A 238,467-nucleotide genomic window follows, 5' to 3' on the forward strand; every position below is an offset into this window, starting at 1 on the left:
AAGGGATTGTGCTTGTTCAGCCTTTTAGTGCAGGCTTCTTTCTGGAGGCTGCAAATCCAGTTTTGTGGCTTTCTTATGTTTGTTTGTTTGGTTTTTTCTCCAAGAGCCTTTTAAAAGCCTGGGATGGAGGAGGAGCTTTTGTACTGATACTGGTCCTGCCTTGTCAGGGATGCTGTTCGCTTTTTGCTTTCCCACCCAGGGCTCTTAGTGGGACCCTTGAGCCCCAGGACCATGTTGAGGTGCTGCTGCTTTTCCTTCCAGAAGGGAGCTCACAGTCTGGCCTACTGGACAGGCTTCTCCAGCAGCACCTCGTGACCAGGAGCTACACCTATCTTCCTCTGGTGCCTGCAGCCTGGGCCTGATGCCCTGAGAGCAGGACAGGGGGAGACAGGCAGCAGTCACCTTCTGAGATCTGTAACCTGTGGCTGTAGGCCCAGCAGAGCTATCTGTCTTCTGCTTTCCCTTTTCTCCTTGGAGACAGGGCCTGGAGAAGGCTGTAGCTAATTTATTTGGGAGCTCCATCTTACTCTATTGTTCTTCATTTGCATGTTGTTGCTTAATTTAGTGCATGCCTGCATGGAACAGAGGAGTTTTATTAGCACGGAGGATGGTGCTAATAAATAATTTGCCTGAGCTGGAGTCCAGAGAACAGATTCTACTGCTACAACATCTTGTTAATCAGCTAATTAATCATGTAATGCAATGGAAACCCTCAGCGAGGAGATGTCATCCTGCCTGAGAAGGCTGGCTGCGAGTCAAGCCTGCTCCCCACCAGCAGCTGCCCCTGGCAGGGAGCAGAGCTGGATCTTGGGGCCCTCAGGAGCCTGAGCACCTCTCTCTGACACGGGGCAGGGTGAGGTGTGATGTGGGTCATGCCTCCTGCAGCTACCTGCCTCAACTGTTTTGCAGTTACCCGTGGAGAAGTGTGAGTTGGGGACCTGGAGACATGGTTGGCTTTTGCTGCTCAAGCTGGGAGGTGGCTTGAATGCTATTTCTTCACTCAGCAGCCTCTTAAGCCATGTGACTTCCTCCTGAAGTACCAATATTGAGCTACACTCGCACATGACATTGTCACAAAGAGTTCTTAACCCTTGCAGATACTGGCTTGAGGACTAACAGGTTGCTCCCAGGGCTGGCTGGGCCAGTTGCAAATGCCCAGCCTGATTCTTAAAGCTTAAACTTAGAGACAGATGTGCCCCATGGGGTTGTGCCCACCCAACATCCAGATGGACCACCCCATCCTCCAAGCACACTGCAGCACCTTTCGGGGTTCCCATTCAGAGTTGGGATTCCTCACGTAGGGATGGGAAAACCCTCCTGGGGACAGCAGTGTAAGAGGAGCTTTAGTGTTTAAGCTGAAATGATTGGCAGCAAGATAATTAAGTGTGGAGTTTTAAAATGCCAAGGGACCACTCCAGCTGAAATATAGTCAATTAAAAAAAAATTACATTAATTCCTAGTTCCCCCCAGCTCTCCAATCTAGAGTTTCAATTGCTTCCAAGTTGTCTTTCTGTAGTTGCTACGTGAGCACTGCAGGTGCAGCGAATGTACAGGGCCACAGAGACCCTGGCTGTGACCACGGCAGGTGCTTTCACCCACAAAGGGGTAAAAAGGGAATAAAACTGCTATTCCAGTGCCTATGTTCTCTATTTCACCTCGATGATGAGCAGTGATGAAACACTCAAGCCGAGATGGGAACCGCAGCTTTTTGTGTAACTCGTGCTTCTTGGAGCATTTGGTGCAGGCTCTGCTGGCTCGGGTCCATCGGGCACAGTGTCAGTTCCTGGCAGTGAAGCGGTTGCGGCACCCGCTCTGCTGCCGGGGCCGAGGCCCGTGGTGTGGGGGTGCCCAGCACCGCGGCACGCAGCCCCACAGGCCTGCGCCGCCAGACTACAACTCCCAGCGTGCCGCTGTGCGGGCGGCCGTTCCGCCACACTCGCCCCTTCGTGAGAGCGGATCAGCCGTTGCCCGTTCGAACCGGCCAATAGCGGCGGGGCAGGGCCGGCCGCAGCCAATGGCGTCGCCCAGCGCGAGCAGGGCGGGGCCGAGGGGGTGGCGCGGCGGGCCAATGGGCAGGCGGAGCGGCAGGTATGAGATGGCGGCGGGAGCACCAGCGCCCGGCAGTAGCAGGTAGGAGCGGGATAGCGAGATCCCAGACACCCCCTCGCCCCGTCCCGGCGCTCTCCCCTTGGCCCCTTACTGCCGGTTAACGGGTCGGGCGCCCCGTACCAGCCGGTGGGCAGGCGCCTGTCTATGTGCTTTGGCCCGCCCATTGCGGCTCTGCCCATTCGAGCCGCGCCGTCCCCGCTGCCGCGCCGCCCGCCGGTGTCCCGGCACCTTAACGGACCTGTCAGGCTCAGTGTTCTGGCGGCTCCGGAACTCGGCCGAGCCGCCGCAGGGGTTGCGGTAGGTGCCCGTGTCCCCGCGGGCCGTGCAGCGGGGCAGCGCTCCCCGCAGCATCCCGGTGCTGCATTGCAGGGAAGCGCCGCCCGCTCCTCTGCAACGGGAGCGGCTTCCGCCGTAGCCGCCCGCCTCGGGCACGGGGTGTTCCCGGGGGGTGACAAGGCGCCGTGCCTGCCGTGCAGCTCCGCCCGGCCCCGCTGCTGCGGGGGCCCCGCCAGGCTGCGGCCGGGCTGGCCCGCTCCTCCTGCAGCCGCAGAGCCGGCGCCGAGCGCTTGGCAGTTGCGGGGTTTGGTAGGGTGATGGCACTATATAGACTTGCTTTGCATCCAGCCCTCCTTCTCCTCTGCTTTGTCCGCTCTACGCGTTATTCTGGCTTTCGAAACACAAGCAATGTCAGCTTCACGGAATTTGCCTTTAGCTCATACTTCTGTATGCATCACCATTCTGTAACCGCTGCAATAAAATTGCAAGGACTGCATGAGCACCTCGCTAGAACAGTGTCGTGTCGCATGACTGTTGAAAGGCTGCAGTATTTCCCCCCCCACCATACGTTTGGTGTGTTGCTGCAAACTCAGTATCCTTTGAATGATAATTCTTGTGGATAAATAAATGCAGTTGAGGGCTGATGCCTCTTACTCAGCCTGATTCACAGTGGTGTCATCCTGCTCACTGCTGAGTGGCACTCATCCCGATGGCACTTGCTCTGCTTGTCTGGGGGCACTGCTGTGGTGCCTGGGCTGGGGCAGAGCATTGCCCTGCCAGGCGGGATGAAGAAATGGTGCTCATTGCAGCATGTTTGGGCAGCGAGTGTCTAAAATGCTGGACCTGGTAAAGGGATGCGTATGCTCAGTACAGCTGATACTTTAAAAATGCCCTTTTGGATAAAGCATTTTTAACATAACTGGATCAGCCTAAATTACTAGATTTCTTTTTTTTTCCTGTGTTGGCAGTTGTCCTTAGGATGTATTCCCCCGCTCTTTATCCCCCACCAAGCGATTATGTTAATGCAAAGCCTGAAGTACAAGTTTCCTCCAGCACTGCCTGTCACCCACAGGTAGCACTACAAAATCGATCTCTTGCTTTGCTGGTCTATCACCACACAGGCCACAAAGCTTGCTTTTTTTGTGTTTTTGCCCATTTCCTCTCATCTGGAGAGAAGTGCAAGTTAGCTAGTAAAGCTTGCTTGCTCTGTGTGTGGTATTGTAGCATGCTGACTTAAAGACTGGAATTAAAAGCTGGTTGTCCTAAACTCCTTACCAAATGTTACTGAACACGACAAAAGATGATTTGTGTGGGTCTCTCTCTTCTGTTTGTGGTCTCTCTAACCTCTGCCTGGTTCTTCATAACTGAGAATGAAGATTGCAGTGTGCCAGAGAGCTCAGTTTCAAAAGAGAAACATCTGTCTGTTTAATGAATTCATTTAATGTCCAAGTCGAGCAGCGACTAAATGCTTTGCCAGGCACTCATGTCGGCCATTTGATACGGCAGGGGTGGGATGAGCACAACAGAAAAAGCCATAAAGCATCTTGCTAAAATGGCTTGATAGAGTGGACATCAAGCGCTTACATCATAAATAGGTTATGAAAGGAGACACAGTTGCCGTCTGTGTTTTACTGGAAATAGGAAAATGTTCACTGTAAACATGACTTGATGGCAAAAAATCAAAGTGATTTGGTGAGGGTCAGGCAGGAAAAAATGGTTGGTTTCAGAGTTAAAGCCAAGTCTGAATACGTGGCTACTTTTCTCTGAAGATAGCCTGGGAGCTCAGGACAATTTTTCACACATTGCCTTTTCTACAGCTCTCTCATGAGAATCTTTGAGACCTAGACTTGTTTTGACCCCATACTCAGTCCAAGTCCTGTGGGGTATGCATCTGAACCAAACTCAAGGCCATGTTGTATTTGCAGTATTTTTATATGTTTGCATGTAACACCCTGTCCTGTTCCCATCCAGGGTGGGATGGGCTTTGACAACAGGATCCTTGTTCTGCTACACTTCAGTTTATTGTCTGCTTGTGTGAAGGGGGAGCATTGCTTCCCACATAGCCCAAAGCAGCATCGGAGTCTCCTTGCCAGCCTGGTCGTTGCCTTGTTGCTGTGTGCACATTTACATGCCTATGAAAATGTCACAGAGCTTCGTTATCGCTCCTTTAAAGGTGCCTGGGCATTTAGTTCAGGCTGAAACTGAAGCACTGAGTGCTAGACACTGCTGGGAAATCAAATGCCTTGTCCTAAAGGTCAAAAGTCCTCAGTGTGTGTTGATTTAGTAAGTGACATGAACAGATGGGAAGGAGATGAGGGAGCATGGAAATGTTTGCTAATGTCAAATGGTTCCACTGAAGTCAAGTCCATCTTGGAAATACTGTCCTTCTGTATGTTGGGTTGGGCTCCTGGTCACAGCTGAGGCCTTATATATTCCAGCTCGTTCGTTATATATTCCAGTTTATATATTCCAGCTCGTTCGTTATATATTCCAGCTCGTTCTGTAGGATCTCATTTTCACTTGCCCTGCAGCTGGAGGCAGGAGCAGGGAGCCGAGGCATTTTCCTTGGCCTACACTCTGCTGGGTTCAGGCACAGTCCTGCTGTGCTGCTGCTGTGTCCAAACTTGCACTGTGATCCTAGGGACTGACACCATGGGTTCCTGAGTTCCCAAGTCACAGGGGGTCCTGGAGTCAGCATGGGCTGAGAAATGGGAGGAAATGTGGCTGCTTGGTGAGATAAATAGGCTGAAGTTTTTCAAAGCTTCACAGGCCTGGTGTGTCCCTGGCCTCTTACCCTGGTAATGCATCACACTTACCGTGTTGTCTGACAAGAGCCCTTTGCTCCAAAGTGCAAAATCCTCATTCCTTGACTCCTGGCCTTTCTCACCTCTACACCAGGTAATTGCAATTAAGCTATCTAGAGTTTCCTCATAAATTTTATTTTCAGAAACTATAGATAGCAGGGAATGTGATAAGCTGCTTAGTAATTGCCTGCCAGCTGGCTTACAGGAACTTTTAATGTGTTTGCTTTTTGGCCTATAAAGCTTTAATAATTTGGACTCCAGCCAAAACATCCTTTCTTCTTGAGCGGTAATGTGGCAGCTCTGATTTTCAGAGGCAGGAATTTCTCCGGGGAAATGGCATTAGTTTTTCTTCTTGTTTTTCTGGAGTTCATACTCAAGGTTGAAACACAGCTTTATGGTTTGGGACTTGTATATGGGCATTCCTACAGCCCTGCTTGCAAGCTGTCTTATAGCAGGAGACAAGCATGCTGTGGCTCTCCATGCCTTGGAGAGCAGGAAACCTTTTAGGGAACATCCTCGCAAGCTCTTGGGGGTTCCTGGAGCTCTCCTCACGCACATACCACTCTGCATTCTCTTGAGTGGCCCCTAGAGCACATGTAAATATATCACAGTTCCCTGGACTCTGCAGTGAAGCAAAGTTGATCTAGCGAGAGATGAACTGTCAGGCAGAATGGGAAGAGAAGCTGTATCTCCCCAGAGTTACATAACGTGACACTATAGGTTATTGTCATATAAATTCTGGTATCTGTGTATAGTATTCCAGTTTTTGACTGCCTAGCCTGCCCAGATCCCCTTCAAAAGCACTAGACCCCCACACTGCTCAGTTTGGTGAGTTAATTGGGCTGCTTTGAGAGTCTCTGTCTCTCTGGTGCTGCATGCTGTGCTGCTCTGTTTATCTGTGTGCCTCAGCAGCCCTGACCAGATGTCACCAGCTTATTTAAATGCTGGCATGCATCCAGGTGTTCCTCATCGCAGTTCCAGCTTGTAAGAGTTTACACATCTGGAGCAAGGGATGTGGCCTCTGACATACTCAGTGGTGTCTGCAGAGGCTTGCTGATGAGGAGGGATTTGATGTGCTATCATCCTTTGCAAAAACCACTGTGATACAAAACGCAGATGCAAGGATGCAGCTTGTTCACTGCACCTCTGGAGCGTCGTGGAATTACAGAAGTGTAGTGAATAGAACCAAGAGCTGTGATTCCTGGATACCTTCATCCTCTGTATTTGCCAGGCTGTGACTACAAAACCTCAGCAACAGTACTGTGAGGAGCTGGTTGTGGGTCCTGATCCAGGTCTCAGTATCCTCTCAGTCCAGAAAAAGCAACTGCAGTCAAGCAAACCTGTGAGTCCTGCAGCACACTGTACTCAAATTGTAGTACTTTGCTCCAACACCAGACTACCAATTGATGGTGGGATGGAATTCCCAAATGTGTTCTGGGCACCAGATGATGCTACCAATTTTGAGTATCATCCTGTGGGAGGGCTGGAGGAAAAGATCCATCCTGCCTTGGTGGGTTGCTCTGAGTTTCCAGACTGGTTGCTACAATAGCTTGTTAACTTTGCTGTGTTGTTTTTGTGTAATTGCTTGATTTTTCATGTCAGAAGTAAACCTGATTGTTATGGGCTGCTGTTTATAGATGGTAGTTCTGCTCTGACCTGGACATTAGCTTGGAGCTACTGGACTGAGAAGCATCTTGATGGTGTGTCTTTGCTGGTCTGAACTCCATTTCATCCTGCCTCTGAAGGATGCCCTAGGACTCTTACCTTCAAGAGTAAGGGTGGCAATCAGAGGTGTGTGCAGCAATTTTGGATTGCTAGAGGCCAAGGAGGTATAGGTAGGACTGAGCCATGCCTGTTATTGACTTCCATCCAGTACACTTAACATGAGGAAATAAAGAGGGTAAATATATTTTAAAATGAGAAGAGCAAGGGAATGCTATCATTATTGGCAACTGGAAAGTACCCACCAGCACACTGGGGATATGGCAGACAGATATTTGGTGGGAAATGGCTGTGGGGCATCCTCAGTCTGTGTCCCACCCTGCAGTGAGAGTCTGGACGTGCCTCAGAGTACCCTGTGACGCTGCCAAGCTTCTCCAGCTCCCTGGCACTGCTGGCTTGTCTCTGCCTCACCAGCAGCTCCCAGCCAGTGCATGGAGCTCAGCTCTTGCCTCCTCAGCCCCATGTCCCAGCCGTCCCTGCCTGATAGCTTTCAAACCAGCTCCTTTATGCTCAGTCCCATGTCACCTCTTGCACAAAAGCTGGATTTCTTCTAAATGTCTGCAGTGTGACCTGATTATTTTTCCTGTCCTTCCTCGCCCTCCTTTTTAATAGTGTCTACAGAAAAGCTGGCAGAGTTCAGTTATATCAGTTATGCTGACTGATAGTGCTGCCTCTTCTCTTGGGATTCCTTCTCTTTTCTGTCCCTCCAGCATTCATTTCAGATTTAGCTATCAGCCCTCTAAAGACAGGGTATTGCCTTTGTTCTGTTTGTACAGCTCGGAGCACAGCGGAGCCCCCAGCTGTGACCGAGGTTCCCAATGCCACAGTGATAAAAGTGAGCAGATCAGTAACGAGAAGAGGCAGCTGCTGCCATCTAAAAAGATTCAGTTTTGGTGCTGGTTTCAGTGAAATCGGGATTGGATCTAAGGCTCCTCTTCTATTGCTGCTCCCAGTAGGAGTTTATATTAAAATAGAGACACAAATGCATTGACAGTCATGAGAATCAGAGCAGCATTCCTATTTAACACTGTTTGACTGTGTTAATCTAATCTTAAGGCAGACATATGATCTTGCAGATCTTTAATGTAAAATTACTGGATTTCTGGTGCTGGTTGCCTTTCTACATTTTTAACAGGGTCGTGGGTAGTCAGCTGGGCCATCACAGAGTGTGGGACCACTCGGACCTGGGTGGTGGTGCTGGGAAGAAGACTTGATGAGGAGCAACGCTGTGAACGTGCAGTTCCTCTCTAAGGCACCCCTTGGTTCTTTCCCTCCTAGCACTAGAAGGCATCTGGATGCTCTGATGTTGTGATGTCTGATTGAAGTACTGCTTGATTGACTTTAAAATATTCCAGTGGCTATTATTAAAAATATCACAAGGAATTCACTCAGGTCAAACTTGAGAAATTTCATGCTGAAATGCAAATTTCTTGATGTTTCACATATATCAAGCTGTCTTGTTATTGTTTTTTTCTTTGATGCCGGTAATATATTGCATTTTCATTTTCTTCCAAAGCACAGACCCCCACCCCTCTGAACGCTTTTATCTTTTCAGATAGGTCCATCTCCTCCAGGTTCACATCACAGATGTGTAGCCAATGTTGCCAAGATCTACTCTGAGTCCTTTATTGGCACAGAATTTGAATTCATAGATGATAGGAATGACATGGATAACCAATATACCTGGTTTCCAAAAGGTTGCCAGGAGTTGGATTCGTTCCAGATTGTTGAGCACAGGCCACCATCACATAACAGCAGCTTTCTTAGCCAGCTCCTTGCTGTTTAAATTGTATATTATTATCTGGTTCTCATAGCCAAAAGGCTGAATCACTCTATGTAAGCTATTTAAATGTGAAGAAAGCAAAGCAAAAATTAAAAAGGCAGTGTTATCTCATAAGGCTTACTTGTGTCAAAGCTAGAGACAGTAGGCAAGGACTGGCACCCACTGTGCTGTGCACTGTGCACTCATCACAAAAGGACTCTGCCCCTGAAGACCTTATGAGTATAACCCTGGGCAAAAAATTACTGTGTGTTTTTCTTGACATTTTTCAGAGGCTTATCAGTCATCCTATGAAGAGTTAGGGTGCCAAGTCTGAGGCCTGAATGTGATCTTTGTTACACCATCTTACAAGAATGTCAGTCTGAAGTACAGCCCTCAGAGCAACTTTAACTGTGAAGTCACTTCTAAAGTCTCTGCAATCCATTCCCATTAGATTACTTTTATTTTTTTGTTCTTTTTTAATCTAGGAAATAATTTGTCTTCTAGTCCTTTTGTACTTAAAATGATTCCATATAATTCCACTATGGTTCTTTCATCTCTCTGCAAAATCTGGGATGGCTCCTATCTGGCTCTGGAAATACTGTCTTCAGACATCCTCATTAATTGATTCCTTACTCTGGCACAACATAGGAAACAATGGTACTTCTCCCTCCCTGGGGAAATCCGAGCCTCTGTGCATCTGTCCTATGTCCCTTTGTGCTTAGTCAGGCAGAGAATTGTTCATGTTTTGTGTTCTTCAGCACTGCCTGCTTATCACTCTGCTCTTAGTATTTGGTAGCAGCCTGGCTCTTTCTTACAATCTAAAGATTTTGTTATTATAGAGGGAGATTTTCTTCTATTATCTGCCTTATTTTCAAAAGCTCTTTAATCCTTTTACTCCTATATGGTAAAACTTCTCTACTGTGGTGTGTCTGAAGCATAGGGCCTTAGAGATGACAAAGTGTACAAAGTGTGCAAAATGGCACTGGAGATGGATTTTGCCCACTGAATTAGATACATCAGGCTCCTCTGAAATCTTTAGCTTTCAGTGTATCTGCTTTCCCAGCTAGACAAACACACCTGATGCCTTGCCCCAAAGACACCTCTTCCTTTTCTTTCTTTTTTGCCTTTGTTCTCCTTATGCTCTATTTCATGTTTCTTGAACCTTTCTTCTACCACACGTATGGACTTAGAACAATATCAAATCTGTGAAAGCCACTAAACCAGCTCCATCTCACCTATCTAAATGCAAGCTTGCTGCCACGTGAAGTAATCTGCCTGCTTGCAGAGTTCTTGCACCACAGGTTTGATCACCAGGTTTTGGCAGTTAAAGTCTCATTTTTGTCCTAGTTTCCAAGGCATTTCCCTGGCCTGGATCTAGTTACCTTAGGGATTAATTGATCCATCATGATTTTGACCTCCTGCACCATCCACTCCCCATGAAATGATGGGGCTGTCATGCCTGAAGCAAAAACGTTGTGTGTGACAGACAGCTTTCTTTGTGACTTGGCTGGGATCACAGGCTTTGCCTCTGAAGGATACTAGAATGGCAAGAATCTCAGCACAATATAGGACCCATTTTTTTTAATCTGCTGTCTTAATCACAACCCTATTAGAACAAGGTTTTATTATTCATTGGGATTTGATTATATTCATGAGACTGGAGAGGAAGCTATTTATTCCTTTATTTTATTGTCTTTTGACGTGTCATAAAGTAATCTGAGATCACAGCATATAGAAAATATAAATCTGTAATTGCAAGCAAGGAAAAAAAAAGGCAATAAACTCCATGAATACATGTTTGTCTCCCCTTTGCTGCTGTTATATAAACTGTGAGTGTAGGTAGAGTACATCCATCTCTCTTTTTTAACATGAAAACAGCAGATGGGGCACATGGCTCTTTCTGAAGGTTATGGTGTGTGCAGCAGTGAGGATTGGCAGGGTTATTGTGTGTAAAGCCAGTGGGGGCTTTATCTTTGCTCAGAAATAGGGGTTTGCTTCACATTTCCATTTTGATTAGCAATAATGATACAAAAGCAAATTTTCTGTGCAAGGAAGAGCTGCTAATAAAGTGACCTTTCAAAATTAAGTAGCTCATTGAAGTGCCATATCACAATAAGCGTATACAAGGCTGGTCCCAGCTGCAGCAGGCAGGGAGACTGGATGGGAATCCAGAGAAACGTGGAGCAGGAATCCTGAAGTGGATGAACGGCACATGGTGGCACAGTAATGGTAGCAAGGAGCAATGGCCAGGTGCTGATTCCAGCTCTGAGGGGCAGATTTACGTGCTTTGTCTTTGAAAGGATCTGAAAGTGTCAAAGGCAGGCATGGAGAGTGTTTCTAGTAAGGTTTCTGGGCATGGGGTTGTGCAGTTAAGGAACTTGGCTATTGTCCTGCCAGTGCTGTAACATCAGTTGTGCTTGGATGCTGTTGGGAATGTGTTTGCATGGCTTTACTCATGGTAAACACAGGGTAGACTTGGAACTATTTTGTGGATTCCTCTTGGATACAGGTGGAAAGCACTTAATACCACGCTGGTCCTAATTCAAAACCCTGGTTTCTATGTAGGAATTATTTGCAGTTAAACTCCAGCTACGCAGCCTTTGGCAAGAGACATGAATCAATTTGTCCAGCTTTTCTTTTCTGTTTTGTCCCTGTGTGAAGGCTGATGCCCAGTGTGTGCCAAGGGGGCCTTTCAGACCCAATAATGCGCCCTTGTGTCTCGTAGCATGCGTGGAATTTGCATAGGCTGTGCTGGGACAGGCAGGTTTCTTTTGTTACTGGAAACAAGGAGCAAGTTCTTTTCCCTGTCTCTGCTTCCTAATGCCTCTTCAAAAGCTCTCAGCACTCATGTAAGAAATTTACTTTTTTCTATTTATTTTTGCATTAAATGTTGTTGGACTTTGTGCAACTTGTAACACAGGCTGTGCAGAGAAGTCATATCAGTCAGTGCTAGTTGACAAAATTGTTTAATTTTCTTTTTGTGAATCTAGATATCTAATTGTCAGAGGGAAGAGATAATCTGTGATGCTTGATGTAACTGCTGCAAAGTATTTGCATATCTTCTCTGTGGGGAAACAAAACTGCTAGTGAGTGAATAACAGTGCACGGATCATTGCAGGCAGGGTCAGTGGGCCTATACACTTGCTATTAACCCTTCTCAGGATCTGTATTGCCACAGAATGAGTTGTCATGGATTTCAGGCAAAGGGCTTGCTCCACATTATGGGCAGAGCTGGCACTTGTTTGTGCATTGTAGCCCTATGCAATGAAATGCGAATATGATCAGATCAATTGGCAGTTGCTTTTTGGCAGCTGATACCGAATTGTTGCATTTTGGTCTTGATTTATTGCAGATAACAAACTGCCGAAAAACAGACTGAGAGGTGCTCAGCAAAATATGGCCCCCATTTGGAATCAGCAGTGTGCTTGCTAGGCCACTGAGACAGGCAGCTGGGAGCCTTTTAGAGCTTTCTAAAATTTTAGATGACCTGGCAGATTGCCTTGCAGTCTGCCTTGCAGACCTTCTTCCTCTCCATCCTCTTGAAGGCGTCTTTGGCATCCATGGAGAGCAGTGTAAAAGGGAGGGGGTTTGGTATGGATTCTCACGATGCAGGAGTTGCTGAGAGCCTCATTTCCTCTTGTTTCAGCAAGTATCTTTCTTCTTGTGGAGCCTGAGTCCCAGCTTCTGTTCTGTTATTCTGATCACGCATCCTGGAAATCCTGGATATAGTGTTTCAGGTCAAAAGCATACAGCAGTAGCTCAGAGAACTGTTGGGTTCACAGATACTGCATGGAGGTGGGCTGGAGTTCAGGTGACTTGCCAGTATGTGCTTTGATGTCTTCCTGTCATGAGCTACTGTCAGTTTGCATCAGAACAGGAAGTTGTTGAGGTGTCTGAACTAGCAGTGGAGTGTTCTGTTTCTTGAGCCAGTGAATATGAGGTTCAGTGGGCTGCAAACACTTTTGGTGGCAGCTGTGTTGAGCAGTGAGCAGGAATGCCCAGCATGGTCTGAACACAATGGCGTGGTCTCCACCCTTCAGCAGTGAGCAGACGAAGATCAAGGTGCTCCAGTCTTCTGTAGAAAAGCCTGTTTTGAAGGGAAAGCCCTTATGGGCTTGGGGGTGTTCAGCAGAGCACTTGCTGCCCCACATCTGCATCTAAGGAACTGACGTGACCCCTGGTACATAAGCACAGCATCTCTATTAACTGTGCACTTGACAGCTGCTCTTGGAAAATGGTGTCCAGTGAGAACTCTCAGGATGGATGTAGAAAGAGTGGAAAGTATTATATAAGAGCTAAAGAATGATTAAAGGATTGGAGAACGTCACAGGGTGAAGACACACAGTATGTGCAAGCTGAGTGGGTAAGGATCCTCCTCTGAGAGCCCTGGAAGAACTGGCACACCCATTCCCAGAGCCAGGCTGTCCCTTTATAGCTGAGTATGAAATCAGGACAGTTGCTCATGACTGGAGAATAATGACACTAATTCCCACCTTTAGGTAAAAGAGTGGCAGGAGAAGCAAGCTGGGCAATTCTAGCCTGTGGGCTTGACTTAAGAAACATGAAAATGTTTAAAGCAGTGATGGGAAGATGGTAATAGAAGACCTAAAGGCAGATGGAAATTGGGATAAAAGTATGAGCATTAAGAGTGCTGATTAACATAAGATATCTCTTTGATAACTCTTTGATTAGATTTTCAACATGGTACATGTACCTATCCTCTGGTAGGGTTATGTACCTGTTCGAGATAACTCTTATCAGAGCAGCACCTCGGGTGCATCCCTTTTCCCAAGCCACATGAGAAGCTATGAAATGAAGAAAGCAGATGTAAGTAGAGAGCAGGGAGGACAGATAAAGGGCATGAAGGGATGACAAAGAGAACTGGATGAGCTGAAAAGGAATGATGTAGGTGAGAAGTTAGGAGAGGTTCCTCAAGGATTGATCTTGCATGGCTCATGACAATGAGTTCTCACTTGCTCCAGACTCAGAGTGTGGAGCTGGCACAGAGCAGTAACCAAAGGGTTCGTCACCTGGGAGCATTTGACCACACTTTCAGCAAAACTGAGGGTTCAGTGTTGTTGCACATTTATGACCTTAAAAACAAAGTCCCAGGAATAGGAACTATATTTGTTGATAGAAAGGTAGGTATGATGGAATGGTGATGAGAACTGGTGAGTGTAAGCTGGCCATGAAAAAATTTGCACTGCTTTTCAGACTTTTGGGCCACTGGGAGTGAATTTCTAGGGAGGAAGGGAGATAAAACCAAACTTATGACTTAAAGCAACAAGTTAGTGTAAAATATTGGGTGTCATTTCTGCCAGAGCTAATAGGATGTAGATACAGTGAAACAAGTAGTAGAGATGCAGATATAGTGAAAGTTTTCATTGGGTGTTGGCATGTGTTGCCTATGCCACCATCACGCTGTGGAGTGCTAGTCTTAGGCTGTGTTGTACAAACAGTCCAGAAATTATTTTGCTCCATAGGGAAATGTAACTGTGCTGAACATTCACCGAAATCAGACAGTGCTGTTGGTGTAGACTGGTAACTCCCATGTCAGCAGATGTCTCCTTCGGGGCAGACCAGCTGGCTGTACAAACCAAAGTGATGAGGAGTTAGTGTATTTTTTTTTCCTCTTTCCCTTTTTTCAGTGATGCCATCTGCAATTTTGTCATCTGCAATGACTCCTCACTCCGCCGCCATCCGATCATCTTCAATCCTGACTTCTTTGTGGAAAAGCTGCGCCATGAAAAACCAGAGGTGTTCACTGAGCTGGTTGTCAGCAACATTACCAGGCTCATTGATTTGCCTGGGGCAGAGCTGGCCCAGCTAATGGGAGAGGAGGACCCAAAGCTGCCTGGGGCAAACAGCACAGCCTCTGGATTTTTCCGTTCTCTGATGTCTCTGAAGCGCAAGGGTGAGTATGGATGGCATGAAGTCTGGCACCCACCTTTAGAGTGATGCTGTCATCATTTGTTACACTTAGTTTACAAAACTTTCAACCCCTAGTTTTGAACTCGTGTGGAATGCTTAATACTATGGTTTCATAATCTCTGGGGATGCCACTGTTAGAAAGGAGCAAAACAGGCCAGGAAAGTGGTCCTGGAAATGCCCTGCACTTTGAGAACACCCTTCTTCTGGGATTATTGCTGTGGTGTATGTCAGGCTGGCTTCGGTGGGTCAGCTGCCCACTGTGCAGCTCAGAAATCTGTAAGCATCTTCCATCCAAATGCCAGTGCTGCTCTGATCCTGATCCCAATCCAGTGAGTCAGTGACAAAGCTTTGCCAGCTGACTGATGAAGCCCAGTTTCAACTCTGGGAGGTGACATATCTCTCTTTCTCTCTTAGACGAGCATTCCACCGGAGTTTTCTTCTGCTAAACTGACTATTCTTATCTTTTCTCAAGTTCAGCTATTTTGGTTGTGAAACTTTAGCCCCAGGCCCTTCACAGAAGTCTTCTTTGGAGTGTGGTTGTGTTCAGATCCTTTCCTCTTCAACGTCTGGCATTTACCACTCTGTTGAAACTAAAAGGGTGTTCTAGATGTGTGTGTGTCTTCTCCCACCTTTGCCTACACTCAAGGGGGAGCCTGGTTCTCCTGATAAGTTCAGTTAAACCTTCTCACTCATCTAGACAGAAGCAGCCTCCATCTGGGCCCCTCACATTCCTCCTCAGCTCTGGTTTGCCAGCTTAGACTGGCTGGCTGCTGGCAGAGAAGCTGTGAGCTGCCTTAAGATGTTGGCAGCCTGAGGTTGAACACTTCTGATAAGTTTTCCCCTTCCTTTGAGCAGTTCTGCTATTGTGAGTATCTCAGACAAGGGATCTATTGCTATGGCATAGTTTCACTACAGCTTTTTTCTGTCTTCAACCATTATATAATTTCTCTAGATGTTTCTGATTCTACCAAGCCTATTCCTTCACTGTGTTTCATAAAGACAAGCTTTGCAGCCCCTCTGGTGAGGGAGAATTTTGTGGTGGCATCTTTAGCCCTCCACTTCTGTCAGACCTGGCAAGAGTCCTGGTGCATACATTCACCCTAGGAAAATAAAACACTTCAAGTCTTTTAGCATCCTTAGATGAGAATTACTTAATATTGCCATTACTTACTTTGCTGCTCCTTGATAACAGGTCTTCATGCTGTCCCTAAACTGCAGTTAGACTGTTCTCATACCTGTTATTGCTTCTGCCTCTTCCCAAAGTGTAGCAGGACACGTTAAATTCAAGCGCTTGCCACTTGACAAACAGAAGTGAGTGAGTGAGTAACCAAATTGAAAGTGTTTTCTTAGTGTGTATGGACCCCCCATATTCTTGTCAAAACCTTCCAGCAGGGTCTAGTGAGCCTTCTCCAGCTCAATTTTTTTATTAAATTATCTGTACTCTGTTGGAGCACTGCTCTTATCAGACCTGACGTCTCCTGCTAGCTCTCTTCCCCAAGAGCTCTGCCTTCCCCCATTCAGATGTCACCATGGCCGTGTGTCACTACAGCTAGCAGATGTTTCCAAGTCTGCTGGCTGCACTCCCAGGCTGCAACAGCAGTGTCTCCCAGCATTGACAGGCACTGTCTGTGAACTCCTTGGCCAAACTCTGAGAAAAAGAAGTTTGTGCCTACAGAGAAAATCAGTTTCATGTACTCTGTGTTTCATCTTGGAGCCATCATTTGTTTTTCTTCATCTTATAGACCAGCTAGAACAAACAAGTTTTATTTTTTTCAAATCCAGAGGCCAAGGACCATGGAGCTCAGAGCTGATCAAACTGCAAATACTTACAACTTCTTTGAGCATCAGGAAACTCAATCTTTTGCTGCTGCTTAGTTTCAGAAGCAATCGTACAATAACATCTAAGCCTTTGTAATGCAGCATCCATTCTCCAGCCACGTCTTTCAAGTTTCTTTGAGAATCAAATTCTCATTCAGATACTAGCTTCTGACTTCAAAACTAAATCGAATTTGTCAGGCCCTGCATGTCTCAAGAAGATGTATTTTCCTCTTCTATTCCTGGCCACTGTTGATTCTATCTGTTGAAAGTCTAATGAGTTTAGATTTCTTCAAGGACAAGAATCTTTTGCCGATCGTTCTCTCCCTTTGCACTCAAAGCTTTCAGATCTTTCGTGTGGATCAAGAGCTCACATTGCCTTCCTTTCTCTTGCAAGACTGAAGCATGTGCTTTATCAGAGTGAGGTCAGAAAGTTCTTGATTTAACAGGAGGCTGGAGTTCCTGGTGGCTTACCATGTATTTCAGAAGTCCTAGAAGAAAGCAGAACATTCTTCAGGAGGAATAAATTTAGTTACACAGGATGGCTGCTAGAGAAGTGCATAGGGTTAACCAGGTCTCTCCCACATGCTGTGAGCATCAGTACCAAGAGCAGTAAGATCTGTAGTACAAGAGACCAAAAGCAAGTAAAATCAAAATGAGATATGAGGGGAAAAAAAAAAAAAGCAAGAGAGCTTGTGGGGGAGATAACTTTTATCAGACCAGCCCATGCATTGCTTGGATTGCTGGACTATCAGTTGTAGCAGTAAGGAGAGAAACCTTCAGTGCAAATAGTGCAAATGTCCAGCCTGCCCTCAGAAGTGACCCATGTTCCTGGCGGTCTGGTCATGGAGAAGGGAAGAATATTCTTTTCTTATATCTGTTGTCTCTTTGAAGCCTAAGTGCAAGGGCAGGACAAACCAGCTCTGTACCTGGTTCCAGTTCTCAGTCCCAGTCAGCATGTTGTGATACAGTCTATCCAGTATCTTGTCTCCAGTCCAAACCTATATGCATCTGAGGGAGGAAGTGTGGTGCCCAGAGTTCTGGTTGCTGCCAGTGAAGTCTCTGGGAGTTGTCTCCACTTTCTGAGGGACAGATCATACTGGCTGTGTGTATTTGACAGAAAAATCCATTCAGTAGCAAGACTGCATTTATTAGAAAACACTGTCCTTCTGGATAATCACTGTCTCACCTGGGAAGTTCCTGTGTGGACAAGAAAAGTATTCTACATTGGTTCAACAAACGCCCTTCAGTTAAATGGACTTCTCATCTAATGTTTCCTTCCCTGCAGGAATCCCCTTCCTTTCAGTTCAGTTGCTACCATCTTTTGGGACTACAGTCTGTGTTACTTACTGGAGTTCTGGAGCTGGGAACTTATGCCCAATCTCAATCCCATAAGATGGGAACAGACTCCAAGAGTGAGAGGAGCCCAGCTTATTGCTTTGCTACTCTCCTTCTGCCTTCTTTAGCTTTCATACTTTACTCAGACCAGGGCAGCTAACATGGAAGAGAGATTCACTGAGATGAGGAAATTCCATGTTTTACCCATGCCTGAAAAGGAAGCCAGTCAGATCATGTCTGCTCTCCCTGGTAGTGCTTATTTGCCTCTCCCATAAACTCAAAGCTGCAGCTCTTCTTTCTGTTCCACTTCATGTTAAGCCACAGTGAGGATTAATCCGGATGTTTCTCTCACGGTGTGGAGTGTGCCAATGTGTCAGGCACCAGGTCTGTCCAGGTTCTTACATCTGCTTTTCCCACTTTGCTCTTTTCATAAAGTCTAGGTTTGCATATTCTATGCCATTTTAAACTGAAGCGTCTGTTCTGGTATTGTTTTTTCTTCAAGGGCTAGAGAATATTTGCTTTAGCTGATAAAAGCTGTAATTAAAGTGAGGTAAGAAGCAGGATGATGAAGCCCATGTGAGTACAGCATGGTGAGATGAAGTGACTTATTTTAGAGTGTTTGTGATATCTCACATCTGTGAGGGTCTTTGTGACCTTCACCCTTAACATTTTGGGGCACCGGTCTTTGCATGTTGAAATCCTGTTCTTTGGGGAGCATTAATTTCTGTGGCTCTTGGGTTCTGAGCTGTCTGAACACGTTGTCTTCTGCTCTGCAGAGAAAGGGGTGGTGTTTGGCTCACCACTGACAGAAGAAGGCATTGCACAGGTTTCCCAGCTAATCGAGTATCTGCACAAAAGTAAGTGGCTCTGTTTGCTGTCTTCCTATCCCAGTGGATATCTGTCTGGCCCACATCAGGTCTCTGGTGCATACAGAGTGACAAGCTATGAGCACTCCAGCAGCAGGAGTTTGGGACTGCACTGGGCAACTGTTCCCCAGAATTGCCTAGCAGATAAGTTGGTCTATTTCCCTCTGTAAAAGGACTTTCTGTACTGATAGGAGACAGCTTGAAGTCATGTTTCTGAATGCAGTTCCCTGAGGTTTGCTGTCAAGCTCTGGAAAGAGGAGGGAACTGCTTTAGTAAAAAGGTGGGAAATCAGCCTCTGATTATTCAATGCCCTTTTTTCTCCCCTCTGCTGAGCAGATCTAAGAGCAGAAGGCTTGTTTCGAGTGCCAGGCAACAGCATCAGGCAACAGATCCTAAAGGATGCTCTGAACAGTGGTACAGATATTGACCTGGACTCTGGGGAGTTTCATTCCAATGATGTGGCCACCCTACTTAAGATGTTCCTGGGTGAATTACCAGAGCCTCTGCTGACGCACAAGCACTTCCATGCCCACCTCAAAATTGCAGGTGAGTGGGCAGCAAGAGGCAGTGATGGGTAGCAAGAGGCAGTGATGGAACTGGCCTCCTAGAAAGCACACTAGGCTGTGAATGCATTCCTAAAAGGCAGCATAAGAAGGAATCTTCCTGCCACCTCAGCCTGGTGATAGGAAGCCTAAAACTGGTTAACGAATCAGACCAAGTCTGCCTAGATCATTCTTCTCTCAGATACCACAGTGGCAAAGCCCACAGTGTTAGCCTGGGTCTCCATCTGTTTTATGTCCAGGGTTCTGAGCAAGTTGTGGTTTCTATGTATTTAATAACTGTTATTGAACTACCTTATGTGAACTTCCTCCATCTTGCCTTCAAGCCATCACAGCTCTTAGCAGCTCTGTTGTTCTGTGGGAGGAGTAGCATAGATTTACACATCAAGTGGGGAGCTTGGGAGCTGGGGGGAAGAGAGATGGAGGGCCGAGAACTGTGCAGGGGTTTGGAGGAGATCTGCATATGAAGAGGAAAGGATAAGCGGTTGCAACAGACTGCTCTGAGGGAAGGTAATGTATGTCCTTCATGTTCTGCCTTGTGATTTGGCAGACTTGACGCTGTTTGATGAGAAGGGGAATAAGACCAGCACTCCAGACAAAGAGCGCCAAATTGAAGCCCTCCAGCTGCTGTTTTTGATCCTTCCCGCTCCCAACCGCAGTCTGCTCAAACTGCTGCTGGACTTGCTCTACCAGACTGCCAAGAAGCAGGACAAGAACAAGATGTCTGCCCACAACCTTGCCCTCATGTTTGCACCCCACATCCTATGGCCCAGAAATGTGAGCAATGCCTCAGTGTCTGTGGGTGGGATATTGCAAGGTAAAAAGCAAGGGCTTGGTAGGGGAAAAACCAAGATGAAAGATTAAGTACTGACACAATGATGTGAGGGTTGGAGGCTGTGATGGAGAAGTGGGAGCCTTCTGGCAGGACTCAGTTCCAGTGTTCAGCCCAGACCTGCCATGGGTCTCATTTGCAACTTATGCATCTTCTTTTTCAGTAAAATTGAAAGCATAGCACAATCATGCTTCTTCTTAGAATGTCAGCTCCAGGAAAACCTTGCAGATCTTTCTTCAAGGTTTCTTATGCTGCTGGTGAGCTGCTTGGCCACCACTGCTATGTGATTCTTCTCTCAGAGCAACTTTGGCTCTGTGAGCTCTGCTGTTGGCATGCTATAAGCCCTGCCTGCTTGTCATGTCATAGTAGAGCTCCTGCTGTGGCACTGTGTGTGTCTGTGCCCCAGAAGAGACCCCTTCTCCTCCCCTTCTAATCTATGTGCCTTTGGCTGTGTCCCCTTGCCAGGTGACAGCAAATGATCTTCAGGAAAATATCACAAAACTGAACAATGGAGTGACCTTCATGATCAAACATTCTCAGAAGCTCTTCAAGGTAAGTGTGCTTTGGCATCTTGCTCTCCTGCCTCCATCACCAGGAGACTAAATGCCCCTTGTCCAGACAGATCCCACATGTTGAGTGTATATTCTGTGAGCTCTCTTCTGTGGTAGGAGAAGGAGACTTTGTACAAGAAACTGTTCCTATAGTGACTAGGGAGGAGGTCTTTGCTGGCAGGCAGCCCTGGAGGTGGCTTTGCCAGGGCAGGTCAGCAGCACGGTGCAGTGTAACACTCCCCTCTGCTGGACACCAGCACCTGCTGCCCGGCAGCAAACCTGGCTCCCGAGGGCAGGTACACACCGAGCTACACTCGGGTTCCACCAGGATAAGGAAATGGAAGGAGTTTATCCTGCCTGAGTGCTGCCAAGAGCAGAATACCTGATGCAGTGGGTTGTTTTGTTGTGAATTTTTCTGCAAATGGTCATCAGCCCACTGTTGTTACAGGCACTGTCCAGCTCTGAGCAGGGTGCTGTGGTAGGACAGTCAGGAGTGTGAGGCTTTCAACTGTTCCTCCAAGGAAATGTTTCTACAACAGACAGTCTCTTGACTTCTCAGGGCCTTCCTGGTTCACTGGAGGCATCTGCTCGCTGCAGAGTCCTCCCGTGGAGAGTTCTCCTTCTACCTTCTTTGTCAGGCCCCAGTTTGGCCAGCTCAGAGCTGGCGCAGTTATTTAGAGCAGGGTTCCACAGGAACTTTTCCCTACTCTGAGTTCCACTTGTGCTGAATATCTGCATGTAAAGGATACTGTGAACAGAGATTGCATCGGGGACATGAAAATCCATGGCTTTGTTTGCCCAAAATGGCTGAGTCTTGATACAAGTGGCTTGTGTTGTGTGGTTGAAAAGCAGCTCTTGCTGGAGCCACTGTTGCCCCAAGGCCAAAGATATTAAACATACATTTGGCCTGTTCTCTGCTCATCATCACAGGCTCCGGTGTACATACGGGAGTGTGCCAGGCTACACTATCTGGGATCCAGAGCCCACACATCCAAGGTAAGGCCAGCAAATGCAGTGCCTGCCCTCCATGAAAGGGCAGAAGCTGTGATGCTATGAAGGGATCTTTGGGACTGATAGAAGCTGAAAACAAACCAAGTCATTAAAGAGGATCTGTCAGAGGGCAGGAGCAAGAGAAGCATATGGTGTGGTAATGCAGGCTGCTGCATTAGGGAAATTGGACAGAGTTGAAGCATCTGTTAATCAAAAGCACAGGGAAAGAAAGCTACAAGGTTCTGTTTAGCAGCAAACCTGCTCCCTGTGCCCAGTACATGCAGCACCTGCTCCTTCACAGGGCGGTGCCCTCCAAACAGACAGACATGCCTGCTGCCATGGCCAGGATGCTTGGCAGAAGTGCTGAGATAAAGGCTACTTGCTGCCACTGGGACAACATTTTTGTCTTGCCAGCAATGAAAGCAATGCTTCCCTGCTTCATATATCTGCAGAAGGGGGAAGATGCATGGCAAGGAGCTGCACTGACCCTTCTCAAGCCTGGAAGGGCTTCTGCAGCTTACATCTGAGAGGGGAGGGAAGAAGCAATGGGGTCACCTTTTTATTGCTGTCACCTCTTCCTGGCACAGGGCCTGCTGATGCAGTGCTGCTGCAGAAGGTTAGGGAGAACACAGCCCTGTGCATTCACTGGGGTTGAGGCAGCTCACGAGACTGTTCCTAGCCTGGCTTAGATGGGTGGCTCATTGGGATTAAAGCATGGCAAGCAACTCCTGTCTCCACTTTCCCAGGACGACCTGGATTTGCTGACGTCTTCAGGCTCCAAGGAGCTGCAGCCCCTCAAGTCTCAGAAGCGAAGCCGGCTGGACTCTTGCCATCAGGAGGAGACCCAGCAGCGCACGGAGGAGGCACTGAAGGAGCTCTTCCAGCACGTCCACAATATGCCTGACTCTGCAAAGAAGAAGAAGCTTATCCGGCAGGTAGTGTGGGGAGGAAAGATATCTTGGGGTGCTTGTCAGCACAATCTTGGGCACAGGGCTAAAGACAGGGCCTTCTTGAGAGCTGTTCCTAATCCTGGGCAGTCTGGGGAAAGTGGGCTCTGGGCTGTGTAAGGGGCAGAGCTGTAAGAAGAGAAGAGAGGAGGAGGAGGTGTCCTGGATGTTGCTGTACCAAGCAGCGCTTTTGAGCTTTGTTTTTCAAGCTAGGGACTTGCTAGCAAGCAGTTTCCCAGTCCTGATCATGGCCTTGTTGAGCTTCCTCCCTCAGAAATGGAGAAGTTTCTTCCCCTATTGCCTGCAGAGAGTGGACAAACTGGTCTCCTCTTGGTCTCAGACAACTTGCTGCACCAGACAGACTGGTCAATATGGTCAGCACCACTTGTGGCTGTCAGCCTCCAGCTGCTGCCCAGCCCAGCCTTCTTTCTGCTCCCAACATCTGTTGGTTTTGGTTAATTTGGTAGCCAGCACAAAACACCTTTGCACCCAAACTCCCTGTAATCCTGGGTGGAAGGTGTGGCCTTCCTCTGCTTTCTTCCTCCTGCAGTTCTGAGCTGCACCTCCGTTTTAGGGGGTGAAAGAGAGATACTGAGCTCTGGGACAGCAGGTAGAGCAGCACACAGCAGTAAGGGACAGGTATAACTGTGCTAACATATTGCCCTCATGTTTCCTCCTAGTTTAATAAGCACCCAGCAGTTCTGACTCCTGGCTCTGATGTGCCCACATCCCCAGCACCGCGACGCACCCGCTCGCGCTCCTTCAGTGGCCTCATTAAGGTAAAAGCAGCCTCTGACCCTTGCTCTCCACTGTGAATTTCTGATGTTGCTTTTTGCTTCTGTCTTGCCCTGCCTTGAATGAGACCCTCAAAGGGTAGGGACTCCTCAAAGTATTGCCTGCCAAACACCACAGATCCACTGGGGCAGAAAAGACAGCACAGTGACAATAAGCCTTGTTAGTGTAAAGTGTAATTGTCTTGAAACACATGGCTGTAGGATCTATGCATCTTTCTGGAGAATTGATTGCTTCCTGAGATGAGATGAGGATTGACAGGGAGCTGGTCACGTAGTCTAGCATGTTAGCATGGGTTTTAGCACATTATGGGCTGTTCTACAGCAGCATGTACCTGCTTCTGACAGGCTGGGCTCCTGGCCAGGCCTCAGGTCATCTCTCAAACCCTTTACAATCAGACAGGCTCATCCTAGTGGTGTGGTATTTCAGGTGGCTCTGCTTTGCAATCTTTGTCCCAGCTTGGCTTCCTTTTTTTCTTTCCCAGCATTCAAGTGCTTACCAGCAACGCATCCTGCTCCTTCCCTTTCTTTTTCACTTTGCACTCTAAGCACTAGCCAACAGCCCTTTCTTCTTACAACAGCGAAAAGTTTTGGGAACTCCAGTTATCCTAGAGAGGAAGAGCAGGGATACCACACCAGAGCCTGTGCGGGTCAGCAAAGAGAACATCCAACTGGTAAGACCTGCTCCCAGCACCACTGAAGCTGCTGGTGGGGAAGTGTGTGAGGGGAGTTTGAGTGCAACTTCAGTGATCCCTGGGGAGCTGTTCTCTGCCCAAGAGAAGGATTCCAAGTTTCTTCTGTACGATAAAATAAGGTCCTAAAAAGCTGCTCTAAGGAGAGCAGAGCAGATGGCAAGGGCAGCATCGGAGCAGGGATGACAGCACTGGGCCTCTACTCCAGTCTTGTCTCTCTGGCTGTGTTCTGCATTGCCTTGTGCCCCCTTCCCTCTCTCTCATCCTCCTCCACAGGTTGTACAAAGGCTGTTGCCTGTATGCAGTAGTGTTGTCCCTTAGCCCAGACATACCAAGAGTGGATTTGGGTGGTACAGGCTGCTCCAAGGGAAGGCTTTGGGTGCCAGTTCATTCACCAGCTCTCTACTCCTTGCCCTTTCTTGTCCAGTTACAGAAATGTGGCTCTCCAGCTCATATATCCCAGATGAAGCTGAAGTCTTTGGAAGGCCAGAAAGAGGTGAGATACTTTCCCTTATCCCCCATTCCTCTTCCTGCAGGGAACCTGGTGTGCTGAAACCTGCCAAGGTGACAGCACACACTCAAGGCTCTATGACAGCTGTGGTGCCCCAGCTCGTAGCAGTCTGCTCCATGCTGAGCTGCAGGCAGGTGACATGCTGGAAGCCAGACCCTGAAGGGTCTTACAGCCCTTCTGCCTGTAAGGTGGCAGGCTGACTGTTGCAGGAAGCAGAGGGAAGCTGGCAGCACAGGGTAGTGCTAACAGCCTGTCGAGGTGGCAGTGGGACAAGAGGGTGGTGCAGCCCAAGACCGACTTCTGTGTTTGTTCCTATCTGCTCACTGCCTCATCTAGAACTTTAGCAAAAAGTGTGAGAGGCTGACACCAGGGAAGGGTCCTTGCAGGGGGACAATGTCAATCTTTTTTTGAATGATATTCTGTGTCTCAGGCATTCAACTGCTCTCATTATCTGCTACAGGGATCCTGCAGACGCATGCGAGCCCGCCTGCTTTCCAAGGATTCATCATCCCTCTGAATGCCTCGCACCAATGCATGGGTGGGGATTGCCCAGCCTCACAAGCTGTGAATAGAAAATGTGCTGCACTGAGAGGGGAGTGCTGCTCACGGAACCCTCAGCAACACAGCAGCACTCATGAAACTGGACCTTTGCAAGGATTGCAGGGATTTGTTTCTTTCTGTATATAAACTATACTTCATTCTACTATGGGGCAAACCACTATCTAACCAAAACTTGTGCAGCATGTCTGACCTGCTGGCTCTGGGAAGAGCTGGAGTGCTTGCTTACAAGGAGAGCCCTGTTCTTTGCAGGGCCCTGTGTGCATGCCCAGCTTTCTCTGTAATGTTGCTAGGCTGTATTTTTTTGCTTTTCTGCTCTGAGTTTTTAACACGTTGGCTTGTTTTTGCTTCCCCTCCTGTTAGCAGTGAGAATGATGGGCTGTAACCCTTACCCACATCCTGACATCTAAGCTTGCCTCCAGTTCTCCTCTGGAGACATGCCCTTCTCTGCTTCTTCTTGGCTCTGTTTTGCTCTGCTGTTTCCAAAGGGCTGAAGCACACAAACGGTACAGAGCATGGGGTGGGCCTGGAAGGAGATGCTCTGGATGCCATCTTTTCAAGTAGGGCCGGGGAAAGCAGCTTCCCCAATAAAACTCATCCCTGTATTTTAGCTTGAGTTAGAGACAGCCCATGCTCACTGCCTTCATGTTTCAGTGGCACAGTTCTGAACAGGGAGTGTCTTGGCTTTGTGTTTACCCAGGGAGGCTTAAGCTGATGAGAGCAGGAGGCTGGCGAAGGCTGTCTGGGGCAGAACACCCTAGTCTTTGGAAGTTAGGGTGCCTGGGGCAGGCAGTCTTGTGGCTGTGTGTGAAAGAGAGGTGAGAGAGGGCTCCATCCCTTTATGATCTGCTGCAAATGGTGCCAAAGGCTTTGGCTCAGGATACCTGGATGGCTGGTAAGGCAACTGGCTGATTAATCATTAAACTGAGGGAAAGGGCTGAAGCTGGGTTCAGCTCTTTGGTCTGAGCTGCAGAAATTAGATGAAACCTTCTAGATACAGGATAAACCCCAATCACAGCTGGCCAATGTCAGCAGTCTCGTTAAGCCGAAGTGCCAGTCTTGCCAAGAACCTGTCTGCAAACACTCTGAGGTAGGATACGCACAGGGTCACTACTGTGAAATAAAGATTTAATCAGCTGGGGGACCATCTAAACACTTCTTAGCCCTTCTCAGCAAAGCAAATAATCTCTGGAATCCAATTATATTTGTCTTCTAATCTTTAAGAACCAGCAGCCAGCAGGAGTTAGAGCTCTGCTCTTGACAGCTTTCTGAAACAACTGGTGGCAGGAGGTGTGAATATTGGGATATGAACAGGGAGTTCAGTCTGACTGGCTGGAGCTGTCAGAACAGGGCATTGCAGCCCTGTGCAGCTTAGCTGGAATTTGTCACTTTTTTTTAATTGTGAATTTTCTTTTTAAGAGAGAAATCTTTGTGCTGCTCTGTACAAAGGATGGTTTTTGCTACTTTATCAGGGATGCTTGTCCCCAGTCTGACCCCAAGTTGGAGCCTTGAAAATATAGGGGGTAGGGGGAGTGTAGATGTGTGAGTTGGGAGTTGCTGGTGTTAGGAGCCTCTGTAACAGCAAAGAAAGAGCTCTGGTTCTTCAGGGACCAAACCGATGATGATGCTGTGAGGAAGGGCAGAGGCTGTTTGCTGCGGTAGTAGCATGTGCTTTTTGGATATGTCTGTAATCATTTCCTCCAGAGGCTGAAGCTGTCTGTGTGCTTTTCTCCGAAGGGCACCGTGTTTTTCTGACTGCGCTTCTGCCCTGTCCCTGTAGCCTGCTGTTAGCAGAGACTTGGGAATCTCAGCTTTGCCTCTGAGCAGAGATGAGGCACAGACAAAGGTCAAGTGGCAGCACAAGGAGACCTGGGTCTGCTCCTGCTAGCTCTGCTCTTACTTGCATTGGGGGGCAATTTCTGGGTGAAGCATTTGTTCACCTCTCCTCTCCCCATTTTCCCTACTTGGCATCTCCTATCTCTCTGGATGGGTGACTGCTTGGCAAGGCAGTCTTGTACCTAAAACTAAATACACTGCTCCCATGTAGATGAGACTAGTGTAGCTCTCCACTGGCCCCCCTTACTGATGGCTCTAGTTCAGGGGCTCTGTCTGGCTTCTGGCACAGCTGAGATTTGTTCAGCTCTAAGTTACCTATGGGGCATTGGCCAGGCCTTCTGCATGCCTTACCTGCTAAGGGGGTGGGTGCCGTCTCCAGACAGGGCAGTCCCAGGAGGGGTTCAGTGCCTGGACTTTAGTCTATGGTGCTGGGCTCGCTATGCTGTGGACGGTGGTTCCAGATTCCACCCCTAGGACCGTGGCTGTTGCAGTCCCAATGCATTCACACTGTCTCCCAGGCACGGGAGAGTTTTAGTCATGCTTGGATGTGTCTTGTTTGTCTTCCCTGTGCAATGACTCATAAGGATTCTTCTTCACAGAGCAGCCGCTAACTGTTCCCAGAGTCTATCATTTCCAAAGTATTTTTAATCTTTGTCCTTATTTATATATGCTATGTCAGTACTGTTGCAGACTGTTGCCTTTCTGTATGTTCATGTGAAAACACCACATTAAATGCTTTTATTTTTAGTGGTTTTGCTTGGTGGCTTAAGCAATTTCATTGGGACAATAAGGACTCCAATCCATCTAAAAAAAGAAGGAAATGTCTGCTTAGAAACCCAGAGCTACTACTCTTAAGTGTGGGAGTGCTTGGTGAGGTGCTGCCCACCTGCAGGGATGGCACTGGCCTCCCATGGCACTAGGGCTGGAAAGCCTCTGGGATACTTGCATGATACAGGGTGCTCAGTCAGGCTGTCTTTCCCTGCTGTCATCCAGGGTGATGGGAAATCGGGTTTACAAAGAACACTTTATATAAATAATGGATCAAATGAATACATTTTTCTCTGTAGGGCCATTCTTCTCTTGCCACTCTTGGCTGCCGAAAGAGGATGCTTTCTGCTTGCATTTTCTTTTCCTCCTTCTTAATAACGGCGTCTCAGATTTTATGCAGATTATTTCTCTGTGAAGTTCTTCCACGTTTGAAATGCCCTGGGCTTGCCTGCCATAGCTCAGACACTCATTAACATCCTTGCCATGCAATTCAAAAACAAGCAGGAGAAGGAGCAGCGTGTTTGAAAGCCGTGCTGCCTTCCTGCAGGCTGAGCCCCAAGCGAGCCCCTTGTCCTCCGTGGCTGCAGTTGGGTGTCATGGGAATGGTGAGCCCCATCTCCCTGGAGCTCAGGGAGCGGGAGGCAACGGGCCTCTGTGCACTTCAAAGTGGGCATGAGAGTCTAGAGAGACATTTCTCTTCTTGAACATGTTGAACAAAGGAATGCAAAAACTCACAACAGATATCTTCAATACTGAAAATCCAAATATTGCTCCCCTGATAAGCTGTGATTCAAAGTGACAGCTTTATCTGGCTTACATAATTTAAAAACTGCGTAGGTTTTGGCTTCTGAAGCAACAATCCAAGCAATGTTTGACTGCAAGTGAAAGGGCAGCAGCCACTGGGACCCAGCACTGAGTGAAGGTATATATTTAAAGGGGGATCCCTCGTCTCTGTGTTTGCTTTGGCCTGTTGGTATGTATGCACAGCAGTGGCATTACAAAGCAAACAAGCAGGGCTCACCTTCATTTCATTAAACAGATTTTATCTCAAATTGCACAGCACAGACTTGCAAATAAGTTCTTCAGAGTGTCACTGCTATCTAAATAAATTTTTGCAAGTTGTCTTGGTTTTTTTTTTAAACTGCTCTGCCCTGGTTTGGAGTTGAAATAAGATATTTTCTCTCTTAAATTATCATGTGTGGCTGGGAGCTGTCATGTTGCTGCTGCATCTCACTGCCTAGGGCAACAGTGTAGACAAAAAACATGACTACTGCTAGCAATAGATATTGGCATCAGCCAGACCAGTTATCAGGCTTTACAATCTCATTGGCTTGGATTAACTAATATTTTTTCATGGAGTGAATAAATTACCATGTTTAGTTCTGTTTGCTCATCTCCCCAGTGAGTGTTTTGTGTTGGAGCTCATCAACTGTTCAGGCATGTAGATGCCAAGATCTTCGTGCTGGGTCCCACGCTGACCTTACGCTTGTGCTGTGGCCCAGAGTGGGATCTCAACTGGCATCACCTCTCTGGCCCCATCCTGTTGCAGCCCAGCTTTGTTCTTGGGAGTGCCCACACATGAGGAATGTGATGGGGTTGTTTTGCGGATCCTGTGCAAGGAGCTGCTGTCCCCACCCGTGCATCACAGGGCGAGGTTCAGATACTCCCCAGCACCAGCCTTCTGTTTTAGTCTGGGTCAGAGGGAGACAAGTTTTCCTTTCTCTGCTGAGTCACAGCTGGAGCGGTCATTTCTGTGGCCCCTTCCCCAGTTCCTCCTCTCCAAAGCTAAACCAGCCTCCCCTGCCTTACTGTTGGGGAAGATTTACAAATCTACCATCCAGCCCTCCCATGCAGTGCCTTACATGATATTAAGATCATCTCCTTTTCCACCTGAGAGAATTGTGTCCCTCTTGATCCTCTGCTTTTGGCTGAAGCTCCTGTTCCACTGGGTACTGTGATGAATAGAGATGCCAACCTGCCTTGGCCATCATAGCTGCATGTAACTCGACGTGTGCACAGGTCCATGATATGGGGGTGTTGACCTGTGGTTGTTTTAGACTTTGTTTCTTCCAACCTTTTTGCTTACAACGCTTGAGCCTCGCTTCCCTGTGGAGCAGGATCTCGGCAACCTCTTGCACAAAAGCCTCTGGCTCCATTGTGCCTCTCCCAGGCCGTTCTGCAGCGGCAGCACAAGAGGGGGCTGGCAGCACACGCTGCGGGACGGGACCCCCTGCCCGCCCCGCAGCCCTGGGGGCCCCGCGCCAGATGTGCTGGGGGCAGGCTTGGAGACGCCTGGCTCTTCCTCCCTGCCTACATCTGGCAGATGGAGGAGGTGGGAAGCTGGGACTATAAATAAAGTGAACAAAAACAAAGAGCACTGAGAAGGCTGGGGAAGGATGTCCTTAAAATAAAAAAATCAGCTCTGCAGCTAGCCCCTAGCATGGTCCTCCAGATCTAAGGAGAGTCCCTACCTGCATCCAGGGCCAAGCAGAGCTGTCACTAGGCAAGCTGAACCTTTTCCCTCTTTTTTTTCAAGTTATTTTTGGCTACTGGCATCTTCTTGCTAATCTTCAGAGCCAGACCTTGGTAGCCAGTCGTTCAGGCTCATACCTATGGGGACGGTGCTCCTTCCTGCAGAGCGTGCAGCCTGGAAGTTTGTCTTCTACAGTGTGGAAATGTGGGTGATGGAGGCAAAGTGGAGATGGACGGATTTCCCTTGTCCCACATTTAGCAGAAACTGATTTTCATTCTCTAGTAGCTTGTGACTCCGTAAGGGCTGGGGAAGGAGGAGCAAGGACGCAGAGACACATGCTCACAACTTTGGGACTGACGAGGCACAGAAAGGCCATCTGCGACTGTGGAAGCACAATGAGCCCAAGTGGGCATGCAGCTTATTGATCACACCCCAGCATGGAACCAGCTGCCAGCTAGCCATAAATATGGAGCAGAGCCATGTTCATCTGCACTCAGGGCATCCTCATCAACAAAACCAGGACAGAGCCTCTGCCTCCCTCATCCATCAGGCTGAGGCACTCTTTATTTCTCAGGTTAGATGTTTTCCCAATCCAGGGATGTCAGTGCAATGGGGGTGAAAGGGTTTGGTGAGAATAAGCCCTGTTCCTCTAACAACAGAACACTGTCTCTGCTTACCCCATGGACAAGGTCATCAGCTGAATCCTGAAAACCCACCTGCTCTTTCTGGGAGGCAGGGTTTTATAGCAGAGGAGCTGCAGTTTATGGCACCGTGGAGAAATATGTTGGATGCACTTGGCAACAGCAAATGGAAAGTTAGTCTATTAAACAGTAAATTATCCCTCCAATGCATCTTCATTGAGGAGGGTTAATGAGTGGCTGCAGGCAGAGCGAGTGGGAAAGAGAGAGTGTGTGTGCATAGCACGGATGTGGAACAATTGCTACATCTGGGGACCCTGGAGCCCCTGATTCAACAATAGCATTTCCATGTGCAAGGCGCTTCACAGACACCTCCTTGCGTGTGGTTTATTCAAACCAGCTTGCACTGCACCCTGGAGATCCCAGGCGGTTGGTGTGTCCAGCTAGTGCTGGGAACAGCATCTCTTCATCTCCATCTGGGCTGTTTGGTGCAAATGTTTTTCTTGTGGGCTAGAGCTGGTTTTGGGAGCCCAGCCTGCAGGGCTCAGCCCCTCTGCTCAGCCACGCCACAAAGCAGGGATGCAGTGCCTTGCAGACTGTCCCCCTCCTGCTGTACCATAATTCTTCAAGGCAGTGAGACAGACTGGGCTCCCCCTACCTGGATGGTCCCTGTTGTTCCAGACTGGGACAAAATCCACCTGCTTGGGAGTCTTGGCATCTCCTCCATCATCTCAGAGCAATCAACAGATACTTTTCCTTTCACTTGGTCCCAATGGTGAAGGTCGCCAGGCAGTAGAGCTGCCCAGCTCCTGCAGTCACTGGGGCCACCTTCACAGAGCAGTGCTGGCCACATTTGGAGGGTGATGGTAGTGGTGTTCACAGGGCAACACTGGCAGTGTCTAGTGGGTAATGCTATGCTCACAGGGCAGTGCTGGCAGCTTGCAAGGCAGTGCTGGCCACATTCACAGGGTGATGCTCTTGCTGTTTGTGAGGGACGGCTTGTCCCTGGAAAGACTCAGGAAAGAGTGCATCCCAGCCCTGCCTGCTGCTGCTGCTAACCAGACGAGATTTACTGTGATCCCAGTGCTCCCAGCTGCCAGCACCACTCTATAATAGACCCATCAAGGGTATTGTCGTGCTACAGAAGCCCAATAGGTACCCTAATAGGGCTGACACGCCCGCCCCCACACAATGCCTCACTCTCCCAAGCCCAGTGTGTCTGGCAGGACAAAGGCAGCCTGGCCTCCCAGCATGAACCAAGCTGGCCAGGCATGACAGATGTGGCCCAGGACAGTCCAGCAGCCCACCCTGCACAAAATCTCTGGGGGACAATAAGAAGCTGAAAGTTGCGGCCACTCTGCTCCCAATACATCTCCAGCTGGGTCTTATGGCCACTGCTCCCCAAACAGGCGCTGCTGGTGGAAGGAAGGGTTCAAAGCACAGCCCAAGTGCAAGGGATGGCAGATCCTGCTGCTGGCAACGCTCCTCAGCAGGGAGGCTGGAGCAGGCATCATGCACATGTGCTTGTGTTGGGTTTGTGTGGCAAGGCTTTGGTAGTAGGGGACTTCTGTGAGAAGCTCCTAGAAGCTTCCTCCATCTCCAATGAGCCAGTGCCAGTCAGCTTCAAGATGGATCGACAACTGGCCAAGGCTGGCCATCAGCAATGGTGGTAGCAGCTCTAGGATAATGTATGTAAGTAAGGGAAAAGTTTCTGCACAACACCAACAGCACCTGTAGAGAAGAAAGAATACGTGAGACACAAAGGTCAGTGAAAGAAGAGGGGGAGGAGGTGTTCCAGGCACCAGAGCAGAGATTCCCTTGCAGCCCAGGGTGAGACAGGATGTACCCCTGCAGGTCATGCAGATCCACAGTGGAGATTCACCTGCAGGCTGTGAAGGACCCTACATCAGAGCCAGTGGATGCCCAAAGGAGGAATGTGAGAAGTCCCTGTCCTGAGGAGGAAGAAACAACAGTGTTGATGAACTGACCACAGCTCTCATTCCCCATCCTCTTGTGACACTGGTAGGCAGGAGGTAGAGAAAACTGGGAGTGAAGCTGAGCCCAGGAAGATGAGAGAGATGAGGAAAGATGTTTTTAAGATTAGGTTTTATTTCTTATTATCCTACTCGGATCTGATGAGTAATAAATTTAACCAATTTCCCCAAGTCAAGTCTGTTTTGCCTGTGTTGTTAACTGGTTATCTCTCTCTGACCCTACCTTGGCCTATGAGCTTTTCATTGTACTTTCTCTCCCCTGGCTAGCTGAGGAGGGGAGGGACAGAGTGGCTTGGGGGGGAACCTGGTGTCCAGCCAGAATCCTACTGCCTATGTTTTAAACACTTCTGCTCTGCAGCAGTGCCTGATCCCACTCTGAGAAAGGCTGAGCACTGCTGTGGACAGGTGACAGCCACAGCACTGCTTCAAAGCGGGGTACAAATGGGCCAGGGTGTGCTGCCTCCCTCTGCATGCCCAAATCCAGGGTACTGCACACTGCCTTGAAGTCCAGGCCTGCTCGAAGGTGCCAGCCCAGCCCACGAGAGAGCTAACAAGGGCGAGCTCTGACCCATCCTGGGTGGGAGGAAATGCCGGGATCCTGCCCTGGGGGGCTTGGCTTAAAATTGGCAGCAATTTTTTGTTTGAAGCTTTGTAGCTGCTTCGCATCTCTTTGCACGACAGGTCTGGCGCGTACCCTGGAACCCTTCCCCGGATCTTCCCATGAAAACTCCTACCAAAAAAAACCGCTTCTGCTTAATTTTAACCAAACCCAGAGCCCATCAGACGATCCAGATGGTCTCTCTCTCTATCAAGCAGTTTGGCCCAAATCCCAGTGGCAGACGGCAGGACCAGGCCTCCCCTGATAAAGAAGTTTGGGGTTTATTTTTCTCCCTGCTCCTCATCCCTATTTAGAGGAACCCTGGGATTTTCCCAGGCAGCTGTTGCTCTCTGAGGCCCACACCATCAGGGTGCCTGGGTGACTTGGGATCACCCAAGTGCAGGGGCTGAGGTGTGGGAGAAGGGTCTTGGTACACAGCCTGTCCCCCCACACTGCTGTCCTGGCTCACCCAGCCCTTGTTGTGTTGGCAGCCCTGGAAAGGTGTTGTTGCAGCTGGACACAGAGATGGAGAGAGCTTGCTTTTCCTGCAGATCACAAGGACTTGCCTGAGGCAAGTGCTGCAAAAAAACGGAGGAAACAAGATCACTCTCTCCCTCCTGCCTTCCTGCCAGCACTAAAGGTAAAGTGCAGGTTAGGAAGACCCGGTTATGCTCTGCCAGCCAAGGGGTGAAGGGGAGTTTTTGAGGGAGGGCGATCACAAGCATCGCACTGATAGCGGCCTTTGCGGGACACAAAGCCATTCTGACACAACCTTCACCCTCCAAAATACAGCCAAGGTCTATAGTTCAGACCCCTTAAGATGCTGTTGCCACCAGGGTCTCCCTGGGAGTCCCAGGACACGCTGCAGGGCCACCTCTGCAGAAGCTATGCCAGCAAGGGGTCGGCTCCCAGAGTCCTGGGAAGCAGTTCATCTTCCTTGCTGTCAGGGATGCTGGGTAGCAACGAGGAACAAACCCCTTTCATCCATCTCAGGCACAGCTTCCTCCTGGGACTGGGGCCAGAGGAAGGAGATGTCACGAAAATGCAGACAGATGATGGGAGCCGGCATTTGGGATGGAAAAGAGCTGCTGATCTGGGCCAAGCTGGGCAACCCTGTGTGTGTGTGAGGTGGCCCTTGCTGGAGCAGGACCCCAGGCAGACACCTCCCTCTTGCCCTGATTAAGGAGCTTATGGAGCTCCATGTGCAGAGGGCATTGATTTAAGAGTCCCTCCGGCCCCTGGGACTGCCACTATCTCTGCAAATATCCCCCATGGTCTGTTGTACTGGGGTGTCCATGTTCACACAGCACCCTCCCACTGTGGTACAGTGCAACAGGCTCCCATCCCTTCTCTGGATTTCCTCTCTGAGGAGGACATTTGTAGCAGTTGCTGCCAGAAGCCAGGGTTGTGTTTGGCATATTAAAATACCTGATTTTTTTAAGGATTCAGCACTTGGAGCCATGGGATTACAAGTGTTTCAGGTGTCATTAATGAAACAGGTGACCAGCCCTCCTGGTTACACCCTCCTGCCTTGCATTTGCAGATCTCATGGAAAAAAAATGGATGGCAATAAAATGAATGCAATGTTTGCATTTTTGAGATGTCAACTGTTTAGGGCCGAAATAAGATTTCTTGGCTTCACTTCCTTTTGCATTGAAATAGGTGTATTTTGCCTTGTTCTTCCCTGTAGGTTAGCCAAAAAGACATTTCGGTTACTTCATTTTTAAAGATGTTCCTCTGGAATGGAAGAGAACATAGCTAATGCCACAGCCAGGACTTCAAGATTTGCTGTTTGTGTGTGGGGCAAAGCACAAAGCAGAGCTGCCACCCAAGTCCCATCTGCATGCTGGGGTGCTGAGCCGCGGGATTCCCAGGCACGGGCCAGGCACCATCCAGGTTGGCAAGTGCCAGCCTGTCGTCTGGTCCCCGTGGGGTACCAGGTCCCCATGTCTCATCTGGACTCCGGACGAAGGGATAGGGTTTCAGGCTACCGGGTGGGAGACAGGCCAAGGTTCCCTTAAGTACATCAGGGGATGAGAAAGCTTTTGGCACCCCCGAAGAGAGGTGGGAATGCTCTGCCTGCAGCCGCCCGGCTCGCAGGCTGTTTGTCCCCGGGGTGCCGCTGCCCGCAGCCTCTCCCGGAGAAGTCGGGTGCTCCGCGAACCTATCCCACTGTCCCTGGTGGGGGAACCATCCGAAGCCCACCTTCCTGCAGGGTCGGGGCAGTGCAGAGCCCCGACGGCCCCGGCGCCCGGGATGCCCGTGCCCTGCCCGGCCAGGAACGCTGCTACCTCCGCCGCCGCGGGTACCGGGGGCGCGGGGAGGGGCGCGGGTGATGGCGGGGGGGCCCGTCGGGGCGGGCAGGGCGGGAGGGAGGAGCCAGCGCGGGGGCTGAGCCTGGGCTGCGGGATGGGGCGGCAGTGAGGGTGGGCGGGTGTGCGCCGACGGGGCTTTCGCCCCGCAGCCGAGCCGAGCAGCGCCGAGCCGCGTCGAGCCCAGCCCCGCTCCGCTCTGCTCCGCTCCCCGGTGATGCGCAGCGGCCGCACCGCCTGACCCTACTGCCCGCTGCCATGGCGGCCCCGACCCCCGGGGGGCCGGCGGGGGTCCCGGCGGGGCTCCGGGCCGCCGCCTGGTTGCTGGCGTGCGCCGCGCTGTGCCGGGGCCGCGCCGCCGCCTGCCCGCCGCTGTGCGCCTGCAGCGGCACCACGGTGGACTGCCACGGCTCGGCCCTGCGCGCCGTGCCCCGCAGCATCCCCCGCGGCACCGAGCGCCTGTGAGTACCGCCGGGCTTTGTCCGCCGCCGGGCGGCGAAGAGGGTGCGGGAGCCCGGCGGGGCGCCGGGGCCGGGGGCTTGTCCGAGGGTGCGTGTCCAAAAGCGCGTGGGGAGCGAGTGCCCCGCGTGGGGAGCGAGTGCCCCGCGGGGCCGGGTGGGCAGGAACCCCGCGGGGGTGCAGGACGCCCTCAGGAGCCTGTCAGGAGTGTGTGCGGGACCCCGTCAGGGGGTGCGTGTGACAGAGGCTGTCCGTGGCGGGGGTGTCCAGCAGCCTGGCTGGGGTGTGTGCAAGTGGCCGCCGTGTCTGTTAAGGGCAGTACGTGTGCAAATGCCCGTGGGGCCACGGTCGGCTGCCCAAAAGGTGCGTTTGCAAGAACCTCGTGGGGTGGGTGATGTGCGGTGTCTCGCTACGCCCGGGGGTTGTGCGTCTGTAGATTCCCGTCCAGGGGATACGTATGCAAGGGCCTGTTAGGTGAGTTTACATGCATCATCCCCTTCCTGAGGGGCATGCAGTAGCCCGTCGAGGTGGAGAGCAGTGTGTGTGTGACCCTTTCTCTGTGTGAGGGTCGTACATGAGGTCCGGCATGTGCAAGAAGCCGTGTGTGGCAGTCTTTGTGCAAGTATGTGGAGCGGGGTGGGGATTAGAGCAGTGCCCGAGGGAGTGGGTTGCTCCGGGGGGGGGCACTTGCGCCGGGGCAGCCCAGAATGGATTGTGAATGTGGGTGCGCCAGCCCCATGAAATCCCCCGGCAGGTGTGTGGCCACCCCTCCAGTGACTTGTCACAGGGTAGCTACAAAGCCAAAGGGGTTCTCTGAGGGCTCCTGTCACCCCCAAGCTCCTACCTGTTCTGGGCACCCCTTTGTCCCCAGGAAGCTCTCCTGGGAATGCTGCACATCATGTTATGATCAAGTCCCATTGCTCCAGCTCTTCTTGAGAATCCTGCACGGTGTGACCAGCCTTCAGCCGTGCAGATCACCCATCCTGAGCCAGATGCAGCTCACCCATCCTCTCCAGTCCCCTGTGCCTGTACCTCACTGCTCATCAAACCCCTTGCCACGTCCTCAGGGGTGCTGAGACGTGTCCCTGGCTCTCTTAGCTGGGCTCCCATTAGGAAGACTTTTCTCTCACAGTCGTGGTCCAGCCGGCTGTGTGGGTCCATGTTACCTGCTGAGCTCCCCTGAGCAGGCAGAGGGCTTCTGCTGCTATGCCTGGCTGGGCAGGTCTGCCGGCCTGGGGGCCCCCCACCCAGGGAGAGCAGTGTGAGCTGAACGTGTGCAGCCTGCAGGCAGCAGGTTCCTGGCATGCAGGAACCCAGTCCCGGCGGGAGAGCAGGGCTGTCCCCAGCACTCAGTAGCAGCAGGTGCCCCATCCGAGTGGCTGCAGTAGAGCACAGTGGCACAGTAGCTGTCTGGCCCTGGCCCTGGGGCAAGGCTGCTCCCACATCCCCCTTGCAGCGCAGGGAAGTGTTGAGCTGCTGTCTCCTTGGCCACAGAACTGCAGGATATGTTCTAACACAGCCACAGACGGTGCTCCTGTCCCTGTGCTGTGCAGTGTGCAGCTCCTTGAACGTGCCTGTGCCCTTTGCCTGCAGATGGGCAGAGACCCCGCAGGCAAAGACTGCATGCATGGATTGCAGACAGCCTGGCAGCTGCCAGGGCTGCACCCAGCATGCAGCGTCAAGAGCTCTGCAGGATACCACTTTAGAGGAGTTTTCTTTTCTCCTACCATAATTATCCTCATACAAATGATTATTACCCAGCTCGGCAACCAGGCTGCTGTGAGTTGCCATCCCATAGACCAAGTTTATGAGGTCTGAGACACGATCCCCCTTTCCACTGTGCCCAGGGCAGTGAGAAGGTTTATGCATAGCCTGTACTAGCCTTTTCTGCTTCTTAGAGGGCTTAATTTGGTCATTGGCATCAGCTCTCCATGCACCTGCATGCAGTGTCCTGGGGGAGTGCTGGCATTGAGCCCCCACCTCTGCCTGCTGGGCAGGTGCTCAGCCCTGCTCAAATGAAGCAATGCTGGAGTGAGCTAAGGGAGGATGCCCTTGTTGGGTGTCTCACTCCGTTCTGGCAGGGCATCTCTCCTGCCCTGGCCGTGGGTCCTGCTTGCTGTCTCGTGTTCTGCCTCCACTGACCTGGTCTTCCATGTCTGTTGCCATTCAGCAGCATTGGGTTTTCTGGATTTTAATGCAGCTGGCGATGCCGGATCTTCTGTCTGGACTGAGCTAGACATGCTTGCTCTCTCGTGGGTGTTGTCTGCTGGATAACTACTTCCTGCTGTTTTGCACACCCGTGCAGGTGCTTGAGGGTGTCTGTGCAGAGCAGGTCTATCTCCTAGCAGTGAAATCCTGCTGTAACAGCTCGTAAATGAGTTTCAATTCCCTGTAAGCAGGCTGCTCCTTGCAGTCTCTAGCTTCTCAGTGTTCGATGGAGCAAGGTCACCAGGCAGCCACAGGGGAGGCTGCAGCAGGGTCTGTGCTCAGGACTTGCTCTCTCCAGGGGTCAGCTCTCTGTGGAGAGATCATCAGCCTCTTACCAGTGCCCTCCACTGCGTGCCTCTTTTTCCCAAGCCCTGAGATGCACAGCATGAGCAATGCCAGCCTCTCCATGCTTCCCACAGTGAGCAGTGGTGTCGCTGCTGTTGAATTTCTTGCCTGTTGCAAGTGAGGTGTTTGTAGTCTCCAGGTTTTCTCCAGCCTCCCACCTGGCTGGAGTCCCATGGTGGCATGGGTCAAGCCCCTGGACAGGGCAGCACTGCTGCAGCCGTGACTGCTGGCACTGCCCTTGTGGGGACTCACTCAGCAGCATCCTGTGATGAGGTTTGTGCTCTTCACTTTTGAAAGACACCCTTTTCCTTTGAAGAACGGGGAATTGCTTGCCTTGCAGAGTTACTGCAACTTTGGAGAATCATAGGCTGGGAAAAATTGTCTTCTGCTTCAGTTTGCCCTGTGGTATTTTCCTGGTGGCTGCTATGCTGTTGGTAGAGAGTAAGGGCTGCAGATGTGTCTAGGATGGACCATAAGTGATACTTGCATGAGGGGTGACACAGGACCCCTCCTCGCTTGTGCCAGGGCACAGCATATTGCTCCCTAAGTGCCTTTTAGTCTGCAACCCAACATAAGTGGGGGTTATGCACCTGCCCTCTGACTGGATCAGGCTGAGCAGGATGGGAAGCAGCAAAGTCTCTGGGCACTTTGCACAGATGCTTGTGCTCCTGCCTACACCTCTGGCAAGCACAACAGAGGCCTGAAGGCTTTGTAGTTAGGATGGGGTGATAATCCTCCAGCACTACAGTGTTATCTGCTTCCAGGAGTCCCTCAGGCCTCAGCCACCAGAGAAGAGCTGTGGGAGAAGGTCATGGTTCCCTTCCCCATTTGCTTGCTTTTCTTTCTTTCTTCCTTTGAAAATGTCTCTGAAGAGCAGACTGCCCTTTTGAGGAGGTGGATAGCTCTCCCCACGCCAGCAGGATCAGTGCAAATTTGCTACTGTCAAATGGCAGCTTCCAGCCCAGCCCTTTGCTTGTAGGGGGTGAATTGACTATGATGGCGTTGCACTCTCTCCTGCTATTGAATTTTTTACCTGACAGCTGAGAATTGCCCCACTTGCCCCTTTTTGCCTTCTCCCCGATGAGCTGAACATCCCCCATCTCACTGTGGACTGTGTGTCCCTCCCCCCCATGTGGAGGGCAGCAGAGCTGGATTTGGGGGTCCCCATCACTGCATCCCTCTTGGCTCTGGCTTTTCCTTTCCAGGGTGCCTGGCCTCAGCATTTAATGGTCCTTCTGTTTGCCTTGTTCCCAAACTTTGGGGTTTGCCTCTGCTGAAATGGGCCCCATGCACTCTGCAGCCAGCCTCTCATCCCTCTGTCTGCATTGGTGGAGGGAAGGGGTGCTGAGCTACAGCCTTTGGGTGTGCCAGGGTGGCTGCACCTCAAGCACTCTTGCATATTGCCCAGCCATTGCCTGCCAAAGTTCCAGCAGCAAGCTCTTGTTCAGAGCATATTTAATCTATTCACCTGCATCTACCTCTCACCAGTTAATCAAAATGTCTTGCAGCAGCCAGGCTGGTGTATCTCAGCAGCCCTCCCGCCTTCCCCACCAGTTGTTGGGCGTTTCTCCTTTCAGGGGCTCTGGGCAATGCTCGTTCTTAGGAAGCACCTTGAGGAAGTCAACGTCTCCCTTCCCTGAAGTGCCTAGGCAAGTTCTCAGTGAGCAGTGTGGTTGCAGAGGGTCTGCCCATGCTCTGCAGAACTCTGGAGCAGGATGCAGGATCTTTGTCCAGCCAGGGCAGTGCTTGGCTGGCCCCGCAGCCCTCAGCTGTCAGGAGAGCCAGTGCTGGCCACTGGGAGCATGCAGGCTGGCTTGGGAAGGTAGCCTGCCCAGCCCACTGCAGTGGCTTCCTTGGGAGCCTTCCTGGACAGAGGAAATTTGCAATTCTATTCCAATTTCTCCCTTCAGCTACGTCCAAGGCAGATGCTGTCTATATATTGCCATGGTAACGCTGCGTTCTCACTCTCTATGGAATTGCATGCTGGAAAAATATTAGTTTAAAAAACTATGTCGTGTTTGTATTGACTGAAGTGGAGGCTGATAGTGGAGGATCTATTGTCCCCTGGTTGGGAAAAGTCACCAGTAACAGGCAATAAAGCCAGGCAGATTGGCCTCTGGTGACCACTTCTCACCCCACACAGCAATTGCTTCCCTATAAACCCTTCCTTGGCTCTGTTTTATTGCATCCTTTAAAACAGATATTTTTGCCTTAAATGTGCTGCCACTTTGGTCCTCCAGAGTGATGCATTGTGCTAACAGCAATTCCTTGCTGCTGAGGTGGGAGCAAGGAAGGGGAATTGTTGCCAGCTTTAATTGTAGGTCTTTCACGTGCTCCTTCAAATGTTGTTGGCTGCTGTGCCCAGAGCCTGCAGCCCCAGGGTGGGCTGGGCATGGTGGCCATGGTGCCAGTGCAGGGCAGCACTTAGAGAAACACTCCTAACAGGATGTGCATTTGCTTCGAGTTTCATTCTTCCCTACTTCATTGTTTCCTATCAAAACTCTGGCTGGCAGAAGAGTGAGGCAGCTATAAAAGGCAAAGGATGCATGAGAACCTGCAGCCTGGGGGAATAGAGGGGATTTGGGGTACCACCAGGGTGGTGTGGGCAGGGAAGGGGTGTCCTGTCCAGGGAAAGGTGTACAAGCCCATGAGCTCCCAGTGAAGAGGGGCTTTTCCTGTATCCTTGCTCTGATTTGCTCTCTGGCAGACTGGTGGAGAGTACTGGAGCAGGACCTGCATGGGGACAACCAAGGGAGCCTGTCTTTGTCTTGCTTCTGAGTCTTTCATGGTTCCCTGCCCACTCCAGGAGTTCTTAGTGCTGTGGACACATCCTCTTGATCTTTATGGCTACTGAAATAAACTTTCATAAAACCTGAGAGGTGAGGAGATGTTTCTGTGCGTGTTTTGCTGAAAAGCAGTAAAAACCACAGTTGTGTGTTAGCAAATGGCCTCATCCCAGGGGATGTCAGACCCAGATCACTGCTCCCTGGCAGGCTTCCAGTGCCCGTAGCTCCAAGGCAGCTCTGGCAGCTGGCCCCTGTCCCCACTCGAGGGACAGCCAGGGACAGCAGTGGTAGGAGTGATGAGGGGTGCAGAGGTTTTCCTGCTGTACAGCACCAGGATGCCAATTAGCAACGGGAGCAGTAAGGATAGCTGGGTCCTTGGGGTTGTGGCACTGCTGGAAGTGAGGTGGGATGAGGGGACCTCTCCATGGTGTTGGTGTGGGGTTGGCCCAAGGCTGTCCCCTCAGGAATCATCTCAGACCTCCCTGCTACATTCAGGCTGTGAGGCTGTGCTGACTGTCTGCTTCCCCAGCATGCATTTTGGATGCACTTGCTGCTCAAAATAGCAGAGGCAAGTGTCCTATGGGGGAGACAGGCTGTTAGAGGAGGAAGATCAGAAAAAGGGAAGATTAATTTTTAAAGCAATGCAGCCAAGGAGCAGCCCTGGCCACTAAGAGTGAGAGACATGCAAGCTCCTGGCCCTGGATGTTTCTTGGTTGGAGGAAGCCCTGCATCCCACATGGGATGTTCCAGGAGACCCATCTGGTCTGGGACTGAGTAGGCACCTGTAACTGAGCTGAGCAGCACTTGTCCTCTCATCCCTGGTGTGAGCAGCTCCAGGAGGGATAAGACAAAGAGGTTTTGCTGGGGGAGATGCAAAATAGAACTCAATCTGATGAGTGGCAGGATGAAGCCTGAGGGCTGGGCAGCCTCCCCTGCCCGGGGAAGCAGAGGAGCTACAGAGCAACTCCTCACCAGGCTACTCAGCACAGCAAAAAAAGCCAAATTTTGTGGGTATCCAGGGAAATCTGTTCTTTTGGCTAAGTGTCAGTTTCCACATTTGTGAAACAGAAATGCCCTGCTGTCTTTTCTCTCTCCGCTGGGGTTCAGGGAGGTGAGTGTAAAGCATTCCCTGACTTCGAGCGGCTAATGGCTGTGGCATGAAAACCCCAGAGAGAAGTTAGGAGAACAGAAACCCTTCTGGATCCTCACTGTTACTTGCATGATCGATGCTGTTTGTAATGCTTAAAGATCTGTGGTGATGCTAACCTGCTGTAGTACCTGGTAAAAGCCTGCAGAGCCTCCTGTGCTCTGGGGGCCTCCCTGTGCTTAGGGCTAAGGGCAGAGATTCCAAGATGAGCCCAAGCAGCACACAGCTGCTCTTGGCTCTGCCTGTTGGGCACCTGCAGGCAGCTGGTAGGGGTGGTGCTGGCAAGGCATTCACCCTGTGAATGACACCCCTAAAGGGACTTCCATATATCCCTTGGGTACCTTTGCTCTTCATGAGGGGTCTGGTCAGAACAGGGATGGGATGGAAAAAGGAGAAGAGTGCTGACCCCCTTGCACAGCTGTGTCAGGATGTGTATAACCAGTGTCTCCTCCTTGTCAGTGGGCAGCAGCACCCTGTAATTCCCTGGTACCTTGGAGAGGATGGAGTTAGCACCCAGCCATTGCCATATGGGCTCCAGAGAGCTGGTGAATGTGGTGCTGGTCCTGGAGGGGACCAGCTCTTCCCAGGACTAGGAAGGACCTCTGCCCCACATTTCCTTGTTTGAGCAGCTCAGTGAGCCTGTGCTGGGCCTAAGTTACATTCAAGCAGCCGAGTGAAATCTTGAGAAGACTTGAAAAATGCAATAAAAGTGTAAGATGAAAGGTTGCAGCTGCTCTGTCCCCCAGTGCTGAGCACAGGGGTCAGTCTGGAGTTTAAGCCTCCTCCGTGTTTCTATTAGCAGTCTGTGTGATGGGACACGAGCTGCTTGTGACAGTTGCAGATGCCACCAGGCTGGGAGAGATGGAAGAGGGCTGGAGAATGGGCTGAGATTTCAGAGTGGGCTTGGTGAATGGGAGGAATGAGCTGACAGAAAGGAAGTTGTTGCCTGGGGACTCGAGGAAAGTGTTTGGTGGCAGGGAATCATCAACAGCACAGATGTGGAATGGGAGTACAAACAGAGCTGGTCCTGCCCCTGCAAGCCAGAGAGGCCCTGAGGGAGAGCTTTGCCCATGGGGCTGGGGGATTGCTGGGGAAAGTGGACTGAGAAAGAGGCGTGCATGGGCAAGGGAGCAGCCAGATCTCTGCACCATGGTGGCCTGGGCAGGTAGAGATGGGGTTCATCTGCTGTGGGAGGGGTTCAGGTCAGAGTTTTGTTAATGATCCTGGAGGCTGTGGGAGGCAGGAGCAGTGATGTGCTGGAATAAGGCACAGGGTAGTGTCAGTCCCTGTCCTTGAAGGAGCAGTGCACGCATCTGCCTGGATTGATGGAGGGTGGCAGAGGTACGTTGTGGGGTGTGTGACCTTCCAGCCTTCATTTTCCTGCTTCCCTGATGATTATCTGGCACTGCCAGCTCCAGCTGGGGTCAGGGCTCTGGTTTGGGGGCTATGGAGCTGCTGGGAGGGGAGCCATGCCCTTGGGGCCCAGTGCTCTGAGGGAAGGGCAGGAGTGGCAGGGCAGGGAGGACCATCGAGGGAGGGACACATCTCATGGCCAGGTACCAACCCCACCAGACATCAGCGCAGGAGCCTTGCAGCAGGCACCACATGAGCACACGGATCCTTCTTCACCAGCCCCTGCAGAGCTGTGAGCACCCGCTCTGTGCTGGCCCTGATGGGCCAGGGCACATTTTGCTGCTGGTGGGTGAAAATACAGGAATTCATCTCACAGACCTTCCTTCTGCATTCTTAAGAGCAGGATTCCAGGGAGCAGAGCAGTTAGGATTTCTGCCTCAGCAGGAGAGCAGAGCTGAGCTGAGCCACAAGGACAGGAGTCACATGTGTGCTGAATAGCTGATGCTTTGCAACAGAGTAGGGATAGTGGGATTGCGCTGTCTGCTCCTTCCCGCTCCTGATAAATCAGTGCCCAGGGAAATATCATTCATGTTGGCTGTATTTAATAAATTAACTCTCAGCATTTGTGCTCTCTGAGGCTGTTACTGAGTTAGTGCAGCTCCAAACCCTGCAAAGGGAAAAGACACATCAGACCCCCTGGGAATGTATAAGCCATCCAAATCTAGAAACCAAATATAAACGCAGACTATGCAAATCCAGTCTAACGAACCCTGCTGCAGCACAGACATCCCATCTGGGAGTGGGATGATCCACAAGCAGTGTAGCAAAGGGACTGATTGTTTTAATGACTTTCCTCTTCCCAGGGAGAAATGGGAGGGGGTTTTCTGAGACTTGAGGGTTGCAAATGAAAATTTGCTGCCTTTCCATCAGCAGTGTGAGATTTGGGGTGCTGGGGGGGCGGAGGAAGGCAGCCTGGATGAACTTGAGGATGCTTTCTGGTGTTAAAACCTTTGAATTAGTGAGGAAAGAGCATGCCTTGTGTTTCTGCTTTCAAGTCACAGTCCAGAAATACAACCAATCTGCTGGGCAGTTCCCCAGACACATCAGTCCTTATTGAAGCTCTGCTGTATGGAGCAGGGCAGAATGTTTTGCTTCACTAGGAAAGGGCATGGAGGCAGTGGGTGAGCAGCTGAGCAGCAGGGATCTGGCTTTCTGGGCACTGCAGACTGTAATTTATCTCCATGAGGAACTGAAGGGGGTTCAGAGGGGAAAAAATGTCATGAAGTTAAATGGCAGTGTTGCCTCGGCATCTTTACAAATAAGCTTTACCTGCTGTTCGTTCCCATCTTGATTGCAAAGGCCATCATTTACCTGAACAAAGGCATGGAAGGATGCTGGGAGCACACAGAGCCAGTCCCTGAGGGAGGAGGACTGTCAAGGGACCCTGAGACACAGCCCCACTTAGAGATTGCCACCAGCCCCACTTCGAAAGTTCCCTGAAGATTCTCAGCAAGCATGCAGGGAGTGCAGTCTGGGGTGGGCTGTGTGGGCAGCAGACCCCAGAGTAGCTGGTCCTGCTGGTGCCTTCTGGTGCTACAGTCTTTGGGCTGCAATGTCTCAGCAGATGCTTAGGAGAGAGGGCAGAGCCTGGTTTTGGCATGTACAGGGACTGGCTCTTTGGTGTTTCTTCATGTTTCCATGCTGCTTTACCTGTGCTCTGCCTCTGGCTAAGGCTCTGGGATGCTGGTGCTCTGAGGACAGCACCACCTTGGGCTTTGCAGGCTGAGGTGTAAGTCCTGGCTTTCAGGTTGGGCTGTTCTAAATCAAGCCTGTCTGTTCTATCCCTCTGCAGTACTGGAGATGTCTCAACTTCCAGTTACACGTTGTACTGGAATTGCACTCTGGCTACACAGCCAAAGTAATGTTAGGTATGTTTAAAGGACACGAGAGTCCTGCTGGGAACCCTGCCTCAGTAGGAGCTCGAATGGGTGCTGTTACTTCCAGCTTGGTCTCCAGCGTGGCCCTGGGGATCTTCCAGGCAATCTCCTTTGCCAGGGAACCTTTAGGACATTTGGAGAAAACTACTCCTGAAGCTGCGATTTCTCCCTGTCCTTAGCTGACTCCAGGGCTGTGGTCCATCAGGGAGGTGGGCACACAACTGAGCATACCAAACGACCCCCTTTGTGGTGACAAATGTCCCTTAAAACGTGTGACACAGCCCAGAGCTTCGTGCCTGGGATTTACAGCCTGACTGACCATGGCTTTTGCTCCCACTGAGAGGGTCAGGTCCCGATTTGGAGTCCCATCCCCGGCAGCCTGCTGTGCCCTCTGCGTGCTGGTCGTACTGGAAGCGGCGGGAGTGGTGGGGCTGCAGAGCCCCAGTGTGGGTTTCAGTTTAATCACTGGGGCTGAGGAACCTCTATTCATTCCCGCTTGCATTCATCTGTGTCCTAGTAACGCTGCTCTCCCAACCTCCTTCCCAACACAGGCGCACACGGCTGGATAATGGCAGGAGCCCGGCAATCGCGGAGCTGAATAGCGCTGTAATTACGAGGCTATAATGGCGAGCTGGAGCTCATTAGCCATTATCAGCCATTTCAGCAGGACAATGGCAGCACCCCGGGGTGCGCGGCTGCGCTGCCTGCACCCGGTGGCCCTACACGCTGCTCGGCAGCCCCGAGGCCAGCCCGCCGCTGACCTTGGCCCCTCGCACGGCTGCAGAGCCCGGTGGAGGCAAATTTTGGCTCTGGATGGGAATGATGGACTGTGTATTCAGCCAGTCATGTGACACGAGGCATTCCTGCTCCCTGGTCCCAGTGTCAAGGCTCAGGAAGCTACAGACCCCCCCCCCCCCCAAGCACCCCAACCTGCTCCATGGTGGCACTCTCCTGCCTCTTTCCTTCCCTGGCTCCAGCAGCTCATCCTTCATTTGACTGACTTCTCCTCCTGTAGTTTGTTTGTTTTCCTCTTGATTTCTGTGTTTGTGTTCAGTGCGGGCAGTGGGTCTCCAGTATGGGAGCCCTCCCTGGGCCCTGCCTTCACACAGGCATCCTCCATCCTCAGCACATCCATTGGGCAGGTTGGCCTTATGACAAGAAGCAAACTTGCCATGCTTTGTGATGCTAACAGGGGAGGCTGTCTCCTGCAATAGGTGGCTGCACAGAGATCCCCAGCTCTGCAGACTGTGGGTCCCAGGGCTGATGGTCCTGCTTTTCCTACAGCAATCACATCCTGTAATGCAGAAAGGCACTGCAAAGCTGACTGCAAGATGCAAATCTATGCAGCTTCTGGCTTGATGTATTTTAAAGCAGTATAATCCTAGCAGGAGCATGCTGGAGAGCATGGCTGAGGTGAGCTGGGGAAGGTGTAGCCAGCAGGCTGGGAGCAGAGGCCCCGCCACGTGTGTGTCCAGCAGTGGGACACGTTGTCCTGGTGCTCAGCAGAGCCTGGGCAGGACCCCAGGCCGTAGGGTGAGTCTAGGTACCCCTTATTTCCACCAGCAGAATGAGCAAGGAGGGAGGGGCACCATCTCCTTTCTAGCTGCATTGCCTGTCCCTGTGCTCACCCAGGACTTTTGAATGAGAGTGATGCCGCAAAGCAGCTTGTCCTGTGCAAGCTTCTCTTGACAGGTGAAACCTGAGTGTGGCTTATTCTCCAGGTAGAAGGTGTGAAAAGGCTGTGCACTGAACCGCTTGTGATGCAAGGATAATGGCAGGGGCCATTATCATGTAAGTGTCACTTAGGCATGTAAGTGTCTTGCAGCTGGGTATTCGGAGGGATCCTGCTGTTCTGGGGACTTTCGTTTGTTTCTTATTACCCTTGCCTTCTCCAAACAATTCTGTGTGTGTGGGGTGACCCTAGCAGGTGCTAGCTGCATTTGGAGAATGGGGTGACATGCATCTCGTGGGGGGCATCTGGAATGGGAACAGGGAGGAGCCGGACAGCCCCTGCCTCCTGTTGCCTTCTGGTCCATGAAAGATGCCAGCTAACACAGCCACAGCCAGCCAGACTTCTGTGTGCCCAGCACTGCTGGGCATTGAGAATGAGGGTCCTCTCTGGAGCCAGGGGCCATTCCTGGTGAGGGGCCACTGTCCTTTGGGCCCTGCCTGCTGTTTTTGGGGAGGTACTGGGGACGCCCAGTACCTGGCTGCCTCCTGAGTGATTCCTGCTAATTTCTCCCTCTTCTCTCTGCAGGGAACTCAATGGCAACAACATAACACGAATCAACAAGAATGACTTTGCTGGGCTGAAGCAGCTCCGTGTCCTGTGAGTTCCTGATGAGGGGCCAGCTGCTCCCACCTTGGTGGATATTGTGTTTGGTTTGTGGCCCCTCCTAGGGTTGCTGGAGTTACTCAGCCTCTTCCTGTGGGCTTCAGCCAGCAGGGCTGCAGGGAATTGTGTTGGGCTGAGCTCGGTGGATTTCCAGCTGGGAGAGAGTGGGAAGAGTCTGGGTTGTGTTGAGGGGGTAATGGGAGTGAGGTGCCCTGGGTCAGAAGAAGTAGTGGGGGCACTGGGGACCACTTTTTCAGAAAGCTGACCCCTTCTCTCTGCAGGCAGCTGATGGAAAACCAGATCAGCATGGTGGAGCGTGGGGCATTCGATGACATGAAGGAGCTTGAGCGGCTGTGAGTGTCTGGTCATGGAGGGAGGTTGGTGAGGGGCTGCTGGATTTAGTTGCAGAGAGCATCCTTTCCTTTTTTCCTTAAACCCTAATATATCAGTGCTGCCTGACTTCAAACAGCTTCTCTTCTGCGTGACAGTGGTGTTCTACAGTTTGGGAAGCACACCTATTTCTGTTTCTATAGATCTTAGAGTCCTTTCTGATGCTTTAAAGTGAAGAGCAGGTTAAACACAAATGACTTTTGCTGTATCAGCTGTGTCCTGTGTGTTAGCAAGGGGGCTGTAAGTTCTGGTCCAGTACTCAGTAAAATAGCTCAGCAGTTTAAAAATCCCAAGCTGCTCGAGCAAATATGAGGAGCTGAGCGAGCAGCAGGTTAAGAGTGCAGTTAAGCAGCAGTCAGCAGTTAACAGCTTGGAGTCCTCTCTGCATGTAATTACAACATTGTGAGTAGGTCTATTAGTGCCCCGTGGTTGTCCCTGCCTGGGACTGTGGTGAGCAGGATGGGGGTGTCCTTGTCCTTGGGTGGGATGCTCTGCTCTATTGGCCTCTCTGAGCGAGCCAAAGTACCCAGCTCTACCTGGTTCATCCAACTGGGCTGCAAATGGAGTCATTGCTTTGTCCCCCAAACCCTGACCCTTTTCTTCTCTCCCTGCAGACGACTGAACCGCAACCAGCTGCACTCCCTGCCCGAACTTCTCTTCCAGAACAACCAGGCACTGTCACGGCTGTAAGTACCTGCTGTGCCCTCAGGACTCCCCTGCCCAGCCGTGGTATGGGCTTGCCTGGGGGACTGCCATGGGGTTTGGAGGGACACTGACGCCTCAGGAGGGTGCTGCTTCTGGGGGATTGTGCTGGTGGTTACTGATGCGTTGTCCCAATGAAAGCTCGGCACGTGGCAGGGGAATGAATGCATCCTGTTTCTGTGTGACCCGAGCAAGGTGGGAAATGGGCTGTGACTTGCAGGAGACCTGAGACTGGCAGTGTTAAGGATGTCCTTGTGACGCATGGGGATATGGGATGAGGTGCTGGTAGTTTGGACTGGGTCTGGCACCGCAGAGTTGAGCCGTGCCTGCACAGTGTCAGGTGGAGAGGTGCTGTGAGTGCCTCAGCCTCCTCCCTGGATGTGGACCATGGGCTTTGGAGTAGGGTTCTAGGTTCTCATGAAAGGAGGGTGAAAGAGGGTGTCCCTAAGGGGATCACATTCTGCCCTGAGATCTCCGTGGGGCACAGAGAGCCCCACAGCCCTGCTCAAGAGCTGCCTTTCTGTAGGTGTCTGGACATGGAGGGGGAAGCCCTGCCTGGGGCAGATCCAACCCTTCATGCCTGCTGCCCCCTCCTCAGATTGCTCTACTTGTCCTCGTCCCTGGCTGTCCCTCTGCACCTGCAGAAACAACTCCAGGGACTGTCTTGCTGTGCAAGCCCCGGCTTCACAGATCTCTCTGCTCCTCCTCCCTCTGTGCAGCAGCAGGCTGCCTGGGGAGGGCTGCTGGGGTTTTGATAAATATTCTCTGTTCCATATTGGATTTCCCTAGCCTGGGGCTGTTTTGCTCAGGCAATGGTGCTTTCAGCAGTGCCAGCATTGTTCAAACAAAGTGTTTACAGGCTCTCAGCTATGTCAGGCACCACATACATTGGGAAGGGTGCTGTGAGGAGTAGAGGGTGCGTGCCAGACTGGGGCTGGGTGTTCTCCATCACTCAGAGAAGCAGCTTATACCCTGTGGGTTGGGGTGGTAGTTGCCAGGACATAAGCTTTCTGCTTGCTGCATCTTGTATCTCCATTGATCAGCTGTGACATGAGGATGCCAGGTGCCTGCTGAGGCAAGGCAGGAATGGATGAAATAACTGAATGTGCTGAGACATTCCCAGGACAGGCATGGCCTGCCTGTGCAGTCAGGCTATGGCTGAGCCATTTTCTTCCAACAGTGCCAGGGAGTCAGTCCCAGAGTCCAGCCTGAGGCGTGTAATGAAGGGTTAAAACGCTGTGTGGGTTGCCAGCATGGGATGTGTGAAGTGGTGGACAGGCGCCAAAGATGGGCCTAGGTAATGGCAGCTGATAGCACAGGCGTTCAATTAATTATCAAATGGCATTTGTTGAGCTCAGCTGTGCCATATCGTGGCGCCAGCAAAGGCCCATCCTCCTCCAGCCACCCATTGCATAACAGAAACACGGGCAAGAGAATAATTTTACAAATATTAACGTTTCCTTTTTAATCTTCTCTAGATTTTAATGCCAGGTTTTTTAAATAAGCAAACCCTAACAATTCATTGTAGAGATGCAGAAGAGCAGCATGTGTGTCCACTATACATACAGTGTGCCCCTACACAGCCACCAGGCTCGTGTGGAGCCAGGACTGTGCCATGGTGTGCATGGGGCTGTAATACCACCGAGCGTTTAAGAGGGCTATGCAAGATTCTGCAAGGAGCATCATGTTCACGTGCATTTCATCCTCTTCCTGTTGTTTTACTGCTTACTGCAATGTGATGGTTATTTCAAACCTTTTCCCTCCCACCTTGTCTTCTTTTCTGGCTATTTCTGCCATGGCAAACTACCTGCATACCAGCACTTAGAGCTTTTCTTGTTCAGTCTGGGGCCGTGTGCATGGGCTCAGATTTTGCAGCTCCTCGACTATAGCTGATGCCATGTCTTGGGGAGCTTTGATGCATGCTTGGAGCAGAGGGTCCCTGTGATGAGTGGTGGGACAGGGGACACACTGAACCACCTTCCAGCCCCCTCTGCAGCACATTCCCCCACACACATTAATGAGGATAGGGGTGCAGCTCTGGGGTCTGCCCAGAGAGCACATCAGGAGCCAGTGTCCTGGCAGATCCTCGAGTTCTGCATTTGTGCAACAGAGCCCTATGTGCCAGAGGACCTGCTGCTCTCTCTCCTTGAGGCTGCTGGTTGCTGAGGTGCTCAGGGATGTTTCAGGGGGATGGCAGGGTGGGGGGTGCCCTGTGTGACTTGTCTAGACACACATGCTGGCTTAGCAGGAGGTGGAATCTGGACCAGTGCTAGTCCAGCCAGCGAGGGAGGTCATAAGGACACTCTTAAATTGCTGCAAACCCGGGTCAGGCTACAGGGATATGAGTCAGTGGAGAACAGGTTTAAGCTAAATTGAAATCAGCTCTCCTTGAACGAAATTGGAGCCTCCCCACTGGGCTTTGCACTTGTTTAACTGCTGAAATGGATCTGGGGTGGCCCCACTACTTAGAACCCCCTCTCTGCCCAGAAACAGGCTGGGACCTGTGCTGGTCTAGGAAAAGAAGACTCTTACCAGCACCATTTTCTTGCAAATCCTGATCTCCAGATCACTTCCAGCAAACAGGCTTCCCCTTCACCTGCTGACTGCAACCACCCATGGCATGCTTCTTGAGTTCTGGAATCCTTGCTAGGTCCTCATGTCCTCACACCATTGTACTGGGAGGTCTTGAATTAGCAAAAACTGACTGAATGAGTCAGGCTGAGATGTGTTTAGCTGGGAAATGAAGCTGTCTGCTGGCAGCTGAAGTGGAAAGACAGGGGTGGATTGCAGGAGCTGCTGGGGGTTGCTTAGATGGGCCCTTGCATGCTGGCCTAGATGCTTCAGCCTTTTCTGGACATAGTCAGGATGGATCTTTTTCAACACATCAGTAACACAGAAGATGAAGGCAAGTTTGTTGAATTAGGGGTATGTGATACGCATAGATCAGTTTCCCACTGAACCTGATGAAAATTTTTCAGGAGCACAAGAGGGGTCCCTCAGGTTCAGGTTGCGATGGAGAGCTCTTTGTCCCCCTCCTGAGTGTCAGAGCCTAATCCACGTTGGTGGTACTTGGTGGTTTCCCAGTCCAATTTGAGCTACAATTAGTTGCACGGAACTTGGCTTTAAAGAGCATTTGTGCATCGGGATAATGGAAAGGGTTGGAGTTAAACCTGATCCGTTGGGGCTTAAATAAACTGGGGAATGGCAGGAAAGGGCCAACGGAAAGCAAACCTCAAATGAGGCCATGGGGGAGGTGAGACGCCTGGAGAGGAATGTTTTCCCTTTGGAATTTGGGAATATTGAGCTGACGCCTGCCCAGAGCCCATTTCAGTCTGAGATTTGGCGGGGGGGAGGTCCTTGGCAGTGGGGCCAGGAGGCGAGGGGGACTCTCTGCATGGCCTCCTTTATTTATGTCCCCCACAATGAGTGGATAACTCATTAAGCAGTGCTGGTGGCTGGAAATGGTGCTGATCTGAGGTTTCGCTGGAGAGTGCCTGACCTCAGTGACCCGTTCTCAAACTGGGTTTAATTAAACTGTCAGCACTGGATGGAAGAACAAAGCTTTGTGGGCTCAGGGGGGAAAGCCAGGGTCCCCCAGCAGCTCACTGGGGAAGAACACATCTCCTGTGAAATGAAGAGCTGATAAAAAGATGGATCTTTAATTCCAATGAGGATTACCTAGGCAAGAGGTGATCTTTTCTACTGCAGTGCCCAGTGTTGGTTCTCAGTGTGCCATACACATCTTGGCTCAGCAGTGGTGCTCCAGTACTGCCCTGATGCACACCAGGAGCCAAGGGGATGCTGATAGATCTTCCTTCACCATCTCTCCCGAGCTGGCAGGAGTTAGGGTTTTTTGGTTTTCCCAACAGCCCCCAACAGAAAAAGCAAGCAGAGTTTCTCTCTGCTTCCTTGGGAAGAGTGGGGGGAAGGATGAGAAAGGAGTTTTGTAGCACTCTCCCTTCTCTGCTCACCTCCCCTTAAAACCTCCTCCTGAAGCTGTTTCTGAGTCCCTTTGGGGGTTCTGGATGGGGAATGCGAGGAGGAGAGAGGAGTCTGGAACGGCTGCAGCAGCAGGGTGAGGACAGAAGTGCTGTGGGCACATCATCATGGAGGCAAAAACGTGGGCTGTCGAAATGTGCTAAAGGCAGCCAGGATGGTTATAAATAAATAGTTTTCTCCAAGGGAAGCCGAGCTGATGCGAGGGAGGAGAGGAGCAGTGGGTGCTTGGCTGTGAGGAGCTCTGGGGAGTTGCTCCTGCAGGGGAGTCACAATCCCGGATGGATGCATCCCCATGGGAGTGCTTGCCCAGTGGTTTCTCTCAATAAAAACTGCAGTAGCTGCTCCTTGCTCAGGCAGAGTGGGAGCTGAGAGAGAGTGAGCAGAGAGCAGGGGGGGAAAAGTCTTGTCTCCAGAAGGAGGGAGATTTAGGACATGGGCCACATACTCTCAGTTTCTGTCAGACCCATGCCAGCAAAAATGGTGAGCGAGATGGTGCCACATCTCAGCTGGCAGCCAAGCCCAGGGGGAAGGGCTGCCGTGCTGCTCTCAGTCTGTAAGGGCAGGGGCTCCTTGGAAACAGCATTAACATCTCAATCAGGGCTGGTGACTTTCTGAGCCGGGGACATGTGAAATGTTGTAGGAGCTGGGGGGGGATTGTCACGCTCCCGTGAGACTCCTCTCCTGCAGCCAGAGCCTGCAGAGGAATAGTGATGCTCTAGGACTGCCTCTGTCTGGGAGCTGACAGAAGGACCAGGGGCTGGTCCAGACCCACGGTGGACCCAGGGGTATTTGAAGATCTGTGAGTTTTGAGCTGAGTGGCAGAGAGCACCACAGCTGGGTGTGCTGCCTGGTTAGGAGAGATGATATTACAGCAAGCCCTGGGGCAGGTTCCTCGCACCATCCCTGCATTTGGCTAAACCCAGCCCTAATTGCCTTTAGAAAAGCAGGCAGAGAGAAATGGAGGGCTGCTAAATAACTTGAGAAAATGCAAATGACATCCTTCAAGAAGGAGAGGATCACAACCACGCCAGAGGAAGCTGTGAGCTGAGTAGTAGCAAAACAGGGTGACAAGTGAAAAAGGAGCTGTCAGAGAAAGGAATAACAAAACAGGCCCCGCTCGGATGGGGCTGGCTGCGCGTGGGAGGTGTTGCTTGCGAGACTGTACTAGTGACCGTTCCTTTTCGGGCTGTGCCAGGAAAACCCCAGATAGGGAAGGCAGAGATGGAGGAAAAAATGTGTGCTTGGTGGCTGCTGGATAAAGGAGCGGTCCCGTGCCCCCACAGTGGGTAATCATGCTGGTGCCAGGTGGGAAGTGTGGGTGCCAGGTGGGGACACTCTCTGGGGAATGCATCTGCCACAGCTTTGCTTCCTCCCAGTGGGGGAGACTTGCCTGAGCCCCATTTTCAATATAGTGGGGGATATTTGGTGCCTGCCTGCTGGTTGGCTCCTTGCACATGCTGTCACTGTGGTGGGCTGGCTCTGGCTGTGCCCTGGCTCTCCTGTGCCAGACACCTGCCCGCACCTCCCGCAGTCACTTCTGTTGGGGCTTTGGTTGAGGTTCACTCCCTCTAGCAAGGTTTTGTGCTGGTTCTGGAGCTCGGCAAGTGCCCAGGAGCCTGCAGCCGCTGCGTGGGAAGGGGTCTGTGGGCACAGCATTGTGTTTTCATCTTCCTATGCTGGAGCAGGGTTGCTTTGGCTCCCTGGGCACGTGTCCCTTTGCTCTTTGCACAGATGTGAATGTGCTGACGTTCTGTGCAGAGGTCTGCGGTCCAAGAGCTAAGTGCCAAGGTCAGAGCAGAGAGCAGCTTTCCTAGAGCAAACCTCCCTGCTTCCCCTTCCCCAGCATCCCTCATTTTGTCCCAGCTCCCCCTCCAGCAGCATCCCCCTCCCCTTGCCGGGTGAGGGCCAAGTGTCCCCGCTGTCACCATGCCCACGTTTTGGACTGCGGGTGCCGTACCCCATCGCGCTCCCCGACAAAGCTCCTTCTGTTGGGGACAGAGCAGGGCTGGGGGGGCCAGGCTGAGATGTGTCCCCCCGAATACCAATGAGGAGGGGGGCAGCGTGTTTACCCCTGGAGCTGGGGGAGGGGGGAGCTGCGGGGTCTGTATGCTGCAAACACCCCCCCACACCAGCTGGGGGGAAGGGGAAGGGAGGCCTCTCTGCAGCCCCCGGGAACAAAGAGTCAGTGTGGCTCGTGACAGCTCTAAGGAAACGCAGGGAAACAAATGTGCTACTAATAGGTGGGGAGGTTACCTAGGGGAGGATGCTGCCAGGCGGGCGGGCGGCCAGCCCCCTCCCCGGCAGGCTGCCAGGCACTGAGGGACTGCTCCTGGCACCCCAGCCTTGGCGGGGCTCAGGGGGCTACTGAAAGGCCAAGCTGAGGCAGGCTGATACGTCCGTGTGCTTCTGGCCCCTGGGGACGGCATCCTTACAGATACCTCTGGGGTTCTGTGCTGGGTAACCCTGCTGGGAAGGAGCACCCATGTGCGGGGAGCTGCTCACTGCCTGCTGCCACAAATCTCAGCTCTTTTTGGGAGGGGGGAGGGCAGTACGACTCCCTGGGGGATCCTGAGTGCAGACAACCCTTACAAATCAAACACATTCTTAAGATCTCTTTATTTAAGCACTTCCATAAGCATTTTGGGACTTGACCTGCAGTCTCCAGAGGCACAGGATTGCTGGGGTGAGGGTAGCAATCATGCCCCATCCTGCAGATGAGCAGCCTCCCTCTTTGCTTCCCAGCAGCTCTGTCCCACCGAGGTGGTGGTGCAAGCCCTACACAGGGACACCCTGGCTCTGCTCTGTGCCATTATCCTGCCAGTGAGCCAATGCCAGCAGTGGGCATTGCCAGACAGCTGCCTGGAGATAATCTGCCCCATTCCCTCCATGCACCCCGTCGCGCTCCCGACTCACGGCCGGCTCCAGTTTTCTGCCTCTTGAGTCGCTTCCAAGGTTTCCCTGGCAATGCATGGGGTCAAGCCCACTCCAGGGCTCTCTCCTTGAGCCACTGGTTCTGCTGGGCTCACCCTCTGTCTTGCATTGGCTGCAGGCTTGGATTTAGGTTTTGTGATGTTATTAAAGCAAAAGGGGCTGAGTCTGGTGAGGTGCAGCTTTCAGCCGCCTGCTCCTTTCAGCAAAGTCCTCCCCTCCACATGGCATCATGCAGAGCATCCATGTCCAGCTTCCCAGTGGTGCACTGGCAAATGGGAATTTGCAACCCATGGGAAAAAGCAATAAAAAAACAAGTCTTCCTAAAGCTCAGCAGCAGTGCTAATTACACAGCTATTAAAACACAGAAATTATTTATTCTTTACCTGCCTCACAGCTCATTGCCTACATTATCCCACATTCGGCCTTTGGCCACCTTTCGTCCCCTGAAAGAGTTAAAAGAGCACTTGGAGGAGCTGATCCCTTTGTCCATCCATTTTGAGCACAGAATAAAGGCATTTCCTTCCTCCTGTTTTCACAGCTCAGATAGTAGAAGGGTTCAAAGCGATATTAAAGAATCGTGAGCAGAATTGGCCTCTGGCAATTTGAGTTCCAGAATGTGGAAGAAAAAAGTCTTATGCAGTAATTTGAAGCTAAGTTAAAGCTTGGTACTGCTGCACGTGCATCCCACAGACGTGTGAATGTGCAGAGCCAGGTAATTACCCTGTGTTTGCTGGTTGATCTTCCCGTGGGTGGGTGCTGGAAACCCTCATCTCTCATGCTAGGACTGCCATGAAAACAAGCTGTCAGCAGTTTCCACACTGCTTCCAACAGGGTGCCTGTGCCATGTTCTTTCTCTTCTGCTCCCAAGGGACCTGTGGTGCTTTTGGCATTGGTGCTGGACCACACAGCCTGCAGCCCTGCCGTTGGGCTTGGTGGGCTCCAGCTTCTTACCCAAGAAGGCTGGAGGCTGGAGCACTGGGATGCTTTACCCAGTGCTGTAGCTGGGTAAAGTTCCCCGTGCTAAAGTGCTGTAAGGGCCAAACAGTTGAGTTTAAGTGGGCAAGAGGCCCCTTCCCACACCTGGGGGCTTTCCAGGTGCAGCAGGGCTCCTAGGCATTGCCAAGGGGAAGCTGTGCCCTGTCTGCAGGGATGAGCTGAGGGTGTCCTGGTTTAATGAGCCTATTTCCCTGTGTGTGCCTATTGGCATCCACGTGCAAGAGAACCCTGCTGGCGTGTGCTGGGATGGGTTTGGGGAGGTGGGGATTCATTTTCCAGATTCTCATCTGTGCTAAATTAATTATCATCTCAGGCTTATCCTGACTTAACCAGCGAGACTCAGACTTCTGTGGCTGGGACTCCCTCTGCCCTGCCAGAGCTAAGCAGAGTATGGATTAAGGGGTCTTACCAGCTGCCTTCCCCAGCCCTTCCATGGTCGTTGCACCCCTCTTTGCCCATGGAGGCTTTAGTCCTCATTTATGTCTGTATTTCCCTTCAGGATAGGAAAAGCTGGATTAATTTTTACTGCTCCCAAGAGTTGGTAACTGAAGACATCCCACTGTCTTGTTTTCTCTAAACTAGGAGACAGGAAATGGCAGGGATGGTTTAGAATGGTTTCCTCAACCCTCCTTTTCTCTGTCTGGTCCTTGCTGCCCCTCCAGTGGGGGATGGCATTTGAGGCAGAGCTACCTGAAGAGAAATAAAGTGGCACAGACTTTCTGCAGGCCGTGGGGCTGGAGGAGAGATGTTTTCCCAGCCAGAAAGAGCTTGACCATCCCCTTGAGTGTTTGGGAAATGGTAATTTTGGAATTCTATGGAGAAAGGAGAGAGAGGTGTTAGCTATGTTGCATGAACAGAGTACTAAACGTGGAGAGCACAGGAATAGCTCTCAAAAATTGTCTCCCATCCTGGAGCTGGGAAGTTCTTCACCCAGACCCCTCTCATGGCAGAACTGGGAAAGGGACCTAGGAATTCTGACCCTGTGTCTCCCCACACTTTCCCATCCCTGGTATGACATTCAAAGGGACTTTTGTCCACCTAGGATCCCCACAGATAGGTGGGTGCTTCATCTCCTCCACTTTACCCCGACTAGGATGTTTTTCCCAGGGGGGCACCATTGGCCAGTCACTACATGACAAAGACTTGCAGTGACAACAGGGGCCTGCAGATGGGAGTTGAAGTTGACCTCATCATGGCACCCTTTTGGGGTGTTTGCCTGGAGTCTGGTGATTCTTCTTGCCATAGACCAGCACATACCCAGCAAAACATGCAGCAGTGTGTTTTGCTGAGTATGTGCTGGTCTGAGGCAGGAATGGTGGAAATGCAGAATGGGTGTGGGTTGGGGGATAGGTATTCAGCCCCAGAGACACTCCATGGCAGCTCCTCTCTATTGCACAGCCGGGCTGTCACTGCCCAGCAATTAACGCTGGCGCTATTAATTACCAATCATAGGAGTAAAGTTGGGGCCATGTAGCAGGAGTGGGGATCTGTGCTTGTGGGGTAAACAGGAGCAAGGAAGTGAGGAGCAAGCAAGGGGACTGGCTGCATTCCCAGGACTCGGCGGTGCTTCCAGCTCTTGCTGTCTGACCGGAGGCATTTCCACCTCCCGGTGTTGTCGTCCCGCTCCAGCTCGCTTGTTCTCCTCCCCACGGGCTCAGCATGTTGCTCATTCCTGCATCCTACGATTTCACAGCATCCCCGCAGCCGGGTGCTAATGAGATTAGACCCAAGCTTTAAGATGTCTCTCTCTATCCTTTGCCATCCAATTACACAGCCCGCATGGTATCTGATTGCCTGTGAGAAGGGAGGACTGGGGCTGGCTGGGATGGGAGGATGCAGCTGGTCTTTCTGGGTATCAGCCCTGCCGTGCCGAGTGGTTTTCTTTCTTTTCTTTTCTTTCTTTCTTTCTTTCTATTTTTTTTTTCATTCTCCCCTTGGCTTTGAGCTGCTTCTTTTGGCTTTTTCATCACTTCTCGATGTGGCGGCTGGACAGAATTTGTTTAAATTAACTGCTTGAATGGCAGCGTTTGTGTGTGTTGGTGGGGGGGAGCTCAGACAGCACCAGAATGGATGAGGGGGATTAAAGGTGCCTAATGGGTTCCAGATGGGCATCCTGGACTGGGAAACACCCCCACAACCCCAACCCTAACCAGGGGGGCCACTGGTAAGGAGCTTGGGGCTGGGAGTTGGGATGCTGCAGCAGGCGGCTGCTGGTTCTCCTGTGACAGAGCAGCTGCTCCGAGCATGTGCCAGTGGGACTGGGGTGCCCTGAGGCTCCTCCAGTGCTGTGACTGTCCAGCCGTGCTGGGGGTGAGCAGGCAGATGCACCACAGGATGCACCTTCCCTGGCTGGCCCAGAGCAGGGGGTGCAGCAGGCTCTACTCTCCCTGCTGCAAGGCTCTGGGGATGTGGGGCTGGGGACCACTTTGTGTGATTCCAGCTTTCAGAGGTGCCTCAGCTCAATCATTAGCTGACACTGCAAATACAGCCCACTGGGGCAGCACCACTGGTGCATCAGCTTCTGCTCTGCATTCTTGGTTGCAGTAAGGAATGACAGTATTTTGTCTTTGTTGCTCACCCCCTGGGCTCTAGAGTAGTTTGGGGTGGGCACTCGCTCAGTTCAATATCCCCACCACTGCAGATATCAGCATATTTTTTTGTATTTACAGATGGGAAACTGAGTCACAGAGACAGGAACTAATTGCCTGTGTGGCCCTGCCAGTTGCATTTCCCAGATCTGTAGGGGTTAGAGATGTGGTGGCAGCCCTGCCCATCTTTCCAAGGGCTGTGCTTCCCACCAATAGCCGGATTTCTCCTCCAGACCTGCTACATGGTGCTAGGGCTGTGTGTTTGCAGCCTGTCTGGTGGCAGAGCCTTGATTGGAAGCATGTCAGTCCCAAATGAGATGAAGAGTGTGGAAGTGAAGGGCTGCTGGAGTTTAGTGTCACTGGCAGGGACCTCAAGGTCATTGCTTTTGAGTTTTATTGATGGCTGAGAGCAAGATAAGGATATAAGCTGTGAGACAGTCATCTGCTGTGCTGTAGGTCAGAATATCATTTTGTGGGAGATTTTAACTTTTTACGGGGAGCAGGGCTACAGAAGCGGGCAGGTTTAATGGAAATGGACATCACACGGAACTTTTTGCTATTGAAAGCTGGCAAAGCCCTGGTGGGAACGAGCCCGCTCACCCTGAAATAGCTTTTTTGTGAAGGCAGTGGTTTGCTCTGGTGTGTGCAGCTGCAGCCAAGCAGATGGCTGAGCCAGGGAATGAGGCAAGGCTCAGGAGGGAGACCCACAGCCACACTCCCCATCCATGAGGGAGGTGGCAGAGGAGGGCTGAGTGTCACAGGGACACATAAGGTGGTTGGGAAGTGCTGACTGACCTCCATCACCTGCTGACCCTCGACCAACGCTCTGTTGGCCAGCCCTCCTAGCCCATCCTTGGCCCCACATTCCCCCACACAGCTCTTGTTTCCTTCCACAAATATTGAGAAAATAAACAGCATAGCCAAAAAGGGACATCCCTGCATCCCTCCACACACAGCTGCCTCCCCAGGGAGCCACACAGGTGGTGACCTTGCATTCCTCAGTCTGAGGGTTAACTGAGAGAAAGCAAATATTGGCTTCTCCTGGGGCTGCTCCAGTCTGTGCCTGTGGCTAGGGCTGCCTCTTGCCTGAGGAAAGGAACTCGTGGTGCAGTCAGGTCCCCATCTCTGGCAGGGGTGGTTGTATAAATGTGGCTCTTCACCCAGGTAGCTCAAATTCCCCATTGTGGCCTTGAGCCTGCTCCTTAGGGCAGGATCTTCCCCCATTCTCCTTGACTCTCTTCATCCTGGACTTGTCTCTTAGCAACTATCCCTGCCCAGGACCTGGGCTGTGTAGGGAGGGATGTGACACTTTCTGTGCATCAGTCACTTTGTCACCTCCAGAGTGAAGGTGAGGTCATTAACCCCGAAGCAGCACAGTGAGTGATGACAGAGCATGCCTGCCATGCTAAAATATCCCTGCCATGCCTCCCCCCATGGCACACAGAGCATCCCTGCCATGCTAGAGCATCCCTGCCATGCCTTCCCCCATGGCAGCCGCTGCTCTGCCTCCAGCTTGACACCGATCCCCACTACAACAACGATACGGGTGGCAATCAGGGAGGAATTAAAGGATAATTAATGCCAATCCACATGGAAAATTGCTCTCGTCAAACAAACCTGATATCATTTTTTTGATGAGCTGACAAATTGGGTTGATAAGTAGCGACTGTGCTGACATGATATACCGAGACTTCTGCAAGTCATTTTGCTCTTGCCTGGAGGATATTGCCATGAAAACATTAATATTCTGCAAAAATCTGTGTAGTATTTCTGACAGCTTTCTTCACTGGTAGAAATCTCTGGGGGAATTGCAGTGGTCATCTCTCTGGCAGGGTGCAGTGGGGGTCTGATGGTGGTGAACTAATGTTCACCATCTCTGCAACGCTGTGGTAGCCTTGGAATCTTTGGTGGCAGTAATGACTTTTGCCAATCACCCCCCCAAAATCCTGGTCTCTTTTTGCCTCCTCTTTCTGTCTTGTACCAGCTGAGGGTGAGCTGAATGGAGTGGGTGATGTAGCTTGGGGAGAAAGCACCTGCACAGTGACAGAACTCAGTCTGGGAGGAAACGTGAGCCAATAGGTGAAAGGAGCAGGGCTGACACTGCTGGTGGGATGTCGGTCTGGCAGGGATGCTCTGCCTGGAACACCTGCACTGGAAAACATCCTCATGCAAGGTCATGCAGCTGGGGAAAAAAAAATGTAGGTCACAGCTACGAGACGGGGAGCAGTGTCTAGGGATGTGGTTACACTGAAAAAGACTTAGCAGCCCTCGTGTAAACCTGCTCTGGGATGCATGCATCCAGCTTGGGCAGTGATGGATGCATGGAGTAGCTCTGGGTACTGGGGATTTGCCAGTTCGGGGGAACAGGAGGGAGGCCTCTGCTGAGCATAGTTTCTGCTTCAGGGCCCACAGTTTAGAGAGATGTTGGGAAATTAGTGCTCAGAGAGGAAGTGCAGGATAATTGGAGGCCTGGAAAATCTGCCTTCCAGTGAAAAGAATTTAAAAGCCCAGCCTATTTAGTGTATGCAAGAGGAGGCTAGGAGAGAAATTTATCTCCATCTCTGCATACCTGCATGGGGAAAAGCCTTTTTATAGGGAAGCCATTAATTAAAAAAAAAAAAAAAAAAAGAAAGAAAAAGAGAAGAAAAAGCATAAAATCATTCAATAGCTGGGGGCTGAAACTAGACAAATTCAGACTAGAATTAAATTTGTCTTTTTCATGACAGAGAGCAATTAACCATTGAACACTCAGCTGGGAAGAGGTGAATTGAATGTCCTTTGAAGTTGCAAAGGAGACTGTACTTCTTTTCCCAATGGTGAAGACTGGAATTGTCAGTTGGAGCAGAAATCCCTGAGAGGGCTCTGGGTCTGAGCTGAGTGCTCAGAGGTGTCCGAGTGATAAAGTGTCCCCTTCTGGGTGATGGATGACACCCCATCCACTCTCCCTCTCTGGGTACTGGGGATGTAAGTCCAGTGCCTCCAACACAGGCCAAGTCCTTAATTGCTCTCAAAACCCCCAAGCATTCCTGCTTTGTGAGGCTGACAGAGCAAAGCTGGCTGCAGAGGCTCTTCTCTGTCTGGGATGATGTGAGTTGCTGTCTCAGCAGGCACGGCTGCGGGTAGGGATGGGGCTGCCACAGCCGAGGGGCGGCTGGAGGGGGTTCCAGGCTGCCCCTGCTGCTCTCAGCCAGGCTGGGGGAGAGCCACTGGTGCCGGTCTTCCCACGCTCTTCCCAGGGGATTCTCAGCCGTGGCCTTCCCGACCTCTGTGCTGCAGTCCTGTCTGAGCATCTTAGGTGGAAATATATTTTACTAGCACTGTAAAAGGGAAAGACAGCTTTGCTTTAATTTAATGAGTTGTAGAGTACCTTGCCGGGTTAGGTGATGGCTGAACTTTGTGGGGGCTTTGGCTGGGAGGTCACAGGGTAAATAGCGGTGGTGGCTGAAGATGTTTTCCCTGCACTCCTCTCTTGCCCATCACAACTGTTCTTCCTTGTGCCCCCACCTCCACAGAGCCAGACGGAACCTGTGCCTCTCCTGTTCCCATCCATTTGTAGAGAGATGCCAGCAGTGACTGCGACAGTAAGGCCAAAACAGAGTGCTCCTGGGTTATCCCAGCGTGGGGTTTTCCCGTCTGTCAGTGCCCAGAATTGTGCCTGGAACAATAAGAATGTGAAACTAGGCTGTAGATGAGGACATAGCTCTGGGGAAGTTACACTGTGGCTGCATATTTGGGGGCGCTTATAGAGTGGGGGGATGCTGTGGGGAGCTGTTGGTGCCCCCATGAGCAGGGCACTTGCAGCCTGCCAACCCCTGATCCCCCGGTTGTAGGACTGTCTTTACATCCTCTGGGAATCTTTGTGCTCCTGTCCTTGCAGCCTGCTACTGCAGGGCCCGGGTTTTGTGCTTTTGCTTCTTTTTCTTCCCTTTATTTTCCAGCCTCTTTCACAAAGACACCTATTCTCCCCTCACCGTGCCCTGGGGATTTACACAGAAAGCTCACCCTCAACACGGCAAAAGAAAGGCCCGGGCGGCCGGGAGAGGAAGCTCACACAAAATGTGGTGTGTGGCTCTTTGTGTCCCCTTTGTAATTCCTCTGCACAATGAACTGCCCTGGCCACCCACCAGCCCCGGGCTACCTGCCTCATCCCTCATGCCCCTCGATGTGGTAGCAGGCAGAGATGGGGATGCTCCTCGACAAGCAGCCAAGGGCACAGCCTTTGTGCTCAGAAAAGGGGAAATTTGGGCAGGATGGAGATTGCCATGTTCCCGGAGCAGCAAAAAGTACCCTGCATCCCCGCTAGTCCCCAGGCAGAGCGCTGGGGGTCCCTCCGGCAGAGCCCTTCCATCAGCCCCGCTCTGACGGCTTTTAACATGCTAATGACCCTCTCAAGGGCAGGAGCAGCTCTGTGTAAAACCCATGTTCAGCCCTTGGTCATGGACATTTGCTCGGAGACACAGTGTTAAATATTTATCCTCCCCGCCTCCCCCCGAGCTCGGCAGGCATTAACAATAGCGATTGCGAGCGGCCCCTTCCCCCTCGCCGGGAACATGTGGCTCCCGGACCATGACAGCGAACGTTATCGTTTGTACCTGTGAATTATTGATAAGGTAAAAGATAGTTCTTGCGGTGAAAAAATAATGAGAGGGAGAGGCTGCAGCCTGGCGGGGCAGGCGCTGCTTCAAACCCTCTTCTCCAGGGGCAGAATGGGAGGTGGGACCCTGTTCCTGCAGGGCCCATCCACCAGCTGACCATGCTGGCCCTCGGCAGCCTGTGGCTCGCACCCGGCTGCCACAGTGCCTGGTGACTCCTCTTGGCGTGGGTCTGGCTGGCGCCTGTCCCCTCCTGGCCTTCCCCAGGGGCGGTGGGCAGCTGCCCTCCCTCCCCGGCCCCACGCTGCCTGAGCCACCCGTGAGCCAGGGATGGCCGCTCCGGCAGCTGCCTGCGGGTCGTGGGGGCCAGTGGGGGTGTCCCAGCCCGGCGGGGCGGCTGCTCACCCCGCAGGTACTGCCCAGCCCTACAGACGCCATGGCTCCAAGGAGCAGATGGGAGAGCCTTTCAGCTGGCCAGGCTGGGGGGCTTGGGAGGTCTCCAGGGGCTGAAGGAGAGAGAGTGGTCTTCGGCATGTGGCTTTATGGCCACTGATATGCTGTCTCTGTGCCCTAATCTGTCCCTGGATGATCAGAGATGCTGCTGCTGAGTCCCTGGAAAGCAGGTGGCAGTCCCGAAAAGGGGTCAGGTCCCTGGTTTAGGGCTGTCATTTGGTTGGAAGCTGAATGCAGAGCGTCCATCGCCTTAGCCGTGTCCCAGAGAGTCCCTGTGTCTGCCAGCTGGGACGACTGCGCTCCAGCTCTGCTTTGCAAGCCTCTGGGATGCCATGCAGGAAGGTGCAGATGGCTTGGGGGGATCTTGTCATGGTGGCGTGGGCAGTCTGATTAAAATGGTTCAAAGCCCAGCTTTGATATACTTAGACCCTTGACACTGCCGCTGTGTTTTGCAGCCAGAGCATGAGCAGGAGAGTCCAGGCATTAGCGTGCAGATCTGGGCCAATGTGGGGCTACACATCTGCGTCCCTGGGCCTGCTGGTGGAGAGCCAGGGTCTTCCTCCCTGCCTAACCTCCCCAGAGTGTTCTTTAGGTTGTGTGCATAGGAAGCATTGCTGGCAGAGGAGCACTGAATGGTCTTCCCACCAGCCTCAGAAGATGGGCTGGACTCCTGGAGGGGCCATGTCCTTCCCTCTGCTGCTCCCCAGAGTGCTGCTTTTCCAGGAGTTGGCAGAAAACAGGAAAGGCTTGAAAGTGAGAAGTAAGGAGTGATGAAAAGAGCATGTGTGTGTGCAGTGTGCCTGCACGCTGGAGGGAGTGTGGACGTGGTGCAGTGGGCGATGGGTTGCAGTGTGTGCCGTGGTGTATGGACACAGTGGGAGAAATTCCCAGGCAGTGCAGCAGTGTGTGTGGAGAGCCCCCAGCCCAAGGGTGCTCCATGTCAGGCAGTGTTATCCTGGTACGAGCTGCAGCATGGCAGCTGTAGCAAGGAAGAGGTTGAGTACAGCTCTCAATCTCACTGCAGCAGAGCATCCCTGAGCAGGTGATTGATCCCAGCATTAAAAGGTCTGGGAATGTGAGCCCTTGTCTCCCTGCTCACCCTTCTGCTCCCTGATTTGTCTCCAGCTGTGCAGCAAAAACAAGCCAGTCCACTTGGATAGCAACTTTAAGGTGTGAATTTCAAACACACTTCCTGTCCTCATCCCCTCTCCCAAGTCTTATGGGATGCACAGGGAGCAGCAGGAACACCAGGCACACGAAACAGCTCTTTTCAAAGCCTGGCACTGCAGCTTGCACTTGCAAGTTAAGTTTGGAGGCAATTACCAGGTGGTGTTCCCTGCCTTTGCTTCTGGCCTTTTACCTTGCAAACCACCTGCTCTCTGCTCTGCTTTTAGGAGAAGAGCCTGGCACCAGAGCAGACACAAACACCAGAGCACACAGACATTGTGTTGGGCTTGGGCTCCTGCCTGCAGGTTAAGGTGGGGGATGCTGCAGCCCTCCTGTGCCCCCTCCTCTGGTCCCCATGGCTCCAACTCAGCACTGAATTGGGCTCACACCAAGCCAGACTTGAAGGCTGAGGAAGAGAAGTTTTCTGTGCAGGGGGAAAAGAAAGACAGCAGCACTTTGGCCCCTTACTCATGTGGAGGAGACCAAACCCAAGCCGTTTTTTTCTCCAGCTGCATTTTGTCTAGAAGGGTGCAGTGGGGATGGCTCATCCCAGGGTGCTGCGGGATGCTCACATGCTCAGCCAGGGCTGTGGCTGTGTGTGCAGGGGAGGATCCAGCCCCTTCCTTCTCGAGGCAGAGGCGAGACAGCACATGTAACCTCGACTTCACAAGACATCAAATGCTTTGTGGTTGGATGGAAATTGGCTCTTGGAGCTCCTTTCTTACGGCACAGAGCAGCTCCTGGCCCCCTCTCCCCACTCAGTGAGTGGATGGGCTGATAATAACCAGGAGGCGCCTGCTCCCCTTCAAGCCACTGTGCCTGGCATCTCATCTCCAGGCTCACTGACAATTTGCATTAGTGTTTGCCTAACTAACCAGGAGCCCTCTTACATCCTAATCGCCTTTGCTGGGGGGCTCACATGGCTCATGGGGCAGCAGGACTGGCAGAGGTGTTTCTGGGCTGTCTCCTTTGTGCTTCAGCAATCTCCAGCCCTCAGAAAAAAAAATCCTTTGCCAGAAAAGTGTGCCCTTTTCCCAATTTACTTGGAATTATGTCCCAAATTTCTGTCCAGCCAGGTCCCTGCATTGCTCCTGAGCAGGATTTCAGTATGGGAACTGGCTAATTTGCAGTATTTTTCATATGTAATATGTTGTCAGAAATGCTTTTAAATGCCTATAACATAATATTTAATTTTAGCATATTAGGCATGAATGGAGCTGTCTAATTAGTTATTGATGATTAGTTATTCATATCCGTGAAGCTGGAGGCAAGCTCCCATGTATGAATCCACCCCATTTTGGGGCTCTTCTGGGATGCAGCAGGGTTGTGCTGGTTGTCCTTGGAGCAGCTTGTACCCATCCAGGGCTGCTGCAAGGCTTTCACCCTCCATGAGAGCCATTCTACAAGTCAGGAATACCCAGCCCACAGTCTCAGCTGCAGAAGGACCTCTCCCACTTTGGTCACATCTCCAGCCTCCTCTCACAGAGCTCTGACACCTTCCGGGGCCTGTGACATGCTTGTCTCTCAAACCTGGTATTTTTGGTCTCAAAACTGATCTGTAATCTGACAAAATATGAATCATCCAAGAGATGTAAGAGCAGGCAGAGTCCTGGGCAGACTAGAGTGTATTTTTAGACAGCACGTGTTGGAATTTGACTGTTTCATAGAGAAAAAAGGAGGTTTTTAGATCTGAGTGCTCGGGCCATGCTGGGAGCCCCACTACTTGCTCTGAATTGCATTGCCAGCCTTCCCACAGCAGCATAAGAAGGAGGATAAGGTCAGGCTGTGCTGCACAGCCCCTGTTTGACTCTCATCACAGAGGACCATACTGGGGTTCAATCCCTGCATGTCTTTGTGAGTGCCTTTATCCACTGCTGGGAGCTCATGGCATGGGCATGCTCATGCAAACAAGATTGGCACCTCACCTTCTGCTGGCCCCGGACAGCAGCCATGGCTCCTGCTGCACCTGGAGCCAGTCACTGGGGCAGTTCCAGGAGCATGGGTGTCTCTGGGGACATCAGCACCCAAAGTTACATCTGTAGCCCAGCCATGCTGCCATGTCCTTTTGCTCATGCCAATGAAGACGACTCATATTCCTCCCCAGGCTGCCCTGAGATGGCTCCTGCTGTATCTGGTGGCGGGATTCCAGTCTGTAATGCCCCCACTGTGAGATAGGCACCCACTTCCCTCCAAAGGGGCTGATATCTGCCCAGCTGCACTGGTCTGGGTCTTTCCCCCTCCGCAGGGTTTGCAGCCAGGACCCCACTGTTCGGGAGATTTCATTCTCCTTTTTATCTTGGCGGTTGGAAGCCAGGGAGCCGATAATGATGAAGGAGTGTAAATGTCAGCGGGAAACCAGCTTCAATCAGAACTGTTAAAAATAAACCCACCAGGCCTGCTCTGGCAGGGGTAATCAGCCTCAGCAGCTCCTCTCCCCAGGTCCTAGAGCACGAGCTGCAGCCGTGCCAGCAGTACCAGGCCACCTGAGCAGCCGTGCAGGAGGCTGGCTGTAACCTTGGCAGCTCCAGCCCTGGCCACCACCTCCCCTGGAGCTGTGAGGAGCAACCCCCCAAGCCGACCAGGGTGAAGGGTCCCATCCCCTTTTCCCAGGCAATACCCTGACTCTCCCCTCTGTGGAGTTCCCTTCTGCAATCCTGGCTGCTCTTGAGCTCAGTCAGGCTGTGGCAGGAGATGTGGACATGCAGGTAACACAGCCCCCAGCTATTAAGGCACGTCCACAGGGCAAAGCCACGGGCTCTTGGGGTCACAGAGCTGCTGTCCCCATTGTGAGTCAGATACACTTGGAACCAAGTGTTAACCCCAAAGATAATTAACCTCAGGGCAGTTTTGAAAAGGGGTGTGGGGCTACTCCATCACTTGAACTTTAATATGGAGACTGAAGATCTGTGTGAGGCCGACAGGTACCCACAAACTCAGGGCCAGGACTTTCCAGTGTGTGCCTTGTGGTTGGGTGCTGCTGTTGGGCTTGATACTTACTTTGATACTTACTCCTCCAAGGCTCGATACGTGCGTGGCTCTGGGAAAGGGAGGAGCACCCAGATGTGCCTCCAGCATCTAATTTCTGCCTTCCCAAAACAAGGAGGGGCTGTGGATCCACAGCACAGGCAGGTCCATGGGGTGGGAGCTGCAGCTGTACTCACTACCTGCAGGCAGAGGCTTCCCCAGACCTGTGATGTGGTTTTGTGCCAGGAGCTCTTCAAAGAGCAGCTCTGTGGAGGGAAGCCTTGTGGGCTGGGATGCAGCTCCCAGTCCCCTGTGGCATGACCATGACTGGGTGCTGCTCTCCCAAACCCGTCTTGGGAGCTAGTGTTACTGGGACAAGGGCAGCCCCAGCTTGGGCCAGCCTTGTGGCAGGGCTTTGCTGCCTGCCTTCCAGCAGTTCTTATCTTGGCTTTGATGTGTGTCACACAAGATGGAGTCTCTTTATCTGCCTGTTTGGTTTTCCCTCTAAGTGTGTCCCTGTGTTTGATTCCCAGGCTCGGGTGCTCTTGCAGCCCTGCACTAGCTCTGCTCTTTCCCATCTGCCTTTCCTTCTATCCTGGCTGTTTCTTCCTAGCCCTGCGTGAAATCACATCTCTTTTACCAGCTGTTGGGCACGATTTGAGATGTCACACTGGCTCCACCCTGGCTGCCTTTCACCCTGCAATGCATCTCCCACTTCTCATCCCACTGCCAGCCTCTCCCAAGTGCTTTCAGGAAGCCCCAGGCTATGAGACATCAGAGTTTTACCTGTCTGAGTGCTAGGGCCAAACAGGAGGAGTGTGAAGGATGCTTAGTTCGTGTCAGGGCATCTCGCCAAGTTCTCCAGCTGTCTTGCAAGGTTCAGCCTCGGTTTCAGAACATCCTCCAGCTCACAGGGAGTTTGCTCTAGCTCTTCTTAAAGTTGGGACCAGTTGCTGTCCCAGGACCTGTAAAGCTGAGGAGCAGCGTCACAGATCCACAGCATCACTCCTTGGCTCACCAAGATCTGGGACAGATCTGGGACAGCCGAGATGCAATTCTCAGCTTGGCTCAGCCTCATTCACACCTCGGAGGAATCCAGGAGGGCTGGTAGGGCTGGCTTCACACTTATTAGCAATTAAAAGCCTCAGAGCCTGGGAGTCAATTAGCTCTGGGCTCTGCAGTGCTGCAAACCCAGGGGATGAGCCTGCTAACCAGAGCTGCAGCCAACTCCCCACAGGGCTCTGGGCTGGCTCGCCAGAAGAGCTATTTGCTTTTTCATTTACACCTTGGATGAGTGTTGCAGCATGGAGTTTGGGGTATCTTCTCAGGTGTGGGCTGCCAGGCAGGGAGCACACGCTGCATGCTGGAGGATGTAAGGCTTTGCGGCAGGCACCTGGAGCCTGGCACTTCTCAGGGCATGGCACAGTCACGCATGGAGTCATGATGGAGTGAGGGGGGACTGACCTTGTCCCGACTGTCACAGAGCTACATGGGAGGGTCTTGCTATCCCTGCTGTCTGCTGGAGGTAGAACCACACATGGTTTAGCAAATCCCTTCCACCACCCCCAGCTCATTCTGTCCCAAGCTCTGGAGCTGTTGGGCTACTCTGGTTTGCCGGACATCCTGGAATATGTGAGTCTGTGAGTGCTGAGGTACTACACTCTGGGCAGCAGTTTCCCTCTTGCAGGCCTGGGGAGCCTGGCATGCAGCCCTGGGGAAAGGGTCATTTCTGTGCCTTTTATTTGCAGTGTGCTGGGAATATGCTTGAAACGAACTGGGGTATGCAGATGTGAAGCAGGTAGGTACACAGGCTGGAGGGTAGTGTGGGAGCTGGAAAAACATGCTTGGTGGAGGGCTCATGTAGGGATTTCCCACTACTAGAGGATAAGACAGAAGCAAAAACATGAAAAGAAGGAGGAGAAAAGATTTGCTGAACATCAGGGCTAAGGGGACTTGGAGGTAGTGAGAAGCAGGGATGCAGAAAAGCAGGAGGCTGTGCAGCAATGGTGCCTTGGCTCCCAGTGGCAGTGGGACACACTGGCTGTGAGCCAGGCAGGGGCAGTTTTAACACTCAGTGTCCAGCCAGACACTTGCTGGAGGGAATGAACCCTCACCCAGCAGACAGGGGGAACCGGGGTAGATTTGTCAGCCACAGGGCACGTCCTTTCGCAGAAAGTGACAGGCTGGCTGCTCCCACAGGTGGGATGCAGGGCACTCCCCTGCTCACCCCGGGTTTTGCCAGAGCCCAGGGCACTGGACACAGAAGGTGCCGTGGCTCTCTCAAGGCACTTTGGGACGTGGGGGAGCTGATGGCGATGCCTTAGCCCCGCGTTGGCTCCCGTTCCCGCCGATAACGAGGTTGCAGGAACAAAGGGACCCTGTGGGGAGGGGGCGGTGACAGGCACGCAGGGTTTGCAGCTTGTTATTTCACTTGTGTTGCCATTAAAGCTGCTGCTTTTAACTTGTTTCAATCTCTGAAGAGGCTCCAGGGTGTGTAGCAGATGCTTTATTCCCCCTCCCTCCCACCCTCCCTCTTTTCCTTGGCCAGCTCCCCTTGTTCCCATAGCATCCCCCTTCCCACGGAGGCCGAGTCCCGCAGCTCCGGCATTGCAGCGCAGCCCACGCAGGAGCTGATCCTTGGTGGGGCTGGAGCCACTGCACCGGCCAGCCCTGGCACAGAGCTGCTCAGCAAAGTCCCCAGTGTCCAAATACGGGGCATGGTTTACTCGTGGTGCATGGACCCACATGCCTCAGCATCCCCGGGGGTCCCCTCAGCCCACAGTGACACCGTGGTGGCACCCTTGGGTGATACCAGCGAAAGTCAATTGCTGGTGCTCAGGTAAACACAGCGGGTCACGGCATGGGTCAGCAAGTGTCCCTTTGAAGCCACTGAGATTTATGCATGCCCTGAAACGTTTTGCTAAATCAACACCACCACGCTGGGGCTGGGACTCTTCTCACTAACTGTTGCCATGAGCATATGTTGCCTTTTACACATGCTCTGCTCGTCTGTCCAAGCAACAAACCTCTCCAGCTTTAATGTTTTTGGAAGCATCTGCATCTCCTGGGAGGGAAGGAACCAGGGCCAGAACCTGGGGTCAGCACGGCACTTTGGGAAGCCTGGGGAAGGCAGGGTAGTATGCCTGAAGCACTGCTCCCTGCTCTGTTCACTTTTACACTCGACTGTGTGGACACAGTGGAGAGGCAGAATTTGTTGATAGGGCTTGTGTCACTGAAATCTGTGGTCTGAGACACTCAGCACATTGTGGTGTCAAGCTGTGTTCTGCCTTGCTGCAGCAAGGGATTGTTTTGTCCTTATATATAAGGTTTGGCAAGGAGGAGCTCTGATTCATTGCTTTCACTGGTGCTGAGAAAATAAGAAGAAAAACCTCAGAAGAGAATCTCTTCTCTAAGAAGAGAAACCTCAGGTGGGATTTGGGTCAGCTCTCCTAAGGGAAGTAATTTTTTATTTTCACTTGAACCACAGTGGATGTGACCTGGTGCCAAGAAATGCTGAGGATGCTGGTCCCTTTGGGAGGATTGTCCCATGGCCTGGAATCGTATCAGCCACTATGGGTGGTGTGTGAGCAGGTGATGATGTGGATACATAGCCCTTGCACAGGGAAAGGGACACTCAGGGCCAGGCAGCCTGTGTGATTCAGAGCACGGGGACCCTGTCTCTTGCAGGTGAGGACACGAGCCCTGCTTCCCAGCAGGAATGTGGTAGAGATGTGCATGTAAGAGCATACAGAGGCCAAACTCCCCATCTCACTGAGGAGCAATGAGCCCTGCACGGGGCAGGAGAGGTCAGTGGTGGCTTTCAGGCTGGTGCGGTGACTAGAAGGATGGCTGGATGTCTTAATCTCTAGGACCACTGTAGGGACACCACTCTGCCTTTGCACAGTGCTTTGCTGTGCCACAGAAATGTCTCCTGTGCTGAATTTGGTTGCTGCCAGCATCCTTGTCCCCTCTGTCTGTGCTGTCCCTGCTCCATGCACCCTTTCCCAGTACACATCCAGGCTGTGTGGGTCAGGAGGCAGTTTCTGTGGCTGCAGGTTTCAGTCTTCCCCAGCTCGCTGCGGGCTGTGGCAACCAGAGCTAGGAGGATAATGAGATCTTAATAGTCCAATTATATCCCATCGATTTACTCAGCACGTAATTGTTGGCGGCTGGGGCTGCCTGGTGAAGCGCTCAGCTCTGGCTGCCAGCGGGGAGGGCTGTGCCTCCCAGGCCAGCCTGGGATGCTCTTGACAGCAACCAGCTGTTCCCCCTTGAACCCCTGCAGGAGCAGCGCCTCCTCCTCCACTTCCACTCCTCACTGTCCCCGCACCTTCCAGGAAGGGCAGTGACAAGAGTGACAGGCAGAGATCGGGGCAGGGACCCTGGTTCCCTGCCCTGGCTGGGCATTCCAGCATTGGGCTGACCTCAGGCTGATGTCCCCCATACTGCCCTGGGGAGCAGAGGGGTTGTGCATCTCTGCCTGCCACTAAAACAGGCTGACAGAAGTGACTCCTGGTGGGTGGCAGTTCCTACCAGCAGAGCAGTGGTGGAGCCATTGTCCATGCAGCCTGCATGGGCGGTGTGGTACTGCCAGAGGTGTGCCCAGCTGGTCTCCTGGCAGCTGGAGTCAGCTCCCGAGCATCCACCTGCAAGTGTTCTTGCCACAGAAAGGCTTGGCAGGTGCATCTCTGCACTTTGCTTCTATTAATTTTCCTTTTGAGCTGCCTGTGGATGAGAGACCCATGGACTTCTAATTTGGAGGATTCACTCTTAGCTGTGATTTTAAGCTTGCCTTCGTGATTGTGTCATCCCTTGTTCTAGTATTGTGAAAAGCATTAAGTAATGTTCCTTTTCCCTACACCATGCTGCTTTGGACCCTGTCCCATTCCTTCCCATTTCCCCTTCTGTCCCCTGCCAAAGCACCTCTTCCAGAAACCCCACCATGTTTTTCCTGCGTGGCAGGGGCTCACATTGAGCTCACCATGCTACACTTTGGCTTGTTTGTAACCATGCATCAGGCTCTGCCATCCCACTTTGTCCTGTGTAAACGCCATCAGCCCCAGGGTTGGGGTTGCAGTGGGTGGCAGGCAGCAACAGGCAGTAGCAAGCAGCACACCTTGGGGACAGTGGAGTGAGATGGGCTGGGGGCAGTGGGAGCTCTATCTCATCTCCCTTGGCCAGGATGGAGTGTGCCAGCAGCTGGGCCAGTGGAGCCCATTAAATATCAAAATAGTGTGACATGGTGCTAGGGCCACACCACAGGAGCCTGAACCCGAGACAGGGCTGCAGGGCCTTGCACTGGGGACTGGGGCAGGTGACACAGTGGACAAAATTCTGCCTTGTTGCCCTGGCATCCTGCTAATGCAGTGGTGGGGTGGCTGCTCCCCATCTTCCATAAGCGGAGCCCCTTAGGGACACCCCTCCTTGGGCACTGGGTCTTTACAGCACTGGGAACTTGTGTGCATTACCTCGAGTTGGTTGTGTCACCACATGTGGGATCGTGGACATGTGGGCACAGGGCTGCAGGTGCTGAAGCTGGCACAAGCAGTGGCTGCAGCAGCTCCTGCCCTAAAGTGGCAATAGAGATTGAAGAACCCCTGGGAGACTCTGGGCTGTTGCTACTAATGCAAGTGCTGATTAGTCTATTGATTTTTTGTAATGCAGGAGTCTTACTGTCCCTTCAGCTCACCCCTTGTCACCTGTCAGGCAGTGAAGGTGGTGGTGTGAACAGCTGTCAGGCTTGTCTCTGCTCATCCCTCTGCCCTGGACAGGCTGTGCTGGGACAGAGTGTATGTGCAGGGTGATCTGGGTTGCTTAGTAGCTGCAGGTGCCACAGCCCTTGCTGGGGAAATGCTGTTTGTGCTCTGGCACAGCTGCCTCTGGCACAGCACCACTGAGGCGAGGCTAGGATCTGGGGAGCATTTGTCCCAGCTTGAAACACTGATGCTCTGCAGGGCTAGTGGCTTGGTTGCCTTTTCTGCTGGAGGCTTGGTGGATGAGCTGGTGCCTGCAGTGGCTGGTGTCAGCACTGGTGGAGCAGAGCTGCTGCAGTGGCTGTGAGCCAGGGGCATGCAAAGCCAGGCATTTTCATTGTGGGAGCTGTGGGCTGGCAGAGGCTGAAGCCCCCATAATGAGTTTCCAGCGTGGATGCTGGGGAGGAAACAAGGTAAAGAGACGAGCAGCCTCCTGCACTTCACCTGCCTGGAGTCAGCACTGGTCCCGGGCATGCCAGGGCACTGCCAGGGTGGAAAGTCACTCACCTGGCACAGTGCAGCTGGGACACGCCACGGGCTGCAGCTTTGGCCTGGACAAGGTGCCCGCGTGGCTGCTGACACCGGGAAGGACGGACCTGTGCACCAGCAGCGGAGCCAGCCCCGCGGGCGCTGCCAAGCCGGGCAGCCTGGCGAGGGCAGCGCCTTGCCGGAGGGCTGCCAGCCCGGCCCGGCGCTCTTGGCAGCGGGGGGCTCGGGGCCAGCGCCGCCGGGAAGCAATTACCGCCCTGCTGCGTCCGGCCCTAATCCCCTCACACGGCGCGCAAGGAGCCGCCTCGCCAAACAAGGCTCAATCAGGTTAAAGTGTGAAGTCAGGATTAGCCAAAAGAATGAGAGCGTGGTAATAGCTCCGGCCTCCTTGCCCGGCCGGCGCAGCCCCGCTGCGGCCCCCTCCCTCTCGCCCGCCCTCCGGCCCGGCGGGCTCTTGCCGGGGAGATTAAAGCAGCCGGGGTTTGTTCGCCTGAGTGGGCTCCCCACTGGGAAGCCATGTCGAACAGTTTTGCTCGGGCGCCCCGCTAAGCGCCGCGCTGGGGGGTTGGCTCCCACCGCCGAGCCCCTGCCAGCCCCGAGGAGCCGCGTCCCTGTGCCTGGCTCCTGGCCGAGGCTCCCCGGGAACCGGAGGCGGTGGGATGAGCTGTGGCTGCCAGCAGAGGCAGCGCCGGGGCACCTCCTGAGTCGCCACAATACCGCGCCGACAGCCATGGCACACACCGTGGGGCAGAGCAGCCGGGTGTAATTTCTGAGCGGGGAAGCTCCTGAAATCCCAATCCCTGACCACCGCCATCCCTCTCACTGCCCAGCCAGGGAGGACTTGTGTGGATATAGTCCGGCCACGAGGCTTTCGGGGGACTTGGAAGAAAAGTGGGTGCCTGCCTTCCTGCCATCACACAGCTGTGGGTTGGAGCTGGCTGCTGCTGTTGTACAGGCATCTGCTGGGTCAGAAGTCCACGTGGGAGGTGAGCGTGGTGAGAGACAATTCCTCCATCACCTCCTCACCCCTTGTTATACTTCCCCCTTTGCACCCCTGGGTCTACCAGAGCCCTCTGTACCTTGTGCTGTGCAAGGATAAACTCCAGCTGCTGGGATCATGGCACAGGGATGGAAGGACAGTGGCTGGCTCTTTGGTAAACGCCTGGATTCAATAGCCAGGAACTCTTAAACTTGGAGCTTTAGGACAATGCCTGGAAGTGAAACCAGAAAAGGCAGGGTGACTGTGACAACTCCCCCTTCTCTGTCTCTGCCTGTCCATCAGCTGGTCCCCAGCGGGGCTGTCAGACCTGCCAGTGTTCGTGGTCACTGCTGCAGCTGGCACTCCACACACGATGGCAGTGACACTCATATTTGGCGGGGCATGAGGTGGCACCGATGTGGCCGCCGCGGGTGCTGTGAGCGGCACGGCGGAGCGAGGAGAAGCCGTGCCATCTGCTGTTTCTTCTGCGCCAAAGTGTAAAGCAAACATAGCTGGGAGCTATGAAACACCAGGAGGGAAGGGGCCGTGCCTTGTTCCAACGCCGGGGCCGAGGATTCCACAGGCAAAGCATGTGTTTGTCCTGGTGTCGTCAGCTGTGTAACCGTGCAATGTCATCTAAGCCCGTGCCGGGGCCTTGCTGAAACTCTCGCATCCAGCGTCTGTCCCTCTTGGCTTTGGTACCCCCGACGGCAGCACTTCATCGGTGACTGTCACAAAAAGCTGTGAAGAGGAGAAGCCTCGCAAAGTCAGTTGAAACCTTCTAGCAGTGTTTCCCTCACAAGCTGTAAATGAGCAGCTTGGAGACAGACGCTTGGGTTTACTCCCTGGGCACACTGGGACTCCCATGTGCTCCAAGCAGAGAAAAGGGAGCAAACTTTGCATGGGGGAGCCAAACAAACTGCAGACAGGACCTGCCTGGCCAGTCAGTGCCAGAGCTGGGAGAGGGGTGCAGAGCACTGAAGTGTGGTGCTCAGCTCTGTGATGGGTTTCATGTCGGAGGACAGGCAGCTGCCAAGAAAGAATGTGCTGCATTGAATGTTTTGCTAGGAAGAATGGTGAACTGCACCTGGAGGGTTCGTAGAATCATAGTATGGTTTGGGTTGGAAGGAACATTGAAGATCATCTAGTTCAAACCCCTGGCCATGGGCAGGGATGGCACCCACTAGATAAGGTTGCCCAGTGCCCCATCCAACCTACACTTGAGCACTTCCAGGGATGGGGTATCCACAAGTTCTTTGGACAGCCTGTCCCAGTGGCTCTCTATCCTCACAGTAAAGAATTTCTTCTTTACATCTAATTTAAAACCTGCTCTTTTAGTTTAAAACTGTTCCCCCTATCGCTGCCTGCCCATGTAAAAAAGTTGCTGTCTTTTCCAAAGAATTTTCTAAGGGATTCCTTTTGGGAGCTAAAAGAGAAAAGAGGAATTTGTGCAATGCTGTCTCTTTCTGAAAGGTCAGTGCAATTCCTGGGAGTCCCCAGGCTCATTGCATCCCCAACATAGTATGAGGAGATGTTTGTATTTGAAGGAGTGCGGGACAATTGGAGGCTGCTGCAGGTGTCTCGTCCGTTCTGTTTGGAGAGGGTGAGGGGACACTGATCCCTCGTGGGCGTGTCGGGCCGGAGTTCTGGGAATAGGTGGCACAGACAGGGCAGGCAGCAGGAGCAGGGCAGCAGCGCAGGCAGGGCAGCCTGGCAGTGCCGCCACGTGGGATGCTGTGAAACTGCGCCTGCTGCGCGCAGAGGAGCTGGGCTTGTCCTTCCCCAGAAGCCTGGGCAGTTCCTCCCTTCCACTGCCCCAGCCATGATGCTTTGCCAGCTGCGTTTGGTTTCCCAGGAATGACCCAGATTGATGCACAAACTGTGCAGGGGACAGGGGCTGGTGTGTCACGCTGGGACTGTATAGCATCTCCTTGGTGGCTAGGCATCCCACTGGAGGGCTAGGCTGTCCTTTTGTTTTCTTTTTCCTCATGCATTTGTGCAAGTAATGCTGGTGCTTCCCTCTGGGAACATTTTCTCGTTGCAGCAGTGAAGCTTTCAGCTGGGGTGAAGTCCCAGTTTGGAGTCCTCCAGGTGTTTTGCAAGCAGCTTGTTGCAAGTCCATTTGTTGAGCCCACTTTTTGGAGGAAATAAGGATATGGGGAGGAATGTGGATGTTGTGCCTCCATCCTGGCCTGGTCCAGCTGTAGGGTATCAATAGCAAACAGGCTATGTTGAAGCAGAGCTGGTGAGCACTATGTGTGAAATGCTGACATCTATGGACACCCTAAACCACTTCTTGGGGTTGAGATGGGGGTGTCTGTGTAGCCTGTGTAATTCTGGGGACAATTAATCTGTGCAGGATACCCTGGTTCTCCTCCTCACTCACCCATGGACTTGCATAGCGAAAAAGCTATGTTATGCCTCAGTTTCCCTCTGCCAGGAAGGAAATGGGAACTTGACCTCCTACCCCAGGGGTGGCTGGAGCAAGACTGTGCTGGCACCCCGGGATGGGAGCAGGCAATGCAGTTGCCAGACAAGTTCGGAGGAGCTGCTGGCTATTAGGGTGGGAGAGGGAATGGCTGTCTGGGAGTCATGGAGAATACATAAAACAAACAGGTCTTCCCACAACTGAGCCAGTCCACCCAGACCCTACGTGCAGTGAGATTTGTCATCTTCATGGTCTTTAAAAGCCAGCCCAGGCATGGTGGGGGATCTGACCTGCTGCCAGCCCTGCAACACAGAGCCCTTGCTGGCTTGGCATGCCCTGGCAATGCAGAGCAGGTGATTACACAGAAGACAGTACCCTGCAGTGATGAAGTAAATAATGACCCGATTATTTGTGCCCTCTGAAGTGCAGGTCAGGCTCCATGGGAATGCCTCCTGGAGCCACTAAGTGTAATTACCAGTTAATCAGCAGGGACCTGTAATTACAGCAGTCAGAGAGTATTTAAGTATGGAGGGTTTTCCCAGTGCCAGTCAGCTCTGCTTGTCACAGCCAGGGACTGCAGTGCCCAGGGAGCCCCAGTGACTTTGAGCCACCATAGGTGGAGCTGGACTTGCCTGAGGACAGCCAGCAGAGCAGTGGTCAGCCAAGGACCTGAAGCCAAATTACAGTTTATCTGAGTCTCTGAGGGATCACTGGGTGCTGGGGTGTGCCCTTGCCTGTCGATGCCCTGCTCCTATGGGACATCACACTGTGCAGGCACTGCCCATTTACCTTCCTGTCTCTTTCTTCTGCAGGGACCTGAGTGAGAACTTCATCCAGGCCATCCCCAGGAAAGCATTCCGTGGGGCCACGGACCTCAAGAACCTGTGAGTCCTGGCACTGTTGGGCATGAGGGAGTTTGGGGTCAGGTCCAGTGGCAGCGGGCAGTGGAAGCGATCAAGAGCACTGATTGCTTTCTCCCTGGGCTGTCCCAACAGTTCTCCTTTTTTTCCCTTTCTCCTGCAGGCAGCTGGACAAGAACCAGATCAGCTGCATTGAGGATGGGGCTTTCCGTGCCCTGCGGGGGCTGGAGGTCCTGTAAGTGACTGGGGACAGGCTGGAGCCTCCAGTCTGCAACCCCATGCAGGATGAGGGTGTCCTTGAGTGTCCTCACTCACTGGGGTGCTGCAGGGACATCCCTAGCATGCCATTTCTCCCTGGGCTTGAGCAGGGGCTGACCAGGGTTCTGGTAGAGCTGCTGCAGAGCTGTGCTCCAGGGCTTGATTGTGCCCCAGGGTGCCACTGGCTGTGGAGAGGAGAAGCCTGGAAAGGACAGCAAGTCCTGATGGGGGTTTGGGCTGTCTTTAGCCTGTAGTTCTCCATCCATTCACCCTGTGCTAGGTTGCTCCCAGGGGTTAGTGCCACCTAGACCATCTCATGTTCCTATTTACAGCCTGTCTGCCCTGACCTGTCCTTCTTTGTCTTCCTGCAGGACCCTGAATAACAACAATATCACTTCAATTCCCGTGTCCAGCTTCAACCACATGCCAAAGCTGCGGACGTTGTGAGTGCCAGGGCTGTGGTGGTGGTGGGAGTGACCTCCTAGGCTAGAGTGGGATGTCTCCAGCTCTGCTGCTGGTGCTGGTGGCTCAGTAGTGCTGGGACAGCAGCATGACGAGGGAATGGAGGGGATACCCCTGGGAAGCATCCCCAAGTACTGCCAAGCAAGGCAGCCTTGGCAACTGTCACAGATGCTCTTAGGCCCCTCTGTATCTCCCTCTGAGTGCTCCCAGCCTTCGGGATGAGCCAGGCTGGGACATTGAGAGGGCAGTGGGGTGGGCAGGAGCTGTCCTGTGGCTGCTGACTGCTCCATCCATCCGCCTGCAGCCGCCTGCATTCCAACCATCTCTTCTGCGACTGCCACCTGGCCTGGCTCTCACAGTGGCTGCGCCAGCGCCCCACCATCGGGCTCTTCACCCAGTGCGCTGCTCCTGCCCAGCTTCGTGGCCTCAATGTGGCTGAGATACAAAAGAACGAGTTCAGCTGCTCCGGTGAGGGGGCAGGGGACGTGGTGGGTGCCAGGGCAGAGACATGGGCCGGGGGGACAAGGCTTGTGCCACCAGTGCAGCCCATGTCCATTCCCTGCCATGTGCCCCAGGTCAGAGCCTCAGAGCCCATGCTGTGGGTTCATCTCAGGCCAGCACAGTCCTTGGTGTAGGGCAATATAGGGACAATGCCACCCTATCAGTGTGACAGTATGTCAGTCTGTGCCTTTAGAGCTTTTACAGGGGGTTGGGGTGCTTATGTGCCCACTCAAGGATGCTGTGAACTGTCCCTGCATGCTGAGCTGTCACCAGGGTCCCTTCTTCAGGGTGCTGCCACATACTGGCCTGGCTCAGCTCTTTGCAATTCCAATGCTGGCTGCTTCCCTGGCAGGACAAACGGACTCAGCACATGCCCAGCTCTGCAGCTTGTCCTCTGGCTCCTGCCCAGCCATGTGCACTTGCAGCAACGGCATTGTGGACTGTCGGGGCAAGGGGCTGACGGCCATCCCTGCCAACCTGCCCGAGACCATGACAGAGATGTGAGTATGGCCCCACACCATCATCTGGGCTCTGGGTGGCTCAAGGCACTGGGAGCACAGGAGCAAGCCCTGCAGCTCAGCCTGTAGGGCAGCAGGCCTTCCTTGCCCTTCTCTCACACTGCCCAGATTTAGCCCTGGATTTAGCTGCATTAAAAATGTAAATAGAGAAATAATCTCCTTAGAGGAATCCAATTACGGTGCAAAGCCCCTGCTGGGATCGTGCATAAAGCATTTGGGAGGCAGCAGGCACCCCCAAACCCACGGTGCTGGGGAGGAGAGGTGCTTCCTCCACCCCAGCCACCATGGTTCCCCCACCCATGGCACCTCTCCCTGATGGAGAAAGCCCCAACCACAGGATGCAAGTTGTCTCTGGGCAGAATATGTGCACTCCTGTGGGGTAACTTGCTGCGACCTTAGGGGTCCTGCAGGCCCAGCTCTGTCAGTGGGGTACTGGGGTGTGGCCAGCCCTAGAGCCCTCATCTCTCCCTATTCTCTTTGCAGACGTCTGGAACTTAATGGCATCAAGTCCATCCCCCCAGGAGCCTTCTCACCCTACAAGAAGCTGCGAAGGATGTAAGTGCAGCCTCTACCAGCTCACCCTGAACCCCAACAGCCTTCACCCTGCTGGCCATGCTGAGAACTGACAGACATGGGGCGCCTACTGTGACACGGGTGCCCCTTACTGCAGCACTGGGAGGGGGTCTTGGATAACCCCAGCGCTGTATATTGGGTCTTGGGGATGGTCCCCTGGAACTAGCAGAAGGATGAGGACATAGGACAAGAGAAGAGGGGACCAGGCCACCTTCTCCTTTTGGGTTTCAGAGACCTGAGCAACAACCAGATCTCAGAGATCGCCCCTGACGCCTTCCAGGGTCTGCGCTCACTGAACTCCCTGTAAGTGCCTACAGTGGTATGGGTGGGATGGGGTGGATGCTGTACCCCTTAACCATGGCCCATATCACTCCCCCCATCTCTCTCACACCAGCCTTTCTTTTCCAGGGTTCTGTATGGCAACAAGATCACGGACCTCCCTAAGGGTGTCTTTGGAGGACTTTTTGCCCTGCAGCTGCTGTAAGGCACCATTGGCTGTGTGGGATGCTTTTCAGTGACATAGGGAAGCAGGACTGAAGTCCCTAGCACCCTTGGTGCAGTGAAGGGGTGTCCCCAGACTCACATCCCTCCCTCCCTGCCAGGCTTCTCAATGCCAACAAGATCAACTGTGTACGGGCAGATGCCTTCCAGGACCTGCAGAACCTCTCACTGCTCTCACTCTATGACAACAAGATCCAGAGCTTGGCCAAAGGCACTTTCACCTCCCTGCGGGCCATCCAGACTCTGTGAGTGTCCACGCCAGCTCCCATGCCTGGGCAGGCGAGCCTCTGAGGGAAAAGCATCTCCAGGGCTGGAGCTGGTGCTCACCCACTGCTCCTGGTGCTCTGTCACCCACTGTCCCTGGCAGTGTGTCACCTGCTGTCCCTGGCACAGGCACCTGGCCCAGAACCCTTTCATCTGTGACTGCAACCTGAAGTGGCTGGCGGATTTCCTGCGTGCCAACCCCGTGGAGACCAGTGGAGCCCGCTGTGCCAGCCCGCGGCGCTTGGCCAACAAGCGCATTGGCCAGATCAAGAGCAAGAAGTTCCGCTGCTCGGGTGAGAGCTGTCCCCAGCCCTGTCACAGGCGTCCTGTGGCACGGCTGTCCTCAGCCCTGTCCCAGCCTGCTGTCTGTATGCTCACAGGGCTGATGTGCTTTTTTTTTCCCACAGCCAAAGAGCAGTATTTCATCCCAGGTGAGCAGAGGAGCCACACACATGTGCATGGGTGTGTGTATGGTGCCAGGCTGCCTGGGAGGATGTTGTGCCAGAGCTCTTTCATTTCCCATGTGCTGAATACCTGCTGTTTGCAGGAGGGTGGTGGGCAGTGCAGTGCCCCATGTACCCGGGACAAATATCTCTGTAGATAAGCTGCTTTGGGCATGGAGAGGAGTAATATGTGCACAGGGACTGGAATGAGGGGAGCTGGGGAAGAAAATGAGAGCAGATGGGGATGTGGGAGGATCAGAGGGAGAGGGGGGAGGTGCGGTCCCCTGTGCCTCTGCCCCTGGTAGCCCACACTGCCTTCACCATCACACAGGGACAGAGGATTACCAGCTGAACAGTGAATGCAACAGTGACGTGATCTGCCCCCCAAAATGCCGCTGTGAATCTGGTGTGGTTGAGTGCTCCAACCTGAAACTCACCAAGATCCCAGATCGCATCCCACAGTCCACAGCTGAGCTGTAAGAGTCTCCTCTCTCACTCTGCCTTCCCTCCTGCAGCAGGCACCTTGCTGGCACTGGGGTTTGGCTCGGGGTTTAGGCTGTACCAGGCGCTTTGTAGCCATTTCCTGAGCTCTTTTCCCTGCTGCCCACTCCAGGCGCCTGAACAACAATGAAATCTCCATCCTGGAGGCCACTGGCATTTTCAAGAAACTCCCACATCTGAAGAAAATGTGAGTATTAGGCAGGCACAGTCATGTCAGGAGTGCCCGAGGGCTGGGAAGGCACATAGGGTCCTGATGCCAGGGCACACTGGGGTGTGAAATGGGGGCATGTCCCAGTCTGAGGGTCCTCTGAGGGTGCTTAGTGGGATCTGGGAGAGGCAGAGTTCAGGATGAAGTCAAGGCAAAGCCCTCATCCAGCCTGCTTTTACCTCTTCACAGCAACCTCAGCAACAACAAGGTGTCAGAGATCGAGGATGGGGCGTTTGAGGGGGCGTCCTCTGTCAATGAGCTGCACCTCACTGTCAACCAGCTGGAGTCTGTGCGGAGTGGCATGTTCAGGGGTCTGGACGGGCTGAGGACACTGTGAGTCCCTTCTCCTCCATGAGCACCCAGATGGGAATGTCCTTACTCCTTGCCTCCCTGCAGGGCCAGCTCAGGATGCCTTGCCCAGCAGCTGGCTGTATCCAGTGCTGGGGGGGCAGGTTTTTGCTGCTCAGGGACTTGCTCAGGCTCATTCTGCTGCCCAGAACTGAGGTGGGCACAGCCTGAGCACTGCTAAGGTGGGTTTCCCCTGTGGTACCTGCCTGTGTTGTAGGTGCCCTTGTTCTCTTCCCTCTGCAGGATGCTGAGGAACAACCGCATCAGCTGCATCCACAACGACAGCTTCACAGGGCTGCGCAACGTCCGCCTGCTCTCTCTGTATGACAACCAGATCACCACAATTGCCCCGGGCGCCTTTGACACTCTGCAGTCCCTCTCCACACTGTATGTCCTGGGCCCCGGGGCGTGCCCCCCAGCCTGTCTTATGTCACATCAGAGGGCTGCAGGTCCCCTTGCCTGGTGGTTGTTCAGGTGCTGTCCTTGTACTCTTTCCCACGTGCAGGAACCTGCTCGCCAACCCCTTCAACTGCAACTGCCAGCTGGCCTGGCTGGGGGACTGGCTGCGCAAGAGGAAGATCGTGACAGGGAACCCTCGGTGCCAAAACCCTGACTTCCTCCGGCAGATCCCGCTCCAGGATGTGGCTTTCCCTGACTTCAGGTGTGAGGAAGGTAACTCATGGGCCCTGCAGCACCAAGGGTGAGGGGAGACCAGGCTGCTCCTCCCAGGATGACACCATTCTCCTTGTCCCAGCGCTGTCCTTGCTGCCAGGATGTGCCCATGACAAGGCAGTAGCTCAGGGGGCCCCATGAATGCCCTCCCCTAATGATAAGAAAGTTTCCCTTCCCAGTACCCAGCCCATGGGCACTCAAATATCCACTCTGAAGCCAGGAGAGGAGTTTGCACCCACTGCACCTTGGGGCTCTTGTGGATCGATGCTGGCAAACGCTGTGCCCTGGGTGCTGACAGGAGCAGATGTGTCAGCAAAGCCCACTGGGATCCATCCTGCTCCTTCCTGCCTTCCCTTCTCAGCCTTGCACATGCACCAGAGCTGGCAGTGGGCAGATGGAGCAGACGGGAGCGTGCGTGGGGAGAAAAACCTCTTCTTATATTTTTTTTTTTAAATTTAGAGCAGCTTTTGAGCCCTCTGGAAAATATTTACAAACAAATCATCCTTTCTTCTGCTTTCCCTCCTCCACCACGTCAAACACTGAAGGGTTGCATCCTGCGCCTTTCCTAACAGTGTGAGATAGCATACGGTTGTCCCAGGAAAGCCTTTCCTGCAGGATTCCAGCATCATGGCAGGGGAGCAGAGACAGCTCCTCTGGCTGCTCGGCATAGGCTCCATCTAGTCTGTATCTGGGAGATGGGTGAAGGAGGTTGTTTCAGGAGGATTTGCAGGCCTGAGCTACTTCTGCGCCCTTACCTTTGTTGTCCCTGTGACTGCATTGTTGCATGAAAATGGTGAAAATCAGCAGTGTTGAGCTGGCTGGTTGTATCCACAGTAGTGGGGCATGCAATTTCTGGGTGCAGGAGCAATTCCTTCACTGCTAACTCCTGACTGCTATTGCCTGCAACATCCTGCTTTGAGGGCAGGGGAAGATGGTTGACGTGGAAGGGGAGCCATCCTAGGCAGGCACAAAGCATTGAATCTGGCCTCACACAATGCACAAGGGCTGGGCCCTCGTGACTTGGTGGCTTTCCATGCCTGATGCAGGTAAGGAGGAGACCACCTGCATCCCCCGGCCCCAGTGCCCACAGGAATGCACCTGCCTGGACACGGTTGTCCGCTGCAGCAACAAGCACCTCAAAGCCCTGCCCAAGGGGATCCCCAAGAACGTCACAGAGCTGTGAGTAGTGGGCGAGTACCCAAGCTCTCCCCTAACCCTCCCTCAACTTTACTGCTCTGGGCGAGGGGTCTCTGCTGTGGGGTTGCAGGTGTCAGGGCAGAGACCCCTGGACTCCTCCCTACACCCCCATCCTCGCCTGGTGTGCGATTAGGACCCCACCCATCCAAGGTATCCTGGGTACCACAGCACCAGCAAGTGGCTCAGTAAGAATCTCTGAGAGTCAGGGCTATCAAGGGTATTGTGAAAGAGGTATTGTCATCCAGCAGCTGGGACCTTATCTTTGGCCCTTGGGAGAGGACAGTGAGGGACAACCACTCCTGCAGCTGTGGTCCCCACGCAGCCATGCAGCTCAGGGCTCTGTGGTTCCCAGGAGCCTGCCATCAGCAGCAGGGACGGAGGCACCCTGTCTTTGCTCTCACCACAGCTGCAGGGATGCCTCGGCAGCACCAGCCTCGAGCACATGGGCAATGGAATGTGGTTTGCCTGGGGTCAGCCACCCATCAGCATGGGTGTCAGGGAGATATCCATGCAGCCATGCCTGAGCTGGATGTGATGCCCATTGCTGTGAAAGGGGCTCTGGGGGTGAGGCATGGCATAAAGTCCTGTGTGCAGGAGGTGCAGGCACTGGTTGGGCACATATATATTTATATGCGTACCACCCCCGCAGCCCCCTCCACTGTCTTGCACACTCCTCCTCTCTCTGCATCCTGTGCCATCTCTCACATTCTCACACATGCCTTGGGAATGGTTACAGCCTCCCACGCTCCCATTGGATTTGTATGCAGCACATTGCTGGCTGCACTTGCACACGTAGACTGCTGGGAGAGTGTCTCCGGGGACACGTGTGCAAACCCAGGTGTGCTACTGCACTCACACACTGGCTCCCCTGCCAGCCCAGGAGTGCCCTGAGAGCCCGTTGGACCCTGGCAGGAGGGATGTGATGCTGGAGATGTTTCTTGCAGCCTGAAGTTCGTGGTGGTGCACAAGAGAAAGAGGGGGAAGAGGGAGGGACCTCCTCCTTCTCAGTCACCCCGAGGTGCCTTTGTTCTCACTTGCAGCTACCTGGATGGAAACCAGTTCACTCAAGTCCCGGGGCAGCTCTCTACTTTCAAGTATCTGCAGCTTGTGTAAGTAGTCAGGAGCAGGAGCCCAGGCAGCTGGAGGCACTGCTGGAACTTGAGGGTGAGGGCAGGGGCTGTCTCCATGGTGTGTGATCCTGAGGAGGGGTCTGGCAATGTGTGGGGACCCCTGACATCTCCCTGTATCCCCACTCTGCTCTGGAGCACAACTCACTGGCAGCAGTGCTCAGCCTCTGGCTGCTCACCACCTGGTGCCGGGCGTGGAACAGAGAGGGGACAAGTGGCATTGCTGCCATCACCCCGTGTGACAGCTCTGCTGCTCCCTTGGAGGCTGTGCCATGCTGCTGTGTGCACCCCATGGTAGCTGTGCAGGCTGGGGAGCAGTGAGAGGGGACAGGGCCCAGCTGGCTCCTAGCCCTGAGGTTTCTGTTTTCCAGTGATCTGAGCAATAACAAGATAAGCTCCCTGAGCAACTCCTCCTTCACCAACATGAGCCAGCTCACCACCCTGTAAGTGAGGTCCCCGTGGAGCCACACTGGGCTGCAGCCCAGCTGAGCTGTTCTGGGGGTCTTGAAGGCTGGGGGGTGCTGGGGATTCCAGGGTCTCCACCCTGTGTGAAGTCAAGCTGCGGTTTGAGATGGAACTCACACAGGAGCAGCGTGGAGCCCAGGGTGGGTTTCTTGCAACACACACAGCTGTGTTGCCTGCTTCCCTTCTGCAGGATCCTCAGCTACAACTCCCTGCAGTGCATCCCTCCCCTGGCCTTTGAGGGCCTCCGCTCCCTGCGGCTGCTGTAAGTACCTGCCCAAAGCCCTGCTCACACCCTGCTTGGCCCCTTCTCTGCTGCTGCCCATGTCCCTGTGTCCCCTGTGCCCCCCTGGAGCTGGGTGCATGCAGGTGGGCGAGGTAGAGGCTGCAGGAGGAGCACGGGAAGGTTCATCTGCTCTCAGAGCAGATGGTGCATTTGCAAAAGTGACAATGTGGCGTCCAGTTCTGCCACCCACACCTGGACCTGTGGGATGAGGCCACAGTCCTTGCTGCCCACCTTGGAGCCCTGGGCATTGCAGGACTTTCTGTTCTCTGCAGGTCTCTCCATGGCAATGACATTTCCAGCCTCCCCGAGGGCATCTTTGCAGATGTCACCTCCCTGTCCCACTTGTGAGTATCTCCTCCCACTCCTCAGGGTTCAGGGTTGGATGCAGGCTCCACAGACATTTAAAAACTACTGAGCTGAGCTTGGCTTCCCTAGAGGGCGAGCTGCCTTCTCCCCTCTTCTCTGGGCTGGTACCCACAACATCATTTGTTGGATAGTGCTGTGACCTGCTGCCCATGCTCAGATCCAGGTGTGCAGCTGAGTCTCCCAGTGCTGCTAGGATGTCCCTATGGTCTTAGGTGGATGTGGTGTGGGGTCCTTCTCCAACCCACTAGATCTCTGGGGTCCCCCAAGATGTAGGTTAAGCCATGCAAAGTGGTGTCATAGCTGTGGGTTGGCAGGGGCTGCTCTGACATACATCAGTGTGTTGTTAGCTTCTGCCAGTGCACTTCCCCACAGCAGTCCCCCAATCCATCATCAAGTATCTTCCTGCCAGTGGTGGTGTTTCAGCCCCTCTTTGAGCTTGCACCCCAGGAGCACTGCCCTATACCCACCAACCGGGGCCAGGGTTTAACTTTGCTCACAGTGTCTTTTTGGTTAGCTCCCTGTCTCCTAACTAAGCTGTTCCCAGCTGCCTGCTCCTGGCATCCTGGGCATCTCAGGCTGTTCCTTCAGTCTGCAAAGAGCAGCTTGATACCCAGTCCTGGCCTCCTTGTTTTTTGGGGAGAAGCACTGCTTGCTGTGCTCCAATTACGCTTGGTTTTGCTGCCTTCACTGCAGACAGCTGGCACTGCCAGTTCTCACAGGCTGAGCTGTGTCACAGCTGGTGCTGCAGGTGCTGTAGGACCAGGTTAGTGAGCCCAGCAGATCTGCTGTCCCTACTACCTGCCCTCTGGGCTGCCGTCTCCTTCTTTTGTCACTTGTGTTGGTCACACCAGCTCTCCATCACTGCTGACCTTTGCAGTCGAGGAGGATTCAAAGAGACATCCAAGCCCTCCACCTCCCACATCATCCACTGCTTCTGTACCCTTCTCTGCTGTGGAGCAGAGCAACCCTCCCTCCTCCTTCTCCTTTCCCAGAGCAATTCCTTGCTTTCCCACACTGCTCTCTGCACAAGCTCTGGCCGTGGCCTGCTGCCATTCCCAGCAGCCCACTCCTGTGTCTCTGTCCTGCAGGCTTGTGCAGCAGAGCCCAGGCTGGCCCTGCAGCTCCCATGCAGGTCCTGTTGTTTCTGCATGGCCTTGACGTACTTTGCCCAGTTTGCTGGCCCCAGGCAGCTTTGCCTGTGTACTGGAGAGGGACTGCCAAGGATTTCTGTGTGGGCAGAGGAGGAGAGCCCCAGGGCAGAGCATAGAGCACTGCATGGTCTGTGGGTCCGGCAGCAGGGTGGTCTAACTGGACAGCATTGTGAGGCTGTGTGTCCCAGTCCTCCCATTGTGGGTGGCAGCACCTCTGGTGGGTCCAGAAATGGAAGAGCACTGGTTTGCCCATCATGTGGCATCCCGGTCAAGTGATGACAGAGTTGTGCCCAGTTGCCTCTGTGTGGCAGCAGATGCAATTTTGCCCCTCTCCTCATGCAGAGCCATCGGGGCCAACCCCCTGTACTGCAGCTGCAACCTGCGCTGGCTCTCCAGCTGGGTCAAGACAGGCTACAAGGAGCCAGGCATTGCCCGCTGTGCTGGGCCCCCCGACATGGAAGGAAAGCTGCTGCTCACCACTCCTGCCAAGAAATTTGAGTGCCAAGGTGAGAGGTGCCCATGCTGGCCATCCACAGCCTCCTCTGGGCACCCAGCAGAGCAATGCTTTGTGAGTCTGGGTGGCTCCAGGAGTATGTCTCTTCAGCTGCCTTGTGGAGGAGGGAGACCAGGTTGCTTCCATCCTCTTATCTAACTGGTGGCACTTCCCTGGTGACTGAACAAACCCGTGGCTGTCCCATTGCCTGGTGCAAAGCCCCTTGGACAGGCTCTGCTCTCAGCAACACGAGAGGCTGTGCCCCCACATCGGTTCCCACAAAAGGACACGTCCCTATCACTCCTTGCACTGACAGTCATCTTCGTGCCTCCCATCCCACAGGCCCACCTGCACTAAGTGTCCAGGCCAAGTGCAACCCCTGCCTCTCCAGCCCCTGTCAGAACCAGGGCACCTGCCACAATGACCCCCTTGGCTCCTACCGCTGCGCCTGTCCCAGTGGCTACAAGGTACCCTAGTCCCAGGGGTCCCCAGTGTGTGGGGACATGTCCCTGCAGAGGGCAAGGGAGCAGAGCAGGGTCTCTGCCATACCCCTGGGGGTTGCTGCCTGTGGGATCATCTGTCCTCCCTGTGTGCCACAGCATCCTGCTGAGTGGCATGGGGAGAGCTGGGCAGGTGCAGTGGCACCCTCCTCGCTCCCACCTTTCCATCCTTCCCCAGGGCAGGAACTGCGAGGTGGCACTCAGTGGCTGCTCCTCCAACCCCTGTGCCAATGGAGGGACCTGCCAGCCTCAGGAGGGGGAAGGAGCTGGGTTCAGGTAAGTGCTGAACAGGAACCTATGAAAGGTGGGTGTTTGGGCAGTAGCATGGGACCCTGGCATCCCATGGAGAGAAGTTCCGAAACTTCCTTTGCCTCCTGCAGGCTCCCTTGGGCATATAGGTGGGATATTGTATTTGCATGGGAGCTCCAGCTCAGGTTGTCTGACTCCACTTCTCCTTGCCCCCAGCCCAAAAGCCTCCTAGGTTGAGGTCAGTGGGGGAGAGGAGGGACCATCACCACAGGAGGCAGGGGGACTGGGACTGGTTGCTGTGGTCCTGGAGTCACTGCTGCTCCCTGCGGGGCTGCCTTATCTCACACAACCCTCACTGCCCTGAATGCTTTAGGCCATTCTGGGAATCAGGCTGCAGTCAGGAGCCGAAAATAATTGGCAGGCTGGGGGTGAGGAGATAGGCTGTGCAGCCCCTCCCTGTGCTGAGAGGCCTCAGCCTGTTGTTGTGGCAACACAGCATCCTCAGGCAGGCTGTGCTGCCACCCACCACTGTGCCCAGCTTGACAGGAGGACACCAAACCCAGTCTTTGCCAAGGTCCTCTGCTGGTCATTTTGGGGGAGTCACCCCAAAATGTTCTGTTTCGTTTTCCTCCTTGACACTGCCCTGGCCCCACTGCAGGTGCCTGTGCCCAGTGGGCTTCAAGGGCCCAAGCTGCCACATCACCAGCGACCCCTGCAAGGAGCACAGCTGTGAGAATGGGGGCTCCTGTGTGCCCACTGCCACCAACTATACCTGCCTTTGTCCTGCCCACTACACAGGTACCTGGAATGGGGGCTAGCCATCTCCAAATGGCAAAGACCTGTATAGGAATGTGCCCAGTGCTTCTACCCACCCATGAGGGCTAAATTGCTCCTCTGCCTGCTGTCTCAATGCCCATTGCCATGGCATCTAGGCTCAGCTGTCTTGAGTTTGGGCACACCCAGCTGAACCCCCCACCCTGGGGTGCCCTCAGTGCCTGGCTCAGGCAGGAGCTGCCTTCATGGGAGCAGAACCTTGTGTCTGTGGGGTGAAAGCTGTGGGCTTGGCAGCTCTCTGTCTTGAGCTGAGTCCCCCAGGGGTCCCCTCTGCCCCATGGGGACTGGGGCTGCTCCTCTGGTCCTGGAGCTGCACCCTCTCTTCTGCCTTGCAGGGGAATTCTGTGAGCAGCCACCCAATTTCTGCTCAGACGAGCTCAACCCCTGCCAGCATGACTCCACCTGCATTTCCACCAGCCAGGGGCCCAGGTGAGCCCCCTTCTCTCCAAACTTTTTTGGGGTGGTAGATTTGCTTTTTGGGGACTGCAGTGAGGGGGCATGGAGAGAGGTGTTACGAGGGGAGGAACAGGCACCCACTGGTGCAAGGGGGAAGGAAGGGGCAGCCTCGAGCCCCCTGCCTGCCCCAGGTGTGAGTGTGCACCCGGCTATGTGGGGAGCAACTGCAGCGAGGACTTCGATGACTGCCAGGACCATCGGTGCCAGAACAACGCCCGCTGCCTGGATGAGGTGAATGGCTACTCCTGCCTCTGCACCGAGGGCTACAGGTACCACCAGGAACACATGGGACACCTGGGGTAGTGGGGATGGCTATGTGCAGAAGGGACAAGTCCTGGCTACCAAGTCCGTCCGTCCATCCATCCATCCATCCATCCATCCATCCATCCATCCATCCATCCATCCTTAGTGTGAGAGGGAGGAGGGAGGCTGGGACTGTGTGTCTCTGGGAGTGGAGGCTGCGGGGAGCCAACATCACTGGGGAGGGACTCCAGGGCACAGCTCAGCATCCAGACATCCCTCTGATGCCAGTGTGTGGGAGAGCCTCCCCAGAGATCCCAAATCAGGGGCATGCTGTCAGCCCTGTGGGGCACTGGGCAGGGTGTAGGGCTCTTTCCCAGCCCCCAGCCCAGCAGCACCCTTGGCCCCACAGTGGCCAGCTCTGCGAGATGCCGCCCCACACTGCTGGCCAGCCTGGCCTGTGTGAGCTAGCTGAATGCCAGAACGGGGCCCCATGTGTGGAGAGGGGTGGCCGTGCCCTGTGCCAGTGCCTGCCTGGCTTCGGCGGCCCCAAATGTGAGAAGCTGCTGAGCGTCAACTTTGTGGACCGTGACACGTACCTGCAGTTCACTGACCTGCAAGACTGGCCCCGAGCCAATATCACGCTTCAGGTGAGGGCTGGGGGGGCGAGGGGACATTGAGGGATGGCACTGGAGGTCTGCCCCAGGGATGTGGGCTCCCACCTCTCTCTCTGGCAGGTCTCCACGGCTGAAGGTAATGGCATCCTGCTGTACAATGGTGACAGCGACCACATGGCTGTGGAGCTGTACCAGGGCCATGTGAGGGTCAGTTATGACCCCGGCACCTACCCCAGCTCGGCCATCTACAGGTACCTGGCACCCCTTCCCCACTCACTGGAGACCTCCACCCCCATTGCTTCAGCCTGGGGGCGTCCCCAGTGACCCAGCCATCCCTGCCAGTGCTGAGACCATCAACGACGGGCAGTTCCACACCGTGGAGCTGGTGACCTTCGACCAGATGGTGAACCTGTCCATCGATGGTGGCAGCCCCATGACCATGGACAACTCGGGCAAGCACTACACGCTGAATAGCGAGGCTCCCCTCTACGTGGGAGGTAGGACAGGGACTGGATGACGGAGGGCATGGGGGGACATCAGGGGTGCGCTGATGGTCCTGCTCTCCCCAGGAATGCCTGTGGATGTCAACTCGGCTGCCTTCCGCCTCTGGCAGCTCCTCAATGGCACCAGCTTCCACGGATGCATCCGCAACCTCTACATCAACAATGAGCTGCAGGACTTCACCAAGACACGGATGACGCCAGGGGTGGTGCCAGGCTGCGAGCCCTGCCGCAAGCTCTACTGTCTGCACGGCATCTGCCAGCCCTCTGGTGCCCAGGGCCCTGTCTGCCACTGCGAGCCTGGCTGGGATGGGCCCCACTGCGACCAGCCCCGCGGCGGTCCCTGCCAGGGACACAAGTGAGTGCCCTTGCCCCACTGGCTGCCCTACCTGCTTCTCCCACTGGCTGCCCTACCTGCCTCTCCCACTGGCTGCCCACCCTGCCCTGTGGCTGGTTCCTGGTGCTGTCGTGCCAGTCCCGTGCCATCACAGTGGTGCTGTGTCATGACGCTGCCCTGCCATGCCACTAGCACTGAGTTGTGCCAGGCTATTCTGCTGGTGCCATGCCAGAGCCAGACCTGTGCTGTGCCAGTCGCAGTGCAGCACTGTGCTGGTTCTGAGCCATGCCGTGCTCAGCGCTGGTGGGCTGTGCGTGCTGGTGCAGTGCCAGCAGCTCCTGACAGCACCGTGTGCCCACAGGTGTGTGCATGGGCTGTGCCTGCCCCTCGACGCCCTCTCCTACAGCTGCCAGTGCCATGAGGGCTACCAGGGCGCACTCTGCAACCAGCCTGCCGAACCACCCGACCCCTGCCGCCACCAACCCTGTGTCCATGGCCACTGCCACCTCACCCCAGGTGGCGAGCCCACCTGCGAATGCCACGATGGCTACACCGGAGCACTCTGTGACCAAGGTAGGAGCTGAGGAGCTGGGTGTGCAGGGAAGGCAGCCCCATGCCACGCCACCGGGCTGACCATTGCTGTCTCACTGTCGCACAGAGCCCGAGTGCCGCGGGGAGCCAGTGCGGGACTATCACCAGGTGCAGCGAGGCTATGCTATCTGCCAGACGACGCGGCCGGTGGCCTGGGTGGAGTGCCGGGGGACCTGCGGTGGCCCTGACGCCAGCTGCTGCACTGGGCTGCGGCTCCGGCGCAGGAAATACGCCTTCGAGTGCAGCAACGGTGCCACCTTCGTGGAGGAGGTGGAGAAGCCCAGCAAGTGTGGCTGCAGCCAGTGCCTGTGAGCAGCCACCGGCCCTGCAGAGCCGGGGGCTGGCGGGGAGACCCCCCCGAGCCAAGGACCTCACTTTGCACTGCGGGCCTGGTGCTGCTCTCTGGGTGTTCCGAACTGCAGCTGCATCTGAGGAGCCCGGCAGAGGGTAGAGCTGGTGCATCTAGAAGGTTGGGAAGGAAACAGAAAAAAAAAAAAAAGGAAAAAAAAAAAGAAAAAACCCCACAAACAAAGCAAATGTGTAGATAGGGATTTTTTTTAAGAACTGCAGCTACACAGATATGTGCATATGGAGTGGGCACCCTGCCCAGCTGCCCTGTCCTCTCCCTGTGGCACTCTGCCTCCCTGCCAGTGAAGCCACACAGCCATGGAGGGCAGTGCCTGCATCCTGGGTGAGTCTCCTCCCTGGCATCCCTGTCCCTTGCATCAGCCCAGCGATCTGAGGGCTCTTCCAACACCTGGGACAGGAGGAGGGAGGCTATCATGGCAGAACCTTGTGATCTCTGGCAAGCCATGGCTTAGAGTGGGCTGCATAGTGTAACCAGTGTCCTGCAGTCCTGGTGAGCCCAGACCTGGTTTCCCATCCTCTCCTCCAGCAGCCCTGGTGTCTCTCCCTGCAGGGTGCTGGAGCCCAAAGTACCCCAGATAATGTCCCCAGCTCCGTGGCCTCAGCCTGACCCTCTGGTGCCACCCCCAGTTTGTGCATGGGCACACATGGGTCCAGCCCACTGTGGTCACATCAGGGACACACTGGTGGAGCAGGACCAGGGCAGTGCAAGGCACACTGAATGGGGGACAGGCAGCAATGCACAGATGTCCCTGAGGGTTCCAGTGGCAACCTGCCCTGTGCCATGGGGCCAGCACTGTGCCATTCATGTGGAGAGGGCCCCAAATACCCCTGGCTCAGCCAGGCAGTTCTGCTCAGAGGTGGGAGCTGTGTGAGGGCAGCACAGGAATCCCTTTATTCCAGGCTCTGTCCTAGGGAAGCAGGCCTGCAGTGGGGTGAAAGTGACCCATGTCCCACTGACCCAACCAGCAGGAGCAAGAGGCTGCTGGGACAGCTGGGATGCACGTTTGCCATGCCATCACTGTGGCCTCAGTCTTGAGCATGCCAAGTTGAAGAGGCTGAAGATGTCCAAACCTGCATGTCTGGAGCCAACACCACTGCTAGGGCAGGACCCACCAACTCTGGGACTCAAGTGCCCATACCCAGCATCTCTCCAAAGCTCACAGTGCCAGGGCATGTGCTGGGCTGGTGTGGGAGCAGGGGCACATGGGGAGCTCCTGCTGGGGTACTGCATGCACCCAACATCCACAGCAGCATCACCTCTACGACTGTGGGGGCCAAGGATAGTGGGGGCCCAACCTGGGACACTGCACATGGCTGGACAGTGAAGCACCACATCACCCTGGTGGACAGACTCATCCCAGAGCTGCAGTCCTGGATCTCTCCATCACACCACTCCAGCACTTTGGCTTCAGGTCGGCACTGCCAGCTGTGGCTGAGCTCCAGGCACCTCCACTGGATACACCCAGTATCACCATCCCTGCTCACCACTGGCATCCAGGGCATCTCCACCACCCCGGGGATGTGCTTCTGCCACAAATGCCCTCTCCATGAGAGCTCCTCTGCCACACAGAGGAGCTGGGATGTGTCTCATTTTGCCTGTGGCCCACCCGGGGCTTGGTTGTGTTGTGTTTCTGTTCTTGCTGTACGCTAACCGCTAAAGTATCTCTTTATACAGAATACTTACAGATTCTAATATATATTTGTATTTCATTTTGTTATAGTATTTTTATATGTTTGGGGTCAACAAATGATGTTTTCTTTTTGTTTACAGATGCTACTGGGCAGGAAAATGACGGTGGCTTTGTTTGGCCCGTGGGGTTTGTGTGTGTCACTATTGAAGACGCTGGTTTGTACTAGGCTGGCGAGGGAGGCACTGGGCATCCTTCCGCTGGCAGAGGCTGTATTGTTTTAGGAGATGTTTGGTATTGTCTATGTTGTCTTCCATGTGAACATGACATTTATTCATTCAGAGGCTTGGCCTCTTCTTTCCTGGTGGGGAGAAGGGAGAAGCTGGTGCTTGGGAGCTGCAGAGTGTGTAAGGAGGTGGCACAGGATGGAAAGAGCTGGTCGTGCCTTGGGGGATGATTTCCTGCTCCTGGAGCAGCCCTGGCCACTGCTTTTGGCCAACGTGTTGCCCCCATGGTGCTGGGACAAGCAGCCAGGCTTATCCATGCAATGCCTTGCAAAAGCAGCCATCACTGCCAGGGTCTTGCATGTGGGACGCTGAAGGGCCAGTGCCTGCTGTGGGGAAGGAATGGCTCCAGGGGAAACCAGGCACTTGTAGCTCTCTGGGAAAGGGTAGAGGGGGCCTGGGCAGCAGTCCCCAGCACCACCAAGAGGTTGCACTGTTGGTGCAACAAACACAAGTGTGCCACAGCTCAGGCACTGGTGTGGGAGCACTGAAACCCCCCACAGGCATTTATATTCCCCCTCCATAGGGAGGGGGTTGACACTTGGAGGATGCCAGCCTGCTGCACCCTACCTCGTGCACTCACTCACCTTGCTTCCCTACTTATCACACCAAACAAACATTGATATCAAAGAAACGTTTAATAAGCTGCAATAAAATACGGACCTTTAGAAAGCTCATAGGGTGAATATTGACAGTGAGGAAGAAAAGAAAACAAGGTGGTGGGAATCCTTGAGGAGTTCAGATCTGAGTCAGGGATCTTTTACCTGGAACAAGAACACAACTTTTTCCATAGGCTAGGATGAAATAAAAGACAGGAGCACAGAGTTCACAAAATGTCAACATTTAGAGAATCGATACATGTTCAAAGTTCAAATGACCCAGCTCTTATAGCTATACATATTGATTTAAAGCAACTTAATATAATTTTATTTTATTTTTTTTATATATACACTTTCAAAGGTTTGTCAGGTGAGGTATGTAAACATTATCTAATGGAAACTCCTCTCCACATTTCCAACCGAGAATTCACAGCAGACAGTTCATTTTCCCACCTTGTGGCGCAGAACTTCCCACTCCCTACACCAACTGGGAATGCCGTCCCAAGCCACGGCTCTCCCAGGTGCAGTCACCGGCTCCCTCTTCCCACTGCTGGTCTGTACAGTTCACATTGCTTGGGTTCAAATATACAGTACCGGACAGGAGGAATTTCAGCTCAGTGTCAAAAATTCATATAGAAACAAACAGAGAAACAAAACTCTCCCAGGGAAGCAGACACAGATGAAGGAAAAACATTTGCCATCAGGGTGGAGATAATATTTAAATGTTTTACATCTTAAGAAAAAAATTGTTTCCTTTTTTCTTTTTTTTTTTTGTTTTTCTTTTTTTACACACCTGTTCCAAGGGTGAAGGAAGCATGGGACTGGTGAGGGGTCCTGCAGGGCTGGGACCCAGCAGCACCCCTCACTCCATCCTCCAGAGTTAGAGACCTATCATCATAAAAGCAGATCCTGCTGACACTGCCCCACACAGACAGTTGGACTGGAAGGTCAGAGCCAGCCACACTTCCAGGCAAAAAGGGATTAACAAAGAAAAAAAAAATCTAAACCCACTTAAGCAAAAATTACCAAATTACCTCAAACCTCCTAGAAGGAGAATTAAAACTGCAGAATTATTAGCAAATGACCTTCTGGAGCCAGCCCTAGGACTAGCAGCGACAGCGGTGTGCTCCCTTGGGTCACCCGTACCCACAAAGGCAGTAATTCATTAGTGGGAGTTTGCTACCAGCAATCACCTACCCTACCCCGGTGGTCTTGGGGGGTTGCTTGGGGGTGACAGCATCCCCCACTTCCTGCATCCCTGGGGACACTTCCTTGAGTACCTCCAGGTCAAGAGACCCCCCCCCCATGTCATGCTGGACTGAGCCCCTGCTGGGAGCAGGGTTATTCCCACCTGGCCCTGAGCCCCGAGAGCCCCTGCCATCAAAGCAGACATTATTACTACAAATCTTATTGCTTGCAGTGCCCCCTGTCCTGGGGAACAGCCATCCTGGCTGGCCATGGGAACTCACGGCCTCCCTGGGGACCGTGGCCATCGACCAGGTCTGACATCATCAAAACGAGATGAAGAGAGTTAATGCTTCAGCTTTGACGTGACGTAAAACCAAACTGAACACCACCACCAGCACCCACCCACCCCACCCTGCCCCATCCCATCCCCCCACACAATCGCCAGCCCTTTGGTTGCGGCACGCTGGGCAATACAGCCCCACCAACCGACACACCAGTCAGAACGAGAACCTGTGGAAAGCCCATGAAATAAATATTTTAAAAACCTATTTACAATATTAGATCCGTGAGCATGAAGTGAGAAAAATGCTTTTTCCTGCCCCCCAAAAGCTTAAAAAGTAGGTTAGCATCCTGCTGCCTAGCACAACACTATCTTACATGGCACCTACACATAATATATATTCACATTTCATTTTAAAATTAGGTACTCTTACAAACAGACTTAGAAAACATTGGCTAGCAATACAGCCCGTGGGACCGCCTGGCCTCCAGACCCATGTCACAAATGCTGGCCGGCTGCATCCCAGCTCCTTCGGCTGCCCAAAGCTGCCAACGTGCCCTGAATCAAAACCGCCAGCTGCCCTCTGCTGCCCTTTGGGGAGAAGGTGGAAGTGCTCGTGAGAGAGAGGGCTTGTCTGCGGGGAGGGGAGCAGGGAGGATGGGGACTGTGATTTCTGCTAAGCCTAGGGGTGAGCTTAATACAAACAAGAACTCCTGAGAACATCTTAGAACAGATGGATTCATTTCACAACCACCAAGCTAAAGGATGGGCCAAATGGATGCTACGACACACGGGGGGAACACACGCGACATGGGGACATCATAACCTTGTGGTTTGCTTAAAAAACCTACTGCTACAAGAAAAGCTCCAGTGGCATTCCCTGTCAAGGAGGAGCCTATCCCATCTTGCTCCTGGGCTGTCCAAGCATACAGCCCAAGGATGCAGACCCAAGTACACCTTGGCTGGGGCTCAGCCCTCTTCCTCCAGCATGACTGCTGATGGTGGAAAGGTGAGAGCCCAATCCGGATGGCCACTCTCACCTCCATGCTGCCCCAGGCACTACCTGTACCCGTGGAATCACAGCTTTCTCAGTCATCTTCAACTGGGAATGTCAGGCTGAAAGTTTATGGGCTGGAGAGGAAAAGTGTCCATCAGCAAGTCTTAAAAACAGGGCACCAGTACATCTGATTGCATGCCCATTTCTTGGAAGGTTACTAGGAGCTGGCAGAGCTTTTGGAAACATCAGCATTTCCAGAGGTGCCACAAGAGCAGCTGGAACACGGGCTGGGCTGCAGCCTTGCTTATCTGCACACCAGTAAAAAGTGGTGTGGGCACCCAGCCAGCCCGCTCAGTCCAGCCCTGCATGGCAGCCCCAGCACCAAAGGGACAGGGGTGCAGAGAGCAGCAGGAACAATTTCACCCTGCTCACACAACTCAAGGACCTTGATCAGCAATGCAGCAGAAAGTTTATTAGAAGCATCAGCTCCGACTGGTCGGCTCTTCAGAGAAAGTTTGCTGCGAATCTGTCTCCCTGACATGCTGGCAGGTGACTACAGAAACCCCACTGCATAGAGTGAACACCAGCAAACAGGACCTTGCCAGGGATGAGTAAGTGATGAATATAAATATGTGCACGCCTTGGGTACACATCACACACCCTGTCAACAGAGAAACCCATTCCAGGCCTGGCCTTGCTAAACAAGATCCTAACAGCTACAGGTAGGAGAAGCCACCCCGGGCTCAAACTGCTCTTGCTACAGCACCAACGTAAGTTCTGACTCTGAGCTTGGCAAACGCAGCTCCTCCCAGTGGTTAATTAAGATGGACGGATCCTGAACGTGAAGTGTGAAAACCCAGAGCTGATGATGACAACAAGAGAGAGAAAAAGGTAATCATAATCATGCAAATGAGAGAGGGAGGCTGGCGGCAGAGGGACAGTGAGGGTGGGTGCAGATCTGTGGGGGTGCAGAGCTAAAAGGATGCTGCTCCTAGATCATGGACCAGGGTGCATGATGGAGATTAGTTCAATAGGATGAGAAAGTAGCCAGCAAGAAAAGCCAAGGTAACAGAAAGAGATCTGCTTTGTGGTTTGTAGTACTTGAAATCCAGAGCCGAAGAAGTAGAGCAGGGAGCTGTAGGGTAGCCCAGGGGAAGAGGAGCGCAATGAGGCTGTGGATCTGAGGATGGCACTGTGGCAGTGCCAGTGGGCAACTCTGTGTCTGTAGCACACGGAAACACATTCCATGTCCATGTGGAATAAGATACTAAACCATGTTGCTTATTTTCTTCCATTCATTAAGCTCATCTGCAGCTCCCTGTGCATCCCTTGCATGACATAAGAGCCACATTTATTGGTAACAGCCTGCTCTAAAGCAGGGGCTGTGCCTCAGCAGCAGCACACGTCACCACAGCCTGTCAGTGACACTGCTGGGAAGCTCAGTGTTCTGATCCCACCCCTGCCTAAGCCAAGCAGTGCACACCAAAGTGGGACAGATGCCCAGAAGCTGCTCCACTCCAGCACCAATTACACCTGCTGTCCCCCAACCTTGCCATGCTCAAGCTAATCAGAGCCAGTGAAGCCCCAAGGGTGCAGGAAGGCATCCAGGACACTGGAGCAGCAGCACCCCAAATAGAAAGACTCTTTCCACTTGCTTTGTATAGGGTTCTATTCTAATGGGATTCCTGCTCCCAGAAGCACAGAAAACGGGGAGCAGGACAGCCTGCATTTACCATTTACCAGCAGCAAAAAATTATAGAAGAGAGGGAAAGACTCAAGGAGCACCTAGTGCATGGTGAGCAGTGCAGGTGCTTCAGGAGTGATGGTGAAGGATGGGGAGAGGGGATTTGCTGCAGGGGAATGGCACGAGGAGCAAAGGTAAGAGGCGTGCTCACACACACACCTGGCCCAGAGGAAGGAGAGGAAATCTGGGCCTATGTGGCTGGGCCCTAGCTGGAGGCTAGAGAAGGATCATAATTAGAGATGGAGAAGCAAGAGGGAAAGACACCCTGCAAAAGAGATACAGATCAGTCACTTAACTGCCATCAGTGCCCTCCTGCCTTACACCTCTCTTGAAACGCTTTTAAATCTTTTCTGATGGAATGTTTGACATATTTAATGCATGCAGTAAAAATTAAAGTAATAGATAACTTCATATTAACCTGTACAGGGACTGACAGGCTAGATATAATCACTTCCTTGCTGTTCAGAGAGTTAACTTATTCTAGCACATTGGAAGAAAAGGCAAAGGATTTTTTTTTTTTTAATCAGCCATTTCACAGCAAGAGAAATATGTGTCCCAGCATTGTGCATGTCAATGCTTGGGAAAGGGAGTACCTGCAAAAGAGCCAGAGGTGCTCTGTGAAGGGTGTGCAAATCAAACGCCTAAAGGCGTTTGTACTAAAGGGGTACAATGAAAGATTTTAACACAATTATCTGCCTTTCACCTCCAGCCCCCAGGCTTTGAGATCTGGGGTTCAATGCCAACCATGAAAAGTAATTCCCTTTGTAGTCAATCCCTTTGCAGCCTCTGCTCCCAGGGCCAGCATCTCTTGAATTCATGGGCTGCACCAGAGCCTTGCTCTTATCAGGGACAAGCAATTGAGCAAGGACCAGAAAGGCAGCTGTCAAAGGTCTGGCAGCCTCAGGGCCCACACAGTGCCCTGACAGACACTGCTGCTTTATGTGTGGAAAGAGGCTGGCATTGGGATTCCTGCAAATGGGCTCTGAAGCAATGTGAAAGTGAAGCCATGGGGATGCAGTGGCTGAGCTGGGGCCTTTCCCTAGCACAGACCATAGCCCTCCCCAGCTGCTGGTCACCTCTGCCCAGCAGAACCAGCACAACAACACACTCTATGCACTTCTAACAGGTTTTTCTAAGAGAAGACAGCCACTATAATCCTGTTCTGTGACACAAGCAAGGACAAACCTCCTGCACCTTGCTAGTAAAAGGGTGAAATGCAAATTATGGTAAAAAATTAATGCAAGCCAACCTTATTTCAACTGCAAATCCTGGCTTAGGAGAGCACTAGGCAAGACGTGCACTAAACACAAGGTGAGGGCCAGAGTTCCCTTCCTGCAGAGCACCAACATTAGGAACTCAAGCCCTTAAAAAGGGAGAGATTCAACCTTCAGTGAAACGCTGCAGAAAGCTTTGCCCTCAGAGACCACAGAAATCACCACAAGGACAGGGAAATAGGAGAAGGAAGTCTGTCCAAAAGCAGAGCATGGCAAGACTGGTTCATCCCTGAAGCCAGCAAGAAAAAAGACAGATACAGCCCAGCACGCCCAGCCGGCAGCAGCGGGTGTGGCAGCCTGGTACCTGGTGCCCCCACGGCATCTCCTCAGCCAGAACGGGCACTTCTCACCCACGGGCTGTGCAGTGAGGAGCAGGCAGCCATCAGCAGTACACACACCAGTAGCTACTTCACATTCTCATGCAGATAACAGTCTGGGACACCAGCAGCTGCTACCAGCGAATTGACAAAGGACAGACTCGACTTTCTCTCCCTTAGTGATGCGAAATGGATTTGGTTTTGCTTTAAATGCCACTAAGAAGACAGACAGGAGGACTCTGAAAGAAAGGGAAATGTTTGTGTGCACCCAAAGGCTGACAAAAGCTACTTCATGTGCACGAAGGTGGTTTTCTTTCTGCTACAGTACAAGTGCTTGTGCCTCAAGTATAAAACGCAAGCCTCCAAATCACACAGACGAGCTTTTTTTTTATTTTTAAAGTGATAAATAAGGCACTGTACTTTTAACAAAAACTGCCTGGTTCCAAGTTTAAAAGAACCCAAGGAACGTTCAAACTGCAGAAACTTCCTTCTGAACAGCAGAGCCAGACAGACCAACCTCATCTCTGTCCAAGACACATCTGCTGATGCCTAAAATTATGGGCGTTATCCTTTAACTGCGGATTTTTAAAGGCTTGCTACAGCTTATAAAAGCAGCTTTAGTTAATGCATGGTAAAGGGTTACTACTATACATCAGTTTTGTACATGGCTACCGGTTCTCTGCTATTTCGGGTCCAGTCGTGAGCGTTTGCTGTGAGAACAGTCCACTTTTGCCCTCAGCTTCCTCTTGCCCTGAGACACACTATTCTCCTGCATCTTCTTCATGGACCTTGTCAGGGTCTTCCCACTGCTGTGCTTCTTGTTGGCCATCTTCTGTGACCGCGTGGAGGACTCCCCCAGGGGCTTCTGCTTTGGGGACTTGGACAGCTCCTCATGACTGGGAGGCAGCACGGCCCTTCGGCTCGTGTTCTCCTTGCCCTTCCGCATGGGGAGCCGCATCTTCTCCAGCTGCTTTTTTGGGACTCTCTTCTCTTTCAAAGACATTTTTCTGGCCAGTTTATTGCTCCTCTCCATGGCAGTCTGCTTTCGGGTGGCAGGAGATTTTGTGCTGACCTCTGCATGCTTTATTTTACTAGCCTTCTTGGCAGGCAGCTTGTCCTTGGTGGAGGAGCTGGATCGCTCCTGGGTGCTCCCGCTCTCCTTCAGCATCTTCTTCTTCTTGCTGAGCTGGAGGTCAACTTTGGGCAAGGAGTCCTCTTGGGACCTGTTCTTCCCCTTCCGCCCCTTCCCTGTTCCATCCACTGAGGGAGATTTAGCAGGAAAGGCAGCTGCTTTGATCTGCAAGGCCAGCTTTGGAGACATCAGGGGGTTGATGCACACACTCTTCCGGCTCTGCTTGCTCTCCAGGGACAGCTGCTCCCCTGGGCCATCACTCTGCTTCTCTGCCTTCACCACACGCTGCTGGGCTCGCAGCTTGCCCCGAAGGTTGGAGTACTTGCGCAGGATCCTGGTGCTGGCCTGTGTGGGCAAGCTCAGGGCAGGCTGGATGGTTTTGTCTTCACTCAGCTCCTTGGTGCTGGCATCAGTGGGAGACGTCTGGTTGGGAGTGGTGGCTTCTTCAGCCTCTGCTTTACCAGCATTCTCACGAATTTTGGCCCAAAGTTTTTGGTTCTTCAGGTTATTCCGAGCTGGGGTAGTGGCAGCGAACTTCTTGAGATGTTTTTTCAAACGTTCAGCTTGTAGTGAGCTGGGGTAGAGACTAGAAGAAGAATATTTCTGCATGGGGACTTTCATGGGGGGAATCTCCCCTGGGAGACGGGTGTTGAGTTTCTTCACAATCACTAGAGACCTGGTTTCAGTTGTCTCCAGAAACCACTGGCATATATCAGACAGCTTAAAGGCCTTCATAAACAGCATCTGCACAGGAGAAAGCTTCTGTACTTCTAGGGAGCCTCTGCTTTTCCGTGTTCTTTTCTTGCTTTTCCAAATCTCTTTCAGTTTGTCGGCTTTGTTCTTTGCCTTGGGGGTTGGCTGGACCTCCTTCTCCAGCTGAATCCAGCCCTTCTGGATTTTAATGTATTGAGTGTTGAACTCAGCAATGAGTTCCTGGTTCTCCTCTTCAGCACACCACTCCATGAACTTTGGTTTGCTGTCAGTCATGTCTATGTCCTCCAGTGTTGGGCAGTCATCATTCCCTGAACTGTGTTCATCCCTCAGTTTGGGGATTGCTTGCATAGAGTCTTTCCCTGGTGTGTTCTTTTTTGCACTGTCTACAGGTGTGGGTGCATGTCGTAAGTTATAAAACTGCAGAGCAACCTTTTTATGCTTTGCAGTTTTTGCTGGAAGATGCTTGCTTCCACCTCTGCTGCTGGGACACGGAGGCAAATTGGTCACCAGCTCATAGTTCACTGGCTTGCCCAGATCCCTGGCACTGTCAGAGCTCTCCTTGTCCTTTGCACTGGCATTGACTGGTTTCACATCCACTTGCTCAGCATCATTTGCAGGAATACTGTTCTCTGGAGGGAGGAGAATGTTTTTCTTCTCAGAATCAGCCTGGATGCTGATTTCCAGCATCTCACCCGGTTGATTTTGGCTGCTGTTAGCAGAGGAGTAATCTTTAGAGGAATTTTCTCCCTCTGCAGCAGTCTCTTTTGCTAAGACGCTTTTATAGGTTTGTCTGGTAGTGACACCATTCTCCTCGGCTGGCTGCTGCTCAGTGATACTTTCTGGAGCCTGGCCAATGCCTGGCCCTTCGCTGGTTTTGAGCAGCACATTGGGGAAGCAGTCATTTGGGAAATGCATGGATGCTGCCTCATCCAGCTGCACTTCTCTCTTGAACCGCTTAGCACTAGGGCTTTTGGAGAGTTTGATCTGAAGGCAAGGAAGCTGCACAGAGCTGGAAGAACCAGAGTCCTCAGCACTGCCCTCAGCAGGTGACTGGGATTGTTGGCTTCGGAGACACCGGTCTGATGCCACCAGTGCTCTCCTGCCTTTCTTTCGCTTCTTGTCTAGACTGTCTTTGGAAGAGACAGAGTCTGAGCTGTTTGGGTCAGGTGGCGTTTCCCCTTCAGTGGGCTCTTTATCACCTTCTGTGCTGTTATTCTGCATTTCCTCCACTTCCAAGATTTTGGGAAGGGGTGTGCTGATGAGCACAGCATCCTCTTGCTCAAGAGGGCTGTCACCCACCATGACTGATGATTCAGCTTCTGGTTTTGCATCAATGTTTTTGTTCACATCCCCACACTGTAAAGTGGAAGGGGGCTCCAGGGGGCTATCCCCATCCATGGTGGCAGGAGGCTCATCAGGAGCCTGCAAGCCTGGAGAGCATGGGGAGGGCTCTGCCAGACACTGCCCACAGAGCTCAGCATCCTCTGAGTCTGGAAGCTGGGCAGGATCCTCGGCACTATCACAGGGCAGAGGTGTTGTGTCTGTAGCAGCAGAGGGCTGTGAGGAGGACTTCGGCTCTGGGCTGGCAGGGAGGTCTGGAATAGTTTGTATGTCAGAGCCTGGACAACCGTCCTCCTCACCGTGTGCTTTTGAGACTGAAAAGGCTGCAATATCAGCAGCCTGCCCGCTGCTACTGCCATCCCCAGAGGAGCCCAGGCTACTGCCAGCCTCCCCAGTGACAGAGTCTCCTACTGTCATCCCCTCTTCGTCAGCAAGAGGGGAGCCAGGTGGTGGTGAGCTGGCCAAGCTGTCCTCTTTCTGGGGGCTGGGTGGAGCAGAGAGGGAGAAGAACGGCATGGCCACGGCATCTTCCCTTGATCGCAGTGCTCGGGTATCCCGGAGCTGCATGGAACCCAGCTCAGCTCTCTCCTTCGTTTCTCGGCTGGTCGCTGCCACTTTAGCCAGGAGCCTCAGGGAAACCCTCTTCTCACCCTCCCGTCCTGCCCCTGCAGAGCCCTCCACCGAGAGCACCAGGGGTGGCTTCGCACTTACGAGGGTCTCTGTTCGCAGAGCCGGGCTGCTCGCCCTCTCCTCCGTGCGGGAGCTCTTAACCAGCGTGCGGACGGTCGGGAGCTCGCAGCACTCCCCATTGAAGTAGTAGCCGCGGGTGCTCTTCCTCGCCGTCCTGCGCGACGACACCAGCCGCTGCGTCTCGAAATGGCACTCGGTGATGGGCTGGCTGATGTACACCACATCGCACTGGTTGTCATAGTCATTGATCCTCAGCCCTGATGCCTTCTTGCTTTTCCGAGAGGATCTGAGGGAGGCTGCCTTGGCGCGAGTGTGCCCACCGGACCCCCGGTGGGCGGCTGGCACAGTGCCAGCGGGCAGCCAGCCCTCTTTGGACTTGTCGAGCACGCCCTTGTCAGCTGGGTGCAGCTGGCAGCCTGCCTTGCCCTTGGCCATGGCATGCAGGTGGTTTTCTTGCTTTGGTCTCACATCTTGTTCTTTTGCGTTTAAGTCCTGGTGCAAAGATGCTTGTGAGCTGCATTGCAAAGTGTTCTCTTTGTCGGCTCTGCGAGGAGGGGTCACTGCAAAGCCAGGATCCCAGGACTCCTCTGGGAGAGCCCTGAAAGAGCCCTTTTGGGACCCCAGACAGCTGTCTAAGCTGTCCTCGCTGCCATTCACATTTGCCACCTTGACCGAGATATAACCTTCCATGAGAGTCTTACCTGCTAGCTGCTCTTTATTATCCTCACACTTCCTGATACTGGCTTCTTGTTCATGTCCAGCAGCTTGCTGCCCTTCCAGGCTCTTTGCGGCATGATGGAAATTCAAAGAGGAAGAGTTCAACGTGCTGAGGTATCCTTGGGTGGGGCTATCCTTTGGACTAGCAGAGCGAAGCCTGGTGATGGGGAGCTCGCAGAAGTCCCTTCTCAAAGCAGGACTGGAGTTCTCTGCTCTGTCCAGAGACTTCAGTTCCACTGGCTGCTGCAGGGGGCCATCGGCCCCTGACTGTCCTGGGTCCAATGGAGAAGGGAGCTTTGATTCAGTACAAGTAGCACCCTTATCCTGATTTTCAGTGCTTCGCTGGCTACAACCAGAGCCACAAGTAGAGGCCTCCATACTCTCAGATTCAGACAACTGCTGGCCGTCAGAGTCTGGCTGTACTTCAGTGTATATGTCGTTTAGCACACGAATGAACTGCTTCTGGTGATGTGTACACAGTCTGACCATAAATTTTTCCAGTGGAGACTTCGGCTGATTGTTAGAGTCTATTGCTATTGTCTCTGCTGCATCCTCACTAGAGAGACAAAGAGAGAAGCAGTCAGTAACATGTCCTAGGGAATATCAGTTTATGCTGCAAAACCAGAATAACCCTTCTTCTGCCAGTCAGGCACAACACTTGCCTGACCTCCAGGTGAGATCAAGCATCCTGTTTTCCTGGGGCTGGCAGGTGTCCCTTCAGTCCCAGCATGCACACTTACATGTGCACACTGCTGGCAGGACACGGACTGCACTTTTCTTTGTCTGCTACTGCCAGAGCACTCATAATTACACTTCTGCTTAGGACATCCTAGTGTGTAGGCACCATGTCACATGTTCAAAGCAAACCTAAAAAGAATCAGACTTAGTATCTGCATGGTACCAGGGGTAGAAGGCCCAGCATTTTAGGATGGCTGCACACCTCTGCTCCCTCACTCTGCACTGCCAGGCTGGGTGGGAGCACAGCAGCATCCCAGCTGTGCATCCAGATGTCAGGAATCTTTAGCTACTTGAAGCCTTTAAATTCTGCTTACACGTCAGTGGCAGAAAATGAGTCTGGGGCCAAACTAAGCAGATCTGAGCCTCTTCTGTAGTCAGCACAGAAACTTTGGTGAGCTCCCAGCCTGCAGGACATGCAAGCAGCAATGCACCCTGTGCTGTGTCGTGCCATTTGCAATGACCTTTGATTAGCTGTCATTTAATAAAGTGTTCCTGCAGCTGATGGGCTGCCAGTACACAGTGGTTGTGGAGAAAGGTGGGCTTCTACAGCACAGGGTCACTGCCACTAGCTAGCGCTCAAACCCAGGCCATTATCAGTTACCTGCTTGGCAGAGGCAATTAATCAGGACTTACTGGTGGAGAGGTTAAGGGATAATTACCAGTGTTTGCATGAACACATCAGGAGTGCCGTGCCAGGTGCAGTTATTGAGACCCTATCTGCTCCCAAGGGCAGTATAGGCGATTCCCACTCAGTCCTGACCACGCCGAGAAGGGCCCCACATCTTGGCACCCCCACTGCCTGACACAGGATCTTTACCAGTAACACAGGGCTGCTTTGCAGAAACACTTGCACTTTGCACCTCCTGGCCTTGTACTGGAGGAGTGAAAGTCCTTTCTCCCCCTACAGCCTTTCTCTGCCTGCCCCCCCACCAGCACCAGACACCGACCTCGCTCACTCAGCTGGGTCAAGGGCCAGGGTGGAGAAAAGCAGCTTCATCTGGAGTGAGTTTTCCCTCTCCATGCTGCCAGGCACAGGGCTCAACAGGTGGATGAGGAGGAAGAGCTCCAGTTTGGAGGAGCCATCAGCAGAGAAATGGAGAAGGAAAAGCCAGTGGCCAGAGCCAGCCATTCTCAGTGGCATCGGGCACACTGGAGCCAGCCCTGGGCAGCACTCACCTGCTCCTTACTTATGCATGCTGGCTGCTTTCTTTGAACTGACACACACCAGGGAGGCACCTCCAATGCCCTGATTCCTTGGGCTGGTGGGCAGGGAGAGATACCTGGGGCCACTCCAGGCTCAGGGCTGACCAGGTCTCCTCTTCGCCCAGAAATGCCAGGCTGCAGCCAAGTCTGCCCTGAGCAGCTGCTACCCAGCCCTTTCCAGTTTGCCCAGGAATAACGTGTTTTACACGTTACCTCTCAATCCCAGCCTCTCAGTTTCCTTAAAAGCTTCTTAGGCAGGGTTTTCCTAAAACCACCTGAAAAGGCTGAGCAAGCTCAGCTTGCCGCATGTATCCCAGCACCTCCAGAACGTACTCCCGGGGTTAGCAATAAACAACGTACCTGGAGACTGCTTTACTACACCCAGGTGAGAAAAACGCCCTCCAGCAACCGTCTGAACTGGTCCTACCTGGTGCTGCGACAGCTTTCAATTTGGAACGCCTGGGATTAGTTTAAATAAAAATACTCAGGTAAAACCTGGCCCCTCTCCAGACCCCTGCATGGGAAGGGTTATGTCAGCCAGGATCTCTTACACGGCCCAGCTCCTCCCCTAGCTCTGCTGAATAACAAAAGGGGATAAAAAAACCTTTCAACCCCCTGGGCTTGGAGCAGGAGGCTTTTCGAAGAGGCAGAGCTCAGCGTAATCTTTTTTCCACCTTCGCAAAGAGGGCGGTGACTCCCCTTACCTATTCACAGCCCAGATCTTAAGAGAAGCAGCCATCTTCCCCAGGGAAGACTGAATTTATAACGACAGCAGCAGAGGTGGAGCCCTGCTCTGGCCCCCCCACTGCCATGCTCCCTGGGCAGCTGTGGGAAGGGATTATGGTGGCAAAACAGCCATCTCACTCCTTGCTGGGGCACCTTCGGGTGCTACACTTCATGGCTGTGAAGGAAGAATCCATGGCACAGGCAAAGTTATTGCCCAGCCGGTGGCAAGAAAGGAAAGGCTGGGTGATGCCTGGTGAGGAGGAGGTTGTAAGACTGTGTACAAAGCTCCTAGACTGGGAGAAGGGACCAAACTGGCTGGGCACTGCCTTGCAGCCGTCATGCCGAGCACAGCCAGCTGCAGGTCACGCCTGCTTTGCACAGGCGTGTGGGATGGAAAAGTACTTCTTTTATGGCAGAGGGGACCTTGGTTCCCTGATCCTGAAGGTTCCAGTGGCATTTCTGCCTTGCCTTTCACCTAGTTTCTTCCTCTGAAGTGTGACTGAGGCCTTCGTGCTCATTGTCACCTTATTTGCCCTATTGTACTCCAAGGAGACAATCAGATATGGAGTTTGTCAAGCTATAAATTTAAAAAACAGAGATAAATATTTTTCCTGCTTGATAAAGGAAATAAATCCATTCAGTTTTGATGCCCTTTCTACTTAGAAGGCCCATCTCACACTCAGTGACACTGTTCACCTGGCACATTGCATTCAGAGTCCTCCGGTGTCACACCACTTCAGCTTAGGGTTAGGCTGCAACTTTTCACCTTCAGCTCATCTGCTCCTTCCCCAATCCATCCCTGTTTGAGTACAGCAGGCAGCATTGCCGTTTTTTGGGTGTCTAAGGATAACACTGGGGCAGAGCTTTCACTGCCACTTGCAGTCAAGCTCTGAGGGTGGCTAGGTCCCGACTCTGTCCTTCCTCTCCCTGTGCCCCCAAGAGTGCTGAGCTGTAGCCTGTGCCTCTCCATCCCCAGATCTGCCAAGCACAGAGTTCTGTGCTCCCTGAGGCCTGCTAATCTGTGTGCCTTGGTACCTATCCATAATTTCCCACGATTCCTATCTCTTCTGGCTATCACTAATAAAACAAGCCCATGGACATTCTCTTGTGAGGCAGCTGATGGACACAGGATTGCCCACATGCTCCCTACTTAAAGCAGTTTTGGAGAAGAGCTTGTTTCTGGCTCACATGTAAGAATAGAGTTACATCCAGTGCCCCACATTTTCAAGCAGAGTTGCTTATGGACAGTATAAACTGTTGCAGAGAAACTATTTTTTTTATGTGGCTTATCAGAATAGAGGAGGGGTGAGCTGACTGGAAAGCTGAAGTGTCTTTCCAGGGAAAGGTGCCAGGTGCAAAAAAGTTCCTCAGCCTGGCAAAAGCACAGTAGGAGCTGAAGACTGACTGGTAAACACAGAGGCTGGGAATTGGGAATAGGGCTTTGAACAGGAGGAAAAATTATTCTCAGAAGGCAGCCAGTCCTGCTTCTGAAGAGGTAGGCAGGCAGAGTCCTGCTTTTTGGGAGACATAGGCCAGCCCCACAGAAGCTGTTGGGCTGGAAAGACCAGCGAGGGAGCCCAGGGCTGCCCTTCCTACCTACAGCCTTCTCCTTGGTGCCTGTACTCACCACTTCCCACAGGGCTTGGCCCAGGGTTTTCCTAGGTTTGGGTGTACATGACGAATGAGCTATCTCTTTCAAGGGCTGGAAAGCTTCACAAGCCAAAGGAGATTCATAACCAGTGCGAGACTGTCTGGGGACCCTGTATGCCTCTAGCCAAGCTGTAAGTGCAGTCACAAACCTGTATGGGGTCCCCAGAAGGATTCACTGCAATGGGAGAGACAGACCACCTGTCTCTCAGTGAGCTTTCCTGCAGAGCCTGGGACATGGAAGTCTGGCCTTTCTGCCCACCAGCCTCACATGCTGCCTTCACAAGGCTCTGCTCCTGTGCCCCAACACCCTCCTTCCAGCCCCACTGCACACATTACCCTGGGTCAGCAGAAGACAACCCCAGAATCTCAAGAGAATTTTATCACCAGAGCCCGTCACTACCTCCCAGCCCTTCTCGATTTCCCAGGGCAGCCCTGCTCTCTTCCCCTTCGCTGCCTGCCACAGAAGGTGTCAGAGGCATCAAGGGGCAGGAGCTGTCAGAGGCACAAGCGGAGCTGTTGCTACGCAACCCCGGCGGTGCAGCAATTAATGCTGGGGAAAACGTGCTGCGCTCTGAAGCTATTTGCATAGCTGCGTGCTGCAATACATTTGTTTGCATTGTGCCTCCACTGTTTAGTGGAGTTTAAAGTCAACCCTCCCCCAGCTCTTGCTGGAGGGGACCTGGGGCTTCCAACAAAGGCCACGCGGTTGGGGACGAAGGGGCTGGGGGAAGGCAGAGGTTTGTCAGTCCATAACACCTATAGACTGCACAGATAGAGGATTTACAGTATGGGGAGGAAGGGCCAAGTTATCTGTGTTTCTCCCTACACAGTCTGAGGAGCTTTTCCCAGCTCCTGCAGTGCCTCCAGCACACCGGTGGGGTTGTCATATCTCCTCCTTCCTGTTGTATCAGGGTGACACTATGCTTGCTCTGCTTGTGAATGCCATGAAAAAAGAGTTTCAGGGGCAGCCCAGCCTGCCTCTGGTTCTATAGTGTATTTGGGCAGGGAGCAAGAGGGGAAGAAAGAAAGGGAGAAAGAAATCAGCTGGTTAATACGAACCTACCTGGGAAGCCGATCTCCGAAAACCTGTCAATTGCCAACTGAAATCTTCTGGTTTGCCCACCCCAAGTTTCTCACTATTGAACATGAAGCCTGTACCCTTTTTGGGTTTCTTTTTTTAGCCCTTGAACATCAGTTTGATTATAAGTTTACAGGTATGTTTTGTACCTCAGAGGCACAAGAAGCAGCAGCAGAACAAAAGTTCAAGGCTAAGTGTTTCTGTTCCTTTCAGACCACTCTAAGCACCAGGATTATAGTTCTGTAAAAGAAACAAAACATAGCTATAAACTTATAAAATCCAATTCAGTATTTTTACAGGGATGACCTTTCCCCTCCCTCTCCCGCTGCCACACAGCTGACACTGTGCCAGTCGGCAGAGAGGTGCCTTGCACCACCCAAAACCAAAGGTACCACTTGGGTACCCCACCAAGCTGAAGGGTGTCTTGGAAACCTGACTAAAAGCAGAGATTTGAGAAATGTGGATGACTAAGAAGAAAGACTAACTGGTGAGCAATGCCCTCCATCAGCTGAACTCAAAGCACTGACCATGCCCACTTTGAGCCCAAGGTCTCGCTGTGTCTCGCTGCCCTTGGGTGGCACCTCCAGCCCTGCTGGTTTCAACCACTTAATTTATTTTTTAGGGTGAGTGGAAATGCCTTTCTGAGGGGTTGCAAAGGAAGAACAGCCTCTTAAAGAGGACCTGCTCACTGCTGGCACTCAGGTGAGCTGACCCTAGCCCCAGGGCGCAGTGAGGCTCGAGTGCTAAGCTGCGCTTGGAAGGGGCTGTGCTGTGGGTTCCCAAGAACAGGCTTGCTTTGCCTGTGCTGCAGGGCTGCACGCAAGGATCTTACCCAGCAGAAGGGGGAAATGGGTTCTCTGCCAGTCCCAGTTCAGCTTGCTGGAATGGCCATGCAAAAGCAAAGGCGTGGGAACATCTGACTGTGCTCAAACCCATCTCCACTCCTGGCTGTAGCACAGCCCTTGTGCCTTGAGAGGTGCAGGACGTGCTTCCTTCTGCTGGCAGAACAGATGCGCTGATCCCTTGAAGGGGATGGGCAAATCACCCATGGGCACAAACAGTATAAGCCACTGAAGCAAGATTTTCTGGAACTTATCTTTCAAAGCCCCAATTAAAGGCTGACACTGGATGCACCAGTTTAAATGCCTGTATTTAATTCCTCAGAAATATGCCTGGCACCTCACACTCCCCACACAGATGAATGAGTCCCTTCACACCTCTGTGGGTGCTACAGTAATTCTCTCTCACTGCACTGAAAAAAAAATAGAAAAGCAGCATGCAAAGAGCTGCGGCTCCACATAACAGCTAGGAAGGAGAAAAAGCACTCTCCTTCTCTAAATTAAAAGCTGAAGTTGTGCAAAGCACAGCCAAAATAACTATGGAAATATTGCTGCCAGGTTCTCAAGGCCCCTGAATTTACTCCGTCCTTGGTGACGCACATGGGGATGGACTGAGCTTGTATTTCAACTGAAAAGCAGGAAGAAACAAGTTATAGATGGGTTTTGTTTGGCTGGGGTTTTTTGTCAGCTGCATGTATTCATCAACGTATCCAGGTTGTACAATCAGCCAACTGACTGGACAAATAACAGACATCTATTATAGATTCAGACTTTTAACCCTTCAGAGTAGTGTCTTTTGTTTGTTTATTTATTTAAACTAGTTAAACATTAAAAAATCACTTCTCCCCACCTGTAACCAAATAGAAAACAAACAAACCAAAATCGGTTTTACATTAAAAAAACCCAATAGCAGCCTCAAATAAGTTTTGCTTTTTTATATTCCTGTCATAACTTCCTCGACTCCCACCTTCCCCAAAACCCAACTATATTCTATAGTAGTTTATCATCACTGATATTTCTAATATAATATTTAATGACTAATTAAAAATTTTACTACTGAGCTATTGCTTTAAAACCAAGGGAAATTTATCATGTTGGAAATACTATTCTACATACCAACTTTCAAATCCTTTCCAGAACTGTCCTTGCTAATTTTTCTAATTATCAAGATCATTGGGGATCTTCCCTTTAAGGGAAAAAAAAAATTACCATGACTGTTTCTTTCTGAGGCAGCACCCAGAATATTTGCTGAGCTAGGTGCTCCAAAAGGATAGATAGCACCAGAAGACCAGAATAGATAGAAAAACAGACAGCACCAGAAGACAGATAACAAAAGCATGCAGGGCAAAAAAAAAAAGTTCCTACAATGATTTTCACGACTTTGCACGTTTTAAAAAAAGCAGCACCCAGTTAAGAGAAGGGAGAAGGAACCACAGGGACTGTGGAGTAGGGAGGGATGCCCTGAGTATCTTTAACATCCCAGGAAGATATACTGGCTCTGGACCTGAGGTGACACAGGTGTATGGCCTCTCCCTTGCTCCGAACCCATCACTGTCAGTTCCTGTCTGTCCTGCAGCACACTGGGGACAAAGCTCTCCCTCCTTAACCTTCAGACATGCACACACAGGTCAGCTGGAGTCACTGTAGCTGCAGAGATTTAACAACTAGCAAACTCCCACTGAAGATGCAGTCATCTGCAGTAAATGAAGGCTTGTGAGAAGGATAGGCTGTGCTGTGAGAAATTCCTCCTTCCTCTCCTAAGCTGAATGTACACTGAAACATGGAAGAAAACTCAAATGCATTGGACACCCTCCCCTAAGATTTTCCTGTCCCAGCTCCAACAGACACATTGCCATGCACAGCCACTGCCTACTTCTAGAAGTCTTCAAGGATTTCAAATTCTGCAATTATCCAGGTTGGGTTTTTTTCCAACATGGATATGAAAAACCAAATGCAGGGGCTAGGTAGAGCACTCGTTAGAGCTAACCACACTCAGCACAGCCTGGTCGCCAAAGTTTGGGAGGGGCCAGTGGAGACATCTAGAGAGAAGAGGGTATCCTGGGTATAATTAACAGATGTTGGGGAATATGACCCCATTTCAGATAACCTGGAGATTCAGATAATTGGGCCTCAGATAATCAAGGCCACGTTGTTAATAGAAACAGCATCACAACTCCTAAGGGCGGCACTCCCCATGTGCCAACGCCATCCTTCCTTGCACGGGAATGCCTGGTGAAATATGAATTAGTGGTTTGATACACGTCCGTATTCTCTGTCTGCTGCTGGGCTGAGCAGCAAAGCCTGTTTCTGATGCACCACTTTGGCTGGCTGCTTGGGAAATAGGTTAAGGCAGAGATGTGGATTGCAGCCCTGGATGCCTGGGGACAAGGCTGTCTCAGAGCTGACGGGCTAGGTAAGCTCTATTTTGAAAGTGGGTTAATTTAGCTGCCATTCAACTACCATTAAATGATGTAGGTTAATTTTATAGTCAGATAAGTATTAAGAAACCAAAACATAAGGCAGGAAATGTCTCTATGCGTACCAGTGAGGAGAGATTTCCTCTGCACTAATGCATGCCCCTCCCCTTCAGCTCAAACCTCTCATCCTTCCATTTCTGCACATCCCTCACATCATCCTCTTTTTTTTTTTTTAACCCTTGTCATTACACACTCTTGTCCTTCCTCCCTCTCTTAAGAGAGTCTATTCTTCCTCTCAAAAATTCACCTTGATATCCTGGCCCACAATTATTTTCCTCCTTTGTTTACATTGTCACACATCTCAATGCTAGAGGAAGACTAACAAATCCAAACCACATCTGACCCTGCCAAATGTCCACTAAGAAAGGTTACATCTTCCCCTACACACCCAACATTTGTGCAGCTAGGTGGTAAATTGAGGCAGGGAACTGCACCTTGCTTAGTATGTAACATTCCATCACTAATAGTATACCCAGGGGTATTTACCATATTTAAAGCCTCCTCAATTGGCATTTTACCCTTTATAAATGGATGCTGCAGTTGAAATGTACTTTATCTCTGTGCGACTTTCTTTTCAGCAGCATAATGATAGGTATTGTTTGTTTCTTTATACTGGTGACAAAACCCATCAATTGCTAGTTTGTCACAAAATGAGAAATAAAATGAAAAAAATTATCAACAAGAGCTTATGCCTGCAAACGAACAGATCCTTTGGAAAAAGCAGAGGTGACTCATCACTCCTCACACGCAGCAAGGAAGGAGCAAGCATCACAGCCCTGCAGATCCCCCCAGGATGCCTTCACAGATTGCCTCCCTCTGACTTCTGTGCTTTCCTGGTCCCTCCAGCAGGAAAATGAGTCCCTAACCTTCACAGAGAAAGGCAAAGTGATGATGACCCATTAGCACATGCTGCCCATCAAGCAATTGCAGATGTCCTCAACCACAGACTTTTCATCTTATTAACAGTAAGTGCACTACGCAAACCCAGAGAGCTCCCAGAAATGAACTCACGCTTAACCACGCAGTTGTAACGAGACAACAATGCAAATAGGATGTTGGCAATTGCACTGTGCTTTTTATGACCAGAGAAATACAGAACGGGACCATACCGAGAAATCACAGCTAAACCACCTCTAAAAATTCCTCCTCTAAGCAACTCAGATGTTCAGATGGTGACACCAGAGCCCAAACAATGCACATGGTGGGAATTCTGACCCGCAGAAGGTCGAGTGCCAAATCCCCTGTTGTCCTGCTGAGGCCTCTCTACTCTTATAAATCTTGCAAGGAAAGTCTTTTTTTTTTACTCATGAGCTACAAAAGAACAGATGAAAAAGCCAAAACCCAACCCCCATCAATCTGCTCTTTGCCAGCACTAAGCCACTACCTTTGTCACTTTGATTTTAAGCTTTATAATTTTTATTCTATTACAATATTACATTATATAACTGTTATGCCAAATGTAATAATATAATTGAGTGCAAAGCATATTTCTTTTAAATTTTGAGTTATGTTATTTTTCCTTTTATCAATTAGCAATCCAGTCTACACTCAAACAGAAGTAAAGGCACCAACATAAGAACAGGTATGGCCAAGGTGGCTAGAATTAAAGAGCAGATGAGTGGTACACACTTGTGTCTGTTAGAGAAAAGCCAATACGGGGCCTGAAACAGGAGCAAAAAATCTACTTGCTTTTGTGCATGAGCAGCAAAGCTCACTGAATTACAGCTAGATAGACCTCTAGGGAGCAGTAAGGTCAGGCAGCTGCCACCATGGTCCGACCAGAACTTAGTTATTTAACAACCACACTTCAGGTACCAAGTAAGCTTGTTTAGCTTTCAAACCTTGAGCTGATGTTTGATGGATAGAAACAAGAAAAAACCTTGTATTTCTGTACAGAGTATATTAGCTATGATAGCTTCTTATGCAAAACCAGAATCCTACTGGGTCTTTTTTTACAGTCTCCTTTCAAAATCAAATCGTTGTTTTAAACCCTTGATAACACCTCACATGCAACTAGTTGCTTTAAAGGCCTTAAAGGAATCTGAGGAAGATACCATGTGTAACCACAGTAAACCTGAAAGCATGAAAAAAACTATACTACTACCTTCACCTGAAAGGGGAATGTGGTGGAAACTAGGGGATTCTCCAAGCAACCATCCCAGTGTTAGATTATAGCAAGGGACCCAGCATAAATACTGGCTGTCTGTATGAAAAAACTTCACACGTGCAGGGAAACTGTTTGGTTTCTTCCGGTGTCAGATTTACCCTTTAGTCCCAGAGTAACTCAACAATTAGTGTCAGACCCTTCCTCTAAAGCTCAGGGAAAAGAAAGGCTCAGCTTTAAGAAAGGATATCATAAAAGCCTCCATCAAACTTAGGAAAGTAACTCCAAATAAGTTAAGCAAGCCCTACACTTTAATAGCGGGGCAGGAGGGATCTGGGACATGTAACAATGGGATCTTGGTGCATATCAGAAAAAAAAAAAATTCCAAACCTTAGCAGGTGTAACCTATTTAGCACTATAATTTTTACAGGCAGTTTGCTGATAATCCTGTATAGACATACCACTCCTCCTGTCAGCACACAGCTGACTGATCTGCACCTGGAGCAGGAGCCCAGCAAAGGTAAGCATGCAAGCTGTGACAAAGCAAGCCCTGGAAACCACAGCCAAGGAGACAAGGCAGGAGCCACACATCAACAATTCCACTGCAGGCTCAGGTACAGGCGACAGCTGAAGCCTCTGCCCCATCCCTCTTGGTGTTAATGTGTGGGCTGGGTGGGTTATGGTCCAGGATTCCGGTCAGCTCCTTAGGGGGATGCAGCTGTATTTTCATACAGGCAACTTTTGTATGTTCAGGCAGCAGTGCTTATATTTCTATGCTCTGAAGTAAAGCTTAAGTGCTTCTAATTTTAGTTGAGCTTTAAAACAATTCCTGGAAATCTGAGCTGTAGCCATGGCATACAAAAATCTGCCTTTTAGTTAACTGTGTTGGGAACAGACACCTGCAGAGCTGTGAGACACCTGAGGAGGAGGCAGCAAGAGAATTTTTGAAATTCTATTTCAAATGTGATTTGCAATTTTGATACATTCAAAGTGACCTGTAAAAACAAGATGCAATTGTTTTGTGTTCCTTCTTCATGATAGCAAAAGGGAGGTTTTAAAGATTGTGTTGTCTGCAGTTTTCAAGTAGGTGGGCAAGAAGGAATTTAATTAATTCATAATTCACAGGTGTGAAGTCATTCACATTTCTTTTGATTTTCCTACTAGACAGCTGAGAACACCTTGGATTTCAAGTTACAGTCTGCATCAAATGTACCAGATCAGAGGAAACAGCACTCTCACAAATTGGGATCCTTCTACCATTGTAACATCTATTAAAGTGTCTCAAGAATAATTACATTAAAAAGATCAACTTTCTCTTTAATCTCTTTTCCATTTTCATTGTATCAAAGTCCATAATCCTAGATTTGCCCTAACACTTCAAGCTCAGTTTTTTGAAATTGCTTTTCATCTGTAGCTCTGTTCCTCTGTACATGAATCACATTCCTAAACAGGTCCAAGAACCTGCTACTCACTTCCAGTTAAAACCTCCATTCAGCCAGTACCCTTGTTTGGGCACCTGCCAGAGCAGAGTTGGCAGATTAATAAAATAGTGATTTGCTGAAGTATCTTCCTGAATCAGGATTTAAATCCTGCCCCTCCCCCAGACCCACTTTTGTTACACCTCTAGGAAATTAGAGAGCTCAGCATGCTCAGGCAGGAAAGCCACTGGTGATCAGTCTTACTGCAGACACCAGAGCAAGCTCTGCACTGCTGCTGTTTGACTCTGAGGATCCACGACACAAGGGCTCAGCTTTGGTTACATGGGAAGGTGAAACTCTGATGCTCAGGAATCGCCTTAATTAAACGAGCTTCACTCACAAAACACACATTTATTTCCAACTTTCTGATCCTTCATGCTGAGCTCAGGGAGTTGCCTCCTTACAGGCTTAGTTTAAATACCAAAACTTGCAGGTGCACTTGAAGCTGAAGCTTCCTGCTCTTCCCCTTCCAGCAGCTCTCACTTCCACAGAGCAGCAATGAGCAGAACCTCTCCTTTCCCATCTGAGGGAATATCGGCATTGTAGCAAGGGACTTGTATGTGAGGGTCCACTGCTACTCCACAAAGGATCTGTAACTTCAGAAGGTGACCGAGATATGCTCTTGCAGGTACAAAAGAGGCAGCTGCCTCTTCCACTAACAGATTGAGGAGCTCAAAACCCACCCTGAGTCCAAACAAGCTGAAGGAAAATAACAGGTGACTTTTAAAGCTGTCTAACAGGGCTAATTGTATTTCTTTTCTACTTTTATAAGAGACAACGGCATGGAAGTGTCTTTCTGGGTCTGGGTGCAACATCTTGTGCAATCTTGTCATGATACAGGAAATAGCTTTTAAAAGAAGAAATCAAGATTGTGTTCCTTCAGTTTTGAACAATTTCATTTTAGCAGTGAGAGACCATCAACAAGCCCTTCAGGAAAAGCAGAAAAACTTGGTATTTGTGATAATCGCAGGACTAAAAGTGTCAATTAAAAATGTTCTGGGACAAGCCTGCACAGTGTAATTCATCTTAAAGAATGGCAGATGGGAATATGGTTCATCACTTTCAAAGTCTATTTTCATAGATTTGACAGATGTATTCAGACAAAGAGAAAAAAAAAAGATAAATGATAGTTTACTGCACAAAGCTTTCAAGCTATTTACACATAAAAACTCACTATTCCTGAATAAGTGTAAGATGCAGTCTCTAGTTAAACCAAGTTTTTTATTTAAGAAAGATTTGCCTGGTAAAGCTAAACCAATGACAACACCCAATTACCATTTTGCTTTTTGTTTTTAATACTGGTATCAGTATACAAGGAATATGATAATTAATTTGCAATGTAACAGTTATTTAAGGCTCTTAAAAAACAAAAAAGGCACTGAAAAATGTAAACCCTAAATTACCTACTTTTCAATAGCACATGCTAAGAAAGGCAGTTTCTCAGGAGAAAAGAAACCTGGGCTAGATACCATGCAGCATTATGAATTTTCCTAAAGCTAGGAAATCCCTATGCATCACTCTCAAAATCATCCTAGTACTGAACACAAAGGTTAGCAGAAATGCCTAAACTCACGTGGGTTCCATTATACACCACTTAGTGTAACCTACTTTTTAGTATTCAGCATTTCAGTATCAATAATGCATAACATCAAAAGTAGTTCAACCCAAAGTACAGTCACGAGAAAGTAAACATAGATCTTGGAGAAGAGCTGGATGCAGTGTGGTGTCACTGATGCATTTGCCTTGTGCCCCCATGGAGAGGGACAAGAAGGAGTTGCTGGAGCTTCCCCTATGCAAACGGGGAGCTGGAGACGTGCCTTCTCTGTGGAAGAGCAGAGAAAATAAAAGCAACACCAGTGCCTTGGTGAGCAGCTAAGCAACATGCCTGTGCCTTGTGACGTGTGCTCCAGTACAAAGCTCTGCTGCCCAAACTGGTGCTCTTCCCACTGCCACCCCACAGTCCAAAACCGACCCACACAGGGCTCGGGCCATGCTTTCACTACCTCTGTGTCTACCTTGGCTCATTACTAAGTGCTCAGTTGAACATCACTACACCACCTTTTATTTTCCCTCCTGAGAGATTGTTTGTTCTTCACTGGATAAATTATTTACCATTAAGGAAATTAAGGTGGCCAGTAGGGAAGCACAAATTAGAATACGGGAGTTCATGAGACTGGGCTGCTATGAGACAGCGTTTCAGCTTTCACATGTATTCCCTACCCAGCTGCTAAAGCAGCTTTATCGTCAATCCTATTTAGGACAAGAACCCAATGGAGTACAGAGATTCCAAAGCTCAGTCCTTCAGCCAGAAATTGCTTTATCTTCTATTTTCACTTCCTCCTCTGCTTCTCCCCCCTTGTGATAGTTTGCATCTCATATCCTTGGGCTACTAGTACAGGCATTTGGAAAGCACATTAGAAACAACAGAATTGGAACCCCTTGAAGTTTTTCACAACAAAATTTATTAGAAGAATAGTGGTTTTGAAAAGTCTAGCATCCAGTGAAAACTACCATACACAACGTTACAGCTGGGAATGTGTTTCCAAAATGACATGGTCAAATAATACAATGGAGCCATTAAATCTTACACATGCACAACAAGAGAATTAGCGCTTTGACATACAATGCAAAAAATAAATGGACCACATGAAATAAAAATTTAAAAGTACTTATCACATACATTAAGACACAGCTTATTTAGTCCAGTCAAAAAATCAGAACTGCATTAAAAAAATTAATGTAGTGCAATCAAACCAAAAACCTTAATTTGTGATCATAAGTGCTCTACTACATAAAACATTGATCATAGCAAGGAACAAAAAATTCAAATCACACAGTACAAAAAAAATCTGTAAATAAATATAAACTACAGTACAAGAGAAATATTAAATTATACAATTCCGTCAAACTGTAAACAGTATATTGAAATGAGGTCCATAAGAGTAAAGGGGGGGTTCCTGTTTTTTTTTCCCATGACACTTGAACTTCTAGAGGTCAGAGAGAAATGCCATTTTCCATACTCTTCAAAGACTATGGGTTACATAAATAGAAAGAGAAGACTTTTTAGATGTAAAGTGTCAAATAATAAAGCAGAGGTGTTGCTGACTTGCGACTGCCAACAGATCACCATGAAGGCAGAAGAGCAGATTTTAGTTTCAGGCTTGGCCTCAGGGTGAGCACTGCACAGAGGCCTGGCACTGCAGGTGTTCAGTGAACAGCGCTTAGCCTTAGAAAGGAGGCACCTCGTGAACTCTGGTCCTACCCAGGAGGTGTAAGTAATTATGGACAACCTGGACCTCTGCTGATTATCTGACAGGTTTACACGCTTGTCATACAAACACCAACTTTGGCAGAACAATTACTAATAAGCTCAAAGCACTCCCGGCCCATTGGTTTCCATCACAGTGGCCAGTGCACAGAATTCTCTAAGGACATTGCATAACTAGAGTGTAGAGGTCAGACAGCCAAGGACCCGTGCTTGAGGTTAGAAGTAGTTATGGTGAGAGAGAAGCAAGAGCCACGTTAAGAAGCTGCCTCTGCTGTTCACAGAGGCAGCTGGGAATGTATTTCATTTTTAGCTGCGCTGGCTAGTAGTGGCATTTTAAAATATATAAGTTTAAGATAACATATATACTATATATGTATATAATATAATACATATTATATAATATACATAGGAATTTCTTACAATACATACCAGGAACCCCCACGCGATCTGCTCAGTAGTAATAACTGAATATACAGAATGCCACTATAAGTGTCTGAGGCACTGTGTGCTGGAGAGTAAATATGCAGCTTTAAAATCCGTTTGGCTGAGTTATACCTGGATACCTGAACTGAGTTTTAAGTTGACATTCATCAAGGATGTGCTATCAGCACGTCAAAAGAAAAGCAAAACAAAATACAAGTCACTGCTAGGTTTAAGAAGAGAGTACAAGTACCTGAATTGAGTGAGGATAGTGTGTAAACTGTCCCTGAGGGTTTTTAAACAGTGTGTGTACAAGTCGGATTCCTAAGAACATTAGTTTAAACTTACATTGCGGACTGATAAAATACCAATGTCTGACAATTTAACAAGTGGAGGTTAGAAAGAGTTATGAGCAAACACTCAAAACATTTTATACATTTTAAAGCAGCAGTAAGCTGCTGTAAGCATACATCCCATCAGTACAAGCAACACGTGGGACTGAGATAAAGGTTTCTATTTGCAAAAAGCCCATCATATATCGATAAGTAAAGAATATTCACCTGCTAAATTAGAATGCACCTAGTTACAGACTAGCAATTCAAGATTAATTTTTTAATCAAATACTTTGCTATACTTTGCTATTACATACTAAAATTCCTTAAGCTCACTAATGCTGGTATTCTAATCTATTTTTTTAAATGTTCCCCCTTCATTTAAGAAATATACCATTCCACAACTTAAACATTAAGATCCATTTTCAGTCCTCAGATGTAAAAAGCATGTCAATGAGTTTATATTAAAAATTTACACGGTAAAAAGGCTTGAATTTCAGCCAGAGATTCTAAATACTACTCATTCCCTGAAGGCATAAGGGAGAAAGAATCCCTACCCATTATTCTTGTGATATAGTTTTCAAACTGAACATTAAACAATGGTCCAAAATGGTTTTTTATTTCTGTTTGGGAAACTTCCCCTCCCTACCCATCATCCCAGATTCCCAATGTTAAGCCCTGAAATGGCCTACTGAAATGATCAGTTAAAAATACCAGGCATGTATATATACATCCCCTGCCTGAACTCCAGAATATTTTGTTTTACTAGTCTTTAAAAGACAGATTAATATCCTAAGAAACCTTGCGATCTGACCTGACAAGCTGTTAATGATCCTACATTGTATATTTGAAGTATCTCATAACCTGAAGGCCAGATTTAATTAAGACTCTGGCATTGTAACAGAAAAAGTGCTGCAGTTATTTATCCCTTTTCTGATATTTTAGAATAGGTCAGACAAGTGCTTTTTTTAGTGATAGTAAAAGTTTACATGCTTTTAAACAGGCATAAAAAGTATTATCTGCAAAACTATTTGAGAAATGTAGCACCAAGTAATTGATAAACTGTTTAAGTAGCTCTAGTAGTATCCTCATTATTTCTGAGTAGGAAAAAAATATTAAGATAAACTGTGCTAGGTGATGATGAGAGAAATTGTTTTTGATGTTCACTTTTCCTGCTCAGGTCAGAATGAAGCCTTTGTCCTAATCCCTGCTCTGTAAGGTAGTTATCATCTTGAGTCCTCCTAAATTATACTTACCAATTCAGTAGAGACAAGCATACGGGCACAGGTGGGGATGTTTGTTTTCAAGAAGGTAAATGAAATGCCCTGGACAGGCTGAAAAAATCCTCCTTCCTAGTATATCACCCAGGAAAACTGATTTTGCAACTGGGCTAAGAGAATTTTGTGAGGATTAAATAAAGCTCTCTTAATATGAAGGTTTTTATGACAATACCTGAATATAGGCATAATTCAGTAGGACATGAGATCCAAAACTGCTTCTGTAATACTGGTTTAGAGACTTGGCCCCAGTCAAAGAAAGAACAGGAAACAGAGAGAGAGATGGACACTGGAATGCTCTAAGTACTTAACGGCTTTTTCTGGTATATGTGAAGTTTTGAGTTTGTAATATCTCTCTGCCTAGTGGTCATCACAGTGCATTGTGTTCTTACACTGGATAATCAGAAATGAGTTACTATAGTGGCGACTTTATCTGCTACATTCATCAGAACTGCATACAACTAGCAGTGCAGATTTCCAGGTTTCTGAAGGTTCCAATTACTGAATTTTCAATATAATTCAAGATCAAGTAGAAACCTTTATAGTACCAAAACAAATCTCAAAATTATTTTCTTACAGCTTTCTAAAACAATATTAGCCAACATTATGTACTGATGCCAAGAAAAAGCAACATTGACTTAAACTGAAATTACATTTAATTTCTGAAACATTTGTGGGGAATACCTAGAGGTTTCTGATCCTCATGAAAATAAGGGTAACAACCCTTCCCATCCTACTTCTAATATCTGGCAGAGAATTTAAGCTATTTAAAATATTATGACCAATCTTTCAGTAAGATTAATAATTTTGCCTTCACAAGATTTTGGACTGCAATAAGAGTATGCATTCTTATACTGAAGAGTTCAAATTTTGTCTTCACTGAAGAAAGAGTTCTTTACATTACAGATGCAGCCACACTGTTTTTGAGAAAAAAGGGAACAGCAGAGTGCTCCCTTCACTCCTTGGACACTGTGTTCTTCTCCTAAGACTCAAGGACATCTTAAGAGCATTACTTGAAAGTAAACTGGAAAGAAACACATGGCAGTTCCAGTTTTGCCTGTGTAACAATTGTTGCAGATGATACAAAAAGCAATTCAATCAGAACTAAAAAGTTGTTTCACAAAGCCTGCTCAACCCTAAAGCCCCTGAATCACTTTGCCAGCTCCCATGAATTTCCAAGGAAAGGCAATATACTCCTCGAAAGAAATATTTCAATGCAAATGTTGGCCTGCTACAAGACAAAGCACAGACAATTCCTTGTCTGCTCTCATCCAGTCTAAACTCAAGTGCAGTTACCTCCTGTATTTAGAAATATCCTCCAGCAGTGAAAAGTTCTACAAAAAAGGTCATGCAGGAGGTGCAAGAGAACACAAGCTGAACGTGTTCCCTTGCTAGAGGCATTATCCTATCTGTACCCTGCATCGTTAAAAATAATTTTTTCTCCAACTGCCAAAAAGGTTCAGAGTTTGAATTCAGGTCTAGCAGTAGGGTTGGTAATGCAAGCACCAAGTTAGGAGTTCTGCAACGAAAAAGACAGTAAAGGCATACCTGTATTGCTTATGCAGCAATTTCTCCTGTGCAACAGGGAAAAAAATGAGAAATTCTAAAGGAAACTGTCTTGAACCTTTAGAAAAAAAAAAACAGGGAATGACTGGAAAATAAATTATCTTTAGACAGAAATAAAAACGAGTCCAGAAACGTGTCCCTACAATATCTAACTGGAAACGTTCAACTCTATAGCTGTACTCAAGCATTACAGCCACAATAATGCCTACAACACTGTGGAATGAGGATCCAGCTGGCTGAAAGTGAGGTAATAGTTTGTAATAGGTCAGAGTTCTAAAAAAGCACTTTTACATCTTACAAATCCAAATTAAAAAAAAAAAATAAAGGACACATTTCATACATGTTGGGCTTTCTCACCAGAACTGTACGATAATTAACTCCACACCAGGACCCCTACCACACTAAGCCTTACTCATCTTCAATTATATGCTGCAGCAAAGATTTACCAAGCGACACCTAAACTTCAGTACAATATGAAACTTCGATTCTTAAAACTTTATACACACAAAATATAAAATTACTTTTCTAGGATGGGCTAGGGGAGGGGGATTCTCCTTCATGGTACTTGGACTGAAAAACTAGTTTTCAGAGACTGCCACAAATATAATTCACAGTTTCTTGCTGTCAGGCTTTTTCAGCTACATCAACGTAGTACACAACAATACTGTTAAGTCCAATAACTACATCAGATGGACATTCTCGGGAATAAGAGAAAACTAGTGACAAAAAATACCCGAAAGGTCTCCTCCTAACAATGTCTCGATTTTTACAGGGTTGCAGTTTGTCTATGTTACACGTTAATGCGATCTCAGAAGAGCAGTAGGAGAAGGCTTTAAAAATCTTTCTCCTGTCCAAGTGATCCAAGTAACATAAGCATCCACTTACCAGAAATAAGATGAGAAACAAGGCTTTTGTTACAAAGACCGCAGTGAACCACACCTTCCCACACCAAAATATGGTCAACCAGGGATTTTGGCCATGCAAACTGCTGGTCAGCAGAAAATTAAGCATGCTAATGGACAAACATTAATTCCAATCATATATTTAAAATGATCCCAAATACTACTAGTTAGCTACACTGAAAGCGCCTGCAAAAAATATGTAGTGAAAAATGAAACAAAATCTTAAGTGATCACTGCAGCACTTAGAGTGATACTAGTCTTAAGTGATGAATCACCTCAGAGAAAATACATTAGATGGGACTTTGAAACAAAAAAGTAACATTAAAAGGTGCACCTGAATATTACAGACTAAATTTACAAAACCTACAATAAGGTAAAATATATATCTTTTGAATATTCAGCAGCTTTTTTTTAAATTTGTTTTTATTTTTTGAGAGGCTCATGAAATTTTAAAAAGGGACCACTAACTAATCTCAACCATGCTTCACAAAACAATAATGGCTATTTCATATTGCAGTTACCAATGTAATGCAATTAGTGCTTAAAAAATAATCTACACTTTTTCTTTTTTTTCCTTTTTAAACAGAGACCTTTGGAGGAAATATGGTTGTTCAAAAGCTTCTCGAAAAAGAAAGATTACCTGAATATTAAGTTATCACAGATCAAGTGTTGTGTTTAAAAGCTTTGCAGTTATGAGTATTACAATCTTCAGGTCTCAGGACATTTAAACTGAGAAAGTTAGTTGTTTGGTTTGTTGTTGTTGGTTTTTTTTTTTCATTTTAAATCCACTTTCTAACCAAAGCAAATAAAGAGTACTCAACTTCTCACTATCTATTTACAATTCTTAGCCTACAGTCTGAAATGACAAGACAAATTCTCTCTTAAAACTGCAGCATTAAAGGGTAGGCACACCATTCTTCTGCTGCACGATTGTCACCCACTTAAACATACACATACAAAATATTTAGGTTAGTAAAATGAGCACTCCACGTACACTACAGTGACAAGTTTTATAAAACTCAACTCATGTTTCTTAAATAAGGACAACTGCAAAAGGTTAAACCTCTCTTAAGAGTAAAACTGTGTAACTTTTTTTTTTAATTTGCAACAAACTTTCTACCATAACCTCCAACAGCAGATGAAACCACACCTTAAACTGAACCTTTATTGCAATCACCAGCTAAACTGGAACATATTGCAGAGTTTATATACTGCTACTGAGCTTAAACTGCTTTAAATGCCAAGATGACAACTAGAAAGCTACAAGGAACCAGGATTTTGAGGACTAAAATATATTAAGTAAACAAAAATAAAGTATACTCGGGTCCAAATGCCCAGTCCATTTCAAGAATGAGCAGTGCATATTTAAAACAACAGCAATGGTGTGCCTAACCTTTGAAAATATGAAGTTGCTGGGGAGGGGGACAGGCTAATAGAATCAACTGTTCCAGAAGTCATTCAGCATTCCTAGCACTACCTAGGCCACCCTCCCATGAACTTTGAGAAACCACTTTCACTGACATCACTTAATGCTCTCACACAGAAACTCCAATGCTTCTTTTGGCTGTGCAAATGGGGAAAAAATGGAAATTCTATCTACCTTTTGCACAGATTTAAGACCAAATTGCTTCTACCTGAAGAACCAGCAATTATGATTTGGTCATGTTGTGGTAAATCCAGTAAGCTCCACTTAGTTACTGACCACTCCCGCAGAAAGTATCAAAGATAAAAGTTCAGTACAAAACTTATCCTGGATCTCCATATAATCATAAAGATATCACCATATGGAAAAAAAACCCCAGATTTGTGGTTTATGGAGTGCTTTTTTTTTATGGTGTTCAAATGCTTATTCTAGCATGTGCTAAACCACTATCAAAATAGATTAAATAAAAACAACAACAAAAAAGCAGGACTTAAATAAATTCCTGCTACTGGCAACTGTAATATTTAAAAAGGAAACACCCATTAATTGAGTGTTCGACCCTGACAGTATTACAGATAGACATGATGCAGAGCCTGAATTAGATCAGGCTACCAGTGTTTTAATTCTTCCCTGAACATTAACAAGCTCCTTCACTAATGTGGATATTTGGGCAGACTACTGAGGTTGTAACGTTTAAGATCACCATTTTGTGGGCTATTTTTTTTCCTTTTTTTTTTTTTTTTTCAGTATCACAGTAGTTTGTTATGCAAATCCCCCATCCCTGGATTAGAGTCATTTAAACTAGCTGTTGGGACCACATAGTTTAGTAAACTCAGAATCAAGTCTGTCAAAAGTGTAAAGGTCACAAAGAACCGTAGTTCTGGTATAATGAGGCATACCCTAATACATCATTTAGTGTACCCTGACTGCTCCTGACTGTGAGAAGCTTGTCTTCCGTGAGATAAGGCTACATCCTCAAGCAGGTGAGTCTATCACCCTTCAAAAACACCAAATAAAATTACAGCGAAGGTAGTGTTATAAATAATTAACTGACATTTTCTGAAGGTAGTGTATGTAAGTTTTCCCTCCCCTCCCCGCCGGGTGAGCACTAAGCAGACAACAAATGGTAAGTACAGTTAATTTAGAAAGAAAACAGTGGAGAGCCTAATTAGACCCAATTGATTATCTATCTAGTTGACAAATCTGAGTTCAAGAGAGATACCATTCCTAAATAATTTGATTTAGCTCAAATCTTTCAATCAACTGGATCAACAAAAATAAGAGGGGAAAAAAAGATTTCTGAAACATTTTTGAAGAATGACAGTCTGATTTTCATTTGAAAATTGCCTGGTTTTAGGAGAGTGTCAGTTTAACAAAGTGGACTTATTTCTATAAAGGCAGATATGAAAAATCCAACATCAGAAGTTCAGGCAGGCTCTACAGGCAAGATGTCCACTTCTACAGATCTGCATTCTTTGTGAGGTAACTCAATTCTCTATTACAGAGAAACATGCAAAAGGCAAAAGAAAACAAAAAAGAAGAAAGAAAGAAATAGGGCAGTGGGCAGGTGAAGGAGGGAAACTGCGCCATACCAGGCTAGAAAAATTTACAAATGTGACATTCAGAGCACATCTTTCACCTGTGTTCACGTAAGTCTATGCTAAACTGCAAAGGAAAGAGCATTGCAGTAAACAGGAGACTCAGGTGCGCTCAGTGATGGTTGAACTATGCAGTAGTGCTCACCCAGTTTGCAAAGTAATTGGCACTCTACAACATCCCTATTCATCCTTCAATTCATTCGCACTTTGTGCTGCTTCTCCCTGGGGATCTAATTCAATCTTTACTGAAACATCCTGCCCCTCCGACCTCATTAATTTCATTTTTTTCTTTGGAGGGTTTTTCAAAGTGCCCAGCCTCTCTTTAACTTTGTACTCCAGTGTACTGTGGGGGATCCCATAAATACTCTGAGCTTTGGAAACACTCATTTTCCCACTCATAACCACAGAGATTGCTTCCTCCAGTATCTCGCTGTTGTACTGTCTGTATCTCCCTCTTTTCTTCCTAGGTTGCTTGGAGCCAGGATCTCCCTCTTGATCTGAGGTGGGATATGGCTGTCCAGAGGTAGACTGCTCAGCATCTGAGCCCCAGGAATCTGGTCCAGCATCCAGCAAACTTCTCCTATTTTGTTTTGGAAGGATAGCCCTTAACTTTTTGCTAAGCGCGCTCTCCGTTTGTGAACCCATTACCAAAGAGCTATAGCTGTACTGGTCACCAGTGCGGGACTCCCATGAAAGGTCCATGCCTCGAACTTGTGGTATCTTTAAATCCACAGGAGATGAATGGCTCACGTCCTTTTTCCCATCCTGTTTAGTTTGAAGTGCCATTTTTTGAAAGGCAGAGTTTTCTGTAAGAAAAGGAAGGTCACTGATGTTGCTGAGTGCACCATTTCCCCTGAATTTCATGCGGGTGAAATTGAATTCGTAGTGTGGTTTTGCCCAAGAAGCCTCCCTGGATAATATTAAGTGCTGTCCATGATTCTGTAGTCCAGATGGCCCATGGCTGGCAGCCGTAGAAAACTGGTTTCTGCTCAGCAGTTCTTCACTAATCTGGAGTGATCGAGCCAGCGGTACTTTAAGAGATGTGGAGTGGCCATAACCTTCCCTGGTTCCATCCTGCAAGCTTCTTGGAGGTACCCCATCACCACTCTGTAGTCCCTCCGGATGGTGCTGGCTGGGTCTCCCAGGTCGCCTAATTGGATGGAAGGAAACTGATGTGAGCAGGACTTGCACAGGTAGGGAGGGATGGGTGAGGGGGCCACTCCTTTATTAGAAGGCCTTGCTTGGGTAACATCACTTTTTGCGTTATTTATTTTTCTCTAAATTTTTTTTTTATTACTTTAATTTTTTTTTTTAAGTCTCAGCATCAGTCAGTTTTAAAACTTGTTCGCAAAAAAAGAGAAGCTTTTTGGGCAAAGAAAAACGAAACCTGTTGGCTGGTCTCTGGTTGGGTTCACAAATTCTCGGAGTAGAAAAGGCTTCGCGCGTCTGAAAATAGCACCTTAATTACAAAGTAGTAATCAATCGCCATAGATCTACACACAACTGTGTTACTGGTGTGACGTTACCACTAAACAAGCACAGTAATAAAAGAGTAAGCCAAAGTGCAACATATTCAACATGCAAATATGACTGCCACCTGCAGTATCTACACATAGGTGGAAATCCTGGATAATGTTTGCTTACATCATATTGAAGAACTGCTGCTCAGGATAAAAGAAAAAGCTTAGCAGGCCTCAAAGGTATTTGCCTGACTTTCATCAAGCACCGAATATGAAAGCTGGGATACTGCGGATCACAAGGAAAAACGCTGCATTATACTAGACTTACCAAACTGCTCTCTTAACAACTAACTGCATATATACACAGCCCTGAATCATATTTGATATGAAGTATGCCTAGAAAAAGGAAGATCTAAGCTCCATCTGTCATCCAGATCAAGGGTTAACAAAAAAAAAAAAAAGGCAGTATGTATTTTTACCATTTCCCTTTCATCACAAGTGTTCTTTCTATGAAATTAAGTACTACTGCTGCAGAGAATCACATCTATTTTAATGCTTTGATTGCTTAGCCCCCTGTAGTTATTAAGTCACATTGGTTTCAAAATCCACCCCCAAATTTCTCCACGTTCAGCATACAAATTAACAAAGACGATCTATTTTAATGCTCTGGGACACTACACTGGTGTAAAGTCCTCTGGCTAAATCAGCGTTACTTAAGCATAGGATACATAGTACTGAAAAGCTACATTATTATTTTTAACATCACACTGGGGTTAAAAAAAGTCTTTAGGGAAAAGACATCCACTGAAAGAACCTGGCATGTAACATACACAATGCTTGATACACATGCTGTTCACTTCTTTCCAGGATGCAACAAGTCATAGGATGTGCACAACAAAAGTCAACAAGGATTCAGAACAAAATCTAGAGAAATGGATGAAAGTTTGCCGTTCCAGAGAACCCTCTCAGACAACGTGCATTCTCCACCCCTTCTACAGCATGTATCAGCGTCACATTGTGCACCAGTGATTCTACACCTAAACAAAAGTCATACTGGCAGCTAATAAAGGGTTACACCTGCCTTAGTGATGCTAAACAAGCTGCAGCCAGCCTCATATACCACACACCTGTACAAGTAACCACAGGTGCCAGTATGCCCCATCCTCTCTGGACCCACCAGACTGAGCAGGACAGTGGCAGATGCTGGCCCTGTCATCCCTGTGTGTTGGACTTTGGCCCTCACTTGATTCACAAACAAGGGCAGAGCCTCAGTGGCTTCTGCTGCCTTCCTAGGAAAATAAAGATGGAAATAACCTGTTCAGAATTAAAAGAGAAGTGCTGCTGGGGAATGTTTATGCTAAAGAATTGTAAAAAGTATTAAGACTAAGTTTTAAAGAAGGATTAAAGTATTTTATTAATAGAAATATTAAACAGAAAAGTAATCTTGAAAGGAGAAATCTGAGACAGCAATATTTTTCCAGAGAGAAATGCAAAAATTCAATCAGCTGTTATCAGTACATGGGATTGGAGGTGGAAGAGGGTTGCTAGTTGAGATTTTTAAGTTTTTCAAAGGCTACTATAAAGCTAAATCCAGCAATTAATAGCACTTTAAACCATGTACTACTTATTTACTTAGACCAAAAATTCTTTGTTCACAGTAGCTTCAAGATAATCAACACCCAAAGCCCCCGAGTCCCAGTCAGCTTCTCCATACAACCCTGACTAATAGTAAAGGGTTTCTAAATGTATGCAAATGGTGACCATTAGAAATACGAAACCTAAAGATATTTTTTTTTATTTAACAGTATTTCACACCTTGAACTGATTAGGCAAGAGTAGTACACCACACACTTTGTGATTATTTTTTAAAAAAAAACTTGTTCAGTACTACAGAACTGCAAATCCAAAGTTACATTTAAAGTTTTCCAAACTACCTGACTCCCTGCCCCATGTCCTTTTCTAAGTTGTGGTTTATGCTAGGAAATATTAACAAAAATCATGCGGTGATTTAATTCAAATTCAGCATGGTTTATGACCCAAATCATTGTTACCTCTAAAATAAATTTTCCTGTTAGCTAACTTAGCCCTCAGTGAAATGGAGTCTAAATATACTGCAAAGCTTCTAAGACTCTTCATGCATTTAAATGAACTTGCATCTCCACAGAAATCACCTATCACTAAACCCAGGAAACAGGTAATGGAAAGATCTCTGGCTAAGTACCAAATTGGCCAAAATAACAGATACTAGTCTTTAACTGCAAGTTAACTCTGTCTCAGTTGGTAACAACTCTTATTTGGCAGGTGGGGTGAAGATATTTGCCAAAGGTACAAGCTGAAAACACATTACTCCAAAGGGTTAACACCAAAAGAAAGTAAAAAATTAACAGGAGTTAAGCACACATTTTTAGTAAAAAATTGTTTTAAAAGGTCATAGTAAGTTGTTTTCTCTTACCCATTTCCCGAAGTACTGGAGCACCCTGGAGAGTGACTCAGAGAGGTGCTGCCAGCGCAAGGACTCTTCTTAGTGGATAAATCAAGCACACCGTCTGTAGAGACAACAGAAAAACTTCAGTGTTTGAAGAAGCAAGATCAGCCATGCTGATCTTGTCTTCAGCTGAAAAGACAAAGCAAATCTTCTGAGCTGAAGTCATTTTTAGCACACAACATTTTTTGGTTTATTGTATTTTTAAATAAAATAAGGCTTGGATTTTTTTTTTTTTTCAATATGGTTTACATGTGACTTCAATGTAGTCTTCAGAAATCACAATAAAATTAACAAAATTAAAAGTGCATCTGTTACAAGAGACATAGCATAATGAATTATTTACAAGTGACAGTTCTGGATACAACAGAGCCTATCACATAGCTATCTCTCAGTGGTCCAGAACTGAGACAATCTTCAAGATTTGTCAACCTGAGATACTTCCCCTTTCAAAGGGAGGCTGCAAGCCAGCATTCAATTTTTATTTTTTTTTAATCCAAATCTCTTGTAGGAAAATTCACTGAGAATTTCGTATCAGAAATTAAATGAACACACACATAGATGTGAGATTCTATCTCACGTGGCAGCCAGCTTCATCATGTTTTTTCATGTCTCCAACGGTTCCTTACTGGAAGAGCTGCTGCCTTTCTCCTCTGTTGTGTTGTTTTATTCCCTCTCTTCCCTACGCCAAATTGGTTTTCCTCTAAGACCGCTTCCTCCACTCTCAACTAATGGCACTTCCTCACGTTTCCCCCATGCTCCCCTGCAAACCGTTATATAAACTCTGCATTTATAGGGTGTGTGTTTCACCAGGAAAGCCTTGCTCCTGCTGCACTGAAGCAGCTTGAAATTCTGGTCACGTTAATAAGGGCAACTTGTCACTGAAGCAGCCCAGCCATCTGAAGTTCCTGGAAGCCTTGAAATGAGGAATTTATGAGGCAAAGATAAATGAAACCTGTTGGCACGGTGAACTGGAGACATACCAGAGCTCCTCACTCATTCCATCTAATCAAGTGAATACCACCCAACACAGGAACAATGTAAGACGGCTTTCAGATTGCTTAAAGTTCTCATTTGACATATGGAGAAAAAGCACGATAAACAGTGAACTAGAATTAACTTATGGAAAGCTGTTCCACCCACTGCATTTGGGAACACACCATAACCCAAACTTAAGCAAGCAGAAAATTAAATTTTCTTTTTGAACAACACTTATGCAGGCACAAGAGACACAGACTGGATCAAGTCTTTCCTTCTTTTCAAGAGGCTAGACAGCACAGGCAGCTGCTGGAGGCACTTGGATGCATGCTTCCTCCCTCAGGAGGGTCACTATGACCCACAGGGGAAGCAGGGTCAACCACCAGGGAGAAGCTTACAACTAGCTGGGTTCCCCCCAAGTCACTAGAACAAAATACAGCACAAAGCACCACTAGAAATCTTTCATGACAGCCTCTGAAATCTCTCATTAACAAATTGGCAAAATCTCTTTCCAATTACATTAAATGTGAATTGGGAAAAAATTTACATCAGCAAACAAATTACTGTATAAGTCAATACGCACATGTTCTACTTCCATAACAAGTGTTATGAACATTATCTTACAGCTTTTTCCATCACATGGTAGCTAAAGAACAGTTAATGTACATGCTTACTTCTTCACCATACCACCCTCTAATTAAAAAGGAACAAAGCAAAACTGATTCTCTTTCTCTTTCTTCCAGCAAAAAGTTTAACAATGAGAACAGTTGAACATTTTTAAACATATGTACAAAACACACCCACAAAATGCATTTATAATAAAGACAGCTAGAAAAAAATGTCTATCAGCTAACTGTACAGGTCCACATTTCAAGAGAGACACTATTCAACCTCTCTCTGCAGTTTGTAACTGAAGTGCAACAACAGCTTTCAGTAAGTGCAGTACATGTCCAGGTGTCCCAGCTGCATTTCACCAGACACACAAAACTAACCTGTTTACAAAAAGCTTCATAAACCAAATTTAAAAGAATAAAGGGATACCTACTCTTCTGCCCTAGCTAGAAAAAGGCTTTTTTTTTTTTTGCAGGCAGCTTTTCCATTTGCAGATGGACAGCCTACTGTGACAGAATGACTTCAAGCACTAACATTTTTCTGAAGAAGGGTAAAGGGTCTAATTTTAATCAGTATGATACACTTAGGATTCAACTGTTGCAGAAAAGGCAAGTTCATATACTATATAACCCACAAAATTTCCTTCTTTAAAAAAAAAGGCATTTCTGATTGAAAGCAAGGTTTTTGAATTAAAATAAGCTCTGAAATACTGTTACAAGTTATTCAATCTGTGCTCTGCAGAACAAGTCTATTTTTAAGGTAGAAAGGAGACATTTCTTCCAAATGCACAAACCTGGAAGTTTAGTGCAGTTCGTGGGTAACATTTTTATAGCCTTCACAAAGCAATTTCTCACAGACTTTTAAAAGATACTCTTCTCACACCACCAAAAAGAAAATAAATCAGCCTTTCAGTCAGACTGTGCACTAATCTTCAGAGAAGAGACAGCATCATGATTTTCATGACCACACGAACTTTTCTTATCAGCAAGTGTACAGTCTATTTTGGCAGACTGTCTCTTGCAGCTCCCAGTAAGAACAGCACATTTATCCTCAGAGTCTAGAGCATGTCCATCCCCTTGGCCCTTCTTCAGAAGAATCTCTCATGTCTATGGGCCCACATTCTTTCAAAAAGTCTTTTCTCTCCCAGCCACATTGAACTAGTGATTTTATTGTAAAAACATCTATTGCTTTTCCACTTTACATTTTATGCAAAGGTGCAACCTTCTAATTGTCTGGTTCTGCAACAAGAATGCCATTAATGGATTGCCACAGGATGCAAGACACTGGTAAGAGTCCTACCTTGTTCACTAGGTTCTGACTGAGACTTTCTGACAGTAAGGTCCAGAGGTGAGTCTTGGTCAGCCATGAGCAGTTTGCTGAGCACAGGGTTCTGAGCAGTTGCAGCCGTGGGAGAGGAGGCGACCAGAGATGCTTTCAGCAGGCTTTGGTTCTTTGTGCTATTGGGCTGGCTGGAGTCCTGAGTAGAGCTATTTTTTGAGGTATATTCAGCAGCAAACTGTCGGATCATTCGCTGCATGATCTCACGGGCCACTAGGGGAATATTGGGGTCAGAGACCCTAGGACTGTCTGCAAATATTAGAGATTTCTTTTAAGGAAGCACTTTAAGTAAAACAGCTTTTATATTAAGTCATTGTTTATTTACGAAAAAAAATCCAGGGGAAAAAAAAAGCCAAAGATAAAATAGTTTCTGTAGAAAATGTACTTTAGTCTTAAATACCTGAATAAGAACCATTGCTAATTCTGGTACAGCCTTCTAAAAATAACACTTTGCTAAAAGACATATTGAATCTCATATTTTGTTTTAAAATATAGATATATTTGACCAGACCTTTAAGAGGTGTGGAAATGGAAAGGAGAGCTAAAGTGCCAAGTAAGGGAGCTCATCCAAAAACATTGAACAGGTTATACAGTGGAAGTGCATAACTTACCTGCAGCTACAGAAGGGTAAAATGGAGAATAAAGTTGCAGCAGTCCCCTATAAGTTTACTGAGAAATAAAGCCCTATAGTTCTGATCATTTAAAGTTATTCATATGAAGATCAAATGTTCAAGTGTCTTCCATCTCATTCTATTTATTCCTTTTGATATTTCTACCATTGTAATCAATGCAGGATCACGAATTACCCAAAGAACTTGCATATACACAAAACCCCAAGATGTGTCACATGATAAATAATTCTATTTCTAGAAGAGCTGCTAAATCTATTAGTAATGGATGTGAAATAGAACAACTAGGCATTCCAATTTATTTATACTAAATAGTGTATAAATAAAAAAGGTATCTGGGCATGTGGGCAACCCAAAAAATTTATTGACAAAAACCACTATTTTAGACCAGTAATAATTTGTGAAATGAAAGTAAATCTGTAACTCCTAAATCACAAAAGCTAAGTCCTTCCACTTCACTTGAAACACTGTGTTCTCTGGCCAAATCAATTTGGGATTTTTTAAAACAAACAAACAAACAAACCCACACCCCAAAAAACCCAAACAACAACAACAAACCAACCACCCACAATACTCCCAAAAAACTCCAAAGCACAGACAACCACACCACTATTCCAGAAATGGCTCAGAAGGTTTGATTTTCTATTACCAAAGAAACATTCAGAAAAAAACTGTACAGCAGAAGACCAAACAAATCTTAAAAAGCAGCTCTCAAGAGGGAGCAATAGAGAAGTGTTTACTATCTCTTTTTAAAAAAATTGCCCAGGTTGAAAGGTAATCCACTGAGACTGAGCTACTAGAATTAGCAAAATCTTCTGTGGGACCTTTCAGTGTTAGATTTCCTTTTCGCCACCATTTTTGTCAAAAGTACATCAATCCAACAAACCAGCTTTACTGTATGTATGAAAGATTACTGACATGAAGATTTGAGCAGAGCTGCCCACAAATTAAAGAGCAGCAGTAGCAGTCTGTTTTTTGATGAAACACCATATTGAGTTTTAAATACTTATCAAGTCCAAATTCTTTTCTGTTAAGCACAGCTTTCTACACTCAAGATCTTATACAGTCAGCATGTACATTCTTACAGTAAATTTCTGTAAATTTACAAATTTCCAGGAGGTTTATGTAAATATGTAACCATTTTCTTTGAAACATCCTGTAGATTTTACTTGTTGATAAGTATCAAATACCACAGTTTTAAGAAGACACCAAAAAAGGAGCCAAACTTAAATTTTGGTATTTATAATCTCACTTGCTTCCCAAGTGATCCACAAGGACACCAGCCTGGAAAAGTGTGGAGGCTTTGTTCTGCTGTGGTGGCATTTCTTCTACTATTTTAATCTCTTCACTATAACCTCCTGAAGGACAAAGAAAGGCTCTAGGGAGGCCGAGAGGGACACAATTTGATGGCACAATCACATGGATACCAACTGTTTGACATGTCCTTGCAGCATATACAAGCGGGGCTGGCAGGAATGCAGAGCTCTATGGCACTTGTGGTTTCTGAATGAAGACTCAGACCTTTACTGTGCACTTCATAAGTTCATTTCAAAAATGCTTATATCTGAACATATTTACATATTCAGAAATAAAACATTACATATGCCTACAGCCATGCATCCTTGTAATCTGCAACTTCAAAGAATCAGCCCAGAATGACAACTTTCTAGTGCTGTTCAAGATAAATGCACTAATTCAGGTCACAAAACTCAATTTTTAAGCACAAGAGTAGGTACCTAGCACATTAAAGGCTTCTTGCTTAATATAAAGCCTGAATGCTGAGGATTAAAGCTGTTCAAAAGTGAGTGGAAAACATGTGCTGGTGCCCCTCCAGCATCACTTGAAATCAACCAGATATTTATCTTGACTCCAGCTGTCCAGGTTTTTTTAAGAAAATGTAATGAAAATTAACTAAAACATAAAAATTCTCAGAGAAGAAAAAATACAGCAAAAAATTATGAGATATACATAGTCTAAAGGAGTATGTCTGAGCTTTAAAGCCTTTTGTGTATTTTTATACCAAAATCTTAAAAGGGCAGTATCAAACAAATAAAGGTATGATTTCATTAAACCAGAAGAAGGTCCTGTCCTGCTACAAAGTAAAGGTAACAGACAACTAAGTACTACCACTCTGCTTTCACTGGAAAAAATGATTATTTGAAGGAAGCATTACTGGGTCAGAGTGCCAGGGACACAAATTTCAGAGAAAGGACTAAGATTAATGGACAGTAAACATGTTTGCTGATCTTGTTAATTCCTAATTCATGTTCAGTACATGAATTTGTGGCCAGTGTTCAGAGAGCATCTGCATTTTCTCTCACCTACCTGGGCTATAAAATACCCATCTCAAATGTTATTGGTAGTGAGAATGGAAAGAAGAAAAAAAACTAATTGCTGGCATGAAGCCAGAAGAGCTCAGTATCTCTGAGCAATGTAGGAATGTCAGAGTTCTGCCATTCTTTGTGTCCTCTTTGGTATGACAGTGCCTTGGGATCTTATAACAGTAGCATGAGTTAGACTTCAAGCAATCTAAATACAGGCAAGCTTGAAAATCATGGATTCAGAACTGACTTCCTGACAGGCTTCTACCCCTCACCTATTGCTCTTGCAGCAAGCACAGCTTTGTCCAAGGAAGGAAAACAAGGGTATATTTTTTAAAAATTCTCAAAGATTTTTAGACATCTGACATTCCATTATCTTTATTCTGGGTATCCAGCCATGGAGAGAGTATTATACCCTTCATTAGCACACTGCAATATCTGCTGCTGGCTCCCCAATGAATTTTAAAAAGCATACTTTCCTAAAAGACACACACACATACGTGTCAAAGATTTAAGTTTAGTGGTAAAGGAATGAAGTCTTTAATAAACAATTTGGAAATTATGGAAGGACTTTTTCTTTTCCTCACCAGAAATAGCAATATGGAAAAAACTGTACTTTCTCTACACTTTAGTTTTCTTAAATTCCTTCTGGATTTGAAGATAAACAGGATAAACTCAAAGCAGAAGGAAACATTAACCTTACAAGAAAAAAGAAAACTTGAAAAGGAAGCCTTAGAATAAAGACATTATCTGAATTATCAGTAGTAATGCAGTAACTATCCTTCCTACCATCCTGCATGTATTACAAAAAGTATAGAAGCATCACAATGTATAGCTTGTATTTATTCATTTGAGTCATAAAAGAAAGGCTAAGATACTGTTATCTACTTAAAACACCTTTAAATATTTTGGTCACTGGAAAGAAGGGCTGAGGACTGGCTACAGCAATTTCTAATTTGTTACACTGAAGCCTTGCATTGTCCCCCAGCAGATAGGTTGGAATTACTGATTTGGCAGATTTTCTCACACATGGGTTAGACTGATAAGTATGATGTACTTTCATTCAGGATGCATTTGGAAGCAACCTCTGGATTCATGTTTCTCAGATTTTGTATAAAACAGTGAAATGAGCTCTATGCCTTCCTTAAGAGCATAGTTTAAGTAACAACTCTCCAGAAGATACTTAAATGATTTTCTAGCATTGAGCATGTTCTCAGCATATCTAAAGCAATTCTTTCGCTGATCACATTTTGAATTCTTCGTACATCCCCCTGAGCACTATTCCAATAATATTTTATACTCTAGATTGTTGGGAATAGGGTGGGTAATCATTACCAACAGTGAAAAGACTGATGACCTTTAAGAAAAACTCCATTAGTACATATCTCATCAAAATAAAATAAATATTTTTTAAAAAAACACATTACCCACCTACTACCACCACTGCCACTTGACCTTTCTTCCAAACAGCCCACTCACCTAAACACTGGTTATGGGGAACAGTTCTGCAGGGTAAGAAATGAGTCATCTCTCCCAAAGTGAAAACACCAGTTTTCTCATGGAGAGATTTGGTTTAGGGTTAAACAGTTAAACTCTCTTCCGAAGTCCCAAGCCCACATTTGAGAGATAATTTTTATCACTGATCAATATATATGAAGAAGATGATTGAAAAATACTGAACATACAGCTTGAACATCAGATCTCTGATACCTACATTGCATGCAAAAACACCACACGAGAGACCATTTCCCGCATCCTCCTCCCACCATTAAAACCAACCTTTTCTGTAAAAGACTGCATTGAGGAACTCTTCCGCTTGCCTTTCGAAACGAATGATTTTTGCTTGCTCTTGTCTAAGCAGAGCTTCTTGTCCAGCTTCCGAGGCTGGCTCATCCAGACTGACTAAGTGTTCCTGCAAAGATATTTAATATTTGTAAGATCTTCCAGACTCCAAAATTAATAAAGTTCCCTAGGCACTCAATATTTTACTAAATTCAAAACTTTGTAAGGTACTCAGCACAGAGTTGAATTTATTGAAATCAGAACTTGTTTTTTTGGCTGTATCAGAACATTGTACTTTGTCCCATTTTCTTATTGTAAATTGTGCTGGTTTGAACATAAACTAGAAGGAGGAATTAACCCCACACAAATACCTTGCAAGTGATTTCCAGATGGAGATACAATTTAATAAGAAAGTTACAATAAAGGCAATAGTACAGAAACACTGACTGAAACTGAAAAAGCCAGAGTACAACTGGGCACTCTGTTGGTCAGGGTGGTGGTGCTGGCAGTCTGATTAAACGGTGGTTGCACTCCCATTGAAATCATGGATGTCGACTTGTCAAAGCAGGGGTCCTGTGGAAAGGTCTGAGCCTTCCCTGGGGGTCCAGTGGTGGCTCACACCCTCAAATCCAGGCAGGAATGTTCAGTACCTCCCCCAGGGCAGGGAATTACACCATGGAATGATGTAATCCTATGAGACATAGCATATTTTGGGGAGTCCTTGATGGTGCATTAGCAGAGGTGACCACCCTCAGGCTGGGTGTAACAAAGAGAACATTACACCCGAGTCATAGGTGGGGCATGCAGCTGTTACAAAGGACCTGCCATTAACAGCTCATCAGAAGGTGACTTGGTGGTGGTAGAATACATACTGTGGTGACACCTTACATTGTAACCCAAGACATTATCCTCCCCTTACTCGTCTCCATCTACATCATACCCAAATTAATGCCCTTCTTTAACTCTATATATATACACACATACACAATGAAGCATCACATACAGTTCTCACTTAAACTTAGGTCCCACTGAGGTACAGAACAGGTTCTGCCATCTTTCTGCATTATCCACGAAGTGGAACCAGGTCCTTGAGCAATAAGAATCCCATGGATGGATTTGCCTTTGCCTGAGGTGGGATTAATTCGAACTATCTTTCCTAACATACCTTTCCTGTGTACCACAGGGACTTTATCTCCATCTACAGAGTGCAAGGGTTCTGACTGGGCAGGACCAGCTCGACTGATGGAGCTTTGGGTGCTGACCAAGCAGGTGGCCTTTGCTAAATTCAGCTCCCAATTTTTGAAGGTCCCCCCACCTAGTGCCTTTAAAGTGGTTTTAAGCAGGTCATTGCACTGTTCAACTTTCCCAGCAGCTGGCTCATGATAAGGAATATGGTACACCCACTCAGTGCCATGTTCCCTAGCCCAGGGGTTTATAAGGCTGTTCTTGAAATGAGTCCCGTTGTCAGAATTAATTCTTTCAGAGGTGCCATGTCTCCATGGCTTTTCCCAGCCCAGGATGGTGTTTTGGGCGGCAGCCTGAGGCACAGGGTAGGTCTCCAGCCATCCAGTAGTTGCCCCTGCCATGGTTAGCACACAGCACTTGCCTTGGTAAGTTTGGGGAAGGGTGATGTAGTCCATCTGCTATGCTTCCCTGTACCTATACTTTGACCACTGTCCACCATACCACAGAGGCTCCATCCGCTTGGCCTGCTTGATTGCAGCACAAGTCTTGCAGTCATGGATGACCTGTGACATACTGTCCATGTTGAAGTCCAGCCCTTGGTCACAAGTCCATTGGTATGTCCCATCTCTTCCCTGATGACTGGAGGCACCAAGGGCCTAACAAGCTAGAAGTAATTCTCCTTTGTGCTACCAGTCCAGATCCCTCTGAGATACCTTAATCTTGGCAGCTCAATCTACCTGCTGATTGTTACTACATTAGCCTGACTTTTGGGTACACGTACATCGATGTGACAGACCTTCACAGTCAGCTTCTCTAACCAGGCAGCAACATCTTGCCAGATCTCAGCAGCCCAGATGGATTTCCCCCTGCGCTGCCACTTGGCCTTTCTCCACTGATCCAGCCATCCCCACAGAGCATTAGCTACCATCCACAAGTCAGTGCAGAGATAGAATCTCAGCCACTTCTCTCATTCAGTGATATTCAAAGCCAGCTGGATGCCTTTAACCTCTGCAAGTTGACTTACCCGTCTTGTCCCACAGTAGCTTCTAGAGCTTTCTGTGCAGGGGTCCTTAGAGCAGCTTTCCATTTCTGGTTTGTTCCTACAATTCTGCATGAACCATTGGTGAAGAAGGTGTTACCGCTTTTCATTCTCTGGTAGTTGGTTATATGGTGGGGCCTCCTCAGCACATATCATCTGTTTCCTTTCTTCTTCAGAAGACAGTCCAAAACTCTCACCTTCAGACCAGTTTGTTATGATTTCCAGAATCCTAGAGCAATTAGGATTTCCTGTCTAGGCTCACAGTGATCAGTATGGTCCAGTTGCTTCACATGGAGTCAGTGGCATGATGTGTAGAAGGAACCTTTCCCTTGAACATCCAGTCCAGCACTAGTAGTCAGGGTAAAAAAAAAACAGCTGTGCTTCAGTGCCAATCACTTCTGAGGTGGCTCGAACTCTGAGGCTTGAATCTGTAGGCTGTAAGAATGTCTGTCTTTCTCAGTTGGGGTATAGCTGGCCTCAGATCCTTTGTATCCCTGACTCCAGAACCCCAGTGGTCATCCTTTGTCTCCACAGATCTCTGCCAGAGGCTCCAGGAAAGACCATTCTCCTCAGCTGCAGTGTAGAGCACAATTTTTACATCCTGCCCTTTCCGACTGGCCAAAAGGCTACTGCATGGGCAATCTCCTGTTTCATTTGTTCAAAAACTTGCTGATCAGGGCCACACTGGAGATAATTTTTCTTTTGTGTCATGAGATTGAGGGGGCTAACAATTTTACTGTACTCTGGGATATGCATCCTCTAAAAGCCCACAACACCTAGGAAAACCTGTGTTTCTTTCTTGTTAGTTGGTAGAGACATAGCTGTTATTTTGTTAATCACTTCTGTTGAAATCTGGCCATGTCCATCTTGCTACTTCACTCCTAGAAACTGAATTTCTTGAGCAGGTCCCTTAATCTTACTTCATTTAATGGAAAGCTTTCAGGAGAAACTGGATAATCTCTCCTTTCTCGAAGACTTCCCCAGCTGTGTTCCCTGATATGATGATGTCATCAATGTACTGCAGATGTTCCAGAGCCTTAACTCTTTTCCAGTGCAGTCTGAATCAGTCCATGGCAGACTGTAGAACTCTGCTTCCCCTCCTGGGGCAGTCTATTTGAAGTATATTGCATGCTCCCCCAGGTGAAGGCAAACTGGGGCTTGCACTCTGCTGCCAAAGGAACAGAGAAAAATCATTGGTAATGTCAGTGGTCGCATGCCACTTTGCTGCCTGAGACTCCAGCTTGTACTGAGGCTCCAGCATGTCCAGCACAGAAGCATTCAGTGGTGGTATGATTTAATTCAGGCCACGGTAATCCACTGTCAGATTCCATTTTCCACTGGACTTATGTGCCATCCATATAGGGCTGTTAAAGGCTGAACGAGTCTTGCTGAGCACCCCTTGGCTCTCCAGTTCCCAAATCATCTTATGGATGGGAATCACAGAGTCTCGGTTGGTGCAGTATTGCCAATGGTGCTCTGTTGCTGTAGTGATTGGCAGCTGTTGTTCTTCAACTCTTAGCAGTCTCACTCTTAACAGAGGGGTTGTCTGAGAGACCAGGAAGGGTATTCAGTTGTCTGATTTCCTCTGTCTCTAGACCACCTATCCTAAAAGCCCAGCAATGTCCTCTTGGATCTTGAGATGGTCTATACCAAAGATGCACGGGGTCTCTGGACCAGTCACAATTACTGCCACTCCTTCCCAGTCAAGCTCACTTCAGTGTCCAATACAGTCAGCTGCTGGGATCCCCCTGACACCTCAGAAATGGAAACGGATTCCACTCCCACACACCTTGATGACATCAGGGTACACGGAGTGCTGGTGTCAACCAAAACCATAAACCTTTGTTGGTCAGACATGCCCAGCCATCGGATCAGATCCAATAGATCTGATTGTCCCTTTTCTCCACCTGGCTAGAGGCAGGGTCCCCTCTAATCCCAGACATGGTACACATTGCTCTCTTCCTGTAAATATGACCTTGAGGTCCCTTCAAGAGAGTCAGTCATATCATCATTCCTTTACCACCTGGAGTCTTTGTCTATGAGAGACCAGAGCAGTGTTGACCCTAGATGAGCTTCTTGCCATCGTTGCTCCTCCTTTCAGTTCATGTATGCCGGTGGCTAGGCAAGAGGTGGGATTTCCATCCCACTCCTTCACATCTTCTCCATGCTCCTGAAGGAAAAACCAGAGGTTACCTCATGGAGTGTGTCCTCTCTCCTTGGCTGGGGGACACCAGGTCTAATGGCAGAGACTCTTCTTGGTTCTGGCAAGATGGGGTAAATTCCTTCCTTAAGCTCCTTCCTCAGTTTCTTGTGGCCCTCTTCTATTTTCTCTTCCAAGCTCCAGATCCGCTCAGCTGCTTAACAGGGCAGTGACAGCGTCCTTGTAAATTCTTAGTTTGTTGACCAATGCACCCACCATATCCTCTTCTTCCTTCCATCACAGTGTTGCTAAGTACTGGGAGTATATATCTGGTCCGAATCATGAGAACTTCAACCACATTTGTGATGTGCACTGGACACCGCCTGGGCTCTTAGGGAATCTTTCATCTTCTGAAAAATTATCTCAAGCAAAGCCAATCCCCTCAGGCATTGGATGCCTTGTTCCATTGTGCTCCATATTCCTTGTTGCACATAGACGTTCTCTTTATCTCTTATACTTGCCAGTAGCCACTGCCAGAGGCTGAGAGTTTCCCGAGTTTATCTGATCCCCTCGTCAATGACCACATCCCAGGACAGTGATCACAGTCGCCCAGCCTCATGTCCTTTCAGCATAGTGTCATTAGCTGAGGTGTCCCAGATGGGGAGCAGCCAGGTCAGAATGGACTCACCTGGCAGGTGAACTCTCTCTGCAGCTCATACAGCTCACCCAGGGATAGAGACTGAGTGATGATCTCCGGCTCCGTCTCTTCCACTGGGTGCAAAGGTCCTGCTGCCTTCTCATCAGTCACTATGCAGACTGATTTGCTCTTGAATTTTCTTTTCTGAACAGAGGCAACTGCTACTGACTTAGGATGTTCTGGCTCAATGACAGTTTGTGTGGACACACTGCCTGCTGAATTGCTTCTTTTCTCCTCCTCCTGAATATGCTGGACTGCACCAAGCTTGGTCCTGACTCCAAGCATGGTGCACACAGCACAAGCCACACAGAGAAGACAGAGCAAAACTAACAACAAGATTGTGCTGTCCTTGACATCCAGACAGAACCCAATATTCTCAAAAACTGTTGTGTTGGGCCTGAAAGGCTGGAAGAAACCATTGTCTACTTTTCCCTCCATTGCCTGGGTGCAATTATTAACAAGGCTCCAGCATTATTAACAAGGCTCCAGTGGCAGCAGCCCAGTCTAGGACAGGAGAACAAAACTGAATATACATTCCAAATGAGGTTCACTGTCTCTGATGTTATCATACAATAGACATAAAAAACTAACAAAGCAATTTTCACTCTGTTCTCTGGTTTCAAAAGGAGCATTACAACTGGCAAATAGTTCCCCATGTGCAGAAAAATATAGGGAACAAGGTACAACATTCATGTAAACATGCCAAGCATCATGGTGAATAGGCAGTTCCTGTGATACAATGCAAAACTACAATTCCAACTTCTCTCAGGATGCCGCACATTGGAAGCCAAAATATGTGCTGGTTTGAAGGTAAACCAGAGGGAGGAATTAACCCCACACAAATACCTTGCAAGTGATTTCCAGATGGAGATACAATTTAATAAGAAAGTTACAATAAAGGCAATAGTACAGAAACACTGACTGAAACTGAAAAAGCCAGAGTACAACTGGGCACTCTGTTGGTCAGGGTGGTGGTGCTGGCAGTCTGATTAAACGGTGGTTGCACTCCCATTGAAATCATGGATGTCGACTTGTCAAAGCAGGGGTCCTGTGGAAAGGTCTGGGCCTTCCCTGGGGGTCCAGTGGTGGCTCACACCCTCAAATCCAGGCAGGAATGTTCAGTACCTCCCCCAGGGCAGGGAATTACACCATGGAATGATGTAATCCTATGAGACATAGCATATTTTGGGGAGTCCTTGATGGTGCATTAGCAGAGGTGACCACCCTCAGGCTGGGTGTAACAAAGAGAACATTACACCCGAGTCATAGGTGGGGCATGCAGCTGTTACAAAGGACCTGCCATTAACAGCTCATCAGAAGGTGACTTGGTGGTGGTAGAATACATACTGTGGTGACACCTTACATTGTAACCCAAGAGATAAATGCAGCAGAAGCCTGTAAGATTTGATAACAAAACAGAAAATAAAAGTCCATTATAAAGAAGAAAACTTAGATAGTTTACAGCATTTGGCTGCAAATCTCATATCTAGCACTTGTTCTTTGGCTACTATTTTTAGATCCAAGCAGTAACTGCTGAATGCAAAACATACGCAGTTCTCCTTACTCTATACATCCTTCATGCAAACTAAGCAAAAAATGACCAAGCATTATCAACAAACAGGACCTTTTGTGAAGAGGCTCAGTAGTAGATACTGCTAAGTGAAATAAATTTAAGTTAGCTGTTACCGCACCTACAATGAAATAAAATCCATTCTCACAATTGGAAGCAGCTGAGTAATCTCAAGAATATATTCAAGCTAGGATAATTAAACACATGAAATGCCAGGCTACATCATTCATTTTAAATACACTCGAGAGACTAGAAGACAAGATTACAAAAATACAAAATCTAAATGCTTAGATTCCACCCTCAGATGCACACACCTTTTCTCATTTCTTTCAGTTTAATGCCTTGCTCCTGCTCAGAAGAAAAATCTTTCTACTGGCTCTCTCCTTCCACTTTCATTTTAAGCTATATTAAAGATACCTGTATTTACCTACTGCAGGAATGTATACACAGCCACTCTTTGGCTTTAGGGAGTGTTTTGTTTTGTTAACCTTATAAAGTATCAGTTACCATAATATCTAGGCTGCATCTGTTTTTTTGGCCTCTAATGTATAAGTTGATTTCAGATTCATATCCTCATGGGACTAGAAGAGAAGAACTGGAAATTCATTTATAAATCACAATAACTGAAAAAATAAGTAATTCTTAAGTTTGTGCTGTCTCAACTTCAAGAGGTTTATGAAGCAAGGTAATATGACCAGCCCACAGAAAATTAACGAACACAGCAGTCACGTGAACTGCGTGCAAAGGGTAATAATATGAAATGCTGTGGACTCTGGCCTGAACTACATGGATGGGCTTTCACATATTTGTAATTCAACAGCTTCCAAAAGCTCTCTATCAAAAGCAAAGGGAGATACTATATCAGGGTACAGAGAAAAAGCAGTATTTTACGACAAACAGAAATATAAGGAACATGCAGGACGGGGGTAACAGATAAGTAAAAACATCTTTGATTTTGTGAAGGTAAGAGCCTGCAGAAGTGAAAGCCTCACAAAATGACTGATGCTTTCTTCCATACCAGAGATTAAAACCTGCTTGCTCCCATAGGAGAAGCTGCTATTGAGACAGCTTTTAATTCTTTCATATGAATTTGAATTGATGGTTAGCTATAATAGAAGTGTTCACCTCTGTGCCAGGCATCCCTGTACCGGTAACCAGTAGCAGTTCACTGGCAGTTTATGAACACACTGAAAATGCAGTTGTACTTCTAGGATACTAAAATACATTAAGTATCTGCACAGGATTTCACAATAAATGTATTTCTGGATAGTAAGCCAAATATCTTTTGAGAGTTACTCTTCAGGTGGAACTTCATAGAACACATTTGTATTCTTTTGAAACTGTGTTGCTGCATCTGACAAAGCTTTATGCAGGATCTATCCTAGTTATTGACAGAGAGTCTGAGATCAGCTCCATTATCTTTTAGGCATTACCAGGATAACAGTAAACTCATCAGTTTGCATAAAAAGCAGATGTGCAAAGTAACTAATAATATAAGTAATCTAGGCACACGGAAATGTTGGAATAATGACTGAAATTTCTAAGCCTTTAGAGAAGCTTGCTTTAAAAGGAAACTCTGCAACCAGATGCAGAGATTTGGCTAGATAAGGTCCATTAGCATTAACTCTATCTAAAGGCATCCTTTATCTAAAGTCCCATGAACCATTGCAAAAAACTTTTTAATTCAAGAGACAAACAGAGAATTGAGACTTGAAGGAAACATTACCCCTCCAATCTGATCTGACACCCTGTCCTTTAACAGACGACAGGTCTGGAAGAAGCCTAAAATAAAAATAACCCTTGGCCAACACAATGAATTTCAAATCTTCCTAGCACTTGTTGCATCTCAAATAAGACACTGTAAATACTAGCCTGGCAATTCAGTGGAAACAAAGTCCAGTAGCATCCTGCCTCACCATAAACTGATGTATTTTATATTACTCATATAAAGGCAAGGTAAGAAGAGTACAATTTAATCTATGGAAGCTAAATAAAGATGTACACTTGCTACATAGAGAAGGAACAAAGAAAAAGTAAAAGGGATCAGCCAGAAGAAAAAAATTCTAAGTGGCTTATGCTGGTGAACAGCTCAGTAAAGGATCTCTTGATCTGCATTCAGGAGAGGAGAGTAGTAATAGCAAGAAAATGGCAGTGCTTAGTTTTTACCCCCCAAACTAAGGAGCATCTCCTTACATGTATAGTTTTTATCAGTGTCCATGCTAAGACATCAAAACTTAAAGAAACAGAATTATGTAAAAGAGTCACATTTAACCTTGCACTTAGGGGAAAAAAAGTCTTCGGGGATCTTGAGTACAGCACTGACTACGTGAGACAAAATACACTGGAAACAGTTCTGCGTATTGCACTCTTTCATTGTTTTCTTATCCATTGTCCCATAATTATTCCAGGAATCTGTAGGGTTTTTTACCCAGGAAGGAAAATTCAAGCTTTCACACTAAGTATTTGATTGTGATTGCTATTCATCTTCCAAAAGTGAGGTGGTTTTGTTTGATTTGGGAGTGTCTGGTTGGTTGGTAATTGTTGGAATTTTTTTTTTTTTTTTTTTTTTTTAGGGTGGGAGTTTCTTGATTTTTTGTTTTGTTTACATTTTCATGCACTTCTTCCCAATAACCACTATTTAGAATCACTATTTTCAGGTTTACCTACTCACTCTACAGTCCTAAATCACATCAAAGTTTTTGGTAGCAACATGCAGGTAGTAGGAAGAAGAATATCTAGACAGCATTTTCACTGGGCATTTTTTCAGGATATTTATAACCAATCAGTTACTTTTATGTATTATTTATAATGCAGGGCTCTTTCTATTCTCTTTGTGCTTCTCTTCAGGTGGGAAGCATGCCCCAGAGGATTCCTGGAATCCACCAGTGAACATGCAGTATCACTATATTCAACAATACACCTTCAGAGAAAGATACCTGGAGTGGTTTGCACATGCTCCCCGAGGGTAAAGCTCTTTTTGCACATTAAGATAAACAGCATAACTATGTAATTACGTCAAAAAGTCTTAGAAATACAGAACTCAGGTTTTCAAAATGCAAGGTCAAAGCATGACCCTGCAAGACCACCTAATCCTGGGCAGCCCAGCCTAGTCAGCACTAGAGCTGGATGCTCACTGGGAGCCTCCTTGTAGGAAACGTTGATACAGCAATTCCAAATGCTAAACTGCTGACATGAAGAGAACTGTATGATACAGGCTGTTGTTGTGTGGATGTGCAAACAGCAATTTCATATTTAAGCCACAGCACACACAAAGATAGAATGGGAAGCACCCACAAACTAGAACAGGATGAGATAATTCCTATCCACCTTCAGGGAGAAAAAGAAGGAAGGCTGCCCACGGACCACCCATGGACCCTAGGGGTAAAATCCAGCCTCCCACCCTACCTCAAGGCAAAAATCAGGAACACTGAGCAAGAAAGGAATGTTTCAACATCCCTAGGTTGTCTTCTCCAATGCATTTTTTTTCCTTAAGACTGTACAGTCTTTTTAATTTATAGCCAACACAAAGGAGAACAATTTTCTGTAGACAAGCTTTAAGGGCAGCAGAGACTCTTCTTTCTTTCTACATGCAAGAGAGTATCATTCTTGTTGCTTTCATTTCAGTGCTATTCAGTTTGTTTGCATCTCTCAAAATGCTAATGTCATTTGAGGCTTCACCAGCATTTAGGTTTTCTTCTTCAGGTATTAACACAAAATTCTTCTCTTGAAACAGTCACCAAAGTTGTTTATTACTTTTACAATCCTATTACTTTTAAGACATCTATAACTTGTGACTTGACAAAACAGGTCTGTCTGTCCTGTTTTTCAAATGTATCAAGATTATTTTCAATTCTGAGCATGTCCTTTAAAGCATCTACAACTGCTCCCAGCTTAATATTAATAAAGATTCAGATGGTTTAATCAGTTTTAAGACTTCCCTCACTTACTGAGCATATATATTTTTAATAGTAAGATGAGTGACGTCATATTTATCAAATTCAAAATAAACTACTGATCCATAGCTATTGACCATCATTAATGAGCTATAGTAGGGGGAGAAGAAATATATCAACAGAATATAAATGGAAGTATATTGTGATGTGGAACCACAGTATGCTTACATTAACATTGATGCACAAGCAAAGCTGCAACCCTGCATTACTACTAAACACATCTGGAGATTATCACAAACAACTTTTTCAAGTTTTAGCCTCCACATCAAATTATTTTAAAATTACACAACACAAAATTGACAGTCTAAATGCTTGACTTTAAGTGATGAAATCAATTTAAAATGTTTTAGAGCATGTTCCAGCACATTTAGGGATCTCTGTACACCGTTTAAACAAATTCTAATGCCATCAAAAATTTTAAGAGTTCTCCAACTTCAACTCATTTTCAGGTATTTCCTCTGCCATCTTCAATTATTCTACAAGTTAATGCTTTAGACGAGTGGTAACTTCTCTTCAGAATTATTCAGACATTTACCACAGTTGATATCTTATTGCTTATGTTCCTCCATAGTCAAAGGCCATCAGATTTGTGTAAAATAATTACAAGCTTTTAAAAATACCCAAATCACATCAGAGTAATTTTGAATTTTAAAATAACTTCTTCAAATGCTGTACCTCACCACACTTCTTCAGAAATGAAAGATTTGTGAGAGGTCCTTTCACTGAAGCACAGAACTCTGCATACCAGAATCAATCTTCTGGTATCAGCAGCCAATTTATCCAGAATATGCTCCTCATTTTCTCTCTTGCTATTTTTGTAGCTTATATACATCTATAAAATAGTTAATGTGCTTAGGAGTATTATCATTCTTGTTCTGCTCTCACCAACTAATAAGATTAGTTGTGGGTCCGGGTGTGTGTTCCTTTTTTCTCTTAATACATACAAATTGCTTTATGTCACTATAAACAATAGTGTTTTCTTTTCCACATGAATATACTCAACTGAATACTCTTTAAGGACTCATTTTCCAGCTTCTCCTTTCTTCTGGCCTTTCTTAAACTAGGCTTGAGTACCAACTATAAGCAAATGACACTAGAGATTACCTCATTTGATACAAACATTCTACATGGAGCCAAAGATCTCTTCTGTAATGATAGCTCAGTCAGATTGTTCAACAAATCACATGGTAAAATTAGGAATCATAATTAAAAAGAGATAAGGCAAGTACACTTCACGTTAATCCATCTGAATTGATGGGTCTTCGCTGTACCACAACCTTTTAGAAGGAAAAGTGATAAACACCACAAGCAATAGAGAATTACCACAATTGCAGATTACCCAAATGTGATTTTGTCAGATTTGGTCTCATAGAACCCAGTCTTTCTCTCACCACATGTAGGCAGCCAGAGATGCTAACTGGGTTTTTTAATCTTTCAAGGTACTTTCCCATTTCTGCACACAGGCACCCATGTTCATAACCTGGTAGCAGCATCTTAGGTAACCAGTTATTCTCCTATCACACCATACAGAAACAATTGTGCATTGTGTGATGAAAAGGAAAATAACAGTTTCTAAAAGTCCTACATAACTCCACATAACTCCCTGGATTTGGGAAAAAAATATGTCTGGGAAGATGCTGGCCCCTTACTTCATCTATTCTTACTTCATGCATTTTATTATCTCTTTCAAGTGAAGACACTTAAGTCCATTTCTCTATCAAAAACAGTCTTGTATTTTGACTGCCAAATATGCAGGAATTTGCTCAGTATTTGCTATTAGAACTACAAATAAATTAATCTTTTTAGAATACTTCAGCAAATGGTTTTCCATCCTTTGAAGAAGTCATGCAATCGAACATGTCTCTGAAAGCAGTAACGACTATCACTGAAAGAGTGAGAGAGCTAATGTAGATTTTTACCTTTTAAGAAGCTCTGCCAATAAACTAATACTGGCCTTCAACTTTCATTCTACAGTCCAGAACTCATTTTTACTTATGCACAACTACTGGTCTCCTAAGTCACAGGTAATTCTTATGGGCAAATGAAATTCAGCAAAAAAACTGAAGATATTTATTGGTTTTGAACTTGTTACACTAGGTACCTACATGTCACTTACATGTGATAGGTGAAAATCAAGTACTTTGATTAGTTATTCAGTTAATCCAAAAGGAGGTATTGGCAATTATGTACTCAAAAAAACCCCCAAAAAACAGGCCAGCCACAGCCACACCCTACCACAATACATGACTTGTGGCTATCCTGCTCCCAGCTGCAGCATCAATCACACACCTTTTCATTCCGTAACTCAGCACTATTCAAGCACCAACTCAAACCATCCCACCCTGCCCAGTTCTTTTCCAAACAAGGTGAGAGGATGCACATGAACAGCCTTCAACTCCCTAAAGAGTTAAAGATGTTCAATGGAAGAGATGTCAAATAAACTAGAACCATTCCTAACTTTGTTGAACTAAATTAGCTGAAGATTGTCCATTATTTAGCTAAATAACAAATTAAGTTACAAACTTTTTTCTAACAATTTCGTCTCTGATATTATAATTCAAATTAAGATGTTGTCAAATTCACACTATTTGATGGCTCTTGTGAAAGAATCATATTTAATTCTATATTGCAAGCTAATGACATTAGTGCCAGCAGGGCAGCAATCTGGGGAATCAGGGGAAAGGAAGCACTCCCATCCTACCATCTCTCAGATGATACACAAAAAACTTTAGACCTGAAAGGAGACATCATATTCCCTCAAAAACAAAACAAACAAAAAAAGAGAAACTAAAAAGCCAAAATACCCAAGCCCAACAGAATTGACAGAGGCTGGAGGGCAGTAAGACTGTCCTTTTGAATTCCTACCCATACACTATCAGATTGGCCCACACTATGACCAGCCTCTCACCCACCACAAAACTAATTTCTGAATCAATTCAATGGCTTAACTAGATCTATACTTAAAACTGGATTTTGCTCTTTTATGAGATGAGATAAGAAAAAAGACAGAACTCCTTACACAACAAACATACATACATGTAACCTGCTGTCAGTCTCAATGAAATAACTATGACTTCTATCTCTTCCAAATGCAAGCATTCCTAAACCTTCTCCTATGCCTTAATAAAAACTATAATACGAAAACATGCATGAGCTGGCAGCATGACATGTATCCGTGTCAACAAGGTACTTCCTTTATGGACAAGCCATGCAGCTACATGTTAGCTGCTGCAGAGGAAAGAGTGCTTTTGTTTCATTCCTAAGTTGATAGAGATTCATTCTGGTGTTGCTTCACATTGTGCAGGAAGAAGCAGCAGTTACAAATTCCAGTAAATGAAGTTTTGCCAAGGCAGATGATCCTTCCTTCCTATGTTATAGAACAATCACATTTTCAACACGTGGGCTGAACAACAACCAGTATAGCACCATAGCTTTTGTTTTACAACTATAATCTCCTTAAGAAAATAAACTGCAAGTTTATTGTGTTGGCAAACCTAACTTGTCCATGTTTAGGTTCTGACTTCATTATGAACAAGCACAGTACAAAATCTACCATGCACAAGAGCACTTTAATAAAAGGATATGGCCCACAGGGAAGGAGATTCCAAGATGCAGAACAAGATTCTGGATTGTTAAAATAACCACATTTCCATACTGAAGATAAGCCCATCATCTGACTGTAGTAAACATGCACAAGCCACAGTCCAGCTCCCTTGGGGAGGGTTTCATGATTCCCAGCAAGATCTCTTACAAAAAACTAAAGAAAACCCAAAACAAATAAAAAACACCAAACAGAAAGAGCCAATGCACGAGCGAAAAAAAGAAACCCACCATCTGCATTACATACTACAAAGAAAAAGTTGCAGAGAAAGAGGCAAGTCTGTTCATCAACTCGCATATTTTAATTCAGAAAACCTTTTTCCAAAGGAGGGGAAAGGGGTAGGAGGTTGCAGGTTTTCCACATTCAGCTAACTAGGAGCAGCAAACTCCCTCCCTTTGTCCCTCCCCTACAACTACTAGCTTCACACATCTGCATTGTTACCTTCACTTTTTCTCTTCTCAGGCAGCAGAAAAGACAATTTTCATCAAAAGACCAATCAGAAACACCTTCAGGCTCACAGTCTGTAAATCAGAAGAATAGCAAATTACTTCATATTCATAAACCATGACACAACTGGAGCCAAAAGAGAAATGCTGAATTAAATACCTGTTTCACAACATTCTTGCCTGCTTTCTGAGGATTCAGGCTTCATTTCAGCCATTTTTCTAAATCCTCAGATTACCAAACTATATACATTTTATCTGTGCACAACAAATCTGTTTTTCTGAGCACTGCAAAATACACTCCCAGCTACATAAAGATGAACACACACTCATTAGTAATTTTAGCCAATATGAAACTAACTGTGAGCACTGCCTGGGGGAGGGGGGAAAAAAAGCACAAATCACCACGGTAACACACATTTTCTAGAGGCAGAGCTGAGGCTGCTTCTGTCATTAGAAATGCAGAACAAGATACAAACATAGAGATTGAATACCTTTAAACAAACTGAGATCTTTTAATAATCCAGGTCCAAACAGGCCTTCTAGAATACTTTCAAACCCTAAAAGCAAATAAAAGAATTGTTAGCTTTCTAGATTAGTACGTCACTACAATATTCATAATAGCAGTTCTATATTTATCTGTTCCAAGAACAGAGCTCAACACGTTTTCTCCAAGTATTACAAGATACACGGGTCATTTGTGATGACTGAACTACTGATAAATCATAGCACAATCTAGAGTCCACTGACTCCTGCCCTTTTCTAAATAGCTAGGTTAAAAACAAAGAACATTACAACATTGAAATAAACAATTTTGAAAAGAACACAGGAAGCTGCAGGATCTACAACATGATCGAGTAATTTCTACCCAAATAAAAATACTCTCATTTAAGCCCCCGAACTGAAAGTACATTTTCCCAACTAAAAAATGCATTCTTCCATCTTAGTGGCATTCAGTTACTTTTCTGAATTTCAGTAAACATTAGAATCAGTGTTTCCTGAAGAGCTGCAGTTTTGAGGAGAGAAAATTGAAAGGAGAGGGATTCAGTGCTGCCATATCACTAAGGAGTGAAATTTCAATCACAGATCTGCATCCAAGACACATACAGTCCAACTTACTTCAATGCCACAACTTACACCTCACTTAAAATAAATATAATCAATTTTACTTTATTCCAGAAGAGGGAAAACATGCACCAAAATTACTGCCATTATTTGGAAAAGTAAATCAATATTACACTAACGCCCTGTTGGTGGTAAAAAAATCTAGAGACCTATTAACTACCCAGTACTGTGAGAAGATGGGTTAGCAGAGCGAGTATAAAAAGTACAAAGATTACTTTAAGGGTGACAAACTCCACCTTATAAAAATGCATAAAAATGGAATGACCAGAAAAATTCAAGACTATAACTTAGTACATTGCCTGCCCTTCTCTCCCCCCTCCAATACTTTTGCTTTGTAGGTTTAAGTAAACCAAGTAGCTAGGGGCTTCTAGCTTCTACTTGTTTGAGTAGCAGAAGAAGAAATTAAAAAAAAATTAAGAAACAAAAACATGGTCTTAAATTTAGAGAAACTTGCATGAGTGAATCAAGGACAGATAAACTACCCAAAATAGCAATGCTTAAGAAATCAGTCAAAATCTAAATGATCATGTACTATGAAGGAAATAGTTGATTACACTTCAAAAGAGCAGTAATTCTAAAATAATCCTAACTTCATCCAGATGTAATATCTAAGTTATGTTTTGGACAGCAGTCTTCAAAGGGACAAATAGCCTTACACCTCTCTGGCTGTCAGCAAGAGTGCCAGTGCACCAACATCTTTAGTGATCAGATGCAGGATCCTACCGAATTTGCAGACTGCAACATGACTTAGATGGCCAAAGCATTGCTGAGGTACAACACAAAAAAACTGATCTCAGAAAGGACAAAAAAAATAAAAATTAAAAAGTGAAATAACAGTCAAAAGTGAAGATAAATAGGGAGAAATCAGAAAACAAGGTGGAAGAGAAGAAACTGAGAAACTGGAAACACATCTCATTGAACAGCACCTTGTCAGGCAGAGAAGTAGCACTGCCTCCAAAAAAAGCCAATTCAGGCTTCAGGAAGTGGCAGGAACAGTGGGAAAGGGCCGACCAACCTGACCTAGAAGAAAAATAGGAGAATCAGGGTATTGGCCCATAGGTTTGTAACGTTGAATAGTTTATAACGTTTTTAACATATGGGTAGTGACCCTTAGAATTTGACTCTGAAATGAAACCTTAAGGAAAATAGCTAACCAACCTTGTTCTTTATCTTTTTGTTTAAAACTTTTATTTTTTTATATACATGTATAAAAATCAAGACTTAGAAATTTTACTCAAACTCATCAATCTTTTAATAGTAACTGCCAGTGACTCATGCCCCACAGTTTGCCATGCATGCAATTGCACACTGAAGTCCTTGCCAAGTTTTACAGCTTGGATATTGTACGATCATAGTTTGCTAGCCCACTGTTCTGAGTGATGCTAATGCCACTCGGGTTTTATTAATATTAAATATTGGATTTAGCAGTTGCATAGCAACAGCAGAACATCTTATGTGCAATGTTTGACATTAAAAAAGGCAAATAAGGGAAGTATGAATGTATTCAAAAATTATACTAGAGACTGGTAAAACTGCCATAAAGCTGAGCCCTATCCCCCCCAAATGCAAAGTGCAATGCAGCAAATGCAGTTTAAGCCCTGTGATGTTGTGTTCAGTCATTCAGGGCTCCAAAAGAGCAACTGTGTACAGTTAATCATGCAGAATACATTGAAAACAAAATCTTGAAAAAGGAGCTGCCTACTTTTTATAGTATTTTTTCTCTCCATTGTCACTGCTCTTAGAAGCTTGAAAAGAACATTTCTTTTCCCACCGATTGTCCTTTTCCATTTGGCAGATGATATTTTCCTGCATTTCAAATGGAACAGAAATTAACATGGCTCCCTCTGCTAAATTCCAGTTTCTCTATTTTCATCATCTGTATTTCAGTGTCTGACAGTTCACAGCAGCTGAAGAGCAGAGCCAGTGGAAAAGTTGCAGGAATAACAGAATTAGAATAAAGAAAAAGAAAGAAGATTCCAGTATTTTAGAAATCAGTATTATTTACATATCAGATTAGATTTTCAGTATCAGTTATATTTAGATCTCTCATATGCTCTTCACAATCAAAGCAGCCACATATTTAACTCTTACAAACGTTACTGATGACCTTTACAATGAAAAACATTTTTGGATGTTAGTACAAGAATTTAGAAAAAAATTTAATAAAAAAAAAACCCCAAATTTATAAAGTGGAAAACATCTCTCTTTTCCAGAAGGCACTCTAGGAAGTGAAGAATTAGAAAAAACAAATCCCAGAACAAAGAAAACCCTTAGAACTGAAGCAAGAGTGGAATAACTTTTTAAATGCAGAGGTTGTTACAAACTTACTCCTATTTCACAACTGTTTGCGATACAAGTAAAGCATCCCCTAAAACATCCTCTGATAAAAATCAGAATATGTATGTGCCATTTTTCTGCTAATGGTAGCAAGGAAAGAAATGAAAACTAAAAAGGGGGGGGGGGGAAGGTTGACTACGCAGTCTTCAGCGTGATCAATTTTCACTAGTTTTATCTCTGCATCTAAACAGTTTTATTTTCATCTTTGCTTGGCAGTTTTACCCATCCGTAGCCAAATATTTTGTCATAAATTTGAACTGCAATTGTAGTTCGATGGCTAATGCTTTACGGCAACAATTTAACATAACAGTTTAAATTAATCCTCGCAAAGAAAAAACAAAAATTCAGTTAGGCCCTCGTGTCGTCTTCTCCCTTAAAATTGAGAGCCCTGGTGGCCATTAAGCAGTCACCAGGCTCCCTGGGATAACAGCATCAGAGAAGTCGGTAGCTGATGGCCAATCTCTAGTAATGCAGATTAGCCAAAGACACATTCTCTGCTGTAAAAAACAGGAATGCAAGATCTTCAGAAAGAGATAAGGATGCATTTCTGGAGTGCCATTGACACAGAGCCTAGCATGTCAAACAATGCCTTTTCCACCCTCAAGACAGCACAGCTCAAATATACCTTTGAATAGTCACTACATAATTCAGCCCTAGATACGCATCTAGTCAAAGCAGTAAAGCTTAACTTACAGGTACAAATCATTTTGGGGGTAGTAAAGACCACAGACTACTATTGCTCTGAATGTATTATTACATAAATTGTTAGAAACTCAAGAAAAAAAAGTCAACATAGCAAGGGCAGAAAATAAAAACCAACATACATAGCTGTCAACTCCTCAGCCCTCAACTGTCAAATTAATCTGTGAATATAAATTTATAAACTAAACCTCAATAGACTAAGTAAGTACTATCCAGGCGAGCAGTTAAGTACAGTAGGTCATAGAACCAGAGAATCAGAATATCCAGAGTTGGAAGCGATCCACAAGGATCAAATCCAACTGCAATGGACCAGTTGCAACAGAAATTAAGACAAGTGATTCATCAGCATTTATTTATAATAAACAGCCAAATATATAGCAATTTGCACATTAAAAGGACAACTTCAAAAAGCTGGAAATTGAGTCAAGTCAGTTAAGATATTAGTTGGTTATATATTTTGTTTAAATTTTTTAACTATCTAAAAACATATTAGAAAACATCAAAACCATGGGAGAAAAAACCTAACCTGCTAAATGGGGAAAAAAAATTTAAAACAACAAAACCCAAACCCAAGTGACTAAGAGTAAAAGCACAAAGAGGAGACAAACAGTTGGATGATTGATAGGAAGATTCAGAGCAGAGAAGATAAATCAAAACTCAGAAATGTTGCAAAAGCCAGAGAGGAAATGCATACAGCTTTAAAGTAAGTAAAGATTAAATCAAAACCAAGGCACACATTTTAGGTAATACATATAAGAGTATGATAGTATACTACAAAACATTCAATAGAATGGTATATAATCATTCAATAAAATGTATCAAGGTGGTGTTTACTAACATGTGCAAGTTAATTGTCTTAATATTCAATGGACGTGTGCTTTGTTTTTCTTTCTGTGAGTTACTCAAAGAGTATTTGCCGCAGTGTTTAATTCCAGAAAGTCTTGAAATATTTCCAAATCCCCAATGGGCTCAAAAAAAAGGAAAACAATCTCTTTGAAATGTCACAACATTAAACAAGTTAGTACCGAGGTCTCAGACTGGTAAAGGTTTTCAAAACCAATGAACTGTTCACAGGAATTGACAGCAAAAATGGTGTAAATCAATATGGGCTTACAGAAATTCTTATTAGTCTTACAAAACTAAAATTTTAAAACAACAGGTTTGATATAATATTTTCAGACTTTTGGGCTGGCACGACACATCTTGACTAAAACCAGAAATTAAAAAAAAAAATTTAAAAAACCCTAAGCCAAACAAAAAAAAATTCAGTCAAATAAATACAAAACATTAAAAATCAATTAAGTGACAGCTCTTGAAATATTGGTGGCAATGAGAAACTACTGGCAGCAAGGTCCATCAAGTACTGGTTCTTGGCCCTGTGCCATTTCAGTCCTAGTCACTGACTTGGAAGAAAGCAGTCACTAAATTTACTGGAGCTACAAAGACAGGAAGAGCAGCAATTAACAAAAGGCCCAGGTCACAGAGGCTGCTTACCAAAGCAAATGCAATTAAACACTACTTGGAAAGGGGGGTAGGGGGAATGGAGAAAGCCACAAATCACACATCTAGGAACAGGAAAAACAGCTTCTCAAAGACATACCCAGATCCAGCAGCTGAAACTGTAAGCTGATCAAACTCAGCCAGACATAAGACACTTTCTCTTTAATTTTACAAGGGTCCAATTGAAGACACGAGACACAAACTCTAGGACTGGATCATGATTTTCCCTACTCTAGGATTCTGGAGGTGTTATTTAGGAAAGCATGGGCTGGTTGCTGAGATCTATTTCACTTTCCCTCTCCCTCAGCATTCTGATTCATCATGTTAGGAGTCTCATTAACTGAAGCAAGAGTCACCACCATCACATCAGGTTTTTATTGGATTTCTCATACCTAGATTTTCTGGTCAAGATTGGTTATATTTATCCACAGCTATGGGATTTGAAGCAGGAATTAATTCAGAAAAATCCTACAGCCTGTGTGTAACACGGGAATTCTGTCTCTTTCAGGACAAAAATCTATTAAACTTAAAATGTTTCAGTCACAGGCATCTTAATAGAAAAGTAAGACCAAGCAACAAGGGAGGGGGAAAAAAGTCACAGGACAGTTATTAATATACACTAAGTCTCATGACATGCATATAATTATAATTTATGAATATTCTTTTATTCATGCAACAAAATAAAAAAAAACTCCAATCCACCTATGATGAGAGATCTCATTATCTGATGGAGACCAATTAAGGACTCCAACTACAAGTTAAATCAACTTTGCTTCAGCCTTCTTGGGGAACAAAGAAAAAGCTGTGCATCTCAACCAATTTTTCAAATTTCATGCTTCCCCATTCTTGTTAATGAAACTGCACTGTTCAGGGACTTACTGCAGACATTTCTGCTCCAGAGGATTCTGGAGATCTTAAACATCAACCTGGTTCTATAAGAGCATATAGACATGCACACAGAAGAAAAGAACTAGGAGTATTAAGACAGTTATTGTTTAAAAGAACAGGTATATTCAAGTTCTGTACAGCAACACACAGCTCTTCTGTAGCTTTCTGCACCAAAACACCTTCTGTTCTCAAGACAGAATACGATGTGTTGAGGTCCCTAAACAGGCCCTTGGAGCTCAAGAAAACAAGAATTCTTTCACCTTAGAGTAATGCTTTATTCACTGTAGAACAGCATCTCCTGCAGATAAGCTTCATTTGAAGCTATCAAGAAGCCAACAAGGAGCATGTTCTGCCAGTCAGTCTTTCACTGTTACAGTAACTTACCACAGCAGTAAATGAGAAATCAAAAACACAGCAAAAAAACTACAAGAACTGTTGATAGAAGTGCTTCTGACTGACCATCCGTCCTGCAGGACTAATTAAAATTCCACTACTGGTTTGTAATTTTAATAAAAAAACTGTAACAGACCATCCTCACTCTGCTCTCCAAGCATCCCTCTCAACCAAGCTATTCCTTTTCCTCTGAGAACCAAGTCTAAGAACATTTTCTCTGATGCAATCCCAAACTCACAGCAAGGTATTTAAAATTTAATGAGCTAAATATGACAGCATATCAGCTACATATCAGAACTACAGAGCTGCAGTGCACTTGCCTTCACAGCAGAAAAGTGCCCTGCCAAATACCTTAGAAGAGGGGAGATCTCTCCACTCTACAAGGAAGAGCAGAGGAGCAAAGCAAGTTACCAGACTTGTGTCACAGTGTAAGAAATGGAAACAGGGGACTCTCCATCCAATATTAGCACTCGAACTGGCAGGTTATCTCACTGATTACAACTGAAAGTTCAACCCCCAAAAAACCAGAAATGACAAGTTTTAAAGCTTGTTGCCAGAGTGCAGAGTATAGCAAAATATGGATCATCTCCTGCTTCCCTCCCACGAGGAATATTTTTGTGTGTGTGATCTGATATCAAGAAGAAAACTGTACAGAGGCATGTAAACTTCTTATCTCCAATCAAAAGTCTCAGAAGCAGAATTCAAGAAAAGCTAAGGACATTGCAACGGCTGTCTCAAGATCCCCTCAAGAAACAGCAATTGTTCTGGCAGGCTGAGTTGCAATCTTCATCTGGATTTTCAGGCATGAAAAGACAAAGGACCCTCCAATTTGTAGATACTGCACCATTAATATGGCTAGTTGCTCAAGTCAGAGGCTGTGGGTTTCTGTTTTACATTTTACCTCAAGATCAGGAGGTTTATTGTATGACCATCTGGTTTCCTTCACAGCCAGTCACCACTAATGCAGGACCTAACTGGAATCTTCTCATGTAAATACTTGCATTTTATTATTTTAGAAAATAAACCAGAAAATATAGATAGTACAAAATGGCAAAGAACCACAACAGAAGAGTTTCAGCAACTACCAACTTTCTATGCATCCTATAAAAATACAAGTTTTACTTTATGGTAGAATAGGATCTAAATTTAAAAAAATAATAGTTTAACTAAACTAAAATCCAAAAAACCTAATTTTAACAATAAAAATTGAAGTGGGATTTGGTTTTCAGTATGTCAGTTCAAAATGCTCTTATTTGTTCAACCTCCAGGTATGGAGCTCCAGCAGGCAACCAGGTACAACTTTCACCAATAAGAAAATGTAAGAACTATCTAGGAAGTTTACAAACATATTAGAAGAGTCAAATAGCTCAAGAATGAGAATGCACACTAGCACATATCAGCATGGACCAAAATACAGAGGCCCAAACATTTCTCAAACTTGAGGTTATTTTTTTCTATGTCTGTGTTGTAGTACATAATGCAGCAAAATAAAAACCTGGAAACTTTTCCCATTGGTGGCAATCTGTTAATGCTTCACTCCCAAGCAAAGGTAAGGTGGCATTCATTAACTGCCACTGTTTATCCCCATATGCCATGCTCCTAAGGCACAAACTTAAGAATAGCCTTGCAGTAGATGGAATTGATCTGCCTGAAAATGCCTCCCACAGAAAAGATATAGGATTTCCAGCAGCATCAATTCACTGCTCCACTTTATTTCACGGCCACAGTAATGCTCGTATCAGAGATCAGAAAAGGCAGGTGTGCTATCAGGAACAACTTGCCACAAGCAGGTATAGCAGAGGTCCAAGTCAGTCTAAAACACAGGAGAATCCTCCCTCTCCCACAGAAGCTACGTGAAAGCACAGGACACCAATGGCTTTCACCCCAACCTCAAGAGGTATTGGCATAGTGCAAAAGCATTAGAGGATGAGTTGAACTGGCTGAGGTATGAGCTAAATTTCATACTCCAAAACTGTCCTGTTTGAAGAGGGTTGCCTGACCTCAGCAATTCCGTCTTGCCCGACTTGTTTCGTGTCTGCAACACAGTCACCTACTGAAACCACATTAACTGAAATAATTCAAAGCTAAAAATCAGCCCAGAAAGGGTAGGTACAAGCTACTGAATTCACTTAAACAAGGACTGCCAGCAGAAAAAGCACCTATCAAACCACAGCTGTGATCTAGAGAACTCCTGGAGTGTGACTCAGTTTCAACTTCTTTACCACAAGAGGTCATTTATACCATGATTCATTACTGAATTAACTCAATACACTATCCTTTTCTTTCAGCTTTCAAGTTATAGATATCCCTTTCAGCATCTCTACAGAGATTTTTCAGATCTATACAGTAATTGGCAAATGGGAATGAAAACATCATTATGTTTAGGAAACTAAACATAATTATATCACCAATCATTGAAAATGTGATGACCTTCAACGAATAGACACATGTACACAATTTAACATTTCTGAGTTGAGAGGTGAATATACTGAGCTTACCTGTAAGGTAAAAATTGCAAAGAGCATTTTCACTCTGTTATTTGTGATTGTAAGTCTGCCTGGTGTAAAATAAATCTCCACGACAAGCCATTACATAATTGCCTCAATGAACAGCACACCTTGACTCCAGCTAGCTCACAGCATCCTAAAAAATCTTATGGTATGCAAAGATACAGCACTTTATTAAGTCAAGTGATTATTTCACTACACCAGTGAGTATATCTAAATTCTGATTAAAAAGCTAACAAAAGCAAAGAAAGCTCTAGATCATGGAAAGAAAGCTGAATCATGACTATAGGGAATATGAAGAACATGTGATGTTTCAAGGCTTCCCAAATATTGTGGAAAACTATCCTTAGCCTTTTCAGATGGACAGCTCAGTTCTGTCTCAAAAGGAAGGATGATCTGGGGAAACCAGAAGGTGATACAGGCAGCTACACAAAAATGAAAGGGAAAATGAAAGAAGGGCAGGGAGTCACAAGTTATATGCCTTAAACAAAAACCTTGCAAACAAATCAACACACACAGAGGAGTGTCTTCACACTGAAAGACACAGAATTCATACCAGCTACAGGGCAGGTTGTAGTGACTAATTGTCATCACTGAAGTCACACTTGCAAGTATACATCAAGTGAAGCATTATTCCACGAGTCTACAACACAAGGTGCAAACCCAAAGGAAGCAAAACTAAGTCTAACAATCCTCTCCAGCTTTATGATTGTTTGCACAGCAGTAGTATTAAGAACACAAAGGTACAAAGTAAGCACTTGACAGCTCTCGCATACAGCAAGGAAGATACAGCTGTATTACTGTTGTTATTCTTGTGCCAACAGAACCAAACACTAACAGAAATATTCTTAGTTATCCTTCAGTCACACCTCAGGTTATGTCTATGCACTAAAGAAGCTGCAGTCCCTGATATTCCTCTGGAAACAGAAAAGCATAAGCACAGCTGTTGACAACTCTAACAAAATATTATAGCAGAAAAACAATTTGGTGCTGAAATTAACTGCAGGAACTGAAATTGCCAGATGTGATGGAACATTACTCAGTGTAGATGAGGAACAGTAAACCTTTTCTAAAAAAATAACTACACTCAGATGCAAGAAATCCACAGCAAATAGCTGTAAGAAAGCCTGACCTTTGGGGTTTAGTGAAATTTTCCCAAAGAGCAAGTGACTGATAAATCTCTCTCTCACTTTTGATGTCACAACTCTTGGAGTCTTACTAACCCTTTGGCCTCAGACACACATCACCAATTCTGTAAGCTATGCTCAGACTGCTTAACTATCAGCATTTATAATCACAGTTTTGACTAGGAATATAAATTACTATATAAGAACATACAGAAGATTTAAAAAAATAATTTTTGCTCGCCTTATTTCTAGTTTAAAACAATTTCCTGGCCTAGTCCAGTTACATTAGCAGGAACAAGTGGCAGGACCAGGGAGGGACATCTTAGACAACACTGTAGCAATCAAGCTTAGTTGTTTGCTCTCTCAGCCTGCCTTTTCCTCATTCAGATTAAAGACAGATATCTGAAGTAATTACTGGATCAGAACTGAAGATCACAGCCAGAATAGATCCCTTGGGATTTGGCTGATGCAAAAGTAACACGATAGAGAACACAGATTTCATTACGGTCACTCAGGATTTCAAAGTTATTCCCAAGTATCTTTTCTAGATAGCTACAGAACTTGGTGACTAATGGTATATTTAACAGCTTATAGTGCACTTAACTGAGTTATATACATAATCATTTCAGTTCCTATCATCATCTTTAAGTATTCCTCAAACCAAGCAGTTATGTGCAGCTTTTTGACACTGCTGTTTTCTCCATGTCATTTATTCCAGACCTTCTGGAATTCCTGAAACATAGCATATATTATTGGCCTTCTTTAGTCGAAAGTTTAATCCACTGTACTTTGGTTGAGGCCACCCTAGACCCTCACATATTTCTTTTCAGTCTAGTTGAAGTTCTTTACTTCAAAGCATCATTTGTGATCTGAACTTGAGAGAAGACAGCAGTTCCCATACTTCTGGCACACTAAGTTTCTCAATGTCACTGTGTTGCAGCAGAATCTCAGGATATGCTAACAGTTAAACAAATTACAAGTTTCTAGTCAAGAACATCAAACTGTTACAAAGACAAAACATCTGAAGGTAAGACTTCTACAACAGCCAGTCTTGCTCTAATTTTACAGTTAGTATCTCAATAAAAGGCCTTAGTAAACCTGCTAGACCTGCCTCAGATCTTTTCGAAGAATGAAGTCACTATCATCACTAGGATGATCAGAAGATCTGAAACCAGTTCTTTTGATGCCAAGTGAAGAAACACTGGGAGAGCGCTCAGCCTTCCAAATCAGAAGTTGGTCCTTTGTTCCAAATCAGTTAAATTTTCCAGGTAACCTATACAGAAATTTTCTCAAGCTTGCCCACTCTGTAGTATTGCTAAACTCATCAGAGACTGAAGTATCTGGTACAGCCTTTATATGAAGAAAAAACAGAAACCCTTCATAATTTGAGTGCTGCTTCGTTACAAGCTTCAGTTTTAAGATCAGTATCACTGTCCACTTGCATTCCAAGCAGCTCTTCTTATAACTTCTTAATTGTTCTTTCAGAGCAAAATCTCAGAAATGGATTTCCTAATCCACAGCTAGGAACTGCCAGCAGTACAGCCATACAAACAGCAAAGGAATCTGATGCAAACTGAGCTTCTGCAGGCTACACCCTAATCATCTGATCCTAAGGGATTAAAAGTCTACAGTAGCACTAACAACTACTCAAAGTTTGTTGATGTCTATGACACCTTGTAAATATCTTCCCTTAAGATCATTTTCTCCCCTACAGAATTCTTCATACATAAGTTTCTCTAAAAGAAAAAGACTATCATGCACAAGGAATGAACAAAGTATGACATGAAGAGAGAACAGTAAATTACTGATGACTGTGTGTGCAAGAAGCATTAATAACCACCTCATGTGAGTGCCCTGCTTCCCACTACTGTCAATTTATTATCCTAAGTACTCTGAAAATTATTTCAAATACAGCCAACTTTGAAACCAGAAATATTTCCAAATTCAAGGAATATTAGACTTCTAGAACACATTGTAGCAACTGTAACACACTTTTCTATAAAACCACAGCAATAATACCAGAGGTATAAGCGAAGGAAATCAGACACTAAAACAAAATGCAGTGGGATACTAGAACAAGTGTTGCATAACAACTTGCTCTAGCTCTTCTCTTGCCAAAGTAGCCAAGCTAAAGAATAATTACAATTTTACCTGGATTTATTACCTATGTACAGAGCTGAATAGTACCAATTAAAATCCAAGCAGAGAAACTATACCTAATCACTTTAAAATCATAGCTGAGAAGGTCAGCAGCAGTTTTAACAAAAGGAATTCAAACCACATGAAGAGAAGGTGCCTTTCATTTACAGGGGAGAAAAAACAGAAGCACACTGGAAAACTAAAGCTGGAAAGGAGCCTGCAAAATCCACAGCTCCCCAATGAACACTGCATTCAGTATTCTAGTGACTTCAGTATTTTAAATACTTGCTAATATTAGTGTTCAATAAGTAATAATAAAATAAAATACAGTAGTAGTTGAATACATGGAACACTCCAAGAGTAGCCAAGTCAAAAACCCAACATTTTTCAAAATAGCACATAGTTTAATGCTGACTTTGTCTTTGAACTGCTATTACTTCCATACAATTACTTACATAACAGAAAATATGCTATACCTCATTTTGCAATAGTGATACAATCACAAAATATTTTTAAGGAAGCTGCATTATCAAATTTGCAAAAATAGTTTAGCATAGAGTTTATTCTTCCAGACAACTGGCTCCTTACGAGTCCCAGAATAATAGCATGACCTACAATGCAGGGAATTAAAGAAGACTTCAGTGTGCAATTTTGGATTTTGTAAACGCTTATTTGATGCAAGTATTTCTATAGATATTTGACTATTTCAAGTATTTAAAAATCACTCTTCATGCATTCAGAAGTCTGAAATGGTCTTTCATAACTATCTTGAACATAGTCTAAAGATTTTATATGTTCATGGATTAACCTACAGTTAATCTTATTACACAAAGAGCCAACATTTTCAAGAATGAGTGCTAAAGCTCTAACACTAAATAAGCTCATTTAAAAAGCAACCCTGAAATTCTTTTTACTCCTGCATCCATTTTAAAGTCACCAATAAGCACTAGTCAGACTGCAGAATGCTTCTACCAGCAGGCTTCTGAATATGCATAATGCCAATAAAGTTAATTACATTTAAGAAATAATAGTCTATGTGCAATTAAGATACTGGCAACATTTTAATGCAAAAAAAACGTTTAAATATACTAACATCCTAGTCTTGGGATATCCAGTCAAGCTACGCAAAGAGATGTGTTTGTCCCTTGCATACTCCCAAATGTGGAAGTAGGATCAGAAACTGGATCTGGAAGAAAGGGTAAACAGCACGTTAGTTAAATTCACAGAGGATACTATGTTCCGAGATGTTGTAAACATTAGTGAAGACAGATACATAAATGACCCAGAGAAAAAATAAAATTACATTGGAAACAAAAACATCTCATGAAAAATAACTCCAAACACTCAATGTAGAACCACAAGGATAGCTGAAGAAAATGTAAAATGAAAGGAACCTAGAAGCAGCAACAGTGGACAGTCAGCTAAATATTTGCATTGAAAGACAGTCTGGAGTTGCAGAGGCACCAAACAGAGCAGGGAAATTAAAGTTCTTTCTACAGTCTTTGAGCCAATAACAATAGCCATCTCTCTGCACAATTGCCAGGGACTGAAAAATTCCCCTTCACGCCCAGCAAGTGGAAAGCTCTTCTCAATGGCAAATCAAGTTCTGCAGGAGGTAGGGTTTAATTTTTTTTTAAGCAAAGTTAACATACGGTTAGCATAAGCCTACGCAGCAGGCTCTTCCAGTACTTCTGCTGCTTGTGGCTTTGTGCAGAACAGGAGGAAGCTAAGAAAACGAATCCATTTTTACAGGTGCAACTCAACCTTGCATTGTTCAGATTTATTCCTGTGGTCCTTGAGAAAAGAAACCAAAACAGCTAGTTCAACTACTAAAAAGAAAGGATTTTAAAAAAAATCCTTCACCATTTCCTTTTTGCCTTAAATTTACTTTTCCCAAGAATGACATCCACTCATTCATCAAGGCAGATGTCTGTACTATCCAGCTTTAATAGCAAAGGTAAAAGGAGGAAAGCATGGACTCCGCCTTTAGAAAGGTTACAAGAGGATCCCCACCCACAGAAGACAAATGTAAAAGTTACAGTAACCAACATATTTCATCAAGGATTGCCAAGCCTTTGTTTCTAAGAAATATTTCTAGGCACAAACTAAGAACCATTTATTCTGATTCATTCCCAAATTAACAGAACAGACTAATTTTATAGAATTTGTTTCTCTGGGTAACAAGGGTTCCATGAGGTAACCATGTAGATGCTTCATACTCCTGGCAGTCCACAGATAAAACAGACAAAAAAAACCCCACTCCAAAACAAAAGGTCCAACATTTTACCAGAAGCCATCTTTCTGCCTATCATGTTGCTGAACATTAGAAGGTCCGGTGTGGATGGAGACTCAAGCTCCAGTTTATGCATCCCATCATCACAAGCAAATAGGAGACTGAAGGCTTTCCCTCCTCTTGACAACTGCTAAGATATGTGATTTCTGAAATAAGTCATCCTATGCACATCTTCAGCTGCTGCTTTTGGTGTGATGGCAAGAACAAAACAGCTCCTACCAGTTTGCCTCATCTTTGACAGAAACTGGTTAGCCCTGCATATTTCAATGGAGATTTAAGTAACATGTTGCCAGGTATCCCTCAAGCCAAAGGCACATGAAACATAGCTTGGGTTATAAATTACTTCAAACTATAAAGACAGTACAGAATGAAGAATCACATAATCTCACTGAAGAATTCAGTGCATTTCAAGAAGATGCAAGGCTTCATATGTAACAAAAATTAATCTGCTTTTTGCACCAGAGGACACTGGCAAAGTATCTCTGTAATATTTTGCCCCTTTTAAAAGATCAGTGCTAGCATGAGGCAAGATTCATAGAGGCAAACTCTAATCATCTTACTGATTCAAAGCAGTCTCCTGAGCAGCAGCAACAGCAGGTTTTGCAGCCCTTTCGCTTCTCTACTCCATCACTCATTCCTACTCCTACACTGCATCAGTTACACCAGTAGAAGTTCATGAGACTGCAGAAAAGATAAGTGGTTTTGCACACACACCCCTCACTTCTCTCTTTTTTTTTAAGCACTAACTTCTACAAGTTCACCTTGGATCAGAATGGCTGTTCAGGGTTATGACAAAGGTTTAACTAGCCCAGAATCCCAGCTCCAATAAGAGCAAAAGTGTAAATGGAAACACAAGGAGTTGCTTTAAACAATGCCATCACGAAAAGCATGGCCAGCAAATCACAGAAAACCTCTTTTCAGAAGTAGAAGTGCGGCTGCTGCCTAAAAGTCTGTTAAAGAACAGCATGCAATTACTCCAGCTTGTCAGACATGTAACTGCACTGGACTCCTTGCAAGTGAAAACCATGAAAGATGCATGTTACAGTGAAGACACTGGAAAATCAAAGCCTATTAAAATGGAAAGGAGATAAAAGTCAACAAAACTCCGTGGTCCATAGGTTTTGGCACAGTGTGCTGCAGAGAACAGGTGAGACACACAGGAGCAGGACAGACTCATGCTCCTGCAGGAGAGGCCACCACACAGATCACACAGCTCGTATGGAAGGCAATGGGACCGACAGCTGAATGAGCAGACAGGTGTTATCTGGGAGTGGTTCTTACTCCAGTCCTCTGTCATGAATGCAGCTTGGTCAGCCATCTGGAGTTGCTGGCTGATGAATCTCAGATGAACTCTGCATGAGTGCTAACTGTCCTTAGTTCTACCTGCTTTTTTTCCCAATGACTCCTGTCTGGAAACCCTATGACAACTTTAAACTGTGTCTTAACACAAAATCCCTAAACCAGAAGTCGTGCTGAATATGCATCTTGACTAGATGACCACATAAAAAGGCCATTCCAAACCTGTGTATCCCTCTGTGGTAGGGACCGTTTTCACTGAAAATGGAAGATACTGCACTAGACCAAGAATGCTTTGAAGTCTGGTGTAATGAGGGGTTGAGGTTCAGGAGGTTCCCGTGGCTAGAAACCCACTACCCCAGCTCTTTGGGAGAACACTGACCTCAAACAAGCTGTTTCAGCACTGGCCCATCTCCCCAGCTGGTATCATAAACCTAAGGTGTAAGGTACCCTAGCAGAGATTGTTGTCATTTTCTTAAAGCCCAAATATGCAGATTACCCAAAGAGGTAAAGAGAATCCCTTCCTTTAGGCCAACACTCAAAAACGTGTTCGCTCTAGTTCGAAAGGAGAATTTAGACTACCATTATGTCATAGGAACCATAGCAAGGAAATACCTATGAGAAGGACTACTAGGGGATAGAAAGATAGATTCAGCTGTTTTCATCCCTGTAAACCACTTTTTGCTAACTAGTGATGACCCTAATGTCTCCATTACAGCATCAGTTTTTCTGTAACTTCCTGTTAATTTTATGAAAAACAAACATATCGGATAGAGATCTTTATCTGCTCAAGACTTAATGCAACCTGAGGCACATTGGCTAGCAAGGCAGCATCAGGATTAGAATGAGGCTTGCCTGACTCAGGTGCATTAAAGGAGGGTGATAAAAATTAAACAGCAGTAAAATCCATGTGCAAGCAAAATGTAAGACAGCAAAATACACTGCACAAAAATTATTAACTATGGAAAGCAGAGTAAGAAACACAAAATTCCACAATTCACTTATCCCAAGTCACTAGAAGACGGATTATTGCAGACTGAAGGTTACTCTAACGGGGAAGTTCATTCTGCGGCATGTCTTCAATGTTTTGAAGCTATGATTACTGATCACCTGGCACTTTAATCCATGATAAATCCACCTCTCCACTGAAAGAGCTGATCCCACTCATCCTCCCCACCCCCCCGATGCTCACTCATCTTGCATTTGCACAGTAACACGACAAGACGGTTCAGGGATCAGTTTCCTGACCCAACGCAGCACGCATTTACACAAAGTGAGGGCAGTGACACAAAGGGAGTGGTATGATCACTCTTCTCCTGCAGATTTTAAATCTATATGAGAGTAAAAACTGCTGTGCAACCATGAACTGTGTTTTTACACAGAAATTCACTTTGACTGCTATGCGTCCCTTGGACATGTATTCCATTTACCTGCGGTGGAACCAAAATCTTTCCTGAATAACCTTATATACTGGTCAGCATAAAAAACTATACTATCCCATACTGCTCATTTAGGTTAAAAGATATACAATTGTGACTTCTCAGAAATTATGGTAAGTTACTGCCCAAAACTGTACCTACTCTAAATGTAACACAAAGCTGCAGTTTGGCAAGGTCCAAAATGTAGACTTGCAGTTCCTTCAAAATCAGTGTGAAATGCTTTATTACAGATGCTCTAGCATAACCTCTCCTTTATTTTAAAAAAGAAAAAGTCTATTTAATGTTTCCTATAGCATCTTCTACAAACACTAAACATCACTTTTAGGAGGGTGTATAATCAATATATTTCAATATTTTTCACCAAAACAGCAATATTGCAAAGAGAATAATTTCTTGCCTGTTCAGAAATCTGACCCTCTAGAAACTTGCTTAATGTCATGCCAACATTTTAAAAATAGCATAATGTTTAACTTAATTCTGGACAAAGAATAACTCATGCCTCAAAAGCCAACAGAAACTTTATTATATATTCTCGAGGACCATTTTCTGTTAATTTCCTTAAAAAAGGATTCAGAGAACCTATCTAGGTACATCCCTATACTGTTCCAACCTTTAACTGAAAACAGTATGTTTTTAGAATAGCTTTTTCACTGTGACTTCCATTTAACTTTTTAAGCTCAAAACAACAAAAACAGAATCAAAACCAGACAAAATTTTAAAAACTCCAACCAAACAAACAAAAAACCAAAACAAACCCACCAGAACCTGGCTGCCTTCTCTCACCAATGCCACCCCAAACAATGCCCCTTAAGCTTCACATTAGAACGTTAACAAGCAAAGACTTCAAAAGAATACACTTTTCTCTTTGATGGGAAGATCAGGAAGTTCATTACCTGAAACTATTTTTTCTCTGAAGTGGGAAATATTTTGCCCATTCCCCAAAAATGCTTTAAGATGTATTTGGAAGAGTTTAGTATTAACACAGCTATTAAAGTTCATTATCTCCTTTTCTAAAAGCATTCTTTGTGAAGTTTGACCCTCATTTATGCTAAATCTGGATTTTCAAGAGACCTAGTTTTGAAGATATATTCATTTTCCTTCACTGGTTCCAAGAAGAAAAACTCCTGGGATATTTCAAGGCTATGATGTCCTGTTAGTTCATTTTCATCTCTACTCCTCTCAAAAGGAACTAACAGGGAGGAGCCACCTGAGTTAAAGAATGCCTTACCAAGGAGTTTGAAAGCCCACAGACAAATATTTTATGTGTCATTTAGAAAATAAGAGTAAGCTTATGACCTTCTGTGAGGTCATCTGAAGCAAGAGCTCAATTTCCTAAGACCACCTGATTCAAGCTGCTTTAGACCCCAGCCCTACTTGAGTGTGGACAGACAGCAGAGGGTGAGGCAGATATTGCATTACAGCCAAAGCACATTTGCACACTGGCTGCCACGCTGACAGAAAGTGGGAATTAGTCCTCAGGAGAGCCTCACTTGTCACACAACCACGGGGTGCTCCAGCAGGCACTGGTGTCCTTTCACTGCCACTGAGAACAGACGGTTCCCAGCTCAGAGGCAAGGCCACCCCTTACAGGGATTCCTCCACATACCCACATCCAGGGCACTCATTCTGGTCTGCTCACAGCTGAGGTCTCATAGCCTCTGCTCACACTAACCTGCGACTTTTCATTAGAGTCAAGGCTTATTAAACCTTGGCTTCACAACCCAGCTTAAAAATAGACCAAATAGAGCTACACCAGCAAAACTATGGGGCAGCAAACCAGTGTTCAGAGCATGATTTATTAATTTATTAGAGACATTTTTCACACCACAAGTAGAATCTCAAAACTGCACAATAATTCAGCACTCTTAACCCTTCAAGTCTGCTAGCACAAACCAACTCAGAAATTAGTTCTGTTTGCTGCTTACCAGCAGAATCATGAAGACCCCCCCTAGGCAGCACTATGGCATGCTGAGAGCAAAGATTCATCTGCCTTAAAGATGAGATCACAGGATTGCTTATCTCTTTCCCCAAATGTATAGGAAATAACTATTCTTCTTCCCTTTCAGCAAAGGAAAGCCCTCCAAATCTCAGACAATAGAAAGACAGACAAGAAGGAACATCAAGAGGGATATAGGGTTGGGATGCTGAAATGCCCACAAACATGATAAGCAGAAGGTGACAATTTCTTGGGAAAAAGTGTTTTTGCATAGACTTTTTTAAGTAGGTTTAGTAGTTTTAGTCCTGAGGGGAAAAAAGTTTCCAAAAATAACTGCTTACTTTCTGAAGTTTGTGAGGTGTCATCACAAGTGCATTTAGCTGCTAAAGTTCATCACCATCACCAGTAAGTATAGACCAAAGCAGCTGTGATCAACTTCTTGATACATGCCTTCCTCTCAAGCACCTCCCATTATACACCAAGCTGCGTAAGGCACTTCCTATCCTAGGGCCAGGAGCAGTCCTTGGGCTACAAGAGACTTGAGAAAATGCAAAGTCCTATCCGTTGCTCTTATTTGAAGCACAGAATTCACTTCAAAGTATAAGCAGCAGAAAGATACAAATTCAAGATTAGTCACAGGCAAACAGATGATTTAAGAACAAGAACCAATCTGTCATAGGAAAGGAGAGCAGCCTCCATGGCAAAGTCGACTACAGTTCTGCAACATCTTTAACACATGAAGTCAAATTTTAATCTACTTTAAAACTGAGTAACTTGTTGAGCAGAGCAACCTCTGAACTCTATTCAATTCTGTACTGTTAGCATGCTCAAACTGGGACCTCAGCTATGGTTCTTGCAAAAAAAAGTCAGGTGGACAGCGGCCAGGATGGAGACTATTTGGGTTCTGATACCCAGAACAGCAGTGCACCGAGGGATTACCAAACAGCTTAGCGTCCATCCCATACTTCAAATGCCTTTTAGTCATTAAAATAAATAAATCCATGTCCTCTTGAGACCTGAAAGGTAGTTTACCTGTTGTTTCAGGGCATCTGCCAAGGCACTGCATAGAGACTACATCAGTTTATGCTCAGTCTGCATATTTAAAGCTCCTTTCACAACCATGTAAGGGAGGAATGCAATGAAATCTTTAGATCTAACACAAGCTAGCAGGAGTTTGGCCTTCATAGCAAGATTCTTGGAAGGGAAAATACAGAAGCTCTACATTCAAAGAGTGCAGTTCTGTAAACAGACCTACTTAACATCACTCTACCCTTTTTTCAGAAGTCAGCTTTCAAGTTGAAGTTTTCCAGACTTAGTATCCTCCATGATATCCATTTTTTGATAATATATACTTTTAAATAGCAAAGTATGAGAAGAGGAAGGAAGATAAAAATCAATCCTAATCTAATGGGTCACTAAGTATCTCATACTCCTTATGAGATAGGAGCTCATACTCCTTAACACCTATAGCCAATTTGGAAAGGAAAAATAGCCCTAATTTAACAAATCATTTAGAGCAGTAATTTTCAAATTGTGGGATCCTGAAAAGCATAAAAACCCCACACAACTGAAACTACTGGCAATAGTCTTGTTTTTCCACAGTCGCTTCTTGCCAACTTCAGATTGAAAAACACTGATTTAAGAGAGCTCTGGCAAAACACAGCTCTTCTCTCAATGGTTTAGGCTTGTTCAAGCATCTCTGCTGAATTCAAAGGATCATATGCAAAATGGACCTCTGCACGGCCTATGTCAACTGAGCACTACAGCCATTCATTCACAAATGACTGCACATCACTCAAGAAAAGCTGCCGAGGCAAGACCAAGGCATTAAATTTTGTGAGGAGTTTACAAAAATACTTCTGTAAGATACAACAATTAGGTTGTCACAGCATCTTACCATACAGTTCCAGATGATTAAATTTTTCTTATTTTGCACGGGATTGACAAGGATGACAGAAAAGTATAAAAAAACCAAGAGAAATGTGTGGGCAGTAGTTGGGCATATAACCAGAAATACCAAATTTAGTGTTATATTTGATACAATTTTGTCCACCAAGTATAAGTTAAAATAAACTAAACATCCATGGAAAATATTTCAGGGAAAAAACTACTTTTTCCCCCTTCAAAAGACTTTGACACTTCATTTTGACACAGACTCAGTGCACTTGTCTTACAAAACACATTCTGCAATATGGATACTCATCTAAATCAACATATAACTAATACTTCACACTTGGTTTTTCCCTCACATGACTTCATCCTTTTCTCAATATCGTAATATTCTGAAAGACATTAAGGTGCAGCATGCAGATAAAGAATAACCATTAAGGTCACTGAAACCTTCAATTTCCAGTTGAATAAGAGCAAAACTTTTCCAAAGGACATTTAAAACCAGCAAGGAACACTCCTCTTACTTAGCAAAGAGGACAATTAGATCAAGAAATGATCACTGACACAAAAGTGCAGTAGGTTTTTTTTAAAAGTTTTTTCACTGCTTGTTTGAAAGTAAACACTGTCAGATGGTGTTTTTCTTCATAAGACAAAAGTAAGACCCTTGAGGGAAACCCCAGAAGAGAGATTCTGGTATCATATGAACTTAAGTTTCACTAATGACTTTAAAATAGGAGAGAAAGCTAGGGATAAGGTAGCAATGCTCCTCCTGTTCTGAAGGATGTAAATGGAATCACTGCTTTAAGAAGATTGCTTTTAAGTTTGTTTAGAACAGAAAAGGAAATTACCTCCATGCTTTGCTATTCTCTTGCTTTTGCAGAGCAAAATGGAAGTTAAGCATCCACTTCTGCGAAAATTTTCTTTATGCAAAGGAGACAACAGCATGTTTTCAGAAACACATCTAAAGACCATGATAAAGGATTACCAAGACAGCAGCTCTCATCGTTTTTGCCACAATGACAAATTTTAACCCAGAAGATGACCAAACTTGAGACAAAGGTCTGCTGTAACACTAGCTTATCTTCAACTTGTTCACAATGAGGACCAAATAACTCTCAAAGAAGGCAAGAAGTAAGCCAGGTTGCTATTTAAACCAAAGCCAATCCATTTTCTGCATTCAAATATTAAAAAAAATAAATTTCTAGAAGCCCAAGACTACAGGTCACAAGGCACAAGCTGAGAGGACTCTGCTGATCACAAGACTCCTCATCCGATATGCACAAGCACATCACACCATTACTCTGACTAATCTGTGACAGTTTCAAAACTGACCTGCAAGTTAGTCTGCACATTAAGCACAAGCAGATCACCAAAGAGCTTTGTGCACATGAATGGCTGTGGAGAGTCTAACAGCTGCAGGGCCTGTCCTTGCAAGGCTGCAGGCTGAACTCAAAAGTCTGTTATACAGGTAACACAGCAAGCTGCCTCCTGTCACACAAACACAGCAGCAAGGGGAACCAAACAGCACATTGCTACAAACACCACAACAAGCACGGGAGCCTCAGCACTAAGAACCAGCCTTGAAGTATTAAGAGCAGGGAATTACAGGCTGTGGGCTGAAGCTTTCACATCATTTTGTTAGGGCAACCAACAAAAAATAAATTAAGAAATTAAGAACTGACTCTTGACTATCTGTTCCTCTTCCTATTCTGGCAGTTACTCCATTTTCACAACGACCACCTCTGGAGCAGCAGAGGGCAAGAGACATCACATGGACTCACCTCTCCAGTTACACACTGAAACACCTGTACTATAAGTGTATGCAAAAAGCAATCAAAGGTAACTAGGAAAAGTTTTCATTAGCAAACTCAGCTCAAGAGTTAAGATTGTCTGGTGGCCTCTGATGTCTTTCCACACTGCTGGATTCTGCTTCTAAAAGCTTCCTTTGTTAATGAATACTAGGCTCTTGTCCAGTCCTCTTTTCTCCCCCTCTACTCCCTCCCATAAAATATCATGGTCCTCAGGGCATAAGGAACATCCTTTGTCTTCTTGCAAGTCTTTCCTGTGCAGCCACTTTGTCACCCCTCCTAGAAAGTGCAAGAGTACCATCCTTTCTCTTCTCTGTAAGAAGGGTGGAAAAAACAGATGGAGACATCATCTAGCAGCAATTTTACCACAGAAGAACTGGCGTCCTGCAGAAATGTTGCAAAACGATAACCTCTACTTCATCTTTCACGTGTCAGCAGCATTGATGTGAAACTCAAATCTCCTCCTTAACTTTGAGAGTTCAATTTTTTTGTCAACTCACCATAAAGAGCATATGATACTACACACAACACACAAGGCAAACTAAATCTAAGGAAAAAGGTAAATGACTTAAAGATAGCCAGACAAATAACAGTAAGGTATTCTTCAAGAAAAAAAGAAAGAAGCTGAAGCTCTCATTTCCCAAAATGGCCACATAGATTTATCAGAGAGAAATGAGAAACCCCAGAGGCCTGCAGAGATACAGGGAGAGGAGGTATAAAGCTGAACTTACTAGAGAGGAACTGGTTAGGAAAGCAGAGCCCACAGTTCATTATCAGGGAGGGAACATGAAGAGGGGGATTGCTTCAATCTTCCTGCTTCTGCAGTGAACATGAGGCACAAAAAAATTAACACCTACTCAGTGCAAGATGTATTTTTGCATGTGTGACAATATCAGTTGAATAGTCTCAACTCCTCATTCTCTGCCTCTTCTTCCTCTGCAGATGTTATAGCAAAAACAAACAAACAAAAAGATTGTTTTCTAGTCAGGTCTAGTCGGGGACCTGATTCACCAAGCTGCCACACATAGTTGTGCTTGAACAGAGGAGACTATTTAAGCCAGTTTAGACAGCACTACTGTCAAACATAACCACAGTCTGTAGCATGGTTACAAGAAACAAGATACAAACTAGAAGACTCTGTGCCTTTGGAGCAGACTATTCTACCCACTTCCCTTCCCCCCACAGATGTGATCCCATTGAGTGTTACTGTTTGAGACGATCAGGAGAGTTCATTTGAATCCCAGCTAGGATAACTCAGGTTACTGCACATCACCAGAAGATTAGCTGGTTTTGCAGGCTTCTGTCAGCTTAGTAAAAAAGCACTAACGCCCCTCTTAGACAGAGGCAGACCCTAAATTGGCTCAGCCCATCCCATCCAACCCTGCCCTCAGAAAATCCCAAAAGCTCTGTATTTCTCAGAGAGTTATAAATATCTATCCCAGCAACCTTTGAGAACTAAAGCCTCATCCTCCTAAGAGTGAAAACATGTATACACAGAGGAGTGAGGAAGAGGATTGGAAAGTCTCCTGTAAAATACTGCAGTAATGTTTGCTCTGGCCCAACCTGTAAGACAGGGCTGATTTTCTTTAACCCTATCAAATGCCTGTTTTTCTTCAAGCCTTGCCTAAATTGACTTCTAAGAGGTATTCTCATTGTGATTTTACAATAGCAATGAAAGAACCAAGTTCTCAGACAAAAATAAACAAGCAAACAAAAACCAAAATCCAGCAAACCCCATAAAGACACATGACAGTACTTGCCTGGATGTACGATAGCCTAAGATGGCAGACTACTGAGTCATGAAAGTACCACACAATAAGGATTTAGACAACTGAGCATGGAAATTGGGGGTTTATCATCCATTAATAATTAAAGTGCAGTTACTGGACTTCTATATATAACAGCATTAGGGCTATCATCAACATATGGCACAAACAGTCAAGAAATGGCTTAAAATTTTGGAACAGTCCTTCAGGTACTTGTTTAAAATGGTACTGTACCATCAAGCTGTAAATCTGTAACATATACATCCCAACATAAATGCTAAAAAGATTTTATCTAGGTGGATTTTTACTATTTTCTACATGCATGGACTGGATTACTGTAATTAATTTCGTAAATTCTATTAGAGTGGATGAATTCTGAATGTCATTATTTCTTAGTTAAAAAGTCCAAATGCCTATATTTCCTGCAGGACAAACATATCCCAAGAAGGAAACATCCCACCTTGCAATGATTGTTTTACCTCATCCAAATTAAAATACGTTTTTTGTTGAAATGTGAAAAAAACCAAATTATTAGGCCTAGACTGAAATTTCATGTCACAGGCATCAGAAGAAGATCTCAAGATGGTATAACTCAAAGTTATTATCAATAATTTTTTTAATATGCTTTTGATTGGTTGACATGGACCCTGAAAGGACAGGAGTTATTCTTCATGAACAAGCAGGGAAACAAGGACAAATCCAGAGTGATTTGTAGTGAATTCAAAGACGTATTTGGAACAGATCTAGATTCTAGATTCATCCCCCGAAGTTCAACTTCTACTGTTCTTCAGACACAACCTTCCACTCACATTTAAAGTAAAGCTAAAAATCAAACTGTAAATTTTACTCCTTCCAACTAAGGATTTTTATTTTTAAATAATAGTTTCCTCAATCTTTTCCTGGTGTAACTTTGAAATAAAAGGATAATTCTCCTTCCCTCTATTCATATTGTCAACAAGCAGAAATGCTGGAGCATAGAACAGATATTCTTGAATGAGCCTTCAGCTACCATACTGTAAAATTTCTGTAAAATGGATTTATATTAATAAAGAAGCCACAAGCTGCAGCTATGTGCAAGCAGGCTGAGATAACACAAACAGCACCACTCACACATTTTCTGGGGACAGGGCTTGGGTGTATCTAAAACAAATACCAGTATAGAACAGCCCTACATTTAAACTTTAACTTGCTTTTTATTATTATTATTTTTCACCAACATCACAGCTATAATAAGCTTTCTCAATTTGGAACAAAGAAATACAATCTGACCTTTGAACTAGAACTACGTTAAACACTTGGAGACTCGAGCCTACTTCCAAAACCAGATAACATAGCTAACTGTTTGAAAGCAGCAGCTAATTCATATCACACACAGGCTGGAGCTATACAGGAGCCATAATCAAGATAAGAAAAGTAATAAAGATTTCAGAATTATTCAACTGCTATACACCTTCTCTTGATTATTATTACATTTTAACACTTCCTGATGTATCATATTTTTTTCTCAGAATCCACACTTTAATCCTAAGTATCCAAGGTTAGGGAAGACCACCATCATACAACGAACGAAACAGAAAGAGATCATGTACTTAGGTTGCAGTATTTAATCAGCAACAATAACTTAAAAAAAAAAAAAAAAGGAAATTACTTCAGTTTAATTTGACAGCATAACAGCTAAGCAGCATTTCAATGAAACACTGGCAGAGCTCAAGATGATTGGAAATCTTATGAGAATGTTACAGGTTTTTCCTTGAAATCCTCATTTTGTTCCCAAAACACTGCTGAAGAGTAGTGAACCATTCCCTCCCTGCCCCCACACCCCCAACACAGACCATAATTCAGTCAGGGAGTCTCCAAGAGTACAGCTAATATTTAACAAAGGGCCAAGCATCACCAGCTAGAAGAAATGCATGTGATCACCTCACGCTACTCCAGTGATCACGCAGCACTGCCATGCTATTAACTGCCTCTATAAAAGGTGTCAGGAGGGTTTCAGGGATCTGTGGGTTATTTCCTTCCTCAAACTCCCCATTCCTCAGCAGATCCAATCTCATCAACCATTTCAAATTCAGCAAGTGTCTGAACACAAGATGATTAGAGAGAGAAAGGAGAAGGAAAAACAAAATCACCGCATGCCTTTGTGTCTAGCTATCTGCTTTTGACCACTGAAAAAGATGTTAACACTCCAGACTGCTACAGAGAACACATATGTCAGCATCAAATAGTTATCATCTGGCAACAGTGTCTCTACAAAATCCTACCAGGCCACCAAGATCCAGGCGCCAGACCCAGCTACCCCTGCCGCGGTTCCACAATCCCATTACAACACACTAAGAGCTTAGACACCCCTTCTCCACACTTCCTTCCACCTCCAGGCCATGGATGCTGCTCCCTTAATTTCATCACTGATCAACAGAACTGCTCACAGACCTATGCTCCACCAGCCTCACCATCTCCCTCCTCACAAAAAGGGGATGAAATGCACGACAATGAAGCAAGGTTTCAGCCAGATCAGCTCCCTGAACTATCTCCCAAAAAAAGCTACACTGGGACAGCCAAAGATGCAACTCCCTGACAGATCAAAGCTTATCTGTATCTCTGCTGCCTTGCTCTCACTCTTTTCCTTTCCAACAGCTTTGCATTCTCACACCCTTCCTTGTGCTAGCGCTGGTATTTGCTTGACCTGCCAGCCAGTTCAGGGAGTTATACCAGCAGAAAATTATTGTACTCCCTCCAAAAGACGTTTTCTGCTAGGACAGCTCCCCTGAATTGGCTCCTTGTGGGCAGGTGGTCTGTCAGTGCCTCTGTGGTTTTGCTCCCTTAAGAGCACAGGCTTAGTTTGAGAAATTGCCATGAACCCACAGTCCAAAGGAACGGCCAACTGCAGAAGCAAGAAACAAGAGGGGAAAGTGAATTACTTAAGCCATTTTTATTGCCAAATCCACTAGTTCAAACCACAGGTGTATTTTTTCTGAATGCCACATGGTGTGGTATTAGAATGACTTTTCAGGGAATGATGCTAACACAGAAAATCCCACACACCTCATTTACTTTCAGAACTAAATATGAATGAATATTTCTGATTATTACAAGAAAGATTTTTCTCATACTGATACATAAATATTGGAAAGCAGAGTGTTTATTACAGGAAAATATTCTCAAAGACTTCTACAAACAGCCAAGGTGAATCAGAACAATATATCATTTAACAGACTACTTCCAAATCTCATGGAATATTGTCAAAATGCACTTAAAAGATGACAGAGGTATATTTAGAGCAAGGGGTTAAGATCACAACATAATTTCAGCTAGAGATCACGGGCAAGTGCAAGAAACCTTTTATAATTTTATTAAAATATGAAAACGAAAAAGGTAACACATTTACATGACTCAACGATTTATGCAAGATTCATACTACGAACGAGGGAGGTCCTGAAACCTCATAAAGCTGATCAATTTGAAGCTGAAACTATTTACGACACAGTGCCATCAAGATAAAAGCCACAGAGCACTGTTACACTTTGGACTTTATTTTTTTAAATGGTATTGTACTTAACCTCCAAAAAAACCCCAGTGAATTCTGTGCTTAAAAGACTTCTCAGTATCCTTTGTTAAACACACACAGAGGGACTTTCAGAGAGAGAAATCTTTTGGAGGAAGAAAACGTATCAAATTTAGGTATGAGGAAGCGATATGCAAGGGACAAGGGGAAGAAGCAATTTCACCAGAAGTTGGCAATTTAAATGGCTTTAGGGAAATGGAACAGAGTGTGTATTAATGAGGGTGGAAACGGGGTATTTGTTTTAAGTTTTAGCGCTTAGGGTTGCTAAGAACTTCAATAATGTAGTGCTTTCTTTGAGTCTGTAGACCTAAATTTCTCTAGCTACCCAGGATTTTCCCAAAGAGCAGCACAATGAACAGAGACAAGTCTTGCATTTCATTCCAACACAATATCTTCAATAGCAGCTTCAAAACTGTCTTTTTTTGGCTTTTTTTTCTTCCCTCTGAATTTACTCCTCACAGCTATCTATCTAGTTAAACTCCGAGCAGTAGGACAGCTCCACTGGAGGATTCAAGGAGCCGATGCTAGAGCAGCAGGGACTGAGAGGAAGACAAGATGACATGCTGCAAATAGGGAGTTTAGAGAGGACTAGAACAGCTGAACCCCAGCAGCTTGAGGTAAGAGGAATTGAGAAAAGGAGACAGAAGTAAAATAAAACTGATTCAAGTAGAAGTAGAATAAAATGTAGCAGAGATACAATTAAAATAAAATCCCACAAACTGAATCTACAAACATCAATTATTCGTTGGAAGAAAACCCAACACTTTTATGTAGTGTGAGTTTCTCAGTAACATATTGCCCACCAGTAGCTTTATGCATAAAACAAATTAATTGCTTGAATTAATCTGAAGTTAACAAGCATCTAGAGCACACTTTTATATTACAGAAGTTTAAACATTTAGATGAGGCCAAAACCATACACAGCAGCTACATATCCTGGTGTAACCAAAAACGGTGTTTCAAATCCCTGATAATGAACTGGGATGCTGAGCTAACTGACAATAAGAGGTTTAACTCTGCACCCAAGGAACTAAGTGAATCTGTGACTGTTATTACAGATTACCTATGCTGAGCAGTCACTGGCAGATTATGGCCATATTTGCATATTTAAAAATAAAGCGAGGATTTGTGCTCAATTAGAAACAAAGCCCAAACAAGATGAAACACACCGATGTTCCAGACAGGGATTTTTAAGATTACTCTGCAAGTTCACAGTATACTGCTCTCAAACCTTTTTTCTTTGGAGACATACACTGAATTACTGGCCTCGAGCTGACGTTTATGTGAATGTTGGGACCCATAGAAAAGGTCTCAATTTCTTACCAGGGAAAGAAAAAAGGGCAAAATCTGTATTTTGAATGGAAAAAGTTACTCGAGATGAAAGGGACTTCTTTTTCAAAACCTCAGACATTCGATTGCAATAAGCCTACCCAACAAGAAACGCGCAAAGGGAGGGTGGGGGGAAAGGAGGTGGGGGGGGAGAACAGAGAAGCAATCACACATCCTTTTAACCCCGCGGCCCCGCTCCGGATTCACGGCGTCAATCCGGCACCGCGATCCACAACTTTCCGCCTCCCCCGCCGCTCCTCCCGCCGGCTCCGCGGCCTCGCTCCCTCCCGCCTCGCCGGGCCGGGGGCAGGCGGGCCGGCCCGGGCTAGCCCCTGGCCACTGACAGGCGGGCCGCTCCCCGCCGCCGGGCGCGGCCCCGCCGTAAACAAGTTTGAAGGGGCCGCGGCCGGGCCGGGCCGTGCCGAGCGGGGAGGAGCGGGCGCGGCGCTGACAGGGGCCGCACAAAAGGGCAGGGCAGGACCCCCCCTCCCGGCTCCCCCCCTTCGGCGCAGGGCGGGGCCCGGCCCGGCGCGGCGCCTCACGGCGGCCGGCGGGGAGGGGGAGCGGGGCGGGCCCGCAGGCCGCGCCGCCGCTCGCCTCACGGTCCCCGCTCCGGCGGAGCCTCCCGCCGCCGCGGGGCCCGGCCCGGCCTCCCCGCCGCGCCGCCGTCCCTCACCTACACAGTGAATAAGCTTGTGTCGCCACGAATCGAGCTGGTGGCGGACGCCGCGCCTCTGGATGGAGCACTGCTGCCGCCCGCACGGGCTCGCCATCTTCTGGGCGGGGGCGGGGCGGGGGCGGTGGCGGCCGGCGGGGCGGGGGGAGGGAGGCAGGGCCGCGCGCGCCGCGCTCTGGCACGCCCACTCGCGCTCGGCGCCCGCCCCGCCCCGCGCATGCGCCACCCGCCCAACAGGGGCTCGCACGTGCGGCGGAGCCGCACCCGTCCGCTAGGGGGCGCTGTGCAAGCCCGGAGGCTTTCGTGAGGGAGCGGGAACGTCCTGAGGGGTCACCGTGTTCTTGTGGGGGATTGTGGGGTCATTGTGTCCTGAGGGGACATGGCACCCGTGAGGAGTCACCGTGTCCTGAGGGGACATCCTACCGCTGAGGGGTCACTGTATCCTGAGGGGACAGCTCACTCCTGAGGATTCACTGTGCCCAAAACTGCAATCCCTCCTTGAGGGGACGTTTCTGCCCTGACAGAGCTAGGTAGTTTTCCATCAGGAAGAGATTCAATCTCTTCGTCTGCTCCACCGTGTAGTTATAAAACCACCAGGTCTGTTGGTGGCCGTGATGCAAAGGGAAGGCATGTGTGTCTGCAGTGGCCAGGAGGTTCCATAGTGACAGCTCCATGGCACAGCCACCTGTGCTGCAGCCTGGCACCACAAGCACAAGGCCCTCCCTCCAGGTAAGCTCAGATGTTGTAAGGGCGCTGGTGATGTAGTAACACCAGTTATGACAGCAAGAAGGGAATACGTTGGCAGTCTAGGGAAGGCATGGCACTGCCTTGTGCCCATGCAGGAGGACAGGAACATCGGTACCAGCTTCTTTCAAGTTCAGGGGATAGGACTGTAAAGTGACATCTCTTACTACAAACCATGCCATAAGGCCGGAAACAAAGGTGCATGAGCCTTTATTTCCCCGCCCTAACCACTAGAGTCATTACCCTCACCTTGCCTAGCCACACACATGATAAGGGAATTAAAAAGGCATAGGGCTCAAAGTTTGCTGTGCAAAGCTGGCTGGTCAAATGCAGCTGCAGTATTAGGGTGTCCCAGATAAAATATTTCCTGGAGAGAAAGAACTGTTTGAGCTACTGTTCAGGTGCTGTTGTAGCTGCAAGTAAGCCACCTGTCGTGTTCAAAGGGAGCTCCAAGAGGCACTTGGTGCAGGCAGGTAGGAGAGCAATGAACCTGTCTTACAAAAGGAGATCAGCTCAGTTTGGCTAGTCCAGTGAAAGGAATGCAAACTCAAGGTGTACTTGCTCTGCCAATCTACCAGGGAAGCTGCACTTGGGAAAAGATGGACAGAGCTGAAGGCCAATGGTAGTATAAAGAAAGATTATTGATTGGGTCTTAATACTCTCCTGGAGGAAATCAGAGAATGATTTCTCACTGTAGGAGGTGGAACTTCCCAGAGCAGACAGCAACCAGAGTAACAAGAGGCAAAGACCCATTTCAAGGTGCAGCTTCCATGCGAGGATGGCAAGGGTGAAGCTTGGTTTCATGAGCAGAGCAGACAGGTTTAGGGAATCCCAGTCCTGGCTTGAAAGCTATTAACAGTGAAAAAAAGGGAAAGCATGACCTATGGAGAATTTCTATACCACAAAGAGTAGGAAAGCTCTTTGGGCTCCCCTGCTCAGGAATGATCCCCTTAGCTGCATCTCATTCCACTTGTTGGCAATATCCTGGTCTTTGTTCCACCCTTTTTTCAATGTGATGAGCCATTGGGGTCTACATGTCTCCATATGCAGAAGTGGGGAATCTCCATTCAACTCAAAGACCAGGTATGTCTCTCACTAGAGCCTGAGTTCCTAAGTCTGTTAGGCGCTGTACTAATCACAGAAGTATGTCTTTCCTGAGAGGTAGATAATCTAAACAAAGGGATTACAACATGAATGGTCTAAACTCCAGCAGGTAACTTCTGTCTGCAGTCTGCATGGCAGCTAGAACAATGGGTGGACTCCCAGCATTAATTATTAGAGAGTTTCAGTTTGGGGGTTTTTTTGCAATCTTCTGTTCTTAGATTGATGTTTAGATAGCAAACTCTTTGAGACAGCCCCATGCTTCTACCCTGTGCTGGTGTTGAACCTACTATAAAGCTTTTAATTCCTGACTGGGACCCATATAAAAATTAATTATTTTCCATCATGTGTTGCCCTCCCCAGGGCTAATCACAGACTGATAGCATGATAAATACCAACAATTTTTTATTTCTTACCCACCATCAAAGCAGGGAGAAAGAGGATGAGGAAAGCATGAACCAGAAGATCCAGTACATAAAGCAAGAGAAACTGTTTGAGAGCTGGAGAAAGGCAATAAGTCCTGTAATCTAAAAAATGGTTTGATACTATAGGCTCCTGTGGGGAGGAGGGACAACAAAGGGCTAAGGTCCACTTTATACAAGAGCAGCAGCATCTAGAATCACAAGCTAAAACTTTTGTGTTCAGGGACATGGAGAAAAAGGGTATAAATAACAGTGGGATTGGCCTCAAAAGTCTCATCCAGAGTGAGAGCTAAGTGAGTAATCATGAAACCACCAAGGCAATGGGCAGATCTGACTTGATCTTAGAATTAGGCTTGACCAAGTTTGATAAACCAGAGTTTGCACCGTGCTGCAACACACTGTCAAGCAAGTTTGTTCAAGCCAAAGTGGATCTACCATTTTACTTGTCAGGACCATCAGCAGACCCCAGCAGCCACTCCTGTACTTGCTCCTGCAAACATCTCAGCACCAAGGTCTAGCTGGGACACAGCTTTGGCCTCTCTCCATTTCCCATGAGCCATGAAACTTGCTACATTTGGAACATTGTTTTCGCTCTGTTTCACAGTGGCTCCCCTTTGATGTTAATTGTTTGCAGGCAAAGCTTAGTGGAGAGCGTAGCCGTTCTCTGGTCTGTCTGCTGGTTACTACTGAGCCGCCCAGACCAGTGGAGAAAATGCTTTGATGTTAATGAGCTGCAGACAATTTCACTTAACACCGAGCACGGCCTGGCATCTCAGAGGTAAGACTTTCAAGGCAGATCCTACAACAAGTCTCTTCGACATCCGTTTTGCCACAAGAACAGAAAATATTCAGACATTTGAGCACAAACTGGTCTTCCTACGCAGTCTTGCACCACACCCAATATCATTACAGCCCCAGAGATGCCAGAGGCAGGGAAGTAGTGAGAGTTAAAAATGGCCCGATAGAATCACATGACCTTTATGGGACTCAGAAGAAGCATGATTTACCCTCTTGCCCCATTAATTGCCTGCTTCTGAGGTCCTGGAATACACAGAAATTAGAAAAGGGGATTGACTCTAAATTGCTGATTTGCCTGGTTCCTTTGTGGCTGGTATTCAAGGCAATGCCATTCTGAACATAAGACCTTCTCCATCAGCACAGCAGATGTCTGAATGATGTCTGAATTTTATTGCCAGCTGCAGTCAAGTGAGACTTGCACAAGCAGCCTTGGACTATCCTCTTTCTTCAGTGGATATTTCAGCAAAACCTTTTCTGTCAATCTGCTCCAGGCAGCAGCACATTGCCAAGTGCACGCAAACCTACAGGTCAGTGATGGACCCCTCAGAGAGACAGGGTACAAAAGAGTCTGTGGACGTGTTGTAGCTTCCTTGGCTTCAGTCAGCCCTTGTTGTGGGCCCCAGACCAGGAGGTTGGGATTTCTCCCTAGGGTAACACCTTATGTACTGGAGAGGGCCTAGATTAGGCAGAACTCCTGCTGTGGAGAGATATTGCAGGAAGCACAGAAGGTGAGAAGGATACCTGTCCAGTGGAAATGTGAGGTACAACACTCTCAGGAAGGAAGCACTGAACCACAAGTATGAACAAAGAAAAGTGAGAAAAAGGCAGAAATTAAATTTTGCAAGCCTCTAGCCATTATCAGCAAAGTCTATTTATCGTATCACACAAACTCTGCTTCTATCCAGACTCTGCAAGCTTTTGAATGGAGTGACCCAGTCCTCTGAGAAGCCCCAGCCAAGCAGAAGCAAATAGACTACATCCTGTCAAGTAGAGAAACAAATGAGACCTCACTAAAAGTTAAGGAGAAACATACCTTCTTCTGAGGAATATGGCATAATTCCAATATATCACCTTTGTTAAATGATTTATAGCAATGAGAGAGAGAGATACTAACTCTTAAGTTTTCTTGCCAGAACAGGATTATTCCCTGCAGCAAACTGGATTACATAGTTAAAATAATGAAAGCCAAGTCCAAATGCTTGTGCCATGCCCACTGCAGGGAGGAGCTCACACAAATGTGTGTGAGCCTACACTGAAATAAAACCTAACAAGGTAGAAAGTGACATCATGGAGGAGGCAATGACTGATCATAGGCCAAGGAGACTGTCCAGCAAAAGGAAACACTGCTCTTTGGAAAGTATACCCAGGTCAGTGGGAAGAAACACAAAATTAACCTTTGACAACATATTCAGCATCTGTTGAGCACCAAAAATCACTCCATCCAAGCAAACTTTGTGGGCCATGTTTTGACACAATGAGTACATCCTGCAAGAGATGACACTGGCAGACAAGAGGCTGTTCGTTGACAATAGCCGAGTTGTCTGCAACATGTTTAACTTGAGACTGCAGCATGACTTGAGACAGTTCTCATGCTCTAAATGCTTTGCTCCAGTGCCACTGTCCTTGGTACACACAAGGTGTATATTCTCTGTGGGACACATCCATTTGAGGCAGCACTGTTGATCATATATGTGCATGATGCTTGAGCCGTTTTGCTGCCAAAGGAACAGATAATGGCTGGGTTCTGCTTTTCCCCCACTTAAGGGAACAGGATCAGCTATTTTTTGTCTGTGCCACTGCTGACTGTCAGGAAATTCATAGGAACTTAATTAACTTTTTTGTGATTCTATGAAATTTACAAGAAAGGTGGCAAACCGCAGTATCCTTCCAAAGCTCTTAGCAGAGTGATTAACAGACTTTTAGAACACTCACACACACTCAGACACACTCAGAAACACTCACACACTCTCACACACACACTCACACACGCTTGCACACACTCAGACACACTCAGACACAGACACACTCACTCAGACATTCACACACATTCAGACACACTGTCACACACTCAGACACACACACACGCTCACACACACACTCACTCACACACACACGCTCACACACATTAGAACATTTGAACAGCATCTTTGCGTGTGTCAGCTCATTAAGGAGCTATAAAACTATAAATTCTGTAGAAACCGAAAACAACAAAACATTAATTCAACCAAGCATGCAGGTAATTCCAGGGAAGGCTTGGTGCATCCTAAGAGACAGGCAAGTGGAACAAGCAATTGCACCTTACAAGTTTTCCACATCAGCAACTCGACAGCTGCAGTGTCCCCAAAATAAAGGATGCAAAGAGTTTGGAAATTTAAAGTTGCTCATCATAAGACCTCTCTCTCCATGTATATACACTACAAGAATGAAGGCAGTGCTCAAAATGGCTTCGTGTTCTGCACTCAAGAGCCACACTCAAACTCTGCTTAATGTTAAACAGGTTTGTGGTCACCAGGTTTGTGGTCACCTCGAAGGCATGAGGGAGGGGCTGGAGGCTCAGTGACAAATGACTAATCAGGAACTTTAAAGTTCCTTTCAGAGATGAAACCACTGACTTACTTGATGCAGTGTACTGTGTTCTGCCTAAGCTGGCTCTCATAATTGAGAAGTGAAAAGAGGCAAATGCTCTGCAGTTTCTGAATGGAGATTGAGGAATTCAGGGAATGGTCACCATTCCCATCACCCTGGGAAGAACAGTATGGGTGCAAAAAAGCTGAGTGTCTTCATACACAGTAAGCTGATTTTTACAAGCAATGACCATAAAATGCTTCTTGCATTACAGAAGAGGTGGGGGACCCCATGCAGTTAGAAAATATCTTCACCCTTCTCCAAGGTGATGAAAGTTTTCTTTCAAGTTACAAATATACATTCAGCAAACTGAAAGAACAGCTGATGAAAGATGACATTTTCATTGAGCAAAATCTAGAGCTAGAAATCAAACATTATTTTTATTTTAAAAAAACAACAAAAGAAACAAAACAAAAAAACCCACCCAAGCCAATGTAAGGTTTTGTTTCATTTCAGTAGCAAAATAATTGCCAGAGTAGCAGCTCAAGATATGAAGCCACAGAAAATTACTCAGGCTAGTAGCAGAGTATTTGTCCAGGACTGGGGGGAAGAGGGTAAAAAAACCACACCTGGGACGTTATTTAAACTACTAGAGAACAATTATGCCTTGATACAGAGAATACCCTACTGACCACCTGATTAGGATAGTGGAATGAAAAGTATCTGGAGGACTTAAGAGGTTGTTAGGGGAGAAAACATAATGATAATGGGAGACATTAATTACTTCCATACAGACTGGGTAGACACCATGTCAAAGAATCATGCAAAGACTGCATTTTTAGCCCTCATAAATGGATATTTCTTACAATGACCACTCAGAGGAACCAAGTAGAGGATGAACTCTTGATTTAGTCACAAGTAGTACATAGGAGGGAGTTTGAAATAATGAAGAGTCACCTTGTCTTTATGAACACAATGTGCTCAAATCCAGTATTATGGCAGGAGAGAAAAAAGCAACAAAAAAGCACACTGCAATGTAATGTAATTTAAAAGGAAGATGAGCATATTCTCCTTCCAAAGGGAATAAGTGTAGAAGTCAGCAGAGTAATTAAGAAGAATTTTTAGGTAGCTGATGAAAGGACAAATACTTGCAATGACATTGAGACCCTTCATTTAAAGCTTTAAATATGGCATCACTGAAAGTATCCTAACAACAAGCTGAAATAATAAATAACCCCAAGTCTGGCGCAGTTAATCAGTAGAACAGATGACATTTAGGAAAAAAAAAAAGTAACAGAGTAGGGGAAGCCTACAAGGACTCAGGGGCCCAACACAGAGCTTTAAGGGAAGAACAGTGCAGAAAAATTACCCTAAATAGAGGCTACTATCACCAAGCACAGCTGTGGACATCCAAACATTTTTTTAGCTGTGGCTTAAAAGCAATGCGTATATGTAAAATTTCTACTGAAGTTTGGGTCCAGCCTTGTAACTGCCTCTCTCCAGCATGCTGAGGGAAATATTGGTGAAATAATAATGTGGTGGCTGAGGGTCCCAGACCAGGTTTCAGTCCTTGTTAACTTACATTTCATTAATCAATAGCTTGGAAGTGAATAGTCAAATGGGAAGCTCTGAGGTCTGAGGAATTAGCCACTAGTCAAAGCACCAGGAGAGAGAGAATACAAAGACAAAACTGAGCCCAGCTTGTGGGTCTGGGAGGGGTTACTGATTCACCAACCTTGCTATCACATGGAGATGTTTAGAGATGTTGATAGAGATGGGGATTAAGAGAACAGCTGTCCATAGCAGTAAGTGGTGTTGGCTGCTGTCCCCTCTTTCCCTGGTTGCTATTGGCACTCCAGAGATCCTGTCCTGCTCTGACCTGTTCCTTTTATCTGGGCCATTAATAGCATTGCCTTCTCTGAAGTCTGCCTCCACCAGCATCCGGAGGAGTCTGATTTATTCATCTTCCTCCAGTGGCAGCTGAAATTCATGAGCAGATACATCCTGCAGGTCTCTTCACTCACATGAGATTGTAAGTAGAACTCATTCTTGTCCACTGGTGAAAATGGACCACAGTAAAGTCTAACTGTCCCTTAGCCAGGCTTCAAAGCCTATAAAAACCCAAATTTAGCCTGAAGTAGTTCCTCATTCATTGTACCAGTTGTTTCCCCAAACATGATCATCTCTTATTGGCTTAATGTGCATTTTTATAACAAATTAAGTGCTTTGCCTACCGACTAAGTGCAATCCCAGGTTTTGGAAGTTCTGATACACAGACATTGCCTGGCCTCTACATCGTCATTGCACCACACCATCCATGTTTTTCATGCACTTCACAAGTTCTTTGGTGGGCGATAGACGTTGTGCTCCAGGCCATATGAATGACACTATCAAGCATGTCTACTCTGGGTTGCATGGCTAGAGCTGGTAAATTCCTGTTTCCTGAGCTTATGCAGCATTGCTCCAGTGAATGAGTGGGATTCAGGAAACACTTTACACCCAGGTACTTGAAGGAGAGCTGTTTTACTTAGGGACAAGCTCCAACTGTCTCTTGGTAACTGAAAAAGTGTATTTTCTGCTACTTCTCTACATACTTCCTGCCTCTAAAAATATGCTATTTGAAGATGCAGTTTCTAATACTCACCAGTTCACCTGGGAACAGAGCTTGTATGCTATATTGATATCATACACAATTTCACAACCCTGTAACTCACCCATTGACTAAGCCTTCCAGTCACACTCAATTTACCTCGTTTAGCATTTTCACACGGACTTGTGGGTCCCTTGGATTAAGCTGAGAGGTGTTAAATCCATTTGTCCTACCAGTGTTATCTCCTAAGGCTCTGTCATCACCTAACCAGAATCTTTTGAGGTTAAACTGGAAACATCATGTCCTTTATCTCCATCATCCATTCCTTGTACAAGTTTTTTCTCCTTCTCAGATTTTGTGACAGCCTGTGCTACTGATTTTGTAGACTTTTCCCTGAGTTTTGCCATTTGCTGTGGCCACATCAGGCAAGCCAGGTTGTTGGCATACTGGAAAGGTGTTGAGCCAGAGGACGGTGCATCCCAGCATGTGTTGGAACGCTTGGCACAGGCAGAGTGTGCTGCCTGGAACAAAGCCGCAGAGATAAGCAGGAGTGGAAGCTGGCTGGCAGCACCTGGTCAGTAGGAGGAGAGCAGGAAGTCGTGAAGCACTGCTAGTAAATCAGGTCATTGTAAGGACATAAAAGGGAATGACATGGATAAGATATGTCCTAAGGAGGTGTATGAAAGGGTGGTAGAAAGGACCCTGCACAGTTATTTTCAGGGGCTGGCTACATATACACCAGACGTAGCCTTGAGAATAAACTGTGCTGTCTTCAAGGCTACAAGATGAATAAAGAATAGGAACTGTGGAATTAGAGGAGTCTTTAATTTCACAGTGAAATATACTGCCAGGCAGAAACCGTGCCAGAATAGCAGTGCTCAGATATCCTCTGACAAGACAGAAAGCAGATTTCCATATTGATTCAGTGTAACATAAAACACAACATCATTCCAGACACAGCTTCAGTGAATGGTAAGCCTGCTCCATCAGTCAGGGAACAGACCTGCAGGGAGGAGCAGATACCAAACGTAGTGCTGCAGGAAGAGAGGTGAGGAGAGAAGAGACATGAACCAGCTGCAATCAAACCCCAAAAGTGGGTTTTACACTCTTTCAGTCAAGGTGATGAGGGGAACTTGGGGAGTGAGGAGATACCTAATGGAACAGGAGCCTTAGATGAGGCTGCCAGTTTGTTAGACTGAGGCACTCAGTTCAGAGTAAAGGATGGTGCACTACAAACCAGGAGAAACTGCTGCTAAAGGTGAAGATCAGTCCCAAGATTGGAGAGGAGATACAGAAGAAACTGGCCAAACTGCATCAGATACAAGCATGACCAGGCTGCAGGACAGATATTAACCACAGATTCTAAGAATAAATTCAGGTTAGTAAATCCATTGGTAATTTCAGAAGAGCCAAGTGCAAGCTCCCAAAATGCAGAGGGAGCAGACGATTGGGAGGTATTGCAAGTGCTGAGAGTAATAGTTCCTCATAGGGGAAGAAGAGGACCTTGACCTTGTTAGGGGACGAGGGAAGTAGGGTGAAATTTAATGGCAGAAAGGGCAGATTAAACACTTGGGGACCAGCAGCAAGGACATTTGCTACAAACTGATGAAATGAAGGCTCCAAAGGAATAGAAAGACCTTACTGCACTAAAGGATGAATATGAAGCAGCAGCATGATGCTTCTGTGAAAAAGGAATGGCACAAAGCTAGGATGCATCAGACAAGTTATTTTTAGCAGAAACATTATTGCCATTGCACAAGGCATTGTGAGACTTCCTCCAGAATATCCTTGCAGCTCTACATCCAGGAAGGATAAATTTCCACTGCACAGAGAAAAACTATTTGGATGTTGAGACAAACAAACACAAGCTGATTAAGAATCTACTAAATGTTTGGTTTGTTCTGGCCAGACAGGGGCTGAGAGGGGACAGATGCATTTCTGAAGAACCACTGAAAAAAAATTATACATAAAATTGTTATGAAAATATGTGAGATGTACAATAATGGCAATAAGTATTTAATAAGTTTAGATGGTGAATTAGAGAGCTTAAACCCCTGCCAGGATTGATGTTCTGGACTAGCCTTCCAAGAAGGGTAATGAGGCAGAAAAACCTGCATCAATTTAACACACAGTTTGATAGAATCCCCTCTATTAATTTGTAAGTGAAGGAGCCCTAGAAATGGGCGGCTCAGCCTGGGATACAGATCCGGGCTGCCCAAGGAGTCAGCAGTGCTAAGGGTGTTTGGAGGAGGTGTTCCTTTACCCCAGGCTTCTGGGTTCTTGCTGGTCATTGTAATGATGAAGAATATAGTTTCCCTCTTAATTTGCTTCTAAAGGTACTGAGGTTTTCCTTCCTTTGGGAAACTGAAGGCAGGCTCTAAGTCTCATGCATTGGTGTTCCTAGCATTACAGTCTCAGAGGTCTGCTCACACATTAGGCTTAACGCTATTGCCAGATTAGGGTCAGGAGGGAATTTTCCTAGATTGACAGAAAAATTGCGGTTGTATTTTTTGTGTGGTTTTGGTTGGGGCCTTTCTGTTTTGTTTTGCCTTGGGTTTTTACTTCCCCAAGTTCACATCTATTTTTCTAGATCCTATGTAATTTTTTTCATTAATTCTCTGCTATTGCCAAGCTGCAGACCAATGGTCCCTTAATCTCCAAGCCTGGTTCCTGTAGCATGTCACAACTCCAGGTCTTTTTCTGAGAGGAGTCAGAAAGCACTTGCAGCACCTGGTTTGTGAGGTGAGTGGAGCAGGTGTCCAGACTAGAGGCACCAACAGGATGTTCACTGCATGTTTACTCCCAGCTGCAGGCACTGGACTACAGGATGACATTAGAGGACTGCCAAATGCAAACCCAAGCACACACAGTAACTGCAGCAGTGGCTGTAAGAGGGAACAGGGGCATTAACACAGGCTCTCAGCTGTACAAGCACAGATTTAAAGGATACACAACCACTGTCTGACCTCCAGGGCTTATTTGCAAGCAGGCAAGCAGGGATTTGGGATAAGGAGTGTGTAAAAGAGCAGAGAAAGTGTGGTGAGAGTGAGGGAGCCCCAAACCTGCAGGTGCTGCAGGCCAAAGTGGGATGAGCACCTCTCCCAGCTCTCTGGGGCTCCTATGAACCCACCTATATCAATCCCAGCACCACACTACCATGGCCGCTCTCAGCAGGCACCCTGGAGCTGGGGACCCCTGTGAGGCTCCTGGTGGAGAGAACCCAGGTTGGGGTGGCACAGATATGCCACAGCAGCAACCTCTGCTTTGGGTCAGGAGCTCTGAGCTCTTGGGTATGTTGAATAAGTCTGAATATCAAGGACTGGTGGTCCCAGGGACTGGAATGGGTGTCAACAGCAAAGACCATAGCCAGGTTCCTGCCTGGCATCTCTGCCCACAGGGCTCTCTGTCAGCTTTCAGGATGAGTATGCTCAACATCTTAAGCGTGAATATCCTAAGTGTGGGAAAGCACACCCACCTCACAGAAATGTGGGTACTCCGCACCTGGCAGCACCCAGCTCCATGGTCCCAGAATAACCTTTCCTGAGGATAAGGGACTGTGCTGTTGCTGAGGAAATGTTGAGCTCTGCAAAGCAATGAGGACAAGGGCTGTGCAGCCTTCAGCCCTGATCAGAGATGCACAGGAGCGCTGCTGTCAGACTCTCCTGTTGCCTCGCTGCCTTCTGCATATGGGCTCCAAAACAGCTTATGCACAGAGCACAAGCCCCTCATCTTGTGGGTTTTACCCACTATGAAAGACCAATTTGGATGCCCTTCTAGCTGCTTTCTAGCTTGGAGATCATGTTCAGAATATACTAATGCAAGAGAGAATGAAAAGGAAAAGGGATAAGGAAGATGTGAAATCAGCATCAATCCCTTAGAAGTTTGTTCCAGAAGAAGACTGTAGATAACAGGGCCTGGTGCAAGGAGGGACAACTGCTGGAGATTGGAGTCTGTAGCAGGAACAGAAGGGGAAAGGCTGAGAGCACTTTGAAGAGAAACAGAGTGAAAACCCCAGCTCTGCTTAGTGACCTCTTGGAAAACACCCTCTGTGTGGTTCCCAGCCATGGGTTGCTGCATCTCGGGGCAGAGCCACTCACACTGGAAGCACAGGATGCTGCTGCTTGCGGGAGGAAGGTTGGCTGTCCTATGGTGAAGCAGATTTGTTTCCACGAAAACTGGGGTCCCTACAAAGCCTCAGCTTTGCTCACCTCTGGCTTGCCTGCCAGGGCAAAGCATGTGCTCCAAGTGCTGCTCCTTGTCACTGTACCCAATTCTTGCCAGACAGCTCTCACCAGCACCCATGCTTCCAGAGAGCAGTGCACTGCTTTCCACGCTTCTGCCTCCTCTTTGCAACAGTGCTTTTGCCACTGGCTGGACAGCAGGAAAACACCCTTCTGCAACTCTCACACTCTCCACAACAAACCTTAAATCAATAACCAAGAACACAGGGACAGGTTATTGCTAACGGAAACCATTAAACTGTAACACAGGGGGATAAGGCCAACCTCTAACACTCAGAAGATTTATAGAGCACAACAGCAGGGTGTTAATTCTTTTGGCAACACAAACCCTTTCGCACCCCCTGCCTTTCCTCACCTGCAGGAGCGGTGGGAGGAGAGGGAACCATGTGCAGCCCAGCCATAGGAACACAAGGACACAGCCTTGTTCATGCAACAGTCAGCAACACGCATATTTGGGATGATGCCATGCTCACAGAGCTGTCCAAATGCACACACACCTAAGGTCCATGGAATAGCATGTGCCCAGGGGTTCCCAGGGTTGCTGACAGCAGCCATCCCCCATGCCCAGCTCCACCTTGCCTATAACACTACCCATTGCCTGCCTCTTCAGCTGCACCACAGTTTTGAGGAAAGGCTGTACAGAAACTTTCAAATCATCTAAAGTATTTGTAGATACAATCCCAGCTCTAAGACATACAAGTCCTTCCTCAGGCCTGAATTACCCAACAGCTGGAGAGTGTTTTCACAGCTGGTTTAGCAGATGCTCTCCCTGTAACATTTTCTTGGATCCACAGTACCCTCAGTACAGCTGTGGCAGCTCTGGGACCAGGGAGATGCTGGTCAGCACCACCATTGGCCCAGCAGCTCTGGGCAGGATAGGGGCTGCAGGTATACTGCAGCCACAGTGCTTTTCATGAACTCACAGAAAAGGACACAGATCCTCCCCCCAAGACTCCACTGGGCCCTGGCTGTTACCCCCTCCTTTGATGCCCCTGGAAGAACTGCATTACCGATTAACAGCCCCCTGCCTGCCTCCCCCTATCCCACTCACACCCTTGCCTGCAGCTGCCTCCTTGGACTTTCCCTTGTGTAAAGTCCAGGGCCAGGCAGAATAGAACAGGGTGGGAGCTCACTCAGGGTCCACCTGCACGCAGCCTTACTGTACCCCACGTCTGGATACTGTGGAGGACTCCCTGGGCTGAGCAGCAGAGCAGCACAAGTCACACAGTATGCAGGCAGGAGCACCCCGCTCCATCTAGGGGAGCAGCAAGGGAAGAGGTGGGCTCCAGCCACAGTGCCAGACCGTAAGAGTGCTGCAATACACCCAGGCACAGTCACAAAGGGCTCAGAGCCTTGAACATGATTCAAGTGGCAACATCAGCATCAACTTGGCTGAACCACTGATCCTGGGTTTATTGCCCCTATTCCCCTCCCTGCTCTCACACTATTGGAGTGTGTACTGCCTCCACCAAGTAAGGGATCTGAAGGGATTTTAACCAGCCCTTTCCCACCCTAAACACCATGAAAATCCCTGGGAGTGGCATGGAGATCCATCCCCTGCCCATCGCTTCCCTCCACACCCTCCCAGCTCTGCACTGCCCAGGTGGGCAGCTGCAGGATTCCCTAACCCAGGGTGTGCCAAGAGAGGGCTTAAACAGGCATCACTGCACCTCACCTCAAGCCTGTCCCTGTCCTGAAGCCAGGATACTCAATGCCATCTCAGGGCTCCCAGTCAGCACTGCCACCTGCAAAGGGCCCCCAAGCTTGTCCCAGCCCAGGAGCAGTCCAAGGCAGGGCTTTTCGCTGACTGCCAGCACAAGATCAGGAAAGATGCTTGGCAGCAGGCCCAAGCATGCTCCCTTGGGAGCTTCCTGCAATTGCTCCTCTCCTCCATGAGCTGCATTCACTGAGAGGGCTTAGACAGGCATCATCTATCCTTCCCTGCCACTGGCCATCCTTTCCTGCCAAGCACTATCCCAGTGCAGACAGATGTAATCTCTCTGCAGTCACACAAACACCTCTCCCTCAGAGGAAACCCAGAGATGAGATGTCACTCCTGGCCAGCCAGAGCAATACTAAGGAGCAGGCTCGAAACGGACAGGCACACAGGGCAGTGGGCGCGGAGCGAGTAGAGCCCTGCCCGAGCTCTGGCCAAGGGCTGCAGCCCGCTCCCAGCCCACTGCCGGGAGCAGCGGTGGAGGATCTTGCACTGCCCCCCCGTGGCCATCGGGGGAGGTGCAGGTGGCCCCAAAACGGCTGGGAGCCTAGGGGTGCCAAGTCCTGCAGCCAGCAGAGCCCAAGAGACGGTCAGAGGGGTCCTCAGAGAGGCATCGACCCTGTGCCAGGCCTTTGCAGATTGTCAGTGACAGTCACATGCTCGGTGCCCTACTCTCTCCAGACATCCTGCTCCTGTGCCCAATCTGCCACCTGTGCAACATTTCAAGGGGCTGTACCACGAGCAGAGTCCCTGGGGTCTTGAGGGGAACAGAGCCTGAGCCCACACCTGGGAATAGCCCATGCAAAGGAGGAAACAAGGCAGTGCTGCTGTTTGGGCATCCGCATTTATTATATGTCTGGGGCGAGCCCAGGGCTGCGACTTGCCTGGACTGCTCCAGTTGAAGACAAATGACCTGTCCTCCTTAAATATTGGTTATAAAACAAATTTTTTTCCTTTTTCATTTTATTAAAAACCTCATCTCTCTCTTCATACTTTTTTTGCCTTTTGTATTTGAGTATAAAAGTGGGGGCGGGTGCTCCGCCTTGCCTGCCGCTACCTCCGCAGGCTGCGCTGTGCCTGACGCAGCAGAGTGTCGAAGTCCAGGGAGTCAAACTTGCTCTTGACGGGAGCTGGGTCAAAATCCTCCCGGTTTGAATCTGGAAGAGATGGGGAGATGCTGTCTTGAGCCCATGGAAACACTGGCACAATTCTGGCTATTCCCACAGCAAACTTCTTATCTTGTTTCACCTTCCAGCCTCTAGACTCAGAGCTGGGCCAGCCTCCAACACAGTGATGGACAGACAGGGAGCCCCCTCTTCAACCTCCCTTCAGGGCAGGACCCTTCCTGGATGTGGCTCTGCTGCCAGCCCTGACTGACCTCAAGGATGTGGACTCTTATGCCTCGGAAAGAAGAGAAGGACCCAGGGAGGCCAACCCCGAACGTGGAGGTTGCGCAACTCACCCAAGTCGGCGTAGTTCCTCCTGCAGAACTGCCTGCGGCCACCAAAGCACAGGTCGAAGGGCTGCTCGTCTGGGCGCCGCAGCTTGTGTCCGCTCTCGATGGCAGCAAAAGCTTCCTCAGCATAGCGGTAGGTGACAAAGCCATAGTTATCCCTGACATTGGAGGAGATCAGCAGCAATGGTTATGTTTTTGCCCCCTTGGTCTGCAACATCCCCTTGAGTAATGGGAAAAGGGCCAAGAGGAGTAACCCCTGGGCAGGGACTGACCCATCTTCCCACAGCTCTTACCCCTCAGAGCGGAAATGCAGAGTACACTCCTCAATGTCCCCAAACACAGAGAAGCGGTGCTGCAGCTCTGACCGTGTCATCCTGCTGGGGATCTTGCCGATAAACACAACTCGTCGCTCCTCCTGCAGGCAGAGATGCCCCATCCATGAGCAGGACCTCTCTCTTGCACAGAGCACCCTCCCTGCATGGCCTCTCACCACACTGTGCCCTGGCCAGGGCCTCCCAGCAATGCTGCTGGCAAGGCTGAACCCCCATGACTTTCTGAAGTGACAGGGGGGCTGTGGACCCCCAAATTTCCAGCCCCAGATTCCCAGCCCTCCATCACTCACTATTGCACGTTCCTTCTGGAGGATCCTCTGCCTTTGGTAGTGGTCCTGTGCATCATAACTGTATCTGTCAGGGCAGAAACCAGACACATGAGCTACGGAATCATGGGTGTGCCAGAAGAATGATTCCAAACACAAGGGAGATCTTGAAGGAGTGGGTCTATCCCTCCTCCACAGGAGGCTGGGAGATGGGCTGGGGAGAGCTCACACCCCTACAAGGTGGCCACACTCACCTTCTCCACCTGTTACTCCTCCTGCGGGGCGAGGGGGAGCGGGACTGGCTGCGGGACGTGGATCTGGATGAGTAGGAGGATGTTGATGATGAGGATGAAGACCTGTCCCGGGACCTGCCACATGACCCACAGCTGGAGCGAGAGGAGGAGCTGTGGGAACATCTTGAGCGGTACCTGGGGGAAGGAGAGATACAGCTGAGCCCTCCCTTTGTCATCATCATGAAGCCTCAAATTAGAAAAAGATATCCATCATCCCTATGGCATCCAGCATTCCACTCAGACAAGACCCATCCCCAGGATGGGGAAGCCTCTGCCCAAGATTGCCAAGACAGCAACAACACTATGGAAACGTTGCTCCATTTGCTTCCCAATGCCGAAGGGAAAAGGGAGCAGGCTCACAGGAGGCACAGCTTCTGAAGAGCAAGAAATAGTCATGGGGGAACTGTGAAGCACAGCACTGTGCCTGGGAGGGCCCAGAAAGGGCTGGGACTTCTGTGCTGAGCCCCACGTCATGCTCAACAGCCGTGTGAACAGACTGCAAGAACTTCTCCAGCAGAGCCAGGGAAAGCTTAAGGACAGCAGGACTGAAACACCTCTGGGATTAAGCTGTGCTACCTCCAGGCAGGAGCACAGTCCCTCTCCAGACATGCTGGCCACAGATGGTCCCTGCCACAGGCAAACCCAAGCCCAGCAGGGCACGCTGTCTGGCTCTGCCACATATTCTCCTGGAAGACAGCAAGTCAGGGTGGCACAGTACATGGGGACATTTTCCAGCACAAGGCCAGCTGATTTGCTAGAAAGCCAAGCCAGACATCTTGCTCGACAATCCCCAAGCTGCACATCCATGGAACATGGCACTTTTATACCTGCCCTTTCCAGCTCCAGCCTCTGCATTTACTGGCTATCAATTGAAGGGGTCTTGGCTGGACAGGCCCCTCATGCCCAGGGACGTCTCCAGCATTGGCTGAACACCAAGAGAACGACAGAAAGCGAAACCCTTCACCAGCTCCAGTGCTCCCTAGCCCAGCTGGGACAGGCTGCACATCACTCAGATGCACAAGGGCTTCAAAAGAAATGCGTCCCACAGAGACCAAGGTGTCCCACTTTCCTACACAGCCACCTGCATAAGGAGAACAGGGAGTCCCCAAGGCAACCTAGTCATAGGTTTTCCCTGCCTGCCTCCAGCAGCTACCTGGAGAGCTCCACTGTGGCTCCTTCTCATTCTACACCAAGGGCTGCAGCAGCCCCACAGCACAAATATGAACACCTGCCATAATACTACAGAAAAAGCATCCAAGAGCAAAGATGCAGCCAACGATTTGTAACATGGACTGGGTGCTCCAGAAGGAGTAAGGAAGTCTGGCTCAGTGGTGGCTTTGCAGGCACATGGGCCCAGACGTGGGCTTCAGCCAGAAATGGATGGGCAGGGTGTTATTGCAGCTCCCCCACCCTCTGTGAGCCATACATCTCTTCAGAAGGGCCACAAGGACAAAAAGATCAAATCCAGCCATCCAGTAGGACCATAAAGATGTGTCTGGGCACCTACAAAAGACCAGCCACTGTACAATTGCCTCAAGAGCAAGCAACAATCCACGCTTACCTTCGCCACCGCTTGGGGGGTGGAGAGAGAGACCGTGACCGGGATCGGGAGGACGAGGATGAAGATGAAGACGAGGACTCGCTAGCTCCATCCGAACTGGAGCTGAAGGAACGGCTGGCACGACTCCGGCCAGCCCTCCAGCTGTCGGTAGAGGGGCTGGGTGAGTCCTGAGGTCTCCGGTAGCAGCGCAGGGATCTCTTGGCAGCAGCATGGCTGGGCTGGGCACTGGGAGTCTGCACCTCCTGGTCCCGGCAGGGGGATGCAGCTGGAGACAGGAGCACTGAGGTGGGGGGACTGCTGCACCCAGTGGTGGCCTTGCTGGGGATGGTAGTCCGATAATCCAGGGGAGCTAGACAGGCCATCCCCAGGCGCTCCTGGCTGTGCCCTGTGGTGGTGTTAGGGGCTGGTGGGGTGGACTCAGGTTGGTCCAGCGTCCGTTTAGTTAAGGAGGAGATGGGTTTGATAGTGATGTCCCGGTGGTGTTTGACATTCCAGCGGGAGCCACCTTTAGCAGGGGGCTGTGTGCCAGGGATATTGCTTCTCTCTGGCCGTGGTGTACCCAGGATGCAGTAGTCATGGTCTCCTGAGCAGACGTGGCTGGGGGCTGTGCTGGCAGCAGTTGGCACCATGCTCTTCACCTGGATCTTGTTTGGAGGCAGTGGCTTGGCTTTCATCAGCTTTGTTGTCTTTTGGGGCCCTTCCTGGGGCATGGACCCAGGTGACTTGGACTTGGCCAGCAGTGAGACAGCAGGCAAAGGCTTCCACAGCTGATGAGGAGGTGTTGCTGGGGGCGTGAGGCCTGGGAGAGCAGGAAAACACTTACAAGAGCAGTCCTTTGCTGCAACCCTCCCAGCTGGGGTTCCCTCATGTCCCAGCCCCCCTCACTCCCCAAGGTGTCCCTCCGGACACATAACAGCCCTGCCACAACATGGCAGACTACCCTCTCTTGCCCCAAGTATTGCATTACCTGCCACGTTGGCGAGCTCAGAGGCCTGCAGGCCATCTGGGGGCTTCCTGTCCTGCTGGGTTGGCGCATCCTGCTGGGTCTCAGGCCTGAGAATGGGAAAGGAGCTTTGTCAAGCACAGCAGGCAAAGCCCAGCCCCACTCCCCACACCTGGGGCACCTACTCAATCTGCCCCACTGGCCAGTTCATGAGGACAGGGGATCCAAGAGAGGTGCAAGGATAAAATTTGCACAGCCTGGTCATGCCCATCACTGCTTTTCCCAGTTTTTCCCCCTCAGTGCCAGCTCCGTCCCAGTCCAGCGACAAGCTCAGTCCCTCCTGGGCCAATGGACACAGACCCAGCACACTTCAAATCCTGCCAGGACTGAAAGCTACCCTGTGCCTTTGCTCTGATGGGCTCCACACTGGGCACCAGATGCCAAGGTTTTGATACTTACCCAGAGTTCCCCACCAGCTGTTTTTCCTCAGGAGGCTGTACAGAAGTTTCCTCTTTCTTGGCTGAAAAAGAACAGATAGGTGAGAGTGGCAACAAGTGGGGCTGAAGGACAAGATCCATAAAGTACCCCTAGAACAGCTCGGAAGAGGTTTCACAGCACCTGAAACCCAGCCCCCTGAAGATAGGAGCTGCACATCCATTTTCCTTCACAGACTCTTCACCACCCCTTTGGTTGCCATGGGGACCCCCAGGTGTTTCCACAGGCCAAGGAGATGGAGGCAGAAACAGCCCCAGTACGAAAAACCTGGGGAGGGTAACACGAGCCCACAGGCAGCAGCATCACAGCCCTCCCACTACCACCCTGTCACAGGGAGCATGGACAGCCCAGGGAGGCCAGCATGCCATGGAGGGAGCCCTGTGGGGGACAGCATGCCAGATCCGCACCTTCAGACTTCTCAAACTGCTCCAGCAGGCTGGACAGGTCGGTGGCTTCAATCCCTGGGCCAGGGAGAAAGTGCAGCAAGTCAGATCAGCCAATATTCTCCCAGCACCACATTAATGTACCCCAACTCCATTCTCCCCCTGCATCAGCCTTCCTGGATGGTGGGGCAAGCACTGGGATGGAAAAGCAGTAACAGAGCCTGCAGCAGCTCCGTGTCCCCCACAGCAAGGACAGGAGCACCCAGCTGTGCAGTCCCAGACGGGATTAGTTTCAGGACAGCCAACCCAGACCGTTCACTATAGGCAACATCCTGGCAGAGTACTGGGAAGACACTGCAAGCCTGTGGGCATAGTTTTGCCACCCTCGTCCCCAGAAGTGCCAGGAACTGATCCTGCTACCCAGATTGCCAGCAGTACTGCAGCCTTGCTGGCTGCTGACACTCAACCCAGCATCCTGCAGCCCTCTCACTCACCGATCTCACTGATGAAGGCTTGCACAATGTCCTTGCTGCTGTCACTAGGCTGGGCTGGGCTGAGAAGTGGCTGGTGCCTCCATGGCCGCACAGTGGGTGCCTTGGTGGGAAGGCTGCTCTCTCGACCTGCTTTTGGTGGTGGTGCCACAGCCTGAGAGGTGGATTTTTGGCCAAGCAACTCCTGTCCAGCAGTTGCCTCGGGCTCCAACAGGGCTTTCTCTACTGTCTCCTTGCCTGGCCCTACAGCCTTCTCTATGGCGTGGGTGCTGGGGGACTCTTCAACGGGTGCAGGAGACACCTCTGCTGGGCAGCAGATGGCAGCTGATGGGGCCTTTGGGAGCTGGTTGGGAGTTGCAGCTTGGGGCACCTCCAGAGGATGGGTGGGGACAGCCTGTGGGACTGGCACTGCAGGAGGGACCTTGCTGGGCTGGGCAGCGGCAGCTGAGGGGGCTGGCAGGGGCTGGGCAGTGGCAGCTGAGGGGGCTGGCAGGGGCTGGGCAGTGGCAGCTGAGGGGGCTGGCAGGGGCTGGGCAGTGGCAGCTGAGGGGGCTGGCAGAGGCTGGGCAGTGGCAGCTGAGGGGTCTGGCAGGGGCTGGGCAGTGGCAGCTGAGGGGGCTGGCAGGGGCTGGGCAGTGGCAGCTGAGGGGGCTGGCAGGGGCTGGGCTGGAGCAAGAGGGGCCTTGGGGAGAGAGCTCTCTCCTGCCAGCCGTGATTGCCTCCTGGGGTCTGACACCCTGCCAGTCACTGGCCTGGCCGGGCCACCTGCAGCCCCCATCTCGCTGGTCGGGGCAGCAGGTGACTGGGTGGGGAAGGCTGGTGGCTCCGGGCAGCTGAGCATAGGAGTGGCGGGAAGCTGCCCATGCAGAAGGGCTGTGCCAGGGTGGCTACCAGCTGGGAAGGCAGTGGCAGCCTGCACTGCTGCTCCAGGGTCCCTATACGCAAGGGAAGGCACTGGAGGTGGCATGGGGATTCCTGGCCAGTAGGATGGTGGCACCCACCCAACTGGGGCATAGGGGCCACCTGGGCCAAATGGAGGCGGGGGTGGCACAGGTGGAGGGGGCCAGGCCATGGCTGGAGGCGGGAGGCCAGGCACCACGGGAAAATTACTGGAGGAGGTGGCACTGGGTGGTGGGGGAAAACCATGGCAGCCCATGGGCTGCGGGCTGAAGCAGGGCCAGGAAGGCACTGGTGGGTAAAGAGCATAAGCACCGGCAGAGGCTGGTGGCATCCCAGTGGCGGCCACCCCAGCAGCTGGGGGCACGTTTGGTGCAACAAAAGGCATTGGTGTTGATGGGGGTGGTGGAGCTGTGGCAGGTGCTGGGGCTGAAGTCAGAGTACAGGGAGCTTTGCTGGCAGGAGGAGGGACAGCAGCAGGGCTGGTGGGTTTGTCTGGTCCCTTCTGAGCACCGTCTGCCTCAGTGGTGGAGCGCATGGGTGACACCAGGCAGGGGATCTCTGCCAGCTCTGTTGGAGGCTCAGGGACACTGGGCCACTTGCTGGCCACTTGCTTCTTGCCTTCCTGGCTGCCACTCGTGCTGGGCTGACGGTGCAGCATGCGGATGCGGTACTCACGCAGGCTCAAAGCCTTGGGTTTGGCTTCCTTAGGCAGGCCCTCACTCGGCTCTGCTGCTGGCAGGCTCTGGGCAGGCTCCAGCCCAACACCTTGCTCTGGGAGCTGACAGGCAGCCTGGGCAACCTCACTGCTCTGTCCGGCAGATGGCTGCACATCTCCTTGGCCCTCAGCCTGGTCTGCCAGGCTCGGACATGCAGCTGCTGGCTGCCCCTCCACACTTGGTCCAGTCTTCTCCAGGGGCATCTGAGTCTTGCTCTTCTCCAGTGCCACACTCATGGTTTCTGGTACTGGCTCCTTCTGCAGCTCCTGCTTCCCTTTCTTGGGCAGGAAGGCCCCTGCTGTGCTCCGAGGCCTGCCCCGGGACCGTGGTGCCCGCTCAGCATGCAGCTCCATCTGCCCCTCCTTCCGGGCTCGTTCCAGCTGCTGCGCCAGGAAGTCTGAGACCTGAACAGAGGGACACTCTGCCCGCTGCCGGCTGATGGCTGGCTGGACATGGGGCTGTCCAGAGCTGGTGGAATGGAGCCGGTGGGCTACAAAGTCCCTGCCAGGCCTGGCCTGCTTGCTTTGGTCCTCCTCTGCTTTCTTTTTCCGACTCTTCCTTGCTCTCTCACGGCCCCGTCCCTTCTCAGAGCATTCACGTTTTCCACCTGCTGGGGCTTCTGTGCTGTGCCAGGAACTGCTGCTGGGACCTGAGGCTCCAGGTGCCGTTGTCTCCAGTGGGGATGTGGCCTCTGGGATAGTACATGAAGGCTCCTTCCCAGGCAGTTTTTCCTTCTCCTCCTCTTCCACCCCATTTTCCTGGGTTGGAGCTCCTGGCAGCCCCCCTTGATCTTCTGGGACTGACTCCCTGGTACTCTCCTCCACTCCCAGGAGCTGGGGCTCCAGGTCAGGGGAGATGGGAGTCAAGGGCTGTAGGACCACAGGGATCTCCACAGTTTCCCCCTCTCCAGGCACAATTTCCAGCAAGACAGGACTGCTTAGAAGTTCCTTGGCCACAGGCTCTGTGTCAGGGTCCAGGCACACAGTGAAGGTGGGCAGGCAATACGGGTGCATGGACTTCACCAGCTCACTCAGGGATACATCACTTGTGTTGATGATGCAGGGGTCTTCGTGCTCCTCCAGTGCTGCCCCAGCCTCACTCACACAGAAATTCACAGCCTCCATGCTGCTGTCTAGCTCCAGGCTCAAGGCAGCCTCCTCCTCTTCTTCCTCCCCATCACTACGCTGTGGCTGCTCTCGGGCTCGGTGCCAGCCCACCTTCCGCTCCACCCTCGGGGTGCTGCAGGCTTGCTTCTTTGGCAGCACTGGGTCCTCGAGGCCATGAGCAGCACGGTCCCAGGTCACGTCTGTGTCAATCTGGGAAGGGGGACCACAGCAAACATCAGTTCCTGGGCTTTTAGCAGCACTTCCCCAAGACAGCCAACTGGGTCTGCTGCAACTCTACAGAAAAGCCCCATGGCAGACAAAAAGCTGGGACACATTTGACCTGCCCAGTAAAACACAACAGAGCTGGAAATCTGACGCTCCCATGGCAGCATCCCCAGTCCCTGGCACCCATCACCTGAGGCAGACCCTGCTCCCACTGCCACTGGGCGTTGCAAAAGCATCGCTTCTGGGAAAGGATGCCTGTGCCAGGAGGGAAGGCTAGGGCTGGGAGCTGCAGCACAGACAGTTATCCCAGCACCACCCCACACTGCTGCTTCAGTTTCCCCTGCTCAGCTGCTCACCTTCCCAACCACAGAGATGCTGCTGCTGCTGCTGAGAGGCCTGAGAGCCTTAGGCTGTTCCAGGGTAGGGCTCTCACACTCCAGCAATGGGCAGGATAAGGTGAGAAACTTCTGAAACTGGAAAGATGGCCAGAAGATGAGATGGTGGCAGGTTTATTCTGCTGGAGCGGACAGGCCACCCCCAGCCCCACACTGCCCATTGCACTTCACCCCACAAAGCCCAAGAGCAAACAGCCCTGTTTCACCCATACTGCACACAGGCTCCCATTGGGGACTGCTACTCTCCAAAGCCTCTGGCACATCTTTGGCTCTACATAAATACCCAAGGTGAATGCTAGAACCTAGCAGAGGCCTGCCTGAGCTTCTTCCCATGGGCTCTGGGGTCAGGCTGCATCTGCTCCCCAACTTACTGAGGGATTCTCCCGCTCACGAGGTGAGGTTAGCAGCTCTGCATCCATGATGGTGTCAAAGGGGGACAGGGTCTCATCATCTGTGCTGTCCAGGATCTCTGTGATGGCAGTCAGCAGGGACAGCTCGTTCTGTGCATCCAGGCAGACCTTGCTCTGCTGCAAGGGTAGGGATGGTCTCAGAGGGCGATGGGATACAGTCATAAGACCTGGACACGGAGGACACTGCCACCACCCCCACCCATGCCACAGCCAAGGCCAGCTCGGCCACCACATCCCACATCTGTGTGTGAGCTCCCACCTCGCTCAGAGAAAGATCCTCAATGATGGAGATCACAGAGGAGTCGAGATAGTTCTGCATTGTCCCCAGGATCTCTTCAGCTTCTAAGATAGTTTCTGCATCCAATGATGTTAAGTTCAGGTCATCCTCCTCGAGGGAAAAGCACTGTTGAGGAGCATGGAGAGCCAGGTAAACACTTTGAACAGCCCCACTACCAACACTAATTTCCTTGCAGCACACATGGGCTCCTGCCAGCCTGTGTTGCAAACAGTGGCTGGGCACCCCCAGCATCCTGAACATGCAGGGGGAAGCAGGTGGGAGACAGCTGCAGGTCAGAAGGTGGCACAGGGGACCTTCTTCTTTGCTTTCAGGAGAGTCCACTACACAAAGCCCTGTGCTGCTTTCAGCTCGACACCCTTCCAATTACCCAGGATGCCTCCACACCAAAAATTTCTGCCTGATTCACTCTGCAGCTGCATGACTGGGAAAGATGAATGGATAAAACACCAAGCTCTACCCAACACCACACACTGGTCATGCAGGGCAGGGAGGGGACAGGCTAGCTCCCGTCACCCCATGGACTGTCACGCGCTCCTCCAATTCTGGCTGTCGGCACTTCAGATAAGCCCAAAACCATTACGAAATTCATAACAAAAGTGCAGGAGTCAGCAAGAGGGGTGCAGCCAGCTGCCACTGCTGGAACCCTATCCCAATACCTCTGCTGCAGCTACAAGAGGACATGGTCTGTGCTTGCAATCCAGGACCAAACCAGCTTTGTTACTCCTCCTCCTTCAAATTCCCAACCCCACATCCTTTCCAGTCCCCCAGCCACCTCCACAGACACTTGGATAATTCTGAGTAACTTCAAAAAAGTATTTGCACTGCACTCCAGGGTGCCACACAGCCATGCTGCAGGACAAGGAGGGCTACAGCCCCCAGTTGAGCAGACCCACAGGACATACAAAGCAGAGCAGCAGTGCACTCATGTCACGGGCACAAGACAGGATGCGAATTCCTGTTTGTAGATGGGCTTAGGCAGAGAGATAATGGAGGCTGGGAAGATAAGGGCACCAAGGACAAAGCCCTGGGAGAGTACACCTCCCTCCCAAAGCTAGCCAGGAGCAAGCTGTGACCCATCTTCCTGCCCTTGGAGCAGCAACAGCACCGTGAGAATACAGCTGAACCTTGTGGGATGCACATCTGATGCAGTTCACCTGTGCTTCATGGAGGTACCACAGCTTGCTGTGCCCATGCAGAACAAAATGTACCTTGTGCTTAGAGAGAACCTACTAATATTTTGAAATCCTCTTCTACCAAGCAGTAAACTGCACCAGAGAGACAGCAGGCATTTATGAAACAGATGTTTCTAAAATACAACAGCACCAAAGCCACATGCCCAAACCCCTGGTCCTTGGGTCTTTTCAGAGACTGGTTCCAATAAGACAAAGCAGGCACCACTGGCAACAGCACAGCCAGGAGCCCTGTGCAACCCCAGACCGTGCAACCCCAGACACAGGCACCCCAAGACCAGGCTGGGAATGAAAGCCAGATCACCCACAGCAATGCCCCAAAACTACCCATCCCAAATTCCCCCAGTCTGTGACATGACAGCCCTAAAGACCAAGAGTCTGCAGTGGTTTGGGGCTCAGCAGGCAGCTTGCCAGCCCAGACCAGCGTCTCCCAGGGCCCTCTATCTGGAAGTGGAACCCACCAGGACATCACTCCACCATGCAGATCATGGAGAAGTTTTAGAGCAGTTTTCCTGCTCAGCATCAGAGCGCGGCACAGAGCCTGCTGGCAGCCCTCTAGGCGCAGCCTGGCTGTGATTCCCGGCCAATCCTCACGCAGATACTGGGAGGACATGCAGGCTCACACGCCCAGCCCCGGCGGCGTGCAACCCTGAGTCAGCGGTGACCCGCAGGCAGAGGCACCCAGGACATCGAAGGAGCCAGCAGGATGGAGCATCAGCAGCCCAGGGAACCCCTGCCTGCCTGCATTTGGCAAAGAGATCCGGAGGTCACCCCGGTGCTGCACAGCCCTGCCCATCTAGCCACACGGCATGGCTCTCCCCAAAAAAAGCATGTAGTAAGAGGTTTCAAACTGTGATCAGCGCTGGACATTAGGAGGGAGGGAAATAAAACCCTCCCACTCAAATGGCCTCTTCCTGTGGCTCCTGCCTGCAGCCCGGGAGGGAGGGCGGGCAATCTCCCATGCCTTCCTTGACTCAGCGCCTTGCAACAAGGAGTCCCACAGCCGTGAGTCACCGACCTGGGCTGTGTTCCCCCAGGACTCGCTTTGATCCACCTGGGGACGGGCACGTCCTGCAGCTCTCATCGCTTGAGCATCGCTTGTGCGTTGGGGCGGGGGTACGAACCAGCCCAGCCTGCTCCAGCCAGAGTCCCTGCCCGCTCTCCTCCCTGCCAGAGACCCCTGTCGCTCCTAGCCCGGAGGGGAGGGGGAAACCTCCCGTGCCTTCCTTCAGAGCTCCTTGTGTTTGCCTTACAGCACCGCTGCAGGGAAGAGGGTCACCAGAATGTTCAAGGACAGGCTTTGGCTCTGGCCACTCTGTGCCCAAGCAACCAGCACTGCAGGGGAGAAAAGAGAATGCCCACAGGCCCAGAGCGGGCTTTGGACACGGGGGATACTGGGACTGGAGCTAACTACTTGCAATGGACAAAGCCTAAGCGTGGCCACCAGCTCTTCCAACACACTCGGCGCAGCGTACACTGCGCTCGCCGCTCTGGTCCCCGGAAGGGACAACGGAGGCCCCCGCAGGCCGCTGTGACACGTGTGCCCGGCGTGCTGCGGCTACGCCCCGAGCACAGGGCGGCCATGGTCTCCGGCTGGCTGCCAAGGCTGCTCTTACAGCGCCGGAGCTGCCGGCAAGAGCGCGGAGTGGGCGCGGGGAGACAGGGGCTCCGCCCGGCCAGCGCGGCACAGCTAGAGGATGCTCCGTGGATTCCTCTGCTGCTTTCGGAAAACATCAGGCGGGAACACACCTCTCTTCCCCCATCCGCAGCCCACTCTGCTCGCGTCGGGGAGGGGCGAGACGGGGTCGGCGTCCTCTAGCGCGGGGTCGGGATGGGGGTCTCCCCCGCAGCCCCTCGGCCACGCAGGAGGACCCTGGCGGAGGCAGAAACAGCCTAGGGCTTCCCCCAAAAAATCCCGACAAACGCACAACGCAGGTGGCCTCACGTTCCCTCCTGGGGTGATGTATCCCCGCGCTCCCCATCCAGACAGCAGCGCATTCGCACCCAGCCCAGCCCCGTCACGGGCCCACCGGGGCCGGTGACAGCGGCAGCTCCGTGTCCCACATCTGCTCCGGCGCGGGAGCCTCTTGCTACAGGATAAAGTCCCGCTTCCCATGAATAAGCTGTCGGTACGGCTCGGGGAACCTCCCCACGCCCGGGCCACGTTCTGCACCCAGAGCGCCAGTCACCGAAACCGGCGGGTGTCGGTACCCCGAACCGCGCCAGCCCCAGCTCCCCGCGGCCGCAGGTGGCGGAAAGCGGCGCCGGGATGGAGGGACCGGGGGAATTACCGGCGGGAATGACGCGAGCGGCATCTCTCTGTCTCCCACTACCTAAGGCCGGGGTGTCATCTCCCGCAGGGGACACCAAGCCACCCATCCCGGCGGGTCCTGTGGCCGGGGTGCGGCCCCCTCAGCCCCGTAATCTTCCCGCGCCGACACCCCATCCCGGCGGGAGAGCTCCGAGCACCCCATTCCCCCAACCATAGAAAGGGCGCCCAACTCCGGGACCAGCAGAGACGCCACCGGCCCGCGCTGCGTCCCCCGCCCGCTGCCGGTGCGGCGGGCCCGCTCCCGGCACACGTGGTGCTGCCGCCGCGGGAGCCGCCCCGGCCTCCACGTGTCACGGCGCGGCCCGCTGCGCTCCGCCGCCCCTTACCTGTAGGGGACCGCCGGCGCAGAAAGGCGGTTCGCGCAAGGCTCCGCCGCTCCCCAGGCCCCGGGAAGCGGCCGCGGCGGCAACGCCACCGGCCCCGGCCCCGTTGGCGGCGGGCACCGCTCCGCCCCGCCGCGCCGCCATCTTGGCGCCTCTGCTCCCAGCGCGGCCACTGCCGAGCGCGCCACGTGACCACCGCCCGCCCCGCACTACAGCTCCCGGCGACCCCCGCGCCGCCCCACCCGCGCGCGGCATGCCGGGAACGCACCCTTTCGCCACTGGCCGCGCACGGAGAGACCGGCACCGGCCTGAGGGGGCGCCCGGCCTCGAGTGCGCGGGCGGCCATCTTGAGGGCGGGCAGACCCTCGGGCTTCGCCGCCATCATTGCAGCGGGCGGGTACGAGGAGGATCGGCCCAGCCCCGCGGCGCGCAGTGGGAGGGGCGACACGGGAGGGACTGGAGGGAAGCGCCCCCTGGGGGCGGGGCAGGCGCGCATTTTCCCGCGGCGCCACGGGCCCGCCCCGCCGGCTCTGGCGCACACGTGTGCGCGGCCGATCCGCGTGTCCTTGCGCTTCCCGGAAAGCAGGGGCAGAGCCGCTGTGGGCGCAGCGGCTCGCCGTCCCCGGGCTGTGAGCTTTCCCGGTGCCTGAGGTGCCTGTGCAGCACTGCCATGGTACTCCATTGAGCCCAACCTCGTGTGGGGTTGGTGGAGGTGACAGGCAAATGTGGTGGGCACAGGGGGGATGAAAAAAACTCTCCGGTGTGAAAGGAGGGATAGGCACTGTGAGCTGCTGTGCAGCCTTCTGGCATGGCAATGGGGCAGGGTACCCAAGTCACTGCTTGTGCCTAGGCTTGTGCTGCTTTCCAAAGCTAGCACACAGAAAATCACCTGGAAAACGTGAGGGAGCCAAACTCATCTCACTGGACACAGTTGCTATCCAGCCTGGCTCCCCAGGAAGGCAAGGGACGTGAGTGTGTGCAGGTGCTTGCCTGGCCCTGTTTGGTAATCTCTGTTCAGGAAGCCCAGAGTCTCTTCAGGCACTGTCATTTCTGGTGCCTCTTCTGGCTTCCAGACAGATGGTAGGATCATCTCAGGGAGTTCAGAGATGTGCTTACAGCAGCACAGGTGCAGTGCGGACATGTCACTGGAGCTCTGCAGTGCACGATTTGCCTGGCAGGGGGTAATTGTCCCAGCCTCTACATCAGTGACTGGAGCACAGACCTGCCCAGGCCAGATTCCCTTGGAGATCCACAGGATAGAGCTGCTTTTCTCGGCCTTGTGTGCCTGGTCATTGGGCTGAACTATGTCTGACACATGGAGCCTCATCCTGCCCTCCTTCCTTCCACCCCTGCCACAAGAGACTTTCAAAGGTCATCACTCATCCCATATCACCTCCAGCCTTGCAGGTGCTGCTCCTTCCTAGTCACAAACAGGCTTTCCATCCAGGGGAGCTGCTCCCCTCTACCTTGTCCAAGGAACCCATAGCACCTCTCACTGACACTTGTATCTGGCTGAAGTGCTGTCTGAGCTGAAGGCAGGTGGCTGGGTCCTTCTTCAGGGCCATGGATCTATGTCTGAGTGCTGAAGAGCACATGTGTTGCAACGGGTGAACGTGAGCACACTGCTGGGATGTGGGGGGATTTTGCTGAATGTAACAGGCTCCTCAGGCCAGCGCCTGCCTCTGGCACTGCAGAGGAAGCTGGGAAGGCTGAGCAAGTGCTCCAGGTTCTCTGCAGCCCAGGTGTGGTTACCCCTCTGAAGACACTTTGTTTCCCGAGCTCAACACATCTAAAGCAAGGAACAAGTTGCTTTTGAAATGTCCATGTCTCTCTCCACTGGCTTGAGGAGAAGCTGTCCATAACCTGGAAGCCAGGGACCTGCTGACAGGGATGTGGAGCAATGTTCCCCTTCGAGCCCTGCAGCTTTCCTGCTCCACACCCTGTTTTCCTGTCATGTCCTCTCCCTGGGGCACATCCAGGGCATGCAGTGACCTGCCTAATTCCTCTGTCCCTGTGTGTGGTAGGACCCTGCAGCACAACAAGGCTGATCTCTGACAGAGCAAGCTTAGCCTGGTGTGCATCCTGTAAAGTGGGACCATATTCTTTGCACATAGGATTCCTGGAGTGTGACCATAGCGAATCCCACCTGCAGGTACCTCCCTCCCCTAATACAATCCCCAGCAGGGATGCACTCCTGGCACTGGGCAACACCAGGCATTCCTGCTGGTTTACAAGACAAACAAAAGCCAGAAAGGAAAGTGTGCATTCTACATCCCTGGCTCCCCTCCCTCCCTTCCCTCTCTGTGTTGTGACCACTCCCTGGCCAGGCACAGCCAGATGCTGCTCAGGGCCGTCCAGTTTCAGCCTGTGCAGCACCCAGGGTGGGCAGCTTGCTCGGTGCTAATAGGCACAGCCTGCAAAGGAGAGCTCAAAAAACCGTGTGATGCTTAAAAGCACACTCCACTCAGTAAAGAGGAATGTGAGTCCCACCCAGGCATGAATAGACGGGCTGGAGTTAGCCCTTTCAGAGTGAAGAGAGGGCTTTGGCTCCCCGGGGCAGTTTGCTCTGCCCAGGACCCTGCTCCATCGCGGGGCTGGGGCTGCATCTTGGCAGGGCAGTAGAGGGACAGTGTTTGCCTTTGCAGACTGGGCTCTGGCCCCACAGCCGGTGTGCAGGAGCAGAGCTGCATGGGGCTGGGACAGGATCCCTGGTGAGATCCTCTTGGGCGGGCGTCCCCCAGGGAGACCCTGGCCGTACGGCACTCTGCTCCTTCTGCCCTGGCATCTCTCCGGCGCCCGGCCTCGCCTGGGATGCTGTCACAGTCCTCCGGCACAGAGTGCAGCACAGACCAGAGCAGCCCCAGCCTCTTGTCTAGCAGCCTCTGCCATCCCCGCACAAGGCACAGCAAACGCCGGTCACGATGTCCCCGATTGTGCAAAGCGCTGCTGCGAGCCTCCTTCCTTCCTGCCCCCCGGCCCTCTCTGGCCCCTTCCCTCCCACCTGCAAGCTCCACAGCGCCGTGTCCTCCCCGTGCCCTGGGGCTGGGAGACTGGCAAGGCCCCAAAAAGCACAAGCCTTAAGCAGGCTCCTCCGTGCGGAACAGCCGTGGCGTCCCCACGGCCTCGCAGGTGAAAACCCCAGCAAGCCGCCCTGAGACACCCAGGGCGCTCATTGGCCGCCCCGGCTGTGGGTCTCTGAGCACTCGTCCCTCCAGTCGGGTCTCTCTCGGGGCCTGGGAAGATCAGCTACGGCCGGGGGGGCGGGATGGAAGCCTCAGCCCCGCACCGCCCCCGGGAGCTCCCGCAGCCCTGAGAACGCTCACCCACCCACGGGGGTCTGAGGAGAGCGCTACCCCTGCTCCGACAGCCGCAAACCCCAGGGGGCAGCGTAGAGAGCCCCCTCGGAGCAGCGGGGGAACCACTCGTCCTTCGCTCCGTGTCCTCCCTCGCGGACCCTCCCTCACACACTGGGATCCCCCGCCCCTCACGGGGACTGGAGGGGGGGGCGCCGGGGGGGGACGCGTGCGTGCGCGCGCGACCGTGGCGGCAGCGACGAGCCGGGGGGGGGTGGACGCGCACGCACGCAACACGCACGCGCTCGCAGCGGGGGGGAAACGGGACGCCCCGCGCACGCGCAGAGGCGCCCCCACCCGCCCGCCGCCGGCGCAGCCGCCCCCGCCCCCGCTCCCGCTCCACCGCCGCGGCCCCCGCCCCGACCGCGCCGACCGCCCCCGCCGCCGCCGCTGCTCCTGCTCCTGCTGCCGCTGCCGCTCCGCCGGTTCGCGGCGCGCCCGCCCGCCCGCCTCTGGCCGCGGCGCTACCGTCCGCCCGCCGCGCCGGAGCCCGCGGCGCGCCGCCCATGCGAGACCCCCGCGGCCCAGGCAGCGCGCAGCGACCCCCGGCCGGGCCAGGCATGTGAAGATGTCAGTGGGCTGTGCATGCCCTGGTGAGTGGCGCGGCCGCGGGGCGCGGGGCGGGGGCTGCCCCTGGTGCTGGGGTCCTCGCGGCATTGGGGCTGGGTGGGGAGCTGGGGGCCACTTACCAAGTGGGTGCCCCCGTGGTGTCAGGGTCTGGCTGTGGGGTTGGGGTCCTATGGTGTTGGTGCCGGAGTCCGGCTGTGGGGCTGGGTCCCCTAAGAATGGGCACTGGGGTCCAGCTGTGGGGCTGGGGTCTCCACTGCATTGATGTTGCTGTCGTGCTTTGAGGCTGGGATCTCCAGGACTGGGGTCTCTATGGCATTGTTGCTTGGTGTCTCCATGGCATTGGTGCTTGGTGTCTCCGTGGCATTTATGCTGGGGTCTCTAAGACATTGGTGCTGGAGTTCAGCTATGGGGATGGGTTCTCCATGGTATTGGTTCCTGGGACTGCATGGCATTGGTGCAGGGATCTGGCTATGGGGCTGAGGTATCCACGGCATTTGTGCTGGCATCTGGCAGTCGTGCTGGGGTCTCCGTGGTGTTGGTGCTGGGATTTGGTTATGGGGCTGGGTTCCTGGGGCATGGCTGCTGGGAGCTGACTACAACACAGGGGACTTTTCAGTGTAGCTGTTGAGGTTCGGTCATGGTGCTAGTGCTGGGGATAAGCTATGGGTGTTAGCAAGATGTGGGAACTGGAGTCCTAGTCACTATGGTGTGGCTATCAGGTCCAGCCGTGGGGGTGGGATCTCCATGGTTTGGGCTGTTGGAATCTAGCTGAAGGGCTGGAGTCCCTAGAGTATGGACACTCAGATCTGACTGTGGGATTGGAACCCCATGGCATGGGTGCTGGGGTCTGGCTGTGAGGCTGGGACCCTGTGGCACGGGTGCTGGGATGTGGTTGTGAGGCTAGGACTCCATGGCGTTTGTGCTGAGATCTGTTGGACTAAGATCGGGGACCCAAGAGCAGATGGCTGCTGGTACCAGCCTGGAACTGGGACCCCACAGGCAGAGTTCTGCAGGGACATTGGGCAGGCATGCAGGTGGCACTGTGAAGAGTGACCCCGAAGTGCCCCTGTGGCTGGGGCAATAGGTCTGTGGGGTGCCACAGCTCCCCGTGTGGATGTGAGGCACAGTGTCCCTGCAGAGGCTTTGGCAATGCTGCTGATGGACATGGATGCTGTATAGCCCCCCACCATGGCCATTGTGGGGTGTCTGCTGGAGAGCTTCTTCCTAATTCTGGAGCCTGCGGGCTAACAAGGTTGCAGGACTACATAGGAGGTGTGATCAGTTGGTGAGTCTCAGCACCTGAGAGGGTGCTGCCGCAGGGATAATCATCTGCACACCTGGGCTTGGGGGCAGGTTTGGGGCAGGTGGCCTGGCTGCATTGCCTGCTGCTGCGTGCAGAACATTGCTGTGCCAGGAGCAAGGCAGGGCTCAGAGGGCTGCTGGAACCTTGTCCAGCACCAGGTCCCCGTGGCGCTGGCCAGCAGACAGGGAGCCAAGTTTGGGGGGCCCTGGGGAGAGGGTTCTGCCATTTCTCTGGGTATCTGGCACATGGGGTCCCTGTGGGGGAACAGCAGGGACGCTCCTCAGCCCAGCTCCCGTGGCAGCATCCCTGTAGTCCCGAGAGAGCCTCCTGCCAGGCCAGAACCCCATGCTGGGGGGCTGCTGGAGGCAGTGCGGCGCTGTGACAGCACGCGGTCCCCGTGCCTTCCCCGGAGCCGCCTCTACCGAGGGGTCTGCAGCTGGATAACTGGGGTGGGGAAGGGGTGCCCCTGCTCGGCGGCCCCCCGCCCCTGCGCTGCCTGCGCCTCGCCGCCGTGTTTCTATGAAGGCAGGCGGCCCCTTCCCCCATCCTCCTCCTCCTCCATCTCCCACTGGAAGCTGCCAGAGCGCTGCTTCCTCAAGCAGAAAGTCACGTGAACCTCCCTGCGAGCCAGGCCGAGCCACCACAGCACCCGCCCCGCCGGCACCCCACACCGGGGGCACGGCTCCCCTCCCGACACCCCGGCCTTGGCGGGGTCCCGCCCCGGCGGGGCCAAGGCCGTGTGACGACCAGCGGTGGGGCCCCGTCGTATTCCCCAGGAGCTGGCCCCACGCCACTGGGAATGTCATCGGCATGTTGGTGGGCGCAAAGAAGGGGGGTCCTCCCTCGGTGTTGTGATGGGGAGCCGTGGGGTCACCCCTCACCTGGGAGTATCCCTGTGGATGGCTTCATGTGTTGTGTCCCCCCCAGGCCGCCCCTGGCCGCTGCCCCCGGGCAGGGAGGACACGAGGCTGCCGTGCAATGTTCGTGTGCCCCCCGCCTCTTCCCCCGCTCCCCCGCCGGGGCTGGGTGGCACATCCAGAGCCTGCGCCCCCCTCCCCCTTCCCCTCCCCGGACTGTTTATCGGAATATAGAAAAAACAAGCTCTGCCGCTGGCCTCCCGCCAGCCAGAAACATTTAATGAGCCGCTCTGCCCAGGCTGCTCTTCAGGGCTGCATTAACTTGGAGGAGTTTCCTGCTTGGGAGCTGCTGCCGGGGGGGGTTTGGCTGCCCCCTTTCCAAGTTGTGCCCTCCCAGAGGGATGATGTACTCCTTGCCATCCCTGGGGGTGCATCCTTCCCCACTGCAGCTCCTCTCGCGCTCCTCTCGCACCCCTCCAGAGATGTTTCCCTGCTCCTTTCTTCCCCTCTGCAAGAGCTTTGGAGCCGGGAGGCTGCTCAGCTGGGAACCTGATGCACTCTTGTGTCCGAGGATGGTGGGGAGCTGCTGGGGCCAGTGGAGGCCTGAGGGGGGCTTTGCCCCCCACCTCAGATGTGGAGAGGTGAGCAGCAAGAGTGTAATAGGCTCAGAGTGGAGGTGGAAGAGGCTAGAGCAGCAGCTGTCTGGTGCTGGTGCCAGTGGTGCTGTGCTCAGGGCTGCTTGGAGCAGGGCTGGCAGACAGGTCTTGGCATCCAGACCCCAGCGGGGCCCTGACCCCTGGGGGCACCTCTCACTCTCCCAGCATGCTCTGTACTTTCCTTCTTAATTATTTTTGTTATTATCATTGTTTTTCCCCCTGTAGTGATGGTGTCAGTGCAGAGAGGGAGGAGGGGAGCAAAGCGGAGTGGAGCTGTTCTCCCTCCCTGCAGGGCTGGCTCCAGCTTCATGGCAGGGAAGCAACTTTCCCAAGGTCAGCACCTTCCCTGGGACATCTTGCAGAGAGCCACCCTGTGCACCCCTCTGGCAGGAGGGAGAGCTTCCCAAGCCGCATGCGTCAGGTCCCGGGATGGACATGTCCAGCCAGGGCACGGCCCACTGCCGTATCCCTCCTTTCTGCCGAGCTGGCGCCGTGCATCCCCCACCGTCACGAGGCCGAGCTGTGCCACATGCCTTCTGCGACAGATGCGCTGGGAAAGGGATGGCAGCGAGCGGGCTGAGTGCCGCGGCGGGGGGGCAGGCAGCCCTGACCTGTGTGGGCTCTGGCTCCCAAACACCCCCGGGGGTGCCTGGTGCCTTGGGGTGCCCCTGGGCCTGTTGGGGAGGAGAGGAGCAGTAGGGGTCCCCAAGCCTCATTGTGCTCTAGTCCAGGTTTTCTTCATGTTACCAGTGATGTTTGGATAAAACATGTTCCTTGCCCTGTCCCCGTCAGCGGCGAAGTGCTTGACACTAGATACCATGTGTGCTGCGTTACCTGCCCACTTTTGGAATGCTGTGGCAAAGTCAGGATGGGTTTGTGGTTGGTTGTCTGGTGCTCAGCGAGGGGATTCCTCAGGGGTCTTCTTGTTGGTGTGAGGCACCATCACAGCGGTCCTTGGGGCCAGTGCGAGCTCACTCAGTATTTGCCAGGAGAATCCTGGATGAGTTAGTGCCACAGTAGTGCCAGCAGGTTCAGCACTGTGTATTTGCACTGGGCCCCAAGTTTATTCCAGGAATGTTGTTACCTGCTCAACACAAACTGCCGTGAAAGCTGCTCCCTGGGGAGTGAGGGGGTGCCCCTGGGGAGTGGAACTTCCCTGGCCAGGGCTTGTGGCCAGGAATGCACTGGCCAGGCAGCTGTGTGCCCCCAGGCAGGGCAGGAGCCGAAGCAGCTCAAGTGTCCCCTGCCCATCCCTTTCCAGTCAGATCACTCGATTTCATGCCACCCTCTCCTCCCCCACTCTGCTCGGGGATTCTCCCACCACATCCATGTTGCTAGAATATGCGAGGCATGAGTCTGCGTGGTGTGCTAGAAGCATGCTGGGACACTTGGGAGCATGGTGCCCATGCACAACTGTCAGTGTGTCCTGGTGAACAGCTGCAATGTCAGCGAGAGCCCCCAGCTCTGTGCAGGGTGACACTGGGCCCTGGGGCTGCCGTTGTGCACGGTGTGGGTGCACTCCTGGGCCTGGGGAACAGTGGGTGTGGGGACAGCTCCCCGAGTGGTGGGGTGCAGGCAGGATGGGGCTGGGTGACCGTTATCAGCTGCCCGCAGGCTGCAGCTGTGGTTTCCTGCCGCTGCCGGGGGGAGGGTGCTGGGGAGCCGGCAGGGCTGCCAGGGGGCTGCTGGGCCCCACCTGGAGCAGGGATAGTAGCAGCAGTCTGCTGCTTTCCCAGGGTCTCTGCTGGGCAGGGTTGGGGTGGCTGCAGCAGGGGTGATGCTGGTAGGTTATAGGGAGGCTCACTGCTGCGTGTTCATGGGGATGTGGGAGAGTGGGCAGTGCACCAGTGTTGGATGTCCCTTTTGAGCAGGGATGCTGGTGGGACTCAGGAGTCCCCAAAGCTGTCAGACCAGTCTTCCAGTGCTGCTCGCCCCCTTCTCTCCCGGGCAGGTCATGGATTGGGATGAACGTTAAACCCAAAGCGTAATCTCCGCTATGGCAGGCACTGGCCCCTGTCCAGCCCTGACCCGCCCTGCCCGCAGGGTGACCGATAACACCCTGCCTGCACCCCTCTGCTGCCACTTCCTTTGGGGGGCCCTGTGGGATGTAGCTCCTGCGCTCCTTTTGCAGGGTCTCTCTCTACCTCGGCTTTGTAGAACGCAGAGTCAGGTAGCACTGGTTACCCTGCACCGAGGTGACGGTGCTTGTGCCCGAGGGTGGCATGCAGGGGGTGGGAGCAGCGACCTCAGACCCTCTACTACGCACCAAGGGACAGGTGTTGTGTATGCAGTCAGGTTTCTGCAGTATAGCCGAGGTGACTGGACATAGTGTTTGCAGCCCAAGCTGGGCTGGGACATTGGTGGTGTTGGGATGCTGAACTATTCTGCAGCAGCCAGCTGTGCCAACCCCTGCTCTGCTACGTGCATTCTCCTCCAGCCAGGGTCTTGTTCAGTCTGGGGGTTTCCCTTCCAGGGCAGGGGTTACCCCTGCCTGCTTGTGAGTAGCTGCAGAATGGTGGGTGCCAGCTTTTCCCCACACCACCTTCTGCCTCCCCACTGGAACCCATTGCAGCTCATGGCATTGCAGGCACGCAACTCTGCTGGGCATAGGGCAGGTCCAGGCACCCCAACCTGCCTGCTCCAACTGGCCCGGGGTGGGCCCGAGGTGAGCCCATGGCAGCTGCGGGCAGGGGCAGGCAGGAGCACAGCAGCGGGAGCTCTCTCCCTGCCGGGGATGGCAACACAGAGCTGTTGGAAGAGCCTGATGTGGTGTGGCATTGCATGGAGTTGGGAATGGGGATGCTGCCTGGTGTGGGGAATGCCAGGCTGCCAAAAGTCCGTGCAGAGGGGCATTTCCCTGCTGAGGCTGGGGAGATGTCGTTATGCTCCTCCCAGCTTGGTGCCCCTGCCAAATCCTTTGGGCAGCCACGGCATGCCGAGTCGCCCTGCCTGCTGCCAGCGCCTGCGCAGCAGGAGGCTTGGACAGTGGCAGAGTTCCCCCCCAGAACACCAAGCTGCCCCCGAGTGGAGTAGATGGGGCTCTATGTCAATCCCTACAGGAATTTGACCTGGAGCTGTGGGAGCTGCCGTCTCCATCCCACCGTGTCCCTGCTTGGCCTAGCTGGTGGGGAGGAGGCAGCCGCTAACAGGAAGGACACGCATGTTAGCAACGAAAACACGGCAGTGAGAGGAAGCAGAAGCAATGCATTATTGATGGAGCTATTTGATGCTGCTATATTCGGAGAGCTGCTCCGAAGTGTTCAGCAGCACCGTGTGGGGGGGTGGCAGGCTCAGCTGACGGACAGTTACCTGTGTCGAGTCAACCATGTACAGCCATGGCCCTGTAAGATGTCCCTTACCTTCTCCCAGGGGAGCTTCCAGCATAGGAGGATACAGTGACATGTGGGTACCAGGAGGGATGGCAGCCTTAATGGGTGGGGGTTTGTTGGGTGGCAGCTCCCGCCTAAATCTCTTATGGATGCCGAGAGTCTTCTGTGTCTTGGGAGACAAGAATGGAGGGGCAACAGTGGGCCCAGGTGTGCTCTCCCAGGGACCAGGGTGTTCTCCCACGAGGGCTGAGTTCCTGGAGTTGCAGGGCTGGGTGTTGAGGATTCTGCTTTGGCTTCTCTTTGAAGCAGTAGTGCCTGTCCCTTGGAGGGGTAGATGGTCTTCTTGGGGGATAGAGGGCAGGCACAGGATGCTGGAGATGTGCAACCATGCTGCATGTCACCCCCTCCCTGCTGTGGATTCCCAGTCCAGGAAAGGGGCTGTAAAACGAGCCATTCTTGTAACATGAGAGAATCCACCTGGAGGCTCTGGAGGAGCCTTAAAACCCTGCAGCTCTGGCAGGCTGGCCCTGGGCTTCTGCAGAGGAACTGAGGCTCACTGCTGTGGGTGGCCATGCTGGGGCTGAGCTCCAGCGGGATGTGCGTTGCGATGTCTCAGAGACAGCACAAGAACACTGTGGGGTGTTTGGTGCTGTTGCCATGGGGAACCCCCTTGTAGCAGGATTTGCCAAAGCTTGCTTGTGGACTGCACCTTCCCCTTGGAGCCTCTGAGCAGTCCAGCAGTGATGAGGCTGACCCACCACACCAGAAAAAGGTGTGACATGGGGGTGGACACCCCATATGAACCTCATGCACTCTGGAGTTCTGCACCCCACTGTAACCTTTCTCCATGTTCTCTTGTTTTGGAGGGGATGGGCGCCAGTACATGTACTTGGTTGCTGCTTGTCCACTGCTCATATACTCAAATTGAATTCTCTGTCCCATGCAGGACGCTCACGATGTGGCCCTGTAACTTCCCTTCCTGCTCTGGCAGCTTTTCCCCAGCCTCTTGGCTTTATTTCTGCCTCTGGGTGTCTTGAAGTGGTTCTGGTTTTGAAGGGTTAATCCCAGGAGCCCCCAGGATCTGCTGCCTGCCTGGTATGACTCACCATGTAGTTTGCAGCCTCCCCCAAACCTCCTCTGGAGAGATGGAGCCATGGCTTCTCCAGCCAAAAATGGGGGCCCCTCCTGCCCCAGAACTCCCTTTTTATCTGGTCATGCATAGCTTTGGAGGGGGAGAGAAGCCCCTCCGTGAGAAACAGGGAAACAAAGCATATTTCTATTTGAAGGATGGCAGGATTTGAGGGATTGGCTCTTGTGTTCTGGAAATGGGGGGGCTCCAGGATGCATGCTGTGCTGCACTGCTGCAGGCTGCATCTGCATGCATGCAGTGGTGCTCAGGTCTGGCTGCTATTTGGAAAAGTCCATGAGGTTTGTAAGTGCCAGGCCAGTCCATCTCCCGGTGCAGGCTGTGCTGTTTGCAGAGCTAGCAGATTTTTATTATTATTTTTTATGTAAGCGTGTGTCCGCGGCCTTGCTCTACGCCTGCGCTTGCCAGGGCCCGGCCGGGTGTCAGTGTGAGCATGCCCTGCATCCTGCCCTGCTCGCCTGGGATCCTCCTGCATACTCTGCAGGCACGCCAAGCCATGGCCACAGAGAGGCCTGGGCATCCCCTGGCTACCGTGGTCAGCACCGGTCTCTTCCCATCCATTTGCCCAGGATCTCCTGAGCTGCTGCCAGTTCCCTAGGCTGAGACCTGTACTTGATGTTGGATCGGGGCTGGACTTTGGGGAGACCAGGCAGGCACGGGGCCCTTGCTAGTGGGAGAGTGGAGACTGTAATCTGGGGAATGCAGTGCCCTACCACAAAAACTGGGTAGCCCTCTGCTCCCCTTACAGTGTGGGCATGAGCACATCGTGAGGAGGGGGCTCCCCCACACCGGTGCTGCCACACACGCTTCCCAGCTGCATCCCAGACCCTTCTGCTCTCCATCCAGCATCTATTTAATTATTAACTCGGCTATAACCATAAACAGCTGGGGCTGCTGCAGCCACGTGGACCAGTCCAGCGCTGTCGTCAGAGCTGAGCAGGGACACGTGAGCAGTGTGAGCAGTCCCGGAGGGCTGCTGAGCCCCGGGATAAATTGCTCCAGGCATGTTTGCTGTGGATGCACTGGACTGGGCCTGGGGATGAATGAGGGCTGCTCTCTGATGCCATGGCACTGGTACCAGGAGTCTCTAATATGGGGACAAAATGCTCCTTTTGCACTGTTTTGCAGTAGCAGTGTGGTGTTGAGTGCTGGTGAGTGGTTGTGCCTTGTGCATCTTTTTGCCTTGGAGTGGGAATGGGGTTCAAGTGGACTGTATTTAATGGTCTGTCTTGGCCAGGAGGGCTGTGTCATCCCGTAGCTGTCAGGAGCATTGCAGCCAGCGCTTTTTTTGGCCTCATGATGGCGGGGGTCAGCATGATGCAGCCCCCTCTCAGCCACTGCCACAAGATTTGAGACGGCAGGAGGACAGGCAGTGAAGGGGCAGCGTGCTGGAGCACTCACAGCATCCCTGTGCCCAGTTATCGGGGCACTGACAGCATGAGTACCTCCAGCTGCATGTGCCTTTCACAGAGCAGGGTGTCACAGAGGTTTTTAGGTTTACAGTGAGTTTTTCTCTCTGTAAATCTGGGGTTTGCAAAGAGTTTCGGTCTATTTAGCCATGTGCCTGTGGAAAATGATACTGTCGGGCAGCCTGCAAGAGTAAGGGGAAATCATGATGGTGCGATGTGGAGTAGGACAAGGGTTGGACCTTCACTCAGCCGATGAGTATGGGGGACAGGAGTGAGGGGATGCTGCCTATCCCTCTTCAGTGCTGATCCCAGACAGCAACATGGCTGGGGAGCAGGGGGCTGCCCCCAGTCTTCAGGTGCAGGGCTTTGGGGGTGCACAAGCACAGAGGGGAGGACACCCCCAAAACCTCGTGGATGAGTTTTTTCACTTGCCATGTCTGCTCTGTTGGGCGCGGAGGAGGGGGAAAGCAAGTGTGCTTGGCAGGACCCAACTGGTTGTGCCTGCATTACCCCAGGGCTTGGGGAGGGGATGAGGTGCGGGCCTGGCCGTGCAAGCAGGGGGATGTGGGAGGGTGTGCATGCCCCAGGCGTGGGCGCACACCCAGCCGGGGCTGTGCCGGGAGGCGTTTGGGAAGGCGTGCAAGTGCTTGCCAGCCCATCGGTGTGAACACCAGCCCATGTGTGTGGGGTGAGCTGTACCAGCACGTGTGTGTATGTGTGTGTGTGTGTGTGTATGCTGAGCCCATGGGCTTGCCGGCTGGGCTGGCAGCAGAGGTCTATGCCAGTGACTTGCCAGGGCAGAATCAGAAGCTGCAAGGGGCAGTGTGGGGCAGAAAGAGAATGGGAAAAATGGGATTTTTTTTTTCAATGGAAATTTTCTTAATGGAAATTTTTATGAAATCTCCGAACTGGAAGACGTTGCAGTTTTATCAAGGAAAGGAGACCCTTGGGGGTATGATCGCAATTGCAAGCTGGAACATTTTATTTTTCATCCCCCCTCCCAAACAAACCGGTTGTATTTTTCTTTTCTCGTCCGAAACTGGGGGAAAGGGAAACAAGTTTCAAAAAGAAAAAAAAAAAATCCTGAAACAACTTCGGACACCCCGAAACCAAGCTAGGGAAAAGGTCTGTTTTTATTCAAACTTCAGCAATAGGGAAAGAATCCTTGCCCCGGCTGATGCCGAGCTGCTCAGCGGGACGCGGCTCCCGCATCCCCATCCCGGGGAGTGCCTGTACCGGCGCCGGGCAGGGGGAGACAGCTCTCCGGGGACTCCCTTTCGGGCGTCACCCCTGGCCCGTGGGCCCCCGGGCGGCGCGGGGCGGGGGAGCCGGTGCGGGGGGAGCGGGCCCCGCTGCCGCCGCCGCCGCAGCCATTGTGGTCCCGGCCGCGGCGCAGACAAAGGAAGCGCCCCCGCCCCGCCCCGCGCCCCGCCCGCCCCGCCCCGCGGCGGCCCCGCGCCGCCCGCCCGCCGCCGCCGCGCCGCCGCCGGACCCCCGCCCGCCGCCGCGCCGTGAGTCACCCCGCCCCCCCCGCGCCCCCCTTCCCCCCCGCGGAAGTTTCCCGGTCCCCCCCACCTCGGTGGCGCCCCGCTCGGGCGGCGGAGGTGAGGGCCGGGGTCCCGCCTGCGCCGCCCCCGCGTCTGCGAAGTTGTGCGCGGTCGCACCGCGCCGCCGCTCCCCACCGGGCCCCCGTACGGCCCGGGGTCCCCGCGGCAGCCCCCTGCCCGCCCTCTGCTCCCCCGGCCTGGCTCTCCCTGTCCCCAGCTCCCCTCTCCTTCCTCGGCTCCCCTCTCCATCCTTACCCAGTTCTGTCCCTCATCCCTCCCCAGCTGCTCAGTGCATCCTTGGCCCCTCAGCTTGTTCCCTCCCCTCCAGCTCCCATGTCTGTCTTCCCCTTCCCTGCATGTGGTGTTCCTCCTCTCCCCTGGCTCCTCTTTCTTTCCAGCACGTATTGGCTTTTGGAGCGGCACCCTCAGCTTGGTGGGGTGCTGCCAGCCGCCCCCATGCCCTGCTGTACCCTGCTTCATCCCAGCCCGTAGCTCCCTTTGTTCTTCTCCGGGTTCCTTCCCCTGCCGAAGCCCCTTGACAGCTGCCCCACGCCCTCCTGGTCCCCCTGCGTGCGCTGTCACGGGGTTTATGGGGCCGGTGTCCGGCTCTGGGGGCTGCTCACCCGCTGCACCTCACTGCTTGCTGCAACTTCATCCTTGCTCGCAGCTCAGAGGGTCCCACTGGCCTCCCACGGGTGCCTCAGAGGGGATTAAAGGTCCAAGGGGCTGAAACACATCAGGGCCACGCATCTTCTCTCAGGAGCTTCATTGCCGAGTGTCCGGGCTCAGGGGGCCGTGGGCACAGGGGGCTCATCCTCCCTGGCAGACAAAGCACCAGCTTGACCTGGGCCAGCCAGAAGTGGGGACCAAGCTGAGGGGGAGCGCAGCATCCTTGGGAGTGGGGAAGACTCAGTAGCTCCAGTTTAGGAGTCAGCATGCATGCCAGAGCTGTGGAGGGGTGTCTTAGGTGGGTGGGTGTTTTCCTGGAGCCCCTTTGGCAGAGCCTGTTGTGGTAGGCTGCCCTGATGTCGGGTGGCTGGCCTAGTAGTCTCTACCAGCCCGCCCACTTGGGATGGGTGATAGGGCACTACTGGGGCTCGCTTGGCTTGGGCAGCCCCCAATCCCATCACTGCAGCCTTAGCTGGCAGAAGCCAGGCACCATGGCAGGAACCTGCTAAGCAACTGCCATCCCTAGCCAAAGCCTGTTCCACAGCAGGAGCCAAAACCAGAGGTGTCAGTCACTCTCAGGATGAGGTGTGAGCAAAGGGTTCCGAGGCTGTGGGGTCTAACAGGGAGTCACCTTCTAGGGGCACGTATGTGCACTTATCCACACTGCAAACAGTCACCTGCTTTCTTCTCACCAGGAGGGTCTGAGCCTGCTTGAGGCTGGGCCAGGCAGGTGTGAGAGCAAACACCATGTCCCAGGGTCTTCCCAGTTGTTCTCCAGATGATTTCAATAGCACCTTGTCTGAGTAGTTTTGCAGTGACTCCTCCAGTGCTGGTCAGGTATCAGCTCTTACTGCTTCTGTTGCAAGTACAGGTAAATATCAGTGTCCTTGTTCGTTTAAAGCCTTAGGTTTTGGAGTGTTCTCATTGTGGGGGAATTATGTAGAAGTAGAACTGAATGTGGTCTTTCCACTCCTGATGCTGTAGAAAGCCTAGGTTTGTGATCTGATTACCCCTTAAAGACTGAGCAGTGCTGAGCAGAATGACACGTAAGTTGTGTTGCTTCAAAGAGGACAACTTGTGATTCAAGGGGGACAGGCTGGTGCTGGAAGGTTTAGTGACGCAAAAGTTTTGGTGTCGTTTGGTGAGTTTTCCCTTCACCAGGAGCAGGTCAAAATCCATGTATAATAGAAAAAGGGCAGTGAAAAGACCCAGAAGTTCATTGAAGCAAAGGTGCCCCAGGCAGGAGACCTGGAGCCTCTTTCAGCTTTTTTTCAGAGAGCAGTGTTAGATTGCGGCCTTGAACTTGCCCAGCCCCTCAGGATGTGGGAGCAGATGATGATATGCACCAGTCCAGCCCCAGGACTCCTTCCCTGTTCCATGGCTGGCAGGGTGGCAGCAGTGCTTGGCCCAGAGTGGTCTCTCTCAGCGTGCTCTTTCATGTGCTTGCAGCTCTGCGCTGGCGTAAGCTTGACGTCTGCATTAGCAATATGAACCTAAAGTCCTACATGGAGGCAGAGCAGGATAGCACTTCTCCTGGCCCTCTCCCTTGGAAACCTCCCGTCCTCTGGGTGATCTGGGGGACAGAGTGCTCCTGCTGTTGTTTGCTCCGTGTGTGTGCGTTTGTGGGTTGTGATGCTTGCTGCAAATGAGGTTTGCTGCCTTGTGGGTTGCTATTGTTTAGGGTGGAGTTGTAACCAGGGATGCTAGGGTAAGAGGGCTTCCCTTGGGCTGGGTTCCTCACGCCTTCAGGAGCACCAAGCAGGTGTGCTTGACCATACCCTGTCTTTTTGCTTCCTGGGGTTTTGGCCCCATCCTGCACTGGTTGTCCAAATGCCTGACACCAATGGCAACACGTGCTGCCAGTGCAGAGGTGTGAGTCCAGCAATCACTGCATTTGAGTCCGGGAACCAGTGCTGCCGGCAGCTTGCCTGTTCCTCATTCAGCTGCTCCCATGTTGCCTCTTAACCAAGACTCAAGTACTGAGAAGAGAGAAGTTCTGCTGGAGCAGGAGGGCAGAGGCTTGCCCTGGCAGCTCGAAGAAGCAATGGAGGTGCTTTGTAAGCTGCACTGAGTACGTTCCTGCCATGCTTGCACTGGCCCTCCTCTCCATGGGCATCTATGAGTGGTCCAGACGTTGTGGCCAGCGTCATGTCACGGTTTGGCCCCGGGCGCACGCTGCCCCAACGAGGCCAGCTGGATCCTCGAGGCGGGAGTTATTAAGCTTTTTTCCTCCCCTCTGGAGCGGGCGTCTGGCCGGCTGCCAGGGCTGCGGGGCTCCACCTAGGAGGCAACATGGAGCAAGGCGGCCGGCGGCGGCGGGGCCGCCGTCTCCGGAGACTACGCGTCCCAGCGTGCAGCTCTGGCAGCGGCAGGGAGCGAGGGGAGCGTTGCATCCCGGGATCGCAAACCTCCATGCGCCACGTGGGGCTGACAGCCTCCTGCGCTCCGAGGCAGCGGCACTGGGGTCCTGCCGCCCTGGAGCATCGCTGTGGATCCCCCTCTCAGTGTAAGGACAGACCTCAGCCTCTTGCTACCACTTCCCTGCACTGTGGCTCCCGGTTCCAGCTCTCCCGGGCAGATCTTGTCTCTGTGGAAGGCTGCCTTGAGCAACAACACCACAATACCATGCAGAACTGTGTAGTTTTGCCCCACCATGTGCAAGCAAGCAGCCCTGAGCAGGGATGTTGGCTTCATGTTCTGCAGGGCCATCAGCATGGTTAGATATAGCTGAATTTTTCTGTGTTGCCGCGGTTCCTAGAAAACCTTTGATGATGAAAATGCTAGTTTGTCAGGAGGCTTTTATTCTAGGTATGCTGACAGGGTTTTTTTTTCCAGCCCCACCGTTCCCATAAGACACTGTTCGTTTGTTTGGCAGCACTGCACTGATGTGTACTGCAGGAGGGATGTGAGCCTGGTCGCTGCAGGGTGGCAGGGCCCCAGGGTGAAGGGGTCTGAGAGAGAGGGAAAGTGTCTGAAAATGTGAAATGTGTGCTCCTGAGGCCGAAACCGACAGCGTTTGATTATGGATCATCTTTGAGATAGTGAACTGAAAGGAGTAATTAGGGACAGTGGGATATTTCCCTGAGAGTTGCAGGAAATGACTGCCTCATGGTAAGTTGATAGTAGTGGAGCTGAAACTGGGTTATCTGTGGGATTGCATCTGGGGCTTGCAGCCTTGGACGTGATTCAATTTTCTGGCTGTTTTGCAATTGGCAGGGTGTGCTTTTCTCCCTTTTTCCCTCCTGGAGAATTCCCCGTCTGCGTGTTTGAATCATCTGAGGAACAAAATGGCAAAGGGGAGACTCCTGCTGTCCCTAGGTACTGCAGGGCAGTTCCCTTCCCTGGGGCCCCAGCTGAATGTCCAGCTCCAGAGGATGCTCTCTTCTTGGGAGACCCTGGACCCTGGCAGAGCTGGGGCTGTTGGACTGTGCTGAGCCCTGACCTGCAAATCCACATCCCAGCCAGGCTTTCCTCACCTGGTGCTTTCAGAGAGCGCTGCTTTACTGCCTAAATCAAGATTGTCACTTCGTAATAATTAGCTGCAGGTAATTATCCCTTCTCTGGCTGTCCCCCTAAATTTGTGACCCGATCTGCAGGGGAGAGCACCCTTGGGCTCAGATGCTTTGTGTGTTGCTGTGGGGGATATTTGCACTAATATTGCAGGATGTGATCTGGAGCTGGGACACCATGCACAGGTACATGGTGAGGTGTGGGCAGGGAGGCAGCTTGTGGTCCAGATAAGCTCTGTGGATGGTGTGCAGCTTGGGAAAAGTAAGAGAGTAATCCCTGCATGCAGCCAGGCAGGTGGCAATGCAGGTTTTGCCTTCAGACAGGTCAGGGCCTGGCAGTGTCCTGGCTGGGGTCAGCCTCTGGATCCCGCGAAGTCCATGGCACGTGGTCTCCTCCAAAAGTGGTATCTCCTCTTCCCTGGAGAGCCCAGCCTTGTGGGAGCTTCAGCTTCATCAGTTCTGCATTTTTAAAGCAAGTTGATACTGGTAATGTCTCAGGTTATGTCTTGGTGGGTTCCACCTCGGTTCACGCGGGCTTAACAGCAGCGTCAGAGTTTGCAACTGGCCTTTCTTAATCCCCTCTGTTCCAAAGAAAAGGAGAAAGAGATGAAGGCAGGCTTACGGGGGCAGAGCATGGACTGGTCCATGTGCCTCTGCCTGTCCCAGTCACTCTGAATACTTCGTGTTTGCTTCCCAGCCCTGCCAACTTCCCGGACAGCAGGCACCATCACTGGGCAAAACCACGTGAATTATTTGAGACGCTGCCCTGCACGCACCCTCATGCCAGCGGGACTGGCCTGGGAAGATGTATTTCTGCCCGCTATCAGGGCTCCCACACCCCATCGAGGCAGCCCGGCGAAACAATGCTGCTATTTACACTTTAAAGCCTCGTTAGGCAGCCAGGAAGCAGGCACGGAGCATGCCGGGAAGCACCGGCTGCCTTCAGCGAAGGCTGGCCTCTCTTCTTCCCGGTCTGCTGGGAGGAGCAGGACACTCCCCGGCTGAGCTGTAACCCTGCAGCCCCTTTCAAGCCCCACTTCTTAATTTCTTTTTTCATCATTTATGTTTTTAATCTCTGCCTTGTTAGTGAGCTTTGCTGCTTGCACAGAGAATACACTGGCTGCCCAGACAAGGATGGCTCCTATCAGGCCGGGGGACACCAATTCCTGACAGCGGCCCCAGGTAGAGGAAGAACAAGATATTGATGCTGCTTTGCCTCTGTCCTCATCAGTGCTATGCTCTCTGATGGTGAACTGAAGTTACAGGAGTTCAGGCAGTGTTTTTAACCTCTCTGTTTTACACATCCCCTACCCAGGCAGGCAGCTCCATGGTGCTGGTCTCGTCTCACAGTACCCTGCTAGCTCCTGGCTGTGTTGGCTCTGTGAGGTGTCCACCATGCGTTTGGTGCCTTGGGAAATCTGATATTCCCCAGCTCTGTGAGCTTGGCTAGGATGTGAATCATTCCTGCTCCAGCAAACCCACCGGACAGAGCACCAGAAGAGCTTTCCCCGTAGGGCTGATAGTTCGCAAGCAGGAACAGCAGAGGAGAAGGTGTGTGGAGGGTTGGGCCGTGCTGGGCTGTACATGAGTCATGGGCAGAGCACCTGCCTTCTATTCCCTGGGTGGCCACCACCTGGAGCTGTTTAATTGCCCACACTTTCGCAGCAGATTTGTGGACCTGGCCTCGGCTGAGGATGCTGAGCTATGAGATCCTTTCACAGGGTTCTTTTCTCCTGAACCTCCACGCTGAGGAGGAGCCATGGAGCCACCCCACCTCGCTGTTTGCCCAGACCTGCCTGGGCTGGTAGCTTACCAGCTGCAGCGTCAGCCTGATTTTTTTCCCTTGCTGAATGTTTTTATGTTGCTGGGCCAGCACCTGTTAGCAGCCACAGGAAGCATCTCCTGTTGCCTCGTGTTCCACAGGGGCATTGCATACTCAGCTACCAAGCAGCAGCCCTCTTTGCACCAAGCCTGCCTGGATCACCTAGCCTGCCCAGATTCTGTGCTCAAAGCAGGAGACAGAGCAGGGACATGCAGAAACACCAGCTAGGGCCAGGCACTGGGCTTGGCATGGGAAGGGCCGCATCCTGCAGGTCTTTGTCACTGCACCTGGCTGGACAGGGCTTGCAGGCAGCTGGGGCAGTGTGAAGGAAAGAGGTGGTGGTGGAGGGATGTCCCAGACCAGGCAGCGTGACCTATGTGTGAGTTAAAGGTGGTGTTCTTGCTGCTGTAAAGTAATTGTGTTACTTCATGTAATGTGTATAGTGTGTCTACAGTGAATGCAGAATTTGGACAGCTTGTATCAAATCTTAGGAATGTTGTTGTTGTTATTTCAAACCACTGAATCCAGGGACATATTTTACGCTGCATTAAAAATAATACTTGGTCAAGGTGCCAGTCTTGCTGAAGTCACATAACAGGCTCCTCTCTACTCCTCTGATCCTGACATAGGTCACTCAGTAGGGTTCCAAAGGCAGGGTTAATACATGTCAGTATTAACCTGCTGGGAAAGGCCCAGGATGGAAATGGAGGTTTGTGTAGAAGTAGATGGCCTGTCTCATCTGCTATCCCACCTCCAGCAGCAGGGAGCTAGGGAAGAGCATGAAAAGCACAATGGATGGAGAATGATGTGTCTCACCACTCGAGGAGACCTTCCTGCACCCTGAGAAACAAGATAGGGACTGAGGACAGCAAGAAGTCTTGGGAACTTAGTCTTCTATGTCTCATCCATGAAATAAAAACAAAGAATCTAAGGATGAGACCTGCTGGGTCTGATTTTTTTTTTCTGCCCCTCAGGACATGATGACCAGAAACAAGCAGTGCTCCAGCCACTGCTGTCTCTGCCTAATGAATCGGTTTGTTTTCAACAGAAGTTTGGGAGTTTTCGGAAGTTGCCTATGCATTGAAGATGCTTCGGTATCATGTTGTATAACAACAGAATGGAGGAAATAGAAATAGTGTGTTTCTAGTACAGTTTGGGCTGAATTATTTTGTCTGTTGGGCACAGGTTGATGTGGATAAAGCAGAAAGCAAAAACTACTCTGCAGTAGCAACTGACCAGCACTGAACTCCCTATTAAAAATTGTTTTATCTATGAAAACATTCAGTGAGAGCAAGGTGCCGACATTGTTAGCAGCTGTATGAGAAATTGTGCCATGTCCCACTTATTCTCATTGCAGGCGGGCAGGAGTGGGAGTGCACGGCTGAGTGGCTGGGCTGGCTCCAGCCCCACAGGACTGGTAGATCCTGGTGGGTGCTGGAGAGAGGTTGGGTTCAGCTGCTGTGGGGAAACGTTGTGAAAAGGCTCCAAGAAAATCAAGAAGTAAATCATATATTTCCCTTGTTGCAAGTTGGATTTAATGCTCGGGAGGTGACCCCCTCTATTTTTGACTAGCCCTTGCTCAGCTGTGTGTGCAATCCCTGTGACTGCTGACTTGGGGTCCCAGATGGCTCAGCAGGAGTGAAGGTGATGCCTTGGTTATTCACCTCTCTCGGCTAATGAGCTCTTGGTTGCAACAAGCTGGGCAACTTGGGTCCCTGTGCTGGTGGCACTGCTTTCCTTGACTCTGGTGCTTTTTGCTCTCCTCCTGTATCCATCATGGTCGAGCTGCTGCTCCGATCCTGTCCCTGCACCCTTCTGCACAGCCTGACCATGGAGTGGAACCCAAAGGGGCAGTGATGTGTCTGGCGCCTCTGGGACGCTTCCCTGCGCTGCTGGGTTTGCTTTCTGCAGTACCGGGCGGCAGTCCTGGCAGTTCGTGGGCGTTGGGAAGTGCCCGTCCCAGGGCTGTGCGCGGGCGGGCAGCCGGTGGAGATCCCGCCTTGGCCCCGGTGCAGCGGTAGCCCGGCACGGCCGGCTCGGGGCCCCGCCTGCGGCAGGACGGGGGCAGACGTGTCTGTGCGCGGCAGGGCCGGCTGAGCCGGTGGAGCCAGAGCTGCCTGGCAGCTCGCCCGCTGCTGCGCCCCATCCAGGTCAGCCCGTCTGCCGGCAGGGAGGGAGCCGCGTGCCTCAGCAGCATCCTGGCACAGCGTGCCGGGTCCTGCCAGCCGCGGGGCTCCCGCGGGGCTCGGGAGCGCTGCTGGCAGCCACTGAGTGCGGGAGCCCCTGGCTGCCCTAAGGAGCCTGAGTGGGTCTGGCTCTGCCCGGCATACCTAATGTCTTCTGTTGGGAACCCCCAGGTTGCTTTCAGGATGTGTGCTAGTTTCACACATTGTTTGCTCCGTTGCAGACGCCATCACACCCCATGCCCCTCTGTGGGCTCCTTGTCCCTTTCCCAGGTGCTGTTGAGATGCTTTGGGGTGGTTTGATCACAGCTGGGGGCTGGCATGTGAGATCTCT

The 238,467-nt window shown here is 49.3% G+C and overlaps 5 protein-coding genes across 20 annotated transcripts in view; 3 read left to right on the forward strand and 2 right to left on the reverse strand.

Moving 5' to 3' along the window:
• The first annotated feature begins 2,072 nt into the window (after positions 1-2,072).
• Positions 2,073-27,638, forward strand: ARHGAP19 (Rho GTPase activating protein 19). Of its 2 annotated transcripts, none has more exons than XM_088169221.1 (12): positions 2,073-2,130; positions 14,322-14,587; positions 18,534-18,614; positions 18,960-19,169; positions 19,734-19,960; positions 20,481-20,567; positions 21,497-21,562; positions 22,303-22,491; positions 23,184-23,282; positions 23,876-23,968; positions 24,414-24,482; positions 24,958-27,638. In XM_088169221.1, exons 1-12 carry the CDS (start codon positions 2,096-2,098, stop codon positions 25,012-25,014), a joined length of 1,479 nt encoding a protein of 492 aa, XP_088025347.1. In that variant the 5' UTR covers positions 2,073-2,095; the 3' UTR covers positions 25,015-27,638. The 2 variants fall into 2 exon arrangements, with proteins under 2 accessions (XP_088025347.1, XP_088025348.1); XM_088169222.1 differs by lacking the exon at positions 2,073-2,130 and adding an exon at positions 11,388-11,522.
• An 8,294-nt stretch (positions 27,639-35,932) lies between these two features.
• Positions 35,933-96,528, forward strand: SLIT1 (slit guidance ligand 1). 2 transcript variants are annotated; one of them, XM_014885987.2, is made up of 37 exons: positions 35,933-36,135; positions 48,167-48,238; positions 48,526-48,597; positions 49,249-49,320; positions 79,488-79,559; positions 79,699-79,770; positions 80,165-80,236; positions 80,560-80,723; positions 81,109-81,256; positions 81,758-81,829; positions 82,079-82,150; positions 82,256-82,327; positions 82,450-82,593; positions 82,742-82,905; positions 83,020-83,043; positions 83,387-83,531; positions 83,669-83,743; positions 83,954-84,097; positions 84,356-84,499; positions 84,618-84,784; positions 85,831-85,963; positions 87,022-87,090; positions 87,480-87,551; positions 87,764-87,835; positions 88,129-88,200; positions 89,716-89,879; positions 90,209-90,333; positions 90,545-90,642; positions 91,274-91,413; positions 91,785-91,878; positions 92,037-92,174; positions 92,558-92,795; positions 92,883-93,013; positions 93,105-93,259; positions 93,332-93,620; positions 93,961-94,172; positions 94,258-96,528. In XM_014885987.2, the coding sequence occupies exons 1-37, from the start codon at positions 35,933-35,935 to the stop codon at positions 94,500-94,502; spliced, it is 4,617 nt and encodes a 1,538-aa protein (XP_014741473.2). In that variant the 3' UTR covers positions 94,503-96,528. The 2 variants fall into 2 exon arrangements, with proteins under 2 accessions (XP_014741473.2, XP_088025360.1); XM_088169234.1 differs by lacking the exon at positions 35,933-36,135 and adding an exon at positions 48,000-48,049.
• Positions 96,529-97,090: 562 nt separating this feature from the next.
• On the reverse strand, positions 97,091-187,597 carry LCOR (ligand dependent nuclear receptor corepressor). 11 transcript variants are annotated; one of them, XM_088169224.1, is made up of 9 exons: positions 187,491-187,597; positions 159,601-159,704; positions 158,825-158,918; positions 157,268-157,333; positions 156,772-156,851; positions 142,143-142,275; positions 137,375-137,662; positions 134,456-134,549; positions 97,091-108,020 (listed from the first exon to the last, which is right to left on the reverse strand). In XM_088169224.1, the coding sequence occupies exons 7-9, from the start codon at positions 137,610-137,612 to the stop codon at positions 103,553-103,555; spliced, it is 4,800 nt and encodes a 1,599-aa protein (XP_088025350.1). In that variant the 5' UTR covers positions 137,613-137,662; positions 142,143-142,275; positions 156,772-156,851; positions 157,268-157,333; positions 158,825-158,918; positions 159,601-159,704; positions 187,491-187,597; the 3' UTR covers positions 97,091-103,552. The 11 variants fall into 11 exon arrangements, with proteins under 11 accessions (XP_088025350.1, XP_088025352.1, XP_088025351.1 ...); XM_088169226.1 differs by having other exon boundaries at positions 187,487-187,575; XM_088169225.1 differs by lacking the exon at positions 159,601-159,704 and adding an exon at positions 170,585-170,677 and having other exon boundaries at positions 187,491-187,549.
• A 14,892-nt stretch (positions 187,598-202,489) lies between these two features.
• On the reverse strand, positions 202,490-215,923 carry PPRC1 (PPARG related coactivator 1). 2 transcript variants are annotated; one of them, XM_088169235.1, is made up of 14 exons: positions 215,783-215,923; positions 211,896-212,039; positions 211,598-211,753; positions 211,188-211,304; positions 207,888-210,816; positions 207,418-207,471; positions 206,975-207,035; positions 206,540-206,625; positions 205,573-206,371; positions 203,973-204,146; positions 203,743-203,806; positions 203,414-203,535; positions 203,127-203,278; positions 202,490-202,821 (listed from the first exon to the last, which is right to left on the reverse strand). In XM_088169235.1, exons 1-14 carry the CDS (start codon positions 215,921-215,923, stop codon positions 202,718-202,720), a joined length of 5,103 nt encoding a protein of 1,700 aa, XP_088025361.1. In that variant the 3' UTR covers positions 202,490-202,717. The 2 variants fall into 2 exon arrangements, with proteins under 2 accessions (XP_088025361.1, XP_088025362.1); XM_088169236.1 differs by lacking the exon at positions 215,783-215,923 and adding an exon at positions 215,458-215,530.
• Positions 215,924-219,509: 3,586 nt separating this feature from the next.
• LDB1 (LIM domain binding 1) overlaps positions 219,510-238,467 on the forward strand; it is a 23,580-nt gene continuing 4,622 nt past the window's right edge. Inside the window, exon 1 of one of the 3 annotated variants that reach the window (XM_088169240.1) lies at positions 219,510-219,725. In XM_088169240.1, coding sequence (XP_088025366.1) covers positions 219,701-219,725 — 25 coding nt within the window. In that variant the 5' untranslated portion in view covers positions 219,510-219,700. The remainder of the gene's footprint in view (positions 219,726-238,467) is intronic. The other 2 variants (XM_014885975.2, XM_014885974.2) reach the window with 2 other exon arrangements.

This window comes from Sturnus vulgaris, chromosome 8 (genome assembly GCF_052056855.1).
Source record: "Sturnus vulgaris isolate bStuVul1 chromosome 8, bStuVul1.hap1, whole genome shotgun sequence".
Lineage (NCBI taxonomy): Eukaryota > Metazoa > Chordata > Aves > Passeriformes > Sturnidae > Sturnus > Sturnus vulgaris.

Coding starts and splice junctions, on each gene's coding strand:
- ARHGAP19 (XM_088169221.1), top strand. CDS start 2,096: ATGGCGGCGGGAGCACCAGCGCCCGGCAGTAGCAG. Junction 18,615..18,959: donor AATCGAGTATCTGCACAAAA/GTAAGTGGCTCT, acceptor TCTGCTGAGCAG/ATCTAAGAGCAGAAGGCTTG. Junction 23,969..24,413: donor GCAAAGAGAACATCCAACTG/GTAAGACCTGCT, acceptor TTTCTTGTCCAG/TTACAGAAATGTGGCTCTCC.
- SLIT1 (XM_014885987.2), top strand. CDS start 35,933: ATGGCGGCCCCGACCCCCGGGGGGCCGGCGGGGGTCCCGGCGGGGCTC. Junction 82,328..82,449: donor CTTTTTGCCCTGCAGCTGCT/GTAAGGCACCAT, acceptor CCTCCCTGCCAG/GCTTCTCAATGCCAACAAGA. Junction 84,098..84,355: donor CTGGACGGGCTGAGGACACT/GTGAGTCCCTTC, acceptor TTCCCTCTGCAG/GATGCTGAGGAACAACCGCA.
- LCOR (XM_088169223.1), bottom strand. CDS start 187,583: ATGGCGAGCCCGTGCGGGCGGCAGCAGTGCTCCATCCAGAGGCGCGGC. Junction 156,852..157,267: donor AGATCTCAGTTTGTTTAAAG/GTATTCAATCTC, acceptor TCTGATTTACAG/ACTGTGAGCCTGAAGGTGTT. Junction 108,021..134,455: donor TCCAGTACTTCGGGAAATGG/GTAAGAGAAAAC, acceptor TTGTCTCTCTAG/TGAGGATGCAGCAGAGACAA.
- PPRC1 (XM_088169235.1), bottom strand. CDS start 215,923: ATGGCGGCGCGGCGGGGCGGAGCGGTGCCCGCCGCCAACGGGGCCGGG. Junction 210,817..211,187: donor GCATCTCTGTGGTTGGGAAG/GTGAGCAGCTGA, acceptor CCCCCTTCCCAG/ATTGACACAGACGTGACCTG. Junction 207,472..207,887: donor AGCCTTCATCAGTGAGATCG/GTGAGTGAGAGG, acceptor TCCCTGGCCCAG/GGATTGAAGCCACCGACCTG.